Source organism: Ammospiza nelsoni, chromosome 15 (assembly GCF_027579445.1).
Source record: "Ammospiza nelsoni isolate bAmmNel1 chromosome 15, bAmmNel1.pri, whole genome shotgun sequence".
Taxonomy (NCBI): Eukaryota; Metazoa; Chordata; class Aves; order Passeriformes; family Passerellidae; genus Ammospiza; species Ammospiza nelsoni.
The window spans coordinates 6,565,339-6,848,996 of record NC_080647.1 but is presented as its reverse complement, the minus strand read 5'-3'; the positions used below and the strand labels follow the sequence as shown (position 1 = coordinate 6,848,996).

Here is a 283,658-nt window from a genome sequence, read left to right as displayed (position 1 = left end):
GAGCAAACCCCAGCAGAAGGGAATGGCAGTTTTGGAAATGTGTGAGTCACACTTGGGTCGGACATTCCCAAAAAAGAGCCTGTGCTGGTTTCCTCCATGGGTGACAAGGCTCTGTCAGAGCTCTAGTGGGCACATCCTCAAGGGGCATCCACCCTGGGGCATCAGAGAGACAAGAGCAATTGTGGCTTTCTCACTGTTGGGCAATGAACTCTGAATGGTGGGCCTGAATACTGTTGGGGATTTCAATAGAAAATGCTTCAGATTGAAATGACCTTGATTACAGCTGGTTGAATAATTTATTGTGAATAAGGTTCTGTGCAAAGTTTGGCATTTTCACATTCATTATGTAACAATTGGTGATTACATTTTTTCCAATTTTTATCCTGTGCTGATCTTGATATTAGCCTGAAATGCCAGCAGTGCAATGACAAGAGACAGCATCCATGCCAACATCCATGCAAACATCCATGCCAGCTCGGGCATTACTTGCTTTTTATAGGTGAGGGACATCAAGCAACCCAGAACTGCCCCTCCCTCAGAAACACACAACCCACTGATGCTCATTTGGCTATTTTTAATTTGATTAAGGGCTCTGCAAGTCCCCTTGGGAGGACGGATGCAAATGGGGAGATGCATTTGTCACTGTGAACAACAACTTTCTGTAAACATGTATTCCCATGTAAACCAATTTAGTTCCAATTTATTCAGCAGTTTATTCAGTTTTCTTTTCCATCATTATGGGATTATGGTTTTAGTAATAAAAACTAGGATGAATTGTCTCTGATAACTACACTGACAATTTACAGAAGCGGAATTTCTTGCCCTCTATGCTATTTCTGGCAGAAATTTGTTAACAGAATTACTTAACAAAATAATAATGCGTATCAGTCATCATTCATAGAAATATTATGTAGATACTTTTACATGTGATGTGGATATAAGGACACACATGGAATTGCACTTATTAAACTGCAAATGCAATGCTTAAGGTGGGAAAACCTATGTGACCACCACTGTGTCTTAGTCTGAAACCAGATATATCTAATTTTAATTGTTTGGAAGTGGGTTTTAAGTAAGCCACAAGGAAATTTGCTTTAAACCACCAGTCCTGTCTGTACAGGAAGTTGCATCAGTGTCTTTTAGCCGGTGCAGATCTGCGTGCAGACAAGCCCTGCGTGACACGTCCTCCTGGAGGCACATTCCAAACTCACAGCACACTGTACCTTTAGTGCTGGCAGGTCAGCACCAAGAGCTAGGGCAGGAACTTTAAAAAAAATGGAAGATTGTTAGTTTTTCTTTGTGGTGATCAATGAATCCAGGACAAAAACATTGCGCTAAGTCATCAGCTGCAGTGAATTAATCGCCCAGGATTTGCTGTTCTGTTTCCTCCCCTGGGGTTCACTGAATAGTGGCATCAACAGGAACTTTATAGCACTTGTTAGAACTTTATGTTTTAGGTGAAATGTGATTTCTTTGAAGGATAACTATGACCTGCAGTCAATAACACCAATGACTTCAAATCCTCACTCTGACTGCCATTGTGGTGTGTTAGCTAACAGGAAGATGAGCCTGTTGGTCTCTGTGTGTCCTGTTGGTCTCTATGTGTGCTCAGGCTGTTGTAAAACACCAACAGGCTGCTGCTGCTGCTCTGAACCCAGCAATGCAAAGGGGTAGCTCCAAGGATCCACAGGAATCAGGTGAGAAAGGTGTTGCCATAGGTATTTTAGAAGGGCATGTCCAAGGGACTGTGCTGGCAGGTGAGCTTGTGCCTCCCAGCAAAAAGAGATGGAAACACAGAGCTGGAAGGTGGGTTTGCAGCAGCAGAGCCCTAAAAGTAGGGCTTGTCCCATGCAGGAGTGGGAGCTGAGACCCCCCTGGCTCCTCCAGCCAGGACCCAGGGCAGCCCAGCCAGCTCAGCTGTAAATGTTATTGTGTATTTATAAACAAGGGCAGGCTGGAGGGATGACATGGCTCTGTTTACCCCAGTGGCATGCAAAAGTAAACACCCCAGATGAGCTGATCATTAACTCTGCCTCCCCTGCTTTCATGCCTATGTGAATAGGAACATTCCCCCTCTCTCCTTTGCTCTGTCTGGTTTTGTTTGCTCTATCTCCACAGGGCTGATTTAATAGCCCTCCTTGAACTCAGAAAAGGCTATCATTTGCCTGCAGATCAAAACAATGCTGACTACCTTACATTTGAAAAACCCCCAATTTCTGCTTTATGATCGAGATAAAAATCCTCCTCTCAGTTTCAGCAAACAGGCAGTGAAACTTAGTGTGGTTCAGGACAACCCCACAAAAACCAAGACTTTACTGAGAGGTTGGGAGCAAGCCAATTTGATGCATTAATCTCAAGAAATAAATCACATAAAAAAGAGATAAGCACATGTTTCCCCCCAAGCAAATAGAGGCCACTTGGCTGTGAAAGGCACGTCCTTCTCAAATAATGAGTGGGAGACTCTAATTCCAGGCTCGCAGTCAGTATTTCTGTAGGGGCTTGCAGGCTGTGAGCAGAGGAGTAGCTGAGCATTATCAGGCATCTATTGAGAGGGTGTATGTCTGACACAGCTCACAGAGCCAGCAGAAAAGTCAGCACAGATTATTTTCCCACCCACACACTTTCACAAGGAGTCAACGGCGCCACTACTGCACAGGTCTCGTAAAGGGTCAAGGATTTATTTTTCTTGAGTGAGCAACAAACTTCTTTTTCCATCAGCAGTAATATTTTGTGACAGTGAGGCACCATCCCTAGGATCCCAGTAGTCTCTGACCCAACAGACACTGAAACTGCAGGCACACTGTTGAGTCAGTGCCCAGCATTTGCTGGCTCACAGAAACCTCCCCTTTGCACTGGGTGAGGTGTCCAAGGCAGACACTGGAAAGGTGAAAAATACCTGAATTGCCACTGAAATGCTAATCCACCCCCTTCATGTTTCATTGCATAGGCCTCAGTAATGAGGGCTTTGCAGGAATGCTGGTTGGGGTCTCAGGAGGGACAGATGGATGGGGCTGGTCCAACACCAGGCACCGAAGGGGCAGGAGGGTCTCAGGTGTGGGCTAGTGGGTACAGAGGCAGAGGCTGCTGGGCTGTGGTACCCAGCATCCACCTTAATCTGTGTTTTCTTTTTGGACAGTGAAAAGCCAGGGAGTTCTGTGTGGAGGAGCCACATGGATGAGGTCTGGTGCAGATTGTATTTGTAATCCTGAGTGCTGTAATGTGACTGTGGCAGCAAATTTGGGTTAATCTGGAGTTTGGCTTTTGTGGCTCTAGGAGGCACTTCATGAAAACCCAAACCAGCCAAGTCAAATGAAAAAACACCCACATCCTTGGTAGCCTGACTCTGCTAAAACTAAATGCCCTGAGATGCGCTTCTCTCATCAGCTCTTTCCTAAACTTGTCTTCATGTCCTTCCCTCTGCAGCATCCACAAAGCAGGGCAGCTCTGCAGCTCCCCAGGGTCACCCATGCCCAGCTCCCTCCCAGGCAGTCCCATCTCTGCAGTGTTCCTGAGGTGGCCTGGGCTGTGTTCCTTGGCCCCAGCATTCTGCCTCTCCATCCCCATGGCCCTGTTTCAGTTTTCTCATTTATTCTGGGCCATACTGGCAGCTGGCTTGATTCTTGCAAAGCTACCAAACCACATCTCATGGAGACTGATCACAGAAGTCATTGTTGTCCTGTGGAAAGCCATTTATTTGCTGGTTAGTCCCCAGGGTGTCTCTGGAGGGAGAGGGGGAAGGTGGACATGAACAGGAGTGAAGGGTCCCTGCTCAGCTCAGGCTTCCTCAGGGATGTGAAACCCCAGCCAACCACAGTGTGCTTCCACTCACACATGGGGCTATTTTTAGTGCACCATTTCAACTGGGTTCCTGTTCCCTCTGCTCAGAGCCCAAATGCTCTCTCAGACACTGACTATTGTGAGCAGCCTGAGGCAGGAGGGTGGCACAGCTCCTCCCTGCAAGCTGGGCAGCAGTTAGGACACAAAATCAGGGCAGGTGGCAGATTCAACAGCCTTACCTGCAAAGCCCTCCTCTGCTGAGGTCTGGGCTGATAACTCACAGCACAGGACAGGAATCTGCTGCCCTTCTTCCTCTGCTCAGCTCTGTTAAACCCCTGAGCTGCGAGTCCTTTGCACGGACCTGCGGAACCAGCCGGGTGTGCAGAGCAGGACGTGCTCAGAGATGCTGGAGGGCTGCAGGTGACACAGAGGCTTGGCTGCTCTCAGATGCATCTCTCCATGCTGTCAGCTTGTGTCACACCTGCCTTGTGGCAGCTGAGGCATTGCAAAGGGTATATAGAGAAAACAAGATCTAAACCCAATGCACCACTGATCTGCATCAACTCTTTTCAGGCTCTTCCTTCACCTGCAGGCAGGGAAGTTCTGGGAAATACTTTGACCTCCTGCTCAGAAGAGCATCCCAACTCCAAAACAGTTCTGCTTTTGCCTCCTAGCCAGCCCAGTATACCTTACTCTCCTCAGGAGCTTCCCCATCAGCTGTAGACATCTCCTTGGGACAATGTCTCTCCTGCACGTGGGGTCACAGTGCAGGGACAGGAATTATTGGACTGCTGACTCCGGGACATGACTCTATCCTTCAGGAGAAACAGAAGAAGATAGGAAATAAATACTCTGTTTTAATGGTTGGTTATGGAGACAGAGGTCATCACCACAGCAAACAGAGTCTCCTCTGGGGAAAGATGAGGGTTTGCAGAGCTGAGCTGGGTTGTTCCCACATGCTGTGTGCTCACCAAGATGCTTGGGAAGTGCTTTGTGCCAGTGAGCTCTGCTGTGTGTGCGTGTCTGCTGGGGCACAGGGCAGCTCTTCCTGTGCCTGGGCTGGAAACATTTTAAACAGGACACTGAAGAGTAGCAAATAATAAAAACCACACTGAATCTGAGATTACTGGATGAATAATCAGTGGTGTTGAAATACACGAAACTCTGTGAGTCTGGGCTCTCAGTGCTTTGTCTGGGCTCTCAGTGCTTTCACCAGTACCCAGTGGATGTCCAAACACAAACAATGAGCAACCACAGCAAATGCAGTGTGGGGAAGGGGAGTGACAGTTTGTTCTGTCACTGGGCAAGGGGACAGGGACTTGCCAGTCTCAGGGGTGCTGTGGCCTCTGTGTGTCCGGGCTGCACAAAGGAGGTTTTGTGCCCAGACCCCCTCCCCAGCTCCCGGTTCCCTCTCCCTGTGCCTGCCTGTTCTGCTGCTGGTGGGCTGCAAACGTGGGTGAGCTGGCTCTGAGGGGCTCCCAGCCACACACAGCTGCCCCATCTGTGCCCAAGTGCTGTGTCTAGAGCTCACCCAGAGCTTTTTCCATGAAGAAATTGGTCTGGGAGCCCAAGGCCATGGCAAGATGATTCACACTCCCTCCAGTAACCTTTGGAAAAGGTCCATAGCCAGCTGAGCCATTGAGCTGCCAGCTCCAACCAGAGAAGCAGGTTACAAAACAGAGACAGATGGCCAGGGTTTAACTTGGGCACTTTTTCATTACTTCTATCACGACACAGCCATCAGGAGTGTCTCTCTGCCTTTGCTGTGACTGAAGGCCTGGGCTCCCTCTCACCCCCAGCTCGGTGGCACCCTGTGCCCTTGCTGGGATCTGGGGGCAGATTCTCCCTGCCAGGACTGGAACCAGCCTCTGTATACACAGCCAGGCTGGGAGCAGTGGTGCAGGGGCTGCTGTGTTCAAAAGGGAGGGGAGGGCAGGGGGTCCAATCTGCAGGGTGAGAGCAGTGTCCTACAGGGATGAGGAAGGAGGTAGGACAGGCAGGGAGGGATGCAGGGAGGTGCTGGAGCTGCTGGGGATGAGGACACATCAGTGCAGGGCCACCATCTGTGGCCACATCATGGTAGCAAATCTGCCATTCCCCAAACCCCTGGCATCAGCACTGACTGCACAGGTGTACTGAAGGACTTGGCTGCCAGATTGCACCAAAACCCCACAAAAACCCCACTCTAGGCCGGTGTCTGGGTTTAGGGTGGGCAGCAAAGGTTCCTGGGCCTTGTGCAGCACCCTCAGTGTCCAGTCCCACACGCTGCAGGGGATAATTGCACTGGCCATCCCATTGTCCTGCAAACTGGGAGCTGCAGTTCCTGGAGCTGCCCTTGGCCGTGCCTGGCTGGATCCCCCCCAACCTCAGTCTGTGCAGGACAAGTCTGCAGGGGGGAGCTGTGCCACTCGTTCTTCAAACCTCACTGGCCCAGGCCAGTGTCCCCTCAGCCACACCTGGAGTCAGTTGGACCCTGATTCCAAATCCAAATCATTGTTAAATAAAACCAAGAGGGATGTATCAGTAACAGCATGAGAGAGATTAATTCCTTGCACGGGTGGAGAGAAAATACATGCCAGGCAATGTCTGTTTTCTATCAGCAATTTAAATGGCTCTCTGGATGTAAGATGAGTATGTTCCCTTTCTGGGGAGCACCACACTGCACTTGCAGGGCTTTTCCCTCTCTCAAGCCCAGCTGCTGCATAAATACAGGCAGGCAAAATTGTCTGGGATCAGGAGTCACCAGGACTTAATTTTTAAATAGTTTGGCTATTTTAAATGCTGACAGTGTTGGTTTTTTTGACCACAAACTTTGCCCAGCCTCCCACTCCAACTCCACCTGAAGCAGAGCAGCTGGCCACTGGCACAGTGCTGCTGTGGTGGCACCATGATGTGACACATCTGCCCAGGGACACAGCATCACAGCAAATCCTTGTCCAGAGCCCCCCCAAGTGCTGTCTGCTCTCGTGTCCCTATTGTTGGTGGCCCTGAGTGACACCTGGCCATGGGTTCCTGGCTGGCATTGGAGTTGCTGCTTTGTGCTGGTCACGGTGCCTGTGCTGGAGTCTTGCCAGCAAACTTCTTGTTCAAACATCAGCTGTACTAAATTTGTACAAAGCATTTCTCATGCTGTCCAGATGCCACTGCTTCTAAAAATAGTCCAGTCTAGTCTGTTTTCCCAGATTCCTGCCTTTTATCAGCAATAGTTTTAATAGTCCTTGCAATATTTAATGAGTCATTTGTCCATGTCAGGCCAGCAACTCCTGGGTATGAGAGTCAATCCCAGTTGTCCCATATTCCCATTCATGCCCTACCTAAAAAAAAAAAAAAAAAAAAAAAAGAAGACCATGAACAAACTTTTTCATTGGAAAGCAGAAGATTTTTATGCACACTCAACAGGAGCCGGGTGGCAGAGGGTCAAATCCAAGCTTTCCCTGCAGGACTCCCCAGCACACAAAAGCTGCTGTGGTTTGGTGGGAAAAGCTGAGGCATACAATCCTGCCTCAGTTTCCCCATCTCTCAGTGGGTATCAGTGTGCTCCTTCAGAGCCTGGCAGCTCTGTCAGACTGGAAGTCACCACATCAGCTGTTTGGAGTGTCAGACAGACACTATCTGTGACACTGTTGTCTTGCTATTATTTTATTTCATGTAAAATTTATGCCATTTCTGAACCATTTCTGCAAACACAGCTTGTAGGGACCTTGTCACCCTTTAAGTATCCAGTGATATGTCCAGTTCTTGAATGTTGTGGCTTTTCCTGTGTTTATTTTTCCTCCTCCTGAACCTTTTGCTCAGCAGACAGGCTGGTTTTGGGGTGGTTTTTTTTGGCTTTGCCTTCCTGGAGTGAGCATCCTAGGAGGTGCAGAGCTGGTGCAGGACTGTGTTGAAGTCCCAGGATGGTCACAGGGGACCAGGAGAAGGGCGATGGATGACTTAAAGAGTAAGTTCAAGGGAAGAGCAGGGGCAGAGCTTTCCTGAAACACAACCAGCAGCAGCCTGGCTGGCCCTGAGATCTCAGTCACATTTCAAGGGGCGATGGAGACAGTTTGGGAGGGAATCATCCCTCCCTTGAATGCTGCACTGGGACGGTACCTGAGAGGCAGGGAGCAGGGGCTGTGTGCGGGCAGGGCTGCTCCTGGGGGATCATCCGGGGCACTCGGTCGGGTTTGCCGGGTCCCTCTCCGGGAGCTGCTCCCGTACTCTGCCCTTTATTCTGCTCCTTCCCGGCGCGGAACAAACAAGCAGGGGAACAATGCTGAGCAGGAACCCCGCACTTCCTGCGGCAGCGCCGGGTCAGGCTGCGAGGGGAGCAGCCCGCCCGGCCAGCCTGACTGCGGGTTTGGTAAAAAAAAAAAAATTAAAACCGAATTGTGACTTATCCTCCATCCCCCAAAAGAGCGTTTGGATTCCCGGTGCGAGGACAGAAACGCATCGGTGTTTCAGGGAAGGTTCAGAAGGTGCTGATGGAGCATTTGGATTTCGGGACTTGCAGAGTGGAGGGAACACGCGTGGTGAGAGGCTCGTTCCCACAGCTCCTCTAAAAAAATAAACCCCGTGCATTTTTTGCATTTGGAATGGGCTGCATATAAATTATCCATAAATAAGCTTAACATTAGTGAGCAGGTGGAACAGGGCAGGGTTCAGGAAATTATACAAAGAGAGTAGACAAAGAGCCAGGCTGCGATTGCTCTTTGTGTTGGGGAGCTGGGCTCACTTTGTGCAGTCACAACGAGTTAGTGCGAGGCACAAAGGCGGCAATTTTGGGTTTGATTAAACTCTCTGACAGCATTCATATGTTAAATGATTGTGTGCAACTATCTGCTGCTACAGCATGCATAGCACAGGAGAATCCCAAACGAATCTGTTGAGGCCAGGCTGCAGTGTCACAGGAGATGTAATTAATAAGCCAAACAAGAGCAGGGTGAGAAAGCAAATTTGTTGTGGTTCTTACTCAATGACCAGGCACATCAAGTCAGGAAGAAATGACTAACATGGAGCAACACAGATGTACGTTCTGGCATTTGAAATTCTAATCCAGATGCAAATGTTGTAGTCAGGATCCTGTCTCCCAACTTCAAAACTTGACACACAAGAACCACGTGGTGGCATCCCCGGTGCCAGCCGGTGCCTGCGGGGGCAGGCCAGGGCTCTTCAAAGGCATTCCCGGCATAACCATTATCCTGCCCTCATGCTTGCTGCCCATTCAGTCTTCTGTGAGGTGCCACGGGGAATCGAGTGACATTTGAAACAGGAGCAAGGATTAGACACGTCCTCCCTCCCCTGTGGGTCACACAATGCCTGGCAGAGAGCCCCCGAAGGTGCTGCCAGGCAGAGCCCCTGCACACCTGGATCACCTCCAGCAGGGTCATCCAGTCCGACCATTAACCCAGCACCACCATGTTCACTGCTAAACCACGTCCCCAAGTGCCACATCCACGCCTTATGAATGCTCAGGACAAACACTCCCCCAAAATCTTTTCATTCCCATTCCACTATTGCCAACTTTCTTCTTGCAAAGCATTTTCTCCTCCCCTCAAAAGAGCAAAATGGAAATGAAGAGTGCATAAAGATTTTGATCTGGAGCCAGAGGGCTCTGGAAGGGTGTCTGCCTGCCTGGTGGCAGGGAGAGCAGGCTCTGTGGGGGAGGGCTGGCTCCATGGGGAAGGCTGGGTCTGTGGGACCCCCAGCTCTGCAGAGAGCCTGTCCAGCTGCAGAGCTCAGCACAGGGCTGGCCAGTGCTCACCATGCAGCAGATTGCAGTGCAAGGTTTTATTGCCCAGTCAGCTCACTGGTATCAGTCAGCTATTTGGCTGAAGGGGAGGCGTCCATTCAAAGCCAGTTTACAGCAGAGGCTTTATTTTTATTTTAAAAGCATCTGGAAATTAAAAATCCCCTTTGGCACTCATCCACTTTGGAGAGAGAGCCAGGCCTATTGTCTGGCCAAGCAGCCTTGCTCTGGCTGAGCTGGGTGGATGCAGGGCTGGGACATTTTTCTGTCTCTAGCAGGAGTGGGGTGTTGGCTTTCTTCCAGCAGCCCCACGAACTCCCCATGCTGAATGCTGGTTTGGTGCTCACACCATGTGTGTCCCACAGTGGGCTGTCACCCAGAGGCACTCAGGGCGTGCTGTGCCCTTCCCCAGCCCAGGGACACCTTTGAGGAGGTGCCTTGGCCAGGACAAGAGTGATGGGATGGGTGGTGTGTGTAGGGTTCGCCTCAGGTGAAGGGCAGCCATGCAAAACCTGGGTTGTTTATTTCCATTGTGGGATGGCTGCAGGTCTGACAGGTGACTCTGCCCAGAACTGGCAGAACCTGGTGGCACAGGTGTGCTGAGTTTATAGCAGAGCCCTGATAAGTTCTCTATGAGCAGTGTACACCCTCCAAATCCACAACTTTTTACTGAATTTTTCCTTGGCAGGCTGGCAAACCCAGGGTGGGTCATCCCTTGGGTCAAGGGGTGTTTTGGAGAATAAAAAACCAAGGTAAGTAAATCCAGTGCCTGCCTGCAGTTATAGTTGCACAGACCTGGTTTGTATCCTGCAGGCAAACAGCAGGCACTGGAAATGTGCAGCCTGCTCTGGCAGCTGGCACCTCTGGCTGCCCAGCCCCTGTGTCCCTTCACCCCTCCTCAGCAGGAAGGTTAGTCTGGAACAAGGCAGAGAACAGTGATGACAAGGATTTACCCATTCTGTGTCACAGAAAATTGAGAAGCCCCTGTCCAGCATCTTGGGATTGCCACTGTGGAGGCTGAACCTGCTGAGTGCATCAGCTGCAAGCCAGAACAGCTTCTTTTATCCAAAAAGTGAGTGAGGTGAACAACTGTGTGTTCAGCAAAGAGCTGAGGATCTCCAGACTCAGCTTTCACCTCCATCCCAGGAGGGCCTGGGCTGCCCCCCTGCCCTTGAGGTGGGAGCTCCACAGCCTGGGGCAGCTGCAGCCAGAGGTGTTCCCTGCCTGATCCACACCTGGAGGGAATGAGGATTATTGCTTGTGAGTGTCCTTTCTGGCAGGAGAGGAGTGGAATGCCCATCAGGCTGGGAGAGGGGATCAAACAGGCAGAGAACCAGAGAACCTCTCAGCCTGTCCTTCCCAACCTGCCCTGTCCCTCTGGCTCCTTCTTCCAGGCACAGCCCCATCCCTGCTCCATCCCTGCCCCATCCCTGTTCCATCCCTGCCCCATCCCTGTTCCATCCCTGCCCCATCCCTGCTCCATCCCTGCCCCATCCCTGCTCCATCCCTGCCCCATCCCTGTTCCATCCCTGCCCCATCCCTGCCCCATCCCTGCCCCATCCCTGCTCCATCCCTGCCCCATCCCTGTTCCATCCCTGCCCCATCCCTGCTCCATCCCTGCCCCATCCCTGTTCCATCCCTGCCCCATCCCTGCTCCATCCCTGCCCCATCCCTGCTCCATCCCTGCCCCATCCCTGCTCCATCCCTGCCCCATCCCTGCCCCATCCCTGCCCCATCCCTGCTCCATCCCTGCTCCATCTCTCAGCACTGCTGGGCTGCCCCTGGTCCCTCCCCAGGTCCTGTGCACAGGAGATGAGGAAGATCAATTCCAGCAGGGGCACAGGCCAGTGAGGGCCAGGCACGAGGAGACACGAGCAGAGACTCTTTTCTAATCTTAGCTAAGCCCTTGCAAAGCCCTGCTGCACAGACACAAACTAGACTTCTTCAGAGCCTCATAAAAATGAAAAAAACTGTGGCCAGACCCTTGTTGTATTGTACTTATGGCAATGGCAACACGCCCTCTTTAGCACAAAGCCCATCTTCCCACTTTGGATTGCAAGTCCCCCTTTCAAAGTATGGAAGCATTAGATCTTTGCAAAGAAAGGATTTCCTGAATTATTCTAACACTGAAAAAAAAAAAGTATTCTTCCCTGGCTCTTGCAGACTGTTGAAGTATTTGGCTGATTTTTTTTTTCTTTAAAAAAACCCCCAAAAGCCAGAGTCATGACATAAGAACAGGATCTTGTACTTAGAAGGGACATGAACCTCCAGAGCAGGCTGTGCTACCAACTCTGCCTCTAATAATAGCTGCCAACTTTGTGAGCATTTTACATTGTTTAAAGAATCTAATCAAGTTATATATTCCTTTTGAAGTCAGACAACTTTGATTTAACAATGGCTTCAGAGCTTTGAAAAACCCAATCTTTTCTAGTTTGTCTTTCACGATAGTTCCTTACCTGTCTCCCATTGCTGAATAAATCATTATAAACATAAACCAGATGCCTAATGCTAACAATAACTTTAGAGAGCCCTGCTTCCCCCAAGATGTATGGGCAATGACTAACACACTTTTAGCCTCCAGACTTAATTTAAAGCATTCTGGAATTGTGCACTGGTGAGATGAAGGCTGCCCAAGACAATAACTTTTACATTAAATGTAATCTCTCTTTCAGCAGCAACAAAGTCAAGGCTGTTCTCCTTCAGCCCTGGTGTCTCAGCTGGCCATGGGCTCTCTGGGAGCCTAGGGGCACTGAGAAAGGAAGACCAGGTTAGAGAAAATGAAGTGTTTGTGTTTGAATGCATGGGAGCAGCAGGTTATGTGAGCATGCAGCAGCCAGGCACTGCTCCTCACAGCAAAGGCAGTGCTGCTCTCAGCACAGGTGTGACAGGGACAGTGCTGAGTCTCAGGTGTGACAGGGACAGTGCTGAGAGTCCAGGTGTGACAGTGCTGAGAGTCCAGGTGTGACAGTGCTGAGTCTCCAGATGTGATAGAGGACAGTGCTGAGTCTCAGGTGTGACAGGGGATAGTGGTGAATCTCCAGCTGTGACAGGGACAGTGCTGAGAGTCCAGGTGTGACAGTGCTGAGCCTCAGGTGCGACAGTGCTGAGTCTCCAGATGTGATAGAGAACAGTGCTGAGTCTCAGGTGTGACAGGGACAGTGCTGAGTCTCAGGTGTGACAGGGGATAGTGGTGAATCTCCAGCTGTGACAGGGACAGTGCTGAGTGTCCAGGCAGTGCTGAGTCTCCAGCCACGCCGACTCCCTCTGGCAGAGCAGCAAACCCTCGAGCTGCCCTCAGCCTCTGTCAGCAGCTGAATCACAACACTTTGAGAGCTGGAACTCACCTTTCCTGCAGACAGATGAGGGTGTGTGGAGCAGTCAGGGGCTCTGCTGGTGGAAGAGGAGCGTTCCTGACCCAGGGACCTCAGCCTGCAGAGCTCACAGCTGCTCCAGAGCTGCTCCACAGGGAATATATTGCTTAACAGAGGAACACATTAAATGCATTACTAGCACAGCTAAATTAATGTCTGGAGATTGAGCTCTGGCAAAGAAACAAAGTTTTGAAAGCTTCCTTCAGTATTCTTTCACTTTCCTATGTCTGTGCACACTAAGCCTGCAATTGGGTTAATCTTGCAGTTTTATTTTCATAATTTTAGCCCTGTTCTACAAGGTTTACTGTGTTATTTGGTTTGGTTATTTGAAGCCATAACCAAAAAGTGGAGAGAAGAAGAAAGGATGGGAGGAAATCTTTGGATCTGCCAAAGTTAAGGGAATTAATATGAGATAAACTCTTCCACACTGAGGTGCTCTGCCCGTGTGATGTGTCTGGCACAGCGTGGCACAGGGGGAAGCTCAGTGCAGAATTTCCTGACACAGACTGAACTAAAAGGATCCATTGCTAAAAATATACCAAAAAGGAGGCTCACAGGGAGCTTGATGGTGATTATTTCTCCTCCCTGAATTTCACAGCAATACCCCTGGTTTTTCTGAGGGACCTTTTGTGGGCAGTCTCCCAAGCAACCCAGTCACACTGAAGTTCAGGGATGTGTTTGAAACCCTTGTAAAGATACCCCATGAAAAAGAAATGCACCCCAAAACAACCAGAGGGAGGTTTTCCAGAAGGTCACCCTTTGCATGAAATTTGTGTTCCCTTTGCATCACAGCTTAGCCTTTCCTAATTCCCAGCTGCTTGGTAAAGCTTCAGCCAGGACTGGGTTTTTTATTCTAATTTTCAAGTGAAACCTCACCGAATTATTTGATTTGGGGGGCAAGGTAAAGCACAGAGTGCTTGAGGGGAGGAAAGACTCCAGACCCAGCATCTCCCAGGAAACTTTTGCCACCTGTTTCACTTTTGTGCTCAACAACAGGAGAGCTCCTTGCCAAACCAGACCCCACCAGCTCTGCAGCCACACTCGCAGCACCACCAAATTCATCTCCAGAGGAGGCACTAGGCCATTAGAATATAAAAGACTGTAATTTATGTGCTTTAAGCCATATTTTTGATTATGGTGGATAGCAAGCAAACCCTGAAAATCATCTTTTACAGAAAACATTAATTCTAGATGATGCTTTTCCCTTATAAAGAATGATTTACCTGTCTCTGTGGGGTTGTACTTTTTGTACAGCAGAGCACATGTCTGTTCTGGTTCCATACATATGAGGTACAGATCCCAGGCAAGCAGCTGTCCTGGGGTACTCTGGGGTTTCCATGACAAATGGGAATGCTTTACAGGCATCTTTCATTTTTTCCTCTGCAAGCCTCAGAACACTGGCAGTTGTCAGAGTCCTGTGAACTTTCATATCTATTATGCCTTCACCACTACAAATGCTTCCAAATTAACAACCAGCCACATTTCCTCTCCATGACCAAGCAGGAAAATGAAGAGAAAAGACAGAAATTATTACATTACAGAATACCTTCTCCCCAGCCCCACTTAGCAATCACTTTGTAAAGTGATCTGAAAGGTTATTTACATTGGGATACATCTAAGGGGATGAATAAGAGCAAACACTCCAAAAAGGGATCACAGATGTTTCCTTTCCTATCCCTGCCTGTCTCTGCTCCCAAGCAATCGCCCTCATGCTGGTGTCAGGCAGAATCCTCACAAAATAGTAAGAAATATGCATTTTAACTAATCTCATAAATAATTTTTTATTTCAGTTTTTTTGCTTATTGCTCTTTCCAATTCCTGTTTGCCTTTGGAAAGGGGTATCTTAAATCTGTGCATGGACAAGGGCAGGTGATGCCTTGGGAAGGCTGACCTGGAACAGAGGCTGGACAGAGTTAAAGAACAAAGCAGGGATTTATTCAAAGGCTTCCATGGATATACCTTGGGCAGCACAAGAGCCCAGCCAGGGCTACACCCAAGGTGAAACCAAAATGGTCACAAAATGCACGACCACTCACAGGGTCTCTCACTTTTATAAGTTCTGCTCCATTTGCACCTTGCAGTTCATTGTCCCATTCCAGCTTTAGCCCAGGCAGTCCCACCCTGCTTGTTTTTCTCTCTCCAGCCCACAGTGTTTGTGCTCTGGGGCTGAGATTTGGATAATTTGTCCTTGGTCCCCAGCTAGAGCAGGAATTGTTTTGTCTCCCTGCTCTGTGCAGAGAGCTCACCATTCCTTAATATGAAGCTCAGAACTACACACTAAAGCAGCACAGAACCTGAAAAATATAAAAGCTAAAACCTGAGACATCACACAGGCACACAGAGAGCAATCCCTTCTGTAGGAGCAGATCCACTGCTGTATTGGCAGTGACAGGAGCAATAGAAAACCAGGAGTAACAGAATAAAAAGCAAGACAGCACTGCAAGAGGAAAGTTTTCTAGCAGTATATTGCAGAGCTGTCCCACCACTGCTGACACAGGCACATGGGGTGGGATGCACAGCAAAAGGCTGGAATGCTGCAATCTCAGCCCAGCACCTTTTCTGTGTATGACATCGGGGTCCATTTCCTGCATCTGGCGCAGTGATCTTACATCTGAAAAAAATGAGAGAGATATTTGAAAATTAAGGAAATTCACGATTTCACGGTCTTTTCTCACAACTTTGAATTCTTCCTGTTAATTTCTCCATCTTTTGACAGTGCCTTTTCAAACCACCCTCAACAGCCCCATCTGCTTGGCAATGAGAAGTGGAGCCTCAGTCTTTGATGAGGACTTGCAGGGCTCCAAGACCTTCCATGGTCACTGGTGGGAGATCACATTCAGGCAACCCCAGGGATCCTCCTGGCCTGGCAGCCTATGGATAAAATCTGTGTGAGTGACTTAAAAGCCTCAAAAAATTGCCATGGTGAGTAATCCCCTGAGATTTGGTGTTGCCCTCATAAACACAGGCTGTTCTTTTTTATATTTAAACATCAAAGGATGCCATTTGCTTTTAAAGTGATGTTTGGTGTTAATATTCTGCTCCTACAAGCCAGTTGGATCGTGGGGAGGATGCAGTCATCTCAAAATAAAGGCCTGCTCTGCTGACTGATAGGCTTGAAAAATTGTGCAGCAAATGCCAATGCACAACTCATTTATATGGACACAACTGGTGGCAGATAATGTTCTGTCCTGGAAATGTGCACAAACGTTTTATTTCTATGTTCACTGAGAAGGTAGAAATAAATGTTGTGTTCCTATACTTTTTATAGCTCTTCCCTCACCCTGCTTCAAGGTTAAAATTTTGCTATTGTGGGAAGATTTTAGCCCTGAAGAACTGCAGTGGGGGAGCTTTCATCAAGGACACTCCTTTATGCCACAGGTTCAGCCAAAAGGAGCTGCCAGGGTGTACGTTCAGGCCAAATTTTTCTGTCTAAATGGTGATGAAAAAATCAGAAAAGTAGCAAATTTTATTATGCTTGTACTTCTGGAGCAGACTGTGGATCTTCAATGACTTTTGATGTCCCGGGGATGAGGTGTCCAGGCTTTGTTTCCTCTCATCCCTGTGTCTCGCACAGCTCTAAGTGTTGTATGAGAGGAGATCACAGCAGAGAGAAAGGAAGACACAAACCCCTCTTTTCCTGCCTCTTGGCCAAACTCCAAGCATTTTAAGCATTTCTGGTGGGGGTTGATTCCCCCAGCGAGCCCCAGAGCTCTCATCTCTGAGGGCTGTAAATCAAAGCCTGTTCACAGGAGATCAGCACATGCCAATTCTGCTTTAGGCTTTATGGCATGCACGCTTCATACATGGATAGCAATGGGCCATCCCTCCCTGCAAGCCCTTCAGTGACCCCAGGATTGTGTTTTGATTTACTGGGCAGGGGAGAAAAGCACAATGGAAGTCAAACAAATGAGTACATGCAAATATCTTTTCATCTTTTGAGACCCCGTGAAAATAATTTAACAAAGACCTTTAACAAGCCTCACTCTAAAGGGAAAAGTTGGTCCACTTTAAACCTTATTTTTCCAATTTGGATGTTTAAATCAATCAAGCAGTATTTTAAAACAGCCAGATTCTGTAGAAATTGCCATAGAGAGGCAGACACAGAGTTCTGGTTGCCAAGTGTAAAGGAGAAAAATGTGAGAAACTCTGTAACAGGCAAACACGGGGTAATCTCCCTTCCCCAGGAGAGCTCATCCAAGCCTTGGAGACCAGTTAAAACATTAAAGCTAGAGGTTTTGCCCTTCCCAAACCACTGTTCACTTGAACTCTGCAGTGATGCTTTTCTCCACAGGAAGACTCAGCAAAGCTTTTGATAATTTTATGGGAACACCTCATTGCATATTTTAAGTATTTCCTTTACCATCTCTCTCTCTTCCAGAGGGACACAAACCTCTCCAGTAAAGCACAGCTGGAGACAGCACATCCAGGGCTGTTGGGTTTCTGCTCATGCGGGGCAGCCTGCAGTGTTCCAGGGCTCTGTGAGGAGCGTGGATCCTCCCAGGAGACACCTGATCCCCAGGGAAGGGAGGCCAGGGCAGTTAATCACTGTAAAACCCTCTAACGAGGCTACAGAAACTGCAGTGGCCCATGCTCCAGCAAAACCAAGTGCTTTATGCGCCTTGAGATGCAGTTGGAGGAATCTGGCTAATCTTCTACTCTGCTAGTAAATCATTCATTGAGGCCATCTGTGAAATATGAGAAGAGCAGCCTCAACCCAAGGTTCCTGCTCAGCAAAGCTCTCGCTGGCTCGGCCGGAAAGAAGCTTTCCTGATAAAGCTGATAGCTGGTCCAAGCCCTCCTGATTTCCAGAGGCAGCAATCCTGCTGGGGAGATTAGAGAAGCAGCCCTTGGAAGTCCTGAAGTATGGCTGTGCACTACAGCAAAATTAAAGGGAACAGAAAAAGGTAAAATCTGCAGCACTTGCCAGGGCCTGGCCCTGATGTGCCCCTCAGTGCTCTCAGCTCCAGTGGCCTCTGCAGACAGGGCTGAGCAGCAGCCCCAGACAAGCCACAACCTCTCTGGGACACTGAGCATTTATGGAGCTCTGGAACAGCACCAAGGAAAATACCCAGTGCCTTGATGGCCAAGATTGAACCGGGGTTTTCTTCAAGAAGTGTGGATGCCCATCTGGAAAGTGATGTTCAGCCCTCACAGCTGAATGCAGAACCCAAAATTCCCAGCTTCAGGGAAGTTCATGCCTGAATCAAATGAGTACAGTATGAGGCCGTGTAATAATTCATCCAAACCAGCCCTGCCAGCTCCCCACACCAGGCTGCCTGGCTGTGTCCTCCACCCAGACCTGACAGATTTTTAAGAAGCAGTCAGTCTTTCTCCACAGGCATTACCTCTAACCTGGGGATAGAATAAAGTTCTTGGGTAAATATTTCATATGGCAAAATAAACAAAATTTTCATTTACAAGAGAAATGGGCTGAGCACCTAAGCAGGGCATTCAAGGACACGAGTTACAATCCACCTCCTACGGGAATTAAGACAATACAGTTTTTAAAGGCTTTATTTTTTTTTATATCTTGTAGCTTCCAAATTCTTAGGATCTGCAATTCCCAGGTGACTCAGTAGCTGGTAGAACAGAGAGTTTCAAAGTGAAAGACGAGATGCAACAATTCCTAGAGCCAAGTGTTTGAAGGGAAATGAAGCAAAGGCCCAAACAGGAGACAAAATAAGAGCTCAGCAGGGCTGGAGGCAAAAGGCTCCAGTCTCACCTGGTGCTGGATTCTCAGGGAAGGTGAGGTTTGCTCACAAGCACATCCCACCTCTGAACTGTGTCAATCCCTGCTGTGTGAATCCAGGCATTCTCATTGTGTTTGGGTGCCTGCAGAACTACAGCCATGGGAGGGAAAATCCACCCCCTCCTGCCCTGTGCTTCAGCTGAGCAAAACCATCCTTGGTTTAGTCTTGGTCCAAATTACAGCCCTCCTGATGACCAGGGAAAGCTGGGCAAGTGATTTTGTCTTGGAGCAGCATGGGGGACAAACAGCAGGAGCTGCAGTTCCCAGAAGACAAAGATCCTCTTTGCCATGTGAACTTAAACCAAGGTTTGGTGTGATAATCCATCCATGTTGTGGTTTATAAGATTTTAACTATTCTTTCTGTTCTTGGCTTCCTGCTGTTTGTTGCCCTGACCTTGGGGCCAGTGACTGTCTAGAATACATCAAATTTTCTGCCTTCTCCCTAAAATCTCCTCAGAGCTAAGTGAAACAGCATCTCATTAACCATTACCCTGACAAGTTTATTAGTGATTCTGCTGTGGAGAGAAACAAGTCAACACAAGTAAGACTGGAAATTGTTTTATTTTGGTTTTAAAAGTGAGGGGTTCTTCCTTGCCACTTCCTAAGTACCTAACTGCTGAAGAAAGTATCACCCAGTGCATCAGCTGAGGCACTAAGGAAGCACTTCCTCTAGTCATAATTAAGTGTAATAAGCACTGTAAATGCCCGTTCCTGTATTGCTGTTTCTGTTCTTAGCACATTCTGCACCATCCCTGGGAGTCAGGGCTGTGGGGACACAAACTGAGGCTTGGATCCCTGAAAACAGAGAAAGTCTGGAAGGAGCAGCAGCAGGGAGAGCAGCTGGCAGGTCAGAAGTGAAGGAAAAGAGGAGGAAGGTGAAAACCAAAGGGTAACAGAGGAGTGCTCAGCCTCAGCAAGAGCAAGGACAAACCCTGGCTGTGGCACTGGACACAAACAAACAACCTGCCCACCCCAAACTCCAATAAACAGCACCTTGTCTTTCACTTTGAAACTCTCTGTTCTGAGTCACCTGGAATTGCAGATCCTAAGAGTTTGGAAGCTACAAGATATAAAAAAATAGGAAAGGAAGGAAAAGGAAAGGAAAGGAAAGGAAAGGAAAGGAAAGGAAAGGAAAGGAAAGGAAAGGAAAGGAAAGGAAAGGAAAGGAAAGGAAAGGAAAGGAAAGGAAAGGAAAGGAAAGGAAAGGAAAGGAAAGGAAAGGAAAGGAAAGGAAAGGAAAGGAAAGGAAAGGAAAGGAAAGGAAAGGAAAGGAAAGGAAAGGAAAGGAAAGGAAAGGAAAGGAAAGGAAAGGAAAGGAAAGGAAAGGAAAGGGGAAAAGGAAAAGGAAAAGGAAAAGGAAAAGGAAGGTGAAAACCAAAGGGTAACAGAGGAGTGCTCAGCCTCAGCAAGAGCAAGGACAAACCCTGGCTGTGGCACTGGACACTGCCTGAGCAGAGCTGCTGAGGTGCCCCAGCACACCAGAGCTCCTGCAAGAGGGGATCTCAGTGTCAGCTGGGCTCTGGGATTTTCTGTTTGTGTTGCTCAGCACAAAGCTGCCCTGGGCTCCCAGGCACAGCAAGATTGGTGCGTCCTCCACCTTCCAAATCACACAATGCAGGCTGCTGAAGCATCTGTTATAAATCCTCTTCTCTGGGCAAGGTCAGGAAGCACAACTTTCACAAGACTCTCTTAAACTGGAGAAAGTCATCCAGGCCTTTTCCTTGGAAGTGCTGCACCCCTCCTGGAGCCCTTTGTGATCTGAGTTGTTTAGAAAGTAAATGAAACAGAGTGAGCCAGAGAGGCAGTAATGGTTATTCTCCAAGAAGGAAAAGCTTAATTTTACCATGGGGATCTTGCCTCTGCCATGACCCCTCCAACAGCTCACAGGAACACAGGGGGAATTAACCAGCACTGAGGACTGGTCCATCTTGCAAATTTGTAAAGAGTTTCATCTTAGTTCCTAACAGCAGTATCCTTGATCCTGAAAAAAACCCCAGCAAACAAACAACCTGCCCACCCCAAACTCAAATAAACAGCACCTAGTCCCCAGCTAGATGCACTCAGCTTCTCCATAGCTTACAGCACCCTCCTTTTCCATCTAGCCAAGACAGAATTAGGGCTTGTAACCTCCTTGGAGAATTCCCTGGGCTGCAGCTGAGGTAGTCAGCGCACAGAGAGCAGTGAGCATTCACAGGCAGCAGCCCTGGAGGGGCTGGTCCCAGAGATGAGAGGACAGGGAGCAGGATGAGGATTGCCAGGCTCAGAACCATTTGTGTTTGCTCAAGGTTGGTATCTGTGCAGCTGACTGGTAAATGAGATCAACAGGATTTTTCCATCTAATCTAAGCAAGCAGTTGGGTTTTATTCAAGTAATTCTTCTAAGGGATAATAATGTCTTATTATGACTAGAGGGTTTATTACTAGAATGCTGCACTAAATTCAATAATCTGAACTCACCAATATCATCCCTCTTGTGGGAGCTTCAGCTGCTTGAGAAGGAGCCCCAGAGTTGCGTGATCATCCCGAAAACCTTCTCCCCTAAGTTCCAGCTTTGGAGAACAAGTTGTTCATCATATGCTGAATTCAACCTTGGAGTAACTCCAGTGAAAACAAAAGGAGTAACAACAGGAATGGATTAGGCCCAATTGCTTTCACATTTCTCCAACTTGAATTTTCAATTCCAATACTAAAGGAGGAGTAAAAAAAACCCGACCCAGCTCATGGCACAGAGACAAATACACTCCAAAATGTAAGTCTGCTTTGTGATGTGACCTCGTGCCCTTTGGAAAGTGCACCAAGGAGGGCTTCCCAAAGCCTGCCTAGGGAAAAAATCTGCTATCATCTGGCAGGAGCAACAGATATTTCTGTTTCTGCCACTGTATTGTACCAATTTTTTCACAGAATGGCCAACCCTGCAGTTCTAGGCTGCTACATTTGTGACTACTGACCTTACACATGTCTGAAAAAAACCAGTATCTGCCAAGCTGAGATATAGAGTCATGAGGATTTAATTTCATTTCATAAAAACATATTGAGGAAGATTAAACAGTGTGTTTTCTGCACCAGCCCCATTTTCCAGGGGGAGCTGTGCTCAGATCAGGAGAGGGCACAGTCTCACCTGCAAACCCTCATCTGACAGATCATCACCTTGGCACCTCTTTGGTTAATCAGAAGTGAACAAGAAGAGAGGAAGTGGAGTAAGGACAGAGACAGAGAGCCCCGAGCTCCCTGCTGACTGTGAAGCCTTGCAGTGCCTGCTGCTCCTCTCACTCATCAGCTTTTGAGTTCCTTCTAACTCTGACCTGCTGTTTCCTGCCAGGGCTGATGAGCCACGAGTGCAGAGTCCCTTCCTCTGGGCCAGTTCCTCAGAGCCACTTCCAGTGGCTGCCACATGAAATGAGCAGAAGAAAAAAACGTTGCTCTTGTTTTGACTGGAGTTATTCCCAGTGAAATTCCCAGGCTATTCCAGTGTGTTATAAAGGGGGTAACACAATTATCCATGATCAAAGAACTAAACTGCAAGTCAGAAATCCTGGGTTCGATTTCTAACTCAGATTCAACCAACACTAACCACATGACCTCTCTGTGTCTCCACACACTCGAGGGTTTCAATAATAATGATGACACTCAAAGCTACTCCCAAACAAATGAGAAGTTTATTAAACATCACAGAAGCAGAAAATACTGAGGCCACGTTTGCCCCATGAGCCTCACTAGGTGAGTGCAGAGCTCTGTCCAACTGACAGGCTGGAAGTGGAGGAGTTCAGCTCAGCTGCTATCTAGCTCAGAAATCACTGCACATTGTTTGCAAACTTATCAGGAGTGACTAGAATTGTGAATTAGCTTCAGCAAGGCAGCTGGCAGGCTGCTGAGGCACACAATGCCTGCTGAATCTGCACTTCCTGCTGGAGACGTGCAGAGGAGAAGGCAAACTATGAAAGAGCAGAGCAACCCTCCCAGCTCCAGCCAGACCTACGTGCAGCACGGGCTCAGCAGGGCCAGTTTGGTCCAGGGGCCAAACCAGAGCTCCCAGCAGCAGCAGCAGAGCTGACAGAGCTCAGCTCAGTGCTGTGGAGGAGCCCAAAGCCCTTTGGGGAGGTCATGAGGCTCCCCCACCTTCCCTCAGCTCTTTTCCACACTGGGTAAGGCCACAGAGCTGGAGGGCAGCACTTGGACCATGCCAGCCCACACTGTGACCCTGCAGGCAGCTCTGACACACAGCCCAGAGCTGGTGCTGCCCCTTTCACACCTTGGTTTTCAGTAAATAACCAAAGCTCTGTCCCAAGCAGCAGCAGACACTGAGTCCTGTTCTGGTCAGCCTTACCTGAGCTCTCACCTGGCCAGGGCAGCAGAGCAGGGCTCCATGGATGCTCCCATGCAGGCAGGCATTCCCTGGGAGCTGCAGGCACAGAGCTGGAGCTGCTGCACCTTCTCCAGCATCCAGGTCTGTCTGTGCCCACTCAGAGAAACAACAGGAAGATGTGCAGTCTGATGGGAACACTGCAGCATCAGCACTTGGGGAAACCCCAGCTTGTACACTGCAATCCCCCAAAGCCAACCAAATTGTGCCACAGCAAGGAAAAGAGACAATGTGCACTGCACTGCTAGGAAAGGTCTCTTACTGCGAGCAGGGCCATTCACTCATCTCAGACTGTCAAATAAATTTGATCCCAGTCTCCTCTAGCACAGAATTGAGTTATTCTTGCAGCCACAGAGAAGTTTTGTTTTTTTTAAATCAGTTTTAAGGTTATTGGCATGAAGAAGTCCAAACCCTCACTCTGGGGAGTTGGTGTTGACTCTGAAAGAAGAGGTTACCTTGTAAGTGAAAAGGAAGAAAACATTAGAAGTTTCTAGCACCAGAAGCTGCAGGGTCAGTGCAGATCAGAGCGCTCCAGGCAGCATCACCGCTGCTCAAACACGTCCCTGCGCTTTGCAAGCCGCCAGACGCCATCCCGTGGCCATCCCCATCCCCACCAACCTCCCCAGCGCTCCAAAGCTCCCGGCCCGCTCAGGGATGCGCTGTTTGCTGGCTCCGAGTCCTTTATGCTCCATGCTCTGTGCTGCTGATGTAAAGCAAGGCTGAAAAATTCTGCTACTTCCCAAAAATTCTGCTACTTCCCCAAAATGCCTCCAGAGAGGCGCAGGCTGCGGGATGTGCCGGGGCAGATTTCAGGATGCATCCAGCTGTGCCATCACCTTTCTCTCTTCTGCTGGCTACAAGGACACCCCCAGCCCTGCAGGAAAACCAGGGAGTGCTCCACACCGAGTGTGTGCCCCAGCCTGTGCCAGCGACGGCCATCCCATGGGGTGACATTGCTGCCCTGCTCAGTCACGGTGCTTCTTTGTGGGGGCTCCAGCTGTGGGGGTCCCTGGGTCTGCATTGAAGGCACTTGAGATGATATTTCATGGTCACACTCATGTGTTTATTATTTCCTATCAGTAAAACAGTCTCACTACTATGAGTTGGGCAGTTTTTCATTCAAAGGCACAAAATGGCCAACAATCTCTTGTACAAGGGCTTTTAAGACTAAATTACCCAATTAAGAGCTGACACTTAGATTCTTTTCCCTTTTAACCCAATAACTGATCCCACAGAGCCCACAATGCAGCCTTTTCTGCCCAATTACAAAATGGCACCCAAACCCATGGAGAAGAAGGAAGAAGAAGCATGAAGAAACCCAGGATGACACCCTGTGCCCTCCAACTTGCTTCCATCCACAACATGCTAAAAATCCCCAAACCCTAAATTTCTCACCAAGTAATACACCTACACTACTCTCTATATCTATTTCACACTTTTGTGGATTCCAGTCTATCTTGAAGTCTGGGAAACTTTCTCCATAAGTGAGGGTCAAAGTCAGTGCTGCCCTGGGTCAGGGCACCCCAGAGCAGACAGAGAAATATTCCCAATGTGCCCTGTGTTTGCACACTTTATCCACAGTCCCTTGTTCCACCAGCTCCCTCCTGCTCTGCCGCAGTGCCCAGAGCTTCTGGAGCACCTCTGTCCCACTCCTGCTCCCTTAATTCCCCTCTCATTCCCCCAGGAAGGGCTTTGCCCCCATGCAGGACACATCTGACAGAAGCTGACAATCCCATGTGCTCCCTTTCCAGCTGAAGACACAAAGCTGAACTTCCAGCCTTGCTTTGGTTGCCCAAAAAACACAACATAGCCTTTAAGGCTGATGCAAACTCCATGTGAAGGGGGTGGGAGGGAAGCTGTGCAATCTCACAGAAATTCAGCTGGCCCTCCGTATCCCCCTTGTTGCCCCTCCAGCTCACCCTACCCATGCTCCTTTCTGTGTTTTAATACAGGAGGGGGGAAAAAAGAGGAAAAAAATAAGAAGTGACCAGAAGCAAAAAGAGTCCTCAAAGGCAAATGTTTTCTATTACAGCACTGGTTCTTTCAGGGCCTTTGATGTTGCTTCTCCCACACAGAGCTGTTTCTTTCACAGTCTGTTCTTGCACATGAACAAGATGTTACACGTACTCTACACAGCACATCCTCAGCTCTTATTCAAAGCATATTTGTCCCAACTCACTGTACTTTGTAACATTTTTCAAACCAGAACTCATGCATCATAGGCACAGAGGCATTTTTATTCTAGTTCCCCCTTTTCATATTTAATTTTCTTCCAAGTTCTTGGAGGTTCTGGTCATAAATAGGGAAGTGTTGACATTAACTAGGGTTGAGAGAGAGCTGTTAAGTTCATGGCAGTAGATGAATTTTTCCAAAATGTTAGGGGTTTGTAGAGCTTTGTCAGAGGCTAGATCCAACATTTGTATTTAGATTATTTAGATGCTTGATTAGTTAACTTCCATTACATTCTTTATTTTACTTGGGCCCACAGTTTTTAATACCACCTGCTTCCTACCTGCCTATCACAAGCCTTAACTTTTGCATGCTGAAAAAATTATTGAGCACACATTGCATTGATAAATGATTACAGTTCTCATGATAAATTTAATTTGCAAATTATTTGAGGGAAAGAAAATATTTTTGTTCTAGCACAATAGGGTTTTCGTAATCTGTGTTATAAACTATCCAAACACAAGTAATAGCTGGGAGCTTCTGCCAACTTACTCAACTTTGGTGGTAGTTCAAAAGTGATGCCAGAATGCAGGACGTTTCATTAGGTCATGGAGGGGTTAAAGCTACTCTTAACTTAACTTAAGATCTTCTAAAAAAAATCTCATGTCATTGTCTCCAAGATTCATTTAACTCATGTTGTCAAATACTACTTACTTCTGCATAAATCCAAACCTTGCCGAATCAAAATACAATGGAAAATTTTCTTTCAGAAAATATCTGAAAAATAATCAAAAATACCAAATTCTGTTAAAACCCAAGATAAGAGACAGTCAAGAGACCACCAGGAATTTTACCACAGCTATTCAGTAAGATGGGCAACCTATAGTAATTAAACCATAATTGTGTTTGTATAGCAGGTAATAAAATTTTATGGCCCTCAGAAATAAGCTAAGGAAGAACAAGAGTGTTTGAACTGTTGTACAGTGTAAGATGATGCTTTTTGGACACACAGGAACTGCTTGACAGCCTGGTGTCACTCACTGTCCTGTTGAATCACAGGGACTGTCACTGCAAACTTAGGCAGAGACCAAGAGAGACCTGGCCTGGCTGGTTAGAGATGAGCAAAACCTGTGATCTTTCAGTAATAATTTCTTACTTTACAGTAAGTAGACTTTGAAGGTGGAAGCACATTGGGTTTTGTTGCTGCTACTAAAAATATGCTCAGAAGACTATTGCCTGTGTTTAGAAAAGGAGCCTGGTATCAAACCAGCCAAATTGGTTCACTAAAAATAGGCATTTCTTTGTTCTGTGTTTTCAGGTCTCATTTCTTTTAAACCCCCACAATCTTTTGTGATCATCCAAGCTAACTTGCATTCTTTGCTAATAGCAAGAACCCACCTCCTCTCCATCTCCAAACTTCATCATGCAAGAACAACAAACCAAATTGCTCCAGGTTTAAAAAGAAAATGCTGGCCCTGGCATGATAATCAGAGGCAAGACTCAAACCAAAAGGCTTTAAGATCTAAGAGCAAGTAATAAAAAGCAGCTTGAATGCAAAAAGGGTTTGGATTGAAACAAGAGACTTCTGCCAATGCCCAGTCCAATGTGAAGGGATGAAGGATAGCCTGGAGGTGCAGGGACCCTTTGCAGGGGTTTCTGTGCCTGTGCATTTGTAGGAGCAGCAGCCCTGTCCCTGCAGCAGGAAGCAAACCCAGCTGTCACCCTTAAACCAGCTCTGCAGCAAAACTACTCCCTCAGAAAACAGACTTGCCCTAAAAAAGATCTACTTCTGATTTAGCCTGATGACAAAGGTCCTTGTTGGGACCCTTGGGAATTTGATAACCAGCCCTTAAGGAAACCCAGACACCAAACCCCTGCCCTCCCCAAAACCAGCTGGAACTGAGAGAATGCCACTCCAATTCTGATTGGCAAGCACAGCTCTCATTTTTGGAGTGGATTAAGGAAAACAGCCCTAGACTTGCCCACAAGGAACCTTTTCCTCTAAGTCTCTTACTCCCATTAAAAGTCTCAGTTGTCTGAAAAATGCATTTTTCCTTTGAAAATTAGCTGGGCAAGATTAACTCAAGGCTAAAACTCTTAATTTATCATTAGGGGAGCACATCACTACTTCCTTCTCACTGGGTCTTCTGGTACCTCCAGTGACCCATCTTACACTGAATTTGCTAAGGATTACTTCACATGCGTCAAGTGAGAGTAAAATACTCAATGAGAGGCAAAGATCCTTCCCATCTCCTGTGGACAGCTGCCATTCATGTAATAGCCTTGGAATACAAGGGGCAGTTTGTATAGCTCCAAAAATATTCCTTGGCCTTTACTCCAAAAAAAAAGCAAATGCAACAGGCCTATGACTTCATGAAATTCTTGAACTCGTGTTAATGCAAAGCTTTTTTATTATTAAATTACCAGGAAAATTATATGCTGATTAAATTCCTTCCAGGAAAAACAAGTTCTCATCTTTGTTGTCACACAATGTATTAGCAGGGTCTACAGATAAGAATGTGAATATTTGCAAAAAATCATTTCCCTGGGCCAGTCTATTGTGTTTGTGCACCAGAACCTCAGTTCCAAATCTGCCTGAGCCTGCTCAAGTTCCACCTCTGCAAACAGCCCCCAACACAGACCTGCCTGGAGAAACATGCCAAGATAAAGCCTTGCATTTAAAGTGTTTTTAGCATTTTGAATTATTAAAATGATTCTCTATTTTTACCATGACTTACAAAATAATTTTTTTCAAATCCCACTTTAGTTTTTATGCAGTATAGAGTTCCTCAAGCCTTTCAAAAATGAGTTTTCCAATAAAGTCTGCAGGACTCAGATTTACATCCTCACCCACTGACAGTTTAATTACTTCCATTGTAGGAGAAAGTATTTAATCACATACAGTCAGAAAAACAGCCCCTTAAATACAGGCTTTTGGGCCCATCATCCCCCCATTTGAAATTCAATGAAGGAGAATGAAACATGCACACTGTGATCCATTTCCTGATGCAGAACACTTGATATTATCAAAACATACAGAGTTCCACAGCTGACACACACATTTTTCTAAACCATTGGTAAAATCCTTCCAGCATTTCAAGGCCATGAAATGAGGATTCAGTGTGCTCTGGATATGACCTAAAGGCAGTGCTGGTCAATGAGCTGTGCAAAGACCATTGCTGTAATGCTGTGCTAATTAACATACTAAAAATAGTCCATCTAAGATGCTGCTTGAATTACACAGGTATTTTAACTTAGTTCTCCACTATTACAACATTAAAGGTAATTCATCACTGTGATTCTCAGAAAAAGATATGCACTGATGATCCCTTTTAAAAAGAAGGAAGTGGGGGAAAGACAGGAATTCTCAGACACTCATCATGGCAATTCAGCAGCAATAAGTCTGGTGAAGTCATAAAAAACAGTTGTTAAATGTCAATAGTTATACATTAAAGCTGCCTACCAGCACCAGCTGGCCTTCTTTCCCAACTGGTGTCTAATTCCCTCGGCCAAGGCAGGTAACAAATCCAGAAATGCAACTTTTAAAAGTCAGTTTTAGAGTATGCTGCAGAATCAATGATCCCTCTGAGCAGTGACAACTCAAACACAGTGAAGTGCAAGAATCAATAATCAGCATGTTAGAAAACTTTGTTTCAAAATGAAAAAATTGTGCTAGGAGTGTGAAAGAGAACCTAGGCCTACCCTGGGCCTGTTAACAGCAACATCCATTTGTTCTGAAACAACAGACACAGCCAGAGAGGGCATTATGGATATATTTTATATTTTATAAAAGAGCAATGTCTTGTACAAGACCTTCCAAGAGTGGGGAATAGGCAGAACACTACAAAAACTGCTGTAACAAGAGTGGCTGTTTGTGCGCTCGCTTTATGCAGCTTACATTCGAATGTTTACAGAGGCCAGCACTCAGACAGGACTCTCCACTAACAAACAAATCTGGAATACATCAATTGTACAGGTAAATCAGCCAAAATGAAGCAATAGCTATGCTCTTCTCAGGTTTAAGAAAGCATGCAATAGGTTTCCCCCTCCTGGCACCCCTCAGATTTCCACACCACAGCACCAGTAACAGCACAGTGGAAGGGAAGCAGGGCACAGGTAAGGGGGTGGATTTCATCACAGATTGTTTATCAATATTTTGCATAAATGGAAAAGCAGCCTTCCTTAAGCACCAAGAAGGCAGAGAAGATACAGGCATGAATAAAAAAATAAGTAAGCGACTTAAGACATCAAAAATTCAAGAAATAGCACTGTGCATATACAAACAAAATTAACATTCAATACTGTAGAGCTCATTTAAAAATGGCACCAATGGACAATATTTTACAATATGCACATTTATTTGAAGTGGGGAACTAATGTTCCACAGGTGGAAATGATCATACAAATAATAGTGCCACTGTTGGGCCATTCTGGTACTTCTTACAATTTAATGGAAACACTTTTAAAAATAATCTGGTATGTACATGTCTTCTGGATACCCAACGGCTTCTTCAGAACAGAAAAAACTACAGTTCTCCCCCTCCCTTTTAGCCAGACAGTATTGCCAGAGATTGTGCTCACATCTAAAGCACATAATCTTACTTTAAATTCAGTGCTATTTTCTTTCAGAAAGATCACAAGTTGTACTTTTTAGGTAACAAAAGCATTTATGTTACAAACATTCAAAAATGGAAGCTTATGATTCTGGCAGACAACGTTGCGTATTAAATACAAACCAGCCAGCAATTACTGAACATAAAAAACTTATTCAATCATAAAAAAATACTATAATTCATCACCACAGACTTTTTACAGAGTTATAAATAATAAATAGCATAACACAGTAGATTACAAACAGATTTATTTTGCCCCGTTATAGTCTTTAAAAAGTAAAATATCTGTTCCTACCTCAGACTGACCAAGGTACTGTATCAAGACTACTCATAGCTCAAAGGGAATTCCTTCACCAAGCAATTTGCAGAGCTTGCATCCAATCCAAAGCCCTTCCTTAGGGATCCAACCTTTGCTGAGCTGTTTGCTCTGCTCATGACCAAGAAAAGGACAAACCCTGCCCCGAGCAGCTGCAAAGGGTCTCACCCTGGCTGCCCCTCAGAGCTGGGGCTGCCCCAGCACCTCCACACCTCAAAGGGAACACAAAGGGAAGCAGCACCCCCGACAGGCTTGGGTAAGCACTCTATAAACAAGCTGTACACAAAGGACTTTCCCCACCCACCCCTCTGGTTTACATTCCATAATTTTGTAACAATGTCCCCTAAGGCACAAAAATACTTATGACCTCAATGCCACAGGAGACATCGATGGTGCCATACATGGTTCTCCTACACAGTAGTTTAATTAACTTAGTTATCTGTACTGTATGTCTTCAATCGAGGTGTGGATTAATTTTTCCTGGCCAAATCTTGCTGAATAATGACCTTATTTCATACAATCTGCAGGACAAATGTTCTGGGAAGAGAACTATGCAGCTAATTTAATTGTTTGCAGAGTATTATTATTTCTTCACTGATGGCAAAAGTGACAGTCATTAGTTATTTTGCTGTGGGGTTTTTAGTTTAATGTAATAGAGTGAGATTTCCACACTCAATGTGGCCTTCTGTAAATGAATTCATAAAAATGACTAGCAGCACTAAGGAAATAAAATATTTTTTTCTCCCTTCCATAAAGGAATTTGAGGCTAGTAACTGAAAAAAAAACAAAAAAAAAAAAGCAAGAGTAATTTTACTCAATAGTAGAAGTGCCAGAGAATAAATTAGTATTTTCAAATCCTTCCAAACCAAGTTATTTCCCTAGACATAGCGACCATGATAATGATAGAAGTACATTCCTAAAAATTGTAACACTAATAGGTAGATACCTATTCCTGGAATCAAAAAGTGTATGCAAGTTCCTGAAAGCAAAAGTTAGTATAATATCAGCAGACATCTTGTTTAAAAAATAAATTTGCAAAACCAGACATTAATATGGTCTACAATGTCCATTAAATGGATAAATTAAAAAAAAAAAATCACTGGAAAGTAGCCAAGGATTACAGTAACAACAATTTTTCCTTTTAATAAACCTCATATGAATGGTTCAAGGATCAGAGTTCATTTCTCTGTACGAGCGTACAGCAAGGGGACAGCACAGCCAGACACTGACTCAGGACTTGGTAAAGTCACTTGGGTGAGAAGTCATCCATGAGAATGAAGGAGGAACAGGAGTTGGAGCAGGGCACTGGGGACTCCGTGGTGATGCTGCCTTTAGTCAGGGAGTCAGAGGAGGAGCCAACGCTGCTGCTGCTCCCGTCCAGAATATCCGAGGACAGGCTGGGGAAAGGGAAAAAGCTCCTTTAGTGCAGGGCCACGAGGCTCTGAGCAAAGCTTCCCCCTTGCACAGGACTTGTAGGAGACCTATACTACCACTCAGTCTTTCCTGCAAGACTGGCAGCCCTGAAAACTCCTTGTTTTCTCTAGCATGTTAGAGATATTCATGCTCCTCATGGGAACGAGAAGCAGAATTATTGGGTTTTTTAACATGCAGAATAAATCATGAAGCTGATTTTAATCAGACATAGAAAGGAGGTGACAACAAGTAAGTATAAAACCTAAAAGTAAAGGAAAATTAATAAATTAATCAGCAATGCAGCAAAGGTGTCATTAATTAGCTGGTATGCTCTTTAACATGGCACTACTCAAAGCAAGACTGAGACCTATTTTTCTCACAGAATTCCTGTGATTGGAATTTGAAGTCTAGATACAAGATCCCAGAGGGCACATTAATTGATGCTTTTTCAATTTAGGGAGAAGCAACATGGAAAAAACCATCCAGGCAGTTACAAGTCTACAGTGAAAGTCTGAAATTACAGCAGTAACAGCTGATATTTTTGAATACTTAGTCTCTGACTCAACACCAAAAACCCCTTGGTATTTTATGGTTATAATAAAAAAAGATAAGTCTAAAAACCATGAACTTAGGGACAAGAACAATTAAGTACTCACACACATTTTCTAAGTATTCAGTGAAGTGCCACAGACACTCTATGACCACTGCCTATAACATACTGCAATGATGAACTGAAGTAAATTTGCTTATGAATCAACAGGGATTTGTAACAATTATATTCAGTGTAAATGCTTTGATACCCAAAATCTAGGCTAGGGTCTGTTCAGGAAGAATTGACTAAAAGAGAAGGACCATTCTCACAGGGCAGCTTCCATTAATACACATCCACAAGAGACACACAAAGTATTTTTTTCCTGGGAAAAAAACCAACTAGAAAGCTTGTGATAAATGCACATTCCTTTCCATGTGAAATATTTTACCATGAACTGAGATCTGTCAGATGTGTAACATCTGGAGAAAGCATGTTGGTGGTTCCTTGGAAAAGTCTCTTTGGCTGACTTTCAGTTTCCATTTCACCTAAGGAAAACAGTGCAAATAATCAAATTCACTTGAGCCTGCAACATACATTTAATATTTGCCTGCTGTAAAAGACAGGTTTGACCTACAACACCCCAAGGTTGCATTTGTAACACCAGTTCTCCAATTCAGCCAACCAAGACTAAGACATCAGTTTGATGATAGCTTTTGTTAGACCATCCAGTTCATCCTTAGCTAAAATTTCAGCAGTATCTGAGGGCCTGCAATGATCTCAAAAACACAAAACTTGCTGCTTGTACTGCAATCAGACAAAACAATCTAAAGCAAACTAATTACCATGACATATTTTAAGTAAACAGCTGAGATGAGGTAACTGATATAAGTCAAAATATGAAGTTTAAAATTGTTAGTGATTATGAAAATAAGAATGACAGCTGGGTTCAGTTTCACCCTCCCCTGTACAATGAATTCTGATGCATGGGTACACTTTTACAGGGAAACTGAATAGAATAAATCTGTCATGTAGGAGCATTTCCACTTACTCATCATGGATCAGACTATCTTTGTACCTGTAATCATCTACAGACATTAAGAGATTAAAAATTATGGGGAGAATTAATGTAATCTCTTTAGTATAATCTGCAGTGAGAATGAGCTGGCTCACTAATAGCTGCTCTACAACACACATTTGAAAATATCATGAACTTGAAAATAAATTTTAAAAAGCCACACCCTCTCATCTACAGTATATTTTCATTCTTACTTTGGGGAAGAAAGCATGAAATGGGAACAATTTTTCTGGCTTTTACCTACACTTGGCAGTAGTTGCAGAGTCAGCTCAAAAACCTGACAGAAGCTGAACATTATACCAAAACAGTCTATACATTCTGCAACAGAATCACACTGCTACACTTTATAGAAAACTGGTAACTTTCAAAAGTCCCACTTCCTTCAGCCCACAGCGATACATTCCTATGTTAAGGCAAGGAATAATTACTTCTAGCAAGCAGAATGGGCAAAAAACATTTATAAAATATTTGGTCTTGCAGAAAAATGAACAAAACACCAACACTTTTGCCCCTTAAATTTCACAGAGACAAATCTGCACTGCTACAATACATTGCAGAATCCACCAATATAAATCCCCTATGGCAGTGAAAAGTTCTTCAGTTCATGGCTTTCCTTCTCCTACTGTAAATCTATGACTGAAATTCAGAAAAAAACAGGACCACATATTTAGGAAAAGAAAGCAAGTTCATTTGCATGGATTAGATGTTTCAAAATTAGGCAGCATTTTGAAAATTCCTTGATATTTCAAGTAAGAAAAGGAAAACTCATACCTCCACTTTGTAAAAGATGTTCCATGGGAGCACATGGATTTGGTGAGGAAAGGCGTGTCCCTCTACCTGCACTGCTCTTACAATTTGTGTAAGTGTGGATATTTATTCCTTATTGATCATTTAGTTTAATAAACTTTTGATCAATTTTAGTGCCTCTAAAATTCACAGAAAATAAAACTCAAGATAGAACTGACATCTATGAGAAAACTTTTCTCTCTCCTCTGTCAAATCAGTATCAGTTAGACAATGCTCTTTATCTGACAGGACAAGCAATACTAAAAAAAGCTAACAAAACCAGTAACTTTTCTCAAAGCCTAAATGTAAGTCTTGTACAATAAAAGGATGTTTTTGGTGCAGTTAAGAATGCCTAAGTTAAAAAAAAAAAAAAAAGCAGAAATGATAAGCACAGCTAAAGGCACACTTTAGGAATATCTCATTTTTACAGTTCTACCATGGAGATTTGTTTGAGGATGTTACTTGTAAATATCTAACAAGGAACAGTTCCAGGAAAGAATGTATTTTCCTCCTTCAGGAGGAGAGGGCACTGATCTATTCCATTTCTCTAAACACTCACCTTCTGAACCTTCAGAGTGAAAACAAACATTCAGTACTAAGTTTAGCAGATACTGCATGATAAGCAACATTCCTAAGATGACCTGAAGGGTGTGCACTGTTCAGTGGTACTTGGAGGAATGTTTTGAACATTTGTAAGCTCTGACATTTAATCTGATGTATAACAAAGTTTGCCTCTGTCAAGCAGTAGCTGTTTTTCCAGTTTTTCATTCCTGTGTTTTAAATTAGCTACTTTACATTGTATTTTTGAGTTATGCCTGGCAAATTCCAGTTCATTGTGGATACAAGTGCATTATATCTACAGAATTACAAAAAAATGTATCCAGCTAGAAAACTACATCCATATTAAGGTAAGGTGAATACACATACCTTTTCTTTTAATGGGGCCAAGAACACTGGGCCTGATACAGTTGATTGGACTTTGACTCCTCCTGCTGAAGAGAGAACACTGAGAGTCAGGCCTGTAAAGGTTCCAGTTTGCATCAAATCAACACAATCACAGCATATGGAGCATTCTTCAAAGTTATTCCTGCACAACTGGGATTCTTGTGGAATCTAAATACATAAATAACAAAAAAGGGCTGCCTATTAGAGCAGATTATCTGCCACACAAAGTTATAGAAGATTTTCTAAGGTTTTCTCCTTCCCTTCGTGAATCACATCCTCATTTCAATCCTTTTCCAAATTTTGCAGTGTATTTATGTAAAACCAATCTGCTGACAAAGTTAATTTGAAATACCTGAGGACTTCTCCCCAAGTTACCAAGTCCAGTTTAAAGTTGACACTTGCTCTATAAGAGCACAGACATAAAGGATGATCTTTTAGAGCATTTTTACGTGGCAAAGCTTCAGCACTTGTAAAACTGAAGTCTCTTTTAATGCCTTAACATCAACTTGAATTAATCTTTGGCTTAAATTCCAATGTTAGCACAACAGACACTCATTTCTTACTTGCAGAATCGCCTTGTTGGACTGGGAATGGGGCTTGGAGGTAATCCATTACTGCTCACAAACATCTGCAATGATGGTGAAAAACATTGCTGCAGGAAGAAAATTCAAATAAAGATAGTTTAGAATTTCCTTTAAAATACTCAGATGTTACACTCCACCCTCCAAAACAAATATGCCCTCTTCTATTCCCTTTTTATTCTTAAAGAAAAGCTAGCAACAGATTATACAGATTATCAAATATAATCTTACAAGTATTAGAATTTAACTTAAAAAACATAGTGGCCCATGCAATTCTGCTCAGATTAACTAAACTTGAAACCCACAAGAGAAGTAAAATTGAAATATACACTATTCTCTAAATAAGAGAATTGTTTCTGTTCTTTGTTACATTTAGAAACAGCAGTACAGTACTCAGGACTCTTTCAAGGGGCTTTTTAAACAAACAAGTTGAGTTTACTCAAAATACATCTGACCTGGAAACAATATTCCAGAGTAAAACAGGATATTTGGCTCTGTGATTCTGCAACTAATTTGAGTTTAGCCTATGAATGCTTCTAGCTAAACACAAAAATCTTTGTGTCAAGTTATCTGCTAGTGCTTTACAGTCAGAATTCCAAAGGTGCAGGACCAGCTGGCAGCATCAGTGTTTTCCCAGGAACACATTTACCCAGCACTCACGTGGGGCTGTTACATGCACCAATCTGGTGGGAGCAGAGATTGCTCCTGTTCTGTACAAAAGCAGAATCACACAAGAGGGTGCCAGCAAGGTCAAGCAGCCCATCTTCACATCCAGTGCCAGCTTCTCTGTGCCACATTTCAGTTTTCCAATCCTCACTGGAGAAGCAGTTTATCTGACATGCAGCTCTTTCCCTGGCATCTGCCACCAGTTTTCAGTATAAGTTCAACACACCCAAGTCCTCCTTCAGAGATTTGTGCCTTCCTTTCCATCACTGATGGACACATTTTCATCTCTCACCAAACAAATTTGCAATCCAATTTTGGTGCTTCTTCCCCAAAATCCCCTCACTTCTCCACCTGGAGATGTTGTCCATGACTACTTCATGGACAGGATCTCCAGGTTCCCTAGAAGCAGAACCCAACCCACCCAACATTGCACAAACAGTAACTGAAATCATCCAGTGTTTCACTGCTTAAACTCTGCAGGCTCCCAGAGGGCAACCATTTGATTCTAAGAAACCAACAAAATATGGATTTGGCTTTTTTGGTGCTTGCTCAGTTGTGCTGTTGAGGGGTTTTTTAAACTATGGAACAATTTGTGAAGTTACAGATCTTGACAGTTTAGCTTGGTCCAGAATTCAGAAATACTGTCTCAGCCTGGTATTTCACTTATCCTACCTTTCCTATTCCTCTTGTAGGTGAAGGTGCAGGTGAAACTGGAACAAAGTCTATTCTCTTTGGGGAAAAAGATTTCTCAGACTTGTCCAAGTCATTGTCGCTCTGTGAATACAAAGTTTCAGACTTAACACTGGCACAGGACATTACCCTGAAATCCAAGGCACAACCTTCTAATGGAAAGTCATTGGGTCAAATGCACAAAGTAGCTAAAAGCAGACGGGCTTAAATTCTTCTTAAATTATTTTCACAGTTAATTCCTCTCTTTCCCTTAAATTCATCATTTGAGTGTAAAAATGGAATTAAATAGGAAACATCTATAAAAAGATTACCAGGCTCAAGCTTTCCTCCCATGACTGGCTTATCTGCATTGCTGTCTGCACTTCCCTAGAATACAAAAAACCCCATCAGTAGCTACAAAGAGGATAACTCTGGCTATTTTATCACCTTCTTTCAGTAACACTCACCTTTCATGTGCTGCTTCTCTGTTCATTAAATCCACTCCTTCCTCCTGCAAGAGATAAATGTCCTAAGTTTTCCCATAACATTTGACTCATCACAGGTAATTGAAATAACACTTGTGATTCCATTATTTGCCATCAGGATTGAAAAATGAACAGCAGAACCACTACACAGAGAGACAGGACAGCCACCAGTCCAGCTCACTGCTTCTCTTAAATGAAATACTCCTAAAATGCAAGGTAGCTTAAACACAACAATAAGCCTTGCAGGGCTTCTTCCTTGATGAAATTAAGTTTTAAGAAATATTCAGTTTTCTTTAGTACTTGAAATACTCAATAGGAAAGAAACCCTCACTGTGCAAGTACTTCAATATCATACAGTACTCTTCATTCTGTTACTGAACACACAGATAAAAACTCCACTCACCCTCCTGATCTGATGAAGTCGGCTGCTAGGAATACGAATGGGAGATGATGACAAAAACTGGGGAAAAAAGTGACAGCCACAATGATTAAATCACACACCACTGCTTGCATGCACACTATTTACCATCAACTTCATTCTTAGGGAGCTCAAAATGAGCTGCACAACTGCATGTGGGTGACTCAAACAATGTTGCAAAAAAGCAAACACTGACCTTCAAGAGAAAAGACTTGTTTTAGCACTCACAAATTCCTGGTATCACCCAGCAAGGGGCATGGATCTGACTTGCAGGCAGAGACTGCTCAGCATCTCCAGTGCACACATAGCTACAGATGTCATTTAGACAAGGGAGATACTACAGATGAAACTGTGATTGTTACACAACTCCCCACTGCCCGGGATATGACAAACTCCTGTAGGACACCCAACTCAACCTGCTGCCTATTGGAAAGGAGAAATCTCAGCGCTTCAACCCAGTCTTGAACAACACTCCCTAAAGCTTAACTTCTGCAAGTTTTCAATTGTGTGCAATTTTATGCATTTAATTTCTCTGGAACTCTAACACCACATAAAAATGGGCCAACAGTTCCCACTCAGGATGGCCATGTGTCCAGTGTCACATCTACTGACATGCTCCAAAATTCTGGATTCTTAACAAGTCTCACAACAGAAGACTTTGAATTAAAAATCCCTGTCACCTTTCCTGAACAGAAGTCGTAGAGGAAACTTATGTCAGGAATTTAAGGCCTTGAGAAAAGCAATGTTTAATCTTCACTATCCTCAGACAAGACAGAAAAATTTCAGCAGAAGGAGCACACAAATGCCTCACCTAACAAGGATAGGGTAGAAAAAAGAAATGGAACATTTCTGAAAAGTTTAACAACTGCAGTAGTGTACACTACTAGAGAGCAACAAATAAATCAGTCTTTTTCAGTGATTTTCTGAGGTCTAGTGTTCTGCCTTTGCAAAAAAAGAGCACTATGTCAAACAGGTCAACAAAGAACCGTGACACTGTCCATTTTCAGAACACAGTAAAACATCCTTTCAGGACACTTAATTCTGACAGCATTTTACTCTTCTAACACAGGCCTAAATTAACTTTAAAACTGGACTTAATATGGGGAGTCACATAAAATGCCAACTACTCTTGTCTTCTTGTGGACAGTCAACATACCAGTATTATTTCACTATACATTGTAGTTAGAGATGAAAAACTGCTCATTCTGCAGCTTGGAAGCGTGCTAGGATACTTAGTGCAAATACAAATCAAGTTTAACTTCATTTCTCTACTCCAATTATGCCCTGATGTGTGTAAACATGACATGCTTCAGATTCCTCACCATTCCATGGCGGCTCATAACTGTTGTGCTGTTCCTGCGAGTCCGCAACACGTAAGGCTGAAACACCTGGGAGTTGTCACTGCAGGGGGAGGAAACAAAGTTTTGTGAGCAGCTTTTTTGGGTGCGCTTTACTTAAAGCTCCACAGCGCTGTGACACGCGCTTCAGCCTGCACAGCGCTGCGAACACCATTTGATTTGAACGGGAGCGCGGCGAGCAGTGGAAGAAGGGGACAAGGGGGCACCGGCGGTCCCGCGGGACAAGGGACACGATCCGCAGGCCGCTGAGAGAGCGCCGGGCCTGGCCCAGGCCCCGGCGGGCAGCGGCGACCCCGGGGCTGGCTGAGCCCCCCGGGCCCCTCACCTGAGCCCGTGGATGAGCGGGGCGCTGTTCGACCGCCTCAGGCCGCCGCCGTCGCCCGGGGCCGCGGCGCTCCCCGGCGGCAGCTCCAGGTCCAGCTCCATCTTCTCCTGAGCCATCGCGGCGGCGGCGGCTCCGGCTCCTCCGCCCCGCGGCGGCGCCCATTCACTGCCGGCGGCCGCCGCGGCTCCTCGGGCCGCCGCTGCCCCGGCCCTACAGGCCCCGCGGGCGGCGCCGCGGGCTCAGCCCGGGGGCGCGCCGAGCCCGGCGGGGGGGGCGGCCGCAGCAGCGCCGCATCCCGGGGGCGGCCCGGGGGCGGCCGATTCCTCCAGCGGCTGCAGCCGGTGCCGCTGCCCGCGGTGGCGGTGGGAGCGCTCCCGCTGCTCCCGGTGCTTCCCTCGGCGCCGACCGCGCTCCCCGCCCGCCGCCGCCGCGCACTGCGCATGCGCGGGGATCGGGGCGCAGGCAGCGCCGCCCGCCTGGAAAGGCGCATGCGCGGTGGCTCCGCACCCCGGCACTGCTTCGGCGAAGGGAGAGCTCCCGACAGCCCCCGGGGCCGGCGCGCGCGCTGATTGGCTGTAGGAGGAGCGCGTGTGTGTTTGAAACGCCGCAACGGTCGCTAGGACGCGCGCGCCGCGGGGGCGTGGCCGGGCCGTGACCTGCAGGAGGATCCGGGTTCGAGTCCCGCCCCGGCCACAAACCCGGCGCGTTTTCCCGTCTCTGGGGGCAAAAGGTTTTATAACCTGCTTCGAGATTAGCTCCTCTCCGACCTGAGTCCCGCGGGCTTTCCCAGTGTTCTCCCCAGCCCTCCCTAGCTGCTGAAGCACGTACCAGAGATTTGATTGCAATGAGAGTGGGCTCAGCATTCAGAAATCTGCTGTAAAACTCGTTGTGAGGCGTGATCCGAGATCTTGACAGTGTTCGGGTTTGGACTGACCTGGGCAAACCCACTCTAAGTGATCAAAGCATCAAAGTTTGTGCTTTCTTTACAGTATTTTTCTGCAATAATTGTTGTACATATTTGTCTCTTACATGTAGGGGGCTTCAGGGTCTTTCCCAGCACCAAATTTTAAAAGGTCTTCATTTTCTCCTGGGATGAAACAGTTCTTTTGCCAGAGTGCTAGGTGTCGAAACTGTTAAGATAGAAAAGTTAGGGTTTTTCAACATTTCAACTACTTTAGTTGGGAATACACCTGGATGAATTATTCTCTTAAACAATTGAGGGTAGATGCTTCTAGATAACTGATTAGAACTCTTGTTTCTGTACCTTAATATTTATTATGGTACTTCTTTGCATTTTTTATTAATCAAGACTGACTTTAGCATATTCCATTTTTCTGTGTTCAGGGACTCTGTGTCTCATCAGCCGTTGGTGATGCTTACATTCTTTCATTGAAATGATACTATTAATGAAGAACTTTGTGCTGACACGCACAAAGATGCATGGAGTTGAGTTAAAAGACCCACGAGATTATATTTAAAATATTTACAGGATTTTTAAAATATGCATTTATATTGAAAAACCCAGAGAAAAAAATCCTTATCTTCTATTACTGCAGAGGAGAAATACCTTTCACAGTCCTGTGCCCCTTACACTATGGCCTACCACAGCCCATAATGACACCCTTCTGTGAGGTGGTACAGAATTGCCATCTCCTGTAAAGACTGAGAATATAAATATGCAAATAATTTTGCCTAATTTTTAATAATTATGACCAGTCTGATTCATTGGAAACTTAGGATCTGCAGCTGTGAAATTAATATACTGTTAATCCCCTTTTGCTGCCACCATTCTCTAAAAGCAATACGACACTTTTACAGAACCTGCACCAAAATCCTTGTCTGGTGCTTCAGCACAAGCATTTCACAGCTTGGAACAGCTTCCATACCTTCATTTTCCATGGCTAGAATTGCCTAAAAGGCAATTCAGGTGAAAGTTCCTAGCAAAACTTCTAGCTCTGAATTGAAATCTACTCACAAGTATGCTGGTTCTCTTAATACAAAAGCCACCTGCAGGATCTGACTACAGCACTAAACTATGTGGATTTTGCTATTTATTTTTATTGTGGAGTTATTATATTATGTCCTTGCCACTAAGGGCAGCAAACAGCTTCAAATGCCATGTAGCAGGATACTGTTAAGGAAAAAGCCAACAATATCCAAAATGTGGCTGAGAGCTCAAAAACATCTGCTCCATGTTCTCAAATTTTCCAGTGCCAGGCAGATCATCCTGCTCTCTGACCAGGATTTACTGTAGCCAAGAGAACTTTAATGGGAATATATGTAGAAAGAAAAGTGTCAGGCTGACCCTCAAAGGGCTGAGGAGGGTAATGAGGGAAAGTTGTGCTGTGGACAAGAACTATTGAAATGAGGAAATCTGAAGTTTTTGAGTTAGATAACACCATGGCAAGAGGGTTAAGAAAGGAGAGAACATATTAAAAAAGAGCCTTGGGAGGGTGAAGGATGGATATTCAGAGTGGGGCAACAGAGACTGAAAGAATGAGATATGAGTACAGTGATGCAGAGGGACTGGTGGGCATGAAGTGGGTGATGATGTGGGGGGTATTTAATAGTGTCAGGAAAATACCCCTGTGGGTGAAATAAACACAGCCATAGTCACAAAATGCCATCAGCCTTAGATAAATTAGGAGCCCATGAAAAATGTTTTAGCTTTCCATAATCTACCCTCTTTCTCTGGTTATTTCTGCTCCTAAAGACTGCCTAAAACTCTCACTATAAACAGATGAAGGGATGGAGCACTTCTTGTATGAGGAAAGGCTGGGACAATTGGGATTGTTCAAACTGGAGAAGCTTTGGGATAACCTAATTGTGGCCTTCTGGTACTTGAAGGAAATTTACAAGAAAGATGGAAAGAGATTATTTACAAGGGCTTGGGTTGACAGGACAAGGGGGAATGGCTTCAAATCAAAAGCGAGTGGGTTTAGATAGGATATTAGGAGGAAGTTGTCCCTGGAAGTGTCCAAGGCTGGTTTGGACAGGGCTTGGAGCAACCTGGGATGGTGGAAGGTGTCCCTGCCCATGGCAGGGGATGGATCAAATTGGTTTTTAAGGTCCCTTCCGATCCAAACCATTCCATGATTCTACGGTTAATGCCCTGTTAAGGCAAACCAGATTTCCACTTCCCAAGTTAGGAGCCTGAGCACTGTCCACCAGCCAGTGTGGCACTGCCCTTCCAACCTATTTCACCATGATTTCTCTAGGAATAAACTAGGGCCACACATAGCTATTAAAGTATTCTGAAAACGTTTGGTTTAATTCTTTATTCGTGGAGCTATCTAGGCCTGCACAGAACCACCCGCTGGTATTTCTGTGAGCGAGAACAGCTCGGTATGATATTTTCGCTGTGTAGCGACCAGCGCGGTGTGCCCTAGCCGGAGAGCTCCGCAGGACGAGCACGCTACGGTCCGATCAGAGCGGTGTCCCCTGGCCGCAGAGCTGTGCGGGACGAACACGCTCCGGTCCGATCAGCGTGGTGTGCCCTGGCCGGAGAGCTCTGCGGGACGAGCTCCCCTCCCGTCTGTCCCCTCACGGAGCCGTGCCCGAGCGGCCGCGGCCCGAGCGCTGCGCCTGCGCCCTGCGGCCGGGCCCGCCTGCGCTGGGGCCGGGCGGGGAGAGCGGCCCGGGGCCCGCGGGGCCGCGGGGGCTGCGGGGGCTGCGGGAATCAGCGGGAACAGCGGGCACGGGCCGGCCCCGGAGCCCCGGGATGCGGCCTCGCTGCTGCGGCAGCCCCCCCGTCCGCGGGCTCGGCAGGGCCGGGACAGCGGCGGCTTGAGGCCGCGGATGGGCGGAGCGGGAGGAGCCGGAGCCGCCGCGATGGCTCAGGAGAAGATGGAGCTGGACCTGGAGCTGCCGCCGGGGAGCGCCGCGGCCCCGGGCGACGGCGGCGGCCTGAGGCGGTCGAACAGCGCCCCGCTCATCCACGGGCTCAGGTGAGGGGCCCGGGGGGATCCCGGCCCGGCCCGGCCGTGCGGGGGCTCCGGGGATGCTCCGCGGCGCCGCGGGGAAAAGCGGGATCCTGAGCGCTGTCCCGGGCTGGGAGGGATTTAGGGAACACACCAACCTATGGAGGGGTGCGAGGGAGCCCGGGAAGACGGGATTTGGTTTTACTGGAACGCTTTGTTTTCACCAAGGGCTGCTGGTGTTACAGAACACCGTTCTCAACGTCAGAGTTGTGGCTGTTCTTATGCATCGAATAACAATCGCGATGATCGGGTCTGAGCAAAATAAATCACTGCTGTGTGTATGATTACAACAGTAAATGCTTTCGGAACAATCGGGCAAATTTGGTCAGGAAGGTTATTTCACGGGACCTTGACGTAAGTTTTGCATTTAGTGTGAAGCAGTGTGTCAGGTGGCCAGGCATTTTCCTGGCTGGTACTAATTTCTGTAGTATGCATTACCGGGACAAATACCGTGTGCTGTGAGGACAGTCGTGGTGGATGTTGCCACCAGCCTGTGGCAGGTCTGTTTGCAGGAGGGTTGGGTGTTTGCCAGCTCTGGCTCTCTTCAGCCGACAGGACACAAAGTGGCAGGGCAGGCAAGGGCAGGTGAAAGCTTTCAGACAGGTAGGGTTTCTTGTAGTACAGTTTTGTTTGGGTAAGTTTATAACCCAAAGGGCTGTTGCTTATCCCCTCTGGGCTGTTGAGAAGCTGGGAGATGCCCCATCTGCCACATGGTGTGGCTTCCATCCGGCTGTAAGGTGGTCCATGTGCTGCTGCTGTTGGTGGCGTGTCTGCATTTGGGGAGAGCATATTGACAATAAGTTTCATAAACTGTAGTATATTAAATGATAAGTGCTTCCTGGTGGATTGATTTTTTCCCCTTTTCTGTTTCTGTAAGGAACTGGATATCAAGAGATGAACAAATCTCACATACCTCTTTTACCAAAATGGTTAACAGTGCCTGACAGTTCAGATGAAATACTGCTTTTTATTCTATTGTGAATTAATGTTAAGTTAATGTAAATTTGATTCTTTTACATAATCACAATGAAACTCCCATTTTATATTTTGATGCAGTATGGAAGGGTTATGTATGGCCACTCTCCCCTGGGAGGTTTCTGAGCAGGTAAACTAATTGTGTAACTGAGACAAGACATTTTTATAATCTCAGGCTTTTGTAAATTGGAAATTGAAAGACCCTTGACTCTTAAAAAAATCCCAAACAAATTATTTAGTTCAGGGTTTGGGCAGATAGATGGGTAAGCCTGAGCTCTTGCCTTGGCACAGTGCATACACTGTGGGTTAGGTGTTCATACAAATAAAACTGAAATGCCATTGAACTAATCTGAGGTGGTTGCAGTGGTTTGCCTGTTAGTTTGGAATTTTCCACCAGAATACTGTTTTTGCAAGATTGCAGCTCTTGGCAAGAAACTTCAGTTTTTCCCAGAATGGCTTTGTTGGGTAAACTGAAACAAAAGCTCTTGCTCTCACACAGCTTGCTTTTTCTCCTCTGCCTCTTGTTTTGACTTCCTCATTTTTTTAGTAGGGAATTTGGAAAATGAGTTGCCATAGATCCAGAGAACAGTTATAAGTGGAATATTTTAGATCACAAAAGTTGCATTTCACAGAACTTTTAACTCTTGTTTTTGTGCCAAATAAAATTGATTTTTAATGGGAACTGTAGTTTTCTGTGAAAAGTAAGTCTGAGATCTGACCAGTCCTGGTGTTTTTGCAAGGGAGATTAAAGATAGGATTATTTGTAGGTCTTTTTTCTCTCCCTCTCTGCTAGTTAGCACTGAGTATTGGACTCAGGCTGCGGTAATGTGGGACAGGATTGTTCCAACCTGTTTTCTTGACTCAGCCCCTGGATTTCAGGATGAGCTGTTTGTCCTGTGTTTGCATGCCAGCCAGTGCACTTCCAGTGAAAGGAATTGTGGCTGGTGGCCTCAGCCAAAACTCATCTCTAAACATCATGTCATGGATCCCTTCAGCTTCTCCTCTTCCACCTCTGTCACATGGCAGCTGTTTGATCTCCCGTGGGTGTGAGCTGAGTGAAACCTCTTGGAACATTGGAAGTGATGTCTGATCCTATGTACTTGACATTTTGGAGAAGTAGAGCCTATGCATTTTTCTTGGCAGAAAGTACAATGCTTATGCCAGTTGCTGTTGGCTTTTATTTCACAGCATAAGATTTATTTGTTTTTTATTTACAGCTACATAAAAGCTGTCTAAAACTTATGTGTCAACTGGTGTGTTTTAAACTAGAGGATTCTGACAATGGTGTGTCATGGAAGTGCAGTAGGATTATCAGTCCTTACAGTAGTGCTGTTGGTCAGGTTAGTTTTAAAGAAATTGTATTTTGGGGGACTTTTGTTCATCCCAAGTGAGCAGCTGAAACAGAAAGATAGAATGTGAATTCTTGTAATTTGAATCTTATTACAGTCTTACATTTGGATTTGTTCACCTTTGCAGTTCCTCATTGATTTTTGGGGATTGTAGGGTTGCAGCTCAACATTTTTTTATGGTTGCTAGAAAAAAAGTTTATTTCTGCAGTTGCATTCATTAAGTGCTGATCATTGGCTGTTGATAACATTGATGATGACATGACCAGTAAAACTTGCTTTAGGAATCAATAGAACTGAAATTGCCTTGAGAAAGAAGTTCATTTTGTGTCAAATAAATAATCCTATACCATTTCAATGGTTTCACTGCTGTGAGGCCTTAAAAACTGGGTTTACTATAAGTTTAATTTAACTTCTGCTGGAAAAATGTTCAGAAGATATTAAATGTTTGTAGTGATAAGATTTATCAAGATGCTGTATTTTTTAATTCTGTTTTATCTGTGGGATCGAAGCTTGTTTCAGTTACTGCTTACAAGCCATTGATACATTTGTTCTGTTGAATGACATTTGAAGCAATATACAAGCAGCAGCCATTCCAAACACAATAAATCCTCACAGTCTAAACAATTCTTCAATTATTCTGAAGACACAAAATGATTAATTGAAATCATTAATTGAAGTAGCTGGGAATTGGAGGATGAACGAGTTGATTTGCACTCTCTGCCAACAAGCTGAAAGAGTTCTCACCTGCCTGTCTCTGGGGTGCTTTGTCTCCACAGGAGAGCTGTCACAGCCCTGGGAGGTGGGCTGGTGTGAAGAGGGGCTCTTTGCTAGGGAGGAAATGGCTTTGACACTGATTTTGGGATTTTCTTTTTGCAGTGACAACTCGCAGGTGTTCCAGGGCAGCGTCCTGCGCACCCGCAGGAACAGCACCACGGTCATGAATCGGCACAGCCTGGTGAGGAACCCCTGCAGCACCCACAGCTGCCAGGCAGAGCTGTGCAAACAGCAATGAACAAAATTAGACTGCAGCCTGTGAAACCAATACCACAATGCTTTCAGAAACAAGGCTCTAGACTGTGACATTCATATGCTGTAGCTGGAATGAAATGTTACCTATAGATCATTGGGCTTGGAGAATGCTTGTATTTCATTGTGATCATAACTTTGCTTGTAAAGCAGATGTTCCAAGGTAGAGTAAGAAAGGTAGCTTGCTAAGAAAACTAATTATATAACTGTACTGTTAATAGTAATCAGTGTCTTAAATGATTTCTGATGCTTAACAAAAAAAGTACAGACAAATATTTCAGCAAGGTTGCATCTGTAACAGAACCAGAACAGTTATGTATAAGAAAAGATTGGTGGAAAAGCCTTTCTCCTGCTGGCATGAAAAAACTGAAAGAAAGTGTTATGGTCAAGATTTCTTTATCAAGTCTCTTTCTTCATATTTTTAGGACAGCAACTTACTATAAATCAGTTTGGGCTTGTGGTCAGGCAAGAGGAGAAACAAACAAAGGCAAAAGCTCAGTTTATTGTGTTTATTCCTGAAGATCCTCAGTTGTTGGGCTAAAAAGGTGCTAATTCAGGATGCCTTGCCCAGAACTTGCTAGGAAGCAGGAGCTAATTCACTGATGGGCTGCTCTTCTGCCTGCCCTCATAAATGGTGCAGTCTCCTGGAGTTAAGCAGTGTTTCCATCTTCATGGGATGATGTTCCTAAACCTTCCCCTCACACTAATGTTATTAAAAAGTGTTCTTTTTCTTCCCTCCCAGCTAACCAGGTGATGGCAAAATACATGAAATTTTACTTACATGAAAATCAAGTTCCCCACTGACTGCTAGATCAGTGCCTTGTGTGCTTTGAAATGCTCCTTTGAGTTTTGATCTGGGTTATGGTTCTGTTGGGTATGTCAGGGAGGATGGAATTGGAAAGGATCTTAGAGATTCTCATCCTTCTGTGGATGATTCTCTAAACCAGAATCATCCACAGATAAATGATTTTGTGATAGAATTAAACTTTCAGCATCAAGGACCCTAAGCAACCTTCCTTGGTATTCTTCCTATAGCAAAGTAGTACATTTAGTTTTATGATGTTAGAGATATTCTAAGGAGTAAGATCACATCTACTTTTGTAAGTTAAATTTTACATAAGAAGGTGATGAAGTGTATTTCAAACCCCTCTTCTTTGTATTTAAGAGAACTAATCCAAGTTTTACTGCAGTGTAAACTGTAAGAGGGTTAAAAGATTCAGTAAGCAACTGAAACTTCTTTATTACAAGTATTACAAATACAGCTTAAATTTTATATTCTGTTAAACTTCATAGAAAAAAAGTTGATTAGTGTTTGTCTAATTTGTGTGGTGTTCCCTGTCAGGGGAACAACAGGAGTTGCTAAAATCTGTGGTAACTGGGGGTCATACACCATCAGCTCCAGCTTCAGTGCTGTCCCAGTTGCTCAGCTGAATTCCACAATCTGGTTTTGAGTGGCTTCTCCAAGTCTCAGACTTCAGCTGGTTTGTAATGATGGCTGCAAGGACAGTGCTGCCATTTGGGCTGGGGCTCGATCTGCAGTTTTCTGACACTACATGTAATTGCCAAGGAGGGGTTAACCAGGCTCTGCAGTATCTGCAGTTTATTTTCTTCCAGGAGATACCAATGAGTAAATGTTTTGATGTTTTTTTTTATTTGTTTTGCAGGCTGGGTTTTTGAGTCTGTGGTTAGATGTTTAGGTGCTATTTCAGCAGAAGCTGATGTTAAATTTTTTCTTTTTTTTTTTTTTTTTTTTTTTTTTTTTTTAATCTGGGTATTTTCCCTGCTGGGTTCAAGTGGCTGTGCTGCAGGAGGCAGAGGGCACTGCAGGGCAGGGCATGGGCACTGGGGCAGTCCCTGCTCACCTGGGCAGTGCCTGCTGCCAGCCTGGCACCTCTGGAACTTTACCTGCTCTGGAGCACAGCACCTGGCACATTGTATTGGGGGAAAAGGTCATAGTATATAAGTTTGTAATGTTTTTAATAAGCTTTTTGCTCTCTTAAGGCAATGGGGATTTGAGTAGCATAATTGTAATATATGGGTTCAGTTTAGCAGGTAGCTTTTGAAAGTGACTGAGGTTTCTTTCCACAAGAATTAAATCAAAGGATGCAAACAGAGCAGAAGTGAGTTTTACACACTGACCAAGCAAGGATGATGACTTGTTGGAAATGAGATGTGGGATCCTCAGAGCTGTGTTAGTGCATCAGACCCTGCAGAGGAACACTTCATTGTCTTTTTATATTGTTTGTTTTATACTGCAAGCCACTGTTTTTTTACATATTCTGTTAATGTCAAACCTTAAAGTATGTGGATCACAGTTATAAAATTAGAATATAATGAGTGGAACAAATGCATTTCTACTGTGGAATGACAGAGTGAATAGGCAGGAATGCACTATTGTCCAAATCCTTTTCTGTGTGTGATAATCAAGGTCAGCTCAAGGTCTGCATTGGCTGGTGCAGCTTGGAGGAATTTTTATTAGGTGCACAGGATTTTTGGGAACCCATATAATAGTAAAGCTGACCTAAACTGGACCTTAAAAGTAGCAAACCTAGATATTATAGTTGTTAGACTTTAGTATTATGTGTTATGATGACTAAATTCTGGCAGAAATTTAGTCATCCTCTGTGTGAGCCTGATAGGCTGAATTCTTTTGTGAGAAGCAGGGTGTGATGTCCTCATGTTTGTTTTTTTAGAAGGAGGGTTCTGGGTGTATGAAGCATTAATAGTCTGTGCTAACTCACCCTGTCAGGCAGCAAAATCCTTGTATTCTCCATGGCACTGCTTGGAAAATGGTGCAGTAAGAGTTAACGGAGTGTTTGTCTCCAGCTTCAGCATGATGAAGAGCTCCAGTAATGTTTTGTGAAGCAGATGAAACCTTATAATGAATGAAGTATAAAAACACCTATAATAATGCAAGCCTTACTTGCTGAACACATCCATTCTGAAAAGAAACCTTATTTTTTGGAAGGATTGTCATCTTACAGAGAAGCTAAACCTCTATTCAAGGCTTCAGTTTAGAATTTTTGTTCCCTGAATGGCTATGACATAAATAAACTGAGGGCAGACAATGTGAGGGGTGGGAAATTTATGAAAGAAAATGATATTTTGAGAAAATAATCACTTTAAATTACTCGGTTTGGGGTGTGCAGTTTTAGATCACAGCATTCCAGTGGGATCTTGATGCAAAACTGTCAACATTAACAGAAGGCCATTTTTAGTGACGTCTTCTCTGATTTCACCCAAATTGGTGAAGCTCTTGAGAAACCATAAAGAAAGTGTTTAACTCTTTGTTAGCCTTCTAATGGCTGATTTTTTTCACCTGTCAAAGTACTCATTTATAAGCAGACAACAATCCAGGAACCTTTATGTACAATTTGTTGTTTTGGCTTTGTATTTTAAAGGATCTATTGGGGAGCTTTCTGGACCACTTAAATGAAAATAAATATTCTGAGTCACATAAAGGAAAATACATATGGCAACATACATACTAGGGGTGAGAGTGTGCTAATGAAAAGCAGCTCCATTCTGTGGGGAAAGCTGTCAGTTCTAGTTGCCTGGAAATGGAGTGGAAGCCAGGCTGATACCAATTAGCATCTGTGAGCTTACAAAGCAGTATAATGTGGAAATACATATTAACATGCAAGAATGTAACATTCTTGCAAGTAATGTAGGTTATATATATCCTGAGAATGTTGTAAGTGATATGGGGTTTTTTAAAGTTAGTTTTTAAATTTTAGTTTGGGGAAACACTAGTTTACTGACATTTCTGTGGCACCTTGCCCTCCCTTCTGCTGTACTTTCAGTTGTGTGTGACTTTGTTTTGCAGTTTGTGCCATCATCTCCTATCCGGATTCCTAGCAGCCGTCTTCATCAAATCAAACAAGTAAGCACAGATTCTTCTAAATGAATTTTTTATAGGTGACTGGGGTTTTTGCAGTCAATGTTTTATGTCCTTCAGCTGGCTGGAGATTTTATTTGCAAACTGCCTGCCCAGTTCCACGTTTCATGAAGCAAAATGCATCTTACAGCAAGGAGAAGATTTAAGCAGAAAGAGGATTCTTAAAATGGGCATTTTAGAAAGGAAACCTTTAATGTAAACCCTTAGGGTAAAGTTTCACCAAGTTTCTGGCAGCAGTGCCAGCATAAATATTCGGGGCCAATAACAAAGTGTTCCTTAACTTGTGTTGGCACAGGACTCTTGTGCAGCCAGAAAATGAGCAGGATAAGGAAGCACTCTGGCTGAAAAATAGTCTGTACTCTTATGGCTGGGCTATTTTTCATCTGTATAATTTTCTTATCCAGATCCCTGTACTTGTGCTGTCACAGCAGGAGTGGAGGGGGAAGGGCAGCAGAGCAAACACTCGGGCAGGGGAGTGGTGTGGGGAATATCTGAGCAGGCTCAAATAGCTCTGCCCCAGCCAGCACACCACAGGCTGAGGACTCCACTTTAAAATCAACAAGCTCCAAATCTTGTGTCTCCTTCATTTTATATCTCCACTTTTCACAGTAAAATGGTTATAAAATTGGCTTGATAGTGCTTAATTTTTTTAAATTTTTTTTTAGCTGGCTAGTTTTCAATGGACAGGCTTGATTTTTACAGGGTCAAAAGTTAAGAAAACAATTTACTGCTTCAGGCAGCATTTTTAGGGGACGGTGCCTGAGTGGTGGAAGGCAATTCTGATTCCTATTCCTACCTCGGTTATTTAAGGTAGTTGCACAGTAATCCTGAAGAAAATAACTGCTTGCTTTCATTATGTAAATAATTTACTGGCTTGAGTAGACTCTGAAGCACTCAGGTCTGTTGTACAGCTCTTTTATCAATATAAAAACGCTTAGGATTAATATGTAAATATCATAGAATCGTAAATTAGTTTGGGTTGAAAGAGACCTTTAAAGGTCATCTGGTCCAACCCCCCTGCAGTGAGGAGGGAGATATAATGAGAAATATGCTAAGAGCAAAGGAATGAACTCTTGTGGCTCTGCTCTATTACCTGAAGTAAAATTTGATAATTCAATCTTCTGGAAAATGTTTCTGCATTCATGTTTGTGTCTTTCATTTATTGAAGCAAACAGTGTAATTTCCTAATTTGTGTTTGAGCTTTAGATTCACTAGTTGGAATTAATTCCATGTCCTGTATACTCACTGAGAACCTGTGTGATTCACTTCTGATCTCTTTCAAATCTGAGCAAATTATCACACAGGTGGAGAAGTTAGACTCTTCCTACTTATGATGAGGATTGTGAAGATGTTTACTTGAACTTTTACTTTGAATTAGGGAACCTACTCATTCACTGAACAAACTGGGTAGCATTCAGTTAATTTTAAGGAATGGTGTCTGCCTAAAAGGAGATTGAGTAATGTTTGTACTTGCTGATAATGTTTCTTTAATTTTATATATTTGATCCATTTTAATAACATTTTATGGAATTTTTTAAAGAAAAATACCCTCACTGACCCCTGATTTCATTGTGTGCAGTGCAGTGTATTGCAAATGAGATGCTGACAAGTGTCTAGTTAGTCACTAATCCATAGGGTCAGGTAAGAATCCAGCCACGTTTTTGAGGTTTATTTGTACTAGCATCCCCTTTGTAAAATGAAATTACTCAGGACTGCATAAAGACACTCTGACATGTGCAGAATTTCTGGTTCATACTATCATTATTCAGTTTGGTAGCTACTTCTTGGTTAGTAATGAAAATAAAGCAGCTTGGGAAACAACCAGCTCACATAAGCACTTCTTACATGATGGGGGTCTCCACTACATCTCTTTCTCATCCTCTCCTCACTTCTCTCCATGGATGAGAACTTGAGGTTATTGTTGCTTAACCGAGTTGAATTAAATTTTCCACATGCCAAAGGGAAGTGAAACCACAGCTTTTCTGATTTGCTAGACAAAGAGGGTTTTTTTTGACCTTACTTCTTCATGTGCTGATCTTTTAGGAGGAAGGAATGAATTTGCTGAACAGGGAAACCGTTCGTGAAAGGTGAGCACTAAAACAAAGCAGAACAGTCACTGCAGCCATCTGTGGGCCCAGCACAATACATTTCTTTTCTTCTTTATAGAGAAGTGCAAGTAGCAATGCAGATGAGCCACTCATGGGAGGAGAGCTTGAGCCTGGTAATGCATTCATGCTTTAATTTGTGTTTCTGTCATCAGTATCAGGACACTAGAGACTCTCTCATGTCAACATTTCCTTTGATAGTTTGACCTCCAGTTAAGTTGTTATCATAGTACTGCTTTTGATCAGCAATTTATCACACTAACAAGGCATAGAATTATCAACTGTTCAAGGTACATGAGGGTTCCTTGGGCTGCTGTGTCAAAAGGAAATTGCATAGATGTCTGCCTGTTCAAATTTTCTTCCATGTTCTGATAGTCTCCATGTAATGTTTAAGGCTTTTTTGTTTTTGTTACGCATAAGCTCATAAATGGCTGCCTAATAATTGTTGATATGATGGAGGATAACTTTGGGATTTCACACCAATCAGTCCTTTTTTTGTTAAGGTACCTGCCTGTGAGATTAATTATGTGTACTGTTTACAGAGTGACAATGATTTTGAAAAATCACTATCACCAAAGCAAGTAGACTTTGTTCCAGTTTCTCCAGCTCCTTCACCTACACGAGGAATAGGGAAGGTGAGCAAAATGTGGTAATAATGGTTTTATCTTAAGTAGAGCTAAATAAATTCAACCAAATTAGTAACAAAAGATTAAGCCACCTGCTCCTTTCTACCTCAGTTACAAACAAGAAACTAGAGAGTAAATAAAACCCCCTAAAACCCCAAACCAGAAAATATCAGCTGCTCATGTTGTGGATGGGAATTTCTGTGGAGTGTTCAGCTGTTGTGCTGTGGTTAATAAAAGCCAAATAAGTTTGTTTAACCAGAGTACAGTGAAATACATCTGCATGAAAATGGAATCTGTCCAATTTTAATTTTTTTTTCTCAGTAGCAAAAAGGGATGTTTCAGTATAGCCAATGACTGGCTGCTGAATTGATACTGGGTTATTTATTTCTCTGCAGTTAAGCATCAATTGTTACCACATGGGAGTGATACAGTATTTATAATAACACAAACTCTTTTCCTCTCAGCAATGTTTCTCACCATCTTTGCAAAGTCTGGTGAGCAGCACTGGGTTGCCTCCAAGTCCCAGCCCAAGTCCAACAAGAAGATTTTCAAGGTAGGTCACCAGATCATAGCAATGATAGAAAATTAATAAAGCTTGTTCATAGCAGGCATTTGAAATACCAATATTTGTTGTATCCATAATTGATTTCTGAGCACAAACACAGTTTCATATACTCATGCAGAGTTTAGATTTTACAGTGTTGTAAAACATTTGTCAAAATCCTCATGTCATAGCATTGTGGCATCTGTCTTGCCAATGCAGTCTCTATATTGCTCTCATTCACATCTTTAGTAATTGAATTCTGAGGGAAAGGAAACACAAACAGATTTAGGGTTTGTTACTCCTTTGAGTCGTGTGGGCATACAATTAAATTTTACTAGGCCCTCACAGTTCAGCCTGTAAACTGAGATGTAGTCAGTGCCTGGATGAGATCTTTTTGACTGCTCCAGTTGTGAAATAATGTAATTAAACATTTCCTGCTCAGTTCTGTCCTTCCTGGCCTATCTTCAGAGGGGGAAAAAAAAGATCTTTTTTTGATAAGCTGTTTTAATGCCTATTTTCTTAGTGGTTTCCACCCAGTAGTTTGTTTTCTAAATATTTTTTGATTCTTTTTTTCAACCTTTCTGTTTCAATGGTGATCTCAGTGCAGCATTTGTCTTCTTTTAGCAGGAGAAGCCAGAGCCCCATTAACTGCATTCGACCAAGTGTTCTTGGATCAATGAAAAGAAAAGGTGCAGTATTTGGGTTTGGCAAATACAACAGGCCAACTTGTTAGTTATGTAATAATTCACATAGCTTTCTTCATAATTCTGTCCAGTTGGCTGATACTTCAAAAAATAACTAGAAATAGAATATTGCACATAATGAAACAGATAAATCATTAAATGAGATTTTTCTATTTCATAAAGCTAATAATTGTTTTGTTCTAATTCCTCCCCATTGCTGTGGTCATGTAGATGTGATAAAAAATCTGATGTAACCTGCTTAACAAAACAATAAATACAACTACTGATTGGTATAATTAACTTAAACAGAAAACTTTGAAAGTCCTGGTTAACTGAAGCACACAGCTACTGTACATTAAAAATAACTCTTGAAAGCCCAGAGCTGATGCACAGGCCTGGCAGGCACCTTACAGCTTTATTAGGAAATGTTTCTCTGTCTTTCTGCATTTTTCTTGAAGTTTAACTTCTGGAAATTTTATTGCACCTGTTTTTATATCTTCAAGCTTCACCTCTGTTACAGAACATCTCTGGCTCTGAGACAACTTTTAAAATACTTTCATCAGAGTTCTGTCATAGCCTTTTTCAGCACATATCTATCCCCTCCTCTTCCACAGTGTTTGGAAATCAAAGCCAATAGAAAAGTTTTGTGATCATTCTGGAGCTTGTTCCTTTTCCTTATTTTCAGCTTTTCTACTCTGGTGAAGCTGGTCAGTGAAGTGATAGCTGGGCAAACTGAAACAAAAGGATTATTCTTCACTACTGAAGAATAAATATCTGATATCTAAACCTTAGTTAATTATTCACTAAACTGTACTGAAGCTTGGACAAAATGGCTCCAGAAAATAGTCTTCAAAATTTCAGCATCTAAATTCTATGTTCAACATATGAAATATTGTTAGTTTGAACCCCTGTTCTGTTTGCTCTGTAGAAGCACATTGAAAGCAGATTTTAGTTTAGGTGAGTTGTAATTTTTACCACGTGGTATCTCTTCCCAAAGGTGTGACAGAGATGGAAGATCACCCAAAAAGATTATTCCAAGGATCCACCACCATGCTAACCCCTGAGGCTGCACATCAGGCGGACCTTGGGCCATGGTAAATCTGTGCTCTTTATCTCTTTATTGTCCCTTCAGCAGAAGCATTACAAATCTCTTTTCTTCCAGCAGGGAGAATGCTTGAAGTTTTTTGTGTTTGTTTTTGTCTTTTTTTAATAGAGATGCCTCATAATGTTACAGCACTGAAACTATCACAGTGAGCAGGCAGCAATGTTCCCTTCAATTCTGCAGTTTCTAGGCCTGGCTGATAACATGGGGTGTTGAGCGTGTTTAGGAAAAGACACCTCATGGATGACAGCTTTTGGAGTCTGATTCAAATTGTAATCAAATGTGAATGCTGATGCTTTTTGGATGAACTGGGTTTTTCTTCTTTTCCCTTGATCTTAGTCACAGAGGAACATGAGTCTGTCTGACCCTTCCCAGAGGGTCAGAGGAGCTGGGAGGAGATAAAAAGTACTTTGTTAAAAATTGTAATGCTTGGTAATAGCAAGGGATTTTGATCTAGTGTTTTAGTCAAAAGGTTAATCATACATAGGGTGTGCCCACACAACTGTCAAGGGTTGTTCACTGTATTTCTGTCTTTTTGCCTCTCAGCTGATGTACAAGTCATGTAGAAGCTTTGAGTAGCAATAACAAAATAGGTGTTTTAAAGGTAGTTTAAAACCATATCTTTTTTGCACATCCTGTTTACAGTGGGGATAGCAGTGTGGGTTCAATTGCTGCCTCTTGGTGTAGGAGATGGTAATTTTTAAAAAATCACTCTGCTGCTATCACTGATGACAGATCAGCTGTAGTTATGAATTTGTGTCCTGTGAAATACATAGTACCATAGAAGAGGGACGATTTATCATTGGCTCTCTTGGCACAAAGACCTCAGGCTATTGTGCTGGCCCAGGGCTTTGAGGATGGAGTAAAGCTGGAGTGGATTTTGGTCTGGAACTTCTGATCTGACCCCATTTTGGGTCAGCAAAGGAAAACATGGGCAGAGTGTCCTGTGTGAGTCTGGAAGTGGCTGTGTGTGGCTGCAGGGGTATCACAGGGCTTGCTGCTCCTTCAGAGCTGCACATGTGTGTTTAGGATGGCTTTGGGGTGATTTCGGCTGGTTTTGGGCACTTTCCTGAGCCACTGCCTCGTTTCTCAGCCCTGGTGTCTCTGTTTTCAGTCTGTCCTCGCACGCCCTGGATGACAACAGGAGCAGTGCAGGCTCCTCCTGTGACTCCCCAGCTGAAGCTGGCACCAGCACAGACTCTCCAGTGTCACTCTCTGACTCCAGATCCCCGTTTTTGCCCGTGGATCTCATGGCCAAGTTACCAATGAACTGAGGAGCAGGAATCTGCTGCTGGACACCAGGAAACAGGCAGATATTGCCCCAACTTTCTGTTGTGCGTGACCCATTCTGTTCCTCATAGGAACTTCCAGCAATGTCATTACTTCTAGAAAACTTCCAGAATAGTTCCTTGAGGAGGAATTCACCTTTCTAGTGATTTGTATGACATTTACTACAGTACAGAAGCATTTGGGCTGCAGACACGTTGGGTGCCCAGGTCAGTCAGCAGGCAGGTTTGCAGTGGTGTGATCTCCTTGGCAAGAGTCACAAACACTGGACTTGTGTCCTGCTTGTGGAAGACTTGGCTTGCCAGCAGCCCCTGTCCTCCCTGCCTGTGGAGGAGCAGATAACTCACATTTGTCCTCAGCCTAAAAGCAATGAAGCAGCTTAGTAATTGTTTCTATTCCCAGAGTGTTAGATCTTTATATTTTTTTTTCCTTCTTCATATGAAAGGGAGAATATTGAAGGGGGGAAATTGATTATTATTAATATTATTGTGTTCTCTTATGATTGGCTCTTAATAAATTTTGTGTTCCAGTGGATGTCAGAAAATAACAAGTTGGTAAATTGTCAGATTTATATGTTGGATTTCATTCATGATCATGACTGCTGTTGTGACTAAATCTAAATTAGGTGTGGAACATTCTTCTGGGGTTTTGTATCTGGCATTTCTTTCTTTTTCTTCCCCATTTAGATTGTGTATAGGAGTGGTAGATGCTCTGTTAAAGGTCTTTTAATAGGGAAAAATAGTGACAATATTTGGAACAATGCATTAAATCTTGAGATTGTAGTATTTAGTACTTAAGAAATGCATTACTTTAAGTCAGTATTTGTCCTCATATATGACAGATACGGTGAGGAATCTTGAATACCTTTTTACAGCCTGAGGCCATCAAACATATTTAATCTGTATTTAATTTTCTATCGTTGCTTCCTCAAACAATGACATCAAGTCATTTCTGCTGTTGAAAACTTCAGATACTGATTGGAAGCCTGGAATCTGGTAATCTGAGATGCTTGAAAAGTTGATGTGTTGAGACATCCTGATCTCAACTCTGAAATTCCCCAACCAGGAGGAAGAATGTGCAGACCCCCCCATGGACAGCTGTCTGGGATTTGGCAGTGACACCCTCACTGGGGTTGTGCAGCTGAACTCCCCCAGCTGGGTCCCTTTTTGTACATGTCTGTGCATCTGTGCTGTGTGGTTTCCAACCTCTGCAGAGAGGTTAAGAATGAAGCAAAATGTTTTATTTTTAAACGCTAAATCTTTGTAGTGTGTCATAAAGTGAGAAAAGTATGGAAACTTCCTCAAGTAGGAGAAAAACCTGCCCTGAACTCTGCTGTGAAAGATTCACATGGATGAAGCTTTGACTGACAGAATGAGAAAGGGATGACTCGGAGTGCAAAGACCTGGTGACCTGAGGGCCAGTGACCCATTTCTGTGTGTCCTTATTGTAGAGAGAAAATAGAATGTATTTAATAGTCTGACTCTGTTCTAGTTAACATACAACATGGTTTACTTCTGGTATCATTCCTCTTAAATTATTGTAATAATCACCCTGCAGGTTGCAGCCCCTGCCCAGCTGCTCTTTGTCCCTGGCAGAGGCACTCAGGAGTGCTGGGCTCTGTTTGCTCTCTCTGCTGAGGCAAAGTTTGGCTTTGCAGTTTCAGGTTTGTGCCAAAGAGTTGCTGTGCCACCACTCTAATGTGGTGACAGCAAGACTCTTTTTTTTTTTTTATCTTGCTTATTTCTTAAGAAGGAACCTCCTGGTGTCTCTTCCAGGCTTTGTTGGAAGACACATCAGTATAGGGGGGTTTAATAGCTGAGTGTGGGTCAACTTGTCTCTTTTCTGTTGAATATTTATGCTATTTTTCAAATAAGTGCCAATAAATGGAAAAATAAATGTGTTTTGCTGTTTCTGCACTTTTTTAGATAACCATATTCTTGTTTTCTTCTGGGATTAAATGCTTTCTTTTAAAATCAGAATATCTGTTGTAATTTACTTCCACCCAGTCTAGTTAACATGCAAGCAGGTATGAATATCTGCAGCAGACTTACCTTGTTTTCCTCGTGCAATGCTGTCTTGCAGGTCTGTGACAACTCTAGGAATAAAGAAGAATAAACCTAAACACTTTTGAACACAAGTTACATGTGTCCCTAGTTTATACCTAGAGGAAGTTGTAGTGAAATAAAGAAGCTTCTGCCTGCTGGTGGGAAATACTGAAGGTCTTAACTCTTGGGAAGAAGTGGGGAGCTTTTATCTTTTGCTTTAATAGGGCATTTAATCATAGAATTGTGGGAAGGTTGGAGGAGATCTTAAAAACCATCTCATCCACCCCCTGCCAGGGGCAGGGACAACCAGACCAGGTTGCTCCAAGCCCTGTCCAACCCAGCCTTGACCAGTTCCAGGGATGGGGGATCCACAGCCTCTCTGGGTCAATTAATGCTGTTTGAGGAGAGGGAAATAGTTATTTATCTGTATCTGCTCCTTTCCCTGCTTTTGAAAACCAGAAACTGCATTGAAATTGTGGGAAAGCATCTCAGTGTTTTATCTCCATGTCACCAAGAAGCTGCAGTTCCACTCCCTGGAGTCCAGAGACATACAGAGGTTTTTTCCACAGAAATGAAAAATTCTGGAATCAATTGTACTCCAGAATATGTATCTGGGAAATATACAGGGATGTTATACTATGCACATATTCAACCCTGTACTTGTCCATAACTCATACTTTTAATATTGCCTCTGCTTCTCTCTGCGATTCTGCCACGATGGCACCTTCCAGAAATCACACTTGGGTTTGGCACTTGCTTGGTCTGGTTGAAAATTATCCTGCAGGATTTGTTGGCAGTTAAATCAGCTCTGGGGCTGCTGTGTCCTCCTTGACAAAGGATGGGTGTTTTCCTTCCTTCACCTTCTCCAGAGTGACACAGCTGCTGAGGGAACACCGCTATCCGTGCCAGCGCTCAGGGGCTGTATTTTTGGAATGAACCCTTCAGTGGTTGCTGCATTTAGCAGAGGGATAGATACTTCCCTCTGGAAGAGGTACAAATGCCAGGAAAAATGAGCCTCTGCCTCAGATTGACTTGCAGGATCTGTGTGCTGCCAGCGAGGCAGGTGACCTCAATGCTCAGCTGAGCAGCTGCCCAAGGTCCTCCTGAGATCAGGGTAAGAACTCAATCCTAAATTCTTACTTCTCACCTTTTTTTTTCAGAAAACTTGCATGTAAATGATCACCAACCCATGGAAACAAAACAAGTCTCCAAAGCCTGGTGAGACTGAGATATTTCCATTTATAGATGTGTGCTGTGGTTCCAGTATCAGTGCTGTTTGTGAGTCCAGCCCTGCTATTGTGCAATGATTTGCTGGTGAAGTGACTGGAGGGACCTCCAGCACTCCCTGAGCTTGAGAACAGCTTGTGCCTGCCTTAGCAGTCATCATTTCAGAAATGTTCACTCTATGCTGTTGTATTCTTGCATATGCTGGAGTCGTAACTCATTTACTTAAAATAGAGAGCTTCAGGAGTCATAATTAAACTGTGTGAGCTCTTCCTATCCTCTTTTAAGCAACCTTTCTCATCACCAACAGGCAGATGGAGTTTAAGTTGATCCCTCTTCTCCTGGAAGCAACAAGTTAAAATATTTGTACATGAAGCTGAGTGTTTACAGCTACAGCACAGTAATTAAAACCTTACTGACACAGAGAGGAGTGCTTGGCAAGAATCCTTTTCAATAACTGGGTGTAAAAATTGTCACCTCGGGTTCATTTCCTTGGGAGTGATTGTTTTACCAGTACCAGTGGAGCCTTCCCTGGCATATCTGGTGGGAGCATCCTTGTTTATAAACTTGAGAGCAGCTGCCATCCAGCCCAGGCCTTGCTCAGGAGATTCTGTTCCTCTGGCATGGAGCACTCGAGGCAGACCCCACGCACGCTGAGACTGCTTCCACCACCGGGGCTTTGTGGTAGAGACACAAGAGAGAAGGTGAAAAAAATAAGCTGAGGGAGAATAACCTTGTTTGACTTCCAGGAGCTGGCTCGGGAGCAGAAATTTCAGAAGGGGGGAGGAGCATTCAAACCAAAACCCAAGACAGCCTCCACACCCCTTAGCGCTGGCTCCCCTGTGTCTCTCAAGGAACTGGTGAGGCATCCCCAGTGCCACAAAGATTCCTCAGACAAATCTGGCATTTATCAAATTTAAAACTCTTCTGTTAGTTTGGTTTGCTTCTTAAGAGCCTTAGAAAATGCTTGCTATTTTAAGACTTCCTTCCATGACAAATAATTGTATTTAAAATGTTTAGAATTTTGCTGGATGTCAACCCAGGTAGGAAGAGCTGCTCAAGAGGAAGCAGGTTTTGCTGCAGGGACTAATCTTTGGAAATGTGGCTCTCCTGGTTACTTTCTGTTCTTGTGTGGAGAAAAATCAAACCCATGATGTGCACAGCACACGTCAGGGTTTGTGGCACAGAAATCAGGTACCGTGTTGTCTCTCAAGCCAGTTTAAATACAGCTCGCACTGAAAGAGCTGCAAGAAGCTTCCTGCTAAAAATACATCAACATCCTTTCGTTTAAAGTGCATTCACTTCAGCAGTCGGTTTGGATTGTGGAGATTCCTGGCACATTCCTGAGGGAAAGGCGCTAATGGGTTTGGTGATGCTGATGGAACACAGGTTTTCTCCCTGCTGCAGTTCTGTCTCTTGATGGTGGCTTTTTGTTTGCTGAAGCAAATGTTCCTCTAATGCCTTCATGTTCATTCCTCAAGCCACTGAGTGTGCCGTTTTCTAGAGAACACTCTCATTTTGTTACTGTAAATTATATTTTGCTATTGAAAATTTTATGGTTAATTTTTTTTTTAACTGGAAACATGGATTTATTCCATTACATGGCGCCTGTTACTCAGCTATACCTTAGGAGCCTTTTTCCTCACGCTGAGGAGACACCCATAGCTGTAATCGCGGTTGTGCTCTTGCTTAAATTACCTCTTTGCAGTCTCTGTTGTTTTGAAGACCAATGTGGTCGCTTTGCCTGCATGTAATTCCATATTATATAGTCAGCGTGGTCACACAGCTTTGCAGATTTCCTAGAGCTGATGTGCATTAGCTGCAGCTCATTATCCAAAGCAAAGGGCTCGTTAGCGTTCAGTGGAGAGCTTCTAAAGAAGACAAAGATACACCAAAAGTGGGTGAATAAACCCCTTACTCGGCTTTACTGAGGTGCTGCGGGTGTCACCTGCCTGTGTTCATTCCTGCTCTCCTCTGGGGAGGATGAACTTGTTCTCCAGGCTCCTTCCACTGAGGTCCTTATCTGGAAGTGACTCCTGCTGCCTCTTGGGGTTCCCGATCCTCACCAGCTCCTGCGGGGCAGCAACGAGTGAGTGACGGCTGCTGGCATCAGTGAACGTCACTTTCCTTCAGTGCTTTCAGTCTTAATTGAATTTCCTCATTATGCCTGCAGGAAAGAGACTCCAGCACTGTTACCTTTGGCTGTTTCTCCTCCAGCCCTGTGAGAGATGGTGCCTTCCCTACCCTGCAGCGAGCAGAGTGCGCCCCATTTCCCAGGGACACAGGAGGGAACCTGTTTTCCATGGCACTTGTCCCCTCTCTGGGCACACAGGTGGCAGGAGGGGCAGGGGCAGCCCTGCTCAGCCCTGCATGCTCTGTAGGACATCACTGTTCCTTTCTCTCTGCCCAGACAGGCTCATGCAAGGTCAGAGGGCAAAGCAGCTGAGCTGCTCCAGCTCAACAACTCAAAACCCACCTGGCACAGATGATTGAAGGCTTGGGGTTTTTTTAAGGCCTCCTGTACAAGAGGTTTTTTAAGATCTGATCCTTAAATTTGATGCTGCCCTGAGTGTGTTTGAAATGTGAGATTCACATTCCTGACAAAGGAAAGGGGCATTGGAACTTGACATTTATAAGGAAAGCTCTTACAAGGAAAGCCAGGTATATTAAGTGTACATTGACAAATAAGGACTAAAATACAATGATTTATTGCCAAACGTATTTGGCAGCCTCTTTCCAGTTTAGGCTTGTTGGTCATCAGATACTTGTACATACTAGCATAAGATAAAATAACACGTGATTGGCTTTGACAGTTCTTAATTAGCTGATTGCAGGATTTCCCTGTTTTTATTTGTGTTGAAGGCACAGTTCTGTGCATGGGCTCCTCTTGGAGCTGCTGCAAACATCCCTGTGGAGCTTTTCAAGAGGAGCAGTGACAGCAACGTTCCATTGTCTTCCTGGGGCATGTTGAACCATGTCAGCAGCAGCAGCAGCTCAGCTTTTCCCTTTGCAGAGGCTGATTTGGGGTTGATTTGTTCCCAGGTGGTGGCCCTGCTGTCCGGGGCTCCAATATCAGCTGGTGCAATGAACTGATTCCCTGGCAGCCCCTCTTGTCCCTGCTGCACTGGGTCTGCTGCAGTTTCAAGCACCCTGTGATTCACTCCTCCAGAGAAACACGATCAGCTCAGGATTTTCTGACCCAGACAAGTGCAGACACCTGGGGAGGATCATGTACCAAGCCAGGGGAGTGACGCTCGCTCCCCAAAGCGTTCCCACTTCCCTTGAGGCACCCGTGCCACGGCAGGCGTGGGTAAACAGCAGGATTGCTTCTGCTGGATGATCTCAAACCCTCCCAACTGTCTGCTGAGAACACTTGCCCATTGCAAGGAAATGACTGTTTGTTTGTGCTAGGAGTCAGGAATGGGAAATGACGTGAACACTTAACTGTTTTTCCTGGTGTTTCTAAGAGGTAGATTCAGTGTCTCGGGTCTTATTTCCAAAGGTGTTCAGTGTTCTCTGAAACTCTAGTATGTAAGTACAAGAGGTATGTGCATGGACATGAATATACATAAAATCAGGAAATATCTTCAAAATCTTGTGTATCCACCTGGTAACATTTTACTGGTGCCCTGCTGTGATTGTGCTGTAACATAATTTGATATGTTCTCCCTCAGTGCTGAACTGAAACAGTCCCCAGGTCTTGTTTTCATAACTGGGATAAATCTGTGATTCTGCAGTGTGCTGCAACCTCCCTGAAGGAGAAAGAAGTCAGAATTCACACTTGTCATCCTTATTTCACCCAAGCACCAGTTTTATCTACATCTGCTGAATTACTCTGTGGATTTAATCTTTTTTTTTTTTTTTCTGTGTATTGTTCCTCTGTTGCCTTGACAAAGAAATGGTCCAATGTTTTTAGTCTTTTTTGTTGACAATAACTTTTTGTTCTGATTTCTTTGGTCAAGGTGTTTTTCTAAACCAATCATTTCCCTTCAGATTTCTTGAAAATGACTGCTGGCACCTGTGTCCTGTGTTCTCCCCTGCCATGCAGGCACTGTCCTGCAGGATGAGGCAGCTGCAGGTGTCAGACCTGGTTACAGCCACTCAGTGACTCTGGGTTCCTACAGGTGACATTGTCACTTCTGCAACTGCCTGGCAAAACATCATCCCAGCCCATTACCAGAATTCCAGGACACAGGGGAAAAAGGGTTTGTGTTGGGCTTTTTTGACCAGCTTGGGCACAAAACAAAATGTTGAGTCTGGCTGTTGGATGCTAAGATAAGGCACCAAGTGGCACTTGTATCTCCCCAACTTCTGCTCCACTCCCTCACCTTTCCCCAGGCAGCAGCAGGTTAAACCACCTGGGGAAAATCAGAATTCACAGTGAAGGTACTGAGGAGCAGTGAAGCTACAAGAACAGAGCCCTGCAGTGGCAGGAAAACACTGACCCAGCCAGAGCTCAGGGCTGTGCCTGCAGCAGGCTCTGGGACACGGCCCCCTAAACCAGCTGGGAACTTTTTTTGGTTTTTGTCCTTAGTCAATGTTAATGTTTGACTCTATCATCTGATGCTGATCGATGGATGACACAATCCCAGCTCTTCTGAGAATCAAACTGGAGTAGCATTGTACAAGAAAAAATGTAGTGGTTAACAACTTTTTACAACTTTTTTCAACTTCTCTTTCTCCTTTTTTTTTTTTTTAAGAAACACTTTTTTCATGGCTTTTTGTGTTTCCATGCATAAGCAGAAAAGTGACCCAAAACATGCGGGGGAAAGGTTTGATTTCCAAACTTTATTATTCATATCAGAGCATACTCTATAGACTTCTTACAAACAAAGATTTGTCTGTATGAATCCAATGCAGTAATAGCTGCCCTTTTAGAATTAACATCTCGACAATGAAATGTCAAATAAAGGGAAATACTTGTTGTATGAAACAAGATTAATGTTCACCTCAAATATGAAACTGGCATTTAAGCAGGAGTTTCTGACAGAAAAGAAGTTCCTGTGGTAGCTGTGGGGGGAGGGATGTAGAGAAATGCCTTTGCTATTTCACTTAGTTTGGTCTCTAAAATAGAGAAAATGATTAATTTTGTATTAGTATGAGTTCAGCTTCCATTAATGCCACTTCCATGCATCCCTAAGAAATGAAGGATCTGATTACAGAACTTGGTTTTATTGTCTAGTAATTGTGGTACAAAATGACTGTTGCAAGAAATTATTTCCCCAGGTAAGAAAATGAGCACTCAATGATATATTGGTAATGATGAAGTAAGAAATTTGAGAATTACTTCTTCACCTAAAATTCATGGTTTATTTCAGTTCCACTGATGGAATTTTTCATTTTTCTTCAATGATCAGTCACGACTCTCACCCCTTGGTATGTATATACAGAAGTGTTATGTGCCAGCCTCAGCAGGTACATCCACAAACCAAATGAGCGTTTTTACAGGAGACAGTTTGCTTTTATAGTGATCACGCACTGATGTGAACATAGACTAAAAATAACAAATGTTGTTTTAATAAGGATTTTTTACAGTAGGCATAGATATAAAAGTTTTTTTCAAATTATTTTCACAGGTATCACTGAACATTTCATAGCTGTCTGTTACAGAAGCACCACCAAGTGCTTTGAGTCTTTCATTTATTATACACAGTTAAAATATATTACACTTCTGAAGGTATCTTAAATCACTGAACAGTTTTGCTAGCATCTTAATGAGCCAAATGGGAGTAAAAGGCAGTCCACATTCATGATGTGAATATACAGTAAGGTGTTTGACATCCTATGAACTCATTGCTCATGTTCTCAAAATAACCATGGTGATGAGACCTGAAAGACAAGAATTAAGAACTAAACACTTCTATTTCACTCAAAATAAAACATTTAAAATAGTTTACCCTGTCAAAGGCCAGAAAATATGGTAGAAGTGCACAAATGCATGCAGAATGCACTTATATACACACTTAAATATTAGAAGTATTGCTCCAAATTTTGACATAGTCAAAAATCAACACTGATGTGTGGTGTATCTAATAACTGAATGTCAAAGAAGGTAGAAATACTCCAAACAATTATTGCCCTCTCTGCTGGAAAATCTTAGCACTGAACTTTTGACTGAGCTAACTGTAACACCAAACCCCATTCCTCATGGGGGCCAGTTATGGGCAGGGTCATTGGAATGCTGAATCATCAGTAAGGCAGATCAGTTGAAGGCTCCAAGGCTTTTTTCTGCTCTGTGAATAATAACTGATCAAAGATCAGTTTTAACAAAGATGTTAAGCTTCCTTGTCAATTTGCAGAGAGAGCTTTCAACAGACTCTTTGTTGTGACCTTTAGAGAGGGAGGAAAAAAAGGACTGCTCTGATAGAGGTTAAAAACTATTAAAACCAGATGAAAACAGGAAGCAGGGGCTAATAAACCTACCCACGACACACTGAAAAGTTCATTTTAATTATATGCTGATACAGGAAAAAGTACAAATCTGCAGGTTTTAGCCATGGGTTATATTGCACAAGGTGAGGTAGATGGAAGAACACAAGGGCTCCCTGAATTCCAGTTTTATGTAACATCAAAATAACAATTTATCAGTTCTTGAGCAATCTCACTTTCTTGCAGGCTCAGATGATGTCACTCTAACAGCTTTTCACTGCAGAAAGCTCAGCTAAAACCTACAGATCTCACCATGGATAAAGACATTTCTGAGACTGTTTTATCTCCTGCCACTCCACACTGATGGAACTTGGCTACTTTATGAAGATGGTGAAGGCAGAAGCACAGTCTTCCATTAGATCAGCAATTTATCCCTTAAAGAGGAACTACAGCTCAGCTATTTATCAAGGTCTGTACTGGTTCAGACAATCAGTGCTCCCACAGCTGCTGGATCCTTAGCTTGGATCAATTCCATCACCTCAGAGGAACAGCAGAGGCTTCTGCAGAACAGCCTGCACCACTTGTACAGGGCCCTCAGACAATAAAGGGCTTAACTCACTTCTGTAAATCAGATACTTCTCAAATATCATAGACTCCTGTTGGTGTGGTATAACAACCCTTTCCAATTAAATGCTCCACAATCCAGTTGTACTTCCTTGTGGAACAAAGTGGTTTCAACTCCTCAAGAGCAATTGACTTTCTGCATGAGCAAGAGCTGCACACAAAAGAATCTGTCCATGAACGCTAAAAGCACTGCCAGCAAAGAAGTCAAAACCTCTCAAAACTTCATAGGGAATCTAGAAATAAGTTCAGTTCTTGCAAAAGTATAAAGTCAAAAGGCTTAAAACTGACACCAGCAGAACCTGGAGTAATTTTCAAAAGCAGAGATAAAAACCAAGTGAGGATTACTGCAAGGTCCTGATCTGAGAATCCATCAGCATCAGCCTGGGCAAAGAGCCACAAGTGAGATTTCAAACCACTTCAGCAGATGGACCTTTGTGAGTCAGCAGTGTGCATGAACCACCAGAACTTGCACCTTTCCCCACCACTACCTCACCTCTAGCTATCAGTTTGGAGCTGCCTAGCTCTTTTCCTTTAAATCCTCATTTCTGCCAGGTAGTGGGAGAGGAGAACTGAGTTTAGTGGGACTGTTCTTCAAATCTGAAACAGTTATAGAGAAATAGTCATAACAAATGAAATGTGAAACTCATCCATGCTAGCTAATGCAGAGCAAGTTACAAATCAGGAAGAACTGGGGATGGTAGTGGTCTCAGACAGGGTTTACAACAACTTACTGCTACACATATCAACTCCTTGTTAAACAGGCACTGAGAATCAAGTCTTGAAAAACAGCTCAGGGGGCTAGAGAGAAACACAATAACACATTCTACATTCTGCAAGAGATTAACTACTGCTATGCAAGGGTAAGAAACAGCACATTCCGTTCAGGTGTGTTGGCAGATGACTGTTACTGGCCCATCATCAAATAAAGCTGAAATTAGCATGTAGGGGCCTGTGTGCAATAGGTATCAACTCAAATCTGGTCTAAAACACTTACAGTAACTAACTTACCCTGCTATCACCATGGCTACAAATTAAGATGTAAGCTGAGATGCAAAACAAAACCTAATGTGATGCTTTGTTTCCATCCAGTTTCCCAAGGCTGCTGGCAGAGACAGGTAAAATTTCCAAACTCACAGATTTTGCAGGAAAATGTTTCTAAAATCCAAAGTACTCACCTAAAACATAAGCAGCTACTAACTTTTGATTCACACTTAAGTGGAGGTAGAGAGGCACCAGGGATTCCATTTCCCCCAATGTAGGTAGCATTAGTGCTGCAACACACACCACTCCAAGGAAGACTGTGAGTAAACTAGGTCCCGACGAGGCAGTTCTGTTTTCTGAAAAGCAACGAAGTCCCAATTGTAAAGAAGATCTAAATAATATAAACATTAAATATTCTGCAAAAATGCCTGCAGTACATGGGAGCTGAGATATCCTCAGATTTTCCTTTTTGCTCTGCAGTTTGCAGGGAGTGGAAGCCAAGTCTTAAACCCACCCTTCTAAACCTCCTGCATTCTGCAGTGGAGGAGGCTGCTCCCCGTTCTGATGCTGGAACTTGTTTTCACATGACTTCCCAAACCACTCCCTTGTGGAGGAACAGAGCCTGCCAGGCCCAGTTGCTATATATACACACTCAGGACAGCTGGATGGCTCAGCAATGCTGAGGTTTCCCTGTGCATCCTGACTCCCTTCCTTGATATGTTCCTTCAGTGATCAGTAATCCATCACTTAGAGCACCCAAAAGACCTGCAGAGGCAGGTAACTGCTCACACCTCCTGAACAAAACCTGCCTGCAGCAGGAGCACAGGTTCTTGGGCCAGATGAGCTCCCCTTCATTCTTTACAGGGTTCAAGGGCTATACCTGAGCCAGTCAGCTTAGATGCTACAAATCAGTAAAATTTGAATCTTACTTGAAAAAGTGTGAGAGTGAACCACTCTGACAGTCCAGTATTACCAGAATAAGAAAATGCAAACCACAGACAATAAAGAGTCCTTCACAGTCTTTATTGTCCTGCAGTTTAACAGCTGGAACCTACTCAAAGGCCCACTGTGTCATCTTTGAAAAGAGCTGTTAACATGTTAGCTGAATACCTCTAAACAAATCCTTATTACCACTGGAAAATAGCCAATGTTTTTATCAACTTCTATCCTCAGAAACCAGCAATACGTGCTCTATTTTAATTCCATAAATCTTATTTCCAGGTTGCAAAACTGCAGTTTCTTTGTTTACTGCTGCTTCTTTTACTGCAATATACCACAGTCAATGAGGTTTCTAAGCAGAGAAACAGCATTTGGAATAAGACCAGTATGAGATTGTTCAGGGTGGCTTAGGCCCTCTGTCCTGGATCAACTATCACAGGAACATTTTGTTCTGTGAGCCCAGAGACCTTTGTAGGTTTGCTTTAACTGTGTATCCTACTAATATCTATTATGAAGGGTTTTTTTAATAAAAGGTGTTTCACCAGCCAACAAACTCAGTATAAATAGTGAAACATCCACTTTAACAACATGAATACTGTCAAGGAGGTTCATCTATTTTCTGGAATTGGTTTTTGTTGTCCTGAAAAATATAACAGTGACAAGAACATTTCAGTATGAATCAGTAAAAGTAAGAAGAATGTAGACCATCAAGAATCAGTTTAGATTCATTTCAGGTACAACTTGACACTTTATATCCTATCCCTTCAATTTAACTGTCTGGCCCAGGTTTTCAAGACTGTTGATTCACTTCCTCAATGTGTGTATGAAACACACAGAGTTTTCAGCCACCAACTGTGCTCTTCTGTTCTTGTGGGACAGACAAAGCACAGGGCACAGAACAAGGAGCACTTTAGAAGATGTTCTGGCAATATTTCCTGCTCATCAGGAAATGGGGGATTAAGGGTTTGGAACAAACTCACAAGGGGCATATGTTTTGAAAGAGCCCAAGGGAAAAAGTAACTAGCATCCTTTCACAGATAAATTCCCATTGTCTGTGTGAGAACTCCTGCTCCAGAGAACAGTGGATGTGCTCTCCAAGGTATGACACACAAACACAGGGCAGCAAAGAGCCTTGATTGATCAAGACAGCATAAACAGAATAGCCACAGTTTGGGTTCCTGAATACTGTCATTCTCAAGTGATAAAGACAGCAGTCTTACAGGTAGGCAAAATGAATTATTTAAAAAAATATTTTAAAATGTATTTCTTTTTAATTTAAAAAATGTTTTTGAGTCTAGTCATTTGAGCTATTCAAAACTGATTCAGAACATAAGAGTGGAAAAAGATATCAGCTACCTGGTTGACACAAAGTCTGCTCAAAAAAGACACTTTCAGCCAGGTGTTCTTTTATTCGTTTTTCCTCCTCTTCCTTTTGTTGTTGTTGTTCCTTTGCAGATGGAAGCAGAGTAGCAATAATCTCCTTTTTCCCCAATGCTTTCCTCTGGCTCTGCTCAGAAACTTGGAGACGGAATTTATCTATGACACCATAGTAAGAAGCCCGAACGTCTCTGTGACGAATCACACTGCAGGAAAACAACATTTTCAAACAGATGAACTGCTAAGAATCATGCCTATTGAGAATTACATTCTATATATCACAAAGTCTGCCCTCTGCCCCCCCTCCTTCAGATAAACTGGAATAATCCAGACCTCCTCCACCACTCAATGTTCTTGAAGACTTGATCTTACCTCCTCTCTTCCCTCCTTATGTTTACTTTAATTCCCAAACATAAATGCTCTTGGCCAGTTAAGTTTTTATCTCAAGCCCATCTTTACCCCTGCTGCCAATTGATGAAAAATGAATTATCTGAAAGATGCCCCCTCCTCCTTTATCAAAGTTGTTTGATGCTGGCCAGTGATTTTAAAAGGACTGAGGGGACTGCAGTGGCCAGGTGTTTGGCAAGCAACAGTCCAGCTTCTGGAGGAAACCAGGCTCAAAGCTTTACAATTCTGCTTTCTCAGAAGCAAAACTCATTTTCCCTCTATAGACAAGAGTCAGTTAGGGATTTTCAAAATCAGAAACCCACCACTGAGAGCATGTTTGGAACCTATAAAAAGCACAGCTTTAAAATAGCACTGATCAACAGCAAAACAGACCTCTGAGCAGTGCTGTGCTCAACTGCCTCTTCTTTGCATTTGTGATTCATCATGAGAATACATATCTAGCTTTGAAAAGCTACAACATTTGGGTTTTGAAGTGATATCAGCTCTTAGGGTAAATAAGGATTTCAACTATTTTTCCAGATATTTTTTGTTAAAGGTTATTCTAAGTTTCCAAGATAACAGCAGTTGATCTGAAGAACATACATACAAAGAAGCAGGTAGTCATCTCATGAGAGGGAAAAAATGACTGTACCCTTAGAAACACAGAATAGGAGTCTTAAAATTGCTTCAAAAAACCAATGTTTGTGATACTGTATACATTAAAATGCTGCAGGAAATGGATTTTTGTTTTTCAGTCCTTTTTTAAAGGAACTATATCACATCAAGATATCTACAAGCATGAGCACGTAGCCAGTGCTTGCAACTGGTAACTGGTTTGAATGGACTATTCACCACAGAAACAGAGACCAAGTCATCCCCTCAGCAAGAGGCTGCAGTGATGTTTTATGTCACTCCAGAGGCAAAGGACAGTGCCTATGACAGGCTTCCAGCAAGTGGAGTGTTGGCTGGGCAACTGCCTTCACTAAAACAAAAGGCTTTTTCCCCCCACAAGCCTAATTCATCCAGCTCTCAGCATATCAGCACAGCAGATCAACTCTGATTTCTTCCTTTAACACTTCCTTTTAAATTGGTGTTCCTACTCCTAGTGCCATGGTACCAACTACCAACCTAAACAGAATCTTTACATAACACTGTGCTAGGAGAACATGTATCTGCTGCCAAGCAAGGAGATATTTTCTGCAGACCCTTATAAACAGATACATTCTCCTGTTTCTTTTTAGAGATCATTGCATAATTGGAAGCTCTGTAGAATATCTGTTTATCTGGCAAATGGCCACACTTGCATAGTACTGCTCATATCCTAGCAGTAAACACTGTCCTTAGACAGCAACCACTGGAGTGGGATGGGGGGTTTTGCTGCACAGAAAAATCCCCTTGGAACATGTGTCTGCCTTATTTTCCTTTATTTAATAAAACCCATTTGTTTCACCAAATGTAATCAAGCTTGTGTAAATGTCTTCTGAAGAATGGAATAGCTCACTGGTACACTGGTATATTCTGACCTGTTTAGTTCTATTTTTAGCATTGCTGCCCCTGCTTACTGAAACCTTCCAGTTTCATGTTCTAAACTTCCTTTCTATTTAGTGAGTCTTTGGAATTTTTCAAATTGCACCTAAAGAAAATAGTCTATAGAAATAAAGAGCCATTCCCCAAGAACAGTTATTATTTATCTGACAAAGGGTTTCTGTATATGGCCATTTGTTAGACAGAGAGTCCAGGTGGTGTTTTACAGTTTGGAAAATGTCTATTCAAAAAGTTCAGTCTGCTCTTTTAGGTACTTCAGATTTTCTTCAGCTGTATCTGTACATTAGCACAGAAATAATGTGGCAAATAGAATATAAAAAGAGTTGGTCTATTTTAGCTTTTACACCTACTCTGTTTCAGCAGCCTACAGACCCTGTACATCACTGTGGTCACTTAAGCAGCCTCCTTCTGTTCTGAGTTACTGAGCTGAGACCTGACAGGAGAGATAAAGGGTAGGCACAGAGATCCGAGAATGAGATGGGTGGTCAGGGTAAAAGGTAGGCAAAACTACCTTTATTTACATGGCCCAGGGAAACGTGCTTAGTAGAACTGCACACATTTCTATTTTACTAATCTGTAAAGAAATATTTCTCACAAACAAATCTCAACCCTGGGGGTTTTGCTTTTCTTGTTATTTCTAACAAAAAGGTTCTCAGAGAAGGCTCATATTACTCTCACTCCTGGTTTACAAACTACATTACAAGATGCATTTACTGGCATTTTATTTATGCCCAAAGGCAAAATTAAAGAAGGATATATCTCCAGTATTGTAATACCTCTGCTCTAGAGGGACAGAACAGCAAAAATCAGAACCACAAGTATATACAGGAGATTAGGAAAACATATATTTCTCCAACTTATGTATTATAACATGCATGCTGTCATTTACAATCTCTTAAATAACAAAGGAAATTAAGGTAATAAAATGTTGTATATTAGGAAAAAACCCAACCAACTTCTACTTACATATCAACACAGCACTGAGGCTTCACTGCACCAGTAGCATCCACCACCGCATATTTATTTGGAGTTGTACAAAGAACTGCAAGGAAAAGGACAGGAGTGGTAACAAATCATGAACTAATACATCACCAGTTCAGCAACAGATACATGTAGAGAGACATGTAGAGTTTGGTTTTGGCACAGATATGATTTTTACATTAATTATAATTGGACTGTTCAAGATCATCAACTAGCCCTTAAATAGAACTTAACCTAAGAAACCCACCTTTGAATTTTAAGGCAAACTCATAGGGGTTATATAGAGTCAACACCTGCTTGTGTGTTGACTGGTCATCTGCATAAAATATAAGTTCTGTAGGAAAAACAAAAACAGGAAGATTTCCTTCCACTAACTCTGGCTGTCTTTTTTGTTGCTGCATTGGCACTGAATCCTCCTTGTTGCTTCTTGTGTTCTTATGCTTTTGTATCCTCAGAGACTTCAGCTTTTGAATCGTTTAAGAATTCCAAAGCATTTTGGCAATTCTAAAGGAAAAAAAGGGGGAAAAAAAGAGAAAAGGCAAGAAGATTATTTCCATAAGTCTGTACTAAACTGAGGCAATTAACAAAGGTGCAAAAATATAAAACATGATGCTTGACTATGAATCTACCTCTACTTAGGCTCCTTCAAAAATACTGAAATAGAAAAACAATATTTGCATTGGGCTTCCGTCTATTTAACAAATTGCTACAAAATAAATGGATAAGCACCTCTCCAGTGTATCATGGCACATCTGGGGGCCCAGTCCATGACTAGGGCTGCTTATGCTGGGTCCTTGCAACACAAACCCAACAATGACAGCAGAAAGAAATCCCATCCTTGCCTCAGGACAGCAACACATCAGAACCACGAGGGCAGAAATGAGGAAATGCAAGGACACTGAGGCAGCAGGAGTCACTGTTTGGGCAGGAACCTTTCCATGGGGATGACCTCCCTGGATGAGGTATAACAGGTTAGGAATCTCCTCACCTAGGCAGCCAGGTATGTCAAATCCCAGGGACTCAGAGCAAAGGAATGGGGAACACCTTCACGTCTTGTTTAAACCAAACTCCCTGCTCCAACTGCATAGTTACAGGTAATAAATGGAAAAATAACTGGGATGAGTAACAGCAAACAGATTTGGGATTCACTGCTTTATTAAGACATTACAGGTACTCTACCACCTCTACCCAAAGTACAATCATCACAATTCTCCCTCTGCCACCCCCCACAGTTCTGTTTTATTTTGAGTGACATTCCAGAACTAAAACCAGAACCAATGACCAAACCAAGAAACAATCCCAAATGTAATTCATAAAATAAAATTAAGGCCAGACTCCTCAGCACACATACCATTGACTCAACACATGACAGAGAGAACAAAGTCTTTCTCTTCCCCCAAAAAGGTCATATTTTACTGCAGCTTCTATAGATTAATTATCAAACTGAAGGTGTCCTTTGAGGTCTAACTTTATAGCAAAAAGTATTAAAACAACAAAAAGTTCCTACTAACTCATTAGATGTCATTTCCACTTCCCATAGAGCTTTTAAAAATAAGGTACATTTTACCTGTTCTCCAGCTCAATACACTGGATAGGTGCACCTTAAAGAATTTATCTTCTGACATTTCTAGCAGCAAATAGCCCAAACATTATGAACAATCAAAAACAAACACTTGTTTCCGCATTCTAAACATCACAACGATCACATTTCCAAGCACCAGATACATATTCCATACTTGAAACATGACACACATTCATGTGTTTACAAAGTACATCTGTCATACCATCAGGTTTACAGGTTCTGATTCTTATTCACAAACTAAGCTTTTAATTTTATTTATTTAGTTATTAAAATAGCAAATTATCCCGGTAGAATTCAAGTTCATGGATCTCACAGGAATGTCTTTCCCCATGATCCAGCTCCTTTTCAGAGCACAGGTTTGTTTCCACTTCACTGAAATGCTACTAATAATATTCTGAAAACAAATCCCCAATGACAGTGTTCCAAGCTGATGTTCTGTTACCTTATTAAGAAGAGTCTAGAAAAAGAAATGGCTCTCTAAGTGGCAATTTGGGTTCTGAGTGCTTCTTGGAATTACAGTGAAGCCCTTTTGTTTCAGAAGAATCAACAAACTCTGGAATGACTTTGCACAGCAAGTGTCAGTATTATTTCTTGAACAGCTTCATGCACTATTGCAAAGTGAGTTTCCTTGTTCCAGTCAAACATGTTAAGACTATATGAAAAGCTAATGTGGAAAAACTGCCAGCATGCAGGAATACAAAATACCTTTTGATGCTTGTCATAGGCAGAAGATGATTTATTTAAATTTCTTATACCAAAGTTAGCTCAATGCAGTAAGAATATGTTGAAATCTTTGGTTCTCATATCTATCTACACTTTGCACACCATATGTAACAGAAATACAGGCAAATTTTGACATTAACAAAAGGGATTTTTTTCAAATAAATGTTTTCAGCTACCATTAAACCAACAGCAAGCTACTGCTACACAACTTAATTGACTATGCTTAATAAAATCTTCAAGTATTATTTATAATAATCAGTATGATTTTGATGCTTTAGCTTTTTATTTAAACACTGCATGTTTCATTCCAATTCCTGGCTTCATCTCACATCTTCAGTTTCTTCAGCTCAGTCCATGGCAAGTGTTCAGTGTCCAAAACCCCACAATTCTCAGTATCAGAGGAGATATGGATCACTATGCCTATCAAAAGGCTCATTTTTGTTACACATCTGTGTAAAACACTGTGCAAACCTCCCAGGTTCCCAAAACCTGCATGTGGAAAGCCACCAATCTTAAAAAAGAATATCCCATTATTGCTTCCTTTTCCTATTTAACTTGGCTGGATGAGGAGCTACTTGCCCCAACTTACAAAAGTCATGTCTGGCAGGCCCATAGCAACACATCTGTGTCATTCAGGGTATAAATTTCTGCATTCCTAAGCAAGCAAATCAGCATCCTTTTTTGGGACAACAGCTTTAGCTTAGAAGTCACCTTGCTGGGACATCTCACCAAGTGACAGCAGTAAAAGCACATTTCCCAAAGACTGATGGATAAACCACACACGTGATAGGGAGATGTGATGGTTTAGTACTGATACTCTTGATAACAGCACACCCTTCCCATCAACGAGAAGCTGGCAACAGAGGAAGTTTGTATCACCACAACTTCTTTGCCCAAATTAACCCCACAGCAGCTCTAATGGTGAGAACAAGGTCATGTACCCCAGAGAGTTCATGAACAGAAACCCAGCTGCTGCTCTTCTGCATCCCCACTGCACCACAACCACTGAATTTTGTGGTCAACAGTCACCACGATTACTTGCAGCACATAAAGGTAAGCACAAGCAAATCTGTCCCAGCCCAGGATCTGCGGTGTCAGCCTGTGATCTGCACTGCACAGATGGGCTTCTCCCAGGATGGAATTCCCACAGGAGCAGGGATCTGTCACAGGTAACATTTGCCAGGGCCAGCGTGCAGCACCTGAACAATGCCAGCTCACTTCCCAGCGCCCTTTGAAGTCCTGACAAACAATTGTCACTGGTATTTTTGCAGCACAATAGGGATCTTTCCTCCATGAAGTTACTAAATATATACTGCTGGTGTCACAATAGCACAGATCTGCCAGTGTTTCCTTTGAAATCCCTTTCTTCATAAATTTAACTTGACAGAGAAAAACACAAAGTGAAATGTAACTTCTCTCCAGGGTCAGAAATAACATCCATTGTGATTTGTTTTTACTTAACAAGTATCTGTTGAATAAATAAATCAACTGAGGAACTTTTTTGTTCCCATTTTAACTTCCAACAGCCTCATCACCATGGCTTCCCAGGGCATTTGTTGGTTGTTTTTCTTCATAACAACTGCAAATAACTCTACAGAATGTCATCAGGTAAACACTTCATTCAGAAGAAAACCTCTTTACAGTCATGCCTCCACACTGCTGCTTTAAAAGTTGCCTAACTACAGTGTAATCTACTTTTGTTACATCTCATGATCTACCTCCTAAATCTACACAAGTCTTTCCACACTTTATACTCAGTAAAACTGATGTTTTTTGAGCATATATTTACCAAATAAACCACAAAGCCTTCAAAATTCCTTCCTATGCCAAGCTGAGCAATGACCTTAAGCTACATGCAAATGCAGCATGGGAACTGAAGCACACCATAAACATTTTGTTTCTCCAAAATGTTTTGAAGGCCTCAACGAGCACTTACGCAAATCAATGTTTAAACTACCTGCAATTATTTGGGAGCGTCACTCAATGATGAGAGCAAAGAGCCAGCAGCCAGGATGGCTGGATTCCATTGTTGCTAACTCTGTCACTGACACTCCATGACCTTGAGCAAGTTGGTTAACCTCACCTCAATTTGCTGATCTATGAAGGCGCACACATTCTACAAAGTATTTCAGTAGGCGGAAGGTCCCCTCTGAACCCGCAGAACCGCTCTGATACTTTGCAAAACTGCTACTGTTTACCCCTCCACAGGATGATGAGAAATGTCACCAGTAACTGTGTCCAGGATGCTGTAAAATGAAATAGTCTCAGAGCATTAACTATTTCCATGGATGACCACATGCATAAATCATGCTGACACTGACAGCAAAATTTATTAGGACCACATTATTGTTTTAAATGCTGAAAAGGTGACTAACAAAAGGAAATACCTAAATACAACTAAGACGCATGAAAAGCAGTGAAAAATTAAGTTACAGCTGTGCATTGCTTCTGATCCATTCTGCTACAGGCTCGCAAGGATCCTAGAGAAGACATTCAAGGGCACATGTGCTTTAGTCTTTATTTCCCCACTTTAAGTTTGTGTTCAATGCACTAAACTGGCTGATTTTTAAACGTGTGTTGTGCTCATTAGCGCTGCGTGGCCCCAAACCGCCCCGGCTTAACAGAGGGGAGCACTCTGCCCTGGGAGAGGGACGGGAGCCAAGGCGTTCCGAGCCGTGCCTGCTGCCGGCAGGGCACGGCGGTAATTGCACACTCTTAATTGATCCTCTTTGTTCTCCAGCGAGGAGCGGCAGCGATACGGGCAGAGGCAGCTGCGCGATAACGGCGCCTCCCGCAGCCGGCCCGGCCCCGCCGCACCGCCCCCGGCCCGGCCCCGCTCCGCCGCCCCTCGGAGCGACCCCCGGCCCCGCCGCCAGCCCCGCACCGCCCGCAGCGAGCCCCGGCCCCGCGGGGCAGCGGCTCCAGGCCGGAACCTCGGAGCGCGGCCGCCGCCCCGCTCCCCGTCCCGGCCCCGCCGCGCTCCCGCAGGGCCTGCGGAGGGCAGGGGCGGTAGACCCGGCCCGCGGGGACGCGCGGCCTGGGACAGGCCAGGCCGGGCCGGGCCGCGGGTGTCGCTCCGCTCGCCCGCCCCGTGCCCGCTGTCACCCCCCGGCCCGACTCACCCGCCCGGGGCCGCTGGTGCGGGCTGGCGCGGCGCCCCTTTGTCCGCCCGTCACTGCGGGCAGCGCTGGGGCTGCTGGGACCGACCGGCCGCCGCCGCGTCACCGCCCCGCCCGCCGCCCGCCCCCGCCGCCATGTCGGGGCTGCCCCGGCACGCCGGGCTCCGGCGGGCTCGGTACCGCGGCCTTCGGCGCTGCTCCGGCAGCACCGCCGGCTCCCCGGGCAGTGGCCAGCCCGGCGCCTCTCACCTGCGGGAGGTGTTTTTAATGATACTGCGCCTCATGGCACGGCTCCCGGGGTCTGGCCCCGTCCCGGAGGGGCTCCTGCCCCTCTCCCGGCTCCCGTGTGTTCTGCCCTGCGGGCTCGCCCCGATGCCGCCCATGGCGGGCGGGTCCCGCTGGAAGGATGGGCCAGTGTCACCCCCGGGCCGAGCCGGAGCGGGAGGGTTTGCGAGCGAACACCCAGGCGTGACCGCCTGCTCAGCCAGCAGCACGGCTTAAACGGGACACGCAGTCCCTGTAAACACTTCCATGCTCGTGCCTTTGTTCTTTATTCCTCTTATTTACTTAATGTGCTTTCATTCAGCTAGGAACTTTGTGGACTTCAGCTCGTAGTGTGCATTATCCACTATATCATGTGAGTTATCCACTATACCATCTTCCTTTGCTTTCTTCCCCAACTTCCCCTCTGTATAATATAAACAAATTCATGTATAATCACCACCCAGTATCACCCCAAACTTCAACATCTTTAGTACAGCAAAATGTTTTTGTTGCAAGTCAAGTGGATAATTAAGGTTTATGTTGAGCCACCCAGTACAGGATTGCAAAATCTTTTACCCATTACCAAGCTTTACCCTTCAGTGAAATGAACACACGTCCGTGGTGAAATAAACACAGCAGCCATGAGTGTTTCACAATAACATCATTAAACAATCCAGAACGGGAAGTAACATATTTAAATAATGGAAGACATTAAATAAAGAAATTCTAAAAAGTATATTTTCCAACTTAGGCAAGGTGTGTGTTATAGCACTCATTTTTTCTGCAGATCTAATGGTTCATTAAGAAGTTCAGTCTTTCAGCCACAAATTACATAATATTGTTAAATTATTATATAGAGAAATCATAATTTTTTCTTGAATTTCTGAAAATGTATGCAGTGAAAACTGGCAAAATATTTTCTTTCCCGATGAGCGTAAATCATTTCAGATGTTTACATGTTTAAAAATAAACTGGAATTCTTGTTTTTAAAAAGATTATCAAACTTCAGCCTTTCAGGATTTCAGAAAATTATTAGGATTTTACTGAGTATTAATCCAATGGAGGGTGCTCCTCATTTTGGAAACCTGTCTCAGAAGAAGCAGCAGACATAAACATGCTTCAGAGATATTCAAATTAATAACAAACAGAATGATCAAATAAAAACATAATCTTAAATGGCTAGACTTAAAAGCACATTAATTAGACAAATTGGTATTTTCCAGTTCATCCAGTTCATTTACAAAGTTCAGACTCTCTAAAAGCAGATATTATGTCTGCCTCTGTAAGCTTCCCAGGACCCAACTTTTTTCAGTCACATTTGATAAGGCTTGCATCCCCCTGTTGAAAACTGAGCTGGTCTCCTTCCTCTCTCACCCATGCTGTGAGTTACCTAAAAGCATTGGCTAGTCTTCTGTTACATAAAATATTGCCTCCTTATAGCATGAAACCTGACAGTGTGTGTGCAGAGATGAAATGCTCCTGAATGACTCTGTGGTGGTTTTGGTTGCTGTGGTGATTATCCATCTGTTTAAATACTTCTTATGGGAGATTCACAACTCATTTATCATGGGAAAGATTTACCTAAGTTGTCAGAAACACAGCATTATGCCTGACTCCTGTCATTTCTGACTTGATTAGTAAAATAGTCCACTTTTTCTGTCATGGCACAAGGACATGGTGCAGCATTTCTAACAGAGGGTACCAGCCTGGGTTCTGTATTCAGCACTAGCCCAGAGGGCCTGGGACATTGGCACTGTGCAGCTGCAGAGGGTGACTGCAAACACTTCATGAGGAGCCTCCTTTATTGAATCCTCAGTCTGAAGAAGTCACACGGATTAAATTGTATTTTTACAAAATCTGATGTGAAAACAACGAGCAGATAGGAGAGAGCTAAACACTTTATATATCTGAATCTTACCTATGGCTCATAATGCATTTAATTCTTACTAATCAGTATGCTTAATGTGATGTTTTGGGGTTTTTTTGACAGTTCCCCTCTCCATGGCACAATGTGGCAGATCCTCTTTGGCTTTGAATTAAGTCAGGAAAGGGAGTGGCATGTCTGACTTTCCATTTGGCCTCATGTTGTCTTTCTGTAGAAAATTATTGGAGTTTTATTTCTAATTACTACCAATTTATTAAAAAGTCTCCATAACAAATATTTTTTTACTTTTAAAGACTAGCAGAAGAAACAATACTGCATTTAAACTACCACCCTAAAGCAGCATACATGTTCTGACTTACAATAGATGCAAGAATTGTTTACCCTAAATTGTCTGAGCTGTTTGTGTAACTTTAATTCACCAGCAAAAAGTGTTTTGGTTTTTTTGACTTGCTTATGTGGCAGGTTTTCAAATTTCCCCCCTCCAGTGGCAGTGAGCTGTATTTCCATTCCCTGTCACTGGGGACTTAAACGAACTTGTGTGTATTTTTTGTTTCAGGTTGTTTGTTTTTATGACTAATGATGTGGACCTTGGGAGCCACATATCACAGCACCATTGAGGAAATATCTAGACTTCTTTTAAAATGTAATCCTTTCCAGGGCATGCCTCTACAGGAGAGTTAAAGACAGCTCGAAGCTCTCTCTGCCACGCTCTCCACTGGCTGGAGCCAAGCCAGTTCCATCTTAGGAATCTTTTAGCTCAAATCTCTGCCTGTGCTGCTGGGTCCCTGAGGTGTGCCTATGGACACAGTGAGCACAGCATGCCCGAGAGCCACATTTGCTGCAGAACAGATAAAATTATTTGAGGAAAATGCATCTTAAAGTGTTGCTGGCTTTAAAATACTCAATGTAAACAAGGGCAGGTTTCATGCATGCTCAGTGAATAAGGCTAAGTGTAAGATCTAAGGGATCAAGTCCCTATCAGATCTCATACTGAGTGAATTTTGCCCAAAATGTGTTTGCATTACACCTCAGGCAGGCATCAGGGTTCACTTCCTTGTACTTGGTGTCTTATGGTTCTTCATGTGGGAGCTCCTGACGTACTGTGCTCCTAAGCTGTATGAAAGAAGCCATAATTGAGTCTTAGACACCATGGTATTTATAATCATTTTGAAACCTCAGAGAGAACAAACACTTAGAGGTTTATAGACAGTCATCATCTTTATGAAGTGTAGGATCTATTCTGCATTGTCTGCAGGACCCTGCTGAGAATCTCCATGTCCTGCTCATCAGAAAGCTGCAAACCCAGCATGGGCTCTACTTTTTTCCAAGGATGTGCGCATACATCTCTTATAAATAAGCAGTTATGGTTGTTTCATTAGACCTCTAATAACATCTCTATTTTATTTTCCTTTCAAAGATGTTTATTCAGTGTTGACACATATTTATAATATCATCTCAACAGTAAGAGTCTATCCTGTCAGATTTACAGCTATTATAAAATATGATGCTATCTGCATACAAATGGATGGTGGGAGCCCTACAGACATTTCTCCTATTATTACTGCCTAAGGAAGCAATAAAAATTTAACATTTACCATGGGGAAACACCTGCAGAGATTAAATTAAAACTAGATTATATGCTTATCAGTTATATGTTACAAAAGCAAACTCTTTAGAGATTAACATAAAAATCATTGTTATCAAAATCTTATTAAAAGCTTCAGTTAATACGCTCCATTTTGCACCTCCACTGCTCAAGCATTCTCTGTGTGTGACTTACTGAGTGTTTGTGCAGCTGTGGGGAGGGGAGGCAGGGCAGCCTCACAACAGCTTTGCTATCGCCTCAGCAAACGCCTGCCCTGATATTTGGATTTGCTGCTGAAAGCTGCTGCAGGTACCGTTTGTGCTTCCCCCTGTGCTCCTGGCTGCTCTCTGAAGGGCTCTCCACACTGCACGCTCTGTTTCTTGAGCATGGCGCCAAGGCAGGCTCCAGGCTTCCCCATGGGGTTCTGCTGGGAATTACTCTGGAGAGCTCTCGTCCTTCCTGCTGAACTCGTTCTTAATGTGGTCAGCAGGACCAAGACAAGGGATTTTCTAAGGCTAGAAGTCAAGGACAAGGAGCTGCTCTTGCTGCTAAGCAGATGGTCTTGTGTTTAGTTTGTGCAGCTTTTGACACGTTCCAAACATGATGCATAAAAGAGAGACCAGGAGGCAAATGGGCTGGAGCTGATCTCTGACCTGGAATTCAAAATGCTTCTGGATTTGGGCTTTGCTGCCACCAACGACTGAGAAGCTTAGAGAGCAGATAATCTACCTGCTCTGGCTCAAAGAGGACATGCAGATCCTACCTGTGCCTGATTTGCACACACACTGGTTAGGCTTTATTTCTACATCTGGTATTACAGTGACCCTTTTACCTCCAGGAATTAGAAGCAACCTGCCTTGGCATGTTCCAAACTGTGCATGGGAGGGTATCGCTCATGAACAGCCTGAACTGCTTATGTGAAAGCCCAGGCGAAAACCCCCTTTGTGGAGAACCTGCCAAGTTTGGTGGATCTGGAGGAGGTCACACTAAGAAGAAGTTAAGATCATTGTTTCTGTGATTGTAAAATAACCATGTAGTTTACCAAAGGCCAAACCCAAAAGAGGATTAGGGTGTGTTAGACCATGGTTTCCTCAAGACATTTATTCTAAACACAAAGATGATGTAGGGAATTTTTGGTAATTTTTTCCAACCCCTCTGACGTGTTGGCACAGACTGTAACATTTATTTAAGTGAATGAGGAGTGTTGGGGGAATCAAACTTAAAAAAAAACCCCAACAACAACTTAGGTTTACAGAAATAGACAAAATAGTGCATAGACCTGTGGGGTGGGAATGCAGAGCCAAAGCATCCCTAAAGAAAGGGAGATTGCTTTACAGGGAAGAAAAAAATGTCATGGCCTAACATTTTAAGTAATAATGGTTTGCTGGCCCAGCTGATTTTTTTCTGAAATAGGTTAAGGAGTGTTCAAACAAGTATATCCAGATCAGAGGGGTGGTAACCTATTGCTGGGCAATGCTCACCAGCCTCTGGGCAGACTGGGGGAGGACTGTGCTGTCAACAGAGCTGCATTTGGGAGGAGACATGTGTCCACAGCCTGACTCTCAGCCCTGTCACAGCCTCACCCAGGCCTGCTGTGTGTGCCTCCCTCTCAGAACAGCTGGAGTGTGCGCTCTGCCTTCCCTCCTGCCTGCAGGGACAGGCTGCACATTTGCATTTTTATAACAAGCTCTCCTTTGAGGGGAGGCAATGGCCAGACCCCACCGCTTCAGCCCAGCCTCGGGTGCATCCCAGCTCTGTGTGGAAGCCTCAGTTCTGTCATTTTACTTGGGCAAATCACCATATTTAACTTGGAAAGGCTTGCTTATCCTCTCTTGCTCCACTTTCAGGCTCTGAGCAATGTGAATTATTGACAGGGGGATTTAAGATTTCATTTTTCAAAACTGACGCACATTTTTGTATGTACACACCTATAGCCAAGATGTAGAAACTCCTTAACTGTAGTCTGAATTTTCCATCGTCATTATGCTAAATAATTCACTTCTGCTGCCACTAGAGGTATAACATTCACTTGAACAAATACCAAAGGAAACATTTAGTTGGAAATCTTGCCCATATTAATATTTCATTTTTCAAATAATGTTTTTGATCTTGGTTCTTTTGGAGGCCTCAGCCTACTTTGCCTATTCCTGTTGGGCAGCCTTTCTTTTATTGAACTACAGCTGGCTACTCCTGAGATGAAATGCCACTTTGTGATAAAGGGTACAGAATTGAGTGCTCATTTAAACTGCATAAAAAGCTAAATTATAGTATCAGTCATTGTATCAATCATCTGTGACTACCTCATGTGCAGCTGTGTACCAACACATTTGTAAGTCTCATTCCACATCAATTCTGGTGCAAATTTACATTTATTCTGAAATGCAAACATAACAAAATTTATTTTAAATTACTTTGCTTTTTTTCCCCCCATGTAATAACCAGCTCTCAGATATAATCTCCCTCTTGAAAGTCATGAAAATGGCAGTGGGGACAAGAGTAGCAATGAAGTTCCCAGATTTCCTTTGGCACTGGTAGGAGAATTGCTGCATAACCTGGGTTTTCACAGCAGATCTGCAGTGCCTACATGGGATGGCTCAGCTCAGGGGTGATGGCTTCTTGTAAGGGATCTAAACTACACCTGGTGGCAACCTATTCTTTGTCTGTCTGAAGTGTGTAACCCTTCTTTCAAAATGCTCTGCCATGCTCAGAGCCGCGCTCTGGGCGCTGAGAGCCTCGGGGAGGCTCCTGTGGGCATTGCCCGCCGTGCCACCACCACCAGCAGCTCTCCTGCTGCCTTCCCACTGCAGTTCCACGTGCTGCTTCCCACCTCCCCCTCAGCTGTGCCCGAGCAGCCCAGCCAGACGCCAGCCCCAGCTCGGGAAGGAGCGTGGGGACAGCGAGTGACACCAGCTGAGCTGCAAACCTGTGTGGAGAGCAAGCCCCAAAACTGCCTCCTTCCCTGCCGTGTTCTCCCTCCTGGGCTGCACCCACCTCACCCCAGGGACAGCTGGGAGAAACAGAAACAGCATCAGCAGTGCCAGAGGGAGAGATCTCTTGCACCTGTTTTGTGAAGTTTAATTTGTTATTTGGATAAAATTGCAGCACTCAGAAGGTGCAGGTGTGATGGTTAGACTGAAACGTGGGCTTTAATTTAGAATCCCCTGCACTGCAGCATGGTGTTCCCCCTGTTTATAGGCACTGTGCTACTTGTCACAGGAAAATTATTTTGGAGAGAAAATATAGAAACAAGACACCAGATGATCTCAGAAGTTTTCCTCTAAAATGAAATTTTGAGAAAGTTATTGATTGCTTGAAGCATTTAATTCCAGTCAAAGTGGGCTTTAGCTGGGAGAGGTGTTCCCAGCATAAATGAAACACAGATCCTCATAAAACTCCTGGCCTAGTGCAGTCTTTCCCCAATATAATTCTAATAGCACAGTTCAGTATAGAGCACATACATATTGCAGTTGGTATCTTATTTTTAGTTTCTTTGTATTTTTTGTAGTAATACTGATAAATTCACCAAAGTCTTCCTACACTCACAAGAAATATTTACTAAGAGAAACAATGAACAGTCGGGATACTTTGGATTATATTAGGATAAAAGTCGATAAAGTAATACCACTGAAATTATAGTGATGGGAGATAAAAATTAGATCCACTGAATTCAGTGAAAACAACAGCACTGCTGCCTGACCTTATTTCTGCCCTCTGCACAGCCATTAGCAAGACTGTGCCATTTATTTACAGCTTCCTCCTGTTGCAGGCCCAATCTTAGACAGTAAATTCAATTGCAGAAGTATTTTCACTGAAGCAGTTGCATTTAGCATAAAGTTACCAACATACTTTCTCCCAAAATTCAAGAAAATGTGTGGCAACCTTGTATGCTTTGTCTGCAATTTTGATAACTCTTCCCAGTGATACAGTTTAGAGTCAAGTTGACCTTTATGGGTTTCACAGCTGAGGCAACAGTTACATAAAAAGGATGAACGAGCAACAAGAAAACAGGAAGGCTGGGACCGTGTAATCTGAACACCAGAACTGCCTGCACTTCCATTTTACTATTTCAGTGAGGGAGGCAGCACTGGCGAGTGGTAAATCTCATAACTTTGGGTAAGGAAATGGAAGTTCTGCTTTAATTTCTGCCTTTTATTCTCTGTATTGCCCTAAGTCATTTAAACTGCAAATGTTACCTGATTTAGATTAAAAAGGCAGAAAGTGTACAATTAAAAAGAACAAATACCCAAACCAAACCTGTTACCGATAGTCAAAGAAAAGGGGGCACTCAGCAAACTGATTTTCAATGACAAAAGTGCCTTTGGCTCCTACAAATTAGACACTGATTTCTTCCCCAGTGAATGAGAATAAAACACTGACACCACATGAAACATGTTGGATGTGAATTGATTTATACAACTGTTAACAGTTGGGACTAATATCTGTCACTAAACTAAAATATTGGCAACTACACCAGTAACAGGAGTGTCTCTGTTGCTCAGTCTCGCTGGTTGGTTATGCTCCCTGCTTTAGTTTTTTGCTAAGATACAAAAGGCTCCATTTTCAAGCCAATTAATAATTTAATTATGACAAGAGATGTATGACATGCCCATAGCCATGGCTGGTAGAAGTGTTTCCATTTGTTATGATCCTAGACCAGGTCCAGGCTCATCTGGAGATCTTCTTCCAGCATGGTGATACTTGGTTTTTATGGGACTTCCTTTCCTTTCTCTGCAGGATTCTGGGGCACACATCTGGGATGGCTTAAGGACTGGATAAAGTTTGGGTCCCCTTGGGGGAGCAGCAGAGAGTCCCTAGCCTTTGAGGGCAGAAATTCATGCTTTCTTCATTGAGTTTGCAAAAATTGACCTGTTTGTCCTTCTCTCCCAAGATTCGGAAAGGAAGGGACACTTTTGGAGAGGCAGCAGATTGGCCTCAATGCCATTCAAGCCAACAGAGTTTTTGTTCTGCTGCTGTATTTGAGGCCTGCCTACTTCTGATTTTAACTGTTCTTAAAATATTTATGCACTAACAATGAGGACTATTAGCACACACAAATCTGCTGGGCTTGCTGAAACAGTTTGCTTATAGTTTCATTGACCCTGACAGCAACAACAATAGTGTTTCCAGGGGGAGAGCTGACTTTTTCTGTATGTTTGTTGTGCTAGTTCTTGGTTCAGAAATTTTTTCCACTATTGTCCGTTAAAATTTGTTTAATGGCCTATGTGACACAGTGACTGATGCTGAAATCCTCTGATGTCTTTTGGAAATGCAGTAGAAGCAATTTCCAGCCCATGTCACAGGAAATTTACATATTCCAATGAATAAAAATTAAGATGAAAGCAGGATGTGTGGGAAGACCTGGTAGTGACAGAATCATTCCCAGCTGCTTTCTCGGTTGCAGAGTAATCACAAAACGAGGTTTTTAACCAAGCTTGTTTAATCCTCATCACTGGATTTTGGAGGGATGTGGCCACTGCCAGCTGTCTTGCTGAGTTATGTGTATATTCTGTACCACTGGAAAACTCATGATTAGGCTCTGGCCAGAAAACAAACCTCAGTGAGTAAGAACTGTCACCAAACCCCTGAAGTCCACTGTCTACAGGGTCCTATTTCTTAGATGAGCTGGCTTTGTTTTAATGGTGTTAGGGAAAAGCTCTGTTTGGAGGCAGAAGGCAGAGTGCAGCCCTGGCCTCTGAAATCAGATCACACTCCTTTGCCTATCTGCTGGGAAAGGAGCAGCTGAGGATAAAGCTTGCACACAGGCAGCTCTGTCTAGTGTTTCAAGGAAAGCTTTGGGGAAGATAAGATTCTCATTTTGCACTTTGACAAAGAGCTGCACTGACTGCAGGAGTCTCCATGTTACACTCACAGCAAGTGCAGCAGTTTTCCATGGTGCTGCTGAAGCACTGCCCCACCTCATTTTATTGCCCTTCCTGTTTGCCACATCACCAGCTCCAGGGAGCTGGGGGTGCTGTGGCTGTGCCAGTCCCAGAGCCTGGAAGCAAAAGGTTCATGGGAGAGTTCTGAGTCTCTGCAAGCAATGGGAAGAGTCCAGACAGCCTTTGCTGCTTTTACTTGAAAATAGTAAACAAGTAAGAAAAATATTATGGTCATAGCTGGTATACAGTAAGGCTTTAAATTTGAGTTTACTTACCTTTCAAGTGTTCCACATATCCTATATTTGACCAGAGGTTTGCAAACGTGGCCCTGGGAGGGTTGCAGGGGTAATTGGCTGGCAGCCTAGGACTGTATTTAATTAGCAAGGAATGCACCGGCCCTAACTGCATTCCCTGCAGGAGCCACAACCCACATGGCTACAGGTGCTGTCCTGCTGGCTCCTCACCCCTGGGACTCTTCCTCAGGCAGGGGTGCTGCATGTTGCAGCTTGTGCTGCATTTGGAAAAGAACATATTTGGCTATCGCTATCAGGACATAGGTCTTTCTATTTTCTGTATTTTGCTCTGCCATGATGTCAGGCAATATCATCAGATTTAGGATCTTGCTGCCCTCTGAGTACATGAACCCCTGGTTGCCACAACCTTGCTGGATTCACATTTTTTAATGCCTCTTTGATTAACCATTTTGATACAGCTGGGCCTGACTCTGACTATCATCAGCTGCTGATATTCCTGAGTTCATCTGGAGTTTCGAGTGATTGATACCTCAGAGAATTAAGCTCAAAGTGCACCAGGTGAGACTGCCTAGAGCTAAAATACCCACAGTCAAAGCCCATTAACTGAAACGTCTGTGTTTCACTGAAAGTGTCTTTGGAAAGCTGAGGCTAATTTTTCCTTTGTTACCACTGCTCTAAAGTGTTAAAGTGTTCTGCCTTGATACACTAAGAGATAATGTACTGTTCTGTTTTTTAAGCAGTCTGATGGCTAAATATTTTCTTTAGTGCTAATTTCTGAATTTAAAAAGTTAACTTCTATTTTTGTGGTGATTTTAGTTTTATCAGCTGATTGTTCTCCTGAGACATGATTCAGGTAAGCTCCTGTTATGTGTATCAAAGGGTAATTTATGGTTTCAACACATTAAGTTATGTATTTTGCATCATAGTGATTCCTCCTCAAAACAGCAGGAACCTTGTCCTTGTAGAACTGTTTTTCTCTCTGCTTGTTTTCCTTCTGATCTATGCTGGTTTTTTCATAACTCCTTTTCAAAGGTTTATTCCTTTAGCTTGTCTCTATCCATTTTCCTGCATTTTATTTTCTGTGTTCCTTAACGTGTGAGCACTGAGGAGACCTGAGCAAGTGCAGAGGGGAAGAGGCTTTGTGAGCACTTAGCTGGAAACCCCACGGCATTGTGCTGAGATACAAACCCCTGAGGGGCACAGTCCAGTCTCAGTGACTCCCTTCCCAGAGAACCCAAAACACCAGGGGTGCTGAACAACTCAGGATCCCCCTGCCTTAGTGTAAGTCTAACCACTTGCCTCTATTTTTCATTTTAACCTGCTCCTAAACTGAGAATACAAGTGCTGTGGAAACCTTGATCCACTAGCAGCTCATCACAGCTTTCCACTGTGCCACACTGTCACTAGGCTTTTGAGGTCTTCCCCCTTGAATTTTTAATTACATTTCTTGTCAATATACATATATAAGGCCTGTACCCAGCATTGATTACCCACCATGTCCTTTTCCCTTCCTCCTTCTTTCCCTTTTCCCTTCCTCCTTGTCTGCTGCTTTCTTCTCTCCTCTGCTTTTCTGCTGGATGGTAAAATGAGGGAACAGGATGTGTGTGCTGGGAGGAAAGGGGAGATGGCACAGGGGGTGGCAGGAGGATGGGGCTGCTGGGGATAAGGGACAAGTTGCCTGTCCCTGGCTCGTGGTGATGCAGAGTGTGTGTTGTGACATGGGAAAGGGCTGGCACAAACTCCCTGTTCACTTGGATTTTCCTTGCAAACACAGTGGGTTTAGCTGAATAGGGAATAATTGAAGTTTGAAAATGTTTGGATGAGAACTGGTGTTATTACAGTTGGTTTTTAAATAAAAGGGTGAGCATAATCATAATTGGAAAATTTCGTCCTTTATATGAATGTTGAATATAAAATCTTTTATTGCAGATACTGTTTTGTAAAAATTAAACTGAGTGACTTCAGGGTGGAGTTTCTGGTTTTTCTGTTTGGTTGGTTGGTTTTTCTTGCTGTCTGAGGTAAATCATTACTTTCACTTGGCTATGGAGACCAGTTGTTTGGTTGTCTTTCTTTATTTTGTAGAACGTACTGAATTATTATTTGGGACTGACAAGCATCTTGATGAATAATGGGGGTAGCTACATTTTCTACCCTTTAAATATGAGATAAATGCTACAATTAAATACCAAAACATAGGATTAAAACTTTCTTTGGTTTAAGCTGGGCTAACACAATATTCTCTCTCTGCACAATTATAAGTGTGGTTGCTCTAGGGAAAATGTGGGGAGGGTTGGATTGCAAAGCTCTGTCAGCAGCATCTCTGAGGGAGTCTGCTGGAAGTCAGAGTCAGGCAGGAGAATGCAGAGAACATTTCTGCTCTCAGTGATGTGCAAACCTGGCTCACAGAACAACAGGAACTGCCACGCTGCTTCCAGGAACAGCCAGCAGCGCTCAGGGAGGGAGGAAAAGGCCACACACCGAATCATCATGACTTGGTGCCTCCTCCCAGCTCGGGGGAAGGGTTTGAAAGCACAAAAGTTTCACCAAAGCTACGGTGTTTATTCGCTGTTGATCACACCGCCCCCCATGAATTTCTTTAATGCCTTTTAAAATCCATTTTCAGTCTCCACAACCTCCTGAGGCACTGAGTGCCACAATGCAATTATGGATGGTAAGAAAGAGTATTTCCTTTTGGGTGTGTCTGTTTTAAACCTGCTGCTAAATGCCTTTGTTGGATGCCCCCTCAGCTTTTGTACTGCAAGAGAAAGTGAACAATTACTCTGCATTTACCTTCTCCATTCGGTTTTACAGACTGCCATCATTTTCCTCTGCAGTCATCTTTTTTTTCCAACCTGAAGGGCCTTTGTCTATTTAATTTCTTCTTGCAGTGAACCTTCTGTATCTCAAAAAAGATAAATGTGAGCTTTTTATTACTCCTCTCTTTTTTTTCTCCATTCAGACAAAAGTGTCAAGGAAACCCTATACAGGAATGCCATGGTTAAAGGTTTCTTTGGTGATTCTTTGTGCCAAAATAATTAGCTTTTGGCTCTTGGAAATTACCAAAAGGTTCTGAAAGGGGGAGAAAATGTTGTTCTTGTAATCTCCTCCAGTCTGAGATTGTGCTCATGTACAAAACTAGGAAAGAGAATGCAGCAAATAAACAGAAGTGTCTGGGTTTGAAGTTCTCCTTTGTTGCCAAGAAACCTTCCAACTTAATATACAAAAATTGAGTGAGTGTGAGGAAGTGACAAAACTGGGACCTGAGAGTTCAGGAAGTTCAGTAATTCAGTCTGTACTGAGCAAGGTCGGCAGCACTACCAGGACACAGCATCTCCAGAGAGAGTGGGGCTGTTTTATTCTACTTAGGCCAGAATAAGCACAGTGTCTTCTATTATGTCTAAATCTGAAGGGACAGAGGAGTAAAAGAGAGCACATTTTTATTTGAAGTTTCTGTGCTCCTATCTGGCACAAATACTCCATCTGAGAGAGACAAATGCAAATGTCTCCAGATCTGAGCACAGCCATCTGCAGGGAGCACCTTGCTGTCCCTTCAGTCTGGCAAAGTCACAAAGCTCCTCCACCTTGTGCCCTTTTTTCCTACCTTGTCACATTCGAGCTGACTCTTCAAGACTCTGTACACCTACTTCTTGCTTCCTGCTGTGTCTCAGTTCTTTGGATTTCCCATCTGCTGTGTGCTGCTGGCAGTGCTGCTGCCCTGCACTGTCTCCTCCTGCCATCTCTCCTTTCCATGCCCCTACACAGAGAGCTGCTCTCAAAAGATGAGGTTGTGTCCCTGCCTAAGGTCTTCCTGGAAAATTGTTTCTTACAAACAAGATACCAGATATATCAGGAGAGGAGCTTTCACTTCTTCATCACTGTCTATCTAAAAAAAAAATATTTTTAAAAATATATGTTTATAAAAATATATATTGAAGAATGAAAAGATCTTTGTTTCATTTTCCCATGCACTTGCTTTTTGCTGAGTTTCCTGCTAAGCTTCCAGTGCTGCTTGGGCCTTTCCATCCTGTCCCGCCTCGTTCTTCTTGTTACCACCCACTCATTAGATCATGGCTGAAATTAGCTGGTAAGAACTACAGGGCAGGGCTGATACGATTTTGTTTTTTTTTAAATAGTGAAAAAAACAAAATTAGCACTTCTTCAACTGGGGCAACCAAGGTAGGAAACCATGGAAAGTGCTGGTGAATGTCTGTAATAGAATCAGCGAGAGCTCACGTGGCACCTTGTGTTCCAAGCAGATCATTCTGTTTGCTTTTGTAACTCTCTTTAATGATAAATAGTCTTTAGGATTAAATATGGGATACCTTTGGGAGAAAAAAATATTTTGTGAAAATTGCTTACAGTAAAATGCAATTATAATTAAACAATTAAATCATGATAAACATACTCCCTTCATGGAAGTGTTTGCTTTCAGTAAGATGATGATGATCTGTTAAGGATATGTTGGAAATGTTAATATTCATCCCTAAATGATAATATTTCCTGTTTGGGACCAGCAAGTTACTTTAGGTGCCCTGAGCACAGAGTTAACATCCCATGGAGTGGTGTCCCATTAATATTTTGGAAACTGTCCCCAAATTTTTTTTAAGACACAAGGTGCCATGGCAGTGAGGGACAGTGGGTGCTCCCAGTGCAGTGAAATGATGGTGAGGGGTGAAAGGTGACTTGCTGAGCTGAAATCAGAGGGCTGGGGCTTCCAGCAGGGTCTGATCTGCTTTGGATCAGGCACAAGCATCATGTGGAGTGCAGTCAGGTTAGCTAAACTTTCTCTGTGGGAGATACTTTGAACTCTGCAAGGGAGAATTTCTGTTGCAGGCAAGCCATGTATATAGTAAAAAAATCATAACTGTGTCCAGAAATGAAACAGCCAAGTGTGGCTTTTGCTTTATGATAAATCCTGTCAGTTCAGAGCAGGTCCCCAGCCTATGAGTATTCTTTGCCATAAAATAAATTCTGATAGGTAATAGATGGAACAGTGTGAACTTCTCACTTGGTGGCACAGATCTGTGTAGCACAGCCTGGTAAAATGACTCTCCCAACCAGTCCCTGTTGGCTCCAGTCTATTTAAACATATGTATTTTCAGGTTTCAGTTCTGGTAACGAAATGCTGCTTTTACGACTCTTCCTCACAGGAACCCAGGCAGAAGGATGTAGTTTTCCTCAGAAGTGGCAAGTTTTTAGTCTGTCTTTATATTTTACATTGTAGAATGTAATAAAATCCAAATCCTACCACTTGTGCATTAATTTAATTCATATTGTTGCTTTCCACATTGGTAATACTCTGGATTTTTTTTTTCTGTTTAGTTTTTTTTTTTTTTTTTTTTAATGCCTTTCATCCCAAGATCCCAAGCTGATTTGGCCTGATTCCCAGGTACAGCTTAGCAACACTTAGCATAAGACCAGTAAAAGGAAGTAACAGGGAATTTCACGCAGTTCTTGGCTGGCTGTCAATCCAAATGCACCTACAGTGGGAGCATCCCCTGCCCCTGCTTCCCTGGCTCTGACTGCCTGATGCAGGGCTCCTGTCTCAGCCACAAATCCCTCTCTCTTACCCCACAGAACAAGCTCTGTTGTCTCCCAGTGTTTATCAGCAAGAGATGATAAATCTTTCCTAGGGGAGAACTTGGCAGGACATATGGCAGCTTGGGGCTGGGGCCATTAATCTGATGATGTTTGCTGCTGGATCACAAACATGCACCAGGCTGAAGCACACACTTTCGGTTTTGTATCTCCCTGCATAGGTATGTGCACAATTTTAATTTTTTTTTTCTTATCTTCTGAGGTTTAGAGTAACACAATTCTCCAGTTTGCTAAACAGGAGAAGGTTTCAGTTTCCTTTTCAGCAGCCAGAACATTTTTCAAACTTTTATTCTGAGGGTTGTTTCTTCCTTGGCGAGACTCTTGGACTTTGAAACCTGTTCTCATATGGAAAGCCTTGCCTATCTGGAAATCTGTTCTGGCTTGCTTCGCTGTTCAAAGTGCTGCTTCGTGGGTTCATTTCATGCCTCCTCGGAGACATTTTGTCAGAATTTTGCTTATCTACCAGTATTGCAAAACGATCCCCCATCTTAGGCAACCAATCACTTCCTCATCCCCTTCTCATTGGTCTTTTAAGCAAAATGGAAATTAAACTGTCTGCTGTTATGCAGGCTGTGGATCTGGCTTTCACCTTTGGACTCTGGGCAGTATTAGCTGTGCTTGCATAAAAACTTTGCAGGAAGAGGAAACCTTGCTGAACTGTGCACAGCAAAGGGTTAACACATCTGAGGGAGAAGGGGAGAAAATCAGGATGGCTGGACTCTGCCCCTTTGCTAAGTGGCTGCTTTTTCTGAAGTACATGGAAGACAGATGAAAAACCTCAGAGTTGCCCTGAATTATCTTCCTGAGCATAGAGCTCTCTCTTTTTGTAGTTAAATATGACAGTTATAGTGCAGTATTTATGCACAGTCAATAAATCAGCAGAAAACGTGCTGCAGTCAAGGCATGTATCCATAGCCTGTTCTTTATATTTTAGCTGAAAATGGAATTCCTGAATTTGCTGAAGCTTGGAAAAAGAAATTCAGGTGCACGTCTGCACCGGAGACTTACACAAAGTCTGATGGCTCACAGTGGCCAGGGTTTGCTCCTCAGCTTCCATTACTGTCCTCCCATCTGCAAACCCACATTCCTGAAAAGCAGTGAAAAGGCAAATTTTGAATCAGGCTCCCAAACTCTTGAGTGGAATCATTGCAGAAAGGAGACAGAGCAAGTGAAAGGGGCAGAAATCTTTAAGGATGAGTTACAATTTTGTGGAAGTTTGTAGTGTAGTTACAAAATAGAAAAAAGAAAAAAGGTCTTGCTGAGCAATATCCTGGAAAATACTGGTTTGGGGGTTTTGTTTGTGTTTGTTGGTTTGGGGGTTTTTTTTCTGTTTTGTTTTTCCAGAAGGGGCTGTGTGACGCACTGGCAGAAGCAGCCTGGCCTTTTCTAGAGTGTGGCTTAAGAGCAGCTAACTACTGACAGGGGAGAATATTTTGCCCTGATACAGCACACACAATATCACAGGACTTGAATTTGCTCAGCTTCTGCCATCTTGAATATAACTGTGAAGGAGCTGTTATTTAGAACAATTTCTTACCTTCCACATCCTGGTCCAGCTGCACACAAATTCTTTAAGTTAACAGCGGATTTCACCTTTCTGAAAGGGACAACACAGATCTATGATTGCCTAAGAGCTAAACCCTTCTAAATTCTCACTGTGGTACTGAAAAATAGACCTTGTGTGGTGCCAAATAAGTCCCTTAGATGTGGTGACAGCCTCTTTTTTTGTGTGTGATAGGGATCATACCTCCCAGCTCCCAGCATGGATTAATCTGTATTTTTGCAGTGATTTAGCAGTGACCATTTCTGTTCTGGCTGGAAGTGTTTTAAATTAAGCAAAAAGTCATCAGGGCAGCTGTATTACGTGACCAAGACAGGGAGCCACAGCAGCAGAGGGAGGTTTGAAGGGTTTAGCTGTTGATCTAGATTTTAAGTAGATAATTTTTGCCTAATGTATCCAGTGTGCCCCAAATTCAGGTGTCTAATCAGTGCCAAAGCTGAGTGCCTTCAGTGTCTAAAGCAGCATGGCTTCTGTCTCACAGGTGTATTACTTGTTCAGGGCAGAAGGCAGCTAGGTGAGAAAAAAGTAAGGTGAAGCAATGTAAAAGTGTTAAGAAACAAACTGTTAGTGCTAAAATCCTGTTAGAGGCAACAGCTTCGATGTTAAGCTGTGTTAGAACAAGAAACAGAAAAATAATACTTTATCAGCACAACAGGGAAAAATAACACTGATCTGTTTGGTTCAAAAATTGACTAGAATTAGCAATCCAGAATCCTGTTCCTTTTTATTATGGGATAGAATACCTACACAGAAGTTATTTCAAAATATTTAATTATAGGAGAGCTTAACCTGCTGTACCTGTGGTGATTAATTTCCCCATAAAGACAATTTCTTTAACTATTGCAGCTGAAGAAATGTAGTAGATGAGCATATTTTCAATTAAAAACCAAGAAAAGTTTAAACTTTATGGAGATGATAAATGTCCACTGCCACAGCTGCCAGAAAGTCAGCACTGAAAAAATAAACTGTATGGAGGAGGAGTAAAAGCCACTCTAGCTGTATTCATGCATGTTAGCAACCATGGTGTCTGTAATCTCAGGAACAAAAAGTGTCTCATTAAACTAAATAAATGTCTTGCATTTTACCTAGAAGATTGCTAGACTTTAACTCTTGTGGTGTCCAGCTGGAGCAGGATCTAAAAACAAGATCCTTAAGAGAGAAAGAGGAAGAGTATGTGAAGCTTGCCTGCTGCTGCCCTTGGAAAGGTCAGCCTGTGAATTGGGAAACAAGAGTTTCATCTTGACCTTTAAATACTATGTTTGGATAGCAAAGAAGCAGCTTTTAGGTATCTGGTGGTCTGGAATTATAAAAAAAACGGTGAGGATATGAACTTGTAATTGTTTAGCATTTCATAGAGCCAGTCAGGGAGGCTGCAGGACATGGGCATTGGGCTGCCAGCTGGAATTGGCTGAGGTCAGCTGGAGGCAGAAGGAGTCTCTGAGCTCATCTGGCTGCCATGAGAGCAATGCATAGGTGGCCTCATCGAGTTCCCCGTGCCAGGACCTGGCGGTGTTAGGTGGCATCTTCTACCAATCCTTCAGTTTCCATTCAGGCCTTTGCAAATTCATTCCTGACCAGGAGTTATCTTTCCAGGCTAACATGCAGCACTACAAAAATACAGTATCTGCATTTTTATCTTATCTATAGAGATTCAAATCCCATTTGTTTCAGTCTGGCTCCATTCATGTGCACTAATGACTTGCATAAAAATATTTATCTGTTTATCCCTCCTGGCCTTTCTGCTATGATTGTTAAAATTCAGAAACCTTAATTGCAGATACACATGCACAACTTATGGAGGGCCTGGATAATGGAATGGAGTCTCCATGTTTGACAGGATTCTTTTTCAACTATTTAACTTACCTACTTTTGGTTCAATAGAATTAATTAATGAGATAATGTTATTTGAAAAATATCTGCAGAGGTTTTTTTAAAAGACAATAGTCTTTCTAAAGTCAATATGGAGATGTGGCAAGTCCTCTGTGCAGGTGTTGGGCTTTTTCTGGCAACAAAAGGGATGAGTACATGCCTGAATCAAATTAGCTTACATCTCTCGATTATTCTGAGCAAAATGGTATCTTTACCAACATTTGTGTTTTGTAATGCTTTGTAATGGGGCATTAGAATTCACCTGTGATGTTGTGCAACAACAGTATTGTCCAAGTGCTTCACAAAAATGGAGTGAGAACTGAAACTGACTCTGCCTGCTGTTGAAATGAATGGCAAAAAAAAACCGTGGAAAAAGCCTTTGAATTTAAAAGCACTGGAAAATATTATCAGTTTCTTTATTAATTTAAAGTAAGATACATGCTGGCAGTGATTCTTTTGTGTGTTTTGGATTCGCTCCTAGAAGAAAACAAGCATTCATGAGTGCACATAGTGCTAAATACTTCCTCAGCCTCCTTCCCCTTATCTGGTTGCTGTCGGTGGCGGCTGCCAGGCCTGTTGGAGCAGGACACCTTGAAGAGGAGGCTCAGGGAGGACTTTATTTCTCTCCAAAATTACCTGAAAGGAGGCTGTAACCAGGGGCAACCTGGGCTCTTCTCCCAGGCAACCAGCGGCAGGACAAGGGGACATGGCCTTGAACTGTATGGGGAGGTTTGGGTTGGACATTAGGAGGAACTTCTTCACAGAAAGGGTGATTAGAACAGGCAGCCCGGGGAGGTGGTGGAGTCACCGTTCCTGGAGGTGTTTAAGGGAAAACTGAATGTGGCACTCGGTGCCATGGCCTGGCTGACAAAGTGGTGTTGGGCCATCAGCTGGACTTGATCTCAGAGAGACTTTCCAAGCCAATTGAGTCTGTGATCCCTCCTTTCAGAATTTTTGTTTTGAATTTTTCTGAGTGATAGGAAATAGTGTAGGGTTTATGTATTTTCAGTTTTGCCACGATTAGTTTGTTGGCATCCTTCATTGATCCAGGTACACTGAGGTGCCCTGTCAGTGTGTGACGGCCAGATCCAGGCACTGCCTGTGGGAGATGTTATCTGACCCGGGAAAGGATCGCATATGGGGATTGGGGATTCAGTGCTTGAGTGAAACGTCTGGAGAGCAGGAACGGGGCCGATTATGTCATCGGGTGAGCTCTGAGCGGCTTCGCTCGGGTCCCCGGAACCAGCACACAGCTCCTGCATACTCCCCAGCCATGGAGGGCAGCGCGGACCGAGGTGAGGCGGTGGCGCCGTGACTCAGCCGCGGGTACCGGGGGCACACGGCGGGATCGGGACGAGGACCGACCGCGAGGGGCCGGGCGGGGCGGCCCCTGAAGCGCGGGGCGGGGGACCCCGCAGAGGGGCGGGGCGGGCGCTGTGTGTGTGTGACAGGTGCGGCGCGCGCGCGCCCGCCGCCATCCCTCTCCCCCCCTTCCCTCCCCCCGCCCCGCGCGCGCCGCCATGAATATGCAAATGTCGGTATAATTGCCAGCCAATGGCGTGCGCGCTGGTCACATGGTGCTGGTGGAGGCTCAGGGAAGAGAAGTTGAGTCCGGGCGAGCTCGGGCAGCGCCGCCAGAGCCGAGCGAGCCGCGGGCGAGCGCCGCGCCTCCTCCGCAGGGAGCCCGCCGGCCGGGGCTCTGCCTGGACCATGCCGATCCTCCTCTTCCTCATAGACACGTCCGCCTCCATGAACCAGCGGGCGTACCTGGGCACCAGCTACCTGGACATCGCCAAGGGCGCCGTGGAGATCTTCATGAAGGTTAGTGCGCGGCGCCGGGGGAGCCGCCGCCCCCCTCGCCCCCTTCGCCCCGCTCACGCCGCTTCTCTCCGCTCTCTCCGCAGCTGCGGGCCCGGGACCCCGCCAGCCGCGGCGACAGGTACATGCTGGTTACGTTCGACGAGCCGCCCTACTGCATTAAGGTAATGACCCCCCCGGCCGCCTCGGCCCCGCGGCTGGGCCGCCCTTGGCGCGGCGCGGCCCCGTCCGGCCCGGCGGCGGCAGCAGCAGCCTGTGAAGATGGCGGACATTTTGCTTTTGTATGGAGGAGAGAGGCTGAGGGCGCTGCTGAGATGGAGGAGGGGGGGGGAGGAGACGGGCGGGCCGTGATTCACCGCCCCGGCGCAACGAGGGGCGGCCGCGCTCCGCCCCCCGCGGGGCGGTGGCTCCGGCGGGGCCATCACCGCGCTCGGTCCCCGCGCAGCCCGAGCCCCCCGGGACACGCGGGCAGGGTGGGGCGGGCCGGGCCCGAGCCCGGCGGGCAGGCCGGGGCCGGTTACCCCTCACGGCCGCGGGGCAGCGCGGGGGCCCGGCCCTGCCGCCGCTGTGGGTGTGGGACAGCACCCGCGGCTGTTTCCGCCTCTGCGATTGAAGGAGCCCCGCTCAGTGTTGGGGCTCTGTGTCCCCCTTCCCCGCTCCTCCCGCCCCGTTCATCCTGCTGAGCACGGTAGCCTGCACCAGTTCCGTGGAAGGGGCTCGCAGCCGCTGCTCCCTGCAGGGTTGTGGTGAGCTGGATGTGGAGCCATCGAATCATCGAGGTTGGAAGACACCTTTTAGATCACCAAGTCCAGCCATCAACCCCGTACTGCTACTGTAATTCCTAAACCACTAAATCACATCATCCAGTGCCAGCCTCTTCAACACTGCCAAAGACAGCAACTCTGCCACCTCCCTAAACGGCCTGACCTCCTGAATCCTGAAAATTTTCTTTCTAATATTTGATCTGAATTTCCTCCGTCCCAGCTTAAGGCCATTTTCTATGGTCCTTGCTGCAGGCACAGCAGAAGAGATCAGCCCTCAGCCCCTCTCTCACTGCAGCCTCCTGTAAAGGAGTTGTAGAGAATGATGAGGTTTGCCCTGAGCCTCCTTGAGAGTAAACAAGTCTGCCTGGCTGGCTCCTCTTGTCCCTGTTGCCTCATTCCTTGAGTTTGAGGCAAGTACAGCCATGCCGTTCTCCACTGCACCACGAGGTTTAGGCAGAAGTAAAAAAAACCCCATGGTGCTGCACCCCTTATACTGAAGGCTGCAGCTTGCTGATGGAGACATCCTAACTGAAAACACTTAGGTAAAGTGTGTCACAGAAAGCATTGCTGGGGGAATTTTAGAATCCTCCTGAACAGTCCTGGATTAAAACTGTATTTACTCAGAGTAATGCACTACTTGTAATAACTGTTGACCCATGAAGTTTATGTACAAATACATTGTTGGTCATCCTCGAGAAAAAAGGAGAATACTCTAGATCTCCCAGCTAGAACTTCTTGAGATGTTTAAGAAGTAAGTGGGCTCACTGGTGCTGTGAGCTTATTCACTAATTCACATCTTTGATAATGAGGAAATGTAATTATCATGAGCTATGAATCTTGGCTCCTTTCATCAGTAATAAATTTACACAGCTTTCCGAAGTGACAAGTCACAGAGTAAGTATTTATTGTTTGGTATTGCACCTTTCATTTTCTCAGAAGAAGGTGTGGAAATAATTTCTGTGAATTGAAATCATCCTTGACTTACAGAAAGTTATTGTCAAAAAACCTCCATCTGCCTAGGAGAGGTGTTTTTTAGACACACTGCACACACCATTTTCCCAATCCATGTTTGTGCCTGGATGCAAACCCTAAGTCTTTGTTATGCCAGTGTTAACTGGATTTCTTTTGTCCTAGATTTCTTCTAGTTTTGTGTCAAATATTTCACAAGTGTATCTTATGTTTGAGGAATGAACTTGCTCCCTGCAGTGACAGCAAGCACACTGGTGATTTAATGAAAAAACGACTTTGCTGCTGGAGCTCTGTGTGGTAATGCTACAGGTTATTACCACGTCTGTACTCAGATTTGCTGAGGAAGATCCTTGTGTTTAATAAGCATCTGTGTACATTCTGATGTGCTAATGAGCATCTGACTGTTGACAGTTTTAGTAAATAGTAATTGAAATAAATGGGGCTGTGATACCCATCATAGCATTCAGTCATATTTAATATACATTAAATAGCCGAGGGAAAGGAAAAGTACTGTGCTGCTTGTAACTTGCTAATGCTTCTTCTTAGAAATTTTTATTTCTGCCTTTAGCACACTGCTTTCTAAATTGGACCTTAAACAATCTTAAAATATTTTTTCAAAAATTAGTAACTTTTCTAGGAACAGGCTGCAGATTCAATAAATATCTGATTATAGTAATTATGATCACAAGTGCAGCTCAACTATTGCGTAAAGGCTTCATGGAATAATGAGTGTTACTGGGCTGTCATCATGTCTGTTCCTTGAGCAGAGACAGCCTCACAGCAGTGATGACTCCCTGGTTGGAGACTTGTTCTCAAGACCTGCTCTGGTATTTATGATGTTCCCTCTGTTGGGTTTTTTAACAACCACAGTTGTGCCAGGAAAACTTCCTGGTCCAGGCCAGATTCTCTGTGTCTTAGAGAACATGCCTGTAAAAGATATAAAATCTGGCTTCTTTACTAATGCTGCTGCTGTTAAACACTTTATTTCTCTTGATTTAGAGAAAGTAAAAACAAACCTGGCAAGTGAATGCATTTTGCAGGCTTGCTTTCCAAGTATGTGCAGCAGTGGCTGCTTTATGCTCTTGTTTTTCTTGATGATTTATATTAATTAAATACATAGTCTCTCAGTTTACCAGTGAAGCACTTGAGGGAAATAATGTGGTGGAGTTAGGACCACCTAGAAAGCAGAGGAATTACAGGAACTTGAGCTTTGGAGCAGGGGTAGCTGAGATATGTGCCTTGGGTTGGTTTATTTCAGAATTTGTCTGTAGCATTAAAGTATTTAAAACCAACAGCACTGGTTCACTTTTGATGGACAAGAATATATCAAGAAAGTATTATGCACATGTATTGTATTGTGCTAATGGAAGAATCATGCTATTGCATAAATGATTTGCCAAAATCTGTGAAAGTAAGGTGCTGTTTTTGAAACTGTCTTTAGTATAGATGGTTTGAAATTATTTACAGGACCTGTTGATTGTGTTTGGCTGCTTGTAGCTCTCTGTGCCATTTTTTTAAACATGGAATTATTTAGTCTGTCAGTTTGCAGTGGAGCTCTGCAAAGAGCTGTGATTACAAATGTCCAAACAGGAGTCAGGATGTTGTCCTAGGAAGATGGGGATGGCAGGAATCTCAGCCCCACTCTGGCAGCAGATTCCTCTGGAACCTCGTCAGCTGTTTGGCTCCTATTTGTTATATAATGTATAGGTGGTGATTTGTGACAGTAATTGGTGCAACCATTTATAGCTCTTACTTTATTCCAAAATACTCTACAGAAGGAGACAAATATTTAAGAGCACGTTATGAAAAGTAATAGCCTTGTAATTGTCAAGTGATGTGATCCTGTTTAGGTCAGTGGAAAAATACCTGTACATTCTGTTGGATGTTGGGTCAAACTCTCATTTCATGAACTAGGAGGTAAAATTAGTATGTTACTTCATGAATTAAGGATGTTCAGCCTAATGTTTTTAGTGTATTTTTTAGATTGAGATTGTGATAGGGTGCTATCAAGTGAGTCTGTCTAGTTAGTGCCATGTTAACATGGAAGTGAGCCAGTCTGTTCTGGTATTTGGGTATCTGATTTTGGGTATTTGGCATGCATGGCAAGGTAATAAGATGTACAGTAAAGCACCTTTGTAAAAGGTGTCTATTATTACTGAAACACTAGTGCCTAAATTTAGTTACGGAAGGAATTTATTTACAGTGTGTATCCAGTTGGACAAGAAAAATGGCTTCAAGAGCAGCCTTGCTGCCTGGCAGGGTGTTTGATGTTCCTGGCCTTCTGGCTAAGAGAAGTTCATTGTCCTGTTGAGGGAACACAGTTCCTGATGTGTCCTTGTTGTGAGGACTTTGTGTCCAGGGATTGCTGGAGCCCGGATCTTGCTCCATGCCAGCCCTGTTGTGTCCTGGTGCTGCAGCACCTCCAAGCCCTGTGTGCCACCCCACCCTTCTCACCCTTCCTGCAGGACGTGGCTGTTCTGGAGTGCCTGGGCAGGAGGGTGGCAGCGTGCCAGGCGTGGCACTGGCAGCTCTGCAAGCACTGCCCCAGCTCCCAGGGCAGCTCCTGGCATGGCCCTCATGGCCTTCTGTGGCTTTTTTCATAGATTTACCCAGTAGATTTTTTTCTGAAATCACATAAATTTCACCATCGTCTGTTGAATATAGATATTTCTCTGTACATAAGCACATGCTGTGGTGTAAGTGGGCAGAATCTTAAACCATTTTTTTTTTGGTGAAGTAATGGTGCTAGAGTAAAAGTATGGAGAAAAGAGAACAGTCTTCTCACCTACCCTTTTCCCTGCAAGCTTTTCTTATTTTCCAGTGATGATGTTTCAGCAAGATCTATCTAGATTTGTCTGAAAATGGAGCTCATGCCAAAATCTTAGCCCAAAGAGTTTTTGAAAAGGAAAGCAAGGCTTAACTCTTCATTTATTTTTTCCATTCTCAATTTTTGTGAAACCTCACATCCTGCAGTTTGTGGTTTTCTTGTGGATTTGGGCTGTAACTGGCGAGTTCAGGCCCAGACCAAAAACACAATGGTGGCCTTATGTGAAGTTATTGATTAACTGGACTGCCCTGTTCCCTTGTGACTGATATCTGGCTGTTGGCAGTGATATGGCCTTTCCTCAGGGCTCAAGGAATATTATTTATTATCTGGTCACAGAAATATGACTTCTGTTTTATGTTCTTCTGAGACTCTATCGTCTGACCTTCGTAAATGATCTGGTCACAAGTCAGAGGACGGAGAGAACATAAGTTATATTCTGAATTACATATTTTCCTCCTTCTGTTGTGTTATACTGAATGCAAGAGTCAGCTGTGACTGCACTGCAGAAATAGTCTCCATGAGTTTGAGTGCAGAAATATGTAGCTGTCTAAGAAGGAGCTCAAATTACTTTATACAGTGTGTGTGAAGCACTGCACTGTTTGAGATGTGCAAACTGGGACTGATGGATAGGATGCCTTCCAGTTCCACTGCTGTTCCCTGCTAGCCTGAACATATGTTTCAGTGCTAAAGAGCTCCCTTGTGGAAACAGCTCTTCGTGATGGACTCTGAGCAACCTATTCTTTTTTCCCCTGAAATTCTGGAGTTCAATTGGGATATTTTAGAGGCTGGAGCAGGAATTTATAGAGGCTTTTTTAAACATTTGTCAAAGAGTACTTATTGTATGTAAATAACCTGTTAATTTATGATATTGAAATAGTGCTTCAAAACAGGGAGTTCACAAGCTCACACTTGAGGAAAGTAATTTTGCCGTCTTCTATTTCAGTGGCACAGAAGCTTCTGCAAGCATTTTTAAATTTTGCTTTCATGGAGAACCTGTGCTGCTGCAGAATGGAACTGATTGCCACTCACTCTGCACAGGGCAGAGGCAAATGAATAAGCTGTGCTGCTGAAAGAGAGATGTGAGATCTGTTTGTCTGTTTCTGGAAGAAATTAGATCAGAGCTCCTGACTCTGAGCTGCAGGGAGAAAGAGGAACCCAGCCATGAAACCTGTTGGGTTTGAGGCAGAGATCTGCAGGAATGCTGCCTGAGGGTGGTAGCAAATGCATTTTGTGTTTTTCCCCTTTTGTGAATGGAGAAAAGCTTACTAGGTATCCCTCAGGTTAACTGTAGCAGCTGCACAGAATAAGCCTGAGTTAAGTTTTTATAGGAACATTTAGACACTGAAAATCATTGGGTTTTATATGTAAAAGATCTGACTTTTGGCAGGCACGAGTTCTTGGTAGCCTGTGCTGTGGAAGGGCTGGTGTGAGCAGCTGGGAATACACTTGGAGGTTTATAAGCTGGCCCTGGGGTGTGCAGGCAGAATTTTTGGTGCAAGGCAGATAGCAGCTGCAGGGGCAAGAGGGAGGCTGCTATCTGAGAGCTGAAACAGGGAAGGAGAGCTGAGCTCAGTGGGAGAGGCCTATCTTTGTCTCCAGATATGCTGTTAATGAGGCGCACACTTGGTGAACCCGCTAGCCAGGAGTTGTTGGAAAGGGGGAAAAAGGTGCTGAATGTAGGACTGAGGGACTGGATGGAGGGTAAGCAGCACACACAGTGTCTGTTCTTGATAGCTAATTCAGGAGACTACTCTGTACTTGTTCAGTGCAGAGAGATAACCATTCCTGTTCTCTACCACTACACACTGCTTGGGTCACTTACAGCAGTATTTTTATTTCTGAGCACCAACATCTTCCATTGCCTGGGAAGAACTGCACACACCTCTCCTCTGTGTCTTCCACTGTGCTTGTTTGAGGCTTTGTTGTGAAATTTGTGTGTTTTCAGAGGCTGTCTTCGTGCAGAAATGACTGGCAGGTTAAAGCCAACAATTGCTTTTCCTCTGTTAAACACAATGACTTAAGGAAGAGAAACAGAAGTCAGTTGTTTAAGGAGCACTCATGCAGACAGGATTGTCTAATTTTTTTTGTGGGCAAAAGAAAATCAACTCAATACTGTTTGATAATAACCACCAAACAGTTTTTACACACGTCTTTCAATTTAACTGCTTTATCACTAAATCTGACCAAAGAATGTGTACAAAAAAGTTCCTTTTTTTAAATTAGGCATCTATTCTGAAATTGGATAAGTAAGGCCATAGCCAGAAGGTTCTTGTTGGTGCAGGTGGTAGGTTTGTATTTTACATACTGCAGTGCATGTGTCTCAGAATCTGAAAACATCTAAAAATGTATTTTAGTAAAATCTTGGGAATCATCAGTTGGCATCCCTGCAGCTAGCAAGGAAGTATTGTAGTCCCTTTTAGCTTATAAAGGTACTAAATTGATTCCTGTAGAGAGTGTCCTTTAAAAAGCACATTCCCATTCCTGAGAAACATCATACTGGGTAGTGTCAAACATGTTAAAATGCTTTTAAACATGCATAAGCATGCTGCTTCACTTCTTTGTGTCCTGGTTGTGAGCTGTAGTAAGCAACCTCTTCCAGGAATTGGTGTAATGAGGACAGAACATTATAATGAGGAATTTTGTGAAAAGTAATGTACCTTTTGCTTTAAAAAAAAAGAAGTAGTAATCAGGGTGATTCATTCTTCTAAAAGGTATAGAAGAATGTGCCTTCTGAAATTGAGGTATTTTGTAAAAAATCAAGTTCATGCAAGAACTTAAAGGTGATGGCTAAAATTTTGAAAGGAATCAATTTAAATGGAAGGACAGTTCAGAAATTAACTTCTTGATAGATAGGAGGGACTGAACTCTGCTTAGCTGTCCTTTCTATTATTATAATTTTGAAGTAGTTAAATACTGGAACTTGTGCTTTCACCTGCTGCCTGTCTTCACAGAAGGCCAGGTGTGTGTTGCTGGGTTAGTTCTTAATGAAAATATTTTAACTGCTTCTGCTCCTCCAGGAATCTGCAGAGTCAAAGCTTGCTTTTTCATGTGAGGTGGGTTTCTGCTTTGTGCTGTGCAATAGATGAGATGCCAGAGGCCTTGAATGGAAACCATTCATCTGTTGTTCAGAGCCACTATAGCAGTTTATATTTTCATCTTTTTATTTGGTTCTGTATTTGGGCTTGGACACATTCAAAGATGTAAGCCCTTAAGACTACAGGATAAACTAGACAAAAGTAGATAGGTTTGCATTAAGAGGCTTTACTCATCCTCAGTGCAAAGGTCGCTTTTATTTTAAAAATAGAAGCTTAAAATCAAACAGTTGAGTTGGATCTCCTGAGTTATATTTTTGTATATTTTTGTTCTGTAAGGAGGAAGGTGCTTTGTGAAGTTGATGGTTCCTGGCACATGGAGTCTCTTTTGTGCTGTTAATATTTCAGTCTCACTTAGAAGTTGAAAAAAGACATTTTTGAAATACGTCTTTTTTTTTTGTATATTTATGTAAAAAGGCCTGGGCGTTGCACCCTGGCTGTGTGGTGTGGCTGTAAATATGCACAGAGCACATGTGTGATACCTTGAGAAGGGGCATTCATTTTTTAACTTGATGAGAGCTGATGTAGTATTTGCTTGGCTCACATTTTAACCGTGGAAGAAGGTAGTTAAGATTGCAGGCACTTCCACCTCGTTCACCCTTGCATATTTTATAACAGCTTGCCAGGAGGAACAATGATTTGCAGCAGTGGTGCAACAATGATGTTTTGAGTTTGCTGTGATCTAGAAAAGATGTATCTTAGAGCTGTCTCCTGCAGTGTTCTCACGGCTCAGGCAGCTGGGATCCACGTTCTGTGCCGTGTGACCTGGGCTCTGGAGCTCAGTGCAACTCCAAGGGCCCTGGCAGAAGGTTCCAGATGGCTTCAGCCTTAGGGATTCTCTTCACTGTCTGTATTTTGAATGCCTGTATCCTTGATTTTATTTAATAACACAGGCTAACAAAAAACCCCAAAACAAATAACAAAAAGCCAAAAAACCAAAAAACCACCACCAAAAACCCCCACCAGAAATAAAAAAAAACAAACAATGTGAAGAGCAGCTGGTGCCGTTCTGATTGTTACTTAAGTAATTTTAAATGCAGATTGTTACTTAAATAATTCACTCTTGTAGGTTGACTCTTGGAATTTCTTTTTCTTTCTCAAACTTTATTTTTACAGCTCACCTCGTAATAATGGAACTCTTATGCTCTTACACCCCCCCAAAAATATAGCAGGCAATAATTGAAAGGAATTTTTTTGCTTTGTATTTTTTCTGGCTAATTTCAGAATACTTAAAAAACACATAGCAATCAATTTCAGCTGTAAGCAGCAGGTTTTAGCATCGAGGTGTTAAGAATGTACCAAGAGATTCATTCTTGTAAAGGGACTCTTATTGTGCAGATCAGAATCTGGAGTTGCCCATAGACTTGTATTGATCTGTATATTCACTCTGCAGAGCATTAAAAAAACAAACTTTATTTTGGTGTAAGAACTGAGATTGACAAGGATCTCTGAAACTTGGACTGCTTATTGTCAGATAGGTAAACAAGTCTTGCTTTATTTTTAAATCGCTATTATTATTACTATTACTATTATTATTTTATGTCCCGTGCAGTTATGATTCTTTCCTCGTGTATCTATGCAAATTTCAGCATAAGCAGCACTAAATTTATTGAATGTTATTCTAGACTGAAAAAACTAACAGTTCAGAATGCCTTAATTTTACTTTTTAAAGATAAGGCAGTTGTTGGTTTGTCTGTGTTCTCACAGATGCTTTTGAAATCTTAAACATGTGAAATAGTGTTTGGAAAAATAAGGATCTTGATAAGATGGATGTTGTGGAGCAATTAATTGGACAGAAAACAAAGATCCACAGTGTGGTTAAGCTGGTGTTGCTATGCTCTGCTTCTAAGTGAGTATAATGCATTAGCACTGGTCTTCATAGCTTGTTAATGGTTCAGCCAGTGAGTTTTGATTAAAAAAAAAAAAAGTTAAGCTCTGCTTTGTGGGAGAATGTGCATCTGTTGAGGCAGAACACTTGGTGCCTTTAGCTGCTGCCAGGGCCCTGATGCTTCTCCCAGGCTGGGGTGGGATGGGAGGGCTGGATCTGGAGCATGTGCCCTGCCCTGGCCTGGGGGAGCTTTCTCTAATCACAAGGGCTTAAGCCCAGGTGGTTACTTTTGGTCCAGATGACTCTTGCATTAAAAAGAAACCCAACCTTGCCATCATCTGAAATAAAAATCTGACCAATAGTAATGCTCCCAAGGCTATCAGTGTATTTAGGCTGTATAAGAGTGAAGTTATTTGCTAGGCTGGCTAATTGATATTTCATATATCAATTGATCAATATATCATATATCAATATTCATTGATATTTCCATGACTATATGGATTTAATGGTCATCTAAAGTATTTTCTTTAGCAGTGCCTTGAGCAGCATTTCAGACCTGAATTGAGGAAAGCTGGTGATTAGATGGCTCTTTTAGATTCTTGAGTTTTGAAGTAAATTTGTAATACCTGTAGCGCTTTGGTATGGTGCTCTAGTTCTGTGACGTACTTTTGGAAGGAAGGAGGAAGGAATGTGGCATTTTGCAAAATAAATGTGAAACATACTGTGTTGCTTCAGCTCTGGGCTGTAAAGATAGAGTATCATCAGTAATGGTTTTCCACTTGATTTCCAAAAACGTGCAGTGAGGGATCCCTTGTGTTGGTAGCAGCTACTCTGTAACCTCTTAGCTACTGCCTTTGTTCCTTTGACTTCTGCAGCCATGCTGAGTGTAGGAAGGGACCAGAGAAGGGCAGAGCTGGGGCTGATTGGCATTGAAAGCACATTTGATAGGCTGAAAGAGCAGCAGGCACTGTGAGAAGCTGAAAATCTTGGATTGAAACCTCCACATTTGTGCAGTTGCCCTCTCTGCAGTGTTTGGATAAGATGCACCTATAATGGTATTTCTGCAATGACTGCTATGCTGCGGAACAGGAGCATGGAGCCTCTTGTTATGCTTACTGTGCTAAGGCTGCAGACTGTCATTACTTCTGTGTTCCCTCTCCATTAAGCTGTCGTGTGAAATGTGGCTTGTTCTGGTTCAGCTCTGTGCTGAAATATCCTGGCTTCTCGAGTGTTCCTCAGAAATAGGTGCTTTTTAGCTGGATAGTGTTTTTCTATTTAAATAAGAATGGTTTTTGGAACAGGGTGATCCCATGATATCTTTGGTATTTATACTTTCCTTTCTTCACGTGTTTCCTTTTTTCCTTGTACAAGAAAAAGTGCAGTGAGAGTAACTGTCAAAATACATGAAATAGTGATGACCAAAAAGCTAAATCCAGAGATAGATTGAAGCAGGAGCAGCAGGTAATAAATAAAAAGGTAGTGTAGGCTTTTTTCTTTCTACTTGGCATTGATTATTATCCCTTGGTTCCAAGCAGTTTCCAGCTTTGAGTTGTTCATACAGCTTCTGCATTTGGCATTCCTATAGCAGGTGCTGCTTCTCTCTAAATGCTGTTATTAACAAAAGGCCCCAGTACTTGTTTCATAACTGGAGATTGAGAACCTCTTTGCTTGTGTTTTGCAGGGGTGTTGTGCTTAAAAATTGAGTTGTTTGTAACACAAACATCTTCAATTCTTCTTGAAGGAAAAGCATTTCTATGTCTTATTTAATGGTGAAGTCACCTTGAAAGGACAGGGAATTGCATGGTGTAGTTTGACTGAGCTTTCTTTGGGTTGGGTTTTTTTATTTTAAGGTTTCATGGAGAAATACTTCTTTCTATACAAGATGAAATAGTTTTCTGTGTGGCTGACTGCCTGTAATAAAAACTGGCACTTACATGCTGTGCTAGGATGTAGTTAACAGTCACTAATGTGCTTTAGAAAACCAACTGGTTCAATCTGTCTCTAGAAATTATTCAGTCTGATGGGTGCAGGTACAGGAGAGTTCATCTTAGAAAGGTGCAATTGCAGGGATCTCCTGGCATCTCCCTCCACACTGCAGCCCTTCCTTGGGGTGCAAGCCCTGCATTGCTTTGAGGGGAGGTGAAACTGGAGGGTGCTGCACCTGAGGGGTGTCCAGGAGGGGCTGCAGTGTGGCTGTTGTGTCCCCAGGGACAGCTGGAGGGTGACACCTTCCCTGCACTGTAGTGTGGGTGAGGGCAGGAGAGATTCTGTGTTATCAAGGTCCATAGTGTGACCCAGAGAAACAGGAAGAATTGTGGTGCCTGGAGGTGGATGGAGATAGAGGGGTCTGCAGAGTGACAGCTTTCTGCTAAAAATCTGATGTCAGACTGTATCAGCTGTGTGGGATCAAAGGAATCATCTACTTTGGTCTTCTTTAAGATGTATTTTTTTTCTAAAGATGTTTTAAAGCAGTTTATGCTTCTCTGGTCTCTTGGAGACGTCTTGTGTATATTAAACTTGTGTGATATTTTATTTGGCTGGAATTTAGGTGCTTTTAAAAAAACTAAATTTTCAGAAAATGCCCACTGGATTTCAAGAGGGACTTTTGATGGATGGTTTTCAGTTTGAGTGACCTACAAAAGCAGCAGAAATAACTTCACAGGAAGAAACAATTAACTTACTATTCACAATACGTAGCCTTAACACTGACCTGGTGCTCACTAGCTGTGATATGAGGAAGAGCAAGTGATGCTTCTATAGACTCTTCACTGTACTTGACTGCTCTGTGGGATTGTTGAGGGAGTAATTTAAACCTGTGAATTGGTTACCTGCTCAAATACTCCTCAGATGAGAACTGAGGAGGGTCTGTGTTAGGCAGGTCCAGAGCAGCCAGCAGTGAGCCCTGCAGCTCTCAGCACCACCCCAGTGATGAGCTCAGTTCACACTGTGTGCCAGTGTCCTGGGCTGGAGCTGTGCTCATCTCAGGTACCAGAGGTGGCTGCTGTGCTGCTCTCCTGTGCCAAGAACAAAAAATAATTGATCTTGGGAGTCTCTTTGCTGTGGGCTGTTCAGTGCTGTGCAGTGACAGGACTGGTGTGTTGCACAGAACAAACTAGAGAGTGGAAGTGCTGAAATGAGAAGAGTTCCGCAGCCAAAGGTACAGAAAAACTGAGAGCTCTGTTGCCTCAAAAATGGCATTCAGAAGTATTTGGAGGGGAGTCAATGTCTGTAAGTGTCTCTTAGAGCTGTTTTCTGCCCCATTTGCACAGAAAAACGTTTGTGAGGATGAAATTAGTAGGTGATTGGTAGATCATATGATTCTGAATTATTTTAGGAAAACGAAAAACGTTAAATAAAAATATATTTGGTGTTCATAATGCAGTCAGTACCTTTCTTCTCCTGTGTGCTATTTTTAGCTAGCAAATCTTCAAATAACAAATGAAACACATGGGGGTAGCATGGGCATTGGCTGCTCTGTAGTGACAAGCAGCCTTACCCTGTCCTTCATGGGCAGGGGACACAGGTGCCAGCACCTCTCCTTTCCCTGTTTGTGGCAGAACTGGGGTGACCAGGACAGTCTTGGCTTGCTAAAATTCCTCTGCCAAAGTTGTTGGCACTCAGGCAGGGAAGCTCAAGGCTGCATAGGAGGTTATTCCCTGCTGCAGAACCCACTGAGCGGTGCTGGGACTGGGTTCAGGAGATTACAAAGAGGTGAAGGTACTTGGGCATTTGGGAAGCAGCCCCCTGAATTGTAGGGTGTACAAAAGCATAATTCACTTCTGTACAAAAGAAATACCTGCTTCACTATGGCTCAGACATGAGCAGGTCTGAGTTGTGATCATGTGTACAGTCACCAGTGAACAGAAGGGTAATTTAAAAATGAATCATTCTGGTGATTTGGGAGGCAAAATGCTCTGCTGGTTTCACTGTCTTCCTGTGGTACTTGGAAATTCCATTACAGGAGTGGAATCAGATTTCAACAGCTGGATTTTTTTTCTTACCTCTTTTTTTCCAAATGATTGCCACTGACAAGCTAGGATGCCACAGGCATGTTGTGTTAAGGTATTCTTGTTTTCCTAAGATGAGTACATTTAATAATAGCTTGAATTATTGAGAAACTTAAATACTTTAAACAATTTGTAGTATCTGAAATGCATTTGTTCTTTCTAGGGAAACATTAGCAGAACTCTTAAAAATCTGTATCTTTGACTAACTATTGAGTATGTACTGTAACACAGGCTGTTGTGATTGGCATGCAGGATTGCAAATTGTCTTCTTGGAAGATTATTTTTAGAAATGTTGCAATTTTTGAATTAGATCTGAAAGCAATCCAGTGAACAATGAACTGTGCAGTTCAGTCTTATGGCATTGCTTATTAGAAGCTCTGAAGATGAAGACTTGCAGCCTCCACATCACCATGTCCCTGGATTCCTGAAGCTGCTGAAACTGGGAACTGCTTTGGACCTGGAATTCTTGTGCTCTAATGCCCAGCCTTTGGCTCTGCCCCTTTTTTTTTTTGCAAGCTGACAAAACTGTGCCAAGAAATAGTTGGAAAGAATAAAAGAAAAAAGCATAGCACCAATCAAAGCCAGAACAAACCAACAATGAACCAGTAAAACACTACAGTAACACCAGTAAACCTGACAGACAAACCAGTGTAGCTGAGATTTCAAGATCTGTGTTACATGTATTCAAAACTTGGTACTGTTTTACTTGTACATCAATATTACCCCTTTTATGTGATAAAGGTGGGGTGGTTTGTTTTTGTTTTTTAACTCCTGCTACAGCATTTTATAAGATTTTCTTTCTTTCTCTTGCAGCTAAAATCTTCTGTTTCTCCAAAGTCTTTTTAAGCTACCAACCAATCTTTTTAAGCTGCCAAGATTTTCTTTTGCTGCTGAACTCTGTCCTTTTGATGTTCAGTTAGTCCTGATTCCGCTTGGTGTAAATAAGGCCTCCTTTTCCTCACTCGATTTTTCACCTTGCTGTTTGAATTCTTGTTAATCTGGGCCTTTCTCCTGCTGAAATAAGCTGGTTTGACCTTACCTGCTTCTTGAAGCAGCTGAAATACTTCTGGAGCTGTGTGGTGAAATATAGAGCAGGGCATGGATTTGGCTGAAAACTAAGTTAGCAGAGAAGAATGTTACTTTTGAACTATGTTATTTCTTGGCAGTATGATTTGCTTGCCAAGGCCAAAGCCAGGAGCTGGAGGGTGGTGTGATGCTTCCAGATCTCTGGGTGCTTTGCAGGATGGTATCCAGAGCTTGCAGAAGGCCAGATGACAGTGCATTTTTGTCTGGTGTTGGCATAAGCAAAGAGAGTGAGATTTTTTGTTTTAGTACTTGTTTTTTCCTAGCTATATTTGAAAGTCTTCTGGTATGTGTTTAGAGTCTAAAATTATTTGTTCATATAAATTATCAAAGGAAAGGCCAGTAATATACTGGCAAGGTAAAGGCTGCTCAGATTGCTATTAATAAATTCTGGGCATAAAAGTGACTGAGTCGGAATGTAATATTGAAGATTAGAAGCAAATACTCTCACTGCTCAAATTGGTTCATAACAACTGAAATAACTAATATTCAGTTCTGACTTCTTATTACTGACCTGTGGAGGATTTGTAGTTTTGTGGAATATGTGTTTGCTCCTTTAAGGTTGTGGAGTTTTGGTTGGGGTTTTTTTGGTCATTAGTGTTTATCCTGGCAAGTAAAGCCAGTGAGTTTTTTGTAAGCAATGCTAGTGGCAGTATTTTAAATTTAGGAAGGATTATTATTTAATCACTTCAGCGTGAACTCATTGTGCATCTGCTCAGTGTGGGGTACTTGACTCTGTTTTGCCCTAAGAATGTTCCTACTGTATCTATGGAAAGGAAAATATACAGACTCTTTGGGGCTGCAGTTTCTGTCCCTGAAATGCATGTTTCATTATATACATTGGCTTGAGTCTTTCTGGAGAAAAACATTTTACAGAAGTAGACTTTCTTGTCATTGATTTAAGTGGTTTTGAATCAAAAATCTTTTTTTTGAGAATGGAGTACATTACTACTAATCAGATATTTAGTTAGAGCTGAGTATGGAAATCTTGCATTTGCTGCTCTTGTTCTCATTATGAGAAATTCTTCCATTTTACTCTTTTTATTTCAAAGGTACAGTTCTCCTTGACTTTATAAAGATCCTGTGAGAGCTGTAAGATGAAAAAGTTTCCTTGGACAGCCAACCATTGGTGATCAGCTGCTCCTTGTACCTTCAGCTTCCCAACTTCTGCCTGGGGAAATGGTACATGTTTTATTTTGCAGGCAGTTGACCACACTGCAGCAAGATCAAACAGAGAGCTGGAAGCTGAGCAAACATTTTCACAATGGGAAAATAGCAGAATCTCCAAATACCAGTGAAGAAGACTCTTACTGTTTATTTTATAAAGAATACTCTTAAATTCATCGGAGTTCAAATCAAGAAATGTAGACTGGGAATAATGTTTCTTTTGTAAATGTTTTGTTCCCCCCTGTGCTTTAGTAACAACATAAGGCAAATGGTCTTTGCAGGAAAACACTTTCTGAACTCCAGCCTGGCTGTTCCCAAGAACACTGATGGACTCACTGATGGGTGTTTTTGCCAGACAAAAGGGAACAGTCTCACCTGCATTTATGGATCCATAGAATTCAGACAAAACAATTTTGGTAACTGTGCACTTAAGATTGTTTAAGAGAAGCTTTTTTACGATAAGACAAATCATCCTGTTGAGATTTGGTGCTATTTCACTCTGGAAAAGTACCATTAACTAAGTCACTTTTATTCCAGAACAGTGACTCTCTGCTTGCATTTCATTTTTGCCTTGAGCTGACCACAGGTGTGGGAGGTTGCTGTGGCTCTGCTGATGAGATGCTGTATTTTAAGCTGTGGTTGTTTGTGAGTGTTGGTGTTTTATTGAAAATTGCCTTGTTCTGTTGAGCTTCCAGGGCAGTTTAATCATAAAGCTGAAGCAGTCTTGGTGAAAGTCTGTATTTTCTTTGTCCCATTGCAAAGTTTTCTCACTTGTATCCCTTGCATTCATCTCAAGCTTGAAGAACTGGTTAAGGGAGCTAAACTTGACCAAAATGCTTTTGTTGTATCATCTTATGATAATTCTCAATTCTGAAAAGAAATCCACCCAGCTTAGGCTTGTCAACTCAACAGAAGTGTTGATCATCACAAGTCCTTTCTGCTCAATTCTTCTATCTTTTACAGTTCTGAACATGTTTGTCCTAAGCCCATTCACAGAGCCCTCAGTGTGTGCTAAAGGTTGGCAATGGGCTGGAGCAGCTTAAAAAAGCCCAGGAAGATCCAGTCCTGGTGTTCTTGCACAACTTGGCACAGGCAGCAGGAGCTGCAGAGCCAGGGCACAGGGAGGAGAAGCTGCTGCACCTGGGGGTTGTGTTGCTCAGAGGCTGCCCAGCAGCAGTCAGGCTTTCTGAAATGATCCTGTCCATGTCTGCAGAGCTGGGATTCCTGCTGGAGCACAGGGAATGTCTCTGGTGCCAGATGAGAGTGAGCCTGGGTGAAGAGCTGCTGCCTTGCTGCAGGAGTATGGAGAGTGTGCTGTAATAGCAAGGCTGAGAGTTATAGGAGTATCCAGGACTTTGAGCTTTTAGCTGAGGCGTCTTAAAATCCTGTACCAATTCCCTGTGAGCTGGTCTTCTCTAAAACAGCTTCTCAACTGTGCAGCAAACCACTTTTAGGGGAAGGGTGTGTGAATCACACCTGTTGGGCCTGCTCACCAGAGAGTCCAGAGTCCAGATGAGGGTGATCCACCCTCATCACTTGCTCTTCCTTTTATCCCTAGGCTTTGTCAGCAATAACTTTTTTAAAGACCAAAATTTTAAGCTGTTACCCTGAGATACTAAACAGTGATTTGATTCTTGATAGGGTGTTTGCAGCCACTCCTTTCTTTTGTTCCAGACTTAATTTAAGGAAGAAAAGACAAAAAGGAAATGGGTATATGCCAGAAGAGACAGTGACATTATGGTGCTTTTATCTTGGTTTTACCTTTGCTGTTACTTTGGCAGCTGCATTTCTGATTTCCAAACTTGGCAATTTCTCCTAAAAAAGTATTTATGTGCTAGATCCAAATACTTCTATTAACAGCATCATCTCTACAACAGTTCTCATGGTGATGAAAAGTTTTCCCAGTACTTGGCAGTGTGTGTGTTTCTTGAGTCTCCCATTTAGGTGTAACCATGTTTCACATTAAGCTGTGCATACCTGGATTAGGTGTGTGCAGCATGAAAATGGTGCAGTGCATCCGTTAATCATTAGCATAATTAATTTTTTGTTGGGAAGAGAGATAAATGCCAACTTGCAGTTGATTGCAGTTTGCTGCTAGAATAACTAATAAGCTTTTTTGTTTTATGTAACAGGCTGGATGGAAGGAAAACCATGCAACATTCATGAATGAACTGAAAAACCTTCAGGCTTCAGGACTAACAACCCTTGGTCAGGCACTCAGGTCATCGTTTGACTTGTTAAATCTCAATAGATTAGTGTCTGGGATAGACAACTATGGACAGGTAACAAATCTATCTGTAGTCTTCTGTCTATATTTCTATGTTTTTTAAAATAATAGTTGGTGAGGGATTTTGATGGTTCAAGTTCCTTTTTGCATTTAACTTTTTGTTAATGTTGCATAGTTCTGTGTAAGAGCTTGAAGTGGGAACTCAAGCTTTTTTGAATTTTTTAATAATAAGAATTTTTTCTTATTATGGCTACTGAAAAGACTCTGGAAAATGCTGGCATTTTTTTCCTTACTGAAGTACAGAGAAGCAGAGTATAAATGCCCCAAGTGTAAACACACAGAAGTGGCCCATCTTGTATAGTTCTATGTGGTTCCACACCTATTTACAAAATCACAGGATTATTTTGAAAGATTGCTTATCTTACTGTTTATTTTATAATGACAAAAATGCAAGCCTCTCATCCTGTGTGTTAAGGTTGCTCTTAGCATTCTTGTGCTTTTGTTTGTAGGGAAGGAATCCGTTCTTTTTGGAGCCATCTATTTTGATTACCATCACAGATGGAAACAAACTGACAAATACAGCTGGAGTCCAAGAGGAGGTAAACTTTCATTAAGTTCTTTTACGTTATGATTGTGCAGGTTGGTGCTATGCTGAGATGAATATTAATCAGTTTTTTCCTGCTAATTGTACTTTTTCATAGTTGACCTGCTTTTATAGAGAATAGAAACCAGCTATCCTGTCACTCCCCAGCTCCTAAATTCATAGTTTGTAAGGGTTTTGAGAACTTCAGATAAATTAGTGGGTTGGAGAAAACAGGGTCTTTTACAGATAAATGAACGAATTTAGATATGATGTTTTTAGCTGGTTTGTCAAATACTGGAAAATGTTCTTCAATCTTTTTTTACCAGCTTCATCTTCCGTTGAATTCCCCTTTGCCTGGAAGTGAACTAACCAAAGAACCGTTCCGCTGGGATCAGAGGCTGTTTGCTCTGGTGCTGCGCCTGCCAGGGGCTGCATCTGCTGAGCCAGAGCAGCTTGGGAGTGTGCCTACTGATGAATCTGCTATCACACAGATGTGTGAGGTCACAGGAGGTAACTGCATGCTTTTTTGCTTTGCTTCACATTTGGCATTTTTTTCCTTTAATTCACCTTCACCTCTGTTTTGTCTGTCTCACTCTGTGTCCGTGTGAATCCATGTGGTGCTTTCTTGGATTTCAGTAGCACAGGAGAACTTTAAAATAAAGCAATATTCCTATTTCAGATCTAGAGGTGAGAGCATTTTCTAAATGCAGTAGGAGGTTTTGGAAAATTTCTTTGGTTATTCTGGATGTTGGCTTTGCTCATCATGAGGGGGCTTTGAAAAAATTTTTTGTTATTTAAGTGTTGAATTGAGCAGGACTGCTATTAGTGAGATGATAATTCTGCTGCAGGGCTGATAAGCTAAATTTAATCTTAAAAAAATTAATTCTGGATCCTATTGCTTGATATGTTGATGAGATTTTTTTTTTTTTAATTGGTGCTTGGGGAAGTTGTTGTGTGGGAGGAGGAGGTTTGGGTAGACAAAAGCAGATAGATTACATAGTCTTGGTGAAATCAGGCCTTTCTAAGGGCCTGTGTAAACTTGGCCTTGGTCCAGCCTGATGAAGCCTTAGTGGCCTCTTTTTAGTAACAAAATCTCAGCAGGTTGTGGGGTTTTGGTGCTTTTTCTTGGTTGTATTGCATTTGTAAAGTACTTTGCCTTTTGCATAAACTTGTACAAGGTTTGTTGCTGTTATTTTGGATAAAATTGCAAGCCTTGGCAGTGTGACTTAGGTAATAAAAGATCTTCCTCAAGTAAGATTACTCAAAATTTGCTTTTCTCTTTCCCCATGTAATTTCTCTCTTGCGCAGGTCGTTCGTACTGTGTCCGGACACAAAGAATGTTGAATCAGTGTTTAGAATCTTTAGTTCAAAAAGTCCAAAGTGGAGTTGTTATTAACTTTGAGAAGTCAGGACCAGACCCAGCTCCTATTGGAGAAGGTACAGTGATTATTGTTTTTTTACCTGTTCCTAATGTTTTTTTACCTGTTCCTAAGACAAAATGTTTTGTTTGTGTGTAGATGTCCTTAAGTGTCTTCCATGTCCTTCCTGCCAGCTTTTCCCTGTAGTGTACAGGATACACCTTTTACCAGTGTTAGTTTGATCCTTGCTAAGTTAAATGATGCCATATGTCTGCACATGCTTGTATGGATCATCTACTGCTGGCTGGCTCTGTGTCACTCTTTTTACCTCTTTGGGTGGCTGAGGAAAGGGAATGTTTGCAGGAAGCATTTAAGTTTGAATTAGAGTGTTGTCAGGACTGTACTTAAAATAATTAAATCTAGCAGTAGTGTGTTTAAACACTTAAACATCTCTATAGCAATCTCAGTGCTTAATTTTCTGTAGATTTTCATTCTGCTAAATGATCACAGATCAGTAAATGCAGGTGAACGTTCTTAACTGCGAGGGTAAAACTGTGCAAAGAACAAAGAGTTACTTTGCTCCCTTGAGTCAAGTGCATAAGAGAAAAAGAGGAAAGTGCACTCCAAATGTGAAGCAATTCTTCAGATTTACAGAAGTTCATGGCTTAAAGGAAGAGGAGAGGGCTGACCAGTTTAGGATCCTGGAATATCAGAAAACATAATAGCTTTTAGCATCACCTGAACATTCTAGCAAAGCCAGCTTTATTCTTGCTTTCATTCTGGAATCAGCTTTTTCTATGTTTGTTTTCTCCTTTTGCTTATTTAAAGAAGGCTTTCCTGTAATGCTGTGCTGGACAGCAGAGCAGCAAATTCCCAAATGTCACTGGTGGCCCAAATGTTCTCTCCTGTGTAGCAGAATGGTGAAATTTGGGGGTTTTGTTACCTTCATTTCTGTCACATTTGGATGGTGATGGATTGTGGATATGAATGTATAAAAATGTCAAGCCTTTTCTTTCCTATGGAAATTGAGAAAATCCTAAACTAGAGAGAGATTGATAGGATGTACCCAAGCTGTAAAAATCACTGTTTTTATAATGCAGAGGAACCAAACTGATGTGTCACTGAGACATAGTTTCCACAGTATTACTGGCTAATTCTCTAAAGCAAGGAAAACTAGTAATGTAAAATCTTTTTAAAACAAGGAAGATTGGTTAAGTGGGTGATCTCTGCTGTGCTGTTTGCTTTGAAGAGCAGTCTTTGAGAACTGCTGGTTACATCTGTAGTGCTACAAAGTTCCTTATCCTCAGCATGCAGGAGTCTGTGCTGGTGGGCTGGCAGGGAACGCTGGCCTGTGCAGCCCCTAAACTCAGGCTGTGGGGTTTAAATTATCTGTGGATTGTTTTAATTAAAAAGGTGGCAAAAGCTGCCTCCTGCAAGATGGATCCAACTTCTCCAAGGAACTTTGCTCCTCTTTGAGTTTCTATGTGTGGCAGCATCAGTCAGTGAGCACTGCAGCCTGTGTAGAAATGAAAATGCCAATTCTCAGCCTTTCCAGGTGCAGCAGAAGCAGCAGCAGTGGCTTGGTGCTGCTGTGGGAGCTGTGTCAGACACTGAGCTTAAGCAAATTCATTTTCCATAGTATGTGAGTAGGCCTTGCTGCACTCACTGTGTGATGGCTGTGCCACGGCAGCAGAAGGGAGATCAGGGCAAATATTGTAATGGTTTCTCAGATGATTCTGTGATACCCCTGGATGCATAGGTTATTTCAGCCTCTGATGTAAATATCTTTGTCTTTAGAACAAGAGTAATGAAATGTCTTACTGGCTGCTAATACAGAAATTTTGCTAGCAGACAAATGCGTGCATGTAGCTTTTCATTTTCTTTTTTTATTTTGCTTTGTTTAAATTTTAGATGGACTTGTTGATTCATCCAGGCCCATCAATTCATTTGCTTCTCAGCCGTGGCATAGTTGTCATAAGCTCATTTATGTACGGCCTAACCCTAAAACGGGTGTTCCTGTGGGGCACTGGCCAATCCCAGAATCTTTTTGGCCTGATCAGAATTCACCAACACTGGTAAGTAAAATAAAAACTGAAAAAAGGATTTTACACTAATAGTTGAATAGACTGGAAATAAATAATGATAGTGTAGTTTTTACTTTCTCTGTTTATAATATGATGTGACTTTGCTTTAAAAGGTTAACAGAATGGTATTATCTAATGTGGATACTGTAACCCGTGCCATTTCTTGTATCCAGAAAGTTCACTTCCATGTGTGTGGTTAGTTAATTTGCTGAATGGTTTTAAAAGGTTAAAAAATTGAGCTCTAAGTTATTTCATGTAGCACAAATCATAGTGAGCCTATTAAATTTTAATCAAAGCTTTATAAAATTCATTAACATGGAAAAAGGAGTATGTGTTTTTGAAAGAAGATCAACCATGGGTTTTCTTCCTTAGTATTACTTCATGTGTGGACTCTTTCACTAGCAGGAAGAATTAAAACTGAAACAGAAGAGCTGCTCCCTGCAGAAAATGAGGAGAAAGCAGTACTAATTTCTCCTTTTCTTACTGAGGTGTTCATACATTTGGCATGCCTTATTAGCCTATGTAAACATCTCTCTTTTGTTAGGCATGTTCTGTTCCTGCACTTCGCAAGTGCACCAGGTACTGTCTGTCCATTCTCCTTGCTCCCACCTCCTGATTGAAGAGGGGAAAAAAAAAGAAAGAGATTTGTAGAGAGTTCTTTGAGAGATTCTTTGTGAATTGAGGGCCCTCTGCCATCTGTTTTTCTGTGTACTTGAAGATGGGAAGAAGAGTTGAAGTCTCCTTTAAGCCTGTGTTGTAGCTCAATTGACATGAAGGCTTTTAAATATAAAGATAAATAGTGGCATATTAACCATGTTTTTCTCTTGGTGGGAAGAGTGTGTGAGCATTTTTTTCAGTTAGAGAAATATTTAGTTTATATTCTGTTGTGGGAGCTTGTACTTTATTTTCTTCAAAGGAATACTTTGGAAACTGAATATTTTAAGACTTATAGGATGGTGAAATACCCACTTATGGATGTTTTTAAGAGAATTGGTTTGTTTACCATAAATATGTGAAAACTGATACCCTTTTCTTCCTTTCAGCCTCCACGCACAGCTCACCCTGTGGTGAGGTTCTCCTGTGTGGATTGTGAGCCCATGGTCATAGACAAGCTTCCTTTTGACAAGTATGAGCTGGAGCCTTCACCCCTCACCCAGTACATTCTGGAACGAAAGTCTCCCCATACCTGCTGGCAGGTATTTGTCCTTTATTTGATTCTGGAAATGTAATGGGTTATCAGTACAGATTCTAGAAATATAATGGGTACTTCCATCTTTGCAAGCCTGGAGAATTGGGGTCTGGTTCAAACTCTGCAGCAGATGAGAAGAAACATGTCAAGGTTTCATTTACCTCCTTTCTAAGAGAATTATTAGGAGTCAGAATTGAGTGTTCCCTCCACAGGCTTTGTAATCTCATTTAATTCTCTTTCTAGGTCCATCTCATTTTGCTAAGAAATACGCCCCCCAGGTTCCATTTTTGGCTAAATTGAAACTCTCTGCAGGCTTTCATTTGCTTACAGGGAAAACCCAGAACTAGTTTCCATCATGTTACCTAATGAACAGCTGCAAATCATTTTCACTAGATGCTTGAGGCTGCTAATGGGAATTGAATGGAAGCTGTTGATCCTGTTGACTAGATTAGCCTTGAAGAGGTCGAAGTTCAGTTGCTGAAATCCTTTGTCATGTGATACTTTTGTAATTTTAAAAATAAGTTTCTGTGTCCTCTCTAAAATCAGGCTCCCTTCTTGGTGGTGTTCTTTTAAATATTAGCTTAATGTGTACACCAGGAGTATGCTTAGTATGATACTTCAGCTGGAAAGGTGAATTTGGAGGTCTGTTTTTATATCCCCAATAAATGCTACAATTTAGTTGAAAATATGACATGCATATTCAAAAGAAAAATTCAAGTTACTTAAAAAAACCTAATTTCAAAAATGTCCTTTATATTCTGTTAGGGACGTTATTTGCCTGAGTTACTAAAATTACTGCTATTTTTCAAAAACTGCTTTTCTTCTCCCAGCTACACATCAGACCCTTACAAATCAGAGAAATAGGCTCATTGTCATAGAAACCATGCAACAAACCCAGTTTCTTTTGCCCTGAAAAAACAGAGGAAAGCCACTTGCTATTTGCTGCAAGGTTTATTTTTTTCTAGGAAAACTATTTTTGACTTAGATGTGGGTTATTTTGCTTGCCTCAGTCAAGAAGATCTACCATTTTTATCCTGTTGAAATATTGTTTACATGTATTGCTTTTCAGGGTTAAAACCCTCATATATGTGCACTTAAAAAGATAAAGTCAATTTTAAGAACATTGGCACTAGGCATAATCAAGACATTTCTTGAGTGGTCGTTTGTTTTGTTGAATTTCTATGCTTAAAAACGTTTTGCATTTCTTTTTATCAGTGTTGTAAACATGAGTTGTGCTATTTTTGAGTCAGAAGACTAATTTCAAATAGCTTGCTTATTTAACATTCCTTCAACAGATGTCCCTAACCTGTTTTAAATAATTCCAAAAACTCTTCAGGGCATCACTTCACTGTAGTTTGACTAAAGCAGTAAAGATCACTCTGTGAAGAGCATTTCCACACTTGCTGGGTGTTCACTAAATGTTGCATGTCTCAGTTCATGACTGGGGAGTGTAGGTCCATACTCACCCTGATGTGTTCAGATTCGTCTGTGCTTGATAATTTACTGTCTTAATGCAGTTGGATTCAGATTGATGTGAATTTTTAAATGCCCCATGTTTACTGTTCTTCCCATTCTTCATTCTAATGCAGTGCTCTCTCTTATTCCTTGTCAGGTATTTGTGAGTAGCAGTGGAAAATACAGCGAGCTCGGCCACCCGTTTGGGTATTTAAAAGCAAGCACTACTTTAACCTGTGTAAACCTCTTTGTGATGCCTTACAACTACCCTGTTTTACTTCCATTGCTAGGTAGGTAACACCTCTGCATTGCACTGCCAGTGCAGCTGCTCCAGAGTAAAAGCAAAACAATAATGGTTGGTGTTCTGCCTTAGTTTGAGACGTTATAAAATAATGGAGATCAGAGAGTAGAGAATGTTGCAAACTCTTTTAACCTACTTTGGGAGGAGAGGATTTTCATACCCCCTCTCCCTTTTTTTCTCTCCAGCAGAGGAGGAGAGCTACCTGCTTCCAGTGCATGTTTGATGCTGTTCACCTCCTAGACACGTAGCCTCTTCCTTAACCTGGAGTAAGCTTCAACCTCCATTCTTTTCCCTCATTTAGGGTGTGGTGTATCCAGGTTTTGCAGTTGCTCTTGTAGCAGCTTATTTTTTACTGGAAGATGAGATGCAGTGTTTGTCACGGGTGTTGGGAAGAGGGAATTCCCTAATGCAGTTCAGAGCAGTAAGAAGGAATTGAGCAGTGAAACAGTCTGCATTTCTTTCCTGCCCAAAGGACCAGGTTTTGGTTTTGTTCTTTTTTTTTTTTTTTTTTTTTTTTTTACTCCCACAATGAAATTATTTTCTATATTTTCTAAGGAAAGATAATATGAAAAAGTGCTGTGTGAGTAACTGGCATAAAGGTAATGGCAGAGAGGAGTTTCCAGAGTGCCACTAACCTTTTCAGTTGCAGACGCTGTTACGGCTTTTTTGTTCTAGATTTTGTGGATGTTTTTAGTGATACAGAAGAACAATGACCAAGAATTGAGTCTTATTGTCTTACACAGGATTTTTCTATTCATTTTTAGGAGAAAATAAAAGATCAGAACACAATTCAGGAATGCTTTTTTGTAATCCTGGTCATAACCAAAAAAGAAGAAACTTGTGCTTGCTCATAATGTGTCTTTTATAGTTATCTGTGTAGCCTGGTAATTGTCCCAAAGTATGCAAGGAGGATGAGAGTTTCAGTGACTTTGTGGTTACTGAAATACTGCAGCAGACCCACTAGCTGAAAAGCCATCACTGATCCTAAGTTAACTTCCCTGTTCATTTTGATGTTGACATTTGCAGTTCTGCTGAGTCTTCCCTGGCAGCTCTTGTCTTCCCCCTGCCTCTTTTTTACAGGGGTGTAAATCTCTTCCTTCTCTTTGAGGAAAGGCACTTCTCAGTGTGTGTAGTGCTATTCTGCAGTTTACTCACCTGGTAATCCATTTCTTATATTTCTGAAGGCTCTTCAAAGGAAAATGCAGAGTTTCCACATTGCCTGAGTTGTAAAGTGGATGTTTTCTTGAGGTCATGAATCCCATGCATCCATATTGTTCATACAAACACACAGTGTTACCTTCAGATCTCCTTCCAGGGCTTTGTTTGTCCTTGGTCTCTAAGGCATGGTAGGATTAAGTTCTGTGGAATATACCTTAAACACAAAAGTAGATCTCGGTCCTTTTCTACTTGGCACAGAAGATGAGTGAGATGATAAGCAGCATGTCTGGTAAATTATTTGTAGATGATTTTAGCAGTACTGATCTGTATTTGGCTCTGTAGGTAGGTGGAACACTCCCCCTGTTCTACCTTCATACACACCAGTAGTGGATACTGATGGTTCAGCAGAGGACTGATAGGAGTGTGTAAAACCAATTTTTCATTACTCTCATCAAGATTTAAAAGGATGTGGAGAAGTCCCAAGACCAGGAGAAGTCTGCTCCATTCAGCCCCTACCTCCCATATTGATCAGTGTGGTTCTGGTGGCTCCTGCCCTACTGGTAGAATACTGTGTTGGAGGACTGGTTGGGACAGTACCATGGATAATCTAACTCTGTTCCTTCTGGTGTCTCTGTCAAAGACAAAACCACTTTACAACTGTATATTTGTATGTATTATCAAATATGTTCAACCTTAGAAACAGATAGTAAGATGTTTAAAGTTTTTTTTGCTTGCATTTTTGTTTTCCTCCTGTATTACTGAGCAGGTGAAGTTTGAATTCTCTTTTTGAAAAATAATGTAAGACAGCCATACAAACAGGTAAGGTAGGTAGGCATGAGGCAGCTTGCAGGTGATACTGGAGAAAACTGGAAGAAGTTGTACTGGTCCATGGCTGAAGGAGGTGAATTGTACCACATTCTATAGCTTTGGTGATTTTATGTCTTGGTTTCTGCAAGAGTGGGTTGGGGAATGCTGTAACTCCTGCTGGTGTTTAACTCCAGGGCTGCATTCAGAAGCTCTGTAAGGGAAAGGAGCCAGTTAATAGGAGTTGATAAAACAGTGGAGGCACACAGTCTGTTAATGGACTCATGCACTGTGCTGGGTTGGCTGACAAAAGCCCTGGTCTCTGGTCCATTCCCAGCCATGATGGACATGTGGGATGAGAGCTCCAGTTTGCTTTCAGACAGCTAGAGAGAGTCCTGATAGCTTGGTGGTGGTTTGCTCCCAGAACTGAGGTGGGCTGCAGTTCTTTCGGTTCAGTGGGAGGCTGCTGAAGGCAGAGCTTTTCACAGGCAGATAGATGCTGATGTGCTTCAGTGCTCAGTGCTTGGCCCACAGATGATAGAAATTTCCTCTTGAAGGATTGTGCAAAGCTGTTGTTCTTCAGGTGCTGTTCTGTTTAAAAACATTGTACAGCCAAGTTCATGAAGCAGAAGTTGAAGGAGGGGTTTTAGGGAGAGCTGAGTAAAGATGAGATATATTTCTAAATGCTTCTGCCTTGCCTAAGATGTTTCCTTGGTTCCTTTTAGCTGCATGGGTGGGAGGGCAAGCACTGCTGGGCAGTAGGAGTGACTGTGCATTGGGAGTGTCAGCAGAAGCAGCAGTGAAACAGCCATGCAGGAAATGTCTTGAGAAAGTGGTTAAATACCCTTTTCCTCTGGGTCTAAATATGCAGCAGGATGAGCATTTAGAAGATGTCTGCCTGTGAAGGACTGCAGCATGCAGTTTCCTTTGATGCTTTGACCGGCTCTGTGAGAGAACCTGCAAGTTACGATTTTATATTTTGGAAACTAAGGGCTGTGTTCTCACCAGGGTGAACACAGCATGCTGTGGCTCTGGGAGGAGCAGCCAAATAGTTCTGATACATTTTGTATCAATGGGGAAACAGTGACACAACACCTTTCTTAGGTAGTGATGGATGCTGTTTTCCATTGCAGTGCTTTATTTTTGCTTAGATGGTTTGCAGGGAAGGATACTTTTTTCTGTGAATGTAAAATCATGAATCTACTACCTAGAATAGAGCATTAGTGCCTAATTAGGAGAATTACAGGAGTCAACGGGGAATGGTGGTGTACTTGCTCAGGTGGAATTTAATGTGAGTGGTGATTTAAAAAATAAAAACAAGTTTTAAGTTTTACTTTTGGTTACATGGTGCATGACTGTTGTAATTTAGACTCCAGCTGAACTACTTAAATTACCTGCTGACTCTCTTCTCTCTCACACTCTTCTTTTTAACTGTTCACTGATCTTTAAAGGTGCATCCAGCCCCCTTCTGTAGTACTGAGTGTTAAAAGTGTGTATTGTGTCCTGTCACAATTTGTTTGTTTTGTACATTAATCTGAAGTAAAGACTTTGCAATGCAATTTTCAGTTAACTAGTCTGTGTGATTTTACCTGATCCCTTGAGTTGGTGCTTGCAGCCTGTTCCTAATGGTTTTTAATACCATGTTCCCAATTATACAGTGCTTTTAACTCCCTCTGAGTTCAGAAATAAAGAGAATTCTGCATCAAGTAGACTTTGCAGAAATTAGTATCTGAAAATAATTAGGTAGAAGTAAAACTAAATTGTGTAAGGGTTTTTTTCAATACTTTTGGATTTTTATCTGCAAAAATTTGGGGTTTAATCTGTGGAAGACATAGTTAACTGGATTATTTTTAGTTTGCTTATTTGTATAAATCATCATGTGCAGCTCAGGGCACAGGGGGAAAAGTGCCTTTCAAGTGGCTGTGTTGCAATCTGCTGACAGTGTGTGTCTCAAACTCTCAAGGTAGAGGCAGGTAAGAGGCTGATGGTGAAGTTGTCTCTGAAACTTGTGGCTCTGCTCACCTCCCCTTTGAGAAGGTGGCAGTTCCTGCAGTGAGTTTGTGCTGTGGGGAGGCTGATTTTAAAAAGGTGAAGCTCTGCATAGGTTGGAGAATTTTTTCCCGGGATAGCAGAGATCAGGGAGGTGGTTTGCATTTGATGTCTGGGAGTAAAAGTGCTGTGGATTGGGAGCCCAGGTGGCTGAGCTGAGGGGTGCCTGTGCCATGTCACTGTGCCCGTAGTGGTACAGCCTCACAGTGCAGCAAGTGAGGCACTAATCAAGTGCTGATATGGGGTTTAAGGTTCAAGCTGTACTCAACCAACCCAAGACTGTCAAATATTAGGATGTACTATAATACTGAACATCTTGCTTTTTAAGTTTATGGTTTTATGTTGAATTTTGAGAGGGATGTAGTTTAACTTGCATTTTGCTGCAAAAAGGAAATAGATCTGTGAAATAAGAATGGATGTTATTTTTTTTTGCCATATGTGATGATATCACCCCAGGTTCTTTTGGATAATAGGGCTAAGCTTGAAGTATATTGAGATTTTAAATGGAATTTTGATTTGCCCTCTCCAACTCCAGCCCAATTTCTTCAGGCCAGGGAAGAGAAGAAGTAGCATCTGTAGTATGGTTTTTCTATGTAATCCAGAATTGATTTGGATTGGAAAATACCTGTAATTGAGAGTGGTTTGTCTATGAGAACTTGGGAAGTAGTATCATAACATCTGTTCAATTTGTGCACAGTACTGTGCAAGTCCAATTTTCTTCTCCAAATACATCTTCCTGAAAACTCAGTGTGGAGAAAACTATTTCTTTGCTACATCTGTCTTTTGCACACCCTCTTCTGTGCATCTGTCTCCTGCAGCTCTCCCCAGTTAATTTTTGAACATCCCTTTTTCCAGACCTGCAGATCCTTCCATTAGCCTCACTTTGCCAGCATGCTACAATCCTACTAAGAACCTTCATTTCAGTGGATAATTCATAATTGCAAATGGTAAATTGCAGGATGCTGTGTTTGCTGTAGAGTTCACAGTGTGCACAGCAAGTAGGCCCACGCTTCACCTCAGCCATTCCTGAAAGCCAGGTGCACACCTGGAGGGAGCCACTTCTAAAACACTACCCAAAGCAAGAAATGTCTGCTTGCCCCTCTCTTAAAGGACAGCAGTTTTTGTAGCTAATTTCTCTCTTTTGTCTATACCTTTGGGAGACTTTGCTGCCCTGGCACGAGGCAGGTGTTGTGGCTGGAGGTAACCCCTTGTCTGCCAGGTGTAGCTGCTGCTGTTGGCAGCAAGTCCAGCAAAGCTGTCCAGAAGGATTCCCTGATTTGACTTGTTTTATTCTTTCCCTTTGATGCCAAAGAATATTTTTACTGGAGACCAGAATTCATCATACAGGCTGAACAGAAGAAAGCTGGTTTGAAAATGGAGCTGGAACCAAATTAATGTTGTTTGATTTAATCAGATCCAGGGACTTCCTGATGTGCAAGAGAGAGGCAAGGGAGGTGAAACTCTTTAACAGGTGGATCTGTTGCACCTTCCATGCTGCTGGTAGTTGTGTGCAGTGTTTAAGTCTGGTGTACCTTGTAAGTTTGCTTGTAATGGGGACTTGCTCTGGATTACCTACTGCAGCTAGGAGTGGGGATTCCCAATCCTTCACACCTCAGGTTAAGAGCAGTTTTTGGGGGGAAGCCCCATTGGGAGATGGGTGAGGGGAGAAAACGGGGGGAAACCTGGCACGTACGATGTTGGACAAAGCTAAAGGTCTGGGACTGTGTGACACCTTGTTTTGTTGTTTTCCTTTTGCAGATGACTTGTTTAAGGTTCACAAACTTAAGCCAAATCTGAAGTGGCGACAGGCTTTTGACAACTACTTAAAAACAATGCCTCCTTACTACTTACTGGTATGTTCCTCTTCTCATCTCATCCTCCGGGGTATAGTGGCTGCTGTGGCCAGAGTCCTTTGCATCATACCTCTTCCCAGTAAAGTTTTTTTACATAATTATGATGGCATTTTAGGTAGTTAACATTCTGCCTTTCAGAGGTATGTAGATTAGAGTAAATATTTTTAAGAATTAAAAAAATCTGTAGAAATACTGAGGAGGAGGAGTAGCTATGTTAATATATTAAGTGTTTAATAAATGTGTTTTCTGATCATTAAATATTAAATGAATTTTAATCAGAAGTACTTCAGAACATTCAGAGAAGCCAAATTTGGCATTTTTGTAATGGATAAGGAAAATGCAGCTTAGGTTGTTTGTTAATGTGGGTGAAGTGCTACAGCTTGGGAAGCTGATATTGACTGGGCCAAATAAAGGGTGGAGGGAGGCACTGTGTCACCTTTTACGTGTAGCTTGGACAATGCACCTCAATATGGACTTGCATCATCCCGGCTATTCTGGACCTGAGCCTTGGAGTGGAAATTGCCAGTGGCACCACGCTCTGTGGTGTCTTGGTGATGTGGCATAATGTCCGTTGTGAGCTAGTTAGACACCAAACTCATGTCACATGTTATTTAAATAGACTTGAATTTTAGTGGCCAAAAGTGGAAAAGCTAGAGCACTAATCTATGTGCCTTAGCTTCCTATAATTGAGCTTATAAATTTCTTTTTTAAATACTTATTCTCTTACTATTGTGTATTTTGTTTTCCTTATAGCCATTAAAGAAAGCCCTAAGGATGATGGGAGCTCCAAATCTGATATCAGATAATTTAGATTGTGGACTTAGTTACAGTGTTATCTCTTACCTTAAAAAACTCAGCCAACAGGTAGTATTGATGAAACCTTTGCAATTAGAAGTGCGTTGATGATTTAGTTTGTGGTAATCTCATTATAAAGCAGTTAATCCCTGTGGGAGTTCATATGGGTGTGCAGCATTTATTATCATTGAAGATTGGTGAGCATTTCCACTGCAAATATGGATGAATCCAGTATGGTTCTGTAGCCAGTGATTGTGCCTTCTGTAAGTGGTGGAGAGGAATGCAAATGAAACTTCTTCAGCTATACTTTAAATATTTGCTAGATTTTAAACTCCAAAGATAATCATTAATTGGATTTATGCCTGCTCTTGCCATTGTTCTTCACAGATGAAGTCAGAGGCTTGCTTTCAGTCTCATATTTATTTCCATGTGTCCTTTGGCAATGTGTATTTTCCAAAAAAAAAAAAGTACATTCTTGTCCATGGGGAGTAAAAATCACAGTTCAAGCTTTATATCTGAGCTTCCTGTTTCCTTCAGGTCAAAGTCTTTCTATGTGTTAAGTGTGACCTGGTGGGAAATAATCCTGTGTATCTTTTTCTCTTTGCCAAGACTGCCATCCCAGGTGTAAGGGCCTGGAAGTCTTTCCTCCTTAGCATGAGGAGCTCCTAAAACAGCAGTTCAGTATCTAGAAAGCAGTGGGCAAGCAGCCTTTAAAATTACAAAGCAAAAATCCTCCGCCTTAAAGAATGCACAAAACACATCCCAGAGCCTCTGAATGACTGAGCCTCTACTAGACATAAAACTTCCTGTGGTATTTTGGTAATCCAGTGATATGCAAATTGCTATGATTTATCTGCACTGTGGAGTTGGAATGACTGGAGATGGCTGCTGTGGCTCTCACAGGCGTTCTCAGCACATGGAACAGTTTGAATGTGTGGAATGCATTACCAGCTCCTCTATAGGCACAGGCAATTCCAGAATTCTGCTGTGCTCCTGCTGTCCTTAAATTCAATTTCCCACAGATAATGAAGCAAACTGTGCAGAGGAGGAGATCTGGGGGAAGTGGCTTGCAATCGCAGTGGGTTCTGGGGTTTTGGTTGGTTGGGTGTTCTTTTTCTTTGGAGGTATTGCTAGTGGGTAAAAAAAACCTTAACTCTGAATACAGTTAGAAGTTAATACAGTAAAATTCTCTGTAACTGTAATAAGAAATCTGTGCTAATTGGAGAAGTGATACATTTTTAGAAATGTACTCATAAACCAGATTTCTGTTGCAACATTTCTCCCTTATGTTGTTACAAGCATACAGGGCAAACCTTAGTTCATAGGTTCAAAAATAAACTGAAATTTTATTACTGTATCTGAATAATACTTTTGTTTTAAATGCAATTTTATTATAACCTCAGGATCCTACCTTCCATTTTGTTTTTTCTTTCCATTTAAAGATGGTTCTTCAGGACACAAGAGAGTCACAGACTTGCAGCAAAATCAGGGAATATTCACAGACCTCCTACTGGCATATAAATTTAGATACACTGGCTAAATATTTTTCCATATGCTAGCACATTAGGATTTCTTTATGCTTGAGATATAATCTATGTAATCCAATGTATCCCTGGGTAGGTAGCAGGGAACTAAATTTGTAGTTTTATTCTGCTAATGTACTGTGTGTTTTGTACTGGAAATGTGCAATGCCTGCTGATTCTTTAACTCACGGTGTGATTCCATTTTAGACAAAAATAGAATCGGAACGGATAATAGGTTCAGTGGGTAAGAAAGTTCCACAAGAAATTGGAATAAAAGTGAAAAATCACTCCAGTGGCCTCTCCTTGGTACACAGTAGGGATTTTAAACAACTGCTGCAAGGGATCACTGGGGAATCTCCACTGAGACTGTCAGAAATGAATGTTAAAGAATTTGCTGGATTCCACATAGGACTTTTAAACAAGGTAAACAGCACTGTGATCTTGCATGACTAAGTAGTTAATCTCATCTGTTTTATATGTGTAACTTGTATGGATTTAGTGTAGAAGGAAGTACTTTTGCTGAACTGTGATGAGTACAGCGTAGACATAAAGAGGTAGAAAAGTAAATGCAATTTTTTTGCACTTGATTCTGGGACACTGTTTGAAAACCCCATGGTAGTAAATGAAAATTGCTGTGTTTTAAGTGCCAGTCTCTGCAAAAGACAGCTATTGTTGTTCATCCACAAATTAATGTGCTTACTCTTAATGGAGCTGAAAGCACTAATGCTGAATAAGGTCATGTTGAAAAGACAGCCACTGAGCTGCTTGTATCCAGTTATGAAGGTCTAAAGTTGCTTAACATCTTTTAAAAGTTAATGTTATTATAGTTCTTAGTGGAATTTCTCCATGCATGAGAACTGATGGATTAACTGAAAGTTACTGATTTTGTTACAAAACTAGGATTTGAAGCCACAGGCATTCAGAAATGCCTATGATATTCCTCGTCGCAGTCTTCTAGACCAGCTAACGAGAATGAGAACTAATCTTCTGAAAACACACAGGCTTATCTTGGGGCAGGATGAAGGTAAGGAATCACAGTTCTTCATTAACAGTTTGAAGAGAATACAGCTATTTTTGTTATTTCTTTAAGGTAGTGGATCTTGATGTGGGGCCAGAGGTTGCCATTGCATCTCTTGCTGAGTCAGACAATGTCCTTTTTTTGACTCTGAAGGGGAAGGAAGGATATCTTTGCCTTCTGTCATGCAAGATGTCATGCTGGCTTTGAAATTTAAAAATAAATTCCATGGGAGAGCTTTCATATTCACCAGGGTTCAGTAGAAATGTGTTGTAAAGTGATGGGGGCTTAGGGCAGAGAAGAGCTTGCTCTGTTTTTTCTGAGGTGCTGGTGATCTAAAGATGCGGTTGTTGGCATAGAAATTAAGCTTGCTTATTTTTTATTCTTCTTCTTATTGGGCTTATTTCCACAATTGTAGTCTTAGCTCATCCTCTGTAGTCAAAAGAAATAATCAGTTCAGGTTCTTAAATGCTAACATTTGAGGCATGAAGTTTGTATTGCCTTAATTTTAAGACTAAATTAAGAACTCTTTTCTGTTGCAGACTGCCTTCATAGTGTTCCTGTTGCTCAGATGGGAAATTACCAGGAATACCTGAAAATGATGCCTTCACCTCTTCGGGAAATTGACCCAGATCAACCAAAAAGACTCCATACATTTGGCAATCCATTTAAACAGGACAAGAAGGTAGGAAGGGCCTTGCTGCCTGCTGTTCCTTTGTATTTAATGCAACTTGAAATAATTTGTGTGTAGGGGGATAGAATATAAGAAAATAAAGATAGTGTAGAAAATAATCTTATCCCCAAGGAGTTGCAGCTGGGCCAATTATCAAAGATTAGGAACAGGCCTGACTTTAACAGGCCACAGCTGTAACCAGTGAGAAGAAGAGTACTATAAAAGAGTGGGTTGGTTGGTTGAGAGGGGAACTGAGTCAGTTGGCTGCTTTGTGAAGAAGAAAGAGTCAGTGCTTTGAGGAGCTGTCCATGAGAAACACCAAGAAGGTGTGGAACTTACGTGATAAGGAGACAGCAGTATGGAACCCCTGCAATACGATGACAACATTTGTGCATAGAATTTCTACCCCACAGCAACAATATATTGCTAACCTTTGCAGCCTGTGGAAGGAGGGATATCTCCCATGTGGTCCAAGAGGAACGTGTATGGAATTGTGCTGCTTTACGGAGTGGCACTGGGCTCTCTCTGGTTACATTGGGTGTCTCTGTTCTGAGAGCTGTCAAGTGCTCTGAAAGCCACTCGAGTCTGAATGCAGAGGGACTCAACTTGGTGGATTGGTGAAACAGTTGCTGCTTTGTGCTGCTACTGATATTATTACTCCTTTCCAGGGTATGATGATAGATGAGGCCGATGAGTTTGTGGCCGGGCCCCAGAACAAGATCAAGCGTCCCGGGGAGCCGAACACGCCGGCGTCGCTGAAGCGGCGGCGCAGCCTGTCCCCGCTGCTGCGGCGCCCGCAGGCACCGCCCGTCGTCACCAACCACGTGGGGGGCAAGGGGCCCCCCCCTGCTCCTGGCTCCCCCTCCTACCTGAGCCTCAAGGGAGTCGCAGCTAGTAAAGGTATGCTGGGCTCTGGTGCAGCAGCTCGGGTGGTGGGGGGATCTGGGGAGGAAAGGAAAAGGTTCTGCCAGCGCATCCGTGCGTCGCTGTTATGTGGGAGTGGGTTTCTTCTGTTGGCTTAGGTGAACAGGTTTCTGCTACAGCTAATGAAATCTGAAATTAAACTGTTTGGTGATAGAAAGTATCTCAGATCAGCTTTTAGTTTTTCTTTGTGTATTCTGTGGTGAAGAAGGAAAGTTAAAATACAGTTGTTTCCTTTCCCACAAATAGGAATTTTCATACCCACCTATTGCAGCAAATGGAGTCAGAAGACAACTCTGTTAGCTGGGTTAGGGAAAGAGAAGGAACATGTGATTTTACTTAGGAGTCATGACATTGCACTAAGAATACAGAACATGGTGACTTAACAGTAATGATAGGGCATGCAGCAGTTAGTCCAGTAGTTATTCCTTTGGTCACATCCACAGCTGAATAAAATATTGGGATGTTGTCCAGTGCTGTCAGATTGCTACACAGCACTTCAAACAAAAAGGATACAGAACTACTTCTCTTTGCTTCTTTTGATGCTGCACTTATGCACCAGTAAGATTTGTATTTTTCATTTGTAGATACCAGTAACAATGTTGTCCAAGATGGCAATGGAGAGAAGAAAGCAGAAAACTGTCAGTCAGTGGAAAAGCAAATTGATGGCTTGCCTGTGCAAATGGCTCCAGTGGTTCCAGCTGCTGTGGGAGAGGATGAGATGTTACCCAATGATTTAGACTCCTTGCCTGTTGAGTTCAATTGCTTAAGTGAAGATGGGTTGGATCACAAACCTGGTACCAACGCACTTGTTCGAGGGCCTGTGAATTACAGTGTGAGTGGAGATGACCAAAAGCGGGCCATGGAGTCTACTTCTGAATCTGTGCCAAATTCCTTTAAAATAACACCTACCATGTTGGAGGGAAGCAATGCTGACATCAAAATTAAAGTGATGAAAGAGGTTCGCAAACCTGGAAGAAGTAAGTTACTTGGATTTCTTTGTTTTAGTAATATATATTATATGTGGTGTGAGAGAGAAGACTTTCCTGGAATGAAGGAGCTATTTTCAATATACACACAACTCAGATTTTGAGTAATTTCTGGTTGCTCATAAATGAGCAATGGAGGGGCGAAAAAGGAGGAGATGCTGGGCAGGTGAGTTGAAGTTTAGACTTGTGCTTGGAAGGTTGAGTGCCAAGGCACCTTGGTTTGCCCTTGAAGACAAGTTAACTGGTGTAAGAGGTGCCCTGTAAAAACAGCACCTTTCAGAGGTTTTGGTTTTGTTAAAAATGATCTAATGAGACTGAATACTCTGCCTTAGGCTGCTCCTGTGTACACAAAGTGTACTTGTTGCTCTGTGTCCATCAAAGCTCCCTTTTGCAGGGCAAAGACACATCTCTCTAAGGCTGTGCAGCTTGGAATATGCTTGAAAAGGGATAGTAACAGTTTATAGCAGAGTGATTTTTTTTTTTTAATTGTGAGACTAATTAGTGATGAAACACTAAAAGTTGCAAACTCTTAAGAGTCCAAGACTAAAAGTGACAGTTTGCAAAGTGGGCTCATCCAATTTTATACCAAATTCATGCCTGGTAAATGGTGATGCAGAGTGAAACTGTTCAGTGTGAGTCACCTGTCTTGCTGCAGAATTCAAGCTGTCATCAGAGAAAGAAGCTAAATTGTAGTGACTTGAATATGTAATTTGTTCAGAGGTCTCACCATTTGTGCTCCCTCTGCTTGCTGCATCACTCTGAGCAGACTCTTGATCACAGCACCATAAATGTATTCATACAGGGGTCAGTTATGGGAAATAATGAAACGATGCTGGTTTTAAATTTGTTGCCAATTTATTATGTCCAGTTTATTCTTTTGCAGTGGACATATTTACCTTGTACCAATGGGACAGTGTTGTGCTCACACTAAGAGTTGATAATTTGTCTTTCTAGAGATGTAATGGCATCTTGTGCTTGCAGAAACAATGGCTTCAGGGCCAGATCAGGGTTTGGTGGCCCTCTGTGTGTAACTGTGATCAGGGAAATGGGAGGCTTCTCTCTACCAGCCTGCATTTGCTGAGAATAAATGTTCCTACCTGCTGCTTTTTAAAGAGAACCTTAATCTTTGGTGTCACATTTGAATTCCCAGATCATCAGTGTTACTTTAAGTTATTCTGTCACCTGTGTTCTGCTCTTAAAGCTAGTGCAGGTGCTTTTCTTGCCTTATGTGTTTTATCATACAAAGATACATGAAACTGAGCTTTGTTTTTCCTTCTTGCCTCTTGAGCTTTTCTGCAATTTTATCTGCAACATTCATTTTTAATACTTGGTTGAATTTTTATCTCTTTTTTTAGATTATGAAAAAATATTTTCTCTTCTTGAGGAGGTGCAAGGACCTATGGAAATTCAGAAGTATTTCATTGAATTTGCTATCAAGGAAGCAGCAAGGTTTGTATAGATAGAAATGACTCAGACTCATAAATTTAGTATTGATTTAGATCATAGTAGTAAATAATAAACTATCTGTGCTAGTATTCTGATTTTCTCTTTTGACATATTTAAATTATAATTGTTTTAGTGGTCAAACTACTGTTACATTTTTATGTAGTGAATGACCTTAAAGTTTAAATATGAATTACAGAGATAACAGGTTGTTCTTGAAGACCAACTCAAAATATGAGTGGGTTGGGGAGAGGCAGATGTAGTAAATTAAAATTTTTAGCCATTCTAATGCCAGAAATAAAGCAAGCTCTTCCCTACTGGAAACAGAGAGCCTCTGGGAATGTGATTTGTCATGGCTGAACATTCTTGAGTGTTCAACTGTATTTTTGGAATAAGAAATTTATATTACTCTCCCTCTCTTCTACAGGTTTAAAAAACGGGTCTTAATACAACACTTAGAGAGAATACTAGAGGAACTAGATTTCACCAGCCCACCCAACAGAGTTAATCATGTCAACAGCAGATAATAATGAACCGGCCAGACCAATGCGGACCAGGAACGAGTTTGCTGTGCCACAGAAGAGTGCAAGAGGACGAGGCTGCTGCCCTCACCATCTCGGCAGTCAAGTGATTTTACTGTCACAGTCTGAGAAGAAGCAGTGGAGCTTTAACTTTAAGAGCCTGATTCGGCAGAAGCTGGGCTATAACCTTAAGGATTTGCTATGAAAGGTGTGGCTTTTTCCTGTGGAGGGTGCTCTTTGCTCAACAGGCGGAAGAAAATAACCGTTGCTGCCCCTCCTGCAGGTGATGAGAATTTACTCATTTGAACGCTGTCATTAGACATTTACGTGCTATAGGCAGCAGGTTGCACTAAAATGGGGCACTGTCAAATGCACACACTGTCTGCATCGTGGAGAGAGCCCGTGTGTTCCCAAAAAAGCCCTCCCAGAAACACCTGCACTGGTAAAATTGCATGTTGCCACCACAGAGACAAGGGTCTTTTTCCCAAGAACTGCTAGCCATGCCTTTAAACTTGAGATTCAGTGTAGATTGAGAGTAAAGAAACTGCTATTGTGTTAATGAAAGCTAAAGACAGCCCTGTGACTGTTACCACCTGATGGTCACTAAACAATCTACCTCAGACTCTCTTCTGTTTTGTCTGCAGACATTATGAAAGTGCACCTGAGGCTTCCCAGGTCCCCGACTTCAGTTCTCTTTCATCCTGTGAGGAGGACGGAGATTCTTCAGGTGGCCTTGGCACACGCTGTGCTTTGGAAGCACTAAAAGGAAACGCTTTTAAAAAACGTGTATTTTAATGTTCATACAAAAGAGATTATTTTGAACAGTATTGTTACCAGATCACTAATTTGATATTTTAACTGTATAAATTTTTTGGAACATATGTATATATAAAATAAACCATTTTATTAATTTTTAAGAAGTGCTAATCTGAGGAGTCTGTAGCGGGCAGCACTGAGTTCCTCCAGTTGTCTGTTACCAGCAGACTGAGGATATTTTTGTAAAACCAGCTGAACCTGGTCTTTCACATCCTCAAACACAGCTTGTGGTGTTAGCTGCAGAATGTGTTTGTACCCTGGAGCAGCTGCCCAGGTGTCACTCAGCTTGGCCTCTGGGGTGCACATTTTTACTCACTTTTGAGGGCCCTAAGTTCCAGTTTACCAAATCCTTGGTTACCTGAGCTGGTATCCTCTCCTCTGTTCCTCTTAACTATTTTGTCCAAAGGCAATTCCATAGATGAGAGAACATACAAAGAAGACTGAAGCCACCTGTATTTAATTTTTTTTTTCTCCTTAAAGCAGTACAGTACCAGTAATGTGCCAGTATGAAGTGGCTCTTGGGACGAGTGTGTATTTTCAGTTGTTTGCTCATAACCTCCTCTGATCCTCTAACAGCTTTCTTTAAAAGACAGGTTACAGTTGTGCTCGTGCTGACTTGTGCTCTTGGCCTAGTATTGGAAATATCCCAGGGATTCCAGTGGACTGGTCAGGCAGGGAAACAGATTCTCCTGGTGAACCTGTACTTCTCTGTTCCTGCTGGTATTTTTAGTACAAACCAGCCTGTGAGACATCTTTTCCATCTGCTCTCAAGCAGTGGCCTTGGTTTCCTTGGAAGATGCAGTTTGGCCATTGGAATGGCACCAGTGAAATCCAAGAAGGAAATGAAATTCAAGAAGGAAATTAAATACAGCAGCAGCAAATCTCTGTCACAGTGGATATGAATGAAGTGACATAGGAGAAGACATTACTAAAATATGCCCTGATTCTTAGAACTTTTATTCATCTGTGCAGATGAATAAAATTGAATATTTATTTGAAAACCCCACAAATACCTTGAAATGATGCAAAGGAGGATTTACTCCTTCAAATTTCACATGGCAGCTGTTTGTCACTGTGAGGGACATCCCATGCCAAGTGTTGGACTCTTCTAAGGGATTTTATTTACAGAGGGTCAGATATACTGTGCAAACCTCGTTGTAAAACAGCCTGGTTAAATGCATCAAGTTGCATGTAATGTGCTATTCTTGAAATAGTAGGTGATAAGAGGAGACAGATTTCTTCCATATTGTTAATGGCTGTTTCAGTTTTCATCACTGATTCCAGAGACACTCACTTGGTCATTGTGTGTCTGAGCAAGGGCCATATTTTTCACCAGTGACCTTGGCAGTGTGCAAATCTGCTCTTTGGTGGGATGCAGTTGGCTGCCAAATCAGCTGCAGGGAGCTGGAAACTTCCATGCACTCCTTTGGAATCTTGTCTCAGAAGCTACAAAATATTCAAGTGCAAGCAGTGGGAATTTTCCCTGACCTCACCATTATTTTGTCTGAATAGATTGAATTTGAGTTAGAATATTAGAGCAGCAGAGACCATACAGTGGACTGGACATGAGTTTTCATAAAGAGGAAGGAAGATGTCCTCAGGGGTTGTCAGTGCAGAGATGAAGAAAAAGGAGCAATAGCAGCTGATGAAGAGCACACACAACCCTGAATTCCACATGGAAATGTTTCATTTAGGAGGCAGCACAACTGGTTTAAGAAGATTCTTAACGGAGAGAATTCCTTGTGACCAGACCCCAGTGCTGGATGTGGGTGGGACATGCCTTGGACAGGCACAGTCCCCAGCTGTGCTGGCACTGCAGGGACAGCCAGGAGAGCTGTGCTGGTGTCAGGCCTGGCCTTTCCTGGGACAGAGCACAGCCCAACAGCAAGAGCTGTGTCCCCAGGGCTGTGACCTGGGTGACAGCTGAGCCTCTCACAGCAGGAGTGTCCCTCAGCAAGGGCTCAGGAGAGAGGATGGCTCCACTGATGCATCCTGGAATTGGAAGCCATTTGTGCTTTGCTCAAACTTATATTTTTGAGCTGTTGTTTATGTGAGGTTGAAATAATGTGGCACAGTTGAATGTTGGGAAGTAGGGGGGAAATGCAGCTCTATGCTTCCAGTACAGAGGACTGTAACAATCTGAACAAATTTAGCATTTGCCTTCCTTGGCTAGGAAGGGTTGTGAGGTGCTTTGGAGCCTGGATACCTGTGCAAGTTCTGCTGCACCTGAGGGTTTTCTGACCCTCTCTTAATTAGGCCTCCTCAGTGTATGTTACATTTATTTTTTCCCTTGTAGACATCAAGGGTTTTTCCTCCTAAGCCCTGCAGCTCCCAGGCTGGTCACTGTGGCAGGTGTCTGTTGGGTGCTGCTGTTCCCACTTTGGGGGTGCAGTGCATTAATTTTATTTATGTGTATTCTTGCCCAGGTTTAACCAGCATCAGAGAGTGATTGTCATCTTCCAAAATAGCAGCTGCAGAGCTGTTACTGTGCTGTGGTCAAGCAATTTTATGTCTCCCTTTGCAGGAAACTGTTAAAAAAAAAAAACCTCAAACCTATTTTTTGGGGTTTTTTTTTCCATCTGGTAATTTTCTTCCTCTAAACTGCCTGGCTGAGATGGCAGCAGCATAGGCTGTTGAGTTTTCATTTCTTTTGGTCTGTTCTTTAGTATCTACTAAGAAACTTCTGATGGAAAAATACAAGGAATGCATTACCTAACAGGAACAAACGGTTAAAAAAACCTGTAAAGCTCAACTACAGTGTTTCATACCAGCAACATGGCAACATCACACCTTTAGCAAATGGACTTGAGAGTGCTTGTCTTGAGAATGTGCAACCTAGTTAAGCAGAAAACAAGGCCAAAGACACTTGAGATCTGGCAGACAGGAGGTTTGGCAGAGATCTGAAGGAAGGATGTTAGTCACTGGAATTAAAAGGAGCTGCTGCTTGCAGGTCTGCAAAAACAAGTTGAAGTCTATCCTAAGTGGAAAAGGAAGAAACTGGAGAAGAAGAATGCCTTGGGATTTAGCAAAAATCTTCTGGCCTGCAGGAATTGTTAAACTGTATTCTAAATCTGAATCTTGAGGTCATTTCAAGGAGAATGGACTAAACAAAAAATGTTGAGCTTTCCTGAAATTATCCATTCAGTTGAGCTGCAGCCTGGCTTGTTGTTTCATCCCTGAAAAACTGTTAGCTTGGCTTTGGTGTTTTTCTTGTCTCAGTCTGTGATGTGGTGTTGTCTCTTGATAATGGCTAAAGTGTGCCAGGGGAGCCCTGTGGTTGTCCATGGAGCTGGAAATGCAGACAGGGGCTGGAAAAGGCAGGTGCAGCTTGTGTGCTGTGGGAGGTGGCTCAGTTTCCCCTCTTCCATGTCAGAACCTTCATTTAAAAAGTGCACAAGATGCTTTTCAGGGCTGGGAGTACAGATCTGATGCCTTGAGCAGCTGATTACTCAGAGTTCAGAGGATGGATGTGCCAAGGAAGGAGTTAAATTGCTGTACAGCCTCATGGTAAATGCTGGAGGATGTTTCCATAGGCAGTGGAAGAACTGAGCTGCATATGCCTTCACCCACACAGCTCTGCCTGGGATGGGGACTGCTGGTACCATGTAAGGAAAATTGCCCTTCACCAGGAGCTGGGAAGTGCTCAAAGCAGCTGCATATTTCTTCAGATTTTGAGCTCAAGATGAAGCTCTCAAACAATTTATATTGAAGTCCAGAAGAATAGTTTGGCCTGGGAAAGGTGGTGGAATGAAAACCTCAGATGAGATTTTTGCTGAAGATGTGATGTTTTTGAGAGCCTGGGGAAGTTTTATCTTCACATCTGCAGTGGGAATTGATGGCTATTTCCTAGTCCTGGACCAAGTCCAGCTGCAGTGGAAGTAGCTGGATCCTTGGCACTTGTGTGTGCTTGCTGTCATCTCCATCACTGTCACTCCTCTAATGCAAACAGTCTTGCATAATGTCCCTTCAAATATCAGACACCTCTGGCAATTTGCTGAATCCCAGTGCTCCAGTTGCCACTGCTGAGCAGCTGGTAGGAGGGACAGAGCTTTTTGGGAATGATCCCCATGGTGTGTGCTCATTTACAGAGTACTTAGAGGAGAGCCCTGCAGGATGCTGAGCAGGAGGAGAGGGTTATAAAGCATTTTGGTAGTTGTCAGGGCAAAGCTCTTTTTGCATGGTCAGCCTGTTTCCTGTCTTTTACTCCAGAGTAGCTGTATATTTTAATGTTAAATTGTATTTGTAAATATTTAATATGTAGAATATATCAGAGAGGTGCTTTCTTTTGTAAAGGATGGAGTTGGGAGACCTCCCCCCTTGCTTCATCTTGCAGCTGTGACCATGTGCTTGTGCAGAGGTGGCCCTTGCAGAGAAGGATGCTGGGCTGTGCTCAGGTTTCCACAGGGAGGGACTGCTCTGGAACCACCCCAGGTCTTGGGTCAGTGGCAATAGGCAAATGCAGCTGATTTTTGCTGGATTTGTGGAAATGCCCTTGCTGTTCCTTGAGGTGGTGGTAGCAGTGTGAGCAGTTCCTGCTGAGGAGGCTGTTGGGTATTGGTGGTTTGAGCAGCCACAGGTCTGGTCAGGGCACGCTGCTCTAGTGGCTGCCTGATCCCTTGGCACTGGGTGTCTCAGGGATCAAGGGTGCTTTCCTAAGTAGGACAGAAATAAAAATGAGCCCTGTTCCCCAAGACTAGAAAGTGATTAAAAAAAAAGGCATTTTGCTGATTGCAGATGATTATAATGCAGCTGTTCGACAGTGACATCCCAGCCATGGAAAAATAACATTGATTCTTTGAGCTGTTTTCCAGTCTGCACAGCATATTAAAACCCTTCATGCACAGCTGGCACATTTAACTTTGATTATGTTGTTGAAGTGACTGATCTGAGAGCAGCCTGGATCCCAGTTGCTTGCAGAATTTGAAAATAAGATTGTTCCAATTCATCTGCAGTTGGTTATTTTGGAAGAGAGACAAGCTATCTTGAGCACTTTTAGGGCTGCTAATTAAAGTCTTGTGGCTCTCCTCTGAGAGTGCCTTTAAAGATGGATGGAGGGACTTACCCAAGGTCATACAGTGTGTCACTAACAAAGATGATTATAAAATCTGTGCCCTAATTTGGTCTTGCACACTTGAATTACTTCCCTGGTGCAGACAATCCCACCACAAACCAACTGGCTGCTGGGCTCTTGCACATGTCAGTGGGCTCCTTTCTCCCTGTGCTTTCCCACCTGCCAGCTGGATCTGGCATGGGAGCAGGGTGAGGTGGAGGCAGGACAGGCTCCCTGCACCACACAGAGGTGGCTGCAGTGGGTGCCTTTTGGCTGCAAGTGTGCTTCTGGGGCTGGAAAAAAGCAGGAGCTTGGAAAGGAAGGTAGGAGGAGTGTAGACAAGCTGCCCAAGCCTTTTGGCACTTGTGGTAGTGCTGCCTCTTTGTTAAGAGTTTGGCTTCTGACCTGAGCTGCTCCAGCACCCTTCCTTTCCCAGCTCGGTGGAAGAACATTTTGAAATTCCACTGGCATCTCTGGGCTCAGGGCTCCTCCCTCTGCACACACAGAACTTAGAAGCTGCTCTCCAAAATGATCATTAGTGGAAGAGGAGCCGGTGGGGGACTCGGGAGCTCGGGAAGAGGCTGTTTTAAGTGTATCCCATCCATCAAACCCTCCCTCGGGGGTTCTGTCGGAGAGCAGGAGTGCCAGGAGCTGGATGTGGGCAGGGCGTGCCGGGGCTCGGTGGGCTGGGAGGGTTCTCACCGAGCTGCGGCTGCTGCGGCAGCGCCTGCGGCTCCAGCGGGTGAAACGGGGCCACAGCGACTCCTGGGAACCGCCTGTGAATCCCCGCAGGAAAGGCAGCTCTGGTGAGTCACGGCCCCGGCTGCCATGGGAAATGGTTGCTGGATAATAGGTTGAGTGGTGGTGGTGGCTTTGCTTCACACATCAGGACCCTGAGGAGGCTCTGACCTCGTGGGGCAGCCAAAAGCTGTTTTTTGTCTGGGTTCCAGGTGGCCAAAGGTGAATTCCTGCAAATGTAGATACAGCAGGCCCTCCTTCCCAGGGTATGCCTTCCACCCCTGGACCTGGTGTACCCACTGTTGTAGGGAGAAGGGGTTGTGAAGGTAAGGAGATGAAAAAAACAGCTTTTTCTATGATAGGAAAGCAGAAAGAGGTTGAAAACCTTTCCCTGTTATGTTCAGGCATGAGGTGGGAGCTCTGAGGGACTGAGCAGTGCTGAGTTTGGGAGGTTGGTGCTGTGCTCAGTGTGAGACTGATGTGGGGCCCTGCAAGGCGGTTTCTGCTGATGGTGTGCTCTGCTCTGTCTGGAGGTCATCTGTCCTGACTCACTTCTTATTTCACTGCTCCTGTTTTGACTTGCGCTTCAGGTCTGCCCCTTTCAAGCTCTGCAGCTGCTGCCTGAGCACAAGAAGCAAAGGCAGAGAATAAAGTGCCTTGAGACTCCCCTGCCCACTGCTGCCATGCTGGGAGACAGCTCAGGCTGTTCCCATGGTTGTTTGTCCTCCCTGCCAGCCCAAGGCAGCAGCATGGTCATGGCTGTGCTTGGCCACCAGCAGAGTGGGGTTTTTAACCAGCCCTGGTGCACCCTGTAGGATATATGGGGTATGTAGGATGTGTGGGTCCCTCCCAGGGAGATGAACATGAGCCTCACTCTGCTGTGGATTTCTCTTTGTGATCTGAAGCTGCTGTATTTAAACAGGCAGGGAAGGAGTAGCTGGCTCCAGCTTCAGAGTAGTGGTGGTGACTTTGGAATGGTGCCACCATCTCCAAGGTCCCTCAGCAGGGATCTGTGTGTGACAGGAGGCTGTAGAGCAGCATGGTGGCCTTGGGCAGGGAGGGGGCATTATCTGACCCCTTCTGTCCCCTCCATGTGCTTTGCATTGTGCTGGGGAGGTGGGGGCCCACTGGGAGCTCCCCAGGCCTGTGGGTGCCTTGGAGGCTTCAGTCATGGCCGTGGGAGTGACAGCCTGGAGTGGGTGTGGGGAGCAGGAGTGGAGTCCCTCTCTGGACTGCCTGCCAAACTGGCTGCTCCAAAACTGCTCTGGGCTGTGTCCTGTTCTGTGCACTTCTGTGTCTGGGATGGGGAATAAATCACTGCTTCAGCCTTTGCTGTGCACAGAGGATCCTCCTCCTCCTGCATCCTGCACTGGAGCAGAAACCTCCTGGGGTAGGGACAAGGGATTCTGGAGCAGCCTGTGGCTCTGGAGACATCAGCACTGGCTTTTTGTGGCTGGTGCTGAACTGCTCTAAAATGCACAGCAGAAATACCGTGGGGGAGAAGGGGAATATTTTCTTCCCTTCTATTATTTCTTTTTTTTTCTGAAATGCAAAGTGAAATGCCCCTGCAGCACGGCCTGCCTCAGGCAGATCCTGGGGAAACTGGTTCAGCCAGCACCAGTCTGGGCAGGGAGGGCACTGCCAGTGCTGGGTGCTCTGCCTGGCAGCACTGGGGTATGAACTGGGAATGAACATCCACATCTCTCTGTGTGTGGGGCTGTGGGTTCCCCAGGACCACTGGCATAGGGTGAGCCATTGATAATCCAAATGTCACCTTTTTTTTTTTTTTTTTCATCTCCCTTCCTATTAGAATGGCCTGGGAAGCTGTGACACCACACAGCCTGGGTCCCTGCCAGGGAGCCCTGGGGCTTGTGTTCCTGCTCACACTGCCAGACTCCGGCTGCCTCGCTGCTCTGTGAACTCCCATTTGCCTTTCTTGGCTGGAAAAAGGATTAAGTTAGCAGGACAGGAAAATTAATTAGCTGCCATTTTAAGGATGTAGCTTTCATCGCAGTCCGGAGTGTTTGGAAATGGCATTGTGTCACTGGGACCAAGCTGGGGTTGATTAAAAGGCTTTTACCTGCTGCAATATCAGATTTATTTCCGCTAGGGTTCTGCCCCTGGTGATTATGGCTTCAAGGTGAACCTCAAGGCCAAATCCAAGGAGTGTTTTGCCTTTGCTGTTAGTTCTGGCTGTGGAAAGCTGGTACCAAAGTCTTTTCTGCTTGTTTAACATTCCAAATAGCCTTGCTTTGCCCTTCCCCTCTGCAGGCAGCCTGCCAGTCTGGCACAGCATGGCTGGGACAGCAGGGAACTGCAGAGCTGCAGCTTCCCTGCCCGGCTGGGGGCTTCCCACTGGGAGCCTGGGGGCAGCACCGTGGCCCTGGAAGCTCTGGGGTGAGCCACAGCCTTCCCAAATTGTCTGGTGGAAAACTGCTGCTGTTGGTGCAGGTGGCAAAAGGGAGCAGAAATGGTGCCACTCTTGGTGGGGGGCTGTACCCAGCTGGAGGCTGTCCCCACAGTCATGTCCTTGCTGGAGGTGTCAGAGATGGAGAAGGGCAGATCTGCTGCAGTGTGGTGAAGTGTGACAAAACCCAAACCATGAGAAGCGAGTGATAAGGAAGCCAAAATCATTTTAGGGTTAGAAAGTAATAGTAATTCCCTGCTTTCCTCAGCAAGGGAGACTGTGGGTGCTCCAGAGCACCTGGAAGGGGCCGTGAGCTGCCAGCTTTCCCGAGAAAGCTGTGCTCCACTTTGGGCAGCAGTGGGGACATGGAGCACGTGGGAGCAGACTGCAGCTTTGGCTCTGTCTGGGACACACAGAGGGGACACATCAGATGTGTGACCAGGAGGGATTTCCACACATGGTGCTGCAATTCAGCCCTCACTGACCTCTAGAATCAGTGCTTCTGCCAGCTGCACTCCCATTCCAGCCTCACACAGAAGGGTTGCACGAGTGACAAATCTCCAACACAAACCGTGGTCCCCATGCCTCCACCTGCAAGGGTGTAAATGATTCCTGCCCCCCTCAGCAATTCCCCACTGAGCTCTCATTGCAATAGTTCAAAAACCCAGCAAAATGAATGCAGATTAAAGCTGCTACTTCAGCAATGAATGGAAATTACCAGCACATATTTTTTATTTTACTATTTAATGTAGTAGAAATATCAGGGCTTGTAGCCAAAGCAATTGAAGATGTGACGGCTGTAAATGTGCATTGGGCGAGGCTGGAAACTCTCCAGTCTAATTCAAGAAACTCTTGGCTCCACTCTTGCTTTGCTTTTGAAGAAGAGAAGCTCATCTGTGAAGAAGCCCATGCTGCAAGGTAAGCACGAGGTGGCTTTGGGAGCTGGTGAAGGTGCCCCTTCCCCAAACAGTTTCATTGGTGTTTTCCCCTTGTGTGCTGTGCTGGGTGCAGAGCTGCAGCAGCACAGAAAGCAGATGAGGAGTGAGTCTGCTGCTCTCTCTGGTGCAATCCTGATGGATGTTGTAGTTGAGCAAACTCCTCCAGTGCTTTGCTAACTTTTCAACCTCCCCCAGTGGAAAAGCAGAGCAAGGAGTGGAAAGTGATCTTGCTCAAGTGTAGGATTTTAACTATCACCCGCCCTGGGAGCAGCCTCAGTGTTTCCCCCAGTGACTGTTGCAACACCAGACCTTGCAGGAGCCTGTCCCTGTGGGCTGGCAGGGTACATTAGCACATGGCAGAAAAGCCTTTACTGTGGTTAAACTGAAGACAGAAAATATGTCAGCTCTGCCAGAGAGGATGACGAGGAGCCTCAAAGGCAAGCAGATCCCCAGGCTGGTAATATTTCCCTCCTCAGTGTTTTACGCAGCTACTTGCAGCTATTTTGATCCCCCCCTTCTGATCTTATCTCCCAGTAATGAGCACCAGGCCAGACAGCACTCTCACACAGAGCTGCCATAATTAAGGCAATCACTTCATGTCAGTGCTGGGCAGTCACTTTTAAATAGTCACCCACCAAGGATTTGCTGCAGCAGGCTGCAGGATGATCAGAAATAAACAAACAAACACTTTAAGGATATCAATTTTTATTTGACATTGTGAGATCAATAAGAAAAAATAATTTGTACAGCTTTGTGATAGAACTGCTGCTGCTTCAGAGTGAGGCTACTCCTCACCAGAAGGGCCCTGAGGCAGCCCCAGGGTGCTCCCAGCAGGGCCTGCTCTGTGCAGCAGGTGATGTTCTCCCTGTCCCAGCAGCACCTCACACCTCAGGCAGGTCCTGCAGCCTTCCAGCAGCACAAATGAGGCTTCTCAGTTGTTTTGTGTAAGCAGCTCTGCTCTAAGGCCCTCTGCAAGGGGTTCAGTGCAACCACGGCTGCAGAACCCATCTGTGACAGTGCTTACTGAGCTCCTGCTGTGCTTCTCCCTCCCTCTGCTAATTCTGCCTCTCCTCTGCCCCACGAGGTCACCTGGCCTTGTTCAGCCTCCCCTCAGTGCCAGCCCTGCTCCCCAAGGGAGCAGCTCTGTCCCCAGTGAGGGATGACCCAGTACTATTTCTGAGGCCTTTGGTGCTGACACCAGCAAGAGGGGAACCAGGACACTTTAGGAACTCATCCTGCAGCTCAGATGCTTTCAGCTGGCAGAGGAACCCTTTTTAGTCAAACCCAGATGCTTTAGAGTGATTGTAGAGCAGCAGCCATGGATATTGCTCGAGCACTGGGGCACCCACTCCATAGGACGGGCAGAGCTAGAAAAAGAGACTTGGGTTTACACAGTATTTTTGCCAAGCTTTTTGCCTTTGACAGTTTTTAACGGTTTTAAAAAAATACCAAACACAACTCAACAGATGCCAGGACAAAAGGCTGAGTTCCCACTGTGTCAGTGAAACATCCTCCAACCAAGCCAAATTTTTGCTGGCCCCACCAGTATCTCACCCTACCCTCCCTCTGCTGCATCAGGGAGGTGAAAAACCAGACCAAGAGAGATTTTAGCATTGATTCAGCCCCTGAGGGGGGATAAGAATTTAGACATAAGTAAGAGTTAAGGACAGTATGATCAGTTCTAATACATGAAATCAAGACAGTAATATTAAATCAACGAGGGGCTCAGCTGGAAAAATCAAGGTGGAAGGCTCTGTTGGCAGAAAAGGGGTGACTGTCCTGGGTTAGTGCCAGCAAACAGAGCAAGCTGCTGGACCCTACCCCTGGACAGTTCTTACTGATACTTAAATATGAAGATAACTTGGAGGTTGTACCTGGTGCCAATGCCATGTTCAGCACGTACACAATGTTCAGCATTCCCCAGTTCACAGCTGGAGAATGTGGAGTGTGAGCTGCCTTCCCACACCAGCACCAATCACAGCCACAGCCCAGGCAGCCTGGGGCAACTCACATGAAACAAAGGAGGGCAACGAGGAAATAACATGGTAGTGAAAAACCAGGAAAAAAAGAATAACCCTTCACACAACTGTTTTTCAGCATTATAAAAAAAATAAAAATGAAAGCAATCTCTTTGAGTTCCCCTGCCACACCGTGCTGGTGTCCCACAGGCATTCTAGGATCAGGTGCTGCCCCTTTTTCTGCTGTTCAGTGATGAGTGCACACAGCATTTCTGAGGGGATCCATAGACTGTAGTGCAAGCAAACTGAGAAAATAAATACACTCAAACATTCCCTCCTGTCAAAGAACATTAATTGCAGGAAAAACTAGCTTGCTTTTTGTTTTAACTGTAGTTAAGTTAGCTGCAACTCATTTTAATATCTGAAATTTTGAAGATGTGTTTCACAGCATAACTGTAGAATTTACACTGCATTGCCAATCCACAATTCAGTCATTCTCATTAACAGTGTACAAAGAAGGTCATTAGTTTATATATATATATTTATATATATATATATTTTATAAAGTCTGGAAGATCAATATAAATACTGCTCCAGAAATTAAAAAAAGTGTTTACATCCCCGACTTGAATATTACATCTCAGTGTCCTGGGTTATTGGTGTCATCTGGAAAAGTCTTAGCGGCGCAGAGGTTCAAGTTTTCGAAATTTCAGTGCCGAGCTGGATGACAAAGCATCTTGGTTTGAAGAAGAATTCACTGTGTCTGGGGACTGGAACAACACTCTACCACGATGATTAAATACATAAAAAGATGGATGGTTCCTTAATGTGTCAAATGTCCTTCAAAATAAATGCAAAAAGCCAAGGTTAACACTCTCTCAGAGCGGGGATTTTAGAGCAGTCAGTCTGGGGCCTATTGACTTTAGAGTTTTCAATCCAAACTCGTGCTTGCTTTTAAGTTTCCTAAACTAAACCAGTGGGGAAATACACAGTTGTGAAAAAGCCCACAAGATGTCCACGTGACAAACTTCCCCTTCCTCCCTGGAGCCCAGGGGCAGCCTGTGGGTGCTGCTGCAGACACACCACGTGCCAGCCTTTGTTCAGCTGTCACTGGTGTCACCACCCCGATGGTGCTCAGCTTTCCACCCCACTGGGAGCCTCATATCTGAAATATCAATTATGTGACTTTTTCACTTCCCATGCTCCCCTGTGGTTTTGGAAATGGCCTGAGAGGCAATGTCTGCCCACCCAATTTCCTGTCAGAATCAGAGAATATTCTGAGCTGGAAGGGACCCACAAGGATAATGAGTCCAACTCTGAAGTGAACAGCTCATAAAGCAGCTGAACCTATGACCCCGGCATGCTCTAACCAACTATCCTCTTCAAAATCTTGGCCCAAAATCCCTTATTTTCTGAAAGTCTTTCAGATGTCCTGCCTTGAATCTGCTGTGTGAGACTCCAGTGAGTCAGACTTGCAGTCTGAGACCGTCTCCTGACAGCAGGTGGTGATTCCTGAGCTCCACTTCCCACCTGCACATTTCATTCCTCTACCAAGTCTGCACAGCAGGATTTCACATGAGGAAAAGCAAGAAATTTATCTGATTTCTACCTGTTACCTAACTCTCCCTAAAACTCAAGGCACTGTTGGCTTTTGCAAGTGTGGCTGTTCCCCTGGGGCCACTGCCTATGGCACGCATCGAGCTAAAGATGAGTGATTTCAGTTTGGACAGAGAAGCAGATACCAGTGTGTACAAAAAGAAGAAGTAAAACATACTTATTTTTGAGTTCTGAAGTGGCATCCATGTCTTTAAACTCCCCTGCAATATGTGCTATCCCATAGCAGGTGACTGCAAAGGCCAGCAGAGTCTGCAGGACTATCTGCAACAGAGGGAGCACAGGGCAACACACACATCAGCAGCTGTTCTGCACATTTACCAAAAACCTCAGCTTTCACACAGCATCTCTGCTGCTTTTCATCCAGGGGCAGCAAACAGAGGTGGGCAATCCAGCAGTGGGGCACCTGAGGCACAGGAGAAATAAAATTCCCTCTTATTTGCACAGCAGAGCTCCAGCTGCCCCTGCACAGGTTGGGGTTGCACCAAGTGAATTGACTCACATGGCTCCTCAGCACCAGCCTGAGACCAAACCCTGTGTTCTGTGCTCTCCAGGACCCAAATTCCTGCCAGGAACACGTGCCTGCCTCTCCTGGGCACCTGATCTCCCTGCCCTTCTGATTAAGCAGAGAGGGAACAGATAAGTGAAGTGGAAATTTGAAAAGCAAGCCAATAAAGTAAATAAAAGCCCCCTTCCTGAAGCAGGTTGTGCTGGGATCAAACAGCCACACTGGATAAACACGTGCCAGCCACCCAGAGCCAGGAGGTGCAGGATGTTTATGCTGCAAAGGAGGTCATGGATGAAAAACCTCTCTGAGCTACATCCAGGGAATCCTGGACAAGATGCTCAAGGATTGTTTAAAAGAGAGGAAGGTGTGGATCTGGGGTTTGGTTTCACTGACAACTACAATACACTCAGGAAATTGAGATGAAAGACATGGTTCTTTCTGGTAGTGGGAGCTCCAGTGAAAATGCAGCTTAAAAACTGCTTTATCCTTTATACTTGCCTAGCACATTAAGAGGAAGCAACTGAGAGACTAAACCACCCCACAGTCACACCTTTCACACACGGCAAAAACTTACATCTATGGGCAACGTTTCATCTTCCTTTTCTGTCAACCTCATGTAAGAACGATCTACAAAACAGAAACACAGGCACGCATCAAACACTCCGTGCATGCAAACAAATAGCCCAACAACAACAGGAACCCCCAGAGAAACGGCTGCAGAGCCACGGGGCAGCCTGACCCTGCCCGGGCCGCCCCCGGTGCCGCTGCTCCGGAGCGCGGCTCATCCCCCCGCAGGCAGCCGGGGGGCAGCGGGACGGCAGAGGCCAGGCTGAAGCCGCGACCCGGCCGGGGCAGCTCCCCCTTCCCACCCTCCGTTCTCCCCTCCCTTCCCGGCTGCTGCGGGCCGAGCCCCGCGCTCTCCCAGTGGGCTCCGCTCTCCCCGCAGCCCGGGCCGGCCCGGCCCCGCTCTCCCCGCAGCCCGGCCCCAAGGGCAGGGCCGCCCCCGCGGGCGGGCTCGCCCCTCAGGACGATGATGATGATGCCGGCCCGGCCCGGCCCCCGCCCCGGGAGCTCCCCGAAGGCCGCGCGGCGGTGCCGGTGCCCCGGGGCGCGCCCCCGGCGGTGACTCACGCTGCGCCGCCGAGAAGGCCGCGTGTGCCAGGGCGAACAGGCCGAGCCCCACCAGCCCCTTCCACACCGACCCCGCCGCCATCGCCGCCCGCCGCCGCCAGGGCGCCCCGGCGCGCGATGATGGCGTCACCCGGGGGGCGGGGCCAAACCGCGCCCGAGCATAGGGGGCGGGGCTTCAGCGCTAGGGGGCGGGGCCAGGCCGCCGCTTTCCCACGCGGGGCCATTGATAAAATGCCAGGGCGTGGGTGGATCCCGAGGTCCTGAGGACAAGGGGTCCATCGACCCCCCGAACAGGCCCCTTCTCTCCATCAGACCCCTTCCAGCCGAAAACAGAGCGTAGGGTCAGTGGTACCCAAGATAATTCCCACTTTCCACGTGTTTAACCTCAAAGCTTGAGAAACCGGTGCAAGCAAGAACGGGGTGAAGGGATGCACACAACACGTGCTGGAGGGACGGCCCTGGCCGAGCCAGGCTTGGGGCAAAGCGAGGAAACACCATGGTCCCATACGGCCAAGCATCCTGGGTCTTCCATGCCCCCAAGGCACAAAGGCAATTCTTTGAGGAAATTTCCTACAAGTCACCTTTAAGTTGATCACTGGCATTCATTGCAACCCTTGACCCACCGGCTCCATGCATCCTCCCACTATTTCTTGGTAAAAATGCTGGGAAGTTTACCCTGACCCCCCTTCGTGGCCGACGGCGGCTCTTGGCACCAAACACGCCTGGGCACGGTGTGAAGGCATGGAAGGGACACCCATGTCCCCATGAGCCGGGGCGTGTCCTGCAGGACATCCCTCCCGCGCACAAACAACACCCTGCCACAGATCTATTTGGGGATTTCTCTTTCCTCTTGCAAACCCCTTTGAGCTCTGATCGCCTTCCCCCTTCTCGCATCCCGTTCCCTGGGGCTCGTCCCAGTGCTCACGGTAGCCCCCGGCCCGCCTTCCCCTCCCGAACCCCGCCTCAGGAGCTCCCAGCGCCGCCCTCGCCCCCTCCCCGCTGTTCCCGCCGCCCCTCTCCCGCTCCGTCGCTGCCGGCCCGTCCCTATCCGGGCTCCCGGCGCTGCTCCCGCCCCCGGCGCCTGCGCCCAGAGCCGCTTCCTGGTGGCGGCGGGGCCGGGCCGGTGCCGGGGCGATGGCGGGGCCGGGGCCGGTGCTGGCGGCGGCCGCGGGGCTGTGGGCGCGGGGGGCGGCGGGCGCCGAGGTGGCGGCGGCGCGTCCCGGGGCGCTGGAGGAGGAGATCGTGTCCGAGAAGGCGGCGGAGGAGAGTCACCGCCAGGACAGCGCCAACCTGCTGGTTTTCATCCTGCTGCTCACCCTCACCATCCTCACCATCTGGCTCTTCAAGCACCGCCGCGCTCGCTTCCTCCACGAGACCGGGCTGGCCATGATCTACGGTGAGCGATGCCCTCCTCACGCGTGCAGCCCGCGCTCCCTTCCCGGGACACCGGGCGGAGCTGCCCCGAGCGCCGGGAGCGCATCCCGGAGCTGGCTATGGGGCTGGCTATGGGACTGGGCTGGCTATGGGACTGGCTATGGGGCTGGCTATGGGACTGGGCTGGCTATGGGGCTGGCTATGGGACTGGGCTGGCTATGGGGCTGGCTATGGGACTGGGCTGGCTATGGGGCTGGCTGCGGGGCTGGGCTGGCTGCGGGGCTGGCTATGGGGCTGGGCTGGCTATGGGGCTGGGCTGGCTGCGGGGCTGGCTGCGGGGCTGGGCTGGCTATGGGGCTGGCTGCGGGGCCGGCAAGCCCCGAGTGGGACCAGCACAGCATCGTTCTCCCGGTCGGTGGGATCCCTCCCGTTCTCCCCTGGTGGCTCCCCCAGGGCTGGTTTGGGGCTGTGTGGGAACACGACACATCCTCTGTGTGTGCAGCGGTGTCACCGGCACAGCCCCGTGCTGCTGAGCCTTATCTGGGTGGTGCTGGAGGGAGGGTTGGTTGTTTTCCAAACCCGAGATATGGAGGGCTCTCGAAGGCTGAGTTACTCCCAAATCTCTGGCAGTGAGGAGCTGGTTGGGTTTTTCCAGACAGCCTCAGAGGGTGAAGCTGGCAGGGTCATGGGCTCCCACGTCACCAAGCACTGGCAGGTCACACTCACCTGCCCCAGGGTTGAGAGTGGGGACTTGGGGCAGCACACAGCAGCTGTTGTTTCACTGGTCAGGAGCCTTGCATCCCGGGATGGTTGAGGCTCTGAGAAACCTGGTCCAGTGGAAGGTGTCCCTGCCAACAGGGGTTTGGAGCTGGATGATCATCAAGGTCCCCTTGTGACCCAAACCATTCTGTGAAACCACGTGCTGTGTTTCCAACATGTGTTTAGAGCATCCAGATTTCCAGAAGCTGCCCAAGAAGAGTGGAGAGGCCATTTGGGGGATTCTCCCATGTTTGCCACGCTCAGGGGCTTGCAGAGCCAGCAGCCTTCTGTCCTGCTGCCTGGGGACCTGTGTGCACAACCTTTAGAGTTCCTCCTCCTGCTATGACAGGACCTCTTGGAGAGGACCCCATGTGTATCCCACTGGAAGCAGAGCAAGGCTGGGGGTCAGTGCAGTGGGGCTGTAGACATTTGGGTTTTAATGTGATTTCCTAATGTGACATGGCCTTGTGAAGTGGCCTGAACCAGGGTATGACAGGACCATGCATGGCTCTCCCTGGATTATCTGGCATGACTTTGAATCAACCAAAGCAGGACTGGGAGGTGTGCTGGGGAATGATTAATGTGGCCGTGGGTCTGTATCTAGGGATGATTTGTTGAATTTAGGGTTGAGAAGGCATCTCCTGCTGCGTGCTGTAGTTAGTGTCTGTCCTCTGTGTGGCCCTTGCTGCCTGGGGGTGATGTGTGACCCCACAGAGCCAGACATAGCTGAATCTCCCACCCAGCAGAAAGCTTTGATCCAGAGGCTGTGACTTGACCTGTTTGGGCCACTGGCTTTTGTGATCCCAAGTTTCAGTTAATTGGAAGTGTCCTTCCAAATGAAGGGGTGGAGGCCCTTGTATCATTGCACAGGCATGGAATGCTGCCCTGCTTTTCCAGGGACACAAAATCCTGCCCTGCTTTTCCAGGGACACAAAATACTGCTCGGCTTTTCCAGGGACACAAAATACTGCTTGGCTTTTCCAGGGGCAGAGAATACTGCTCTGCATTTTCACATTCCTTCCAGCCACTGCTCAGGGGGGTTCAGGTGTTTCTGGCCTCCTGCCCAGGGTGGGGATGGTCACCTCCTGGGACAGGAGCTGTGCTGTGGGAGGACATGATTCCAGCATGGAAGGTCTTCTCCCTCCTGCTGCCCCAGAGCTTTCACTTTCTATTCCTTTCATGCTTTCGCACTTGCCCTTTATCTTGTTCTTTTTCTCCTGGGCATTTCTCCCTCTTGATTATCCTCCCTGACGTACCTGAGTGCTCACTTTATTCTCAGAGCACAACCTGGGTTCAGTCTCCTGCTGATCCATAAAATGCACCTTTTCTGTCTGCTCTTTTGCAGACTGTGCTTAGGGAACTGCTGGTGAAATCAGTAATGTCACCTGTCTGATCATGCGGAAAATCCCAAGTTTTCCTCAGCGTCAAGGCTTTTGGCATTGCTTCTCAGGTAGTGGCAGGTGTCATAGGAAAAGGGGTGTAATTTCCAAGGAGTGGTGACATGCTGTTGTTTTACTGTGACAACTTGAAATCTGCAGGGAATAAGGGAGGTATCCCTGTCCCTGGCTCCCTGTGATGCTTTTAGCCCCAAGGAAGTTCACTGAAAATGTGCAAAACAGACCCTGAAATCTGAACAAGAGGAGCAATTTGCAAAAGCTTGTCTTTTTCTGTTTAAAAAAACTCAATAAGTCAAAACTTGTGCATATATCTCTTTTGGCAAAACACATCAGTTTCTTTGCTGTCTTTGTTTTTACTGGAAGTTGTAAGCTCTTGCTCCGGGTGGATTTCTGTCATGCACATCACACTGTCAGCTCAGAGCTGATATTCAGGAGCTGGACACCAACTGGAATAATTTCAGTTATAGACAATAGGTGCTTAGTAGCCCTTAAGCTTCATTTCAGTGTTTAAAATAAGGTTCCCACATCTGAGGTGCCCAGCATTTAGGATGATTAATTGAACAATTTTGTTTCAGTTCTTCTCAGAGTCTGATGGTGGATGTGCAGGAGCTTCTCTAAAAGTTTAGTTTCCTTGTGCTTGTTCCCACTTGACCTGTGAATTGTGTGTGTCTAAACTGCTTGCTGTCAGGATGTCTTCTGCTGTTACATTTTTCTTCCCTTTTGGTGTCCAGATTAATGCTCCCCTGGGGATCCTGTCTGCTTCCATTGTTGTTAAGTGCTGGGGTTGGTAATATATTAGTCTTCATTTAAAACATTACCTCGGAAATATTCAACAGCACCTTAAAAAAAAAAAACCCCATGGGCTTTTGTTCTTTTTAATGAAGTCGGGAGAAATGCAATGAAAATAATCTCTTGCACTTTGCATAAAAGAACTCAATTAATTTGCCGGCTTTGCCTTCAGCTTCTCAACTCCTTGCAGCTTTCAGCTGGCAGCTTCCTCAGTGCTGTGTTCCCTGTGCTCAGCTCAGCTCCCTCCCAGGGCTCAGTTTTGTGAAGCTCCTGGCAGCAGGAGCCTGTCGATGCTGGCTCACAGGTTGCTGCTGGGGCAGCCCTGAGAGTGCCAGGAGAGTCTGAACCATTTCCTGAGAGCCTCTCAGAACCAGGAGCACCCACAGGGTCCCCTGGGCTTGCTCCAGGTGTCCTGAGCTCAGGACTGGGCTGGTGCCTGGAAAACCAGGTCAGGTTTGTGCCAGGTGCCTCCCGTGAGCATCGTTGGGTAGGGAGGGTTGGTCAGAGCCACCATGGGGCAGGAGGGGCTGCTGGTGGGGCCATTTGATGTGGGTGGGATAATTGGTGAGCAGCGGGATGCTTTCCCTGCAGGTAACTCTGCCAGTGTCTCTGTGGCAGGGTCACACTCAGTGCCCAGGAGCAATTTGTGCATTTGCATATTTGCAGGTGGGTTCTGTCCCCAGTGGCAGCCTCCCAGGCAGCCTGTTCCTGAGCAAAACAAAAAGTATGATCTGGGCACTCCCAAACAGGGGTCTTTGGCAGATGTTGTAGGTTTATCTGTCACTTTTCCCTTATCCCATTCCTGGCCAGAGGGGGAATTTGGCCCTGTCTGGAGCTTGGCTGGCACACGGGGCCAGGAGCAGGTGCCTGGATAAGGAGATGGCAGAGGAGCAGGGGTGCTATCAGATGTAGCACTGCTTTGGGACAGGGATTAAGGGTGGAGGGGCAGTGACTCAGGATCCCTTCTGAATTCACAGCAGGGACTCCTGTCTGTCCCTCCTTCCTCTGTGAGGTCTCTCCTCTCACAGTGTTTAGCCTGGGTGTTAAATGGTTACTGGGTGGGTTTCCTTCCATCTGAGCAAGGGCAGGCAGCTGCCGGTTTCTGATTTCTGCATGAACCTCTGAAATAGTTTTTCTTTTAAGAAAAAAACTTTTTAAAAGTCTCTCCAGGCAGTTCTCAAGGGCTGCAAAGTATGGTGCACCTTAATAGCCATAAGCAGATGTAAATAACCCTTTGAAACTCCTTTTGACCCAGTGAAGGGTTTTGGTTGTTTCCCCTGGTATCTCTAGGATTGTCAGCTGCTGGGTGAAAGGAAAATGGGGTGTTCTGTCCCACTGCTGTGGTGCCTTGCAGCCACTGCCACATGCTCCTGTGAATACATGCTGTGGCATCATGATGTGCTGACACACTTGCTTTCATCCTATACTTTTATTTCTGGAGCACTGGAAGATCACAGGAGCAGGGACTGACAGAAAAGTAATCTAAAGAATTGCTTTTGGTGTCCCCTGTAAGTGATGGTGGTGTAAAAGAGCCCTCAGCTGCTCTGCACAGTGTGATGGGCCCTGACCTCTCCTTGCTGGAGCTGGCAGTGCCCAGAGGGAGCTGTTCTGTGGCCCTTGGGGTGATAAGGGGAGGATAAAGTCCAGAGTGGTGAGCACTTGGTTGATAGTGCATGGCTTAAAAGCATCTGTAGCCTTTCAGCTCACCTGTGCTGCAAAGTGCTGTATTAGACCAGGGTTTGGGTCTGCCCAGTCCCTGAGCTGAGCTGTTCTAGGTCAGCAGTGGTGACTGTGTGCAGCCACTCCTCTGCCTGTGCTCATGGCCTGGGTGTGTGCTCTGGTGGCCCTGCTGTGTGTGGCACCCCTGAGATGGGAGGTGGGAGCTTTTCTTTTCACCATCAGGAAAAATGGCAAATCTTATCCTGGAAAAGCTGTGGCCAAGGGAGGAGGAGTCCAAAAGTGTGTGGCTGATCAGGAGCTGGCTGCAGGAGGTGCTGAACGAGCTGTGGCCCCACAGTGTTCTGCCAGGCTCTGCCCTGAGAGTGGTGGCACAGGAAGAGTTGGGTGTTCCTGCCAGGGTTGTGCCCTGCCTGTAGGAGAGCAGAGCAAGGCTTTAATTAAGGCAGCAATCAGGAGCAGGAGTGTCCTGGGAGGCAAATGGAGAAGCCTTCAGAGCGCTGCGGTCTGGGTTCAGTTCCCACGTGGCTGAAAGCTTTTCATAAATGTGTGGTTCAGGGATGGGGTTGGGATCCAGGATTTCTGTGGCAGCTTGGGGCCGCCTCAGTCAAGGAGTTTCCAAACCCTTTTGTGCTGAAGGCTACATGGAAAGGTGTCTTGTGGGACACCCCTCTTCCCCAGCCTGCAGATGTCGAAACACTCTGCCAGCAGAGCACTCAACGCACTTGAATCTGGATTCGAGACCTCAGACAACAAAAGAAAAGTGCTTTATAAATTGCTGACTTGCAAATTAACCCCAAAATTCCCCTCCTTAGCTGACCTGGAGGCAGACTTGCCTCATGGGGCTGCCCTGGGGCTGCTGTTTGTGGTGCAAAGCTGAAGTTTGCAGGGGCAAGGAGTAGATCTAGGTGGTCAGCCTGGATTGGGAAACAAGTTTATATGTTTATATTTCAAAATGTGGTTTTATAAAAACAGGGAGGGCTGGGATGAGGCTGCATGGTGCTGCAGCCTCAGAGTGATCAGGGTGGTTGCTGGGTGTCATCTTTAATCCCTGCCAAAATGAAGAGTTTAATGGATCAATGTCAGGTTTCAAGGTGTGCAGGAGGCACAGTTTGGGCACATGTGAGCAGCGCCTGGCCCAGCAGTGTGAGCTGCTTACCTTAAAAAACCCATTGTGCCCTCGATGTTGGCTGCCCTGGAGTGAGGGTCTGACTGATTTCTGAGTGGTTCAAATCCTTCAGGACTTGTCCATGTCTGTGTTAGGAACTCTCCATGAGCACGGAGTGTTTGCCTGGCTCACAGGGACAAGAATGATTCAGTTCAGTTATTGGGCTGTGGTTGTGCTCAGCAGCTGAGCAGGGGCCAGGATCCTGGTGCTGCATCCATGCTCAGAGAGGGATCATCACTCTGGGGTGTGCTGTGGTTTGTCTCACAGAGCTGTGTCCCTCCCAGGTGTCCTGGTCGGCGTGGTCCTGCGCTACGGCATCCACGTCCCCAGCGACGTCAACAACGTCACCCTGAGCTGCCAGGTGCAGAGCAGCCCTGCCACGCTGCTGGTCAACGTCAGTGGCAAGTTCTATGAGTACACCCTGAAGGGGGAGATCAGTGCCCAGGAGCTCAACAATGTCCAGGATAACGAGATGCTGAGGAAGGTAAGGGAGGAGTGACTGGGGAGGTGAGCGATGCTTCTCACGCCCTCCATGGGGATGGGTCCTCCATGTGCTACATTAAATGGTTTTATTTTGGTTTTTTAACTTGTGATTGTGATGAGCAGTAATTTATGTGTTGAGCACAATGTAATGAAACTCTAGTTTTAGCTTATCTTCATTTAAGCTCTGGGATTTGTCTTCAGAAGATCCCAGACCCAACAGGTTTCACATGGTGGGAGTACAGGGCTTCCTCCATATATTACTTTCTTGTATTTTGTCTTGCAAAATTTTAACAAATCATTCTACTGTTGGTTGTTTTTTTTTTTTTTTTTTCTTTCTTAACAGGTGACTTTTGATCCTGAAGTATTCTTCAACATTTTGCTTCCCCCCATTATATTTTATGCAGGCTACAGCTTGAAAAGGGTACGTGCCTTTACAGTGCTGATGTTTTTAGTTCCTCTGCCTCCAGAGAATTTTTAATACTTGTGAATGCTTTAATGCTTGCTCAGCAGGCTGAGGCTGTGGGGGTGGCTATGGTTTCACCCAGCAAATGTGGGATTGTGGGAAGCAGAGCTGAGAGTGCCCCTGTCATTCTTGTCTGCCCCTCTGCCCTGGGAAGGGTCAGTGACTTCAGCTCTTCCCAGCAGGGGTTTTTGGGGTCAGCCAGGCCATTTCAGCCATCCCAGCTTTCCAAGCACATGGGACTGTGGGAAGGTTTTAGAAAGCAGCAGCTCTCTGAAATGCTGACTTGGAAGGAGAGGGGAATGATGCAGTTTAGCTTGCGGGAGAAGGAAGGAGGAATGCTGCTGGGTTAGGAAATCAGTTCCCAGGGCTTGGAATGGCACCTTATTAAACACCCAGCTATGAGAACATGGCACATTCATGTTTATTAATGCTGCATTAACTCCTGGTCTGGCACTGGGCTGTGCTGGGCACCCTGTGCCTGTCCAGCTCATAGTGTCTGAGCTGGGTCCAAGTTGCTGTGGACACTGTGGGTGCTTGTGCAGGCTTGAAACAAATTGTTAGCAAAATATAATTCAGTTTTTGATTTTTTTTCTCCTGCTAGAGGCACTTCTTCAGAAACTTGGGATCCATCCTGGCATATGCTTTCCTTGGCACTGCCATTTCCTGCCTGGTGATTGGGTGAGTAGATGGAGCTGGTCTGGTTCTTCCACAGGGGTTTCAGCTGTGCTTGGGAGAAGTGCTCTAAGCCTGGAGCTGAAGCTGCTAATCCCAGCCCTGAAAGGTCACACAGGCTCTGCTACTGCTGCTCAGCAGCAGCAAATAATACTATTTACTGTGCAAACTTCTGCTGCGTGGGCAGGGTGGTTGCTGTCTAATTGTGAAGTGCTCTCTCAGCATCTGAACATCCCATGAGAACATTTGTTCATGGCAAGGAAAGTTTCACACTTCAGAGAAAATTGATAAATTTGATAAATCAGCAACTTCAAATTATTGGAAGCATAAGGCCTCCTAAACTTCAAGCACAAGAGTAGAGGGCAGGATTATAGAGGTGGGTGTCTAGTGAGCACAGATGTGTTTCAAATTGTTTATCCCTCAGTGCAGAGGCTGCTGGATGGTTCCCACTCTGGACGGTAGCACACAGGCTGACACAGGGTGTTCTCCACTGGAGTCCAGTGGATTCAAGCAAACTCAGCATCTGCATTATCTGCTCCTCACTGAAAGTTTTGGGCATTTCAGAGTCAGTCCAAAGTGACTTCACTGACCTGTGTTTATGTGCAGCACTGCAAAGTTATCTTGTGACCCCATAAGCATGGCTGCTGCTTTTCTTTAGGCATGTTGTGCTCCTGGAGGAGTTCTGGTCCCAGTTCCCTCCTGGCACCACATTTGTGCTCCTGTTCAGAGGGTGCTTTGGTGTGTGTGGTCCAGCATTCACCCCCAAGGTCACTGCCCTGGGGTTTCACCAGGCTTTGTGCATCCCATGCAGTTCTTTGGTGTTCTGGCATTTGGATGGCTTTAATCTGGTGAATGCAGGGAAAGCAAGGCCAGGTGAATGTTGTTTTAGTGCCCTGCAGAGATGTGTAACTGCCTCTTGTGCTCCCCAGCTCCGTGGTGTACGGCTGCGTGGCGCTGATGAAAGTCACCGGGCAGCTCGGGGGAGATTTCTACTTCACTGACTGCCTCCTGTTTGGGGCCATCGTGTCAGCCACTGACCCAGGTGGGTTACAGGCTTTCCCTACATTTTGGGCTGGTTTGACTTGTGGGGCAGCAGGGAAGAAAGTCTGAAACACCTGTGAGTTCCCTCATTCTGAATTTTGGAACTTAATTTATTTGTGACATTCTTAGAGGTCAGATTTGTCTCTGTGCTTTTTAATTTTCTTCAGTTATGTACAATACAGTTTCCAAACCTCTGCTTTCCTGAATCCTTATTTGTAGTAAAGTCCTAGGCAACCTCTCTGTTGACTTTGCTGGGGTTTGTCATTGTGTCTCTGCCACCCTGTGCCAGCAGCTGTTGCAGAACAAGATGTGTAATGTGAGGAAGGTTCAGTTGATAGTTTTAGTTAGTTTAGCTATTTTCTTTTGCTTCCAGTTTGGTTGGATTTTGACAGGGGCTAATCTAATTGAAATTAGATTAATGAGACACCTTAATGAGCAGTACTGAGGAGTAGTGACACCTTGGTTTACTCATGCACTTTATAAATCAAAACTGTGAAAAACATGCCTTGTCCAAATAATTGAAGTTAGTTCGTGGTAGCTGTTATGTGGTAGCTGTTCACTTGCATGCTCTCATTTAATGCAAAAACACAGGGCCAGAAAAATGGCTCTTTGCTCCTGCCCTTTGCTGAGCAGGGCTGCAAATCTTCTAATGCTGAGAAATGCTGCAGATGAGCTGTCGGTGTCATGTCCCTTCTTTGGGCTTAAAATAGGAGCAAGAAGATTTCACAGGTAGAAATGGAGCATTTCCCTGTACATAAATGGGTTAAACTCCCCTCAGTGTGCCCTGAGTGCTGTTTGAAAAGACTCACAGAAGTTGTTTGGAATTGGCTCAGCCCTCAGCCTGAACTGTGCCCGATGCACCATCCTGCTTGCTTTGGATGTTGTGATGTTTCTGTGAGGCTGACATGCAAAACCTGCTGCTTTCCATTATCTTCTTGGAGTTGCTGGATCACAGAAGAGCTTGAGGGAGCTCTGATCTCTGCCATGTGGTCCTAAATCACAGAAACCCCCACATGGGGTTTGAGCTGATGCCTGGCTGTTTCCAGTCAGATCTGAAACGTTGTGTATCTGTGCTGGCACTTAGAATGTGTTGAATCCAAGGATTTCTCTGAGAGTATCAGGAATGGAAAGGACAAGCAGTCATCATCCTGGACAAGCCTGATCCTTCTGGCCTTCTGCAGGTGCAGGAGGGCTCTCCCTGGTGCTCTGAGCTGAGAGCATCCCTGCAGCTGGGTGGCTCATGCCAGCCTGGTACTGTGGCCCAGCCCATGAGCTCAGACCCTGGGAAGCTCAGAGCAGAGTTTGTTTGTGTCTGCTTGCAAAAGATTCAATAGGCCAAGATGTGTTTTAGTGAAAGGAGGAGGGAAATGATGAATCAAATCCAAATCTGAAAGAGCAGAAGGAAGACTATCCAAGAGAGCACGAGGGGCAGCTGGCAGCATCGCAGCAGTGGCACAGATGTGCAGGAAGGCAGCTTTCTAAAAGGGACATTTAGTCTTTGATTACATCAAGATAACAGCACCTTTTTGAATGTCTCTCTATTTTTCTATTTTTCTATTTGTCAGTGACTGTCCTTGCCATATTCCACGAGCTGCAGGTGGATGTGGAGCTCTATGCCCTTCTCTTTGGTGAAAGTGTCCTCAACGATGCCGTTGCCATCGTGCTGTCTTCGTAAGTGTCCCCTGCTTTTATGTACAATTGTTACCTGTGTTACATGTCAGCAGCTGGGGGGAGCCTCTTGGCCTTGCCCCTGTAAAATAGGAACAATGGGTGTTTGCAAGAGCATCTAAGTGTCCCAAAAAGCTGTGGTGACATCCTGATGCATGTCCTCATTGCTTACGACTGCTTGGGATTCCACATTGCCCTTACAACTTCCCCCTGCGTGATGGATGGATTTGTTTTGCTTTTGTGGGAAGTTTTTATATCCCTCTGAAACAGGAAAAGCACCAAGTCTCCTTTTCAGCCACAAGATCCCACTGAAACCCTTTGCTGATGGCTTTGCTCCTGCCTGCATTGCTTCCCACCTGCAAACCCCTCTTTTGTTTGGGTGGAAATAGTTGGTGAAGCAGCTGTTTCCTTTCTCTCCCCACTTTGAGGAGTTAATGTTCTTACAGCTGGAGTTAATGCCCTTGCCTGAACACATGGGAAACTTGCTGCCTTTTTAAGGAATGTTTTATATTCTTTAATATTTTATGTCCTTTGCATGCAGGACATATTTTATCTGCATTTTCACTGTGTTGTCATCACTGCAATTTGTTCAGTAATATATAATACCTGCAATGGTGACAGCTTAACATATAGCTGAGACTAATGGAGAAAATATTTCTGGAATACTTGTCACTCCAGTGTGCTGCTTGTGTGGGTTTCACTGGAGGCAGCAGTAACACACTGAGCTGTGTGTTGTATTTACTGAATCGAGTGTTTCTGTTGGGGTTTCTGGAACTCTTTGTGTTGCTCACTCTGGCTTTTCTGCGGGATGTGTCACTGCTGGTGTGAGAGCAAACGCTGCACAGCCAGACTGGGTTTCAGAAGTGGTCATGAGAGAGGAGGGGATGGGTTCTTTCAGCCTGTGCTGGCAAAAAGAACTCATTATCTTCCCTATGGCAGGTTCTGGGTGGGAGTGGGTGGATTCAGCTTCAGAGGAATGGAATTCCTGGTGGATCTCGGCAGGGATTTGCCTCTTGCTCTGCTACAGTGCCAGCTCTGGAGCTGTTGCTCTGATTTCCTGCTTTCCTCTCTCCATGAGCTGAGCTCAGGCCACCCCCTCCCCAAAACAGGATAATTTGCACCAAGGCAGCAGCTCTGGGTTCACTCAGCAGTTATTTTATTTTGCCCCAGCACTGCAGGCAGGGAATGATGGGGAGCCGGGCTCTTCAGAGGCTTGTGCCCAGTCTGGGTGCCCCAAGGCTCCTCTCCTGCTTTGAGCCCTGGGCAAATGTTTGTTCTGTGCTTAAGGAGCAGGATCTGTGCCTTTCTGTTCCTGTCTTGCCCTGGTGTGGCTTGGCAGCAGGAGCTTGTTGCAGGATGAAGAGGAATTGAACCCAGAACTGAAAGCTGGTGGGCAGTGAGGTGCCAGAGCTGCAGTTTGGGAGCAGAAGGGTAAATGCAGCTGCAGGATCCCAACCTGCTTCTTCCAAAGGGAGGATTTGCAGGGATTAAACACCACAGGAAGCCCCATGGGCAGCAAAAGGGGAAATAAAGGGCAGCTGGAAATAGTGTCTTATTGGCAATGCAAAAACAAAACCAGAAGGAGAACTGTAAGAGGTTAAAATGCAAAACCACAAAACCAACATTCAAGGAGTTGGTTATGGAGTGGAAGTGAAACCAGTCTGGATTAAAAAAAAAAAAAAACAAACCTGAAAACCCAGAATAAAAACATGTTGGTGAATGAGGAGTATAAGATGGAATTGATGAAAATTAAAGCACAGAGAAATCTGCAGCTTGCAGTGTAAAAGGCAATGCAGAAAAATGAGCTCTATTAAAAGCAGGAAAGTTTAACAAATTACCTGTGTTGGAAAGGGGAGGTTTGTAATTTCTGTTGCAGAAAAATGTTGGTGTAGAGTTAGGGGAGAAAGCTGTAAGATGTGTGTGCAGGGCAGTGAGTGTCTGTTCTCAGCAGTTTTAACAGCAAACGTTTAAAGTTCACATCCAGGAGTTTTACCAGAGTGAGCCCAGGGATTGCTAACTAGGAAGTTAATGTTTCCAAGAAGTTTACAGCAAGGAAAGTGATGTAAGGAGATGATAAATGGGATTTAGGAGCTGGATTAGGGTCCCCCTGTATCTCAGCCTTTCCAGGTAGAACAGTGACTAATGCAAGGCTCAGCTCATCAGGAGTTAGGAAGGAGCAGACTGAGAGCACTGCAGGCCTGTTTGCCATCTCACCACAAAGGTCTGTTGAGGTCTGGTGGATGCAGGGAATGGTGCTGCTGCTGTGCATGGCACTGTCTGCCTTGGCTGCCCTGTGGTATTGCACTTTGGAGCTCAGAGCAGTGCAGACTAAATGCAGAGCATGTTAAATGTGGCAGAACAGGAGCAGTTACAGCTCTCCAGGGATGTTCACAGCAGCTGCCTTGCTGGAGAAATGGAGATTTCCCACTTGAATGCTTCGGGGTCCCACAGCACCTGGCATTAGAGAGAGCTGGTGCCAAACCCCCAGATACCACCATAAACACCACATGTCACACAGGGCATGGGCTTTGGTCCCCTGCTCTCCAATGTCCAGAATAACTGCACATCCAGCCTGGGGGGTGGCTGATCCCAAACTCCCCAGGACAGGGAGGGAGTGCAGCCCCTGCACGCTGTGATCCCAGGGATTGCAGGGTGTTGTGCCTCCCTGGCTGCTCAGGCTCGGTGTTTGCAGCAGCTGTAGCACTTTGCAAGGCTTGGTGTAGCACTGTGAGGTGCCTCTCCCTCCAGACTGAGCAGATTTGTTCTTGTGCTTTCCCTCCTCCTGCAGCTCAATAGTTGCCTATCAGCCAGCGGGTGACAACAGCCACACATTTGATGTCACGGCCATGTTCAAGTCCATCGGGATCTTCCTGGGGATATTCAGTGGATCTTTTGCAATGGGAGCAGCTACTGGAGTTGTGACAGCTTTAATATCCTTTTCACTGTTTGGTTTTTTTCCCAAGTGTTTGCATAACAGCTTATTTATTTTTTGCTGCACTGCACTTCACCCAGATGTTTAATTTGTTTTCCCTAAATTAATGAAGGACAGTGCCATAACCTTTTTAGGGGCAGACTGTGTAGCTGTGATGCACAATTGGAATTTGATATGCTCATAGCCTGCATAATGTCTCTCCAAATTGTCCTTAACCATCTGCAACGTCACCAAGTTCACCAAACTTCGGGAGTTCCCCTTGCTGGAGACTGGCTTGTTCTTCCTCATGTCCTGGAGCACGTTCCTGCTGGCTGAGGCGTGTGGCTTTACAGGCAAGCTCCAGCACAGCCCTGCCCCTGCCATGGACATCTGCAGGCATGATGGGGCCACTGAGTTCTGCTTCCCTCAGTATTGATTGCAGCCAGGGCTCTCCCTCTGCCTGCAGGAGTTCAGTGATTCTGGGTTCTGGGGTTCCTGCATTCAGTTCCCTCCAGGCCTGGGGTGCAGCTCAGCTCCCTTTTCCTGACCAGGACTCTAATGTGATGCTCTGCTCCCCAGGTGTGGTGGCTGTGCTCTTCTGTGGGATCACACAGGCCCATTATACCTATAACAACTTATCTACAGAGTCACAACACAGAACTAAGCAGGTGAGAACTCCTCAGACCCCTTCAGCCTCTCTGAATTTCAAATTCAGGTTTTTTTTCCTTCCCTCTAGCCAGAATTAGGTGCATCTGTCTTCTTACATCTGCATTTCACTAGGGTTGCTTCTGCAGAAGCATTTATTGCATGATGGATGGGCTAACATGCTTTTCTTGTTAAATCTATATTATGTCTAACTCACTTTTAATTTGTTTTTCTCTTCCAGTTGTTTGAGCTTCTGAATTTCTTGGCAGAAAACTTCATCTTCTCCTACATGGGACTTGCACTGTTCACCTTCCAGAACCATGTCTTCAACCCTACCTTTGTGGTGGGAGCCTTTGTATCCTTTGGAGCCCAATTTATAAGACAGAAAGAAAGGGAGAGGTGCCTCATTCCCAATTTCTGTTTTTCTTTCAAATGAGTGGGTTTGGTTTTTTTTTCAGTCAGTCTAGCTTTATTTTTAAAAGGGGATTTCTGCCATGTAGTGGTGCCTTTGCTGGTTATTTTAAGAGGATGGAAATTCTTTTTCCAGCTTTTCTGTTGGTTTTTTTTTCCCCCTGTCTTCTCTCCTCTTGTGGGCATCGGAATCAGCTGCTGCAGGGACTCATCATTCAGTGTGACTGTGATGCCAGTGCCAGGCTTTGTCATGTGCCACCAGGAGGGGCTTTGCCAAGGGGGGGCTGCCTGGTTTAGCCATTTATTTCCTCTTTTCTCTGCTAGTGCACTTGGTTAACCCTGAAAAAAAGCCTTTTTTTGGTCAAACAGCACAGTTACAGCCACAGTGGATGCCTCTGAATGATGTCATGAGAAAGGATTTCCTGTTCTGCAGGCTGATGCTAATGGGAACAAGGGCCCTGGTATGTCTCAGAAAAACAAGAATTTTGAAGGAATTTTTTTTTTCACACCACAGGGAAGCCAGTTAGATGTGCAGAATTATTTTCACTCTTTGTCAGCACTGATGCAAGTTTATACTGGTAAACAAAACATTTTTGCCAGTGCTGGTCCATGGGTTTTCAGCAGGCTCAGCTGAATTTCCCTGCTCAGCTTTTATGGGGTTGCAGTGGGGCAGAAGGGGTGGAGAGCAGAGAAATGCCATTTGGGCTGTTAGATTGAAATTTTGTGCTGTGCCTCTTCAGTAGGAACTGGCTAACTCGCTGATGAAATAGCTCATTCATGAGAGAGATCATGAAATACGTCTCTTATGCAAATTGTGGTGTTCAGGAAAGAACATAAAAGCTAGAAGCATTTTCCATATTATTCAAGGCTGTGCTGAATACTGGCTCCAAGATTATTTTTGCCATCTGGGTGCTGGTATTAAAAGATACAGCTTCAAAGATAAAAAGCATTATGAAGGGGCTGGTGATTCTTGTATCTCACAGGCTATGAAAACAGAAAGAGTATTAGATTTTTTTTTTTTCCTTCTCAACTGCTGCTGCTTTCATTTTGCTGAATAATCTTTGGGAATGAGACTTGGCTTAAAGCTTCAGACCCAGCTGTGAAGTGTGGCATTCTGGGGAATGTCAGAGGGGTTGTCATAGCTGTGATAACTTGAGCCTCACAGAAGACAAATAATTCTTGGGGTGCAAAATGGACCTGGCAGCAGAGAGCACACTGTGGGGAATGGTGTTTTTTCTCTCCTCTCACTTGTCTAACATGTCCTTTCATCATTACCTGTGTTTATTTGTGCTTGTCTCTGTGTGATATTCTGGATTGCAGTGTGTGCTGTGTTTCAGTGAGGCAGTAGCCTGCTCTTCCCACAATGCTGTAACACTCAGGCTGGATTGTTTTCTTTGCAGCCACAGCACCAGTGTTTGTGCAGCTCCCAGCTCCCTTTGGGCATAGAGACTGGCTCTGTGTGCAGGTGGGATGTGATGGGAGACACAGGAAGAGCAATTTCCTTAACATGTGCAAATACAGCTTGCTATCTTCCTAGGAAGAGCTGCCAATATTTACCCATTGTCATTTTTACTGAATTTGGGGAGAAGAAATAAGATTGGAACGAATTTGCAGCACATGATGATGTTTGCTGGTACGTTACCGCATCCTTCCTCTTGACCATGTCAGGGTGGGAGCATGAGGGAAATCAGGTATTGGGGCTGATGGATGAGCTAATTCCCAAGAGTATTTTGCTTTCCCAGCCTGCTGTTAGATAATGAAGGGGTTTGTGGTGTATTCATGGTGGTTCCTTATGGTGAGAAGCTGGAAATATTCCTTATTCAACTCTAAATCTCTTATGGGCAATGTCTGGGGAGGGGAGCCTGGGCAGGAAGGGACTCAGTGGTCTGAGATGTAGGAATGAGTTCTGTTACTATGGGACACGAAATAACACAATGTGAGCATGCAGCTCTCTCAAGGTAAAAAGAGAGTTTTAATTTCTGACTCCAACATTTATAGATTTCTAAAAGTGACAGTGGATTGGAGGGTGACAGAGCCACCTCTCCAATGACACTGGACAAACGAACAGTCCATCAAATCTCTCCTGCTCCATAAAAGAATGCAAAACATTCAGTTATTTACATAAAGTGTGTAAGAAAGTTTGTTACAAAAATGTAAACATCAGAAGTTTCATCATGTTGAGATATTTGATGGTGCTGGGAGGTCGATTAGGGCATCGTTGATGATTTTCAGGATTTGGTGGTTTTTATGAAGGTTGAGGGCCATTGGTTGTTTCTGTATGTGGATATGAGGATGATTCTTTTTTAGAAAAACTTAAAAAATCAGGGTGACAGAGCTCCTCCTGTCCTGCTTCAAGCACCTGGCACGGAGCAGGAGGAGGGTTTGCCTTTCTGGGCTCGGAAAGAGGGGTGACGAAACCATCACTGTGGTGATGTCCCAGCATGAGGGGACAGCAGGATGCAAACCCCAGGTGGGGAGCTGGCCCTGGGGGCCATGGGGAGCTGTGCTGACCCAGCTGTGTGCTTCCCCTCCCTCAGGGCTCCGTGGGGCCATGGCCTTTGCGCTGGCCATCCGCGACACGGCCACCTACGCGCGGCAGATGATGTTCAGCACCACCCTGCTCATCGTCTTCTTCACCGTCTGGGTGTTCGGCGGGGGCACCACGGCCATGCTGTCCTGCCTCAACATCCGGTCAGTGTGGGCTGCCCTGGCTCTGCACAACCTGCTCCCTGCTCAGGCTGCTGGGCTTGCAGAGAGCAGAGGCACATCCTGCGTTGTCCTTCCCCTGATCCCTGCCCTGGTGTGCTGTGGGACTGTGTGCTTGTTCTCCCTGGCATGGTGTGTGACTCTGTGCTTGTTGGTGTGTGACTGTGCGTGTTCTCCCTGGCATGGTGTGTGACTCTGTGCCTGTTCTCCCGGGTGTGTCTCTGTGCCTGTTCTCCCTGGCCTGGTGTGTGACTCTGTGCTTGTTCTCCCTGATGTGTGACTGTGCTTGTTCTCCCTGGCCTGGTGTGTGACTCTGTGCCTGTTCTCCCTGGCCTGGTGTGTGACTCCGCTTGTTCTCCCTGGCCTGGTGTGTGACTGTGCTTGTTGGTGTGTGACTCTGTGCTTGTTCTCCCTGGTGTGTCTCTGTGCCTGTTCTCCCTGGTGTGCTGTGTGACTGTGCTTGTTGGTGTGTGACTCTGTGCCTGTTCTCTCCTCGCAGGGTCGGTGTGGACGCGGATCAGGAGAACGTGGTGAGTGTGCTCTGCTGGGGTCACATCCTGACCCTGTGAATGCCTTGTCTGTGCTCTGCTTCCTTCCAGCTGCAGGAGGTTTTAGCTCCCCCTGTGAAAGAGTTTGCAGTCACAGCTTTTCTGTGCTCTCTGGTTCTCATGAGCCTTGTTTTGACTCAGCTGGAAAGAAGGGCACAGAAGCAATGCTGGCCTGTTAAGTCAGTTCTCGTTGCTGCTCCAATAGATTCGGTCTCTCCCTTGCTGGGTTTGAAATAAATTTCAAAGTGAGCATGACATGGAGGCTCTGCCTCATCCCAGTGTCCAGGAACCATTTACTGACTCATTTTTTGTAGCATCTGCCCACCTTTTACCCATGGGTACCCTCAGCCCCTGCTTACTACCCCTTTTCCTGTGGGTAGTTCTGTGGCAGCCCCAGAACCACTGACCACACTGAGATCAATGCTGGCGCCCCACAGCCCTGGGAGTTTTTCTCCCTGGTGGTTCCAGCTGTCTCATTCATGTGTCTGCAGCTGGCTGTGCTGTGGCTGTGGCTCTCCTTGGTTTCAGTGTGGATTCTGCACCTTGCAGATTCATTTTATTCAGAGCCATTTATTGGGCTGTTCACCTCCTGGAGAGAAAGCATCAAATGTGACAGGCAGCCCAGGGCCATAAATCTGTAAGCCAGATTTCTGTGAAATATGTAATTGTAATTCACAGTCCCCTCCAAACAGTTTTATATTTTTTTTCTCTGACTAAAAGGAAGCCTGGAGTTCCCATAACATACAATTATTTGCATGCAGCAGCGTCAGGCGAGATCTGATGGAGGTTGGATCTGTCAGTCACTATTAAATGTGATGTCTGGGTGCAGCTGCTGGCTCTGAGGCACTTTAAACCTTGGGGCCAGACACTGGAAGGCTCTAGCAGCAAAATGGTCACTCTGTGCTTTGTTACCACCTCCCTGAGGCAGTTGAATGCTGCTAAATGCAGCCTGTTGTGGTGTGAGCATCCTTACACACCAAGCCAAAGGCTTCTTCTGAAGAGGCAATGGGGAAGTCTGTGTCTCTTTGTGTCCCCTGGGGATAATCCAGTGTCCCATGGGTTCTCCTGGCCCTGATCCAGCTCGTGGCATGTTTTTCTGCCCCTGTTTACTGTTTTTCTCTCCCACAGGGTGTCCCAGAGAGCGAGAGGAGGAGCACGAAGGCTGAGAGCGCTTGGCTGTTCCGCATGTGGTACAACTTTGACCACAAGTATCCTTGGGCAGCATTGGAATGTGCTGTCAGATCCCACTCCAGACACCTCTCCCTGGGACCATGAGCTCCTCCCTGTGCTGACTCAGATCCCACTCCAGACACCTCTCCCTGGGACCAGGAGTTCCTCCCAGCTTAGCAGGGAGCCAGTGTTTGCTTTCCCCTGACATTGCTGTGTTTGGGTTTGCACCTACTCGTGTCTGGGGCTGCAAGAAATAACAATTTCCACCCTCTGTCAGTGAGAAGGCAGCAGCAGTTCTGTTCAAAGCTGGGCTCTCCAAGATTGGCATCCTGGGGTCCTTAATCCCAGGGGCAGGTGGGCAGGAAGGGATGGGGTTTTCATACTTGCAGTTCCCCTTGGTAGATCCATGCCTGTCCTCCCTTCCAGACGCTGTGCTGTGCGTTAGTGGAGGAGTGATGTGAGGCTGAGGGGCACAGGATGGTGGGACAAGCAGTGCTGTTGAGCATCTTACCAGGACTGTGTCCTGCTGTCTTTGGTTGCATTCTCTTGGCACACCAGTACAACTTCTGTGCTTCCACACATTTGTGTTTCTTTTCTTTCTGTGATTTCCTCACAATGCCAAGTCCTTCAGTGCTGCCCTCCCAGCCCTTTACTCACCAACACAGCCCCGCTCCTCTTTTTTCCTTAACCATCTCTGTAGCTACCTAAAGCCTCTCCTGACACACAGTGGTCCCCCTCTGACCACCACTCTCCCAGGGTGCTGTGGCCCTGTTGCCCGGTGCCTGACGAGCCCACAGGCGTATGAGGTGAGTCCTTGAGTAGTCCTCTTGTAGCCACAATATTTTCTGAAAAATCCCTTTGCTAGGATATTTCCTCCTGAGAAGTCGAGAGGCCTCAGGAACAGAATGTAAACAACAATTATCTGCTGGTGTGGAATGCACCAGGTGCATCTGTGATTGGTCTCGTGTGGTTGTTTTTAATTAATGGCCAATCACAGTCCGGCTGTCTCGGACACTCTGGTCAGTCACAAGATTTTATTATCATTCCATTCCTTTCTATTCCTTTCAAACCTTCTGATGAAATCCTTTCTTCTATTCTTTTAGTATAGTTTTAATATAATATATATATTAATTTATCAGCAAACCTAAAGTTTAGTTGTAAAAGCAAATATTTTATTATCATTCCATATATTATTTATATTATATTATCATTCCATTCCTTTTCTTTCCTTGCTAGCCTTCTGACAAAATCTTTTCTTCTTTTAGTATAGTTTTAATATATAATTTTCTTTTAATATAATATATATCATAAAATAACAAATAAGCCTTCTGAAATATGGAGTCAGATTCTCATCTCTTCCCATGTCGGGGCTGCCTGCAAAATTCTACAGCCTCTCAGCTCCTCAGGAGCAAAGATCCTAACGAAAGGATTTTTCATAAAACACATCTGTGACCCTCCTTTTTTTCCCCCAGAACCAGGAGCAGCTGAAGGACGATGACTCCGACCTCATCCTCAACGACGGCGACATCAGCCTGACCTACGGCGACTCCGCGGTCAACGCCGACTCGGTGCCGTCCAGCGGCGCCTCCCGGCGCTTCGTGGGCAACAGCTCTGAGGACGCCCTGGACAGGGAGCTGGCCTTTGGGGACCACGAGCTGGTGATCCGGGGGACACGCCTGGTGCTGCCCATGGACGATTCGGAGCCGCCCTCAAACGTCCTGGACAGCGCCAGGCACGGTCCGGCCTAAGGTCGCTCGGTTTCATTGACAGTAATATCTGCATATATGATCAAGAAGTATGTACTACCTAAAGTCTAATGCATGTCTCAAAATGTCTAAGCTGTATAAATATTATTTATATGGTGTCAAAAGAATATAAATATTCTCTGCCAAGCACTTGTAAAGGACAAGCTGCAAATTTAAGTTAAAAACTGTGTTGACTGCACTATGTAGGGTGGAACTGTTTTAGCGTCAGAGTCTTTTGCACACAGTGAGCTTCGTTAATGTGCGGTTTGATGAAGGGTTTAGTTCCCAGCGGGTGAGTAAAGGAGCTGTGACTCCCTGTTCATCCTTTGAACCTGGGAGGGGAGGGTAGGGAGTTGCTGGTGAGCAGTGGAAATTGCTTTCTAGTCTGATGAGGATTGTTGAGTTTCTTTTGGTCTCTGATCTTTGGATAGTCACATTTGAAGTATCAGCAAAAAATCTGCTCACAGACCCTCTCGCCAGGCAGTGGATGGTGATAAACTTGTTTCACTGTGGGAACCTGGAGACTTTCTGCTTCTTAGTGACCCTCTGCCCAAGCCCTGCTCTAATGGGCTCATGGCAGACCCCGGCCAAAGCTGGCAGCAAGGGCTGCTGGTGTGTGGCTGCAGGGATGGGAGCAGGAGAGAGGGATGGTTGGTGTCTGTAGTTGTGTTCAGGAGAAGGAGGCGATCCCACAGAAACTACACCAGGCGTGCACAGATTTTAGGTCTCAGTCCATCTTTCAGCTGTGGCTCAAGCAGCTTTCTCGAACCAGCCATCAAAATCCTCTTTTGGCAACTAAATTTCACCTTTGGGAGCGGCCGTGTGGCTGCGCGGGCGAGTCCCCGTCCTGCGGTCACAGATGTAGCCAAGGTGTGCAGAGCTGCACGTGGGGCTGTGGAGCAGCACAGCCCACCTCAGACTCCAGCTTTAAGGCTGCAGATCCACACGGTACCTGCGGAGCTCTCCAGAGGCATCCAGCTGGTACTGAAGGGGAGCCGTCCGTCCGTCTGTCCGTCCGTCCTCCCGCAGAGTCAGAAACCATTGCACTTTTTTTGGTAACTCCTTAGCATGCTGTGTGTCTGCAGTCCCCACCCGACTTTTCTCGCGTCTCTTATCATTTAATGACAAATGTTTGTGAGTTGATTTTTGGTTTTAATTTACGGTTTTTTATTTTTCAAGGAAGAGCACAGAACAATTTGCGATTTCACACTAGTGTTAAAGGATTTTTTCTGTAGTTATGGGAGTGGCTAAAGGTGCAGTCAAACTGCTAACCCTGGCATCTTTTTTATCCTGGAAAGGGGGAATCATGGAAATTTACTGTATGTAATTTTATTGTCTATTTTATCTACAGTTTTTCTATACGAACCTTTCAGGGTTACTGGTGCACTACAGGTCCATTCTGGAGTTAACCCTCTCCAGAGGGCTTAAACAGAGGTATTTAAAATGAAACGACATGAAAGAGAGCCAGGTTAGTCGAGCACTCCCTGCTCCATTAGCTGTCTTTGGAACAAAGTCTGCATCTCTCAGGATCTGACCCTGAGACCTCAGAGCACTGTCCCCACAGCCGTTTTCCCCAGCACCACCTGAGAGTTGGAGGAGACAGAAAATCCTGAAGTTTCAAGTGTATATTATAGTTGAGAAAATAAATCTACACTATTTGTTTGTTTTTTTTTTTCATTTTCTCAGGTCTAAGTAACATTGCCTTAAATTTATGGATGTGAAACTATAATTATTTTGGCAGTTTATCCCCAAGAAAAGGCTTTCTTTTTCTTTCTGAACAAAATGTGTAAGTGTTGCCATAGGACTTCCCTAGAAGGGAGGTAATGCTCTGTTTATATTTGGATATATTTGGGGCATCTTCCTTGCACCTGTAAATGGCATCCCGCTGTTAACAAAGCTGTTGGATTAGCACTGGCCTTTGTTTCCTACTATGCAGGAATTCCATAAAATGAGTGTGCATTTTATATGATGTCTGTAACTTAACTTCATGTGTTTAAAAAAACAAAAAAAAAGGAGAAAAAAAAAAGTAGAAACCTGTTGATTTTAGGTTTACTGCATCACTTCTACATCCTGTTTTTTGTTTGTTCTGCCTTTTTGAAGAGGTATGATAAATAACTACCTCTTGTTTTTTCCTGTATAGCCTGACTATGAATTCAATTTACAGAGTTGGAGGTGCAGGACAGTTCTGCTGCCCCGGGGCTCCCTCCCAGGCATTCCCAGCTGAGGTGCAAATTTGCTGCGAGGTGGCCACAAGCTGAAGTTTTCTCATGGCTGTGGCAGCATTCCTCTCTTCCTCTGACCCTTTGACTTCAGTAATTTATCCACTCACTGTGAACTTGAGATCACATTACCCAGAAGCCTCAAATTTTTAACACCAATAATAGTTCAGTTACATGAAAAGAAAAAAGTTAACCAATGGTGATTTTATGGATTACATTATGATCCATAGATAATATAATCAGGGCTGTTTTGAATAGCCTTAGTCAATGAATGAATTTAGGCTTAAATTGAGTGATTTCATAAATGAATGGGATTCATCCTCAGCTGATTATTTCCTGTGCTGGGCTGCAGCAGAGCACACAGGAATGCCTGGTGTGCAGAGGCAGAGCCCTGATGCTTTGTGCTGCAGATGGAGCTGAGGGTACCTTGGAAAATCAGGGCCTGAGACCTTTGCCAAATAGATAAGACAGCCCTGAGGAGGCACTTCACAGCCCCCACGAGGATTTAGAGAAGGTGCCCTTCTTCTGTAAATTGAATTTCCATGGTTTTTGCACATGAAAAAGCATTGTAGGTAAAGTTATGATTTGTACTGGTACTGTCAGTTTGTGTGGTAATGGCATTAACCCCGTAGCTGTGGTGTTTGTGCAGCTGATCTGTGATAGCTGATGATCACTATTGGACCTTCTGTTTACACTGACTAAATCCTTTACTATTGCGTTGTACTGTGAAAGAAGGATTATGGGCCTATAAAAGATGATTATTTTTTTTTTGGAATTGTGTGTACTGTTTCATTAATTCACACGGAAATAAATCTGTAGCAAAGTGACCGTGTGCCACTTGACCTTCTGAGAGCAGTTTGTTCATGGCCTTGGCAGCAGCCAGGGGTGCTGCACCCCGAGGACTGCAGGGTGCACCCTGAGCCTCCAGCCCAGCTCCTGGGACCCTCCTGCAGGAGCAGGGCTGGGGAGCAGAGCCATGCTGGTGCCAAAAGCTCCTCCAGGAGCAGCACATCCAGCTGGGATTGTGCTGCTCACTCCCATCCCTGGGGCAGGGAATGGCACAGAGGCATCATCATGGGATGATGGCAAAATCAGGATCCCTGAGCTTTCCCGGGCTTTTATATCCCTGGGACTGTTGAATTTGCACTTGGGCTCCTGGCTGGTGGTTCTGCCCTCTGACTCCCACCTGCACCATTTGGCAAGTTGTTCAAATGCTTTACAACCCTTCAGCATGGAGGGCACCTCAGAAATTTCAGGAATCTCTTTCTGAAGGCTTTGGTTTGCAAAGGACAACTTTAATCCCTTGGATGGTGTAAAACCACATTGTCACAGCTCTGCCTGTACACCTATTTACCAGGCAGAGACACTGATAATTATTTACCACACTTTGTGCTGCTTTCCAGAGGGACTTTGTGTGGGGTGCTGGATCCTGAGCTGTCCTGCTGGGCTGTACCAAAACTGAGCCTGCTGCTCCCAAAAGCTGAGTGAGAGAGGAATGCCTAGCATGGCCTGTGCTGCTGGATGTCACAGCAATGGGACAGGAGACAAAGGTGTTACAGGATACAAAGGTGTTATATTATTTTCTTGCTATGAACTGGTGCTAATTCTGTTGTGCAGTCCCACCTCAGCATCCTGACTGCTGGAATAAACACCATAATCCCACTGGATACGTGCTGTCCAGCCCAGCTGGGGCTGGGCTCGGGCATGTAACTGAAGCAAACAAGGACATAATTTAGCAGTTGAACAAATGCCTTTTGGCAGCCCTTCACCTTCCCAAACCCTCCCAAGAAGTGCAGCAGACCCCTTCAAACGTTTCCTTGAAACAAGGTGTGATTCAGGCCCCTCACCATTGGTGAGTGGCCCCCCCAGCACCCAAAGTGTAGCTGGGATCCCCTGGGCTGTGTCCAGCCCCTCCAAGCCGGGCAGCTGCGGCTGGGCACCCCTGGATGGGCTCCCTGTGCCAGGAGCTGCCATCTCATCTCAGCCATGCTCACATGTTTGGGATAGGTGCTGCTCAGGGGCACAGCAAGCAGGGACAAGGCAGTTCCTGCATGGTCTGGGATGGGGACATTCCCTGCGGGCAGGTGCACAGAGCTGTCATTGCTGATCAGTCCCTGTTTATCAGTTCTGTTCAGTTTGAGCTGATGAGGGGCAGCTTTCAGTCAGTGCCATCTGTCCATCTTCATGTGGGGATCAGTAAAGAGCTGGGAAATGGGCCAGCATTGGGTATCTACAGCCTCAAAAAAATCACAGGGCTGTGTTTAGAGCAATCCTGTATTGCTGTGCTCAAAGCCACCAACAGTTCTGCACCCTTGGCTCTCCATTTCCACATCATGCTGGGGCAGCATTTATATGAGGTAAAATTTTAAAAAAGCAAGGCTTTGATTTTTCCTTATCTCATCATGGCCTTTAAGGAGCTCTGGTCCTCTAGATGGCAATATTGGAAAGGACAGCAATTGTCCATCCCCACGGTGTCCCTGCAGATGGGGGCCACCAGGGCCCAGCCCAGCCAGCTCCAGGGACCCTCCCATGCCCTGTGGGCTCAGCACCATCCAGCTGAGTCCTTATCAGCACAAAGGAGAGGAATCCTGCTGCAGCACCGACTGCTCTGACACCCTGAGCCCCTGGCAGGAGCCACCACCCTCTCAAACCCTGGAGTGTGGAGGTGCTCACAGACATCTCCCCTGTGCCTTGTTTTAACCTTTAAGCCCAGCTGCTTCTTGGCCACTTTCTCCCTACTAAGCTTTCAGAATGAGGAGTTTAAGGCCACAAGCTGACTGCAGGATGAGTTTTAGGGGTGAGCTGCAGCCCTTGCTGGAGCTCCCCGTGTCTCACAGGTGTGTCTCACATCACCTGAGCTCTCCATGTCTCACAGGTGTGTGTCTCACCTCACCTGGGCACCAGGCCATTCCCAGCACTGGGCTTTGCTGACATCTGCAGCTAATTTGTGATCATCATGGCTGCTTGCACTGCTGCAGGAGGACTTTCTCTTGTCACAACTCCAAAAAAGTGTTTCTCACCAGATGTGGGGAGTTTTGTGGAGAGAACTTCTTGGTGAGATGCAGATGCCATCTGAGATGGCCTCTCAGATGCAATGAGCCCAAATATAATCTTACACCAGTAAATTTAAAAAAATCTCTTTTGGCCACACATGTCTGTGATTGGAGAATAATTGGAAGAGGTAGTAATATAGAAATGGAGGAATGGTGTCCTTGCTGACAACCCTGACAAAATCTGCCAGGCTGGTGAGGGAGCCCAGGGACTGGGAGTGTTTGTGCACTCCCTGTGTCCAGTGCAGGGGTAGCAGCACTGCCCAGCACCAACTCTGTGTGTGCCCCCTGCTCCCCACCCAGCTGGGAGCAATGTGTGTCTCATTTATCCCAAAGGCATTTCAGCACACCTGGTGCCTGCAGCCTCCTGGGGACACTGTGGCTCCTGGTGCCCTGTCCCAGCCATGGCCAAGCAGGGAGTGCCACAGTGGCTCTGATATCCCTGGAAGCTCCTGGACCTCAGAGAAGAGGAAAAGCAAAGTCTCAGGGTGCTGCAGAGGTGAGGTGTGGGGCTGAAGCTGGGACTGGAGAGCCCAGCCAGGGAAAGCAGAGTTCCAGCCTGTCACCACTCAGTGCTGCTCTCAGAACAGGGTTTGGGGACCAGGAGCTCTGGAGCACTTTCCTTTGGGACTTGCAGCCCTTAAACAGCCCCTCTTGGTGCTTTTCCTATCTCCAGCCCTCACTGTCCCTGCACTTGGAACCTGGGTCAGAGGCTACAAATCTGTTAATGAGTGCAGGAGTCCTGAAAGGTTCAGGGTTGTGGGGTAGCAAAGTTTGAATCTGTTGTCCAATATTTAGACATGTGTATACACAAAAGGATTGGGGCTTTATTAATTGTCCTTTAGTAGGAAATTCCACCAGCTGTGCTCCCCCCAGGGGTGCCAGGGGTGCTCCAGCCCCAAGGAGCCCTTATATGGCTGCAATCTCTAAGCCTGCATGTTCCACACTGGTGTGGTCATGGCTGCTTTTAAGGATATGTGTGAACATTTCTCCCTTTCTTGTGTGCATAAGCTCCCAGGAATGTGGGAAAAGATTAAAAATGTGCATAAATTAAAGCTGTCAGTTCTGTACAGCGTGTGAGCCCTTCCACCTGCAGCAGGCAGGGCAGTTATGCCAGATTACCCACATGGGTGCTGGGCAGGGCAGGCACTGCAGGGCAAAGGATGCTCTGAGAAGGGGAAAACACCAACTGGCTGAGCATGGAAACACCTGGCAATGTAAATGTGCCTGGCTGAGACAGCAGCAAAGATTTTCCTTGTGCCCTTCCTGCTCTCAGCAGTGTCTGAACCAAAATGTACCTTTTCCGGGTAATAGCTCCAGGGGTATGACCTTAAAACCAGCTAAGGACAGCAGGTCTCCACATCCTCACAGCATCCTCAGTCCCTGCAGAGCCTTGAAGTGTCTCCTGTGCACCCTTTGATGATGGATGGCTGAATCTGCTCTTCTGTGATACTCTTAGAATTCCCACAGGTACAAGAGAAAAGAGAACAAGAGATGCAGCATTGGTTGCCTTTCCCTTTTTTCAGGTAGTTAATATTAATCACTGGTGCTTTGGATATGTTATGTGAATTCTCACAGGTTCTGAAGCTTTTGACATCTGCAATAAGAGGGAATTGGAAATGCCTGTGTATCTCAGTGACAGATGGGCCAGGTTTAATGCAAATTTCTTCCTTTCTCCATGTACTCTGCCATTAATTTTCAGCTTTGAAATAGCCCTGACCATCCTAAAGCTGTTTAGCTAAACGATGTCTGAGTGGTCTGAGGTCATTATTTGCACTGGTGTCCATTTCTCAAAGTGCAAAACCAAGGATTCCTCTGATGGGCCAGTTCAGGTGATGCAGTTCTGAACTGCACAGGGCATGTCTGAAATGTTTTCCACCTGGGACCCCAGACCTGTGTCTGCAGCTCACACAAAAATGTCCAAATTCTTACAAAGGGCAAACAAATTTCCCTTGTGATTGGTTTGTGCTCTGCAGGGGCTGGAGCTCTGTTGCTGAGATATTTGCTGTGTTGTACCTCAATTCTGCTGAGATGCCTAAGAGGGCTCAGGGCTATTGTCCTGCTAGAGAGAAGCCAGGCCTGTGGCACTGTGACATTCCAAACTCAGCTCCATCAGGGACTTGTTGCTTCAGCTGCAGTCTGTGCTCTGATGGCAGAGCTGATTATGGACTGATGGTGCTCGTGACAAGGGTTGACAGGAAAAAAATCCCTGGTAAAAATGGATCATCCTGGCTTTACAGATATTCAGTTTGAGATTCCATAGCTGGCATTTGGCCTCAGCAGTGCTGGCAAGACTGAGTTCCATGGCTGCAGGGAGAAGAGTCCAGCTGGGGCCAGGCTGGTGCTGCAGCAGTTCTGAGCACAGAGCTGGCTGGGCTGGCACAGGAGCTGGGGCAAAACTTCTGCTGTGGACACACCACCGGCAGAGAGGGATGCAGTGGCTCCTCAGGCTGGGAAAGGACGATCCAGTCTGGCTCAGGACACTGAGTGGAGCTGATGGTGCTGCTGAAGCCCTGGAGCACCACAAGCAGCACAGTTAATACCTGCGCTCCGTGGCCGCCCAGCCTCTGATGCAGCAGAACGAGTAAAGCTGAGGCCAGTGTGTAAATATTTATAGCCAGTTACCAGGTTTCACACTGGCCAATCCCTCTGTCCCTCCTGGCTCCTGCCACTGGCTGTTTGTGGCTCTGGGTTGCCAAGGACACTGGCAGGGCAGGATCCTCTGCAGGGAGCCAGGGCAGCGCCAGGGCTCTGAGTGACCCTTCCTGCAGCAGAGCTGCTCCTGCCTCTGCAGCACCCACTGCTCCCACCTGCACCTGCAGCTCTGGGGAGGCTCCAGCCCCTCCCAAACCAGCCCCCAAAAGGGCCTGACCAGCCCCAAATGGGAGCATTTTTCAAATTTCTTTACCTGACCAGCTCAGGTTTGCTCCAGGGAGGTGCAAAGGGAATGTGCAGCACCCAGAGGCCTTTTTGCCTCTGTCACCCCTCCTGGCAGGAGCTGCTCTCCTGAGGGGCTCTTTCATCAAAATCTAAATAGTCTGTGCACAATTCTCGTGTTCTTCCTCAGATCCAGAATACCTAATGCCAAATATTTTCCCCTGCTGTTGGTTCAGTTTCTTCTTCTGTTCCCAACTCTCAGTTGAGCTGCTGAGGGAAAAAAAAAATCCCAATCTGATTTACTGAAGAGATTTATTTCAGTTTGGAAGTGGCAGGAAGAGAGCTTCTCTGTAGCCATGCATATGTCTGAGATCTTTCTCTTGGGTCTCTCAGTTTGACTTCAAATCATTGTTAAATCAATTTTCTTCAGCAGAACTCAGCAAAGGAGTGAGTTCTGTCATTTTTACTTATGAGATGATTCCCAGAAAATTTGGTTAAACCAAAGGCAACACACCCATGCTCCCTTTGTGCCAGCTAAACTAAGCCAGTTGAAAATCCCATCTGACTGGAAGGAGAGCAAAAGTCCAGCACAGACAAATCTCCTTCACAGCTGGGTATCAAATCTAAAATCTTTTGTTGGAGAAAGCTGCCTGACAGCTATTTACTGCAGCTCCTCCAGCACACTGAGCTCAGGAAATTACATTCATAATTTCCTTAGTGCCAAATTGTTTGTAATTTTCCCATGACTATTTCTTTTTTTGTTTGTGAAACAAAGCCTCTGGAAATCTTGCACAAATTTACTTCTTGCCTAAGTATGAAGCTAACATGAAGTATATAGTTTAATGGGCTACCACTCCCTTGATTTGTTTGGCATAAAGAACAAGAACCACAACCTCGTTTGGGACTAAGTTTTCCATCAATAGCCTTATAATTTTAATGCAATCTGTTTTTTCAGCAAAGGGAAAATTGATCTGATACAGAAAGTCACTGGCTCATCTGGCCAGTGCTGTTGGACCCAAGGGAAAAGCAGAAAAAGTGGAGAGGTGTGACTTGGCTTTTCCACATCACCATCAGTGCAGGTCTGAGCACAATTCCCAGTGCCTTTATGTAGAAGAAAAAATACTTTGATTTCTGCAGAGGCACTTGGGTGTGGTGAGCTGGGCTGGTTTCAGTTCCAGCCCTGGGACAGAGCTCATCCAGAGCCTTGGACAAGTGGCTGCTTCCTCCCCTTTGCTCCTGGTGTGACTCTGGGCACCACGGGGGTGTTGAGGTTGGTACCTTGGAGCACACCAAATTTACCTGTGCACAGACCCAGGTGCCATTAACTATGACACTACACTTGATTTTCACTGGCATTAATTGTGAGTCACAGAAAATCTTTTGTAGGAGGCAGCAGAGCATTGGTTAAGATTCCCCAGCTCCAGGCTTTGCACCCAGAGAGGGAAGGACACGCTGGTGGCAGGGGCTGGGGGTGACTCTGCCCCATCCCATGGACTGCAGGCTGCTGCGGCAGCACAGGAGCTTTGGGCGAGTCCATTGCTGTGGTTCCACCTCTCCAGCTCTGCTCTGGAACCAGAATCATCTCCACAGGGTACTGTTGAGTCTGAAAGCTTCTCCTCTTGCTACCTGTCTGCTGATGCAAAGCCTTAAATTTTCATGTATCTTTGCCTCCCCAGGAGAGGAGCAAAAAATGCTGTTATGACTTTGTGTGCCCACAGGACCCTGAGGGACGCTGAGCACATCCCTCATGGGTCAGGCTGGCAGGTGAACAATCAGGGGCTGCAGCCCTGAGCACCTCTGCTCCGTTCTGGAGTGTTCACAGCATTGCCAGCAGCCCTGGAGCCAGGCAGGTGTTGGTTGAAGGGCTGAAATTGTCACCCTGCCCAAGCCAAGGAAACACTTTGCACCATGATGGGGAATTTAATTTTGGTGCTCTGAGCTGCAGCAAACACTGTGAGCCCCAGCTCATCCTGTGCTTGTTGTCTCTCATCTTCAGGAATGATCTAATCCAATTGCATGTGTTTCTTCATGGTTCTCAGCTTTTTAATTTATTTGAATTTAGCTGCAGACTCAGGCAAAATGAAATTTGTCATGCTTTGAATTTGAATTTCCTCTGCTAATTAAGCATGTATTTTACTTATGTAAGTCTGTGGGTACCTTGAATGATTTTTTTTCTTAGACTAAAATCTAAAGCTAAAATTAATAAAGAAGCTTAACTTTGGTCTGATGCCTGGCAGCCATATTTTAAATCTGGAACATGAAACTCCTGGTGAGTCTCACACCAAGGAAAAAGACCAATGTTAGGGTAATCATGTACAGTAAAATAAAGGTATACATGTGTCTATAATGTGTATCATCAAAAATCCCTTTGCCTTGTTTGAAGGAAAACCTTATATTATATTGCTATTTCTTTCTTCACTGCTATTAGAAACCTTTGTTAAATCTCTCTCAGCAGGTATCCACCCAGGAATTGATAACTGATAAGGACCAAGAACCAAACCTCTTCTGAAATTTTATCTGTTTGACATACACAAATACTCAAATATTTGATGGATTCCTGTTGTTGTTTAATGGCTGGCCAAGGTGTTTGCTGGAAGGGCCAAAGTCTGGAAACACTTAAACAAACTGCCCCAGCAGTTGTTGAAGTCAGTGGAAATTTACTTGACTTCAGCAGAGGGTGGCTGAAAAGTCCTGGAGACAGCAGCAGCTGGGCAGGAGCAGAGCTGGTTTTTGGCCAGGCTCCCCACAGTCCAGTTTGTGGCTTTGCACAGACACGACGTTGGTGTGTGGGGCTGCAGGGGCAGAGCTGGCACTCCCAGAGATGTGGGGCCACAAGCTGCCTGCTGCTCCCCCATCCCTGCCTCTGATCCAGCAGGACAAACACCAGCACCCAGCACACGAATGTGGGTGGAAATGCTGAAGTTCAAACAACCACAGAGCAGAAAACCTCAAGCCCTACCCTTGGCAGAAAACCTGGTGTGTTTGAATAGCCCCTTGCAGGCTGCAGATAAATAGCTGTGCCTGCTGCCAACATTCTTTGAAAACTTAAATTGTTGCTGGAAAGACAGTTGGAAACCTCAGTTTCTCTTGCCTTTTCCAAATGTAGCCTTGATACAGTCAACAGATGGGTCCATTCCTGCAGGGCTCTGGTGCATCATCTTTTATAAATGGGAGTCACCTTTGTAATTTTCCATGCACAGAAGGAGCAGCTTGTTCTGGGAGAAGCATTTTGGACTCTGCCAAAGGACACCAAGAGGGCTGACACGGCTGCTCCTCTTAATCTGATAGCTGAGCCATCTCTGCAGCTGCTTTTTAAAGGTGGGAACAATCTTTAGCTAGATCCCTGCTCCATGTGCACATTCTGGTGTCACTCAGGAAAATCTGAGTAGCAGTGATGTCACAACACAGCCACTGTAATTACTCATGGGCTTATTCACCAGCAGGCTCTCAGCAGGTGGTTGTTCAGCTTTTGGAAATCTCCTTTGATCTCTTGATCCAGGTTTGCTGATGGTATCTTGGGGCTATGCTACATAAATACTCTGACACTAAATTGGGGAAAGCTGAGTAGTCTTGTGCATGTCACCTAATACAATCATAATCCTTTTTTTGTGATCTTACAGCAAGGTAAAACTTGCTGTTTTACCCACTAAACTAAAAGAATCACAGAATCATAAAGGCTGGAAAAAGCTTATCTCGAGTCCCACCATTAACCCAGCACTGCCAATCCCAACTCTAAACCAGGTCTCTACATGATTTTTGAACTCTCCCAGCAGTTCCACCACTTTCCTGAGCAGACTGGTCCAATATTTGACCACACTGTGAGCAGAGAAATATTTCCTAATATCCAACCTAAACCTCTTGTGGTGCAACTTGAGGCCAGGAAAACTTGGTCCTTTTCTGGTTTGTTCAACCAGTAACGAAGAAGAATCCACTGATGCCCCTCATGAATTTCACCCACACTCCCTTGCATGTGCATGATTTCCAAACCACACTGACAGGAAGCATTGCAGCAGGAGCACGGAGATGTCTCTGTTTTGGCAGCCTGGCTGCTCCCACTGGGGATCACAGCCCACAGTGTGTGGCCAGCAGGTTGTGATGCTCTCCTGTGCATCAGTTTGCAGAGCAGTGTGTTTTGTGTTCAAACTCCATGGAAAAGGCTTTGCATCACTGATGTTTTAACCAGACCTTCCATAAGCCCTCCCTGACTTACTCCCAGAGAGGAATGACTCTGAAGTGTTTCAGCTTTTCCATTACTTTGCCTGCCTGGAGACTTTGTGCTGCTGCTGTGAGGTAATTTGCTGGTGTCAGGTGAGTTCCAGCTGCCTGCAGGGCTGAGGCTCCATCTGGCCACCAGTTATCCCCCAGGGCAGCAGGATGGTGGGATGGCTGAGGGTGTGGACATTGATGGATCTCTTTTCCTGTTTCTTTTCCTCTTTTTCCTCTCTTGAAATGGCTCACTGCAGGGCAAGTTGTGCACCTGGGGCTGAACAGAGACTTTGGAAAAGTCAGAGGACACATTGAGGAGGGAGCCACCACTGGGACCTCAGGGGATCAGCTTTCCAACATGATAGCTCTCCTTTCAGCTGGGAGGCCCTGTGTGAGCCACGGATGCTTTATATTCCAGGGGGAAATGAACCCATCCAAAGCAGGATAAATGATTCTACCCAGGCAGGGACATGGATGTCACAGGAACAGCCAGCCTGGGGGGCTGCCTCTGCTGGGGAGGCTCCCTGCTCCCAGGGATGGTCAAAGCAGGTGGCTGTGTGCTGAAAGGAGGATGGAGCCTGTCCATTAGGGAGTTAACAGGGCAGTGACCCTGGGGAGGCAGTGCGGGTAGGGAGACAAGAGGGTTTGTGATGGTACCTTAAGCCCAAAATAGCTGCATCCCTCAGACTGCAGCTTGGAAGGGAAAAATAACCTTTCCCAGCTGTTTTGCACAAAGAGGGGAGAGGGGATAATGATGGTAATGACTTTAACGAGGGAGATTGGTAATTATTTTCACCTGGAGCTGAGGGAAGGCCTGAGTGGGGCTCTGGAGGGTTTGTGTGTGGAGATTGTCTCTGCTGGAGTGAGGAGCTGCTGTGGCCATGGGGTCCCACCTCGGGCAGGTGAGTGGGACAGCTCCATCTCACACAGGGTGATTGTCACCACTGCCAGGGTGACACCATGGATAGGATGTGTCACACCCTGCCGGGCACGTGGGAGGCAGGACAGCCAAACCCACCCATGGGGAATGTGAAGGGCATCCTGCAGGGATTCACCCCAAGGTGCCCTGGCCTCCTTCCCCTGCCAAAACCAGGCCCCAGGTGTGGGAGGGTTCCCCCCTCTGTGGCTGCAGAGGGATTTAATGGAATCAGAGACCCAAAGGATGAATCAAAACACTCCTTTTTCTCCAGTGGTGCAGATGATCCCTGCTCTGAGTGAGCCCTTGGCTTTGTGGGTGTCCTGCCCTCAGGGTTTCTTCCAGAGCACTTGGCTGTGGAGCAGCCTCCCCACACCCTCTGCAAGCTCTCCCATCTCCAAATAAAGTTTCCTAGCAGATAGGTTTGAGTGAGTAATTCAACCAACTCGGTTTTAAGTGCTTCTGCTTATAGTTCATTTTGTTTGGATAACTAGTCAAGGATGTATTGGATCATTGGAGTCCTTCTTTTTAGATTTATTTCCTCTGTTTGCCAAAAATCAATTTGCAGGGTAATTGATTATCTTCCTTAGCAAGCACTATGGGTAGTAGGAGATTGACTCAGAGTTGACTCAGTCCTTTGCAATGAGTTGTGTCATTCTTGCACTTTATTCTTGATTAATCTGGTGCTTTGGCAGAGATTTTTGTAGTGCTCTTCTGTATCTGGAATGTGGCAGTGCCCCAGTGCCTGCTCCTTGACTCTGGTTGTGTGCTGTCCTTGCTCTCTAAATCATCCAGTGCTCTTTTCCAAACACAATAAAGCTGCTGCTGTGATGAGTGCAGGCTTTGGAGGGCTTAAATTCTTCTCTGTCAGGTGTACTGGTCATTTTAAGGCCTGATTTAAGGTCTGGTCCTGCACACACTCACTTTCTGGCAGGAGTGCCATACTGAAGATGGGGTAAAGCACTTGCTCTGTGCCACGTGCCTTTGCAGACCTTTATTCTGCTTTTTTCTGGATGTGGCGTTGTGCACATGGGACTGGATAGTGAATCCAACAGGGATCTAAGGGATGCAGCAATTGCAGGATGAGGCCTTGAGCTGCAATCCAATGAGAGCAATGAATGACTCCAATAGCAACCTGCTCTGCTGTAACCACCGAGAGCCACATGAAATAAATGAATTTATTATTTAGCTGCTACTCTATTAAACTAGCAGACAGGCTGCCTAGGAGTTGCTTTTGATGGTAGCTGGTGTTTAGGATTTGGACATGAATTCTCTAGTTTGTGTTGTATGTGGAAGGCATCTAATACTTCAAATAATTATTATAAAGTATCTAATACTTTAAATAAATATTAAATAAGAGGCTCCTGATGACAATTCCCTGCAGATGTGGGACGCTTGTCACACTGCTGGTGGGCTGCAATGCCTGTTTTCAAGCACTTATCAGAGCACTTGTGCTTCTCCAGGATGCATCCTCTGGTTGGGATCTCCCAAGATGCAGCTGCAGAGGTGCAGGATTAGTCCCCAAATACCCCTGTGGGTCTTGGAGAAGGGAATCCATTGGTACAGACATCCCTGGAGCAGAACCCATCCCATCCTCTCTCCTCCTGTTTCTGTTCATGCCAGAGGCAGGAGAACGGCTTCTTTTGAAAGAAGAAACCCCACAGGAGCTGCCTGCAGGGTAATTTTTCCTGGGGATGTTCTCCTAGAGTTGTACAACATCTGACTTTGCATCCTCACACTCTGCACCTCTGGTTTCTCCTGGAGCTCTTGCCTTGATTTATCTAACTGGGAATGCTCTGTCTGAATGTCCCATCCTTGATGGGGCTCACCTCTGCAATTTCTCATGAATCCTGGAGCTCTGCAGCTGCAAACACATTACAAACCTCATACCTGAGGGGCAGGGGGGCTCTGCTAATGTTCTTGTAGGTCTGATGGTTGGTTACAGCCACTAGAAGAAAGCTCTCATAACGGTGAGAAAGTTTTATGCTTGCTGGGAGAGCTGTTGGAAAAATGAGCTGGAAATGGGTATTTGGATTCCTTTGAAAATCAGGTGTAAACTCCAGTCCACAGTGATAAATGATGTTGGTGTTTCACATCTGTGTTTTATGCATGCCTGAAGTTGTTCTTGGCAAGGGGTGGCAGTCTGAGCCTTGAACCTCAGGGCAGCCCAGTGTTCCTGTCCCTGCTAGGGGTGTTGTTTATATGGGTGATGCAGTGCTGGAGGAATCTCTGGGAGTTACCTGTTGAATGAACAGACACAGAAAAATATGAATGTTTTTATAAAGAGAGTGTGTTTGCTCTTACACAATGTTTTTGTTTTACTAACAAAGAGAAATTCCTTGGCCCAAGTGTAATGATCTGCTTTCCAGGGATACTGGTGCTGTGTCCAGCACACCTACCAGCCTCTCCTGCCATTAGTGAGGAGCTCTGTGGTGGCTCTCCAAGGCACCACTTGTTGTAGAGCAAGAGCTCCAACACAAGCACCTCTTGTTGAAAACAAACTTAGTTTCTTGCTGGGCCATGTGTCCAATAAGAGAAGAATGGAAGTAAGTGGGAGAAATTCAGAAGAATATAAAAAGAATAAGGGGTGGAGAAAGGGAGAAAAGAAAACAAATGTGAATGCTGTGAGATTTTTCTGGTGTGGTGCAGCAGCACAGGCATGTGGATTTATTTAAATTAGGAATTAATTGCTACCTGACATTACTTTTTTAAAAATATCTATTTTGAAGAAAATACTCTTCTTTTGCCATTTTTTCTGTACTCTCTTCAGCTGGGTCTCCTCCTTCCCTTCAGACTTCTCACTTGAAATACATCCCAGGAAATCTTGTGTCCTGCAAACTCTGTCTGTGATCCTGAAGGTGCTGTATAACTGAGCTTCCAGGAAAGCCTTCAGCATTCAGAGAGAGTTTGGGCAGGACAGGCTCAGCATGCTCCTGCAGAGGTTTTGTCCCTCATTTCCCTGTCGGGGAGTGCAGCTGCTGGCAGTTTTTGGGGCAGCGGGTCTGTCCGAGCCTGCAGCATCCCGCGGTTCCCGTGGCAGCGCTGCCCTGCCGCGGGGGGATCGGGGCAGCTCTGCGGGCAAAGCGCCGGCGCTGCTCGGGCTTTTCCCCCCGGGGATGGAGCGGTGACCCTGGGAGGAGCTCCCCGGGGCAGGATCAGTGAGTGCTCTGGTGCTCTGGGTTGGACTAACTTTTTTTTTTTTTTTTTTTTTTTTCCGTGTTATAAGCTGGGAGCCGCGTCTCTCCCGCTGGCCAGCCCAGCGCAGCCCGGACCCTGCGCTCTGTCCGTCCGTGCGCTCCCCGCAGCAGCCCCGGCTCCCGGCAGCCTGTAAGCACATCCATCCATCCATCCATCCATCCATCCATCCATCCATCCATCCATCCATCCATCCATCCATCCATCCATCCATCCATCCATCCATCCCTCCTTCCCCTCCTCCTTCCCTCCGTGCCGCTCAGCATCGTCTCTCCGAGCAGGGCAGCGCTCCGGCATCCCACGCCTCGCAGATCTCTGGATTTCAGGGCTGGGTTGGTCTCTTCTCTGCCTTGCGATTGCTCTGCCGGAGAAGGGTTTGTGGGGAGTGGGAAGCCTGTGGGTGTGCACTGCACTACTAAAACACTTCAGCAGGCAATTCCTCCGTAGTTTGCTGAGTTAACCTCAGAAACTGCTTGTTTTATGGGTTGTTTTGGAAATGGGATTTATCCACATTCTTGCTTCTGATTTCTCTTGCATCCTCTTTTCCTGATATGCATATTGCCTCCTGGAAGGTGGTTGCTTTTAACATTGGGGTATAAATACAACTTTTCTCTTTGCTTTCAAGTTGAACTGGTGCTTAGGGAGCATTTGCAGTAGTGCTGATTTGTGTAAGAGCTGTCAGCTCTGTGCTCTCCTGGGCTGGTGTCAGATGTGCCTCTGAGGATTTTAAAGAGAGGTGGAGAGGAAATAACTGAGGCAGAAACTGTTTTGTGGGCTCAGGTGATGTGAGGAACAACCCTGCGAGCAGGCTGGCAGTAACAGAATTGGGGAATATGGGAATGCAAGCTTTCACCTAATAATTATCACACTTTCCTGTATTATGGAGTATCAGGCGTTGCAGGGTTCCTGCTGCTGCACCCATGTGAATGCAAACACCTTTAGCTTTGTACAAATGCTGCACCCCTGTGTTGAGATAGATTTGGGAAGTCACTTGCATGAGTGAAGTTGTATTTGTCATGTGTTTGCAAGGTGGGTGTTTCTGCCATTAATCTTTTCTTTAGTAATTGGTCAAAAGATAAGTTAATGTGTGGGACTCTGGTCCAGTTTGTGTTGTGTAAACAGGAGCCGTCTATGGTTGAGAATGGGATGTGACTATTTTTTAAACCACTGAAATCTAGCATGTGGGATGGGGAAAACTGTAAAAACAATCCACCTACCAAACAGCCTTTTACCCTGTTTTGAGAGGAAGAGTGTTTTTTAAAAACGACAACAAAAAAAACTTCAGAGAGGAAACTGATTAAATTCTTAAGCCATGATGTACAAAGCAAATAGCTGATCAAGCAACCAAATATGGCTTTGGAACTTCAACTTTCTTTTGTAATGATAAAAGCACCCACATACTTCAGTGACAAAACCCTTTTTTCTTTTTGCCAAACACAGCATTCTTGAATACAAACCAGTTCCTAATTTTTCCTTAAGGAGCTCAGTATATAAAAATTCCTTCTTGACTAATACCTAAAAGAAAAATGTGGGTAGGTGTTTCAGAGCTGGCACCACAAGTGCAAAAAACCCCAAACCCCTCCAGATCTCAGTGCAGCACAAAGGCAGTTGCTCAGATTTTGGACTGTGGCTCTGAGGAAGGAAAGGAGTTCAGGGCTGGGATTTTACAGCTGCTTTCTGACATGCACTAAGGAATTTTGGCTGGGGAAGGTTTTGAGGACTGGGCCCTTGAGCTGATTCTAGCAGAAGTTATTCCCTGCTGTGAGAGATGGCTTGTCTCCCTGTATGCTGGTACAATTCTCTGCTTGGATGTAAACAATGGCAGCTGTTCAAAAGGAGGCAATGTTTAGGGTACTCAAACAGTTGAAAATAAACACTCTCCTGCCTGTCTTGGCTGGCCTTTACTTCGGAAGCAGCCTTTCCATCGAGCTGCACTGTGAATGGAAAATCCAGATATGTGGTAGGAAGCAGCTGGGAGCCCAGTCAGGTTCATGTATGTGGATGGGGGAGTGATGCTGTAGGATGCCCTTCATCTGTAATCTGAATCTTTATCGCATGAATGTGGCTTGCAGAACACACCCACTGCACTAGGATGCAACAAAAGCTCTAAGGAACTGACCTCCTTGTCCCCAAGAAAGAATTTACTTCCTTTTGTATCACAGAATAGTTTGGTTGGAAGGGAACTTTAAAGGCCATTTAGTCCACAGGGACATCTTCAACTAGGCCAGGTTGCTCAGAGCCCTGTCCAGCCTGGCCTTGAACACTTCCAGGGATGGGGCATCTTCCACCTCTCTGGGCAATCTGTGCCAGTGCTTTTTGCTGGTTTTTCCAGTGTAAAAATCTCCTTCCTTGTATCTAGTCTAAATCTCACCTGTTCCAGTTTAAACCTTTGCCCTTGTCCTGTTGCAGCAAGCCCTGATTAAAAGTTTGTTCTCATCTTCCCATTGAAGAACTGAAATACAATATGGCAATAAAGCCTTCCCAGAGCCTTCCCCTCTCCAGGCTGAGCCATCCCAGCTCTCTCAGCCTGTCTCAAAGGAGAAGTGCTCCATCCCTCAGAGCACATCATCCTTGTCCCCTCTGGACTTGCTCCGTGTCCCTCCTGTGCTGGCCCCCAGGGCTGCACACAGCTCTGCAGGTGAGCTCTCACAAAATGCAGCAGAGAGGCAGAGGTGAGCCAGGATAACACTGTCCCCTCAGCAGCAGCCTGGGTGAATTATGTTCTTTTACATTTATTCACCAGCCAGTGGAAGCACTGGGGGGTTTAGGTAGAAAATTCCTCTGATCTGTGCTGATGGGACAAGGATAACACAAGTTTGTGTTTGGCATTTCCCTTTTTGTGGTGCTGCTTACCCTGAAGTCCCAGGGGCATTAAATGAAGCAATAAAAGTCTCACCACCAGCAATGTGCAAAGTTTGCTCAGGCTTCTGATTGGTTTTGGTTTGATATCTCCTAAATCAGAGCAGCTCCCTGGAGAGCCATGGGCAGGCTGTGGTGCCAGCTCTCAGGGGTCACAGGGAGATGCAGATGTGTGGGGAGCTGAGCCAAGCACTCAATGCGTGCCTGTCACCCTCGTGGTCCCCAGGCACTGCCACCTTGTACCCTGCTGGTGGGAGAGCAAAGGTAGCCAAGCTGAGATTTCAGATTCGATTCTTTACCTTGAGCAGGGTGGACTCACTTTTGCTTGAAAAGATAATGGAAATCATGTCTATGCAGTAAACCTTCCCAGAACTGACCTGTGATTTCATTAAAAAAATACATTGTAAGTCAAAATACTACAGCTTGATTCATTTGGATTGCTTTTTATTTCATTTCTGTGTTATAGAAATGCAGACAGGGAAAGCAACAAAGCAGAAATGTCTGAGATCAGTCATTTAGTGTATGATTTTGGCAGAGGGAGTGTGGGAGGAAGAAAGAGACCTCATATTTCACTTAGATACTCTGTTTGGAGAGGAGTTTTAAGCAGATGGCTCTTGAGACTCTGTGACTCTAAAGAATTAAATGCTATTTAGATAAATGCATGCTTCCACTTCTGCAGTGGATACTTGAAAAAAAAAAAAAGAAGAAAAAAAATCTTTCCCTAAGTCAAAGCCATCAAAAGGCATGGCATGCCATCAAGGGCAGGGACATGCACCAAAGATTCCTCTATTGGTTTTGGAAGGACTGTGTCATGTATTCTGGCTCCAGCCCTTTTCTCCTTGGGTCCACTAAAACCCTGTTTGCAGCCACTTGGATGGGTGTAGGACCAAAGGACTGGAGCTTCCTTGGGGTTCAGAGACAGGACAGAGCCCAGCTTGTTCCTCTCCCCAGTGTGCTGTAACTGAGCAGCCCAGAGAATATCTGGGAATATCACCCCAGTTGGCTTCTGCAGGAATGAATTGGAGCCAAGAGGCTGAGGCTGGTGTGTGATGAGCATTTCTCTCTGTGAAACCTCCCCAGGCCTGTGGGCAAAACTCCCCTACCAGAAATGGCTCATTTGGCTGCTCTGAGTACTTTCTGCCAAGGCTTTGCTATGCTCTGAGCTGCTGTTGGAAAGCCACAGAGAAGCCCTTGAAGGGGCAGTGCTTGTCCTCCCTGCAGCTCTCACTGAGGCAGGAGCTGGCCCTGGGTGCTTCCAGGGTGGTTAAGGCATGGGTGGTGCCAAGGGTGCTGCCAGAGCAAATTCCTCCTCTCAGGGATGGATGGATGGATGGATGGATGGATGGATGGATGGATGGATGGATGGATGGATGCTCCCTCTTCTGCTTCTCTAGCTTTTTCATATCCACCAGAATAGATGGGAAGTAGGGTCTGTGTTCTATGGCAAGACAGGGCTAAAATTACACTTAAGGCTTTGGAGAATAACAAAGTAGAGCAAGGATTGCATTATAGCCATGCTGGAATGGTACAGACAGGGTTGGAAGCACCCTTTCAAAAAAAGGCCGAACTAGAGTTCCCTGGAAGAAGTTGGAGAGCCAGGGCAGGGTTCCTGGCAGCTCTGGAGCTGCAATCCAGGGTGGAAGGGCAGCTATTTTGTTGTGTGCCTGGCTGGAAACTTCCAGGCAGAGTTACAATTTTGGTTTGGACGCTGTTGCAGAGTTGCATTATTTTTGTAAATAAGAAATTCAAACCCTCTTGACTTTGGACTGATGTTTTCAGAAGACCCACTCTACATTCCACAGATGTGCCTCATCTCTTTTGTGTCCCTTGAGGTGACCCCAGTGACTGGGGTTGTTTGGGATGCATCCCTCCTGCAGGGCTGGCTGTGCTGTGAGCTGCCAGCCAAGGGTCAGAGCTGTGAGGGGTTGAAGGTGGTGGGACACTGCTGCATTGGTGACCTGTTGGGGTCAGGTACAGAATGTCACTTGTCACCCAGACATGTAATGGAGAACAGGGGAAAACTATTCCTGCTGGGAAGAATCACTGCAGGGCAGCTTTTGGCTTTCTTGTCTCTAATCCCTTTCCACCCCTGGAAAGGGGAAGTGAGCAGAGTGGAAAAGAGGAGACTAATATCTGCCTCACAGATTTATGATGCTTTATGATGCTTTGACATATGAGGGAGCTTCAAATCAAATACTGGCTGGCTCCAGTGGTGTCTGCCTGCTGAAATGATGGGTTTAAAAGACTCCTGTTCACAAGGGATTGTGTGTGCTCCATGTGCCAAGGGACTCCTGCAGGGAGGCACGGTTGGTACAGGGGTCTATAATTCACTTATTTTGCTTCAAGGTCCCTTTAGCACTGCAGCAGCTGTCCCAGAGTGTGAGGGCTCTTGTGCCACACCAGCTCTCAGCTGCAGAGGAGCTCAGAGCTTCTGGCAGAGCAAGAATTGCTCTTGCTGTTTTGCTTGGACAGGGCAAAAAATCCACTCAGTCCTCCAAGACTCTCTCATATGAACCAGAGCTCTGGGCATGCCTTTCTTCTTGTGCTAAGGAAAATAGAAATGGTTCATCACACTAAAGCCACGACTGGTCCAGCCCACAGTGGTTGTTAGTTGAGTTTCCTGCAGGGAGCTGGCTCCCAGCTCTTCCTCAGAGCCTTCATATGGCAATATTCAGTTTTCATGTGCTTCCAGTGGTCTGTGACCAAAGATTCCCTTGACTATGGCACTACCCTAAATGGGGGAGCTGGGGTGTCAGAAAATGATGTCCTTTCTTGTAAAGAAATGCCCCAAGATGTGGGAACCATCTGGACTTGGCAGGCTGCTCCCAAGGCATTTGCTGCTTGTTTACCTTGGGACTGGCTGCCCCTGGCAGTTGTTGCCATCAGCCTTTCTTATCTGTTCTTTTCTATAATAAACACTGGAGCAAAGGTTTGGAATTAGTCACTTTTGAGGCACTGCCTGCCTCCCTTTCCAGCTCCTGTCTTATCCTCTCGTTTTTGTACTCCTGAGCTTTTTGCACTTCATTCTGTGCCTCTTGGTTTTCCCCTCATCTCATGGCACTGAGATAGCAAAGAGCTCTTTAAAATTCCTGGGAGGTGTGTCATCCCCAGGGCTGCAGCATCCCAGGAAACTGCTGCCTGGGGACAGCTGTGTGCACTCACAATGCTCTTGCTGTGCTCTCCAGAGATTTTTCTAGCTTGATTTACCTCATCCAGTGGGTGAATTTGAGTTTCTGACTGATGCCTGCTCAGTTCAAGAGCCCACAGAGGCAGTGTCAGGATCCCAGGAGCATTCCAGGGGCCTGGCACTGTGTGCTGCTCTTTGGTGCAGCATTAACCACAGGGCAGCCTGTGGTTCCAGGGAATGCAAACACAGAAAAAGCACCTCCAGAACACAGGTGTGTGGTCCTCATCTGGATTGAGTAATTTGAGATCGTAATCTGGAGACTGAGTGGCTTTGCATCCACTTACAAATTCCCTGGTGGTGTCTAAGCATTGTCCTGGTGTGCTCTTGCTTCTGACAGCACTGTGGAGAGGCACCGATGGACAGCCCAGGGTGCAAGGATTTCCCTCCCTCTCTCTCTGGTCTCATCTCACATTAAAAATGCACAGAGCTGTGTATTTCACTCAACACAAGAAAATTCAGTTCCTGTCTGCCCTTGCTTTGCCCATTGAAAGGCAGCCATGCTCCCCAGGGCACAGCCTGCCAGGTGAATGCTCTTGGTGTATAATTTATGTCAGTGCTGCCTCTGGAAAGGGCCAGGATGGGAGAGCAGCCCATGTTCATCTCTCAGCAGCACAAGGGCACACACTGGGGATGCAAATCTGTTAGATTCTGTCTGGATTTACTTTGGTGGATGCCAGAACATGTCATCCACCCCTTGCCATAATATTCCCTTCTCTTCTATGCCATTATCACCTTAATGATTTATAACCAAAGGTGGAAACTTCCACTCTGGATCTGTCCCTGTGTTAGGATGGGTTTCTTGCAGTGGGTGGGGGACTCATTGTTCCTGTTTGGGGAAGGATTTGCTGATTTTTGGCTGGAGAGGATTGCAAACAGCATCCCTATGGTGACTGTGATGTGCAGGAGAGGCTGTAACCCTTGTTTGGGCTGGCAGGGGGCTGCCCTAAGGGCTCACCTGTGGGGTGTGTGGGTGAAAGCTGTGCCCCACAGCTCCTTTCCTCAGTCCATGTCTCAGGGGTGAGCTGAATGCAGCTTTCCCTGCCCTGCAGGGCTCCCAGTGCCCATCTCAGGAGCGCTGCTGAGAGCATCCCCTGCCCTCCCTCAGCCCCTGCTCCAGTGAGGGGAAACCTCCGTGTGCTCCACTAGACACCAAGCAAACAACCAATAAATCTCCTATAAACCGGGAGTGAGTTGTTTTGGTTACCAGGGAGATTGCCAAGTGCAAATTCAACCTGAAATAGCGATGAGCTCATCCCTGGAGCAGCCGGGGAAGGGAAGGGAAGGGGCGGCAGCGCCAGGAATGCCGGCGGCTCCAGGGACATTTGGATGCTCTGGGAGCCGCTCTGCCAAACAGCTTTGCCTTGTCAATGAGAAAGTGCAGGGGACGCTGAGTGGAGCTGCCTGCTGAAACAGGGCTTTCACAATTCCTGGAAGTGTGGCAGTGACATTCCTCGTGGGACTGGAGAGCCTTGGGGTGGGCTCAGGTGCTGCAAAGGTTCTTCTCTGCCATCTCCCCTGTTCTGGAAGCTTCTCCCTGGGAAAGGATTGTGGGCAAACTGAGATGCTTGAGCTGTAGGTGAGGGTTGGTTCTCAGCAGCTGTTTAGGCAGGAGCACTGAAAGGCCAAGCCTCTCCTGCTGCTGCTCCAGGGGCTGCATCAAGGGCTTTGAAAAACCTCACCCTCTTCTGCAATACACCTGGGGCAGGAGATGGAACATTTGGGCTCTGGCATTACTTTGCCCTGAAATGTCCCCAGTTTATGCAGGTCAGGATTGGAGTTTTGAAGTCAGCTGCTGCCAGGGCACTGTGGGAGCAGGGATGGCATTTCTGGGATGATGGGATGTCATTTCTGGGATGATGGAGGGGGCTCTGGTGGAGTGCCAGCTGTGCCTGAGAGAGGCAGGATAAGGAGACTGTGCTGCTCTCAATCCCTTGGCAGCCCAGAAAGGGCTCCTGTGTCACCCTGCCCCTTTCTCTGCTAGGACAGATGTTTCCAGATGCACTCCATTCAATGGACTCACATTTTCTGTAGAAGTACAACTTTTAACTGGAAAGCTCTGTCTGTAGGAGGAAGCACTGCCTGTCCCTCTGCACATGGTGCTGCAGGGGAGAGGCTGACAAAGCTGTGGCAGTGGTCTCTGCTTGGATTTTGTTCCTCACTGCTGAATTATCAAATACATGAAGTTGTGTAGAAATATCTGAGAATATCACCTATCTTGATGAAGCAATGCATGAGCCCCTTACCAGAGGCCCACTGATGGATTTCAGCAAATCTTTTAGGACATAATTACCAGTAAGTGAAAACAGGGAACAATTATCAACAGCACAAATGCAAACAAAAGCTGAGCCCCTGAAAAGTGATCTGTGAACCTACTCACATGATGAAAAAACATGATCCTTTTTTTTGGATTAACTTCATAGCTTTCTGAAACAAGGGATGGAGGCTGCATCTATAAAAAGAGATTGGTTTCAGCAGGGGTATTTTGTATTTTGGAAGACTTTTATTATAATTTTACAATCATGAGACATCTGTAAATTATGTGTTCTTGCAAGTCCCTTCCAGGGCTGTAGGTGGATTTTTTCCAGCTCCTTTCTGGAGCCATGTGGGAAATGCTTTGGTGACATGACCCCAAAACATGACAGGCAGCTCTCAGTGCCGCCAGTGCATTCAGCCATCAGCTCCAGGGAGAGGCTTCAGGAGAGCCTGGTGCTTGGAGCAGTCTGGCATTTGAAAGAAGGGGATTTTCATGTGGGGACTCAGAGCTGAGTGAGATCTGGGTGAGACAGATGTGAGTTCACCCTTTACAGCTGCAGGGTGGGCAGTGCCCTGGTGTGCCTGGGCTGTCCCAGGGGCTGGCCTTGAGTCCATGTCACCCTGCTGCATGGCACACCATGTGTCCCAGCCACCAGCACCCCAAACTGCCCAGAGCTGAGCTGGGCAAAATGCTGGAAAACTTTGAAACCTACAGATGCCACATGGAGCGTTTTATTTTCTGTTTTCAACACCTCTTTGGAGATGAGATGCTGCTTATCTGACATTCCTTTGTGTCACCTCTTTTCTGTGGATGTAGCACTGGATGTTAACATTTGGGAGCAGGACAGGCATCCCTGCAGGCCTTCCCTGTGTCCTCCCCCAGTGTTTCACCCTCTTGGTACCAAGGTGTGTTTGCTGTTTGGCTGTCCATGGGTGCCTAAACCCACTGCTGCTCTTTGCAGATCCAGGACCAAGCCTAACCTTGCTCAGCCCTGGCAAGGCTCCTACCAGGCTTCCTTCTGAGAGTTTGTCTCAAGGGGTGAAACTGTACCAAAGGGACAGCAGAGTCCTTGCTGTTGCAGGAAAACCCTCCACGATTTGGAAACCTCACCCTTTCCCCATTGTCCTGCACCATTCCCAGAGGGATGTGGTGCTTGTGGGCTCTCATGAAATGCAGTTGCACAAGCTGGTTTTCAAAGAAAGCAAACCACTGTTTCACATCTGGTTTAGCTTTTTGACAGTTTTATCTGGCATTTGTGTGCAATTAGCACTGCTTTTCTCACATGGAGCCCATCTCTAATGGCTGGATGTGGGCAGTGGTTGCAGAGCTTGCAGTGATTATGTTGAGAAGGGCTGTTTCTCTTTGCAGACTGTATTGCTCATTGTCCCTGAATTTATTGTCTCTCTGCTACTTGAGAAAGAAAACAAAATAATTTTTGGGCCTGAATCCATCCCAGAGCAGAGGATGGCTTAATCAAACACACAAGCACTTTTACCAGCTCCAGTTGGTTTATTTCTGTGTTTAAAATCAAGCACTGCTTAAAGTATCTCACTTCTCTTTTTCTGAAGTTTGTGTTTAATGAATGTACCCACTCACAGGCTTTGCCCATTGCTCCAAGAGGCAGCACTGGTAGAAATGCAGTAGCATGAGAGCTGCTGTGAGACACTTGGCAGAGGAGAGGAGCCCTTCCCTTGGCTTGGTGGAGGGGGGAAATGAAGGAATTAAATTTGGCAGTTTCTGTAACCTCACCCCCCACCCTCCTTTGGCCCAAGCTGTCTCCTACTGAATACTGATCTTAATGTTTCCAAGACACAAAAGGAACTCAAATTTTGCTAGGTTACCAAAAAACTGGAGTGGGAGTATGCTGGGGAGGAGAATTCCCCTGCTTCCCTCTCCGAAACAGCAGATCCCTCTCTATCCTGCAGATAATGATACTCAGCTGGGATACCACAAACCAGGGCAGGGCTTTGAAAACCATTCTGGGCTGGGACTCTGGCTTTGGCTGAAATTGAAACCTAACCCTGATGAAAGATTTAAAGCTATTTGTTCCTTTTTTTTTTTTTTTTTTTTTTTTTTAAACATTTGAGCCTATGTTTTCTAACCAGCCCCACAGGTAAAACTTTCCTGTGCAGTCCTTGCCCAGCTCTGATCTGACATATTCCCAGAGAGACCCAGGATCCTTATCACTTTATGAAAAATGAGATTTACATTCCTGTATCACACAGGCACTTTGAAAATATTATCCCTGACTCCAGATAAATGGCTCATACATTTTAATGCCGTTATTAGAAATTGAATTGACAACACTTATCCTCAGTGGAAATTGCTCTGCAGCTCAGGGGAAAATGTACAGAGAGCACTGGTGGAGACTTCAGAGAGCTCTTGTTATCTTGAGATATGTGTGCTGCTGGTGCAGTGTGTCTGCTGAATGAAAAGAGCAAGGTTTGATCTTTACCAGGAAAAGGAGAAAGCACAAGTCCAGGGGCTGAGACAGCAGTGGGGCTTCAAACATCCCAAAGATCTTCTGGGCTGAAAGGGAGAGCAAAGTGCTGGGGAAACAGGGTGTTGTGGAGATGTTGCACACAGGTGCTTTATTTGCTGTCTTAGTAAGTGTGAGAGAGTGAACTGCTGGGTGATGCCTGAAACTGGCACTGGGTGAAGTCTGCTGGGGTGCTCAGGTTGGTGACAGAAGCAGCAAGGAACTGCAAGAGGGAAACCCACTCAAAAGAGGCTGCTTTTAGAACAAAGTCTTTAATGGTGAATAAACTTGCAAGAATTGGCTGATGTCTTCTCTCTTAGGGGATGTGGCCTTTGACATCAAATCTCTGCAGCCTCTGAACTGGGAGCTCCTGAGAGTGAAGGGAGGAAGGGGGACACTGGCACAATACACAACTGGCAAAATGCTCAATGTGGTGCCAAAGCAGCACTTGTGAATCTGAAGCCACTCCAAGGTGCAGAGTTTCCACTTTTCCTGCCCTTTTGTGCAATGTGGCCCAGGTTGCCTGGCCTTTGTGGTGGGTGTTGGGGTGCCAGGAAGTTGACTACTTCTTCCATTTTAAACTGCACTTATCTGAAGCTGGAAGTTAAATCTAACCTTCCTAAAAGTAGAGGTTTATGAAAATAACTCTTGTCCTTAGGCCTTGCTGGAGGAGACTTTCCAGCTTTGTTTTTCCTTGTAAAGAATGCTCAGCATATGTCCTGACAATTAGTCAGAGTGCCCAAAAATACCCATCAGCCCTGCAAGCTGATCCCTTCAGCTCCTGGAGCTGAGACAGACACAGGGTTATGCACTGGGGGGCTTTGGGAAAGGTTATTTTTAAAATGGCCACATAACAAGGGTGATCTGGTCCTTCCAGCCACCAGCTCTGGCTAACAACTGAGGATGCAGACAGCCAAGTGTTGATCTTGCTCGAGGGGACTGTCCTGCCCAGAGTGTTGGGCTGCTTCTCCTGCTAAAGCATGTGCCAGTGCTGGCTCTGCCAGCTCTAAATCAGTGCTGAGGGCATGGCCCTGTGGCCTGTGCCAAGTTTGGGCAGTGCTTTGATGGTGTGCTGGATGCCAGGGAGTCTTCCCAGCTGGCATGCCAATGCTTGGAAGGGCACGTCCTCATCAAAGAGGTGGCCTGTCTTCACCCTTGGCCAGGCAGCCCTTTCCTGAGGGCTTTTGCTTTCCCTTCTCTGACCACCTGAGCTGAAGTTTTCTATCCTCAGTGTCTCTCACGTGCTGAACCACTGGAGAATGTTTTGCCAGAATCACAGTCCATCCACAAACAGCCCTTTCTTCTCCTCCCCTGAAAATCAAGGTCTGTAAGGGGAAACACCAAGGCTCCTTGGTGCCACAGAGCACTGCTGGTGTGGGGGTTTGGTTGGCCCCTGTCCTGTGTGGGCAGAGGATGGAGGTCTGCAGAGCCATCTGCCCAGCAGCTTCCTGGGGATGTGGTATTTTGCTAGAAAGCACTTCCAGGCTTTGGAGGAAGAGCTTGGGCAGAGCCTGCAGCACCCACCTTGTGAGTCTTCCTTGCTGCCAGGTCCTGTTGGATGAGCACAGGAGGGTGTCAGGGGATGCTGGAGAGTGTGTGTGTTGTGGCTGATGTCTGGGTAGCTGCTAATCTCTGTCTCTAGTGGCTAGATTTCCAAAGAATGACCCAGCTTTCAAACAGTGAAGCAAACCAGTAGCTGAACTCCCTTCCATGAGCTCCACAGTGAGCTGTTTACCCTGAGCACTGCCCAGCCAGCTGCTGTGCCCATGAGAAGGAACTGGGAGCTACTGGAAGTGCAGAGAGCCTGCTGGACACTGTGAAATATTATTTCAGTGATGGCTCACTCACTGCTTGGTGAAGCCCTGACATGAGCATTTATTGTGTGGGCATGGCAGGATTATATTGCTGTGCCTGTTCCTCACACCTCATCTGTCCTGGGAAAGATTGCTGTGCTGCCTGGCTGGGTCACTCTGGTATTTATTTGACAGGGACTTGAGTAATTTTTCTCAGCTCTGAAGCCAGGGCTAAGCCACAGGGGGAAAGCTGTGACTGGCAAATATCTGCCTCATGTTTGGCTCCATTGGTCATTCCCCCTGCCCATGAGTGTAACTGAACTTGAACAAAGAAAGACCTAAAGGTGGCCAAGATGGCCCTAAGGGGCTCCATTGCCCCAGGTGTGAAGCTTTGGGGTAATAGGCTGGGGAATAACTGAGTTGTGGTGTGGCTGGTTGGCCCCATGGCTCCTCCCAGGACACATCACCTGGCAGAAGGGACTGAGAACGATCACAGCACTGCTGGCTGGGTCTGTGTGACACAGTTGTAGGGCTGCTGGGGAGGAAGAAGGAAATGCAGTATTTGAAGAATTTTAGCCCAATTATGAGCCTGATGCTCTTATGAGGCTTCTGAATCAGACCAGTCTTGGCAGTACATGTGGCCCTGTCTCCCAAGAGGAGTAGAGAAAGTCTTTGTCTCCCCTCAGGGTTGTGTGACCTCCATGGACATGTTCACACCTGTGGTCTTCACCTTGCAGTCCATGAAGGGGGCTGTGGACAGCCTGCTGAGCCTCCAGCCCACTGCCTGCACACTCACAGCAGAGGGACCTGGCAGACAGAGCTGGGAAGAGAATCATGGCTCACGTTTAAGCAAGTGCATTTAAAGACTAAGACACCTGTCTTTCTAAGAGATTTTTAAAAAGTCTTCAGCATTTTGAGGCTGTTCCTTTTTGAGTTTGCACTGAAGGTCTAAATCTAACTGTTGGGACTACAGCAGGCACTCAACATCCTTGGTGCTGGGAGATGCAGCCTTGGCATCTTATCTGTAATGCAAGAAAGACGAGCAGGGATAGGAGGAAATTGACTTTATTTTGAAATTGATTCAAAACCAGCTCTGCCCAGCACCTGCTGCGGCCTCTCCTCTCCCCAGTCTTCTCTGGAGCCTGGGGCTGCCATGGGGCTGTTTGATGCCTGCACCCCACCCCACTGGCACAGCCAGCATGGGGAGCAGGAGCTGAACAAAGCCTTGGGACTACAAAGCAGCTCCTGATTTATGCACAGACACTCCCCCAGGCCCCAGTGTCACTTGGCTCCCAGCAGCAGTGAGAGCTCTGCCATGTCAGCAACAGGTGAAGGGCAGAAGTGCCAGTCAGGAGCGTGTGTAGAGGGGAGCCACAGAGCAGATGGCAGCAGGGAAATAAATTTGGAGCTGCCACAGGAATAGTACTGGAAACAGTCCAGCCTGTGGATGGAGGCAGATGGGGAAGGACTTGGTTTATATCTCTTCCTGGTTTTTCTTTTATTCAGATGGGTTTATTTCCAGCTCTGTTATCTCTGACCATTCCTTCCTATTACTACATCCTTATCCCTTTTTTTCCCTCTCTTCTTATCCTGTCTTCTTTTCCGCCTTTTGTTTCTACTCACACTCTATCTGAGCTCCTGGATGTTGCCCACCCTGCATCTGCTTCCTTATAAATCTATTCCAGATTCCTCTACCCCTGCCTTCAGAGCTGACCCAAAAAACTTCCCTTGGTACTGAAAGGCTCAGCTCAGTGCTGTGACCCATCTGTGACCCAGCTGTGAGCTGGAGCTCAGCCTGGAAGAATCCTGCCTTTGGGACATCTTGCCACTTTCCTTCTCTACTGTCCCTGTGAGCTGTTCCCTGATGCCTGGAGTGTTCATTCCCCTGTCCCTGCAGTGATGTCCTTGCTGGTTTTGCTCTGGATGTGGGAACATCCCAGCTGTCTCTGCCTTGTGCTCCTGTGAGTGCATGTGGGATGCTTCAGGGGTGCCGAGGCACATCCTCGTACACAGAGCTGGATTTGAGATTTTTTGGGCATATTTTGGATACTTCACATAGAAACTGTCCAGATTTGAACAGATGAGGTAGAAAATTCCCATTGTGGTTCAGGTGTGAGCGTGTCAGGCAGGGTGTCTGGCTGGGGGGACAGGGACTCTCATCCCCTGGCAGTGCACTCTGGCTGATGTGCAAACACTGCCCTGCAGTGCCTGCTGCCAGTGCTGGATACTGAGTGCTTGGAGAGCTGGATCAGCCCCCAGTGCCAGTCCTTGTGCCAAACCTGTGCAGCATTTCTGTGCCACTGGGGACTGCTGCCTCTTATGTCTCTCTGATGGATCAGCTACAGCTGCTAAGATCTTTTCCTTGGAGAAAGCTGTATCTATGTTCTCTCTTCTTTCAAGCCCAACTCTCTTACTGGTAGTCTTCCTGCAAATTTTGTCTTTATACTAAAACAAAGAACTGTTTTTTACAAACTGTTTTATTTCTGCCTCAGAAAAGGCAAGGAAGTTTATAGCTGAGATCTGTTGGGCAGGAGTGCTTTGCTGTGGGAAGACACACATGTAACCTGAGACATATAAAACGTAAAAAAGAATTGATCTGCCCTCAGGACAGGAAGGGTAGGGAGCAATGTGGGACTCTGATTTCTGGGGAGCCTGGTGAATGGCAGTGTGCTCTTCTGTGCAGGTGCACTGTGCACTGCCAGCAGCATGTATGGAAGCAGGAGGCACAGCATTACTTTAGGAGGTGCACAGGTGCTCTGCTGCTGGTATTTACTGCTGCTTTCTTTGATCATGGTGACTAATAGTTCATCAATGCCTGACTTAGAACAGCTCTCTTTAGGAGTTTCTGCCTGTTGAATGACAGCAGGATGTGTGAGCAAGCTGAGAGACCCAGACCTTTTCTGGCAGGATTCTTAGGGCAAGAAAATACTCTGGAAATCACAACGTGAATCATTTGTTTATCCCAGTGGATGACACTATGGCCCAGCCATGCTGCTCTGCAGTCAGACCCCTGGGTGGGATCAGTGTGTCCAGGGCAGCTCCCTGGAAAACATACAGGACAGGTTTAATGTTAAAAACATGACATCCCAAGCCTGCTGTGCCCTGCTGTGCACTCAGTGGTGTATTTGTAGCACTCTTCCCTGTGGGTGCCTGGTGTACAGACAAGGGCTCAGGCAGGGCTGGCACAGCTCCATTCTGGGGCACCCTCTTTTTCCTGAAGGTGTCTGCTCCTTGACACGTTTCATGGGGCATTGATGTCTCTCCTTGGCACTTGTGCTACACCTGAAGCACCTCTGTTTAATCACCTGGGCTTGTGTGGATGAGGAGAGTCTTAGGAAGGAAACGGGAATTGTGCAAAGTTATCTGGCTAAAACCAGGCAAGAAACCAAGAGCAGCAGTAAGGTTGTTCCATTCCTGCTGCTGGGCCAGGAGGCCAGAGATTCAAACAAAATGGCCTTTAATTAAAATCTTCTCTGGGGCTTTGCAGAGTGAGCTGTGCCAGGGAGCTCCATAGGCAACCACAGGTCTGGGTCTTGCTCCTGTTTCTTGGCCAAACTTTCTCCCTCTCTTCTCTCCTCCAACCCAAGCATGTCGTGGTGCTGTGGACACACGTGTGTTTGTGCACATAAGATGACACCCAAGTGTCCATCCCTGCTCTTCCCAGCCCTCTGCAGTTCCAAACTGCTGCTGGCTGCAGCCACCTCCGCTCGGGGCGTGGCAGGGCTGGCACCACAGAGACTCTGCTCCATCAGCCGGGATGGGAGCCAAGGCTTCTGCTGGGAATACCTGGGCATTCTGGGGAAAGCAGGAAATGACAGCTGGGTGAGAGGGTGCCAGGGCTTTGTGTAGGGAGCTGGAAAGGAATGAGAATGGTTAATGGTGCAAACTCTACGTGCATTGCCAAAAATGAACTCATGTCTGTAAATATTACACTGTGCACAGCAAGATTAGAACAGGAAAATACCAGTTGTTAGAGTTCCTGTTGCCATCTGAATTATGCAAACAATTTGCTGCAGTTTATAGATGAGCTGGGGCAGAATAACATTGGGTTTTTCCTCGCCAAAGTGTTTCAGTGCATCAGTATTTTAGCACATTTCCCAGCCTCAGTCTGCTGCCCCAGTGGATCCATGCTGAGGTCTTTGGAATGGCTGTCAAGAGTGGCCTTTTCCAGGCCATGTTGGAAACTTGGAGATGTCAGGATGCTGGTGAGATGCTGAGCTTGTGGTTGTGCTGCCTGGGGGGCTGAGATGGGTGTGAAGGCTCAGAGACTCACCAAGGCCAGTGCTGAGGCTGGAGACTGTCCATGTGTGGCTGAGGAGCTCCTGGGAAGAAGAGATGTTCCTGGCTGGAGCAGGGCTGCTCTTTGGAGGCCAGACATCACCACCATGGGCTCCCTGGAAGGAATGATAAACATTGGCTCTTCCCAGTGGCTGTCAGGGAGGTTCAGTGACTTTCCCACGGCCGTGCAGTGCGTCAGTGGGAGGCAGGATTAGCAGCTGGGCCTCCCTGGCCCCCGGCCCTGACCGTCCCCAGCAGTTGCATAACCCAGGGTGAGTGTGGAGCTGCTGCAGCCCGGGGGTCCCCACAGGAGGGACCCCGAGCCACAGCTCCCTCTCCTCCTGCTGTGACTTGGGTGGAAACAGCTCAGTGGGAGCCATGGAGCTGGGATCTTCCTGAGAGCTTTGGGGACACCTGAGTCCAGAGGACAGAGGCATGAGCCAGTGCCTCCAAAGCCATGCTAGATGCTCAGAAGCCCCATATCATCACACCCATCTTTCTAAGTGCTGCTCCTCAGGGATTTGCTCCCTTTGAGCAGTTAATGCTGTGAGCTTCCTCAAGGAAAAAGCTGGGGAAGGACCAGGAATGGCAGTTTTACTGGCAGTGAAACTTCAGCGTGACCTCCATGTTGAGAGCAAATCCAACCCACCCATGAATGAGTGTGCTGTATTCCTGTGGGCTGTCAGCTGAGTCCTCTGGGGTACAGCACATCCTTTCTGGGCCAGACGACAGCCCTGGCTGGCTCCTGGGGCTGCAGCCCCCCTGGCCCCCACAGGGCTGTGATCACCTCTTCCCTTCAGTCATGGCAGAGCAGCGTTCGTGCTGGGTCTATAATTTAGCTCAGGACTGCTACGAGACACAATCTCACTCTAAAGCCAAGGCCAAATAGTACCAGCATGGGGTCAAGTTCATGAGTTCATTCTGCCTTTGGGACTAATTTGGGTGCTGAGTAGCTGGGCAGGTATTTGACTGTTGCCTGCAGAGACCTAGAGGTCTCAGGATCCTATTCTTCTCCCTCAGATCACCTAAAATGGTAAGAATTTCCAAGGGGGATTAAGGTTGAGATCTCTGGGGAGGGGAGTGGACATCTGGTAGGAGTCCTGTCCATATTAATAGCCTCCATTTAAATATATGTTATCAAATGGGGCAGCTCCTTATCAGCTTGTGAACTCCATTACCTGAGGGGCTGCTGGTGACTTTGGGCTGCTGACCATGGCTTTCCACAGGCACACAGGTAAAGTGGCTGTGCTGCCAGGGGTTGGGGGAGTACACCTGGTGAATGGGGAGGAAGGTCTTGCTAAAAGACTCCTGTGCAGAGAAATAACTTTGAAAGCAGACTGAAACCTCAGCAGTCTGCAGATGTAACTCCTGATGGCAAATGGGCTGATAAGAGTGGGAGGCTGGTGCTGGAGCACAGTGCTGGTGGTGGCCTCGTTTGTTTTGTAAAATGCATTGGATTTTAAATGTTTTTGTATCTGCTGCTGTGGGAAGGCTGGGGCTCAGCTGATATTTGAGCAAGACGTGGTGAAAATGGGGGACAATTCTCCTTGCAGCAAACTTATTGCAGTGGCAGAGGGGAGACCAGAGTGTAAACCCAGATGGTTTGCTCTGCTCTGGTCGCAAGTTTGTGGTTAGTCCCTCTTCTCTGTTTATCTTTTAGTTCAGATGGGCTGACCCTTACCAGTGATAGGAAATGTTAATTTTTCCATTAAAATGAAAAGGAATCTTGAGATCACATTTTACATGTCAGGATGGGTGTCTTCCCACCCTGACTCATTCCTCTAGCCCTGCAGCTGAAGACAATCAGAAGCTCTTTGGGAATTTCAAAAGCCTATCTCTTAGCAGCTGTTTTTGTGCATATCCAGGGTGCATTCACAGCTCTAAGCACAGAGGCAGTGCCATTGTGTCTCTTGGTGAGACACAGCCCGGAGGGTGGATGTGCTGGGGACAGGGTGGGCACAGCTCCTGTGGCACCAAACTCAACTGCTGCACACCAGGAGCCAGGGGTGCTCCTGAGGCTTGGGAGCAGAGAGACTCCTCAAAGCTGGGCAGAACAGGCACACTTTGCTGCTCAGCTCCCTGCTCACCTTCCCACACACCTGAGGCTGCTTGCACAGCACGTAACTGCTCGGGATTTGCTGGTGGGATGCACATACATGTTATACAGGGCACCACTGTGAGTAAAATCTGACTTCTGTGGCATCATTTGATGTGAGATGTTTAACTTCAGCCCACAAGACTGACCAATGCTGTAGCATCCTTCCATTACACTCCCAGCTGTGTTATTTTTTCTTTCTCATCTTCCTCAGGGGATGTCCCCTGAAGCAAGAACACACAGACTTGATGCTGTGCTGTGATATAAAATGCTGCAGGGTGTTCTGAGCAGATGATGAGGTTGGACTGCTGCTGCCAAACAGTCACAGCACAGTGTCTGATCCTGCAGACCACTGGGAACCTCAGGGCAGCTGTGGGGTGCTCAGGAAGGGGCTGGACTCTCCAGAGCAGGAGGAACTCTCATTTTGGCACCTGGGAGCACCTGGGTGTGAGAAGGGCATCCAGCTGCTGAAGTGAGGCAGAGCAGTGCTTAGCTGGGAACACAACAGAGGAGTCTCAAAGGACAAAACTTAATGCAGCCACACAGCTAGTTACTGACCAGGATTTGTTTTCTTTTGAAAGGTTGGGGCTTTGTTGCTTAAACTCTGCCTGAAATGCTCAGCCTTACTTAGGCAGTGGTGCCTTGTTAGCCCTCACTGAGCTCTGCACTGAGTGCCAAGGCAATCCCTGGGGAAAGTGTTTGCAGGGCTGGGCCAGTGACTTTTAATAAATGGCATGTCCCTGCTTCCCTGGGGAACTGTGAGGATTTAGTAATGACTGGGATGTGCTCACACATGGTGGCAATAGGACCGTAGGGAATGTTTTTGGCAAGTGCCTGAGGAACTTGGAGCTGTTCTTGCTCTAAATAAAGAAGCTTTCCTTTTATCAACAGATTAATTTTTGAATTATAGAGTATGAGACTTGCACGTGCCCCAGCCTGGCACTGAGAGAGCACAGCTCTGGCATTTTCAGCCCTCCCAGCAAAAAGGACTTACAAGAGATTTCTTCTCTTTCTTTTCTTGGGCTTTGCAAATGTTTGTTGCCCAGGGCATTGTGCCAGTGCAGTCCTGAGTGTCACTTTGCATTTGGGATTAACAGGATGCTTCTTTTAAGGGTTTCCCAGGTATTTATAGCAAACCATGCGACCTTGCACAGAGGAATGCTGAGAATAGTAACTCAGGTGACAGAGCAGGGCTGCCAGCACTGATCTGAAACAGGCAGGTGTAGCCAGTGCCTGGCAGAGTGGGGCTGTGTGCTCAGTCTGCTGATAAAAAATAAAACTAATGTAGAATCAAAAAGCTCTTTTTCTTCCATATGCAACTGTGTGTAGGGCAGAGGGTTAACAACTCCAACCTCATCTTCTTTCTTAAGTGGCAGAATAATCTGTAAAGTGTCAGTACAGTCTCTCTGGTTGTGTTTAGAGACTACACTTCAAGTTCTTCCTTGGTGGTTTATCACATTTAAACATATTCCCCAGAGACATTAACACATAGCCTGTGCTAAGTGCTTTGCTTATCAGCCGTGCTTCAGCTTCCTTCCCTGAGTGCTTTGCTTCCATTTATTGTGCAAACCACTGTGATGCTGCTTTGGCTGAACTGGGATGAACCAGCCCAGGGTGATGCAGGAGCCCAGCAGGAGACAGTGGTTGTGTGGGTGCAGCAGTTTTTGTGGGGTGGCAGTGCTTAGGTCTGTACCCTTTCCATCCCAAAGCTGGCCATACTGCAGGGTGCAGCGGTGGCCCTGACCCTCAGTGTCTGCTTGGTGTTGGTGGCCCTTGGAAGCCTCTGGGGCCCAAGTGTTTGAGGTCTCTGAAGGATTGAAGGTGTGGCTGTCCAAGGGCTGTTTTTGTGGAGTAGAAGATGCTTTCGGGGGACAAGTGGCAAACAGGCACCTCTGTGGTCAGGTAAATGTTAGGGTTGTATTCCAGTGGGTCTTTGTGCCAAATACCCTGATATCTGAGAAGGCCACTGGCCTGGCCTTCTGCCCTCCAGCTGTAGCCAAATCCATCAGGGAGCTACATTTAGAGAGCCCCCTGCCAGGGCTGGTGGGACTGGGATCCCTTGCTTAGAGCAAGATTCATTTTGGAAAGTATGGCTGCATTTTCTCCATCTTATTGAGGGTCCTCTAGGCTATTTAAGGATGGGCACATTCTGCGTTCCCCCCTCCCCCCAGCTGCCTGTGCTTGCTGTTTTCACCTGCTTCTCTCCAGCAGAACAATCCTCTGCACATGCCTGGGAGGGGGAGTAGTTCCAGCCTGTCCATGCTCTTCCTCTGCTTTCTAAATCCCATTCTATGGCCTCAGTGTCAGGCTGGCATGGGGTTTGGATCAGTGCATGTCCTCAGGGTTTTAGATTCTCCTGGGGCCAAAAAAGAGACCAGGCTGTCACCTCAGAGATGCCATAGTCTGGTGTAAAGGTACAGCCACAGAAACTTGTGCTCAAGTGACTTCCCAGCTAAAATAGCTGCATGTACTGCTCTCATTTTCAGCACAGCAATGTGAAAAGAAGCACAGAGGTTCAGTGCTCTGGGTTTTAGTGGTGGTTTGGTGAGTGATTTCCCTGGTTTTGGGTTGCTGTAGCACTGTTGTACCCCTGGTGTGGATCCCTACCCTGTGCTCAGCATCTGCTGGATGGGAAGGGATGATGAGGGCACTGAATAAAGACCCAAGGAAGTGATGATATTTCCATGCACCCCCAGTGTACCCCCAGTTTCATAACTTGCCTACTTTTCAGACAGTAAAGACAGGCCAGAGTTAATATACCTGGAAGCTCTGGAAAGTTGTACTGTGGGGACATGGTGCAGCTGGAGGGTGAACAGGTTATTTAGGAGACAAATAACTCCAAACCCATGACCTGCTGCCAAGCAGGCTTTAGAAATACATTTATTTTTATACAAAGCACAAGAAATATCTGCTCTGTTTACCTTCCATGAGAGGGGACAGGACTGCTGAGGAAACCAGCTGTAGGACACTAAATGAAGCTGAGCTCTGAAGTGTCCACAGATGTTTGCTCCATTTGGGGAAAATAATCTGGTGGTCCCAGCACAGCTGCTGCTGGCCTGGAGCTCCACTTTGCATACACTGGTGGCTTCCAGGGCTCTGTGCACCCTACCCTGGGTGGGCTGGTCCTGCTCCTGTGGCTGCTGTGGGCTCTGGACATGGCACAGGTGAGCAGAGCCCACCAGCGCCCAGCACATTTGCAGGGGCAATGGGACCCTGCATCTTCACTGCACGCAAGGGGACAGAGGTGCCTCTCCTGGCTCCAGATCAGGAGTTCAGGGATGATCGTGCTGAGGGCAGGAAGTCTGGAAAAGCTGGAAGCAAATTCATGCCCCTGCCTGTGTACCAGAGGCACTTCCTGCTGTGTGAGATGGCACAAGGCTGAAGCAGAAGCTGCTGGCACAGCCCAGTCTGGGGGCTCCAGCCTGGTGTTAATTTGCCTGTGGAGCTGCAGAGCTGCTGTGATAAATGTGTCTCACATTAACAGGTGATGTGTTACATGGGAACACGGGGCTGTGCTGCTCCCTGAGCCATGCTTTCAAGATTATGTGTTCAGGCTGAAAGCAACCCTAAACCTGAGATCAGGGACATTTCAATACCATTTGCCCTGGGTTCTGCAATTGCATTTCTTCCAAATAAAACCCACCTGCTTGCAAGAGCTCTGCAGAGCTGGTGGTGGCTCACATAGTTTCCATGTTTCCCAGCTGTTTATCTGTTTCATTTGCTTGAACAGGTACCTCAAAGGCCCTTGGTGTAGTTGTCAGCAGGACATGACATCCCCTGGCCTTGCCAAGGGATTATTTCCAGACCTTGGCCCCTCCACAAAGTACAATTCCTACCAGCTTGGTCTCCAGGCTGCCTCTGTCAGTTTTAGGGGCAGGAATAGGGCATGAACAGAGCCTCCACCTCTGCTGCAGCCTCCCTATGTGAAACTTCTCTTTAGGGCTCTCTGTCCTGCTCTCTGAAATACAAATCCTTCAGTTTGTTCAGGCCCTGTGTTATTGAGAAGGTGACAGAGGAGATAGTGTGAAGACTCTTGGATTTTAAAGCATGCAAAGAACAATGTGAGTCCCACTCTTCCCGGGCCCAGATGAGGCAGATGCTCTGCTGTGATGGCAAAGTGTTCATGTACAACTCCTCTGGCTTTGTACCCAGCAGGGTTCTGGTGAGGCTGGGCCCTGTAGCTGATGGTACATCTGGAGTTACTGGGGTGGGCAAGTGTCCATGAAAATCCTGTGAGCCTTAGGCCTTAACGGCACACCAAGAGCATCCTGCAGCCAAGGGTGAGACCAGCAGGGTCCCACTGACCCTGCCTTGTTGTGAGGGGTGACACACCCTCTCTGCACCCCAGAACCCCTACAGTTTTGGTGTATAAAGGCACATTGTGCTGGGCTGGGAGCAGCACAGCTGGAATGGGCACTGTTGTTCCCCTGAGCTCTGTGAGGAACAGGTTCCAGGGTAGCCCTAGGGCTGGGTGGGGTGGTCCAAGGTGAGGCCACGTGATGGAGGCAGCAGCAGTTTGTGTGGCCTGACTCTGTCCTTCCCCTCCCTTCCTCGGTCAGGAAGAGAGGACATTTCCTGTTGGCAGTCCCTGCTGCCAGACCACAGCCACATTTCCCATCGGGTTGGTGATGATGCAGAAGGTTCAAGGCTGTGTCCCTGTGTGTTGGTTGTGCAGGGAAATGGGCTCTGCAGTGCTGGGGCTCTGGGGGCACCAGAGGCAGGGATGGAACTGCCTCTATGGGACTCCATGGGCTTCTGTAACTCTTGTATTCTCTCCCTGGAAGTGCTCCAGGCCAGGCTGGATCGGGCTTTAAGCAACCTGATGTAGTGGCTGGCACTCCTGCCCTTAGCAGGGGGCTTGAAACAAGATGATCTTTAAGGCTCCTTCAAACCCAAACCAGTCCAGGATTCTCTGAATCCTGACAGAGCCCTTGTAGCTCCTTGCAAGAGTGTTAGTGGCTTTTGCTGAGGAAGGGTGCATGAAATGGAGGGAGCCATTAGCAGGAGACTGGGAGTGCAGGAAGGAAGGGGTGTCTGGGGAGAAAGTGTGAGCCAAAGTGGAAAATCCTCCAGTCATGATTCCCCACACCTGCTGACAGCGCCCTGGCCGTGGTGGAACATCAGACCTTGGCAGAGCCTTGATGGTGTGAACTGAAAAATATCTCTCCATGGAGGCAGACGTTTTTCTTGTTTTTGTTTTTTTTTTTTTTTTTTTTGTTTTTTTTTTTTTTTTTTTTTTGTTTTTTTTTTGTTTTTTTTTTTTTTTCCCTTATGATTTTATATGTGAAAGCCTGGTGAAAAGAGGCAGCTGGAAGCTGCACAACTATCCAGCACAAAAGGCCTTGGGGGGCTGCAGCTGGCTGTGGGTTCAGGCTGAAAACATGGAAACAATTCCACTGTGCTCATGTTTGCTGGTGATTTCTGCACACAAGTGATGAGGTGCCTCAGCCAGGCCCTCACTGAGGCCTGCAGTAATGAACTAAGGGACTCCCAGGGAGTGATCAGGTGTCATTACCCTTGCTTGATGTGCAGCATGTAAATAAACCAGCCTAGCATCCTTCCACTTACCAAAGGGATGGGGAAAAGTCTGGTTTGGGATTCTGCTCTCCTCAATTGGAGCTCCTTTACCTATCAAGAACCCACCACATGCTCATTCCTGAGCCATGTTCCTCCGACTGATCCGCACAGCCCCAGGAGGCTGGAGCAGCTGCCAGGGCCTCAGCGCTGTCCCCTTATGGCTGTGCTCCTGCAGGGCCTGGCAGCTACACCATGGGCACCATGTCAGAGCTCTTCAGTCAGGGCCTCAGGGCTGTCCCTTCATGGCTGTGCTCCTGCAGGGCCTGGCAGCTACACCGTGGGCACCATGTCTGAGTGTTTCAGTCAGGGCCTCAGGGCTGCCCCTTCATGGCTGTGCTCCTGCAGGGCCTGGCAGCTACACTGTGGGCACCATGCACTTCAGTCAGGGCCCCAGTGCTGTCCCCTCATGGCTGTGCTCTTGCAGGGCCTGGCAGCTACACCGTGGGCACCATGTCGGAGCGCTTCGACTGCCACTACTGCCGGGACCCCCTGCAGGGCAAGAAGTACGTGCAGAAGGAGGGGCGGCACTGCTGCGTCAAGTGCTTCGACAAGTTCTGCGCCAACACCTGCATCGAGTGCAAGAAACCCATCGGGGCCGACTCAAAGGTCAGTGCTGAGCTCCTTGGTGGGTGAGGAGGAGAGGCAGAGGCTGGTCACCCTCCTGTTTTCTCTGGTCAGGCTCTGAGCAGCTCTTAGGAGTCCTCTGGCTGCCAGCTGTGTGCTCATCAGACAAAGAGCAGTGCTGGGGTGTGCGCAGGGGTGCTCATGGTGGGCTACTTGGGCACAGGATCTTATTCCAGGGTCTAGATCCAGCAACATGACCTGCTGCAAATGCTGAATTGCCCTGGAAAGAGCTGCAGGGAGCAGGCCTGCAAAACTCATCTTCTGGGCAAAGCACTGAGGTCTGATTTTTGTCAGATGCTTTTTGCTTCATGATGGAAATCAAGAGTTCTTTCTGTATATATATTTTGAGAGCAGTTGGATGGCAAGATGGTTCTGCTGGGTTTTTTACCTTGTATTAATTTATAATAGTATCTCTGATGATCAACACTCTAATACCAGGCAGGACATGAAGAAATACAAACTGCAAATATCTGCAAGCCTGGTAGTTGCGACTGTTTTAATCTCCACGAAAACTGGAAATTGGTTTGTTGCTTATGTATGGAAATATGATGTTATTTGAAGTCATTAGCCTATATCTTCAGGGCCAGATAAATGTTTATGGCAATAATAATGTATACCTGAACTAGAGGGAATGTAAGAACACGAGAACTTGCAGAACCTCAAATCTCCAAGCTGTTGGTTTGAAGTGTCTTCTGCCCCCCTGAAAGTTCAAAGTGAATGTGATTGTGTCAGTGAGTTTGGTTAAATGTCCTTCCCTTAAGTACTTGAAGAGGAGCTGTAGCCCTACCCACTGAGTCAGACAAACTTATGAACAACAAATCTGTCCAGGCTGGTGAGACAGGAGCTTGGCTTTAGGGCTGCTCAGGGGGAGAGAAAAGCTTCTCACTCCATTCCTCCCTCCCTTTCTGTTCATTGCAGGAGCTGCATTTCAAGAACCGCTACTGGCACGACAGCTGCTTCCGCTGCTTCAAGTGCTACACGTCCCTGGTCAATGAACCCTTCATGCTGAGGGAGAACAACAAGGTCTGGTGCAGCAACTGCACTGCTGCTGAGGATGCACCCAGGTGTAAGGGCTGCTTCAAGCCCATTATTGCAGGTACTGTGCCAGTGATGGGTCTGAGGGCCATGTTCTGCTCCAGGGCATAACCAGGGGGGTTTATCAAGGGGGTTTATCATATTTATATGTGGAGGCTGCAGTTAGGGGTTTGGGCAACAGAGTGGAAGGCTGGAGCACCTCAGAATAGTAAATTTTGATTGTTGCTCTCACTTGTCCATTTTATTCAAGTGTTGAAAGGCTGCTTTGCCATTAACTCTCATGTGGATAATTAACCCTCATGTCAGTCTTACACTATTTCTACCAAAAGCTTTGCTCGGTAAATCAAGGTTCTAAAAGGCTCAGGCAGCTGGTAACTATTTTAAGAAAATCTAGCAAGCCCTGGCTAGAATCAGATACAGAAATTACCAGCTCATCCCTAGTCTGCATTCCTGGAATCCTGGGCATAGCTATGGACAGGTCTTGCCCTCAGATGTTACACTGCACAGGGGGAAGGGTTTGCCATAAGCCTGAAATCTCACAGGACAAGTTATTTTTATCTGTTGTAGGAGACCAAAACGTTGAGTACAAGAAGATGGTCTGGCACAAGGATTGCTTCACCTGCAGCCAGTGCAAGCAAGTGATTGGATCTGGGAGCTTCTTCCCCAAGGGTGATGACTTCTACTGTGTCTCCTGCCATGAGCACAAGTTTGCCAAGACCTGTGCTAAGTGCAAGAATGTAAGTCCTTCCCCTCTGCAGAGGTAGCTACCAGAACCAGCCCTCATGTGCCTTTTGGGAGCTGGGAGGGTGAACCAGCAGGCCAATCATGCTGAAGCTGTACCAATGCCGATGTTTCCTGTGCAGTACAGGATCTGGGCAGGGGTGGTTGGGTTAGCTGATGGCAACACTGCAGAAACCAGGTGATACCAGTCCTGCACTTGCCTTGGGGTAGTTTAGGCTCTGTAGTGGTACTGAACATTCAAGGAAACAGTAGCTGTTTTACAACTTCTGCAATTGGTTAGTGTGGAATTTCAGTTACTGCAGGTAAAAGTATTACAACAGTGCCAGGTATGTGGGATTTCAGGTTAGAGGGACTCAAGTGCACTGTTCAATTAAATTTTGATGCAAACTTTGCAAAGATCCTCTCCGTGACAAAGCTTTCCTACCCTACACCCCTTGCATGTGTCACCTCTCTTGTCCCCTGCTGATTCTAAACCACATCTCTGCTCCTTCTCTCCCAGCCCATCACTTCTGGAGGCCTCACTTACCAGGAACAGCCTTGGCATTCCGAGTGTTTCATTTGCTCCAACTGCAAGAAGCAACTGGGAGGGAAGCGCTTCACAGCTGTGGAGGATCAGTTTTACTGCGTTGAGTGCTACAAGGAGTGTGTTGCCAAGAAGTGTGCTGGATGCAAGAATCCTATTACAGGTATGCTGGCTTAAATGCAGCTCCAGGGCAGTGGGTGCTGAAGGTCAGGACAGTGATCCCCCAAAGACAGGGAGCCCAGGGAGGGGTAACATCAGAAGCAGCTCTGGTAACCCAAGCCCAATCCCAGCATTTTACATGTGATCTGACTGTGAGCCACGTGCTTGTGCTGGAAGGAGGCTGAGCTGGTAACTGAGCTCTTCAGCCTCTGCATGTCTCAAATTTACCTCCTTCAAAACTCCCCCAACCAGAACTATTCCCACCCATATCTTAGACTGGGACCCTTAAGTCTAAAATGATTGATGTTTTACTGTCCCAAAGGGACGTTTGTAGCCCTTCTGATATATTTTACACTTAAAACTCACTGGATGACAAAGCTCAGCTCTGAAATGTGGGCACTGTCCTGCCAGTCCCACGAGGCTCACATTCCATCCTGCATTTTAGAGCCCACAAGTGTCTATCCCAACCTGTCCTTGCTCCACATCAAGTCTCTCCTTGACTGCTGGAGAAAGGAGCCAAGGGAAAAAGCTTATTGCAGAAACAAGCCATGCAAGCCTTATGCTTGTGTTTCTTATTCAAGAAACATCACAAGATGCAACAAAACCGTGGCTCAGTTGCCACATGGGTGTTTCAGGCAGCCCTTGTGGCCTGCAAGCCCAGGGCAGCTCTGGGGGCACAGCACCAGGCAGGGCTGGTTGGGGACAGCCCGGCCAAGGCAGCGCTACTATCGCCGTCCTATAATTGTGTTCTCTCCTAGCAGGATTTGGAAGAGGAACCAGTGTGGTTAACTATGAAGATGAGTCCTGGCACGATTACTGTTTCAAATGCACAAAGTGTGCCCGTGGGCTGGCCAACAAGCGCTTTGTTTGCCATAATGGAAAAATTTATTGTGCTGAGTGCCCCAAACGACTGTAAATGAGCAGATGTAAGATGGATTTTAAAGCCCTGCTTTCCCAAACAGCCCTGGTAAAAGAGCAGGTTTTTGCATGTTGAGAGTTTTAACTTTTTCCATTTTAGTGTAAGAACTAAATTAGCCTCAATATACTGGGTTTGACTTTTGAAGCTCTCGCAGTACAAAAGCATGTAGCCTTGCAAAAATCTAACCTTGTTTCCAAGTAGCTCCTAGTATAAAGGCTTGAAATGCTGTTAGATTTAGAGATCCACACACTGCATCACCTGTGTGTGGCTTAAACAAATCTAGTTTTAAACTTATCTGGTATGTGATTAAGCTTGGCACTTAACTGAAGTGGGTTTGACAAGGCATGCACCTCCAACAAAGAGATGCAAAGATTGCATGTGGGATCAGAGGGATCCATTATTATGCTTCTACAAGTACAAATACACAACAAACACTGCACCATTAATAAGTAATAAATACCTTAGCTTACTCTACAACACCACATTGCAGCACATGTAAGGAATGGCTTCATCTTACAGATAACAATGTTTTGGCAGTGACATTTAGCTGAGTTAAGTTTCCATAAACTTGTTTTAGTCTTGATTTCCGTGTGGTTTGCCTGCAAGTTTTCCTCATCAGCTTTTTTTATATCATTGTTTAAACAAGGCTGTCTATGTATAATTATTAATCCATTAACAAGTAGTAAATCTTTCACCTACAACATGCACATGCATTTACAAGTGCCTTAAAAATAGCTCATACAAGGCTAGCTCTCCTATCATGTCAGTGTATGTTTAGTGACTGAATAAAAGTGAAACTAGTGCCTGCTTGGAATCCATAGTCTGGAAATTATTTTTTTTCATTTTAACATCTTATATGATGACATGTCTTAGGGCTGAGCTACTGAAACCAAGTCTACTACATTGATACTGGCTAAGTAAGAGTCAGCTGTGCTGTCATTGCACCCTTAAGTATCTGAGGACTAAAGCAACAATTTCCATGAACTAATTAATTTTTTAAATATATAACTGACACTGGACCATCTGCCAGAAACAGCCTGTGTGAAAAAGCCCTTTGGAGAGCATATGTACAGCCACTGTTCATGCACAGATCCACCACGCTTCAGCAACCTGAATGCTGGTTTAAGGAAGTTTTTTTCCACAGTAGTGAAATACTTTATCAACTGGATCTGCTCCAGCCATTCCCTTTCAACAATTGATAAAGAACCCTTGCAAGAAAACGAAAAGGCAGTGCTGCTCCACTGCTGGACTCACCCTCACAACACAGAGATGCTGCTGCTGCAGGGGAAAGGCAAAGGCTGGCAGGGAAAAGCAGGTTAAAGAATCCCTCAGTTCAGAACACACCACGAGCACGGACAAACACAGCAAGAGCTGAGGGTGTTAGTGCAAATCCCCTCCCAACCACACAGGCTGCTAGTGTGGGAATCTGGAGCAGTTAGAGCAGCACCAGAGTGCACCCCAAGGCAGGTCAGCATGGCAAGGGGTGGAGAGGCCTAGTAAGGTCACATTTAACATTACAGAAATAAAGCATTGTTCAACTGCAAAGTTTATTTAACTGTGCACACGTATTTACACAGGGCTGGATCAGGCCAGCCAACAAATCTCAGCACAGAAAAATATCGGCATCTTTGTTAGAATGATTGTCTCTGCCAGAACAAACAGCTATCATACAAAAATACAGTTCTCCTTTCACCTAAGGCACTGCTCTAAAGTCTAAAACAGTTCTACAGGATCTCTGAACAGCAAGAGGGAGAAGGCTGAGGGCTCCTGTTGCAGCTGAGGAGTCGAGGGAAGCACAGCTGTGGTTCCAGCACTCCCACTGCACACACAGCTGCTGCTGGGCTGCACCACTGCCACTGAGGGAACAGCCAGTGGCTTGGAGCAGGTTTTGAGACAGCTACTTTTAAAATAATGACCTATCCAGTCTATCTGTTACAGGAGACAACAAGGCTGCATTATTACTTTTAGTAGCAATTTTCAGAAGATGCTTCGTTAAACTCTTCATGCTGAAAAAAGCAGGCAAATTCAGGTTAAATAGATTATTTAATGCAGGCTTTAGGGGAAGGGAAATATATATGCAGTTTGCAGCCACTGTTATAGAGCTGGAACTGGAACACTTGGAATAACATGAACAAAACATGACTTCAATGGTCTAATACTGTTATGTACACAATAAAATAATACTTCCATAAGTGTAGATAAATAAGTAATTCAAAAGGAAAACATTTTTTAAAAGCCTAACACCTTAAACTGCACCAACAGACAAATCCAGGGACTCAACATTTTTGTAATGTATTAGAGCACATGCTGAAAAATGTTTTGATGTTTGCCAATAGATTAAAACATATTAGTGATGGTACAACACTTGCATTTTGAAACTGCCAGTATTTTCACATTAGATAATAAGGGATTTTTCTTCTCCATTCAAAATTGAAGATACTCAATTTTGCATTTTTAAATAGCACATGAACCAACAAGCAACAACATATTTCTAGACATTAAAAAGGGAGTTCAGCTTTAACATACACTGAGTGAGTCTTTTATTTCATCATTTTAGAAATATGCAAAGTCTGCAGCTAAGTGAGGAGCCTCCAGTGGCATGTTCTACATGATACTGATATGAAAATAATAATAAAAAAAAAGACTCAATCAGGTTACTGTAAAGTCTGTAAAGGGGAAACAAAGAATACTTGAACTTGGAAACTTTATCTAACAATTAGCTAAACGAACAAAAAAAGAACATTAGCACAACAGTTTCCCTGAAATGTTTCAAGGTGCAAATTAGAAGTTTGTCATCCCTCCCCTGTTGTTTTTTGCAAACTTGAAGATGGATAAAGGTAAACAAGCAGCTTTTCAAAACAAGGCCTTCGGTACTTGAGAAAACACTGGATTACTGAAGTGCAATCAGATTATTTCCAGGTCTCTAGTGTTCACAGTTCTGTCCAAAGAGCAAAGAAAAGAAAACATTTAACCATCATAACTGTGTGTATGCCACATGCATCCATCATCACTGTCAGTCTACATCCAGGAGTGAGCACAGAACCACGTGGTCACTTACAGTCCAAAACCAGCACAGTAGCTTTTCTTTCTTTTTACAGGAACATTAGTTCTCAAAGTTATGTACAGAATTCTTAAACTGTATTACATTTAAAAATTTTCAAGTTCAAAATTAAAAGGCCACACTTCCTTCACTAAAAAGTTAATGAGTCTGCTCACAAGACAAAGTGAACAGCAGAACCACAATAATTTTTTCTATTCCCATGGCCCTGTCTGGTGTGGCCTCAAGGGAAGCCCCCATCAGGGGGTGCCCATGGAACTCAAATTCACAAGACGCAGAGTGACAGAGGAGACTCAGGAAACAGCTCAGTCTAGGAAAGTGCTACACTTTAATCAAAGAAAGTGCTACACATCACTGGAAGGAAATGTGGATAGCAAGGCTTGTTTTTCCACTAGCATTCACTTCAACTGATCACACAGTCATTTATCCCATGGAAAGAGATCTCCTGTGAAAACAGTTCTTTGGGGTTTGGCTCCAACACCAGAGAAGTCCAGTCTTACATAAACTGGCCTCCTGAAGCTTCTCTGACACACTATGCACTGTGCTGCATCAGGGCTTGGCTTCTCAAGCACATGAGGCTTGAGATGCAGCCCTGCCTCTTTCAGAAAATTCAGAATATTTTGTGTACAGCTTTACTACTCCTAACACAATGTAACACAACCATCTGTGGAACTTCAGGTTTGTGTTACTTGTCTCAGTGAAGTGAAAGACCGTTCTACAGTAAGTAGAAAGGACAGCTAATACACTGCTAAGAGACTGAAGAGACCTTGTAAGATCACATAGGTCAGCATCAAAACCAGAACATGCCTAGGAGTGAAGAGATCTGGTGTGTAGAGTTACATCAGACACCTTTTAAACTATTTTGTATCTTCAAAAGTAACATGTGCCATTTAACATGTCTTAGAAAAACCTTAATTACAACACATGAGCTTCAATGCTGTTTGGAACTTCACAAGGGCTCAGCTGTGTCTTTGGAAGAGCCTTAAGGTTGGGCCTTATCAAGCCCCTAAAAAGGCATCAGTTGGTGATTCCTTTTGATAGAATTCAAGTTAGAAGCACTAAAGAAAGAGCCTTCCCTCCAGTCTACACACTGGAAAAAGTGCCTTGAAAATATGAAGCTGTAGTTAAGGCAAGGAGAGCAAAATGCAAGAAGGTGAATTGCCTAGCCAGGGGAAGGGACAGACAGGGAAGTCAGCTTGGATTACCTGATGAAGCATCTATAGGTTTGGTCAATGAATTCACTGCACCATCTTCCTCAAAAGCCAATTTGGGACTAGAAGGTAGTGTAGCAGCATCATTCAAGTTTTGATTACAGTTACCAGCAGAGATGCTGTCCGAGCTCAGTTTGGTTGACTTGGAATGTACTCCAACATCAATGAACTCCTCAAAAGTCCAGGAACCAGATTTCCCATTAAGATTCTGAATAAGTCCAATTGTATGATCAGCTTCATGAACACCCAACTTCCCCGAGTCATCAATAACCACTTCTTTTGCAGGATGACTACAAAAAACAGAGAATGGAAAAATAAAAAGCTTGTACTACAGTTTCCACATGTTTAACCTTTACATTGATTCCAGGACAGATAATTAACAGTCTGCATACTCTGCAAAGCACTGAATATCCCACAGGGCATTCCCAGACAAGCTTCAGCTGCCACACAGGATCTCCCCTCCAAGAGCCAATGGCAAAGAACAACTCTGCAATATATACTCATTTTTTACTACACTAACAGCCCTCAGGTAAGGTTTCTGCCTTTAGAAATTTGATATAAGAAAGCAACAAGTTTAAAGCTTTGATTATTAAGTCTTGATTTTTGTAGGGTGCATTTTCGTTTTTTCTCCAGCTTAGATTTTTTGAACCCAAAACTAAGTCTCAGAAGACCAGCAATATTTAAAAGCTAAACCCAAATTATGGATCAAACAGATTCAAAAGCTAAACCCAAATTATGGATCAATTTTCACTCATTCTTAGGACAATCATGGAAATGTCTTTATATTCCATCACTGGAGGAATGACATTAATTTATCATCACTTTAAAAAAGTGTTCACAATGTCATTTCTAAATCATTAGCATTTAGATGAGCAAATGGAACAAGCATCAGAGGACAAATTTTCCAGTAGTAGATGAAAAAGCTTTATGTTAAAAAAAATTAAACAGTAAAAAACCTAAATTCCTCACTAAGGGAGGCTTCTGCATTGTATCAGGTGTTTCAGCACAATTGAAATTGTTCTAGAGCTTTGTGCAGGTTATTCTTCCTTTTCAGTGTTATCCTCCTCCCTCTTGTTTAATGTTTTGTTAATAAGAACTGCAAGGCATTTAAATGGAAAAGGCTTCAAGGCAATATCAGTTTTTATAACCAACATTGCCATGCTGCTGGCTGTGTGTCTCACTCCTCAGCAAAGGCAGCACTGTTAACGTGGTGCCATCTAAACAAACAATGATGCTGAGCTACCTGCTCTGTGTGAGGCTCTGAGCTGGCAGCACACACCTCAGGGCTGGAGAAAGGCTCACAGACCCCACAGAGCCAGCAAGGTGCTGCAGACAGCTCTGCATTTATTTAAGCACAAACAAGAGCTCTCTTGTGTGAGAGCTCAGTGCTCCCACAGTACAGCAGACTCACCCGGAATCCTTTAGCTCACAAACAGACAGAGACCCCTTGGGACTTTTCAAGTCACTTCCATTCATGAACACTTCACTGGCCTTCAGCTCTGACTCATCTTGTGCCTCACATTCTGCAGAGATCATGCTTTGTGCAGTCTCTAAACAATTCTCTGTCTCCCCCTTGATGTCCTGGAGCAAGTCAACACCATTTAGCTTTTCTGAATGTGTGAGGAGGGGGGGAGGAGAGAAAACAAAGGAAAAAAGAATGTGAGTAGCAGAATTGCTATTCTAAATGAATAAAATACAAGTGCCAAATAACGCTTCCTAGTCAAACCCCGAGGCACTTGGCTTCAATAGATTCATTTGTCTATAGACAAGCTGCCTATATCAACATGAAATTTGTTTTTCATCTTCAAAAATCCACTTATAAAATGAAAGCATGCTGCCTGAATTTCACTCTCAAATAATTTTGAGCAATTCTCTGCTCAAGAAAGGAGTTCCCCTGGCACCTCTGGGACTGGTGTCTCAGGTCATCCCAGTGCTGTTAGGACTGCAACAGAGCTTAAAGATCACTGAAATTCACTGCCTCCCAGGCCTGACTCCCCCAGCTTCCTTACCTGGCTGATCAGTCTTCTCAAGACCCAACTCCTCCTCCTCTTCAATATCCTCTCCCTCCATCACTTCCGAGACAGACTTCCCTTCATTCTGCAACTGAATTGCCACAGTGTTACTTGGAACAACTCCCTGTCCTCCACAGTTTCACAAATTCAGTCACAGCTCCCACCCAAGACCATTCTGTGCCCAGAAGTGAAGCCACATGAATTCAAAGGCTCACAGACAATCAGGTCACCCAGCAACACGAGCTCTGCAGAGCCAGAGCCTGTGGGACCCACTTCCACCTCCCACCTATTATTTCTGAGATCCTTTTCCCCTCTTTTCTCCAAGGTGTGTGCTAAATTTTTATTCATTTTCAGCTATTGGAAGACTTGAATAATTGAATGTTCAAAGAGGAACAACTGTTCCTCAATATATACAATTTCCCACAAAACTTAGGTCACTGCATTAACAGAAATAATACATCCAGTTTTCTATAGCAATAGCAATCCAAAGAGAATTGCTCTAAACAATTCTTTTGCTTTAATCAAATAGATGATGCCAGAACTCTATGTTTTCTGGCAGAATGCACACAGTTAAAAAAAAATTACTAACCAGTGTTGTGTTAAAACAGTGTTTAAAAACCAGTCTGGAAGTGATAACATCAGATAACATCCTGTCTATAGGCCTGGAACAAAAATGTAACAAAGACTCTTCATAATAGCCAGCAAAGCAGAAGATGTGTGCAGTGGCAAGGTACTGGAAATTATTCTGGTGCATCAGAACTCTGCACTTCCTGTGGAAGCCATTTTGTGTAAGGATAACAGAGGAAGACATATGACACAAGGCAAAAAGCCCTTTTCTGTCATTATACAGATCAAACAGAAAAGTACCTTGGACTCGTTTTGATCTGATTTCCGTGTTCTTTTCATTATTTCTTCAATTCTCTGTTAAAACATGGAGAACATTTTATGTGACATACAGAACTTTATATTTCAGCATTCTGGTTCAAATTCATCAATCATTATACATTTTCATATTTCACGAGTATACTATTTTCATCACTGTTTTTAAATTTCACAAACCAGAGCTGGCAGCCTTTAAAAAAACACGCTTCTATTTAATTGTATCTGAGACCATTTGCCCGTTCATTTTAGGCTGAGAATTCAAAACAGGCTACCTTTTTCCTTTCAAGCCTTTCCTGCATATTTTGCTGCATAATCCTCTCCCTTTCCAGTCGCTGTCTTTCAGCCTCTTCTTGAGCTTTTGCTTCAGCTTCTTCTCTCTGAAAATAAAACAAAAAGAAGAGAGCACCCAGTGCATAACTTATTCCAACAGTAAAAAGCAAAGGAGTTACAGAATCTGGTTCAACACAGACAGGAACATCAGGCAATCACTATTCAATATCACCACACATTACAACTAAATGTCAATTACCTAGTTACTGACATGAAATATATATTACTATGACATTAAAAAACTGAAACCAACTATATTGAGGTAATGCAAATGTTCTGAATGTTGCTGAGATACTGAACATTGTTGTTCAGACTATGATTTGGAATGAATATTTAGTTAACAAGGACAATCTATAAAGTAACAAGACAGCAATTAAATTCTAAATGTGTCAGAGTTAACTTAAAAATCTTGGCAGTCAGGTATTGCTACCAAGACACTTGGTACTGAACATCTACTCCGTCTACACTGGAAAATCTTTTCCAGTATAACTGGAAAGAAGATAGAAACATAGTTAACACTCTGAGTAACTGTTGTTAACAAACATTTAAAGAAATATCCAGACACATGGCAAAGCCATTCACAGCTCTCTGAACACAAATAATTTCAATGAAAAACTGCTTTAGTTTTCAGAATTAATCTAACTAAGGAAAGCCTGTTTTCTGCAGAACTGCTCCCTTCAGTTCAAAGGATGCCTTTGTAAAGATACTTGCTGTGGAAGACTATTCAGCAACAGGAAAGGCAGATTTGAAAACACTACCAGTCTTTCTTTGAGAGGAATCAGAATAAACCAGATTACATTCCAGACAGACCATCTCCTTGTAACTCATAACAGTCTGCTGGTTAAGTGGGCTCAGTACAAATATTTTACATATGCAAAACAGCATCCCTGATGACTAAAAAAATATTCCAAAATAGCTGCTTCTGCCCACACTTGAATTTACTAAATGCTAGGGAAAAAAAATAAAAATCAGAGACCAGGGCAAGGAAAAGACCTACAGACAGTCCCAAATCCATCTCAGACAGGATGAACTCAGCCTCACATCATGCCTGACAGAGAACTGTCAAAACCATTCTGGGAAAGAAAAATCAAAGACAAGCCTCTTGAAACCACAGCAGCAGCTTCTTCCAGGAACCCAGCTGGAGGCACAGACCTGCTGTTGAAGCTCTGCAAGTTTTTCCTGCTCCTCCTGCTCCCGGCGGAGCCTCTCCTCCTCAGCCTGTCTCTGCTGCTCTTCCTGGGTCTGCCTCCTTTCCTCCTCCTGCTTCCGCCGCTCCTCCTCCCGCCGCGCCTTCTCCTCAGCTGCTCTCCTGGCCACTTCTTCTTCTCTGATTCTACAATTTCCAAGGTACAGATTACTGGGTATTTATTGCTTTAAAAGTGTGCATGCACGAGAGACAGAGTAGGAAAGCAAGAAAGTTCTAGGCAGTTCAGAAATAACTGGATAAAGACACTTTCTGGTGTGGATTTACAAATGCCACCATCCAGACTTGTCAAAGCGAAAACTGGAATAACTTGGAAGAAATTATCTGTGAATAAATGCTCTTTGCTGATTAAGTCAAGGCAGGTTGTTCCAATAATGGAATGTTTGATTAAGAACTGGATTAAACAATGACCATTTAATAAAAACCATCTGCAACCACGGCATGAATGAAGCTTACAATCACCGTCAAACATAAATGTAGTGGGATTTCCTAAAAGACTCATTCTTCTATAGCCTGAATTCAGAGATTCTCTGGAAGGGGTACACTGCCAGCTCTTGCAGACATACAGAGCAGATCTGATGACATATTTCTAGAGCAGATTATATGCAAGTTTCATAGCTTCATATCCACAACTGGGAAACTGAAAAAATCTGACATTCCACTCTGTTTATAGAAGCATACAGGTGACGCCTGATCTGGAATAAAGTTAGTCAGCACTAACTTAGCCATTTATTTTAACAACTTCTATGCAGTGAACCAAATGCACACTGATTTAACACTTTGAATTACTTGCCTGCAACATTTCTGATCCATATTTCACATCACTAAAGTGAGATTTAATGTACCATCAAACCACTGCCTAAGCTGATGAAATGGAAGTTTAATACATAGAGTTTTACTCTTTCAAACCAAATACAAATAAACCAAACACAAGTGATGCACAAAGCACATTCTAGTTGTGAAACAAAAGCCCCACTGGTGTCTGGAAGGAAAAAGCAGCAGTGATTTCACAGGGACTGTGCATTACATGTGTACTGAGATGTAAACTGATGTTACACACAGTAAGTAACCTGTCCCAGGTTGTTGCCAGTGCCTCTCAGCTTCAGGAACTGTATGAACATATGCAGGAACTTAAATTAAAACTTAGAAAACATATACAGCTGGATTGTCCTTTCCAACCACACCCCACCACTGAAAGCATCCCTTTCTTCCCCTCATTTGTTACCTTTCCTCTTCTTGTCTCTGAATTCTTTCTTGGTCTTCACGCTCTCTTTGCTCCCGTGCCAGACGTCGCTTCTCTGTCAGGATTTTAGCAGCTTCTTCAGCTGTGGTGGTCCCTGCTACTGTTTTGCTACCTGATTCTGCAAAGGTTAAAAGAATCTGCTCTTAGAAAGTTCCAGGAACTTAAAATGATGAAAGACGTTATCTCTGTGAGATGAGATCTTATGGCCAACTGATTCAGTATCTTTTCCCTCAGTGCTCATCACAGTGATTGCATCCTTATCTGTAACAGGCCTGCAAGAGCCAAAGGGGAGCCCTGGAGATGCAGAGCCACAATATCTGACATTGAAATAGTAACAGCTCATTTCAACACTGATCCAGCCATATTCCAGATGATACACTTAAAGATACTCTCCAATTATCACAGCATTTAAAAACATGTTTCTGACAAGACACCCTCATTTCTGTAATGCTTGAACACTGATAAGAAAACTGGAAAAAATCTGCTGTAGGAAATACCTTTCACTTCCTTCTAATAAAACTGGACACACAAGACCCTAAAGAAGAAATTATCATTCTTTTATTTTTTCCTTTTTCATAACATTAACATTCATGCTTTTATATTTACTGAGTATCTTAGAGTGCAAATGATCATCATTTCATCTGGCCCTGAAGGCACATACTAATGACTTCAGTAATATCACATTTCTATACATCAGCAACAAATCAATTTCCAATTTACATGGAGATCAAAACAGCTTCAACCACCAGGTGAGCAGATCTTTGCAGGTTGTGCTGTTTATGCTTCCTCATGACCTGCCTGGTGTTCAGGTGTGTGAACATCAGAGGCACTATTACTAATTAACATCAGGAAAAAAGTCAAAACAGAACCATCATGCCATCCAGCTGCTCTCAATATGTATACTGAAAGAACTCTGATTTCTATTAGGTATTCCCTAGAAATATTTCAGTTTGAATGAGATTTAAAAGCTCATCATCTGAATATTCAGAGAATCAGCTCTTGATGTCAGCAAAGCAGCAGCATCATAATGTTGGTGAGGACCTGCCTTTCTCCTGAACCCTTCACAAATCAGCACATTATGTTTGCTTAACATTTATAAAGCCTTGAAATCAAGGTAATTTTAATGAACTATGACATCAGGGTTTGACCACTTGTTTTACTTCTGACCTGAAGACAAATCATTCAAAACACAATGTCATTATTAGGAACTTTAATACCTGAAAAGCTGCTTAGGCCCCATGGACACATAATCACAACCTGCAGCTGCAGGGTATAATTACACACAGCAAACTCTCAGCAGCTGAATCATGGCTGTCTTTTCTGCATAAAAATTGTTCTTGCAGTCCTAGGAAAAGCATTTCAACACTGATGTAGTGCAGGCATAGACAGTGCTCTAACATTTAGATTTACCCAAAGCTGAGAAAACACCACGTCCCCAGACAACACATTGCTTCTCATGTGGAAAAAAAGTTGCAGTCTTGTTGGTACTAACAAAAATCAGCCATGAGTGTTCCAAATTTGAACTTGGTCAAAAGGGGTCCTCCTCCTCCTGAGCAAGAAAGACCATTTTGCATTTACAAAACCATTAGCATATCTGCTTATTCAAGACAGGCAGATGCTTTTCTTCCAATATTCTGTAACTTACTAGATTTCATTTACTGTTGCCAGTGTACAGCCATGAAGAAGTCAAAATGTCTCTCTTCCTCTGCCACATGAGTGTACTTTCTGTTCAGACTACTCACTTTTCACAGCAGAAGCCATTTTTTGTTGCACATTTGCCATCTCTCCCAGTTATATCAAATCTGGTTGACACCTAATGTCATGTTTAACCTATTTCCCCTCCTCAAAACTGAACAACCTAATGCTCAGCAAGAAGACTAAAGGTTTTACACTTAAGTTCTAGGATTACAGCATGACAGCTTAATTATGATATCTGGATTTGACAGAAGAAAATTAGTCACAACAGAACACTGCAGATATGGAAAGAACAGGGGGAAAAAAAAGAAGAAGGGATTGGGGACCTTCCCATTGCATTCTCACTTCTGCAGTTTTATTGATGATTTCCATATGGGTACTTCAATACTGTTTCCATCTCCATGTACCCCTGTACAGGCTGTTTCCATAGGGCAGGACATGAGATTGCCCAACATGATTGCTAACATGCCATAAGAAAATTCTGACAGTTTTTTACACTCAGCTTCCTTTTCCGTGTACTCCTAGTCATTCTTTTCACCAAAGGACTTCCCTCTTTGTAAGGGAAGGGGAAAGAGAGAAAGAGGCAAGAGAAACAATCTCTGAACACTGGCAAAATCTAGTACTAGCTGGATGGAGGGAAGATTCCAACAGATTTTAAGGCAAATAATTAATTCACAACTAATCTAGGAATCATATTTCAAAGCCTTCAATACCCAGATACAAAATGTGAGGCTCCATGATAGTTTATTACCTATCATCATGCATAAGGTGAGAGCTCATGAAGGAGCACTTCTTATGCTTTAAGTTGAACAAGCCTTTTAATTCTCAGAGAAGCTGCGAGAGGCTGCTGCCAGAAATGACAACTGCTCCAGTCACTGCAAAATAAAAAGTGTTTTACTGTGGAACAGTATATTGCAGGAGGAAGACACAAAAAACAAGACAAAAACTTGATTGCTGTTGACAACAGGCAAACAAGTTCAGTTTGAAGAAGAGATGGGATGAAGATACAATTGCACAAAGCTGAAAGTAGGCTAAACCTACAAGACCTAGAGACTGATTTGCCACATGCCATTCACTGGTGTGCTCTGACTTCAGAAGCTGTCTGGGACAGGGAATTGCACCAACCCATGGGTGAACTGCTGACACAGACATGTAAAATGAAAATTGCCTTGAAAACTGAAAGTAACTTCTTAAGAAAAAATATTTTTGCCTCACATAGCAATATTGCAGTGTACCAAAATGTTCCAAGAGAGAAATGAAATAATCTCTTATTTTGAAGAACATGCTCACTATTTCCTTTTGTTCTATGTGTCAAACAAAGAAGAAGAGCTTTGCCCAGCCCCAGTAGGAATCACTACAAAGATTACTATTTTGAGATTAGAAATAAACTAAAAGGAAAACAGATAAACTGGGTTAATACAGTTTCAGAAGTCAGTGAAGAGAGGAGACAGATCAGGCATCCAAGGAACAAGGACACAGCTTCTTGTTCCAGAACAATGGGAAGATACAGGACTAGGACACATTGTTATGGAGGCTTCAACCAACTGATGACATTGATCAGAAGTGATAATGCTCTGGGGCACACAAGACATTTATCCACAGTATGGCAGCACACTGAGGGATGGATGTTCTCACTGCAAAGACAAAGGACATGACAGCAAAAACGGATGTGGAACTTTGTACAAACATCCACCTCTGACAGCCAGGCTTCCTTCCACAGGAACACATGCCTAGAGAGCTCTACCATGAGTTCTTCAGGTGAATGACACTTCATATCCAACAGAAGCCATATCACAAGGAGCCTCAGAAGTGGCAGAGAGTAGGAGCAGCCCAGGGAAGCACACAGGAACATGCAGTAACGTGCAGCAAGCACACGTTCCCACTTACCTGCTGTGTGAGGGACTCACCCCCAGCACTGCACACTGGCACTAACTTACACTCTAAAGATCCCTCCTTTTCCTGTCAAGGGTCCCCTAAGTCCTTCTGCAAAGTGTATTGCCTGCCAGACCTCATCAGCAGGCTCTCCTGGATTCTGCTGGAGATGGCAGCTGGCATTTTCCCCAGGGACAGAAGCCAGGCTCAGGGCACAATGGAAAGCACTAGAACACTAATTACTTATGTGGTACATGACTTTCCTGAATCTACCAGGATAATTTCTTAGTGTGACTTGTGAACTGATCACCCTTCCCAAGGCAGCAATGATTGCACACTCACTGGAACTTAGGCCAAGGCAGCCTTCAAGCACTGAGAAAACTCTCTCTCATCCTGTGGTGAACAGGAGCTGATTTTGTCCTCCAAGAAGGTCTCTACAGGAGCACTTTAAGAACCATCAGCTGAACTGAAAGACCTCTGTGTAGTTTAACTACTGACTTTACAAACCTAAGCTAGTAAATCCCTCAGCTAGAGCAGCTGAAGCCCAAAAGGCAAAGAGGATTTCTGCTTTTCTTAAAATTACAGTACAAGTAGTGATATTAACAGCTCCTGACTTAAATCCTTGAGTCAAATAAACCAACTGCTGCATTAAAATTCACATCCCAAAGTCATATAATGAAAAACTCATGTTTTATACAAAGAACAATGAACAGCTTCTGCCTTAAAGCATCCTACCCTCCAGGGCCCTGCCTCACCAGCCAGTTGTTTCCCCACTCTGAGCACACCCTGGAGAGGCCTGGAGCAGGAGTCAGACACTGAGGAACACCCACCTTCTTTGGTCTTTGTGCTAGCTGCTCCTGTATCCCTCTCCAAGGCTGGGGAAGCACCTTGCTCTTGTCCTATTCCTTCTGTGCTCTTATCCTTTGGTTTGCTCTCTGCTTCAGTTTTCTTTTTGGTAATGTTTATAACAGTTGGTGTGAGAGATGGACGCTGGATGGGTGCTGGTTTAGAGACTGGAGTAGGAGATGGTGGCCTTTGTTTAGACACACCAGGTGAAGGTGGGCGAGTCTTCTGCCTGTTGAAATAAAGAGTATTTTTCAGAGCTGCCTGCTGAAATAAAGAGTATTTTTCAGAGCTAACAATGAAAACCTCAACCACACACCTCAGAAGAGCAGTCTCCTTTGTTTAGTTTATATTACGTACCTCACATTTAAAAATAAATCCACCCACAAATTACTGGTGCCTTCCTTATAAAACTCAAACCAGGATTCCAAGACACCTTGGGCACCCAGCCTTACTACCTGAGGCTAACATCAGAAAAGGATTCCTGGCCCAGATCTCCATTTACTTCACATCTAGGATGAACCTTCAAGAAACTTCCTATGCAAATACTTTCTTCAAAAGCTTGCAGACTTTTGTTGGTTTTAGTGCACAGACTGCAGAGAAGATTAGGGTGTGTTTTCTGCACAACAAAGGTTGAAGTAAAAGCCTCATCCCTACTTTGGGAAAGGGAAATCGGACCCAAAATGAAGACTTTTCTGTACAAACAAGGCACAGCATAGGTCATCCAAACTAACAGCTCAGCTGTCTTGAGACAGGAAGAAGCCTTCATTTTGTGCTGAATACAAGGTGTTTACACACACCTGGTTGCAGGAAGGGTTTAACCTGGGCACATACCTGACTGCAGAAGGGGACGGAGGGCGCTTCACCAAATTAGCAGGAGAGGGGGATCTTCTACGGGCAGACATGGATGGAGAGGGAGGGCGCCTCAAGCCAGAACCTGGGGATGGTTTTTCTGTCTCTGATTTCTAGAAGATAGACAAACCCAAAATACTGCTGACTCTAGAATACACTGCAGACAGAGGAGCTGCTATTTCAACAAACAAGCAAGTGGTCAACAAGACACACTTTGAATTTCCTTTATTTTCCAAAACACAGACCTGGTCCGTGTTTTAACTTTTACATAAATTAAACCTTGGGAACCATAAGCAGCAAACAACATGCATTCAAGATACAAGAGAGATCAAGTACCATAAAATTCCAATTTGATTTTAATCCTCTGTATTTTTTAGGCAAATGCTATTGTACATTTCATTAATGCTTACTGAAAGCAGCAGCAAAGAGGGAAACAGGATCCCATCCTGAGCTGTTCCAACCCCCCGGTTTAACAGAAACTTAATTCCTGTGGGTTTTCAACAAACCTGGATTGAATCAGGTGAGCTTGCATCAGATGAAGACACAGAGGACTTCAACCTGTCGATGCTGCGGCTGCGCACCGGCACTTTGGGAGCTGGGACTGGGGAACTGATGGAACTGGCTGAAGCTGAACGAGGACAGAGGTGAGATTCTATAAAAGTTAGGAATTTGACAAGACAAAACAAGAACCAAGTGCACAGCATAAGAACAGGAGAGAAGGAAGAGGGAGAAAAAGAGAAAGAGAGATTGTGTGTGTTAGAAACCATACAGGGAAACACCGCAGGCAGTGCACAGTGCAACGGGTCACAGACAGACACCACCACACAATTAGTACTTGGGAAGCAACAGCACCAAGAATAAACACTCTGAAAGCAGCAGTCTGGAGTAGATAAAAATAAAATGCTTTTCCAAAAATGGACCAAATTTGCAGTACACCAGCATTACTTTCATTTTAATCAAGTTGCATTTGATCACAAATGCTTCAGTTTTAATAGCTTAGCATCTTTCCTGACAATTTTTTCATGAGAGGTTCAGACTTTAAGCATGTTTCCTCTACACTCCAGGAGGAAATCTCCCTTTTTTTCAAAGGTGGTGTAAAAGAAATCTATGTAGAGAAAAAGGTCAACTATTTAACTATGATACCTTTCCTACCTGAAGTGTCAATCTTCTCACATATACGATATTGGAAGAAATTTCCAATTTCTTATTATTTTTTTACTAACATGATCACAGACAGATAAGCAAATATAGATGCAAAAATATTCTAAAGCTAGATATTGGATCCTTCGATAATTCAAGTAAATTGCGACAAATGCAGCACTTACTTTTGTAACTATGGAAAATACATTTTATTTTTGTATTTACAGCATTTGTAAATGGAGACCTGCATTCTATTTGTGCACAGGTTGTGTTAAAGCACAGGTACTTTTCTACTGAAATGAAAAAAATACCTCTAAATAAACTTATAAAAATGTATTTTAATTCAGCAATAGGGAGTGTCATGTGCTAACAGTAACAGAAAAAAAGATGGCATTTCCCCACATGACATGAACTGAAGTATTCATGGTAAAATAAAAGCAGCACATACAACAGGTGTGTAAAAATATGACTACAAACCAAAAAATAAATACTGATTATTAGACAAGGGGAACTGTGTGGAAATGTCACCATTACTGATAAGGATCAAGTGAAATGGTGTAAGATAAAAAAATAAGATGTGATTTCATACTAAAGAAGAAACAAGCAAAACTGGGAACACAAGTTGGAAGGTAAAAGAAGAGAAAGGACTCCACATTGGTTCCAGAGAAGCATTTACTGAGGCATTATTAATTAGCCAGTAACAATTCCAGGACATGTGGGATGCAGCTAGGGGGGCTAATTCCTGCAAATTCCTGCTGTAGTAAACTGAGCCCTGCTGTGGATGTATCAGGTCAATCTGGACCAACACAAAACTGCTTGAGTTAGCCAGGGTTTCTCTCTTCTATTATACCTTGACTTCTCCTATCAGCTGAACAAAATCAGCTCAGGGTTCCCTGGACTTATCTCCAGGTACTCCCACTGTCATGTTCCTGCAAGTGTTTCTTCCTCTAAAGAAATTTAAGTTTTGCACTTTGAAATTACAGGTTTGCTTGTTTTGATTCTTTTTCCCTTTCGTAACCTAGTACTGCTCTAACCAGAATGTCTCAGACTGAGTTGAGGTACAAATGCAGATCTCTGTCAGTTAAAAAAACCACACACAAAATCCCCAGAATCAACACCAGCATCTGGTTCTCTGCAGAACAAGTAAACCAGCACTGGAGTTTAAAAGCCAATATTATTATATGGTTTTGTAAAGTAAACATGCAACACAGCATATGAATTGGGTATTAATGACCACAGAAAATACTGGGTAAGTAAAATTACACACAACCATGTTTAACTGTGTGATTCAGACAGAAGTGTAGCACAGTTAGCAGCTACCATCTAAGTTCTTGCTTGAAGAGCAACTGTGTAAGACGTTGAGGCTTTGGTGCCCTGCTGTTACCTGAGGGGTCCTGTCCATCAGCCAAGGTAGCAGCACTTTTACTCCTAGCTAGGGAGGCCTGTGTGGGGGCCAGGAGGCGGCTGATTATGCCACTGTCCAGGGGACTGAGCTGGGAGCGGCGAGCTGGATGACAGGAACAAACCAAAAAGGATCCAACATGAAATCATATCATGGAAAACACAAGCAGTACAAAGCAAAGGAAGACTGAGCATTGTTGCAAATTATAACAGTTTTGGAAGAACAATACTGAAGTCATGGAGGGGGAATTCCAGAGGAAAAGCACAGAAGGGTTAAACACTGCAATCCCTTATGTTGCACTTCTTGCCTTGCTTAGTACAAGTCATTTTAATGTGCAGAGATTGGCACACGTACAACAGAGGTGAATGCTGAATCCAGTCAAAGTATGAGACATTTTTGACTGAGTTCTTCAGGGCTACATTCTCTAGATTGCAGCAAAGGCTGTTTTGACATAATAAACAGAAGGCTTGCAAGTCAAAGCCAGCAGTTATGGTCAAGCATTGCCTGCACACACAGATTCACACGGACAGCACCCAACATTCTCTCATACAGGAAAGATTCTGAAGCAGAAATAATTTCAACTGTTGGCAACAGCTGCTAAAAAGGAAAGTTTCAGAATTGTTAACTCAGAGGGAAAAACATGTTAGAAAAGGTGCTATTCCTCAGGTTTAGGAGTAGTTCCCAGGAAGGTTATTTGTAACCTAGTGGGGAATACACAGATCAAAAGAGACTGAAGCGAGGACAGGTTTCTTCCTTCTGCATGCACATGGTTTACTCCAGCAGCAGGAACAGAGAAGTTGCTTTTAAACTGAATAGTGAAACAGAACTTAATAAACAAAGGTAAGATTTAACTAAGAAGTGAACAGATCAGTGACATTTTTACAATTTCTGTACTTCAATCTACAAGCTCTCAAACAGATTGCTTTCTTAAACAGACACATGTTGCTATCTGCTTGCAGTGCCATTTAATAAAGACAAAGGCCTTCTCAGAGGATTTTTTTTCTGTCCAGAAAAAAAAAATTAACTTAACTTTTACCGTTTTATCTTTAACACTGAGTAACTAAAAAGCCATTAAAAAATCCTAGAAATTTAAGAACCTAGGAAACTAGTGAAATCAAGCCTATCCAAACTTTAAAAGCTTAAAAAAAAGATTCAGTTTTATGAAACAACCACCTGGTTTTTCTTCCTTTTTCACTTTTTCTAGCTCTGGAGAGGATTGGGGTTTACTACTCATTCTACTCAAAGATGTGCTCCTCTTCTTTTCTGTTCCTCCTAGAGACCAAGCGTAAGGAAGATTATTTTTAACAAGATATGATTTTCTTAATTGCCATCCCATGCTTTGCTTTCACTAATCAGCTAAAATCATCAATGCATCATTATGAAGCACTATTTTCTCATTAGTTAAATGGTTTGGCTACCATTTGTCTACTTTCCCCCAACCCTTCCATTTTTCAAAGGAATAAGGCTGGTTTAGAGACAGTTACCCAATATCTAGCACTGCAATGTGCATAATGATATTTATGCCACAGTGCACAGACTGCATAAATGCCTGAGTGAAAATATTTATAAAGGACCTGGTTTAAAGTCATCTTTGAATATCCCATTTACTGCCTCCCAATTCTCAAAACAAACTGGTTTCTAGCACCTTTCTGTTCCACCTGCGAACCTTTGGGTGCTGACTGCTGGGAATGTGGAGAGACTTTGTTACTCAGTCTGTTTAATGAGGCACTTCTCTTTGTGGTACCTGGAAGTGAAAGTGCATGGATTAATTATGCTGAAAAGCCCAGAGGTCCCCTCCAACACCTGCCCCATTGCCCTAAGAGAGAGAGAGGAATGATTAAATTGCTTTATAATATTGAATTCTTCAGAAGCAGAAAAACTGGATCAGGGAAGAACCACTTTATAGAAAGCATTATTTATTTTATCTCTGCATGTTTCTGATCACAGCAGCAGGATGTCAGCTACAACAGATTCTTGTTTGACCTACTGAGGCCATCCTTGTACACCTTTAAAATACATGAGAATTTTAAAAGACAATTGCTCACATTCTCTATGGGTATGAGTGAGCCTAGAATTAACACAGAACACAGTGGTAAGTGGAGATACTTCACTGATCCAGGACAAGCATCATTTTCTCATTTCCACATTCTGCTCCTTCACCCTCCCAGGCACACATGCACAACAGAAGCAATCTGGTTCATTCTGTGGCTTTATTTAATGTCCTGTGAATTTACCATTTTTTATCAAACAGACAGTTCTCTCTGAGTGTCAGACTGAGAGCACAGGATCACTCTAAGTCACCCTCTACATCCTGACCACACGGATCACTTGGAGTCTTATCCAAATTTGTTGTATTTTAGGACACCTGAGAATATTTTCACCAAAGTGACTAAGTATTCACAAAGGATTTCAGGGTATGACAACAGATTGAAAGCAATCCCAATTAGCTGATAATTAGTCACTTCCTTTGTAAGAGGTTTAATTTGTACTTTACAACTCTGCTTCTGACTCATATCCAGAGCTGAACCCTGCAGACACATAATATATAAATATAATTTAAAATCACAAGCAGCCTCCAGTGACTCAGAGCCCCTGCCAGTATAAATATAGTCACTGATTTCCCCACCAGGCACAGAGGGGATGAGCACAAATTTTTCTGTTGCATCACCTTCCAACACGAACCAGCAAAATCACCTTTAGCTGTGTCTGTGTCAGGGATTCTTTTAGCTCAGTTTGCTTGATCAGAGGCTGCAGATTGGCAGAACACTGCAGCACAGACCTAGCTGAATCTGCTTTTGTATTAAACAGCTTTTAGCTTATTCATCATTTTAGACAAACAAAAAAGCAAAAGCAAAATCCTCCATATCTGTGATACAGGCAGGTTCATATGAAACTCTGGGAAGAATCCAAGTAAGAAAAGCTCATGCTAAAACAAGTCAAAATATGTGCTCCTACAAATAGTTTTTATTTATCTTAACAAGTATATTAGGACAATTCCTTGCCAAAATTGATTTTTTTCCATCCCATTGGCAATCAAATGACTGAAGCTGTCTAACAGAACAAGGCAAACTTTATTTTTGTACTGTTTCTATTTTGCTGAAATTTTAGGGTGTGAATTAAGCATGCAAATCCATAGAGATGATGGGAAATTATCTGTGAATCATTCAGCAAAATTTGACTTTAGAAACAGAATTACAGAAATAAAAAATAAAAAAACCAGCAGTTTTTACCATTTTTACCATTGCTCTTCTTCTCTAACAGAGATCACACCAACTGGGTCAAAGCCCTGACCAGTCAGGCTGGATTAACAAATTGCATGAAATGCATCTGAGATCAAAATACGAAGTGAGTCACACAGCAGGGGAGGAGGGAGGAGTTCCCATTCCACCTCCTGTGTGCTCCCCAGGCACAGCTGAGCAGTGCCCTGCTCCCAGCACCCCACACATCCCCACTCACCTCGATCTGAGGCATTTAACTGAGCTGCAGATGACGAGGACAGGCCTTTGCTCACGGCAGCCTCTGCCTGTTTGAGGTTGGCTGTGGAGGGCGAGCGTTTGCTGGCTGTGGAGAGAAGTGAAAACTTCAGAACCTGCCCTCAATCTGAGCCTTCCACACCTTGCTGAGAGCTCACTCTCCAAGTATTACATCCTGAAAGCTATTTCTGCTTTTGTTTGATGACAAATACAAAATTTTGTTTTCCTTTGAACAGGCTTGATACCATTAGCACCAGCTGAGACAGGCACAGAAAAGGCAGAGTTTAGGGGAGTCATGCCAGGATTTATGCATATGTGTGCAAAAAAGGGATTTTTAAACCCCGTGCCCCTAACATGTAAAGACAAAAGCTACTGAGATTGTCTGCTGTTATCAGACTGGCAAGACACAGAAAATAACAACAAAATCTGGAAAATTTCTTTCTTCATTCCTGCCACATAGGTATGTCAAAACAGTTTTTTAATCACTAGTTAATACATCCAAACCAAAACAAATTATTTTGGAGGAATAAAACCAAGTCGTGAGGAAAGGCAAGAAAGCATTCCTGATTGCTGTATTTTAGAAACTGCCAATTTTTCTCTAAAAGCTACTCTTCAGTTAATGTTTCCTATCAAATCTGAAATTTTTCAGAAAAAAATTGCCACATGAGGCATAAATATTTTTTTTGTATGTGTATACAGATATATATACATGGATAAAAATCGCATCTCGTGTGGCAGGACTGAAAGTTTCTTACAAGGCAGATAAATAGATACCTGCTTTTTAATTTCAAATAATGTGCTTTCAGGATGAACACTACTCCAGAGTGTGAAAGCCTTGGAAAAGCATATACCTGTTGCTATAGAAACTCAGTAAGCAGAAAACATTAATGTACACAGAGTGGTGCAGACCAGCACAACAAACACACAAAATTCTACACATCTAATACAAGTAACCAATTTTACTGACACACTGCACAGCAAAGATGATTAATCTGAACTCATTAGTGCATAAATACCAAAGGACACAGCAGCACTACTCACCACAGAGGCAATATCTTTTCCCTTTGCCAGCTTGCTACAACAGCCCCTTACAGCCAGAGCCAGGACATGAGGATTCCTATGGACAGCCCTATGGGAAGCTCTTGGGACAGTGGAAAAGAGCACAGTCCCCATGGGATAACAGGGAGATCTACCAAATCCAGTTTAGAAATAAAGATCTGAGCTTAGTGCATGCTTCCCCAACATATTAAAAAGAAGAAGAAAAAAAGGGAGCATTTTATGAATGGAGTCTGAGAACTGGGATAACTAAACAGCCTTAAGAGGTTTTATATATGAAAATGAGGAAGCTCATAATTCACGTATTCAGTACGTTTGAAGGGGAAGGCTACCCTCTAGTGTCTGCTCTTTAAAGGAAATCCTGGCTCCTGACTGAACTCAGCTGAGTCCAAGGCCTCCAAACATCACAGAGACACTTCACACAGATTTCTCTTGGTTCAATTTAGCACTTCAGCACTTGTATGAAATCTGAGATTTGGTCTATCACCTACTGGGACCCAGCTACAGAGGTCAATGCTTTTTCAATCAATACATTTGCATGATCAGATGGCCTCAACTTCTTCCCTACCTCATTCGCAGAACAAATTCTGAGACTTTAAAGTTCCTTTCTCTAGAAAAAAAAAGCTTTAGAAGACAGGCAGGATATTCCTGCCTCCATCAAGGGATTTGAAATGCAAGAAGCACACAGCCCACGTGACACCAACTTCTCTATTTTTCTAATGGAAGGGGGAAAGCAAACTGCAGCAGCAGAGCTGAAGAAAGCACATGTCTGCCATGCAGCAGGACTTGGAACTGGGCAAGGAGCTGGGAAACATGGGATCTTAGGAAAATCAGAGGAGGAGCTTTCAGTCCTCACAGGATTTCACTGAGAGAGGGTGCTGCAGCACTGCCTGAGGCTGGGTAACATTAGGCTACATGAAATAAGATCAGCTGTGTCTCACTTCCTCCCAAATTTCTACTAGGACAAGGAAGCTCTTTATTTAGCAAGGAGAGGCTCTGGCAGCCCCATTTCTATTCTAATTGCATGTCTCCAGTCCTGATGCACCTGAACCTCTTGTTCTGCTCAGCAGGCACCACTAAAACACCCCTTTAGCAGGGCTGTCATCAAGGATGCTTTATTGCACAGCCTGGCCATTTCTCCTGGCAGACCCACACCCTGCCTGCTTCATCTCAGCACTGACAGCAATGCCATTAATGTAACACTTGACTCTGGGGCTTTCATCCCTTTTTACATTTCTCCATCAGCAGGATCCCTGCTGTGGTCTCATGAATCACACTCAGCATCCCACAGAAGTGCTGATGGCTGGGGAAATGTTCCATTACATGGGCTTCACTTTCCAGAGAACACCATCACCCAAAACCTCTGCTCTGCCACTCAATGTTCCTCAATATTACTGTTGACACACCCTGTTCATGGAAGACATATCTGATTCTGCATTTTTTTTTGCACAGCACTACAACAGATAAGAATGCCTTTTGTCCTAAAATATTTAAAGAATATTTGAAATCAGTTCCCCAAATGGTTCTCATTTCAAGAAATGGGGATTTAATCCCAAATCTGCCACAGAATTTGACAGTGGAAATATAATATTGCATTGAAATTTGCTCCAGACATGCAGTTAGAGAAGATGCAGTATTCAGCCACAATGATGTAATGGACTAGAGCTCACATGGTGTCATTTTTCAGAGTAAAAAGAAAAGGTAATTGTTGACCTTCCAGAAAATACACAAATATAAAGCAAAATGGACCATATAAGGATTTTTTAGAAAGCCAGCTGAACTTAAATATCCCACACGGCTTAGGAAGATTTTAAACAATAAAGTAACGAGTTCTCAAAGTTAAAAGGAACAACCCTGAAATAGGAATAAATATGAGAAATGTAAAACCAGTCATGGTTCCACATTATCCACCCCACACATCATAGCTTCATGTTTGAAACATTAACATAAAATCAAACACAATTTTCAAACAATGTGGGTGCACAAGGGTTTGCCTAGGACATTGCATTACCTGTTTATCTCCATAGCAATTTTTTTCCAGATTGGTGCCAAGTTACCCAAATTGATCTACTGCTGCTGAACTATCTACATAGTTATTTTATGATGCATAAATCACAGTTTAAACACTTATTATTATATCAGGAGCATTTGTGTTGGAGGATATTTTATCTTAAATGTGCTTCAGCAGCACTGAAGATCTTCCTCCACAATGCAAAGAACAGACAAAGCTCATTTCCTCACACAAATCAGGAGAGAGCAAAGAACATTATTTTGTGCTTGTTAGTAGAATAAAACCCAGTGCTTCCTTAAACATGTAGGACAAATGTGATTTCCCAGTTTCAAGGTTAAATGATACTTGGTAGTGTGAGATAGTGAATGGATTTATCTATGTATCCAAGGAAAACATGTAAAATAGATAAACTAACCCAGCCAAACTGGATGATTTTGGAGAAAATCAGGGGCTCATGATGTGCAGGGCAAGGGAGGAGAAAAGTTAACTAAAATACACATGCTTCTGCTGTGTTGCCAGAGTAGTTAAACCATGCTCAGTCAGACCTCAGTGCATTTTCAAGTCTCACTTGTGTGTGTCACAGACAGCTGCACTGCATTAGTAACGTTGTGGGCACGCACAGACTGCCAGGACTCAGACTCAGCTGGGTCTCAGCTGAGAGTTTTCACCCCAATCTAGCTACAGGGAGTAATTCTGCTTATTAAACATTTGTATCAGTGATCCAAAGCATTTCTATGAATGGCCCAGTCTGTAAACTGGAAAGTGCCAGAAATCCAATGAAAACACATTTCATGTACAGAATTACCTTTAGGTAACTGGGACAGCTCTGATTTTGCAATACCCTTCATGGGAAAAGTATCAAACTGCTCAAGAGACCCATTCCCTTTCAAAAAGTTTCACTAAAATATCTTTGATTTTGCAAATGTGACTTCAACTGCTGGTATACCAAAGCAAGAGGGAAACAAACCAAGACCTACCATGTACTTTCTGCAAAGCAATGAGAGTCTGAAACTGCCCTTAAACCCTCCAAACACCACTGAACTAATTTATGTTCAAATACATGCCCATAGAAATTTCTCTTCTCCCTGTGCTGTATCCAGACCTCTTTAAAAACCCAAATGCATGTAGCCTTTCCCTGAGAATTCCCTCAGCATGCCATGACTTAAGCTGTAGTTGAATTAGCTGGGAGGGATAGCCAAAATGAGGGGGGCTGCTTTCTACTTAGGGATCACATTTGTTGCACAGCTGGCCAAGATCCAGGAAAAGATCTAAAGAAGATGGTTTTCCTTAGTGTGAGAAGAACTCAAGCCTCAAAGGTTAGTAGAGAGTGTAAAATAACAGAAAAAGAAAATTTTAGAAATCTATACCACCAGTTCCACCTTCATCAGTGCTCTGTTGTTCTGTAGAAGAAGAAGGTTTGTAAGTGAAGTCATGAGGTCAAATAGCAAAAGAAATGCAAATTAACCACAAATTGGGGATGCTGCATATCAATATCAAAGCACTTTCAAACATGTTACAAACACACACTCAAGCTGACAGAAAATGACAGTACCGCACTCAGTACAGTTCCACCAATATAGAGGATAGGCTGAACTAAAGCATTTTTGATTTATTTTATTCTTGGCCAATAACTTATGTTATTTATTGGTGGTTAGGTAGTGCATGAAAAGATCCCTTCCACTGCAATCTTTATTTGCTGGTCTGATTTCAGAATGTTTACAAGCAGAAACAGTTAATTGTGGAACAGCAAATTATCTCAGTTCAAATTAAGGACTGTTAAAATGCATCACCTAATCCAGAACAGAATTCATGTTCCAAGAAGCTTGGACTGTCCACCACATATCCTTACCCATTACTGGGCATTCAAATGATCAGTCAGCATTCTGTAACTCCAAGGGTGTGTTTTAAACATTTTAGATGTGATATTAGAGGACAACTGGGTACTTTTGGTTTCATCACCAATCCCAGCACTCCATTACATGAACTTCATTTGAAGGATTCTGAATTATCTCAGTATTACAGATCATGATTCCCCTTGGCTGATGTTTGAGGGCTGGCAGTGCTGTCACGTGCTGTATCTCCCATGGAGCTTCTCTCCAGCTCTTCCCAAGGTCAGAAATAGCTCTGAGTCTGAGCAGCATTTCAGGGCAAGTACAGATATGACACCTCCCAGGAGCTACCCACAGATCCTGCTTTCAGATCCCAGATAGGAAAGGATGCCCAGGTCCCTGTGAATAGTGCTCCACCTGCCAGTGTTCACACAGAATATTCCATTATTTCAGTCCTACTAAACCCAGTGCTGCTTACCTGTTTTGCCTTCTGAGTCTGGAGTTACAGACCCCCCCCATGACCATCTCTTCTGTCGTGTTTCCAGGCGCTGACTCCGCTCCAAGGTGCGGTGCAGAACTGCTTCATAGCGCTCCTACCAAACAACAGCTCCATGAAGCTTCACTGCTAACCACAGCCATGCCAGGGAACAAGATACAGACCCCCTCCCGTCCCCAGTATGATTTATAATCTGTTTTACCAGGCTGCTGTTACAAAAATTATCATGCAAAGAATGCTGGAGGTAATTAATGGCTTCAAAACACTGCAAACATGATTAGGTTGAGCTAAAGCACAGATAATCTATTCTACTCTTTACTTAAAATAGCCACCAAACAGATTTCCTATTCAGTAAACAGCACTACTTATTTTCTAAATAGGGATGAACCCCAAAGTGAGCAAAAGTAACCTGTTACCCTTGAAATATTTATATCATCCAGTTATTTCTAAAAGGTGATAAAAATTCGCCATTATAAAATACCAAGTATAAAATTAGAACTGTAAAAATAATGACCCAGGTCTTAACAGACACTGACAGAATGAGAGATGTGATGAAATCAGGAACAGCAAGACATGAAGGCAAAAGTACAATAGAAGACCAATCAACTTCAGGCCTCAGCAGCCATTGCTGACAGGACATAGGGGGCTGAAAGAAGCTTTTGCTGCTGTCTCCAGAACCAGTAACTGCCAGCAGGGGAGCTTTAGCTCTTGTGCATAAGATGAACTGTGCTGGACTCTTTCTTGCCAGCCAGGTTTCCACACGTGTCAACAACACATTTCTCTTGTGGAATAGTTATATCCCAAGTGATCTTTTGCAGCAGTATTTTCTGCAGATACACTGCAGTAAGATGTCAAGGGAACTCATTATACAGTCATTTCTCCCACTTGGGGACACTAGATTTTCACCTCCTTTCAACACCATTTCACAACACAAACTAAAGAAGTCACCATGCAAAACACACAATGTAAACCTGAAAGGAAGGGAGGATTCTGCTCACTGGTAAAAGATAAAACTAGAAGTTTTTGTTTGAAATATAGAGCTTAGTTCCCCTCTGTTAGAGAAACCTGAACTAGAGTTTACCTAAGGTGCCAAAGTACCCAGACATTATGTAATCTGTAGATTGTATTTCCATGGAGGTATCTGCAGTGCAGCAATTCTTCAGTCAGAGTTAAAGACATAGGCTTCACTTTACAAATGACAGAAATGAGCTGAAGACCTCAATACAGTGAGCTCAGAGATATGCAGAATACCTGAGGAGCAGGGGGGAGACAGGTATCTGAATCCTCACCACAGCTAGTGGTCTTCAAGATTTTTAGAACCACTCCCTTTTCCACAGTATTTGCTACTGTGCTACTGCTCCTCCCTTATTAGAAGATTAACTAAACAAGACCGGGCTGAAAAAGCTAACAATAAGAACTTGCACGTTTAATATGCACTAACAGAGCTACTTGTCAAAAGGATGGAATAACTTCATGTATTTATTTCTGCTGTCAGCTACTATCCATTGAGTAAGTCCCAAACTCAAATTCTGCTCTGCCTGTCCATGTGCAGTCAGAGCAAAGGCCAGTGAGAACAGACACCACACAGTTCAAAGCAGCAAATGACAAATACACAGATAACATCAGCACCTTTCATCATACAGGAATGAATTCTGATTTAGAAGAATTAAGAGAATGTGAGTCTCAGGCCACAGCAGGGCTCCAAGAGAAGTCTAAGATCTGTCACCCACACTGATTTACAGAGAGACTCTACAAGGTGCTCTGAAGGTATCTGGAAATATAGGAATATGGGGTGGGGGTTTTGCTCATGTGAAAAGAGCCAGTGGTCAAACAGCCACAGCTCCTGAAGTCCTGAGTGCCTCAGCTACAGCCAAAGCTCCATGGGGAAGGTGGACATGTGCCTACATAGCCCACTGTAGATGTGGAAAATACTTTTATGTTCTAACACATTCATCATCTCCCTGAGTTTCTCATTCACAGCACTTCAGAGCATGGTAATGTAGGAAAACAATGTAGTTCTTGTAAACTATGGAACTTTGATGTGTGTTACCTTTTCCTCCTCTATTCTTTGTTTCCTCTTCTCTTCTACTGCTGCCCTCCGTTGTTCCTCTTTTTGCTTCATTTCTTTTAGCTTTCTCTGCCTTTCTTCTAACTGTTTTTCATACTGGAGTTTTGCTTTTCTCTCCTTTTCAAGGATTTGTGTCTCTTTGGCAGCTGTAAGAATATTTTACAGAAAAAATTAAAATTAAACTTAGCCATTCATGGATACTGCAATGCAACTTACAAGCAAGAGACTATCCAAGCAGAATTCTTACCACCTGAAGTGAAAATGTACAGGAAGATGAGCTTGCAGAGGTGACAACAAACAACAGACTCATCTTTAATTCTGTCCCCAGGCTGGAAGTGGAATTAGAACTTTGCCTGCTACTAGGCTTTACTGTCTAGACAGGAATATCAGGATATGTATATTCCCTAAATTAAGCATATACCTTTCTTATCAACATAATAGTGATGTCTCTGTAAGGAAGCTGTAAATTAAAAATCAAAAAGCAGAATTTTCTATGTTGTAGCTTTTTTTAAAGAACAAAATATAATAGTATTTAAGGCACTGAATGACAAGATGGGAAGACCCTACAGTTCCTGCATCAGAGTTCAAAATAGTTCTATCACCATTCCCTGCAGCCTCCAGCAAGGAACAGCTGTGTGCAGTTCAACAGGAAGCCTCAGGTCCTGTGACACAAAGCTAGAATGCACAGAGAGTATTTTCCATGGCCAGACAGATGAAATGAACCAAGAGACCAGATAATCACACCAACAATGCACAGGCAGCATCTACACATAGGGCCTCCAAAATATTTCTGAATTTTATATGTGTCATAATACTACCCTGTTCCCATATTAGGATAACACAATAATTCCTGTTGTTGTGGGTTTTTGCTTTTATGTTGAGAAACAAACACACAGCTCAGAGAGACATCTCTCCTCACAAGCTGGGAGCCCAAGGCCCAGCACTGCAGGGCACACTGTGACCCTTTCATCTCCTGCTACACACACACATGCACTGATTCACATCACAAACAGCACAAAGCTGGGTGAGAGCTTTCTGCTGTTATCTAGTTCAGATTCCCTGCTAAGATAAAGTGTATACTGCTGACACTTCAATGCAGGAGTCATTTCAGTGTGCTGGGAAACAAGGGAAGCAGTGTTCAAGGCAAACAAGCCATTCAAGTAGCTAAATCTTTTTTTGTTTTCTCTGAATCAGCATTCTCCAAACATCAGTTTTCAGGGCTATAGGAAGGAGTTCTAAGCTAAAGGTTCTATTTTCCAAAGTAGTTTTGTTAAGGCTTTCAGTAAGGAATTAGCAAAATTTGCTGGGTTGGTCATTAAGAAATGGAAGGTCAGAAGTGACACAGAGCTTGAACAAGCTACAACTCTCTACAGTGTTCTCTCAAATCAAAACCTTCTTCATTCAGGTTCACAGATGGACACTGATGCAAGACCAAGAGCAGACCTTGTCTCTTGTCCCCAGCAAGCTGACAAAAAGTGACAAAACATGGAGTAAGTGGGACAGTAAATCCTTTAAGAGAAACATTTTAGAAAATGATATTTGAAGTGAAACATGAAAATACCATGTTGCTTTTCCCGCTCTTCTCTCCGCTCCCTGGCCAGCCTTTGCCTTTCTTCTGTTCTTAGCATGGAACCATCTATCACTGTCAAAACAAAAATTGAAGACACATAATTGTCAATGATTTTGAACATTCAAATTTAAATAAAATGTCAAAAGTTTTCCCTATCAAAAGGAGAATGAAACTTCCTGAGAGATGCCCACACCACCAAATCACTGCACACTCTATTTAGAGATAAAAGACACCATCTGAAAAATTCACAGAAAGCTGAACATCGCCCTCTTCCCTCTTTCCATTCCCTCATAATTCTATTTTTAACAGGTGCAAGAGAAAGCAGACATCATATTAAAGGCTCAATAGGTACAGGCAAAGAAAAGCCTAAGTCAGACATGTGAGAACATACCCTATTCCAAATTCAGCCTGAATTGTACATATTAACTCCCATGAACAAGAATAACAGGAATTTAGGAAAATGTCATCTGGGAACAGATAGTTCACCTGTCATTACAAATTCAGAGCACTGTAGGACAGCTCATTTGCAGACTAAGCAGAACCAAGACATAGGCAGTCTTTGCAGGTATAAAAACTTGAAATTCAGCAAGAAGTGAGCTGGTAACTTGCCCAGTTACCATCATTTATCTTTGCTGTCATGCCCTGCTTACAAGACAGGCAACACCAACTGAACTCTGAGCCAGTGAAAAACAGAAACCTGTCATCAAAACCAGACACACAAACCATCTACCAGGTGCCCTGATGCCTCCTGAAGAAAGAGCACCAAACTTTTCTCTAAATATGTTCTTTTCAATCCCTACTTGCCCTCCCTTGTGAGCCCAGCACTTCATTAAGAGCAATGACCTGTAATTATACCTGGTTTAGTTGCTGTCTTTATTGAGGTCTGGACTGTAAGAGGGCTAATGCCACTTTGGCTTCTTCTTTCTTCTGCTATGGCTTGGGCTGCAGCAACTGTGAGAAAGAATCAATCCACATTAACAGAAGCTCTACAACTGAAACTCATGAAAGAAATATCCAAAATAAATACATAAAATTCTACTTGAGGTCGCTGATGCTTTTATTAAATAGCTAACTGGGGGCTGCTCAACTTGTGAGGAAAAATTTGTCATGAGACTTGAGACCTGGCAAAGCATTTTGTTGTAAAAATATTTATCAAACCTTATGTTTTAAGACTACAGAGTTTCAAAGATCAAACCTATTTAATAACACTTCCAAAACAAACTCCATTATTTTGCAAAGCTGTATGTGACTTACACTTAATAACAGAAAGTCTTTGCTGCCACATGAGCATTTGTGGGCTGCACACAGGTATGTAATAACCCATTAGCACTACTAGAATCATATTCTGATGAGACCCAAGCAGGGAGAGGTCTATGAAGACCTGTCATTACCTCATGACATGCAAGACAAAGGGGATTAGCTGCATAAAGTAAACCACTGAGGGAGGCTTACAACATACTTCTGAAACAAGAGCTTCAAAAATAAATTTTAATTATAAATTAGACTCCAAAACAGTAAATTGAGCATTTGTGCAGAGACTCATTCACATTATCTGAGTTTCACCAAGGTAACTTCAGCAAAATGCAGGGCAACAACTCACAGATAATCACACAGAAAGGAAATGCTACCAATATTACTTTTGTTAAATAAAAAAAACCATTAACAATTTACTGTATCACTCTTCCCAGATTTTCTTTGTTTTGGTATCAACCTTCACCAATCACCTTGCAGGGTGTGAAGAGTTACAAGGAAAGCAGGCAGGGCACCCTGTAGGACAGCATCAGCCCAGTGCCCTGCACAGCTGCACACAAGTGTCCCCACACAGTGCCACCCTGCTGTCCCCTTGCCTGACAGGCCCTGGGAGCTCAGCTGCCTTCCATGGGAAAGCCCAACTTCAGGGGAAGAGGGAACAAACCCACACATGAGAAAGTTGAGGGCAGTTTTACACAGAAAAGGCAAACCCACAAAAGGAACACGTAACATGCTGTGATCTCACCCAGAACATGCAGGACCAATAGTACAAATTGCTGTTATATTTTAAGAATGGCAACTACAACTTTGCCAATGATCTGACTTCCCTTTAATAAGAGGAGTGCAAAATGCAAAAGAGGAAGGAAGAATCTCCCTCTTCTCCATGCATTGCCATGACAACTAGTTGTGTCATGGTAATAACCCTCCCTAAGGCTGTGCCCAAGAACAATCACCTCAAAGTGCTTAATCCCATGTGATTTCAGTGATAAATGCTGATTACAATACTTATTCAGCAACTCTAAATTGTCACTCGCAGCTGTTGCCATGTCTTGAATTAATTTCTCACTGCAGCAGCAAACAAAAGTCTTCCTCAACCCATCCTATACATCTCTGAGGCTCTTTTCACACAAGTCACAGACCAGATACACTACAACACGATGAGATTACCAACTGGCAAAAAAATAGCTTAAAAAAGGCTCACTGTTTTTTCACTCTTTAGATCAGACAAAATTCTGATTTTTGTACACTGTTGCATGTCACATGGATGGGAATCCTGCCCAAAAAAACACCAAGTGGAGAACAACAGAATTATCTATTCTAACCCAAATAGAAGTGCAAACAGCCAGAGGAAGAGCAGCCCCACTGCAGGTGTTCTGAGAGCAGAAATGTACAACCAGGGCATTCATATCCAATGACACCTTTGTACATCACAAAGGCTGAAGGAACACAAGCTTCTTGAAATACCACTGAGATTTCAGACAAATCCAGAAATCCAGATACATCTTTCCTCAAAGGAGGAGGCAGTGGTGCCCAGGAAGCCTGAGCTAACTGAGGCAGGAAATTATCCCAACAGAACAAAGTCACTCTGCAACTAAACCAGCTTCAGTTAAGACCAACATTGGAATTTTGCTTTAAAGTTGAAATATCCAAATTTCTATAACAAAGTTATAGTAAGAAGCAACCTGCAATTAAACAGGTACAATATTAATTTTATTTTACTTGCAGAAGTATTTTCCTATTAGAAATCTTGGTGAACAAAGCAGCCATAATGGATATGGGAGATTATGTATTTATTTACTCAATCAAAGATAAATGCACAGTTGGAATAATGTTCATGATTAGAAGGCACTGATTTAAAAATGTGTTAAATCTGCAAAGCAATTAGTCAGTTTATTTTAATTAATTCAGGTTGCAAAAGATTGAGATTCTGTAAGACAGAAAAGTGGGTTACAGAAACAGTTCAGCTTGCAGAGGACACAGAGGTGAAAAAACTCTAGAAATATCCAGCCAGAGGACTCTGCACATCAACGTTTTTTGTATGTCAGCTAAAATATTCTATGTTCACTCCTTCAGTGCTTCATTATTTGCATAGAAACAATGTGCTTCCACATTTGAAAGCAGCAGATTTAAGCTACAAGGTGTGCACCTTCATGTCACACGGATGTGATCCATTTCACCAACAGAAAGCCAGAATCAAATGTGAACTGGGGATCTGAACAGAAGATTAATAAAAGGGGGACAGACATCACATTAGATACACTCCTGAAATACATGAGCTCAGTTTCACCAAGTTCTAGTCAACAGACAGGTTTTATGGCCCTTGACAATTTCATTGTAAATTTACAATACAAAACTGTGATTTTCAAAGTCCACATTTTCCTACAGTAAAAGAAAATGCATTGCATGTTGTTGCACTATGCAATCTTTAAGAAATACCTATCTTATTTTGCTTTGATATGATAAAATAAACCTTAATAATTACTATATTTAAATGGTTTTTGGCACAGATATTTATAATTTCTCTGCCTAGTTTTCCATAATGAATGTAGCAGTCTGCTATAGAGTGAAGCTTCATGGAAAAGTATTTTCCATAAAATATATCTCTGTAAAACACAGAGCCTAATACCTCTGTAATGAATCAGAATACCCCAGAACAGGAAACATTTAACAACCATTTCACTAGAATCTGTGTCACATGTTGCATTAATGGGGGGGTGCCTTCATGGACATATTCAGCAAACTCCCTGGAGAGGAAAAATTCTCTTAGAGTCAAATTATATCTCATTTCTATTCTGAGCTTGCCCTCCCACAGCAGTCTTTCACAACAATATTTTGTGATCAGCATAATTTGTGTGTTTATTTTACAGTAGTCTACCTTTAAGTGCTCCAGGTAAAATCAATAAAAATATAAGCCATGCATGAGGCTAATAATAATATCTGCATTCATGCATAATAAAATAGAGCTATTTGAACCATGAAATGATTAGGTAATTTGGGAAGCAGTTTTCCTTCTGTGCCCTCATCACCATTTAGCACCCCAGGTCTGGCCAAGCAAATCAGAGATAAACCAAACCCACAGAAGCACCAGGAGGTGACATTCTAGATAAATCCAACTCTCCCAATTTCACTTCCAGCTCACGATCCCCTGACAGTGCAGGTGCTGAGGTGCCTCCCTCACACAGAGCATGGCAGTACCTCCCTTCCCTGATCAGGTTTCCAATATGCCCTGAAGAGACCGGCGCTAAAAATAAACCTTGATTTCTATTTCAACCCCTGCACACGGCTAATACCCCGGCCCTGCCAAGACTGGCAAAGAACCCACTGCTGTTCTTAGTAAACCTCATTAGAGACTGAGGCAGCTCCATCCCTTCACCCAGTGAGCTCCAGGCCTTCCATCCCATCCCCTGCCCTACTCTCCCTTCCCTTCCCTTCCCTTCCCTTCCCTTCCCTTCCCTTCCCTTCCCTTCCCTTCCCTTCCCTTCCCTTCCCTTCCCTTCCCTTCCCTTCCCTTCCCTTCCCTTCCCTTCCCTTCCCTTCCCTTCCCTTCCCTTCCCTTCCCTTCCCTTCCCTTCCCTTCCCTTCCCTTCCCTTCCCTTCCCTTCCCTTCCCTTCCCTTGTGGAACTACAGAGAGAGCAGAATGTTCTGACTTTCACAGCAATCCTTCTGCTTCTTATGATTTAATGACTTGTTATGCAAAGCAAATGAAAAAATCCCAGGCTAAGCTTCTGAAATGGAGGGTGTTAGGAGGGGTCCTGAATGTTAAGCATTGTTATGATTTTAAGTGTCCATAAAAGTTTAAAGCAGGTAACAAGAAGCCAATAAGCAACCCATGAATCAAAAGTGAACCTTCCAGCAAAATATCTCTGATTTTATAACAAGCTGTGCCAAATCTGCAAGCCTCCATTTTTGTCTTGCTCCACTAAAGGGAGATACTGTTTGCCAGTAAGTGTTCAGATTCTTTAAAAGTTTTGTACATACTTTCAGGAAAGATGAGGAAAGTCAGCATTCAAGTTTGAGATTTCCATGCACTGCCTTTGAAGCTGATTTCCAATCATTAATTAGCATAGGTTAAGACAAACAGATGCAAGATCATATGTTTGAAGCTTTAAGAAAAATTAGGTATTGGCTTTTACACTTCTCCTTGCCAGATGACAGCAGAGGAAGGATGCACCTTCACACAAACAAGTGGACAACACAGAAAGTTTTTAATGATGAAGAGAAGCCCTCTCTGTGTGCATTCCTCTTTTCCCTGTTTTCCCCTTTTCTGTCTCCCCCCGTTGACCCTCACATCCCATCTCTGGGCTGCAAGGACTGACAGGCTCCACAAACAAACACACACGTGAGCTTCCCTGTAGGCACCTTCTGACGGAGCAGCTGGGAGGCAGATGGTTCTCCTGTTTTGTCTGGGCAGCCACCAGATGGGAAGCACAGACATCTCCAGAAAGCAGTGCACACTCTCAGCCTCATCAGGCTACAAGAGCTTCCTGTTGTCTTATCCCTATCCCAGACTCCATTTGCAAACTTTGTCCTCTATTTATTCCCTACATGGGATACCTATTTTACTACCTTTATGTGCTTTCCTCCCTTGAATACCATTTCCTCAGCTAATCCTGTACAACAATCTGGTTTTGCTCCCAAAGCTCAAGGCAGTTCAGGGTGATTTCTTGAGTTCATCATAAGTTTTGAACCCACTGACACAAGCATTCCTTTGCAGTATATGAATTAGCAGCTCCACAAGCAAGTATTTGAGACATACTTGCAAGAACCTAATTTTTTACTTCTCTTCAAACATTCACATTCAGATCAAGACCTAGAAATGTTTTTTTTTAAATCACATAACTAACAAAATTATTTATTTCTTATAAGGAAACCTGCAAAGATACAGCTGAAGCAATCTCAAAGACGTATGGTACTCATACTATGTACTCAGCCTAGGGCTGAAAGACACCAGGAAGGTTGCTGGTTAATTTTTGCATTGATCTCTGCACATTTTGCCCTAGGGGAAGCACATAATCTAAACCAAACTTGACTATAATATAAGCACAGACCAAGGCATTGAAATTTGTCCTTAACAGAATTAGCAGCCATCTCCAGAGACTTTCTACGGTCAGAGATGTTACACCATTGCTCAACAGCCACACCATCCTCACTTCAGCTGTCTGAGCACTACTGAAAACACATCTGTGGAGTCCCACTGACACTTATTCTCTTATTTTAACCTCACTTACACTGCTCAGCCATGAGTTATGCTTCTTGCTACTTAATGGAAAAAGCAACTGCCAGGACAATGCTTAGAAAGGACAAAGACATGTCACCAACTCTTGCAGAAGCCATCATAAGGTTAGTAAGAAGCACTGTCTGTGCTGTGCACACAGGGCTGATAAGATAAATCTATCTCCTTCTCTGGAAAAGATACCTGGCTTCCACAATTTGGGGTTCTTTATTAGTGAGATGTATTATTATTCATCTCCTGAAAGAAATTAAGTGGAATGACAGCAGAAACTCCACTCTCACAAAGACCCTTGTGAACCTTCTCAAGTTTACCTGAAATATTTACCTGTTTTCTGCATACTGGAAATTCCAAAGTATCTTAATACACAGGACTAAAATGAAATGCCCTTACATAATTTCAAGTGGATTCATTGTAAAATTTACTAGTTATGTGACATCAATGCTTGTATATAGGTGTACACAGATTTAACATTCTCAACTGGGCAGAATTAGATACAGGTTTAACAGCTGCAGAAGGACCCAAAAGGTAAAATGGATTATCAATAACCAGTCTGCTGTACAAATAATTGTCTCTATTTTATAGCACTGCCCAGTGCTCAGGAGTACATGTGTCCCTCAATGCAGGACTGGCTCCACAGATGCCAGAGCAGTCCCACTTTAACCTCCTCTGCACAGCTCACTGGAATTCCCACTGGAATTCTAGCTCAAGCACTGGCAAAAGCTACAGACAGAAATCAGCTCTCTGCTTTGGGCTGCCTAACACCGACTCCTCTTCACACTCCTGCAAGCCATGGCAAAAAGTAACTTCAAGCCAAGCCCTTGCTCTCTTCTCTTATTTCACATCTGTTTTTTTCATTGTATTGTTTCTTCCCTTGCCGTGCACTATCCCTAACACTGGCAATAGCTCACTTCTCTCCATGACTTCCCTCTTTCCTGAACAGTCTGGGGTTTTTTGCTTGCTAGAAGCACGGCCTTGAAAACGCTTTTGTGCTCTTGTTTGCAGGCTGTGCCCATTGTTTAATTCACCCAGGCCAAACAATGCCAGCCCAGAGCACAGCCTAGCACCGAGAGTCACAACACACTCAGACAAACCCTGGGAAAACTCCATTTTGAGCTTTCTTCTGGTGCAAGGATAGCAGTTTCTTTCCAAGACAGCAGTGAAAACTACTGCTTTTGCTTTTTACACTTGAAGAATTTCTCATGGAAAATGTAGACCTCATTCAAACACTGTGTGTTTCAGAAGGAGAGACTGGTGCTGGCATTTACCCTCACAGGCCAGTCTCAAATCAAATCACTCCATACAGAAAGTGCTGCAGGACACTGACAGGTCCACAGTGTGTTTAATGCAGCAAACCCTCTTGTCTAAAGCCAAAAAGGGGAGCAAAATGTAAAAGGAATTAAACTGCAAATTTTCTTACAGCTGCACAGTTCACCCAGCTAATTAGAAAATGAAGGCTCTGGGACACTCCAACATGTGCAATGTAAGACTCCAGCACAGTGACCATGAATCAGTTCCTACTCCAAAGAGCTTGAAGGATAAGTGAAAAATGGCAAATGGGTGTAAAAAAAAAAAACAAGTAGGAAAAAAGAACTAAAGAGAAAATAAAGAGACCATATTTCTTTCTAAATTCATTACCCAATGGCAGAAAGTCTTTTCAAGAAATGTAATGTGAGTGAATGTAAGTAAGTGAGTGAATGTGAGTAAGGTGACACTCCCTTATCTGGTCTGGAGATGAGTGTCCTTGGTTTTAATGTCCAGAACACAAAACACAATAATATTGATCAACCCTGTGCTGCAAAAATGTTCCTCTAAGAAGTCCTCTTGGCAAAATTAAACAGAGGATAATCTTTGAAATTAATAAATTAATGAATTCTATTAAATTATGTTCTTTAAGTACAAAGGTCCCTACAGTATTTCCATATTCTTGTAGCCAAGCCCTCTTGGGCTTGGGAGAGGAATTCTAACACTTGGAAGCTTTGAAACACTTGCCCAGAGAACAAGGCACTACAATATCTATTCTCCCTCCCAAGATTCAGGTCAGTGCATTTAAACAACAGAGAGTGTCTGTAAATTAGGAGTCAGTTAAGTACTCATAAAGGAGTATTTTAGAAGTTCCCTGTGAATTATGAATGGAAAAAAACACTATGAGAAAAGACAGAGGTATTCTGAGCATGGCCAGTGGTAACTGCTTTCTTCAAAGGCAACATCAGCTGGGGATTCTTCACCTAGAAAGCAGAACTTCCAAACTGACTGGAATATAAAAATAATTTAGATGAAAACATCTAAATTATTCTGTAATAATTAATGCCAAGCAACTATGTCAGCCTTCCTTAAAAGCAAAGGCTTGGTCCCTTTATGCACAGCATAAATGATGCAGCACAGTGGAGGTTTCTGTCTCTTTCAAACAAAAACAATTCTGAGCAACATTTTTTTCTTCCACGAACCCCACACTCCAAAAATCTTAAACCTCCAGCATCTAGAAAGGTTCTGATTATTGGACAGGCATATGCAAACACACTGAAAGCATATAATCAAGTAAGATTAACCTGGTTGTAAGCTGCATAATTGGAAACTAAATGGCACTAATTTATTTGTGGCAGACAAGAAATTTGCAGTCCCAGTTGGATTTTGAAGTACCACAAGTAATCTGATAACTCATATCCACAGAAGTCATTAAAACTGCATGCTCAGAATTTTATTTGTCAGTGTCCTTTCACAAGAGGACTGCAAGCATCTCCAATTATTTAATCAAATTTAAAGACAATCAGCAGTTTTTGATACCCCTACTTTATTATGACTAACCTAGATTATTTTTTCCATTTATCTTACAGTAACCCATAGTAACCCTTCTTTATTCTCTTATCACCTTTAAGAACTGAAAATTAATAATAGCATACCAGTACTCCCCTGTTTTCTTTTTGAAAAACACAACTGTATGAAGAAACAGCAACCCTTACTTACAGTCACATTTTAGGACTATGCGCAGTTAGGGACAGTGTAAGCCACAACATCTCTGGGCTCTCACCATTGGAATTATGACCCTTGCAAATCATTATTTGCTAAACAGTTTCATCTGAATTGAAGCATGGAAGCCAAATTTATATTCTGCAATTTCAACACATGAAGAAATATGTAGAGAATGGAACACTCAACACAAGAAACTGAAAAAAATATTCTGCATATGCACATGGTTTGGGTGGTTTTTTTTTGTTTGTTTGGCTTTTTCTCCTTACAGCAAGGAGCATATGTCTCCTGAATATATTTGGAGAAATCTCAAGAATTTTAAGTTTTAAATTCTAATAAAACCTTTTATAAACCACTTACAACTGGAAGTAATCTTCAGAATGCTAAGCACCTCAATACATAGCATTCATCTTTCTGAATCAGCATGAAATTATCCCTACCCTATATGATTGTATTTCCCTGAACAAAAAGAAAATGAAATTAGAGCTCATAGCCATCACAATTACATTAAGTTCTCAGCCTGATTTGGGAATGTTCTCTCACCACTGAGATCTACATGAAATCCAATTTCTGTGCAGTTCTTTGCACTTATTGCCTTGGCAGTCTGCAAAGCAGTATTACTAATTTCATGCAAGGAAAAAAGATGAAGCACAAAAGCCCCTCAGAACTTTCTCCAAAGTTCTGAGGAGTCTGACAAATGAAGAAATTGAAGCCAGCCCCAGTGCTCTTGAGCTGGATGCCCCAGTGATGAGCTGCCTTTGCTCTGCAGATGGGACCTGTACCAGTCACTCATTCAAACATCACCAAGTAAAACAACAACTGAATGCTCAAGATGCCTTTCATGCAGCACTCCTGCCCTGCGAGAAACCTGGCAAAGAAATGCTTTCCTTGTCTTGCTGCTTCCCAGGCAAGATCTGAAGCCCACCTCTACTGACAGCCACACTGCAAATCCCAAAGATTTTAAAGGATCCAAATTTGTAAATAAATTCTTTCTGTCTTCCAGCAAGCAGCTCTGACACACAGGTCAACTCATCAATTGTCTGAGATGCTTCTGGGTCCCAAATAATTTCCTCTGACCATCTTCTGTTGTGGGACCAAGACTGTACCCAAGAGCTCTCTAGTACTCCTACAGATGTTGGTGCAAACTTGTGTTCTTATGTTTTATAACTGATCTAGACACCAGATAAATCTGTGCATGTCCCTGACTACCTGCCTGAGCAATGAAGATGCATTATTAATTATCCATCCATCCTCTTTTCATGCCAATTCTGTGTGCATGCACTTGATAAAGCTGTTGCTAAGAACTGTGATCTGGGAAAAATGGACAAAGCCAGACAGTGCCACTTACACTGGGAGAAAAGAACTGATTACATGGAATGAAGTTCTTGTTTTATTAGAAAACTTCCAACCAAACGGGGACCTGCAGGTCATGGAATTTATGCCTGTTGAAAAAGGCACTTTATTTTTTTTCCCCAAACCTGAGACAGGTTTCCTAAAAGATGATGCAGGTCCTGGAAAGGAAAATATGTATGAATAGCATTTAAATATAGTGTTTTGAACAACCTTTGCAACAGCAATTCAATATGTGAGTGGAAATCCTGGCAACAGCACAGGAATACCAAGCTCTAGTAAAAAATCCAAACATTCTCTACCACCCATACTATGAAAAAGAGGAGTTTTTAGTATTCCAGTGAAAATGAAGACAATAAATATAGGCTACAGCAGCTTAAATTACAGGTATTTTTCCTCTGATTACCCACACTACTCAAGGAAAACCTCACTTACTGGATAAACCACAAGTACGCGACTATTCCCCTCTTCTCACATCTTAACAAGCTCAGAAGTACTTATGGCATTAGAACAGGATCAAAAATTCCTCTTCATCCCTGAGGGATGACAGCAGCAAGCATGGATAACAAAAATGGGGTAAGCAACACTGCTGGTTCAGTGTAAAACTACAATGTTAAGTGATGTTCAGAAACCTTAACTGCCTTCTAGTTGTGGTAGCAGATTCTGCTTTTTGTCACCCACATAAAGGAAATAAGATAGGACAAGTGTGTCAGGGCAGAAAATTATTACAAAGGAACTGCAGAACTGGCACTGCAGGCATGAGGTTGCCTGCAGAATCTTAATTACAGTTGATACTCTCTCAAAGAAGCAGAAACACCTTTCTCTTACCTCAACACTAGACTGAATTTGAGAGAATATTTTTCTTGCTAAACATACAAAATTGGAAGTTAGTTACAAGTGGCATCATGGGATTCTACGTGTACAAGGCCTAAACATTAACAAGCACCATCAAGAGGCTGGTCACAGAGAGCAGAAGTGAACAGAACAAGAATTCAGAAGTGTCCTTTAATAAGGACTACAAAGGTATCTATGCAGAAGGTGACTATACAAACAGTATGTACACACACCTCTTAGGCTGCCAGAAAGAGCTGTGGTTTCTCAGCAAGATTTTCTTTATTTATTGTCTTTAAATGTGAGATTCCCAGACACAAGTTCACTGACAAATGGCTGAAGGCACACAACACTGTATTTATTTTGCATAGATGTTTGTTCTCCAGATTGATTGAGACAGCAAAGTACACAACTGCCCCCAGAGCAGCAGAAGCTCCAAGCATTTTTGTTAGCAGGTATTTTGGAAGTGAGGAGTCCCCCCACGCAGCCAAGAGAGCTCAGACAGGCAGGAAGTTCTATCCCTCCCCAAACACGCCCAAGGGGAGCGTGGGACTGAACCTCGAGGTTCCTTCGGGTGTCTTTCTCTTTTTTTTTTTACATCTTCTCCAAACAGCTGCGATATCAGACTTGGCTGCTGCTCACAACTTCTCCAAAGAGCAGCAAATACTGTGGCAAATTATCCTGCAAATTCCACCGTCAACCGCCGGATTGCAAGGATGATTTCTAAACATCATTTGCTCTCTCCAGGGAGTACTACTGACCAGAAGTCGGGAGCAGAGCTGCAGCAGCCTGCGAGCTCACAGTCAGCATTGATTCACTGCACATTAGCACTGAGTTTATCTTTGAGCACATAACTGCTACAAATGCATTCTATGTACACTGAAGTTCAGATTCTGGTTCAGTGACTTTTATCCCCTCAGGGGAAAAAATTCAAAGTCTAGCCTTTCCAGGATCTAGGGAGGGGGGTTGTTTGTTCAACATGATGTGCATATTACAACATGTGCATATCTGAAGGGAGATGGAGCTGCCTGGCCCATGGAGCATTTCCTCTGTGATTTTGGGACTAAATCTAGGTCATGACAGCTGTAACCAAATATGGGTGCCCATCCTTAGAAAAACTTAGCAGCCACCATGTAAGTGCATCCCATATGCAAAATAAAATTCAGCAGTTCTAGCAGGAAGAATAAGGTTCAAACAGACACAGCCTTTGCAGGTGGGAAGTGCTATCTTTTGGTAGATCTTTATCCTTCTGGAGCACTAAACTGTCTTAATTTTGAAACAAAACCAAAAAGTAATTAAATAGTATTTCCAACACCCACCACACTGAAGAAAAATGCCAGATGAGAGTTGTGCATTCAGGACCCTTCGCCAGCACGCCTCTTTATGTAATTACACAGATACACTGAAAACAATCATGCAAGAGGCTCTCAAGAGTAGTTGCTGCACCTAGCCCTAGTTAGTTAGCTTAGATCAAACCACAAGTCTCTTTACTTATTGTTTTTTGTGACTGGGATAAGTAAATGTTTATCTTTTCTAATGCTCACCCACAAAGCTTTTGCATGGAGATGTACCACGAAATGTTGCTGCAAACACATATCGTGCATGCACAATACTCCTTGCAGAGTATCTTATTAAGGACTTTAAGAATAAATAAGCACATAAGCACTGCCAAAACAAAAAGACAAAACCAAAGCAGAGCTTCTTCAGCCCTTTTATAACACCAGTTAAAAAAAAAAAAAAAGTGAAAAGTAAAATCGGGAATTATTCAATATTTGATTAGAAATCAATGCCAGGGGCTGTCTCTGCCTTCTGCACTCGGGACCGAACACATCGCTGGAGCAAACCCTCCGAAAGGAAGAGCCAGCACAGACACCGCGAAGTTGGAGAACCGGTGAAAAACGGGCGGCTCGTGAAAAGCAGCCTCCCCGCACCGCCGCTGCTGAGCCCGCGAGCTGCGGGAGCTCCCGAGCCAGCAATCACCGCCCGGAGCTGCGGGAAGCGGGACCGGGCGGGCAGCGGGCCGGGCCCAGGCAGCCCCGGCGGCCTCCGCTCGCGGTGCCCCTTCCCCGCCCCGGGACGGGGCCGGACGTCCAGCGGGGCGGCCGGGGGGGGGCGGCCGGCGCCAGCCGCGCCCTTGGGCCGCCGGACCCCCCACACACCCCCCGTGCTACCCCTCCCTGCCCGCTCTCACCCATCTGCTCCCGCAGCCCCTTCAAGGAGGAGGAGGAGGAAGCGCAGGACGGGGGCGCCGCACCGCCCTCCGCCATCTTCAGCGCCGGGCCGCGGGAGTGCCGGGCGGGCCGCGGGGCGCGGGGCGCAGTGCGCAGGCTCCGCCCGCTCCCGCCCCGCCGGCACCGGGAGCGCTCCCGCGTCCATCCGGGGCGGCCGCGGCGAGCGCTGGGCGCTGCTTCGGGCTGCGCTTCCACAGGGACGGGGCTGCTGGAGCGGGTCCGGCCGGGGGCAGGGAACCTCCTGCATGGACTGGGGAACCTCCTGCAAGGACTGGGGAACCTCCTGCATGGACTGGGGAACTGGGAGAGACCAAAACTGGGGAACTGGAAGGACTGGGAGTCTGATGGGCAGCGGCTGAGGGAGCCGGGGCTCCGGGAGGCTCAGGGGGGAGCTCATCACCCGTAATGGGACCGTGGAGTGAGCTGGGGCCGGTCTGCTCTGCCGGGTCTGTACGGAGAGGAAACGGCCTCAAACGGCGACAGCAGAGATTCAGATTAGAAAAAAGGAATCCACTGTTCAGGTGGTCAGGTGTTGGAACAGGCTGCACAAGGAGGAGATGGAGTCACCGTCCCTGGAGGTGTTTAAGAGGTGTCTGGATCTGGCGCTGAGCGATGTGGTTTAGGATCATGGAATTGTCAAGGCTGGAAGAGACCTTCACGATCATCAAGTCCACTCAGAGCTGGCACTGCAACCCCTAAACCACATCACCCAGTGCCAGATCCAGAAACCTCTTAAGCACGCCTTTGGTTTAGTGGTTTAGGTGTTGAATATTTTGAATATTCTCTGAACATCTGCCAAAGGGGCCAGTGGAATTGGCCGCCCCACGGGAGCCATCGTGGTCCCCGGTGGCCGGTGCTGAGGGGAGCGTGGCAGGGCACGGCACAGCTCCCCAGATACCCCACAGGGCGGGGCAGTTTGTGTCCCCACAGCAACTGCAAATGTCATCCCATCACTGCAAGGAGCTGGGAACTGGGTGGTCTTTAAGGTGCCTTCCAACCTAAACTACTGTGTTATTAACCATGATGAGTTGCCTCCCATTAGCTCTCAAAGAGAGATGCTGCTCTAGTTGGGTATCAATAAATTTAGGAATAATCTTGTTTTACCTCTGGGTTTGCACTCTGAGAAGAGTGAAGGTAAAGCAGCATCCATGGCCATTCCAAAGGGCAGGCTCTTTGGGCCTTGTGCAGGAAACTCCCTTTGCAACCATGAACAGAAAGTTTGCCTGCCAGTGGGCCAAAAAATTAACCCATAATTGTGATGAATGCAGAAAAAGTAGCAGTAAGATCAGGTAGTATTTCAAAAGAATGAAAAAGGAACCTTTTAAATATTCCAAGTACAGCTCCATTTTAGCTTGAATATTCAGAGCACACACAGACTTGCCCTGTTCTTTGTTTCTTTTTTTTATGTTGGCTATATGTGTGTGCGCAGAATCCTTTGTCTGTTGTTTCCTCTCAGTGTTAATAGAATGTCAATTATTACTAGTAGTATTTAAAACTAAAGGGCAGCTAAAGGGGAAAAATCCCCTACACATTCAATGCCAAATTTCCTAGGTTTATATTTATAATATATGGTAATAACACCTTGCCACTTAGCAATCTCCATGTCCTTTTTACACATGCTGAAATCAAATTTCACCATTCCACTGAGAGACATTCAGATGTTATCCTTATTTTGCAGATGAGAAGACTGAGTCATTGAAATCAAAGTCTCTGGTTATGTCATGAACAAAGCAGCACAGCAAAAAAGCCCAGCCCAGGTTTCTTGATTCCTTGTTCTGTATCCATGTATTTTTCCATCTTCTTTTAATCAGCAACTATCAGAAAATATCACCAAAATGGTTTGTATTCCTTCTCAACAGCAAAAAATACAATACATGTGGTATTAAAAAATGGTCAAACTGCCTGAGAGAATGTAATTTTTAAGTTTTGCAAGCCCCAAAAGCAATATGAAGTTATGGGGCTGTACTTTCCATATCTGTAATAATAAAGTGTTCATTAATGTTTTGAGGTGCCTCTGAATTTTTATTAGGTTACAGTTATTTTCCTTAACTTTCCCATTTCTTTACCACACTGCAATAAAAGGGGTCAGAGTCTATTTATACATTTTTGTTCCTCTGAGAAATGGCATGGGAGCAATCACACTGAAGGGAATGCTTGCAAACAGAATGGGCAACTAAAATTCACTTTCAAATGAGATGGCATTTTCTTTTCTTTCCACTTCAACCAACACATACATGAGTGGTCTCACTGCTTGCAATTTGACTCGCCTGATATTCTGTATGTGCAAAGCTTCAGAGTAGAAGCTATGAATTACAGGAAAGGAAATAAACCAAGTGTTGCACACTCAGGATGTTTGTGGTGGTGCAGTGGAGGCTGTAAAGTTAAAATAAAAAGGCCAAGCACATATAAATTCATGAGAGATAAAAGGACTCTTGAGGTAGAAGTGGGGCATTGTCCCTCCCTGCTCTCCATCTATCTACAAACTGCTTGACAAGCAAATCTTTTATCTTTAGGCACACAGGAACTGAGCTGAGAAAATCTGCCCCAATGTGGAAAATGTGTTATCATTTTCTTTGATGAGCAGTTTAGGAATTTTTGAGCTAATGTTGCAGCAATTGTAAATGTAACATTTGTTATAATAATGTTATTTCCTTTTAGACCTTGTTTCTCAGATTTTCAGTTCAATCATGCAATTACTGCTTTTGCATTTTTGGTGGAACTTCATTAAAATTTTGACCTCACATGGCATCAGCAGGACTTGGAATTGCCTTTCAACTTTGCACAATTTGCAGATTTGATTGTAGTAGCTGATTTATCCTAATCCTTGAAAGACTCCTTCTTTCCATGTCCCTGTGGAAAAATGAATAATTTAATTTTACAGTCACTTCTTCTGTCCTTTTAATTTTCATGTGATAGTTTCTGACAAATCTTCAAAGCTGTTTCAGGCCAAATCACTGATGGGTGCATATTGGCATTGCGAGCTCAGAATCAACAGAGCCCTGGCACTGCATGCAATGTGAGATTCCAGGGGGTTATATTATCCATTTCAGTTTAAAGAATACTGAAAGTTGTTGGAAAATAGTGGATGAAATTAGCCAGGTAGAACTTGCACATGTGATGACCCAGCTGCAAAAAGAAATGCTCAGAAAATACCTAAGCCACTGATAGATCTGGGGAGGCTGCCAGAGGAAGAAGCCCCCACCCATTAATTTATTCCTTAACCTGTTTCCCAAAGTATCCATTGTTACACAGTATTAGATGTTGTGCTTTTCTGGATTCAATCTGAAATCTGATATAATGGTTCAAAAAAACAGCTCCCAGATTTTGTTTTCTTTGAGACTGCAACTCTTCATTCCTTTGGTCATTGAAGTATCTAACACTGAAATGTTCATGTGTATTCAACTTCATTTGTGTCAGAGTCTTGCTGAGTAAGAGCTAAAAAAAGAAACTAGGGAAAATAAATGTATCTTTATATTAATATCCATGTGTAGGATTTGGAAAATTTATGAACAAGTGTTTCAAAATGTTGTAAGTCCAAAAGTGTAAGACCTGTAGTGACAGATTAGAGCGCGTTTCCTGTGGTGAATGTAGCTGTTGTGGCTGATGGAAAGGAAATTGATGGCATGAAAACTACCGGGCTTTAACTGCACATTCTTGTTTATTGCTCTCCTGCTGGGACAAATACCTGCAAACCTTGGTGTTACTAATACATCTGTATGCTTAGGACCTAATTTCTCAGCTCTGGCTCAAGTTCACTTGTATTTATCTGGGTGAATAATTCCTTAGATGTGAAGTTATTAGACAGGATTGCCTAACAGAAGAGCTACAGAATTCAGCTGTTAGTTTGTCCTTGTCCCAGTGTGTTTATTAGTTACCTGGATGATAGAAGGGGAAACATTCCTTTATCATCTGTATGCACTGCTGATATGGTAGAGTACAAGCATAGAATTCTGAAAGTTACACTCCAGGAGAAGATGAGGGTAAATAGGGACTGATGCAAGAGAAAACATTTAGACAAAAACAATTCACTGTGGAAAGGTATGACAGAGGACAGCTTGCTAATAGCAGATAGAGCAGAAAATAATCTGGGTGTCACAAGCTGAGCATGAGTCAACAGTGGCCTGGTGTTGTGAAAAGGGAAGAGCCCCAGAGCAGGGACAGAGGCTGTGGGACACACAGCCCCTCTCTGCTCATCAGCACTACTGGGGAGCAGCAGGACCACTCTGGGGGTGCTGCCCAAGGAGATGCAAGCCAGCTGGGGAACATCTAGAGCAAGTCAGAGGAAATAATAAGAGAATGAATGAAGAAAGTTAAAGAATTTGAATTTTTTTTCAGTCCAATGAAGAGGGAAATGAAGGATGAGAATCTGCTTTCTTTGAAACAGAGATAGTAAAAGATGATTGATGTGATTTTAATCAGGGAAGATTATTTGATTTCAAGGAAAATATCATCAGGTAGGGGTGGGGAAATAATAGTGGGATGGATTGCTGGGGAATAGTAAAGCTCCAGCATAGGGGGTCTGTGTCTGGGTGAATGTCAGCCCAGAAAGACAGGTCTGATAAGAGGGACCCCATGACCTCTTGAGCTCTGCCTCAGCTCTGTGTTTCTGTGATTCTGGCACTCCTACTTGTGCCTTTTGGGACTATTGGCCAGAACAAGTATTATTCACTGCAAGGGTTGCAGAACTGCCTTCTAAAATTAGACAGAGTGTTCTAAGCAGTGACAAAAGATAAATGAGTTCAAGGGAAGACATGGTGTTCATGTGGCTGCTTGGTTGGCTGGCAGAAAGGGTTTGATGCTTCAGTGCCTAACACCAGTTCTGTTTCTAAGACCATCCTTTCATGTATAATAGTTTAGTCAGGGCAGGAGACCAATTTACACATGAAGGAATTGTGAAAGAACATGCACATGTAACACATGGAAACAGATCCTCTCCTTTCCTATCTGCCATCCTGTGCCTGCCCATCAGTTCTCACTTCACCGAATTATACCTATGTGTTGTCTTAGAAAACATATTCCCACACAAATTTAAGTGCTTGCAGGGGTCAAAATAGGGATAAGTAAGTCTGTTCTCACCATCTCTCATCTTTTCAGTGTTTATGGACCTCCTTATTTATTCTGTGGCATTCCATCAAGCATAAGCTCTCCCTGAGATTGGCAGTTGCTGTATTGTGTATGGGTGTGTCTGGGAGGTTGAGCACACTGAAGACAGTAAAAAAATAATAGTAGGTTATAAAAGTTAAGCTCTCAGGCCACTTCTTGTGACAGTGGCTGCCTAGCAGTGTGTGTCAAAGCTGCATCTGTTCAGCCAAACTGAGATGCTCTGTGCTCAAGTTCTCACTGCATGTGTCATCACTGCCTATTTACTTGTGTTGCCACATGGTCTGTGAGGCTGCAGGAATAATGGATAAACACAGACCACAGTAGGCTGCTCCCTGCTCCAAAGAGCCCAAACCTTGTCCTGAATTTCCTAAGGAGCTGTAGAGCAGCTGGATAATTTTTAAAATAACTTCCATGCTGTTTCCCTCCTGCCTGCTCTGATTTGGAGCAGTACATTCCCCAAAGGAAAGACTAAGGGGAATCAGCTCAGTCAATTTTCTTAAGGTACAAATCCCATCACACTGAGTCATTGTACAAATCCAGCACTGGCTATGCAGATTCCAGCATCTCCCTTTGCCTACAGCACAGTGTGGTAATTATTACTGAATCATTTGAAATTATCCAGAATTTCAGTGTGATTACCATCAATGGCACTAGGTAATATGATTTCAACAAGCTAAACACTGATATGGTAATCCTTATCACTTCTAATGCCAAACAATTTAATCTTATCACCACGTGCTGATGAGATAATATATTTCAGTAGGGCTTTTTATGAATATTTTATTATACCAAGTGGTGTTGAGATAAGTCACTGATGTGAGTTACAGTATTTTGTTAGCAGTGCTGTGCATCTGACTGAAAGGACATTTTTGAAGACTCTTAAAAGACTTCTCAAATCTATGTAATGATCTAAAAATCTGACTGATTGATCCCTGCCTAGAAGTGAGCAGTTTTGGGAGCTATGAAAATACAGAATAATTTTTCAGTTGTTTGAGCATGAAAATATTTCTAAGTAACTTAGCACTGCTTAGATGTTTTTCTTTGTAACAGTTTGAAGGTCACTGCTTTTGAAAGATCAGTTGTCCAGGAAGTCTCCTTGGACAAAAAGAAGAAAAGCCAGTCATGCAAATTTTATTCTGTGCAGAGCTCCTTGGCAGAGAACAGGAGAGTCCCTGGTAACTGCCTCACTGCCTTTGGAAAAAGCAAGAATAAAGAGCAGGTTGTAGGGATGGTGGGGAACATTCTTAGTGCAAGGACAGAAACTTGGTCTAAAGTATTTGCTTCCCTAAGGTGATGTAAGATATTTGCTTGGGGTTTGCAGAGTGGCTCTTCCTGCAGTAAAAACAAGATTTGTCAGGAATAGTTCAATAGTTCCCATTTCCCAGACTCTGTGCAGACTTTTTGCTTCAGACTGCCACCTGCTCTCCCCACATTTCCTGGCAGGCCTGGGTTTAACAGCCCCATTACATTGTCTGGATTCCCTGCAGAGGTTTGGTGCAGGCAATGTGCTGCCTTTGGCCAGCCATTCCCATTCTGAAGGAGAGGGGACTTGAGCCAAGGAGAACCCTGGAAATGATGGTTACACTGTCCCACTCACACAGTAAGAGAGAACAAAGAAATGGCTTTTCAGCAGCAGCAGCAAAAATCCACTAAAAATCTAATATTGATTTTATGAACGCACTTGATATCTGGAGCTAATTTAATCCAAATTTTAACTTTCTGCAGTATTTTGGCATTTACCTACCTGAAAATCCCTCCTTTATCCCAATGCCTTCTAGCTGCTGTTCCAAGCAGTTTGTAAGGGGTGTGGGCACTAACAAATTGTGTTTTGGGATGACTTCCTCCAGTTTGCTTTCCTCTCCCCAAGATCAAAGATGCTCTTGGTGTGGGATGGATGCTGTTGAGGCTGCACCATAAATGCCCATATGTGAGTCTGGCACAGGGAAGTGCTGGCTGCATTCACCCTGCTGAGGAGCTGTGATTCCATTTCTCACCTGGAAGTAACAACCAGTTACTCCAATGTGTTAATTCTGTTGCTGAATTTGCCTCTCCTTCCTTCAATTAATCCAATCTTACCAAGTTCAGTATGGAGTAAAGTCTATGGGTCCTATTCAGCAGCATCAAGAAAAATGTTCAGCTCTTGGATTACTTAATCAGTTTCAGGAGACCAATTTCATACTGAAACAATCTTTAGGCAAACAGCAATGTTTCTTTCTGTAAGAAAATGCATTTGGAGAAGAGCTTTAGCAGTGTGGTTGCTACTGAACTCTATGGTGCTCCTTCCTGTTTTGGCTTGGAGTTTGCTGCCTTGGCAACTCCCACTGGCTCTTTACATGGCTTGGAAAGACCCTGGTCTCACAGGCTGCCTCACCATAGACCCTACCTTGTCCTCCCATGAAATGGGCCCTTCCCTCTGCCCAGCTGAATGAACTGCAGTGGGATTCTGCAGGGACAGGGGGAGGCCCCTGCCATGCTTTGGGACTGCAGCACTGTGAAGCTCCTGTATTCCAGCACAGGAAGAGGGCAAGCAGATAAATGACTGCAGTGTTTGTTTGTTTGTTTTGCCCAAAGAAGGTTCTTTGTAAGCGTATTCCACATGAGGATTCTTCTAGCCACGTAAATAGATCCCTTGTGTCTAAATTAAATTGTGTGAATTTAAGTCTCTGTATATTGTTCCTTGTGCAATGGCTTAGAAATACTTTGGAGGCATTATCTGGGAGCTTTTATGGCTTCTCTCACATATTTCCTCTGCCTTCCTGCTCCTACACATCCGTGCACACACAGCGAGAGATGCAGGGTCAGATTCTGATCAGACTTCTGCTCATTTTACACACACAAAACTCTCTTTTTTCACTTTTTTATTTTCTGAATTTCATCCACAAACCACTTTTGGATGCACTAAACAGCTCCTTGTAAACACCAGCCCAACAAGAGCTGTGCTGCTGAGGACCTCAGACTCCAGGAGGAGAGATAACTGGCCAGATTTGGAGCTGAGAGCCTTAAACACAAGCACCAGCCCATCTGTGGCCGTTTCCCTGCCTGGTGGGGTTGTTTTGTGAAGTTGTTACTACAGAATCACAGCAGTGCCATTTATTCCTGACACCGTGGATTGCATTGCAGGGACAGCCCTAATGAATTGCTTGCATCTGCAACAAGCAGGTTTTCCATTTGGGTTACTCTTCATAAAAAGCTTTGACTGGTGGCATGGAGCAGGAAGAGGAAGGCCAAATGTTACTCCTTGAGCATTTTCTGATTGTGTCTTCCTCAAAAGTTAACCAGTCCATGATTCCTCTGGCTTCATGTTTTTATTTAATATCAGTTGTGAAGTCTTCAAGAGTAAAATCTAAGAGAGCATTTTCTAGCTTTCCTAGCCGAACACATTTCAAAATGTGGCTGTGCAAAAGAATTAGGCTTTACACCAGAGAAAAAAGACATGTTCTCTACTTAAAAAAATTAATTTATCAAATTTACTATTATAAAATTTTCAGTTTTTAGTAGGCAGGTAATGTAACAAGAAGGATTGTGTGAAGGTGATTGATGTGAGGCTGTCTGTCTGTCTGTGTGAGTCCTTTCTGTGGTATCTGGAGTTTTGGAAGTCAGAGACACAAATCATGCAGATGCTCACAGTCTGGCAGTGGCACTCTGCCTGCAGGGCCAATTGTCACCCAGCCCCTCCAAAGCAATCAGGGATGTGCTCTGCAATTAGGCCCCCGGTGTAGCTGACAGTAATGAGCACTGGCTCTGTTCCTGGAGCACTGTGAGTGTAAAATAATAGGTAAGTTCCTCATGATGAGTAAATTGATGCTGTGGGCAGCAATGAAGGATTGTAGCCCCTCCATGAAATCCATTCTGTCCAGTCTGGTGCCTTCTAGATCTACATTTATTTACATCTGTGGCAAGGACACAGATTTCTTCCTTCTAGAAATTTAGGGGCCAAACTAGCAAGACATTTAAATATGTCTGAAATAAATGAGATGTAGCATAGCATAGGAATCCTTTAGATATATTTTGTGGCAATGATGGATGATAATTTATAGTGTGTCCTGAAGAACCTTCCATAGGGTAATTCCCTTCCACAGCCCTGCTCAGTGAACCAGGCACAGCAGCCACCTGAAATCCCAGCAAAACAGCTTCAGTCAAGCACTGAGCACAAGCTCTGTGAGCTTTTCAAGGCAAACCCTTCAGTCTTGGTACTGTCCAACCCACACTCAGCTAACAGAATCCTCTAGCCTCTTGTTTTCTGGGAGTTAATGGCTTTCAGTATGACTGCTAATTAGCAGGTCACAGCATTGCTAATAGAGTTTCCACTGGTTTCCATGACACGACTTTGGCTTTCACGTGTGAAGGTTTCTGTCTCAAGTCAGCAGTGGTGAGCCCTGGGTGGTTTGAAATCCTGTGGTGAGTGGCCTGGTATCAATGAGCACTGTGTGGTGATACCCACAAGTGCATAAACTGGGCTGCAAGCATGGCTGAGGCTGAATGGTTTGTTCAGTGAAGAAGAAAAAAGGAGAGAAGTCTGAAGAGCCCTAGAGATTCTCCTTTGCCTAGCTATGGTGCTGCAGCACCTGCTTTGGTTTCCAAGATTCCCACCTCAAGGTGTTTTAGCCTGGATCAAAGCTGGTGGCTGTCACAGGAGCCCTTTGAAACTTGTTCTGCTACAGGAAATGAAGAAGAAAGGAGCAGGCAGTGCCTTGGCAGGGCTGAGCACGAGGTGCTGGCTTTCCACCAGCAATACTGGTTCTGCTTCTTAGTGTGACAACAACCTGCTCAGCCTAGCAGGGCTGGAGCCTTGTCCTCTCTCAGGCAATTCCTGGGGGCAGGATTTTCAGCCAACCTGCACCCCAGTGCTCAGTGGGGGTATCGAGGCTGTGTAACTTGTGTGAAAAGAGGCTGTGACAAGTCCTGTCATGGCAGCATTTCAGCTGCACAAATGTGGCTGCTGAGTGCGTGGGGAGTGGATGGAGGTGGGGGGTTTCCATCTGAAGTTTCATTTAAATACTGACATTTGCCAGTTATTACTGTACTGTGGCATCTGAGCAAACTCGAATATTTTGCCTTTCCACACCTGAAAAAATAACTGCTGTAGTTGAGACCTCAGGGTAGTAAGTGTTGTCTGCTACTTATTTTTCAGTGGTAGTTCCTTATCTGCTTAAAAGTGCTGCCATGAACCTCAATTAGTCAGTGCTTATACAGTGCTTTGAAATGATAAGACACTATCTACCTTTTAAGCATTATAATGTTTCTACAACATATTCTAACAAGTACATGCTTCAGTGCATAGCTGCACACTCAGTGGTAGGCCAGAAATGCCTCCTAAGGGAAATCATCCAGGAGTTTCTGTCCCCATGGCAAAAGGAAATCTTCATCAGTTTTAAATTTGTAGTGTGTGTACCTTCAGAGCATGGAAAAGCAGACTAGGAATAGCTGCCAAAAAACCCCAATATTTGGTGTAGTGCAAAACCTCTGCACAATCTGATCACAGAGTAGAGCAGGGCTGGAGGCAGATGGAGCAGGTACAGCACCATTGATTTCCAGTTATTTCCTCCAATATCCAGCCCAGGAGCTGCTGTGCACACTACAGATGTTCTTTTATTTTGATGCATTGGAGACAAGGATGAATCTGACTTCCTCATTTTGCTCTTCAGCCAGTGCTGCCAGTGGTGAATTAATTGCCTTGCTAAATTAATAAGTCATCATGCTTTTGTGCTGGGGCCAGGGAGCTGTCAGTGTGTGCTCTACACGTGAGCATGGCAGACAGGTTACCCTGGGGATACAGTGACAGCTCCAAGGGCTGCAGTGAAATCAAATCTGGATGGGACATGGGGCAGCCAGCCAGGCCATCTCTGGGAAAGGGCACCCAAAAAGGTGACTGGCTCAAAAACTCAAAGCACCCAGCCTGGTTGTATGTGGCAGCTTCCATTTGGCAAATTTGAGAGTTGTGAGTGCGGCACTGAAGTTTTACAGTGATGGAAAGTGGTTAGGAATATGGATATTTAGTATTTTAATATCCATTATTAAATAACAATATATAATAATATTATTAAATATTATCAATATTTAATAAGATTAACTATTATTAAGTATTAGATGTCGCAGACATTTCTCCACAGAAATCCTTTCTTTCGGATTTCTGTGTCTTCTGGAGGCCAGAGGCTTCCAAAGACAAGGTAAACAATTATTATCAGCTGCTGGGGAATGCAACAAGAGCACCTATTTTGATTAGTGATTAGTTCATGTTTTATGTTTATAATTAAGGGCCAATCACCAGTACAAGCCAGAGGACTGAGTCCTTGGCCACAGCTTTGTTGTAGATTCTTTTCTATCTCTTCCTAGCTAGCCTAGCTGCTCTGCAAACCTCTCTCTATATTCTTTTTAGTATAACTATAATGTATTATATCTTATATTAATAAATTCAGCCTTCTGATTCAAGAAACAAAATTCACCATCTCTCTCTCACCAGCTGCACCCACTCAGGCGCGGTAATAATTAATATTTAAAGAATTAGTAAATATTAAAATTAATATTTAAATTTAATAATAGAATAAATAAAATTTATTATTTAAAACACATAATTTCTGTGCTTTGTCCACTTTAGTCCTGGCTCTTTCCCTGGCTCACCAGGTCAGCGTGGGGTCTGTGTGGACTAGCTAGAGCTGTCACAGAACAGGGATCTCTGGCCTGGCCCTTGCATGTGGCTCTGCAGACCTCACAGCTCAAAGGCTGCCCTGGCCATGCAGCACCAGCCCTTTGGTGTCTCTGTGTCCAAAGTCAGCAGAGAAATGACCCTGTGAGAGCAGTCTGGGCACAGCAGCAGCTCAGACATGCTGGGAGGATGGGATGGGACTGCAGGGCTGGGACAGGGCTCTGGTCAGTGACACCCCTGCCAGGCTCTTGCCTTGCTTCAGCTGCAATCCCACACTCACTCGTGCCGCCGGCCCCTGTCCAGACTTCACCCTGGCTGGGCTATCCACGGCTCTCACCTCAGCTCCCAGCACCATCCCAGGGACAGCGAGGATGGATGGGGAACCCCTCCCTGGAGCACGGGCTCACAGAGCTGCAGAGAGGCCATGTGCAGCCACAGAGGGTCTGCACAGCAGCAGAACATCTCTTAGGAGTTCAAAATAGCTTTAAAAGAACAAACATGTCTCAGAACTAAATGCTTGGTGCCACCTGCAGAAATAAAAGGAGAACTACTCATGCCTGCTTGCTGCTTTTCTGACAAACAGCTCCAGAGAGAAGTGGTACAAGCACAGAGCTGTCCTCTACATTCAGATTTCATCCTGCTTTCCTTAGGGACTATTTTCCTTAAAAGCCTCTGATGCAGTACAGCCCCTCAGAAATCATCCACTTGAACACACTGCAGAGTTGAACACTAGAAATGAACTAAGATGCAGCTTGGCATTTGCAGGGGCAAAATAATTCTCTGTCTGTCCTGTATTTATTAAAGCAGCTGTTATATTCCAGCTGTTATACTCCAGCCTCCCCCTCCTCGTTGCACGGTTTGTGTGCGCGGATGTGGCCGTGCGGACGAATCGTGACACAAAGTAGTCCCACTCTGTGCTAGGAGTGTGGAAGGCGAATACGCGGAGGCACACCAGGTGTCGGTTGTGCAGCGTCCCGCGCTGCGGAGGGATCTCTCGGTGATGTGAGTCCTCAAGGTCCGGCAGAGGCAGAGACGCGGAAGGATACATGCAAGGCGCTGCAGTATTCGCCTGCTGCGGTGCCGTGAATAGACTCGGTGGCGGCGGAAGCGGCGTGACAGGGCAGGGGGGTGCCGGCTGTGGCCGGACAGCGGCACGGAGCGGCTCGGAACCAGGACCGGGCTGTACCAAAGCTGCGACGAAAACGGGGCGGGGAGGGAGGGGCGGGGTGGCGCGGGGCCGTGGGGATAGAACTGCGCATGCGTGCGGGTGATCCCGGAAGCAGCGCTGTGGTTGGATGAAGCGGCGCGGAGTGATATCAGTGCCGCGGCATTGTAGCAACTGCGCATGCGCGGCGCGCCCGCCGGCGGCGGGGCAGGAGCCGGGAAGCGGAGCACGGGCGGCGGCGGGGCGGCCTCGGCAGCGGGAGATGGGCCCGGGGTGGCGGGGGCAGCAGGAGCGGCGTGGAGGCGACGGGTGTCTGCTGCGGGGGGCCGCGGCGCGCAGCGGCTGCGAGCGGCGTGCAGCCGCTGGGAGCTGGGGTGCCTGCTGGCCGGGCGGGCACGGCGGCGCTGGCAGGAGGCTGGGCCGGAGCCGCGGCAGGCACGGGAGCGGGTGCAGACGCCGCGGCGCCGGCACGGGGCGGCTTCGCGGGCTGGGGCGGTCCGGTGCCAGCGCAAGCGGTGCTGTGCCGGGACGGGGGGATTGCGCCGAAACGGCGGCAGGGACAGGGTTTGCCGTGGGCGTCTGCGCTGCCGCGGGGCCCGCGGGCGGCTCGGGCTGTGCCGCGTGTGCTTGAACGCCGGGGGCCGGGGGGGGAGGCGGCTTCCCGCGGCAACGCGCACAGGGGGCACCGGGGACGCGGCAGCGCCAGGCGCATTCGGCACCGCAGAGCCGGGAGCCGTCGGGGACTGCGAAGACGCGGCAGCGACGGGACTTGGGCCAGCAGCGGCCCCGCTGTGTCGGCAAAGGGAGCGAGGGGGACTTGGCGGGGCGGGAGGAGCGGCCGCACTCGCGCGTAGCGGCGGGGGCGGGGGGGCTGGGGCGGCGGTGCCGCTGGTGGGCGGGATTGAGGGGCGGCGCCCGCGGTAGCCGGGACAGCTGAGACCAACGGGATGGCGGGAGCGGGGGGTGGGTGTTGGGACCGCGTGGGAAGAGGGCGGGGCGACAGGAGGGAGCAGGGCTGCAGTTACCGGAGCCGTGGCGTCCGACGGGGAATGGGGAGCGCGTCCCGTTGGGGACGCGCGGCGGCAAGGGGCGGGCGGCGGAGCTCGGCGGGGCGGCTGCTGCGGGGCATCCCCCGTGCAGCAAATAGCTCAAGCTGCGCCCTGCAGGGTGGGAGCAGCACCGCGGCAGCCATGGCCCGGCAGGAGATAACAATTAAAGTGCTTTATTCCAACTGTGTGCAAAAGTCTCTGGTAAACACAGCTGAGCAATCAGCATTTGGGAAATTCAATTAAGTGCATTCTAAGGTTTTTTTGACTCCTGTTGTGGTAAGTGACTTAGCATGGAACTGAGTTGCTTATAGAGATCTCTGCTGTGGGCAGAGTGAGTTTGTTCCATTATTAGACCCCTGTGATAACAACCTCGAGGTTGTAGAAGCAGTGCCCTCAAGCAGATCGTTATGGCACGCCCTTTTATGACAGTTGCGCCGTATGGCCAGCTTTACGACAGTCGCGCTTTAAGGCCCCGCCCCTTTTATGACAGTCACGCTTTACGGCACCTTTTACGACAGTTGTGCGTTACCGTTTGTCCCTTTCACGACAGTCGCGCTTTATGGCACCTTTTATGACAGTCGTCCTTTATGGCCCCGCCCCTTTCACGACAGTCGCGCTTTACGGCAGTTTTTAAAAAAGAAAAACGTGACAATGCCTCTGTTAGTCTTCCATGCTCACTTAAGCTGTCTACTGGTGATTTGTAATATTTTTTAAAATAAAATCCAAATGCTTTCCTTTTATAAGTAAATATGCTATGAAGAGGGCTTCAAAGGAAATATGATTACGTAGCATCCAACTGTTGCTAAATTCATTGGTTGATTGTCCATATCATGCATCTTTTAATGTTACTGATACAGCCCATTCCCAAGCTGTCTGATAATTATTTATCAGCCATCTGCATCAGCATCATCTGCATGACCAGTGATGGCCAAAAAGCAGGAAGGAGAAAAAGCGGTTAAGCTGTAGGCAGGAAAGGGAAGGCAGAAACCAAGCAGCAAACAATTGGCACCTGGGGTCCACTGAAGACTAAAAGTGGGGAAAAAATGGCTTAATTGAAAAATCTCCCTATTGTGTGTGCAGTCTCCAAGGGCAAACAAACAAACCCATTCAAAGGAACGGGAAAAATAGGCAAAAATTCCCTTGGCATTTTCTCCAAGCGGGGCTCCGTGCCCGGGCGCACCTGCCTGCTCCGTGCCCCTGCCAGATGCTCTGACCGCTGTTCCCCGAGGGACATTTGGGATATTTCCATTTCCTTCTCTGCGCTGAGAGTTCCCTGTGCGAGTGTGCCCAGGTAAAGCAGCCTCTGGCAGGAGCTGCCCCCCCGCCCCCTTCTCATCCTCACTGGTCATGCCTGCAGCTGCTGCACCTTGGAGTGGGAGGATTTGAGCCAGGTTTCTGGAATGCTTGCTGCAGGACTCAGTAGCTCATGGTCAAAAAGATTTTCTCCAAGTTGTGAAATGAAAAAAAACCAAAAAAACACAACCAAAACAAAGTCTGTGAAAAATGCCAATCACTTGTTTTTCAAATTTTTAAAAGCTTAATAGTAATAAAATGGTTTAAAAAATAGTAACGCAATTAGAGTAATAACAATTTGGACAAATTGAATTAGGACAATATGAGACAATAAAAACAAAGAGTTACGGACGTCCGGGTACCTTTTTCTGGGCAGCACAAGCCCGAAAAAGGACCCACGTTGACAAAGGATTAACCCTTAAAAGCAACAATTACGGGATTCTGTCTGGTCATCATCAACTTCTTGCTCTGAATCCTAACAGCCCCTTTGAGGCAGGAAGAAGGTAGTTTCTTCTGATAAGAGGGCAATGAATTCTTTTCCTCTGAAAGAATTAGGTGTTCTGTGGCTGCTATCTCGCTGTGAGTCCTTTCTTTAAAAAAAGTACGCTACATAGCATCATTTCTATTTTAACAGTTTTTATAACCTAAAACTATATTTAACACAGTACTTAAGAGAATTAATACGGCATTACTTTCTTACACAACACATATAATATTCATTTTAATATTTGCGAAAAGCCAATCATAAAATACATGCATTTTTCACAAAGTCAATCTTGTACTTAAAGCAATTTGTAATCTAGAAGTTTGTATGGGCTAACTGTCAGCTCTCAGGAAATTAAACACCCTGCTATCTTTTCTTGCCCTTACATAGTGAAACAATTGAATATTTTACAATAAAATTTACTGGTTTCTGGTTCGTGAACTCTAAATGGTATTTGTTATGGTTTTATGATGCTATTTACAGGTCAGTGTTCTGAGGGTAGTTCCAGCCCCCCCTTGGCCCACTGCCCTGTGCAGCCAGGCCCCTGTGCTGTGTGGCTGTAAAAGGCAGCTGTGATGCATCTGTTTTGAAGAAAAAGAGTGAGAATTGTGTGTTGAAACTTAGTACCGGTTCCCTTTGCTGTTCAGTATTTTACACTGAATCAAAGAATATGTGTTCTGGGCTTTAATTCTTTTTTAATGGTGCCTTATCTCAGGGGAGCTGGGCAGAACTGGATAAGTCTGATGGCTAGAGAGCGTGAATAACATTTGTGCAGCTTTCTGTGTTTTCAGTGCCCAGTCAGTGACAACTAATATAAATTACAAAAGCTGAGGAAATGCAAGAATGCTCCTGTCATTGTGTGCTTTTTAGTTTAGGTACCAAAGTGAAATGTGCAGTGATTTGAAGAAAGCTCAGCCCAACTGAAGCTAAACATCCTTTAATTAACCTTTGCAGGATGGAGGTGTTCTGAATAGGAAGCTTCTTAGTTTAGAAGTTATTCAAGAAGGTCTTGGAACATGGCAGCCAGAAATGCCTGAAGAGTTCACAGAAACTGCAGGCACCTGTTAAAAGCACAAATATATGGATCTTTTTGTTTTAGAATAAAAATGGCTGGTTAACAAACATCCTGAAGAGTCAGCCACCTGCATTCTTCCTCCAAAGAATTACAGATTCTTAGCTCTTGGGCTCTGAGATGTAATTACAGTGTAAGGAGGTTTGGGAGAGCTGAAAAGTCACCATAGCAACCTCCTGGCAAAAATCTTCACTCATCCAACATAAAGCAAAATTTATTTTTATCTGAATGGCCATAGTAAGCCTGAACGTGTTCTGTGTTCTGGCTCTCTGCTTCATTTCATTGTACTCCTCAGACACAGTTTTTCCTGCTCTAAGTCCTAAAAACCATCTTCTAAATCTTCTAAATGAAAGTTTTGACTAGAAATGGGTGCAGGATGCTGGCTGTTCCATCGGAGTCTGCCTCTGAATTAAGAGAGAGAGTCCCTCTCGTGGCGTTCCAGACCCTTTGCAATCACCTCCAGTGAAACTGATAAACAACCTGTGCTGAATAATTTTAAGCATGGATGATGATGGCATAAATGCCACTGGCTATCAGGTGTGGCTTTTCTCCTTTCAGGAAGGACATTTTGCTGGATGTGTGTTGGGAAGCCTCATATTTAAGCCTCATTCTCCATGGTCTGAACAAGGTCCTTGCCCTGAAGTGAGACAAGGACACTTTTTCCTTAAAGCAATGCTACTGTAGCTGGTAAATCCCAAACTCCTCCTTTACCTAAAACCAGGGTGGGTTTGTTTTGTTTTTTTTTATTTTTTCTTGGTGGTGGTTTTTTTTTTTTGTTTTTTTTTTTTTTTTTTTTTTTTTTGTTTGTTTGTTTGTTTATTTTTTTGTTTTTAGTGGTGGGTTTTTTGGGGGTTTTTTCCCCTTAAATTATCTTGGCACAGCACATCTCATTCCACTGACTTACGTGGGCTTTCACATCCCAGAAGTTTGGTAATTCTGTACAGCGAACAATAAACTCATATTAGGACAGTTCTAGGTGATAGTCAATGTCAACTAGTGTAGAAGAGTGTATTGAAAACCAGTATATACAATTTTTATATGTATGTACATAGATTTTGGATTGGATATTAGGGAAAATTTTTTCACTGCAAGGGTTGTCAGAAACCAGAAGGGGCTGCTCAGGACAGTGGTGGAATCACCACCCCTGGAGTTCTTAAAAAAATGTGTGAATGTGGCACTTGGAGACGTGGATTAGTGATGAACTAGGCAGTGCAGGGTTAACAGTTGAACTTGTCTTAGAGGTCTTTTCCAACCTTAAAAACTCCAACTTCTATGATTCTTGGATATCCTCCAGGCATCTGGTGAGAATGAAAAGGTGGCTAAAAGCTTTCATCCCTTAAGTCTGTTTTTCCTATTGACAAGATTGTTTATGTCAATATTATTTCAGTAATGTTTCAAAACAGAAACCTGAATCATATTGAAGCAGTTTATATCTTCATTAAGAAAGGGGTTTTTTTTTTAGGACCACTAAAATGCAACTTTTCTCTTGCCTCGAGACTTAATAATTATACAACTGAAAATGGAAATTATTCTGAGAAAGAACATCAAGAGATCTTTGGGGTGGTGGTATCGATTTTACAAATACACAGTGAAATCCTGTTGCTAATTTTAACCGCCTACTTCAGCTAAGAAAGGAAAAATACCAGAAGATGTAGAAAATGTTAAGAGGAAGTACTGCAGTGTGAACCCAGAGGATCGCTCAGAGAGGAAATGACTCAGGCAGTTGCTAAGTAAAGGCAGCTGCCTATTTACAGAGGAATTCAAAGAGTTAAAGGAGAAATCCCCAAACAAAATATCCACAGCAGAGTGTGGATGGCATGAGGATGCACTAAGAATAAATGTGTCTGAATGAAACCACAGAATTGCCTGAGGTTTGCCATGAGGGGCAGGGGTAAAACAGCCCCAGCCATGGGCAGGAATCAGAGGGCACAGGACCAACCCCTCCAGCCCCAGCAGGCACTGGTGATGTGGGCACTGCTGTGTCCTGGTCTGGGTGAAGGAATCCCTGGGGCAGCCGGGACATATCACCTGTGTTAGACAGTGAGCTTCTACTCTAAACCAACCTACAAATGCCAACATCACAGCAGAAGATGGAGGCCAAGAAGAAGAAGAAGAAGGAGAAAGGCTGGACACACCCAGATTCCTCCATCTTGCCCCCTTGAACCCCCACTCTAGAACCCCAAAAATCTATTTTTCACCCCGTGATAAATTCACTATCCTTCTGCTTAAACTGTCGTGCCTTGCAGATCTTCATCTAAGGTTGGTCATTTGCTCCATGGGTCATAATCAAAACCACAGGGTTCTTGGGCTCTCTGCCGGGGTCTCGGCAGTCCAGGACAGCCAGAGGGATGTCCTGAATTCCAGCAGAGACAAAAGCCGACTCCCATACCAACCCTTGAAATGGTTCTGGGAGAGAGGGGGGAGCAGGGTTCTTCTGGCAGTTTCTAACCGGGGGTGGTCCCTCTTTACCCGGCTCAGAGGTGAGGCAGTTTGGGTGGGTTTGGGGCTGGATTTCTTTACCTGGCTCGGAGGGGAGGCGCTTTGGGTGGGTTTGGGGCTGGATTTCCGCTGCTCGGAGGGGAGGCAGTTTGGGTGGGTTTGGGTGCTGGATTTCCGCTGCTCGGGGAGATCACGGTGCGGCCGCGCTGCGGCCAGCGGGAGGCAGCGGCGGCCACGGACAGCACCGTCTCCAGCTCCAGTACTCGAGATTCTTTCTGGCGGCAGCACTGGGTGTAGAAAGGGTAAATAGTGTACAGAGTGTAAAAAGAGTA

General features: G+C 44.7%; 8 protein-coding genes and 1 non-coding gene across 16 annotated transcripts; 4 read left to right on the top strand and 5 right to left on the bottom strand.

Annotated features, from left to right (window-relative positions):
* Positions 1–28,917: 28,917 nt before the first annotated feature.
* PABIR2 (PABIR family member 2) lies at positions 28,918–39,591 on the bottom strand. Of its 2 annotated transcripts, none has more exons than XM_059482805.1 (10): positions 39,336–39,591; positions 38,975–39,053; positions 37,638–37,694; positions 37,217–37,260; positions 37,082–37,136; positions 36,753–36,854; positions 35,397–35,485; positions 34,816–34,877; positions 32,476–32,572; positions 28,918–31,479 (listed from the first exon to the last, which is right to left on the bottom strand). In XM_059482805.1, the coding sequence occupies exons 1-10, from the start codon at positions 39,449–39,451 to the stop codon at positions 31,329–31,331; spliced, it is 852 nt and encodes a 283-aa protein (XP_059338788.1). In that variant the 5' UTR covers positions 39,452–39,591; the 3' UTR covers positions 28,918–31,328. The 2 variants fall into 2 exon arrangements, with proteins under 2 accessions (XP_059338788.1, XP_059338787.1); XM_059482804.1 differs by having other exon boundaries at positions 34,816–34,880; positions 39,336–39,588.
* LOC132080242 (small nucleolar RNA U109) lies at positions 31,551–31,693 on the bottom strand. Its single transcript, XR_009419542.1, has one exon. It is a non-coding gene; the product is annotated as a small nucleolar RNA U109 (small nucleolar RNA).
* A 3,373-nt stretch (positions 39,592–42,964) lies between the features above and the next one.
* LOC132079966 (P2R1A-PPP2R2A-interacting phosphatase regulator 1) lies at positions 42,965–59,047 on the top strand. Of its 2 annotated transcripts, none has more exons than XM_059482892.1 (10): positions 42,965–43,282; positions 46,516–46,594; positions 50,492–50,548; positions 52,607–52,650; positions 52,730–52,784; positions 53,211–53,303; positions 53,759–53,847; positions 54,466–54,527; positions 55,519–55,615; positions 56,738–59,047. In XM_059482892.1, exons 1-10 carry the CDS (start codon positions 43,134–43,136, stop codon positions 56,895–56,897), a joined length of 885 nt encoding a protein of 294 aa, XP_059338875.1. In that variant the 5' UTR covers positions 42,965–43,133; the 3' UTR covers positions 56,898–59,047. The 2 variants fall into 2 exon arrangements, with proteins under 2 accessions (XP_059338875.1, XP_059338874.1); XM_059482891.1 differs by having other exon boundaries at positions 54,463–54,527.
* Positions 59,048–64,947: 5,900 nt separating this feature from the next.
* On the bottom strand, positions 64,948–79,168 carry MOSPD1 (motile sperm domain containing 1). Of its 3 annotated transcripts, none has more exons than XM_059483084.1 (6): positions 79,056–79,168; positions 73,630–73,886; positions 73,368–73,443; positions 70,449–70,675; positions 68,348–68,509; positions 64,948–66,008 (listed from the first exon to the last, which is right to left on the bottom strand). In XM_059483084.1, exons 2-6 carry the CDS (start codon positions 73,781–73,783, stop codon positions 65,977–65,979), a joined length of 651 nt encoding a protein of 216 aa, XP_059339067.1. In that variant the 5' UTR covers positions 73,784–73,886; positions 79,056–79,168; the 3' UTR covers positions 64,948–65,976. The 3 variants fall into 3 exon arrangements, with proteins under 3 accessions (XP_059339067.1, XP_059339068.1, XP_059339069.1); XM_059483085.1 differs by lacking the exon at positions 79,056–79,168 and adding an exon at positions 78,810–78,890; XM_059483086.1 differs by lacking the exon at positions 79,056–79,168 and adding an exon at positions 77,771–78,306.
* A 10,147-nt stretch (positions 79,169–89,315) lies between these two features.
* On the top strand, positions 89,316–139,117 carry LOC132080012 (integrator complex subunit 6-like). 2 transcript variants are annotated; one of them, XM_059482969.1, is made up of 21 exons: positions 89,316–89,390; positions 89,490–89,526; positions 98,752–98,996; positions 99,437–99,522; positions 99,606–99,683; positions 117,389–117,538; positions 117,993–118,082; positions 118,393–118,576; positions 119,375–119,503; positions 121,336–121,499; positions 122,552–122,704; positions 124,310–124,442; positions 130,223–130,317; positions 131,071–131,181; positions 132,843–133,058; positions 133,536–133,659; positions 134,193–134,335; positions 134,992–135,223; positions 135,832–136,224; positions 137,589–137,682; positions 138,104–139,117. In XM_059482969.1, exons 3-21 carry the CDS (start codon positions 98,810–98,812, stop codon positions 138,201–138,203), a joined length of 2,862 nt encoding a protein of 953 aa, XP_059338952.1. In that variant the 5' UTR covers positions 89,316–89,390; positions 89,490–89,526; positions 98,752–98,809; the 3' UTR covers positions 138,204–139,117. The 2 variants fall into 2 exon arrangements, with proteins under 2 accessions (XP_059338952.1, XP_059338953.1); XM_059482970.1 differs by lacking the exons at positions 89,316–89,390; positions 89,490–89,526; positions 98,752–98,996 and having other exon boundaries at positions 99,302–99,522.
* Positions 139,118–148,834: 9,717 nt separating this feature from the next.
* On the bottom strand, positions 148,835–153,478 carry MMGT1 (membrane magnesium transporter 1). Its single transcript, XM_059483100.1, has 4 exons — positions 153,358–153,478; positions 152,801–152,853; positions 151,879–151,982; positions 148,835–150,944 (listed from the first exon to the last, which is right to left on the bottom strand). The coding sequence occupies exons 1-4, from the start codon at positions 153,437–153,439 to the stop codon at positions 150,782–150,784; spliced, it is 402 nt and encodes a 133-aa protein (XP_059339083.1). The 5' UTR covers positions 153,440–153,478; the 3' UTR covers positions 148,835–150,781.
* Positions 153,479–154,476: 998 nt separating this feature from the next.
* Positions 154,477–178,030, top strand: SLC9A6 (solute carrier family 9 member A6). Its single transcript, XM_059483064.1, has 16 exons — positions 154,477–154,753; positions 160,806–161,005; positions 161,348–161,425; positions 162,069–162,145; positions 163,069–163,181; positions 164,746–164,851; positions 167,637–167,778; positions 168,007–168,112; positions 168,339–168,427; positions 168,646–168,759; positions 170,337–170,448; positions 171,353–171,506; positions 172,021–172,051; positions 173,198–173,277; positions 173,940–174,045; positions 174,712–178,030. The coding sequence occupies exons 1-16, from the start codon at positions 154,492–154,494 to the stop codon at positions 174,985–174,987; spliced, it is 2,046 nt and encodes a 681-aa protein (XP_059339047.1). The 5' UTR covers positions 154,477–154,491; the 3' UTR covers positions 174,988–178,030.
* Positions 178,031–191,516: 13,486 nt separating this feature from the next.
* FHL1 (four and a half LIM domains 1) lies at positions 191,517–220,784 on the top strand. Of its 3 annotated transcripts, none has more exons than XM_059483252.1 (6): positions 191,517–191,579; positions 216,394–216,575; positions 217,512–217,689; positions 218,196–218,365; positions 218,869–219,055; positions 219,810–220,784. In XM_059483252.1, exons 2-6 carry the CDS (start codon positions 216,420–216,422, stop codon positions 219,965–219,967), a joined length of 849 nt encoding a protein of 282 aa, XP_059339235.1. In that variant the 5' UTR covers positions 191,517–191,579; positions 216,394–216,419; the 3' UTR covers positions 219,968–220,784. The 3 variants fall into 3 exon arrangements, with proteins under 3 accessions (XP_059339235.1, XP_059339234.1, XP_059339232.1); XM_059483251.1 differs by lacking the exon at positions 191,517–191,579 and adding an exon at positions 209,400–209,531 and having other exon boundaries at positions 219,813–220,784; XM_059483249.1 differs by lacking the exon at positions 191,517–191,579 and adding an exon at positions 209,400–209,531.
* A 714-nt stretch (positions 220,785–221,498) lies between these two features.
* On the bottom strand, positions 221,499–264,161 carry LOC132080226 (ensconsin-like). The gene is made up of 20 exons (XM_059483248.1): positions 264,039–264,161; positions 251,073–251,168; positions 250,209–250,289; positions 248,630–248,793; positions 246,562–246,676; positions 245,622–245,654; positions 241,171–241,275; positions 239,360–239,458; positions 238,888–238,986; positions 237,697–237,819; positions 235,679–235,824; positions 235,155–235,285; positions 234,308–234,552; positions 229,893–230,028; positions 228,616–228,796; positions 227,406–227,510; positions 227,119–227,172; positions 226,249–226,342; positions 225,651–225,849; positions 221,499–224,529 (listed from the first exon to the last, which is right to left on the bottom strand). Exons 1-20 carry the CDS (start codon positions 264,112–264,114, stop codon positions 224,220–224,222), a joined length of 2,592 nt encoding a protein of 863 aa, XP_059339231.1. The 5' UTR covers positions 264,115–264,161; the 3' UTR covers positions 221,499–224,219.
* Between the last annotated feature and the right edge of the window lie 19,497 nt (positions 264,162–283,658).

Coding starts and splice junctions, on each gene's coding strand:
- PABIR2 (XM_059482804.1), bottom strand. CDS start 39,451: ATGGCTCAGGAGAAGATGGAGCTGGACCTGGAGCTGCCGCCGGGGAGC. Junction 37,261..37,637: donor GACTTCATCAGATCAGGAGG/GTGAGTGGAGTT, acceptor TATCTCTTGCAG/GAGGAAGGAGTGGATTTAAT. Junction 32,573..34,815: donor TGGCCCCATTAAAAGAAAAG/GTATGTGTATTC, acceptor TGTTTTCCTTAG/GTGAAATGGAAACTGAAAGT.
- LOC132079966 (XM_059482891.1), top strand. CDS start 43,134: ATGGGCGGAGCGGGAGGAGCCGGAGCCGCCGCGATGGCTCAGGAGAAG. Junction 46,595..50,491: donor TCATGAATCGGCACAGCCTG/GTGAGGAACCCC, acceptor TTTGTTTTGCAG/TTTGTGCCATCATCTCCTAT. Junction 52,651..52,729: donor AGGGAAACCGTTCGTGAAAG/GTGAGCACTAAA, acceptor TCTTCTTTATAG/AGAAGTGCAAGTAGCAATGC.
- MOSPD1 (XM_059483084.1), bottom strand. CDS start 73,783: ATGCAGCAACAAAAAAGACAGCCAGAGTTAGTGGAAGGAAATCTTCCT. Junction 68,510..70,448: donor GCAGACTTTGTGTCAACCAG/GTAGCTGATATC, acceptor GTTGCTTTTCAG/AAAACAGAACTGCCTCGTCG. Junction 66,009..68,347: donor AGTAGCTGCTTATGTTTTAG/GTGAGTACTTTG, acceptor CTTGTCTTTCAG/GTCTCATCACCATGGTTATT.
- LOC132080012 (XM_059482969.1), top strand. CDS start 98,810: ATGTTATCTGACCCGGGAAAGGATCGCATATGGGGATTGGGGATTCAG. Junction 121,500..122,551: donor ATCAGAATTCACCAACACTG/GTAAGTAAAATA, acceptor TCTTCCTTTCAG/CCTCCACGCACAGCTCACCC. Junction 131,182..132,842: donor TTAAAAAACTCAGCCAACAG/GTAGTATTGATG, acceptor ATTCCATTTTAG/ACAAAAATAGAATCGGAACG.
- MMGT1 (XM_059483100.1), bottom strand. CDS start 153,439: ATGGCGGCGGGGTCGGTGTGGAAGGGGCTGGTGGGGCTCGGCCTGTTC. Junction 152,854..153,357: donor GGCCTTCTCGGCGGCGCAGC/GTGAGTCACCGC, acceptor TCTGTTTTGTAG/ATCGTTCTTACATGAGGTTG. Junction 150,945..151,878: donor ACTTCAGAACTCAAAAATAA/GTATGTTTTACT, acceptor TTTATTTTGAAG/GACATTTGACACATTAAGGA.
- SLC9A6 (XM_059483064.1), top strand. CDS start 154,492: ATGGCGGGGCCGGGGCCGGTGCTGGCGGCGGCCGCGGGGCTGTGGGCG. Junction 168,760..170,336: donor CCTTTGTGGTGGGAGCCTTT/GTATCCTTTGGA, acceptor GTGCAAATACAG/CTTGCTATCTTCCTAGGAAG. Junction 170,449..171,352: donor GCACATGATGATGTTTGCTG/GTACGTTACCGC, acceptor CCCCTCCCTCAG/GGCTCCGTGGGGCCATGGCC.
- FHL1 (XM_059483249.1), top strand. CDS start 209,510: ATGGCTTTCCACAGGCACACAG. Junction 209,532..216,393: donor GGCTTTCCACAGGCACACAG/GTAAAGTGGCTG, acceptor GTGCTCTTGCAG/GGCCTGGCAGCTACACCGTG. Junction 218,366..218,868: donor CCTGTGCTAAGTGCAAGAAT/GTAAGTCCTTCC, acceptor CTTCTCTCCCAG/CCCATCACTTCTGGAGGCCT.
- LOC132080226 (XM_059483248.1), bottom strand. CDS start 264,114: ATGGCGGAGGGCGGTGCGGCGCCCCCGTCCTGCGCTTCCTCCTCCTCC. Junction 246,677..248,629: donor AAAGAATAGAGGAGGAAAAG/GTAACACACATC, acceptor GTTGTTTGGTAG/GAGCGCTATGAAGCAGTTCT. Junction 238,987..239,359: donor TTCGCAGGTGGAACAGAAAG/GTGCTAGAAACC, acceptor CTTGGTCTCTAG/GAGGAACAGAAAAGAAGAGG.